The 288,358-nt window shown below is 39.6% G+C and overlaps 3 protein-coding genes across 6 annotated transcripts; 2 read left to right on the top strand and 1 right to left on the bottom strand.

The window, feature by feature from the left end:
- The first annotated feature begins 58,748 nt into the window (after positions 1 to 58,748).
- On the top strand, positions 58,749 to 166,383 carry NKD1 (NKD inhibitor of WNT signaling pathway 1). Its single transcript, XM_068411505.1, has 10 exons — positions 58,749 to 58,955; positions 59,096 to 59,128; positions 59,327 to 59,484; positions 129,267 to 129,324; positions 147,684 to 147,790; positions 150,376 to 150,471; positions 158,114 to 158,261; positions 159,316 to 159,400; positions 164,416 to 164,546; positions 165,324 to 166,383. The coding sequence occupies exons 1-10, from the start codon at positions 58,931 to 58,933 to the stop codon at positions 165,896 to 165,898; spliced, it is 1,416 nt and encodes a 471-aa protein (XP_068267606.1). The 5' UTR covers positions 58,749 to 58,930; the 3' UTR covers positions 165,899 to 166,383.
- A 61,722-nt stretch (positions 166,384 to 228,105) lies between these two features.
- Positions 228,106 to 242,662, bottom strand: SNX20 (sorting nexin 20). The gene is given in 5 exon segments (XM_068411503.1): positions 228,106 to 228,243; positions 228,245 to 228,850; positions 231,352 to 231,503; positions 234,335 to 234,512; positions 242,062 to 242,662. Coding segments are annotated over 4 exon segments (987 nt in total). The 5' UTR covers positions 234,501 to 234,512; positions 242,062 to 242,662; the 3' UTR covers positions 228,106 to 228,180.
- A 400-nt stretch (positions 242,663 to 243,062) lies between these two features.
- On the top strand, positions 243,063 to 269,230 carry CYLD (CYLD lysine 63 deubiquitinase). 4 transcript variants are annotated; one of them, XM_068411244.1, is made up of 17 exons: positions 243,063 to 243,156; positions 247,562 to 248,222; positions 249,704 to 249,871; positions 250,894 to 250,999; positions 252,067 to 252,165; positions 253,296 to 253,412; positions 255,900 to 256,279; positions 257,777 to 257,942; positions 258,774 to 258,915; positions 259,465 to 259,587; positions 260,865 to 260,956; positions 262,054 to 262,120; positions 262,869 to 263,001; positions 263,633 to 263,741; positions 264,901 to 265,019; positions 265,711 to 265,927; positions 267,385 to 269,230. In XM_068411244.1, the coding sequence occupies exons 2-17, from the start codon at positions 247,716 to 247,718 to the stop codon at positions 267,567 to 267,569; spliced, it is 2,730 nt and encodes a 909-aa protein (XP_068267345.1). In that variant the 5' UTR covers positions 243,063 to 243,156; positions 247,562 to 247,715; the 3' UTR covers positions 267,570 to 269,230. The 4 variants fall into 4 exon arrangements, with proteins under 4 accessions (XP_068267345.1, XP_068267342.1, XP_068267343.1 ...); XM_068411241.1 differs by having other exon boundaries at positions 249,704 to 250,006; XM_068411242.1 differs by lacking the exon at positions 243,063 to 243,156 and adding an exon at positions 246,084 to 246,162 and having other exon boundaries at positions 249,704 to 250,006.
- Positions 269,231 to 288,358: the final 19,128 nt, after the last annotated feature.

Raw genomic sequence — 288,358 nt, 5'->3', positions numbered from 1 at the left:
TGCGGGTCATGCCATGCCTCTCCTGCCCTGCGTGGGCGTCACTTTGGCAGGCAGGAGGGACCCGTGTTTGGAGCAGCAGCTGCTGCTGTCTGCGGCCCTGGGTGTGACTGCAAAGGCACTTGGGCATAGCTGGGCTTGGAGCGCAGGACTTGGGACAGCATCAGCTGTAGGGCTGCAGGCAATAAATAATACTAAGCTCTACTTGTCATTTTAACTGAGTATTATGTAAATCAAATAGAGTAGCTGTTAAATTAAAGCGTGAGAAGGTAATGCCTTCAGGTAACGCCCGCTGCAGCCAAGGCACTGGATTTTAAAGAAATATGGAATTTGTTATTGCCTTATTTCTTTCCACAGGAGATGGAAGTAAAGGCTCAGAAAAAAAACAAATTACTGACTTCCCCAAGGAGACACACTGACAGCTCCACACACACAGAGAATTTAACAGTGTCGGGGCAAGCCAGTGTGGCCACAGAGCTGAACAGCTTATTTCACAGATCCCTTCTGAGGGAAAGCTACATCCCGTGGGAAATAGTGACTTTTGCATCAGGGATTGTAATAATGACAAATTTCTCAGAACAAAAAATTTAAAAAATCTTCTGCCTTCAGAAATCTCCATATGAAATATCTTGGATATTCAATCAAATACCAATTCTGATGTTTCATAGTAAAATCTCATTCGGAATGAAGCATGTAAATTTAAAAATATTTCATCTTCTTGATATAGTGTCTATATTAGCTTTGAATGTTACTTAAGAAAATCTCACTCCAAAACATTAAATCACTTTTCTAAGGTTAATCTGTCCATTAGATACTGTTAACTATTGCTATTAATAACGTTTTTGAGGCATAGCAAAAGGAAGAAATTCTAGATTAAGACTACATCTTAACGATATTTTCAATTAAAATATTTTAAATGAAAATGCAGGCATAGTTTCGTAAAAAAAAAAAAAAAGAAAAAAAAATAATTCAAAAAATCAAGGTATCTTCTCACTTTAAAAAATATTTCATATTGTTTTCTTTAAAAAAGAAACTCTACCATTCTACCAAAATATTCCAACTATTTCAGGCATACTTCAAACACTTCAGGCACAGACCACTGACTGTGCTGTAATGGAAGGTGACATTGATATTCTGAACAATTAGGTCAGCAATATTGCTGGGCACACTATGATTACCCTAACTCATGAGAATTTTCAAGATTTAGTATTTTTCCTGGAGCTAGGATGAAAAGCCAATCTAAATATTATTCAAAACTCCTAGAAATTTGGACTGAGTCTATTGAGACATTCCAGTTTTATTCGAAGACTTTCAATGTTATAAATTCAGTTTAATCTACTTTTTTGAAAATCTGAATGAAAAAGGGAACTTTCTCTTTTAAAGATACGTTTTTTTTAAATTTCAGTACTTCTCTTCCTTTTTCCCTCTTCATTTGAACAGATTTCTTTATTTTTGAGTTTTTGATTTTTTTCATAAATTGGCATTTTCAAATGAAAATGCATTGTGAAAAATATTCCTGGCCATCTCTGTTTAAACTCTGTGTGTTTAAAATATAATTATCAGTAGTTTGCTTGCACTTGGAATTAGATCTCAAACTCATGTAGACATCAAAATACAGTTTATGTAAACACCCTTTCATCTGTCCCATTTTATAATAGATAGTTTATAAAATGGTTCTTATAAAAGTAACAGACAGCAAAGATAAAATCACAGTGGAAGAAAAATAATTGAGACAAAGAAGGAGATAGTCATCTTTCCTACGGATTTTAACTGTTGGCTGCTTTTTGTTGCCGTGCTATGTGTTTGCATTAACGCCTGAAAAATAGTATATGACCAGGTAATTCACAGATTAGGCAGTCACTGACTGAAATAATTATCGCCCTAGGAGGCTTGATGCTTACTGAAGACTGAACTTAGTCTTTTACTTTGCTGCATTGCAAATTGTCAGGTAACTTCCTAAAGTCGGATTCTGATCTCATTTACACCGAAATAAATAGAGTATAACTACATTGGCTTCAGAGAAGCTACTCCAGATATATATTGCTTAATTAAGAACAGAATCTAATCCTTTATCATCTTCATTCGTGTGTATCTTGGTATACACTGACAGGAAAGCAGTCAGTGGGGTGGTAGTTATGTCCAAGATAACTCTGAGGTAGATTTGCATTGAACTTCTTTAGTCCTTTGCATTTGATAAATCCCTCTCCTACTTAAGCAGGTGTGGGGGTTCTCTTGAGGGCCGGCAGCATTGCAGCGGGTCTGCTTCAAGCACAGATTACTCGCAGGAAATACCATTGACTACCACAGGGGTTTCACACCTGGAGCTCTTGGAAGCTGGGCCAAGAGAGCACCTACAGATTAAATCAACATTGTGGACTTGCCAAATTACCCTATAGTACAGTATATCCCTTAACTTCTTTTAGATATCTGGAACATCTTAGATCCCTGTGATACACTGTCTAGGAAGCTGTGCTGCACCAACGTAGCTGGGTAGTATTTCAACCTGTACCCGCACGTTAACTTCTATGGAGACTGGCTCGGTAAGGATATGCAATCTTGGTAGCCTTAGTGAGAAAAGCTGTGATGTTGGCCCCCTTGACATTCTTAGAAATCATAATGATTCATGTACAAACACACAGTTTATGTTCCCTCCATAACCTTACCAGCAAGGGAAGGAAAACTTCTATCTCTTGGCAGGAGTCCCCAGTGTACTCAGAGCTGTTGGCTGCATTTGTGTGTTTATGAATTCTAACAACTCCATCATGAATGTTGTCATCAGATACCTGGGCTCTAGCCACAATAACTACATTTCCAAATGTTTAAGCATAGTTTGCTCTTAAGAACATGCTTTCAACTGTATTATATAGTTACTATAAACAGTAAGATATCGTGTGAATTTTTTTTTAATTTATTCCCTAACCTTTCTAGTCAAGGATGAAATACGCATGGCATTACTTCCAGGCTTCTTGTGTTTTCTATGTTTCAGTGCTATAGAGATGGCTTTCTCTTTTTTTCCTTAAGACCTTATATCCTGAGATACAGAGTAGAGAGACCACCACCACTGGAGTTAGTACAGAACGTGCATCTGGCATTTCAAAAATGTTTGGCCTCCTGGAGAGGACCAGTATAATTTTTCATCTAGAAAGTATTCAAAGAGTATTTGCTGGGAAGGAAAGTTGTAGCTGTGTAATACAATTATGCAGACAAAGGTTGTAGAGACACTACCCAAAGTGGGGTTACGGTATGTGGGGGGAAAGCAGGATGAGAAAAAATAATGATTAACTGTTTTGTTGCAAAGGGAATAAAATGTCTCTTCATATTGTTTTGAATTAATAACAATGTCCTAAAAGACAGAACTCTGAGGGAAAAATAACCATCTCCATAGAGAAAGGAAGAAACTTACTGTATTTTTGTGTATTGTTGGAAGGATCACAAAATGCTTATCAGTCTGACTGGTAAGTCAATGAAAAGTCTCCTTTTGATTTCCACAAACATTGGCTCAACCCAAATCTGCATAAAGGGTTCTGAGAGGGTCTAAGGGATAAACAGTATCTTCTCCAGGCCAAAGGAAAGCAGCAGAGTAATAAGAGCAGAACATCCCGAAGTGGCAACAGGGGAAAGAACCTGCTTTCTCTAGATCACATGAACGTTTCCAATGCAATGTTGATAATCAGGATTTTAGGGATGAGACCAATTTTTGGCCTAAGGAATTCCATTAGAAGTGTATATAAATAAACAAAAACAATTTAAATTTCAAGATGATGTTAAAAAAAAAGTAGTTTTGAATAAGTACTGTGAAGCAGAAAAGAGCAAATGTTTAGAGTATTTTATTCCTTGGCTATAACTCTGTCTTACAAATCTCACTGAGAAATATTTGACTCGTCATGTTTTCTTTAAGTATAGTGAAAGCTCTGATTATTCACCTCGGAATAAGAAACCAAATTTCTGTATGTCTCTATAGACTTCTGTCACCATAACAGCTCAGCTTCTGTATGTTTATCTCAGAGAGATAGTATGTAGATAGGAAGAGTCACCAAGTGACCAGCCTGAAGTCACACAGGGCACAAACCCATTGCAGAGCAGTTAATCAGTCTGGCTAGTGATAGACTGTCCGAGTAACCACTGGACCTGAAACCTTGCCTGTTCTGCAAACAGACCTAAGCGCTGTATGTGTGTGTTAGTTTTGCCTGCCCACTTTTAGATAACTTGTCTCTTTTGCACGTTGCATGGAGTTTCTTCATTTTCCATTAGAAATCACTTCTAAGTTTGCTAAATGCAGGAAAGGGACCTCAATTCCATTCACGTAAGATCAGCTTTTTTGGCAGCCATACAGCTTTCTGGAGAAAGGCGGGAGAAAAAAAGGAAGAGCCCTTTAGGAATAAGAAGATGTCAGGCTGTTTTAAGTTCAGGAGTTATTCAAACAGCAGGTCCTTGTTAGAAGTGTGTAATTTTTGGACATCTCCCTAGCCTAGACTTACGTGCAGCACAGTAGCATTTCCAGAAATGAGTAGTGGGAGGGATTTTTATCATTAAATCACACTACATAAGACAAAACTTGTCTTTAAAACTCCCAAGTCTTTGAGTGCATAAAAGGCATTATTTCTGTGTGGTTATTTTTGTTACCTTATTATAAGCTTTTAAAAAAGTCAGCTCATTTTTATTCTTTAGTTTTGGAGGGAAAAAGGTTGCTTCCAGGGTGAGATTTGGCATGCTGAGTCTCTGGCCAGAGTGAATTTTTAAAGCTGTATCATAAAACTCTGAAAATAGGAGTTTATAATAGAAATGCAGACATACAGTTAATTATATAGTCATGAATGGCGCCACTATAATTAGCTAACTTCTATATATGATGCCAAGTTTTAAAGTATTTTACTTCTATGGCACTGGATGTCAAAAACTATTTATGTTAGTTTCTTTCATTTTTTCCTTTATCGTCTTACTGACCTGGCTCACCAGGTTAGGAAAATGGCTTGCAGATTTTTCTTCAGCTCTGAAGAACCTTTGCAGCCTCAACAGTTAACAGATTCCTAGAACCTGGGGTGTCAAAGGGAGTGGATTCTCTCCAAAGGCAGGAGGATATCAGTAGATGCAGACTTCTCTGAATAACCTTGGACTTGTGGTTCCCATTGAAGCGCTTATTCTGAGATCACCGACAATCTCAGCTGGACAGGAATTTGCTAATATTTGAGTATTATACATACTTTTAAGGTGATAGTTTTAAAGAAAGATAAAATACAGAGAAGAAAAGGAACATAATCTGTTTTATAAATACAATATTTCTTACAGGTTCAAAAACAGAGAAAGGTGGTAACAACAGAGCCAAGGAGATTATGGGATGACAAAACTCCTTCCTTAAGTTTCTATTTCCAAGTAACTGTAGCACTTTTGCAGCTCATTGCTTTTTAGGTGCTTTATAGCACACACAGGGATCACTCTTTCACCCATCACTGAAATCCAGTTTCCTCTGGAGTTGAATACAAAAAACATTACAAAAATGTGACTAGGGCTATTGTTTGGCTGCAAAGTAAAGATGAACGTATTGTTCAGTTAAAGAACCAGCAGAATCTGTGAATTAACCACACATGCTCAACTATTATGTGAATTGATAATGATAGATTAACAAACTTAATAATAGAGAACAGTCATTGTAATTTGAATGTCCAGGCAAAGTTTGTGCCTATTTTTTAAGATGGTAAACTGAATGTTCAGAATTTTTTTCAAAGTGAATTTAAAATTTAATTTTATCAAAGAACATCCATATGCATATAAGAGTATCCTTAAGTTAGTCATTGTCATTATTTAACGTATTCATATTTGTGTATATAAAAATTGTTATTAATATTCATATGCTTCATACCAGTTTTCTCAAGTACAACTGATAAGGATCTGAAGGTGAAACTTTAGTTTAAATACACTGCACCCTGTAGGCTGTTGCTCTTTAGGGATGGTTTAAATTGTGCTGCCCTGGAGACGTATTTTTCTCTATGGGTGATATGTAAGGTGACGTGTTAAGGCAATCCTACTTCTGTTTTTTTGTATGAGACTATGTGTACTAGGACTGTTCTGGGAGTGTCTGGGCAAGCAGATGTTAATAGTCTTTACAATGTGATAGTCCTGAATTATTACATCGGATCAGCTATTTTCTGCTGATTTGCATTTTTTCAGCTCTGCCATCTAATTCTATCTCTTCCAATAAAACTTCTGATGGTAATTTTAAAAGTATCTTGTTATGCAGTAATCAACAACACAGTAGATTTAACATGGATTGTGCTGTACTTTTTGGGCAATCTCTTCCTTCTCTTGGCCCTATGCTTGTCACCTTTCCATGACAGCTCTTTTTATGATCATTTCTGGTTATATGCTATTTACTGGCTATAAGGAGTTCCACACATACTATTACCCTGTACAGAGCTGATAATGACATGAGCTCAGTTACCACACTTTCCGTTTTTTCATGTGGGCTTACTGAAGGAGCCTCAGGTGGATCCTTCCAGCTCCAATGCGTATGAGAAATCCTGCTGATTGCAGCAGAGCTGCCCAAGTGAGTAAGGAATGAGGGACTGGCCACTCAGTGAGGAATAGTAATTTCTGCTCAAACAGGCATGTCAAATCAGTGGCCACCAGCCAGTGTGAAATAATGAGGGGAAACAGTAGCCAGCACTGACAAGTTGGGATAAACTCAGAGTTGCAGTGCCACATCCAATTACTATAGTTCATTGCTGTTCCCTGGAGATGAGGACCCTCTGACAACCTCCATGAAAGCTGAACTGGAAATCCTAGGAACAGAAAAAGCAAGTATGAGTAAAGCTCATGCTGATCTCCTTTAAAAAAAAAACCAAAAAAAAAACCCAAAAAAAAACCAACAACAAACCAAGAAACCAAACCACCTAACACTGAAAAAGCCTTGCCTTTCTTTTCTGTCCCTGACTTTGCTACAAAGTCTGCACTTTGCTGCCTGGCAGGAAGTGTTAAAATAAATTGCTTTCAAATGAAAAGAGAAATAGAAGTTAGGAAAACATTTTTCGTCTGTGCTTAATTTTGTTTTACTGTTGGAAGTGGCACTTTTATGTTTTGACGCAAAGCATATTTTGATCTAAACTTCTTGTATAAACTAAATTGGACTATCAAGATTCCTGGGACTGCTTTAAAAAAATAAAACCTGGGGCATCTTTTTTCCATTCCAAATAAGGGCATTTACTAGTAAAGGAACCAGAGAATTAGTCCAAAGAGTGCAAAAAACCATCTTGATGCCAATGATATTTTACTCCATAGAGTACTTCACTCAACCATACATTCCAACACATATGAGCAAAATAACAGCCTGGAGGAATGATTCATGTGGAATTATTTAATTCTGCTCAGCAGAGTGCTACTTTTAGCTGGGAAAAATCTTCTGGTAGACTGGTAGGCAACAGAATATCCAGTACAAAGCTGAATGACATCACCAGCTTCTCTGTGTAACAAAAGGCCAATGGCATCCCCCCTTGCTGAGTGAAAATTAGCAGCAGGTCTTTGCACAGTGCACATACTTTGAGAGGAGGGAATTGTGTCATTGTTATTTGCTATTTCCGCAAGCTGACACTTATCTTGTAAGCACATCAACTGTTTGCTTTAGCTCCACAAGTCATTTCCTATACATTATATCAGTTAGTCATGCTGTTCTGCATTGTGTGCAAAAGAGGTTAAATTCCACATGTAGAGAAATCAAAGATGAATGGGAACTATCTAAATATTTTTTTTCTTGGAGTGGGAACAACTATTTATTTCTTTAAAAAGTGACTGTGTGGGTAAACTGTTTCAGACTTTTGCTTCTACTACATTTGAAGCCAGATCAGCACATCAAACTCTTTAACTCCTTGAAGATAAAGTAAATTAGATCAACTCAAATTCTGATGAATGACTAAATTAGAATTGTAACTTTTTCTTATTTTTATATCCCAGAAAGCACACAGTTATCAGGAGAAAAACCAGAGCTGACTATAGTTGCAAACAGTGGAAGATATCAGGGTTTTTTTTCATACGTATTCCCATATGTAAAGAAATACACTTTTGTAATGATTGCATCTTTGCAGACATTGCCCACTTTTATTAGCAAAAGTTTATCTGCTGAATTGCTGCTGGGGAATCGTTGTATCCTTGCTAGGGAATTGTATGTGATCCAGTAGTTTTGTTCCCAGCTCTAATATCACTGAAGCTTTGGATTTGGTTCTGTCTTTTTGCAGTAATGTTTGCTTACTGTTTGTTTTTATTTAATTAGAACTATACTGTCATGCAGTGCTGCACTGTACATCTGAGAATATACCAAATAGAACTGTAACTCCTCAAGCACATGGGGAAAGAGAAGAAAACGAAAGCAGAACTATAAGAGAATACCACATTCTTTGGCAAATAATAATGAATATTTCATTCAGCTTGGTTTGAAACATAGCATTGTAAGATTTTGTTAGAGAGCTAGAATATAGGCTTCTTTCAGTCTCTTAGCTCTATAAGATCCTGAAAAACTAATTTCCTTAATCCATGGTTGAATACAAATTTATCATCAGTCAAGATTTTCACAGTCTCTAGATTTCTGCAATAGAAAGAGTTCAAATACTCAAATGATAGAGTTCACTTTTTTCCCCCTTGTTCTCACTATCTCATTCCTGTGTAACTGTATTAACATCACTGCTCTTCATCTTTTCTTATTTTTAAATATCCCAGGACAATATTATAAAATCCTCCTGGAGAGAAATAGAAAAAGTTATGGCTTCAATTCACCAAACACTTAAGCAAGTGCTTAATTTAAGGCATATGGATAATCCAAACGTGCTTCAGTCATTGGCTTCTGGACCAGACCCAACACATTTGGAATGCATCCTGCATATTTATTCTACTATATGCATGACTCTGTCACATGTGTGCAAAGTTGTTTATGATTAAATTTGTCAATTACTGTAACAGGATTGAAATTTAACATGAGAAAAATTTACGGTGAGTGACACTACTGCAATAAAAGTAACACCTGAAAGACAGAGAAATCTTTCATTTTTCAAAAATAACGTAGCATTTGAGGCAAATATCTATGTAAATTTAGCTTTTTGCTTTCTTGAAAAGTAGTAAAAATTTAAAATTAGTTTGATTTTTAAAATAAGGAAAAATTATTGGATCTGTTGCCTTTTATATTCTCCAGATATTTCTGCTGATGCTTAAGCATACTAGAAATATCTGGAGAAACTGCAGCCAGTTTTCTCATCAGATCTCTCAATAACTTTCTGTTTGATTTGCCAAATATTGCCCAGAATAGATTCTGTGGAAAGAGCTTCCATTTTAGCAGTTCATCTGAAAAATATTTCTTCTTTTGAGATTTGATATTGATTGTTTGCAGTATTAAAATAAAGTACTGATGCTCTTTGCACCTGTCCTCCCTGGTGGAAATTGTCTGTAAAATTTAAGGGATGATCTGGTAGCTGAGTGCCACCTAGATCATATATGTATATTCAGAGTCTGTGTGTGTTCACATATATATGACAGGGAGAGAGGAAGAGAATTCTTCTTCCATCGGTACCAACTGGCTGGTAGTAAAGGGCAAATAAAATACTCTAAAAAGAAAGAAGTTGATGTTTCTAAATGATCTGGCTGGACTCCTACATTATGTACTTTTAAAGAAGCTATGATCTCCACCAGTTGCTGTTCTGCTATGTCATTGTATATTTTGTTATACAGAACAAATACAAGAATATATTATTCTTTGCAGAAAAGTTGCATGGGCCTAAATGATAAAGTCCATCCTTTGCCATCAACAGGAAGGACCTATATATTTGTATTAGTGTTCATATTATTCATTTCAGAAACGTTGTTGAGGGTGAAGTTCTTCCAGGATGGCTAGAGTGACCCTACAAAATGTTTGATGTGCTACTCTAGGAAGCAGAAATTTCCTTTGGTTTCCTCGGATGGAAACTTAGGCTCTTTGTTCCCTAGGTCTCTGATTCCTGGACTACTCCCTTCAAAAGAAATTTTAGCTTTTTGTGTTATTTTTAAGCCAGGAAGAAACAGTTTTTCTTTGTGTTTAAGTTTGTCACTGAAGGCAAAACTTGAAAGAACCTTTTAATATAAGTATAAAAACACGAGCATCTGTTTTTCTGTCACTGGTGAATAGTTAAGTGTCTCAAAGGAAGGTCTGTTCCACCACGACTTGCTTCCATCCACACCTAGGCTACCAGCATGTTCTGTAGCCATCAGTGGCATTGGGGAAGTTGATATTGCTTGGGCACGCTAATGAATGGAAACCTTCCTTGTGGAAACTTCCTCATTGAAATGGTGTACAAGGTTAACTATTTATAAAGTGCTTTTAAAGGAGATGCTCAGATAAAAATCTTCAGTATTTGTGCAAGGTCATAGATTATTAGTATATACTAGTTTACAAGGGCCAGATTCAAGTCAACCACAGCAAGAGCACCAATGACATTTTTCCTATGGTGCTCTGATCTTACTTTCATTTGCATGGGATCTGGCCCAAATTTGGAAATGAAGATGCATTTTATGTCCTCTCTACAGTTCCTCTGGGGATTTAATTCCCAAAAGTGAGACCATGAGGCCTACTTGAAGAGGTTTAAAAAAAAAAGGTCAATATGCTGAACATTGTTGAAAATAAGGATACAAGGCATTATCCACAGATAATGGATCTGGCCACAGGAGGCCACAGGAGGCAGGAGTCCACTACTTGAGTCCTGAGACTCCAGTCATTTCCCATCCCTTCACCAAATTCCTAAAAATACATATTAGTGCTCTAGAATGATAGCAAGTGACAAAAATGTCAGACTTGCTCTCAGGACCTTGGCATCTGTTAGGGGTAGACGGCATACCTGTGAGAGTTTCAAAAGGAACAAATAAATAACAAATGGAAGCATTACCATGTTCAGAATTATGCTTCCTTACAGTAATGTCACTATTTGGGGTGACTTTAATATGATGTCCTACATTTTGACCAGCTTGCTTTCCTCCTCCTATTCTCCTTCAGAAGATCTCTAATGGGCATAGTAAAAATTACCCTGAGTTGTTAGTTCTGCTTTCATCTTCAGAGCCGTCTGGTTTCTTGAATCCATATGTATTTTTTTTTCCTCAAGACAGTCAATAGAGATTATGAAATTACTAATGGAAGAGTCAAGGCTCCTGAACAACTTAGTGCTATTCTTTTTCTTTTTAATCATCCAGCTTTTCTTTGCTGCCTTCTTCTTCACATAAATGTGAGCATTTATGCAAAAGTTTTAAAGGCCACAGATGATCTCTTCTTTATTTACCCACTAATCACTGAATAAGAGAGTTAACTCAGATCCTGCTCAGTAAGTCAAAATCTGAAATCTCAGCACTAATTACAACTTTTAATTTGATGATTATGAATACTTAACCTTGTCAGCTCAGATTTGAGTGCTCCATTCTGAAGTCTGCAAGTCAAGACTCCTGTATTTAAATGTTTTAAAGGCGGGACTGCTAGTTTTCACAATATAGTGACAGATAATAATTACATACACATTTCAACTGAACAAGCTTCTCTTGTGTATCTGTGCAGCCAGTGTAGAAGTATAGAGTGGAAGGATATAAGACATCAAGTCATTTGTTAACCCAGGAGTTACCTTTTGTTCTTGTTGTTAGACCTGAAGGTAATGATGACTTCCAATTAGCATGAACCAGTGTAATGTTAAATGAATTACTGGGAAATGGAGGGAGAGGGGCAGGGGAACTATCAAGTGGGACACTATAAACCTTGAATGAAGATCTGGGTTTGTGAAAATTCACCTAACCAAGCTCATTTTTTCTCTCTCTCACATTCCACTTCTGTATTGTGGCAACCTTTGTTTCCTTAGGATGACTTGCTATCTGGAAGTAAACACTGAATTACCACCAATGTAAACTTTATCCTCATCTACTTGCAAACTGCAGTGCTTCTGACATCAGAGGTGCAATAAAGTATACCCACTTGAAAGGATAGTACATGGCTAATTTATTGACATGCATTCCTGATCTAACTGCTGAGGAATGATGATTCTCTAGGCATATAGTTTTGTGGGTGACTTTCAAATGGCTTTTGAACTGATGTAAAACATGCCTTTGGCTAAGAAATCACTGGTGCTCTGAAGTAAACAAGGTGACTATACTGGTCACCAGCTCCTACTGTGTAACATCAGGGTATTTTCCTTCTAAAGTGTGTTAGCAGTGGTGCAGGCAAAGGGACCTACTAAATTCATGCTGACAAACAGAACTTAAAGAAACCTGGATGTTGACAGGCTGCAGCTGAATGCATAGAGAGGATCGGATAGGCAAAGCAGTGTTTCATACACAGAAATGTAAGATGCAACCTTTGTTCTTTTAGGAGGCATTGTTTTACTAGAGATAAGATACTGAATTTCAAAGAACTCAAGTACTTACAAACCAATGGTGAAATAGAAAACTAGTTTGGCTACTCATGCATGCTGAGAGAGCTTGACTGAGGTGGGGAATGCATCTTTTATTAGCCTGAGATTGGTACGACTGTGTTAGTTGTGTGACTGTAAAATTTTAATGAATTTTCATGCAAATTCCCTTAAAACACTGTCCTTAAAACTTTTATGAAATTACCTTCATGCATGACATAAAAGAATTATATTTTGTAGGAGAAAATATATTACAGGTTTTTTTGTAATAGATTTTGAGAAGATATTTCTCCCCTAGCAGTTTCCTTAGGGGCAAGAGCCTAACCCTCCAGGCCTAGGAAACAGAAAACAGTATTGCTTGAAGTTACACTAAAATCACTTTATCTACCCACCCATCTGTCCACAGTAGCTACCTGGCTCACATGCTTTAGTAATTACACATTATACCATAACAATGTGATTTCTTTTAGGCGAAGTATTTAGAGTTTTATAAGTTAGAACAAGTGCAGTGCTTATTTCTGGAAGCATCAGGCCTGGGTGACTGGCTGGCTGACTGCCCCGTTGTGTGTTTGCTGCAAGAAGGGGTTTCTGGTGTTCTATCACTTTTCACAGAGAAGCAAAGATAAAGTCTGAGCCAGTCAATACAATTAACAGAAAAGTGCAGACATATTCTATAGAATTAAACAAACTTGGATTAAAGGCATTGTATACAGAGAAGTACTTTGAATCCAAATATTTTGAATTATTTCTGTACTTACAGAAGTAATTTTTTTTTTTTTTTTTTTTTTTTTACTTAACCACAGTAGCCATATAAAGATTCTCTACCTGCTTTTGTATTTTGAAGGCTGTTACCTCCCAGTGGTAGTTGGCGTTGGGGGAAGGAGATGATGAGGGAAAGACAGAGGATCAAGGAAACACCTGACAAAATTTCATCAATGAAGTGTAGGTATGAGATAACAGCTCGCCATTGACCTTGCTGACTGACTACATTCTTACATCCTTTCTATAAAAAAATACTGTTTACTGAAGAGCAGCTTCTGAGAGCAGTGTCCCAGCTTGCTGACAGAACCGTGTTACAGCGCATATGTAGCAATACCAGGATGTTGTCACAAAATTTTTAAGGATGCTCTGGACGTAGCACCTCAATTTCAGTGTGTGAATTGCAGGTTTGACTGAGGGGAAATTAGGGGATGGGGAAGGAAACAATTATTCAAAGCTACCCAAGATGTTAATTAGTAGTAGGGAAAATGCAGTTAGGCTTGGATGATTTTTAAAAATAATTTTCAGGTTAACTGGATTAATTCAGCTACACAAAGAGGGAAATATTTATATAAACCGGGCAACAATTTGTTTTGCTTTACAGCCTTGCTGTAGCTACTCCACTAAAGTCAGTGTAAAGGATGGGAGTGTCTACATTTTGGAGTTACATGCTAACAGCTAGCCAGATCTGTGATCATTTACCTCTTGATCTTTTCTTAATCCTCCAAGCGTAGGCTTAGAAGCAACAGCTTTCTATGCCAAATTGTAACTGCTGATATTTTCCAAGCCCTATTTTCCAGCTCTAATAGTTCTGGTACAGTTAAGCGATATGTTTGACAACATACGACTTTATCATCTGGGAAGGAGCATTACATTTGGAATCCAGCGGGAACAAAGTAGATTTCAGTATTTTCTAAAGGAAAATTGAGAGTTTGTTGTTCAGGACAAGTACACCAAGTTACTATAAATTAAAAGGAGAGACTTTTGTAATAAATTCCTTCAACAGTCTTGAAGATCATTTTAATCTAATGTTATACTCTAACAAATTTACAGGCAACAATTGCACAGCGACATCATCTCATCAGAGAGGCAGTCTGTACTTACAAATCTCCTTAATTGTTACGGGTAATTTCTGTTTCCTGGAGCATTTTATTTGTATTGTTTACTTTTTAGGGTCTGTCATTGACTAAATTAATCCTAGGGGATCTTCTGAAAACTTAACTAAAGTACAACATCTCCATGCACCCTTTTTCTGTTTTTCTAAAACTACACCAAAGTTGGAACCTAAGTATGTGTGTGGGAAGGACATATGGCTAGGTAGAAGACAACATATGTCTTTAGTATGCGCTTACCATGCAGTTAGTTTAGACGGCATCTGTTGTTTGTTTAAACAGCATTTTTTTTTTCTTTTTGTAGGGGGAAGGGTGCAATCTGTTTAAAGGGGACCTGCAAAGAGAGGGAGAGGAAGGGTTTATGTCTGTTTTCTTTTTTCCCCTTATGTTTAAGGAAGAATTGCTTTGGCTTGCCTTTTGCCTTAGAAATATCAGGACTTTGAAGCATTATCTTTTATGGTTTTGTTGCAGGCATTTTTGGATCACTGAGGCTGTGGGAGTTTTTGTCAGCTTTAAATGGAAGGGGGAGTAAGTGTGGATTCCTAACAAAGAGCATTTCTCCAAGCTCTCCCAAGGAAATCTATTTACATTTCCGTTACCATTAGAACACTCATCCACTTCATGTACAGTTAGGACCCTGCGAGGCTGTTTGATGTCATGCACCTTATTTAACATATGCATTTGGCATATATTGTGGTGATCTGTTATTGCAGTTCAAACTGCACATATTTCTTTTGTGCGAGCAGATGTTCCTCCTCTTGCCCCCTGGGAGCCCCTGTTCAGCAGGCAGCTGCTTCTGTACCCAGGCACTGAAGAAGCAGGAGAGGCTCAAGGAGAGAGGTCCATCCTGGACCCAGGTTTATTCCAAATGCTGAACTGAGACAGCTGCCCTGAGCTCTCTGGAGCTGCGCCCTTCAGTGAGCAGGCACCTACCTGAATCCATGAGCTTTAGCCGTCTCAAATTTACCATCGAGACTTCCCATCCCAAAACCCTGACACACTCAGCAAGCTTTGAGTGGCTCCATGACCTCCCTCCCCTGCATCATGTTTTAATAGTCATTAGCCTGCAACCAAAATCAGCTATTAAAGGATTTACATAAAACCTCACACGTGGAGTAGGCCAGAATGTGGCAACAGCAGCGGTGTTTCGAGTCTGCCTCTATATTTGTACTTGCTTAGCAATTTTGGCAGGAAAGAATTCCCAACTCAGTTAATAGGCCTTTCACGTGTGCGATCTCTCAGATGTCTCAAATCGACTGGTTTGCCACTTGTCTTCTAATTTCTGAGGAAAAGCAGAGTAGGCGAACCTGGATTTCCATGGTGCTTATTGTTTTAAGAATTCCCATACTAGAAAGAAAAAGAGGAGGCAGAAGGAGAGGGGAGTGTCATTTGTCATATAAGCATTGTAATTGCTCAAATGAATACTTTCAGTATTTTAATTTGAATTCTCTTAGGGCCTCTTGGTATTGTGAAAAAGAATGTGTTCAGTTAGGAACTTCAGTTTTTAAGTTGGCCCTCAAATCTCATAGGCTGGATAAAACCCCACAAGCTTGAGTGCAACAGACTCCAGGAAGTGTGGCCCATAAGTATGCTTCCAGTTCCACAGCCTTGAGTGAGGGGAGCACACAAATCAATTAGCTAAAGGAAGACACATTTTTAAAATGTTTCACTGTTGTCCCCATTTGTTGTTTATCCATAATTATTTTTATGCTAAAGCCTCGTCCGACAAGCAGAATGAATATGTTTCATAATTAAAAATGAGACAATAAATCATGTCTTATTTTTAGTAGGAAAAAGTGCCTTTGATTCTAATAACTAATAAGGGGAGTAACTTCTTCACAGAGGCAGATAGGTTACTGTAGGGAACATGAAGCAGAAGACAGAAACAATTTGAGTAGAAGGGACTTTTGTCGCTCTTTCCAAACACTTTCTAACAGTGGTGGGAGAACTATCACACAGCTGCATCAAAGATGTCCTCCTTCTCTACAAGTCACCTTTGCTGCAGAAGTCACATGAGGGAGCTCTAGGGTGAGTGCAAAATCAGCTGGAAAATGGTACTTGAAGCATAATCCCTAATAGTTCCCTCTCAAAGTGTCTGTTGGGATTCTGCAAATGTCTATTATGGATCCAGTATGGCTCAATAATGCTATCAGTGAGTACAGATGAAAAAGTCAGTATGTGTTTCAGGTATACAGTGGTGAGAGGCTGCAAGGAGGTGGGAAGAGAGTGTTAGAATTCAAAATGAGTTTGCAGGCTGGAAAAATGTCCACATTTTCCTCTTTCAGAGAACATGCACTTCTAGCAGACTCACACAAAATACTATGCAAATAAAGGATGGGGACAATCAACTAGATAATACTTATTGCGAACTTATCCGAGGGCTGTAGTATTCACAAGCTGAAAGTGAGTCAGGAATATTTCTATCTTGCATAAAAGTATACTGCATAAGAAATGACTTGTTCTTTCTGCCCTAGTCATCATGCTTATAGCCTTGGTGGGAGGGTTGCATAGGTGTGAACAAATTGGAAAGAATCCAAAGGAAAGCAAGGAGAATGATCAGAGATGTTGCAAACATGACTTAGGAGGAACAATTGAAAGAAACAGGGTTTGCTATTTAAAGAAGACAAATAGCAGATGTAATAGGCAAGTGTGCAAAAGCTGTGAAAAGAAGAAAGGAATAATCTATCCTCTGCATCTGTGAGGCACAGGAAGGGAAATAACGAGCTTAGCTAGTGTCAAATGACTTCTGGCTTAATGTTTTTTAAAAAGTCTCTCTAATAGTTAAGATTAAAAAAAAAAGCTAGTGTGTGGGGAGGTGCTGAAGCTTCATTTTGGACGTCTTTATCTAAACATCTGCCAGAAATAACAGAAGTACAATTGACCCTGCTCTGGGAGTAAGGCTGCACTGAATACCTTTTTGAAGTCCTTTCTGGCCTCATTCACCATGATTCTTTACTTCTGAGTGCTTCAGGCTCACTCCATAGCTTGCTTATTCCTGCTTCTCTCCTGTATATCTTTGTGCCTGTCTGTGAAAGGCCAGGGTACCCAGTTTGGGCCCAGGATACCTCAGTTCGCCTGTACCAATAGGCACAGTGAATTTGTTTTTTTAAACTCTGTATTCCTTTTAGACTTACATAATTTGAATTCCATTTTCAGCAGCTTTTCTCACAGTGAAGACATCTAAATTCCACTTTTGGACCTACTGTGCAGTAACTACACTGCCAAACCTGCCTGAGTGCTGGTTTGCGTATTCAGTTATGAGTAGGACACCCTTTGAAGATGTGTATGTTTGAACACTGGTTTGGCTGCATTAAAGGAAAAATGAAGACACGGAAATATATTAAGCAATGTTAAGTAGCTGCTAGAGGTTTGGTTGAGGCGCTGTAAGGAACAAATGCAAAATTTATTTTTGGACAACATTTCACAAATGTATTGTCTGAGTGTTCTTCAACTACTGACCATACAATATGCCTTATATTTTAAGAGTTTTTTTTGCCAGGAAGAATGCAGAAGTAATTTTAATTTAAGTAATTTTATTTATACGCACCCCAAACATATTTGTGTACACAGGGAGATCCAATTACAGTGTAATTAGAGTAACATGAGAGCCTTAAGATCAAGAGTTCGTTTATATTTGTAAATATTCCACTAACTTCTAAAACACTCTTCAAAGATGTTTATTATCTCCATTTTCTGATTGATGGGGTTGTCATACTTTTAAATACAAACCACACTAGTATTAACAGAGAGAGTTTCACGTATATACAAGACCTTTATTACTTGAATGTTTGAATGTTCGTAACTGTTAAGATAATTGAAGCAAGAAACTTAAATATGTGGATGGGAGGAGGAAAAAGGTAAAGAGCCTGCACACGTTTCCGTTGCATCTAGATAAAATCTAGATTATTATTATTTTTACAAAACACTAATAGCTGCTCATATAAAAAGCAAAATGAGACCATGAGCAGTATGGCAAACTGTGGTTTTATTTAACAGGGAAGGTTCGGGGATTTGGGAGATGATGCAGACTTTCAGATTTTTGAAAAAAACTTCATTTGTTTTATGAAGTGTATGACAACATTTATCCATCCAGTGCTGTCCAAAGAAAATTTTGTTCTATGTGATCAAGTAACGTATTGGCATGCAATGCTGGAAGTGATGTGCATGCAGCAGGTTCATCTATTGATTCACCTATTACAAATAGGTTGTGGCACAGATTAGTCTCTGGATATTGTCTGTTCTGTTCCTTTCAGGAAAAAGTCTTTCGGACTAGTTATTATTTCTGGAAATAACCCTTTTAGAGAAGCCTGGCAAATATCTGTTGATCCAAGACAAATGTGGAAACACAGGAGATTTTTGGCAAAAAACATGTTAGAGTAATATTTCTTAAACAATATGATTTTAAAAATCTGTCCTTGGAGTCTGTACTCAAGTAAGCTACTATCAGCCTTAGCTGGGATTTCTGTAATGATGTCTACAAGGAAGGATTCTTATTTTCTCTTTTTGTTGTTTTGTTTTTCAGTAGTTGATTCTGGGGAATATTTTATGATTAACTGATGATTGAGAGTGGTTCAGCTTTATAGCAAATCAGCCCTTTAAGATTACCCAGTCTGGGATAACAGGTTAGGATTAGGGTTTGGAAACTGAAGGCCTTCAGAGCTGGAAATCCGCTGAAGTCTGCTCAATGAGAGAGCTCAACCACCGATGTGATCCGTTCTGCTCTGCCAGGGGTAGGGGCTGGGGTGAGCCACTGGAGGCCGTCAGAGCTGGATTTCCCATGGAGGCATGCCCAGCCTGGAGACCTGGGATGAGGGCTGGTTTAAAGATGGAGCTGTAGCTCAATGCATGTCTGGGCTCAGAGGGACTGAGTCAACAACTTAAAGGAGACGTTTCCATTTTTAATGAATAAATACCTTATGCCACTGTATTTTGAAGACATTCTATTTGCAATTACCGTAGAAAGTCAATGTTGTATTGCAGTTGAGGTGCCTTGTAGCAGAAAATATATAACATTGTTCTTCAGTGAATTGTGGGCCACACCTGGTCTAATCCTTAGTGACTGCTGTCATTTCAAATGAGCCTCATTTTAATAGTAAGCAATGAGTGCAGTAAAGCTTAGATAGCCATTTTTGGTTACTTTGCAGATTTGTTTCTTCTGACATTTTAAGTAAAGAAACTTATTTTTGTAAGCTGTTGGAGAAAAGATAAACTGAAATTATTTTTTGTTTAGGAGATAGTCATTCCATCTGCTAATTTATTCTCCAGTGCAGCCATATTGTCAATTGGTTAACCCTTTCAGTAGGGAAAGAAAGAGGACAAAATAGTCTCTCTTTTGCTCCATGGAGACTTCCTAAAGCTGTTATGTTCCATTAGTTGAAAAGAAAAAGAAGGCGAAAGGTATGTATGTGTTTCATAACACCATCGGTGTCACATACTTGAAGGATGAATTCCCCACACAACAAAAGAGCTGAAAGAAACATCCTTGGAATAAATAGATTAGCAGTAGCTCTGTTGATGTGACTGAAGTGGGGTGGGAGAGAGATTATTTTACTAACAGCTAGGATTAGGTTTGTGGTTACTAGAAAATATTAATTTCTTCTGAGGCCTCCTCCCTGCTGGAGGAGAAATGAAGTCGAATCTGGGCGTGAGAGCAGTTGCAATGGCTGCGGAGGCAGAGGGCTCCTTCCGAGACGTGTACGTGTAGGACGCTGGGCACTAGTCCGGCCCTGGGGAGGTGAGGGGACACCACTTCCATTTCTCCCTCCTCTTATTCACATTACTTGGAATCTCTGAGGAGAGAGAATGGCTTTGCTGCAATGAGGTCCCAAGAGTGACAGGATGGAGCTGAGTCTTAAGAAGGGGGTCTTTACTTGCTCTTTGGAGCTGTTTTATTTTTGTGTTGTAAGCACCAGGCTCAAAACCTCCAAGGAAGGAGAGGTTTTTTTCTCACCTTTTAGAGATTGTTTTTGCCCTTTCTAGATATGGATGTAGGTCTAGAAATGACTCTGGTATTCACTGGGTCCATGGTCTGATTATTTTTCCTATTCTGAGCCATGAATATGAAGATAAATAGCTCTCTCTTTATTCTGAGATAGTAGTCCTTAACAGTAAATGCTTTTCTAGCAGCATTACATGGAACTGAATAAATGTTTAGCAAACCATGTTTCAAAGACACGGTCAGAGCCATGGCTTCAACAGGAACTGGGAATGCATTGCTGTAGCATCTATGGTATGGGTTTAGCACCAAGAACTGAGACTGACTGAACGTGAAACAGCACAGGCCACAGTTATTGCAGCATATAATCTAATGTGAAAATCCAAACAACTGGGACTCACCCAGCACACCAAAAAGTTTAATGGGACTAGAGGGAACAGTGGACTTGAAACAGTGCTGGTTTTGCTGAAATGTGAGTCTATGCTGGGGGTGGGGGAGTAGCTGGTATACTATCACCACTAAATTGCTGTTTATTGCTTTATGAAATTCTCTGCAATTCCTACTTCTCCCCATGTTTTATTAATCAAAGTTAGGAACTGTTCTGGAAGTCGCAGGATGTTCCTTCTGTACCACTTGTTTGAGTAAGGAGGAAGGATTCACTGTGTCTTCCAAGCGGCTGCCAGAGTTTCTGTCCCTTCCTTGTTCCCTCCCCCAGCCTCCATTTTATTGTGGGAAAAACAGTGCTGGAACACACCAGTGGGTAGATGGACTAGAAAGGGATTTAGTGTTTCAAATGCCTTTGACTCAGAGATGTGAGCACTATCTACTGTTCTTCCTGTCCGTCTATCTTGTTTAATAAATTCTTCCTTCCTTGCAAAGGAGACTGTGATAAGAGGATGTTACATCCTCAGCTGAATCACTTGCCATGAAGGACTACAAAGCAGCTTTCTTCAGTTCGTTCTACCTCAGATGGTGGCTTTTAAGAAACTGTTACCTAGTAAGAAATGCTTCTTGAATCAGTCTATTTTCTTTCTCTCTTAAATGCAAATCTCTTACTGTGTTCTTAGCACTTTGGATTTATATGACACTTTTCATCCAAGGCTTTTAAACTGCGGTGTGTTATAATTTTGTTGAAAGTAAGAAAATTTCACCTGAGATATGTGGTTTTAATTAGACTGAACAAATAGTAACAAAATCATGGCCCTGATTCTGCAGGCTGATCCCACTGATGGAACCCAGCTCTCTCATGAATTCTTTGTGAAACAGGGGCCTAACTTCAGATGCCTTTCTTCTGGAAATGAAGGAGCTCAGCTGCACCACGTGATTAATTTTTTAAGCAAATAACTTTTTGGCTATCAATGGAGGGAGCCCAGGAGGAATGATCTGCAGGTGTGGAGGAAAATTTAACTTCCCAACCATGCAGTATTAATTCTTTGTTCTACTGATGCAGGATTAGAGCTCAATGGGAAGAAAAAGATCAATGACATTTAAGGCTTTGTCTATACTAGAGTAGGATTTTATGTTCTTAGCGCCCATAACTGGGACCAGATTTTTCAGTACTACTCAACTCCCTGTAGAGGCTTAAGTATATACCTGACATTAAAAACAGCTCAACACCAAATGTAGTGAACTCGTGAAAATCCATCCACTTATTTAGATACCTAAGTTCTCTTTCCAGAAATATAACTCTGTTATTTATTTTGCATTCTTAATACCCCAAAATAGCACATAAAATGTGTAGTGTGGGTGATGCTTCTGTGAACCTAAGCTAGCTGCAATTAACGGTGTCTGGTCACTGTGTAGAAATTCCACTAGCAAAAATCCTAAAGTAGATCCAACCTAGAGGTAAGCAAACTGTTTAGGAGAGAATTAAAAATTATTCAAGATGTTTCACAAGACTCTATGGAAACTTAAAACACAAAACTCTTTGAATTTAGAACATTCTTTTATTATTAATTCATATTTCTGATTTCTGGGATTTGGATGGATCTGAATAGATGATTTTAAGCATGAAGATTTTATCCCCTAGTTTTTTTATTTTAGAAGCAGCAAAGTAACTTGCTAAAGAAAGACTGGAGTGTTTTTTGGTTGTGTTTTTTTTTTTTTTTTGCTTTGGCCAGAAGTAAAAACTGTCTATGACTATCTTAGGAAAGGTCTGTTAAAGTGCTTGCATTTGGCAAGTATACATGTATATAATATTTGAGGGAGATTAATTTAATGGGTCATAACTCATAAGATGGTCAGCACTCTGAGGTTCCATTAACCTAATTCTTAAATTTAAAAACTAATTATCTAGGCAAATTTGAACCAGTTGCTAATACTACAGTCATTTCTGGTCCCCATGTTTTTGAACATCCTTAGATTTCTTCTGGAGCCAAGTTAGTGGCTGTAGAATTTTGCCCTCCAGCAGCCTCTCTGCGAGTACTGAAGAGGTAGGACTCCCCCAACAGCATTGCTGACATGATACCTAGATCTGCTGGTGAGATTGCTTTACAGATATTGCTTGTTTCACCTGAGTGGGAGAGGTCCTAGTACTGTAATAATACAGTTTACCTTCGCTAGCGTAGCTGAGAGCCCATGAAGAATACTTTGCCATGTTGATAAACAAGTACAATGATCACAAACACTGGAAACACAGCCTGATTGGATGGTGCATTGAGATTGACAGGTTTCCACTGCTTATGTGATTCTTTGTGATGAAGGTCAGTTTATTTTGAGTTTCGTATTCTACTGAAAAATTCAGTTAAGATTCCACTTTGAGGGGCTTGGAAGTTGTGGGGTTTTTTGTTTTTTTTTGTTTTGTCTTGTTTTGAAGATATAATGAGGACTTTGCACTGGAAGCCTGCAGCAATCCTGTTATGCTGTGATTAATGTCACTGTATAATTCTGACAAGCTGAAGCCCTCCCAGGGTGCTCATTCATCATGGATGTCTCTATAGCTCTTATTTATTTATTGAACAACATGTAAGCACAGTTCCCTTTTTTGTTTAATGTATCAGCATTTCAGTGTATGTGGACTTCAAGGTTTCAGTTTTGTTGACAATAATGAGATCATCCAGACAATTATCATTTGATTTTCACTTCACTAGTGAGGAAGATTAAAGAAAAGTTAAGGAGCTTTGTCTGTTTCCTGTTACCCATTTACTGAGGGGGAAGAAAAACTAACTGTTTAAAATGTATAAATCATGAGACTTTAGATCGCGCTCAAATGTGAGGAGACTGCATACCATTAGTTCACTGGAGTTTTGAATGGGTCAAGCTGGCTTTCTGCTTAACTAAATCATGATTTGCATCCCCACTTAAACAGCATGTATGAGTTAAGGGCCAACGCGTATCCTACGTGTGTACCATGGATGAGCGTTTGTCCAGCTCATACACCATCAAGTTCTTCGCAGTGCAAAATTCATTGCTTGCACGAGAAGGATCTATACCTAGCATCAGCATTTTGTTATGGTATCCAGGTTCCTGCAGGCTCCCTGCACTGCCGTCTTTCGTTTGGAGAATAAAAATGGATGAGAAATTGAATGTGAACTTGTAATAGGATGCCACACAAGACTCCAAAATCAGGGACATGCATTGTCATAGGCCAGGCTGGGAACAAGAATGCTGGTCACATTCTTCAACACATTGGAAACTGCTCAGATACTGCTGTGATAGGTGACGTATGAGAGTCTGAAGAGAAAGTGATTCTCAATATAGAAGTAACACTACACCTACAAGAGAAAGTAATGCTGTGGACACTTTAAGATCAGACAAAAATATCAAGAAGTTGGAGGGAATTCAGAAAAGAGCCACAAACATGATTAAAGAGCACGGAAAGATGACAGCAAGAAAAGATGAAAAGAACTAGATGTGCGTAGCTATATGATGATTAAGAAGGCACATAAGCGTCTACAGCTAATTGAAGGGTATAAATGTAAAGGAAGGAGTGTAACTGTCTGGGGTGTTATGAGGGCTTGTAACTGGGAGTAGTTGGATGAAATTAATCAAACAAAAATTTAGGTTGGGAAATTTCCAAACAGTGGACCATATGTTCCCTTCTGGCGTAAAAACGTGTGAAGGGGAACAAAACACTCTGAAAGCCATGTGGCTTTTGAAGTGCAGCTGTTGCTGCACATTCTCTCCCCTGCTCTGTGAAACTAAGGGCCAGGGCCAGGTTTCTGAAGTGCACATACTATCAACACAAGTGTTAGAAAAACCAGGAAATCACTAGTTAAACTTATCCACCCCTTGAAGTCCCAGTTACCAGTTGTACCTTTGCCTTTCAACCTTGCCCATTTTTACTTCCCACATGTCTCCTCCCTCCACCCAAACCTCAACTCCCACTGAGACAGAGTGTTTAAAAATTTATGGTTTTGCTTTGTTGGGAAAGTTGATTGAGGCTTTGAAGTATATGATTAATGTGTGGACAGCCTTTCAGTTCAGGTTATGTTCAAGTGTGCAGTATTGAAGGATGGATAAAGAAGGGAGTTGTACAGTGTTTAACAGTGTAACAGTGTTTAATACCAGTCCTGATAAATAAGTTTAGTACCTCCTTCCCTTTCAACAGCTAATGTATGTGGCTTAAGTTACCACATTGTATAGAGGACAGAGTTCTTCATGGCTTCTGGTTAGTAGGTAGGAGTGCTGTACAGAAAGAAATTTATTTTTATACCTTGCTAGGATAAGAACTCAGTACATAATTTCTGGGTTATTTTGTCTTGTGTACAATACAAAGATGTGAGTGACCTCCACTGCTTTTGTTCTTGGGGTTTTTTTTTTTGGTGTGGTGTCAGTTTGTTGTTTTGCTGGGTTTGTTTTTTTGTCGTTTTGGTTTTTTGTTTTTTTTTTTTGTTTTTGTTTTACAATTTTAGGAAGACCACATATAGCTTTTTTGGCACACTTAAGAATAATTCTTGCTTTTTGATGGGACTCTCAACCTTAGGTAGTCCCCTATGCCCTTCAAATTGCCCTCCCAAATGCTTCCTAACTTCCCTCTGCTCCACGGTCCCCACAGCTGCACTCCAGATTGTCCAGTAAAGAATTGCTATGTCATGTTTGGGGACTAAATCCAATCATTCATGTATTTCAGCAAGACTGAAATCTATTTGTTTAAATACATGTCTCCACATTAATTATACAGTCATGGCTGATTTCTTCTCAATAAAAGCCCACAAAGTAGAATATGTGATACTGATACCAGACAATACAGTGATGGTATTTTGATTTTTCTGTTTGCATTTTTCTAAGGGAAACACTTAGTCCAAAACGGTTCTCCTATCTTTAGATTTTAAAGAGACATTGGTCATTGGAAAGTAAGTAGGCCAAAGGAGTTTGGAGGAGTTTAGAGTATTCAAAGCAAAAAGTCCTTTAAAAAATAAATGGAATTTACATTTTCTACTACAACAATTGTATTTAGATGAAATTTGCTGCTGACATAAAGAGGTAATTTTTGCCAGCTTACACTACCCCATCAATTTGGTCTACAGCTGTTCAGTCTATTAGATTGTAAAAGCTATAGACCATCTAAGCATTATTGGTGATAAATTCTGATAATAGCAATTGCTCTATTTTATAAACATTTAAGAGACTGTCAGTAGCTTTGAGTTTTCTTTTACCAATATATGCAAGTAAATAACAGCATGTTAATCAAAACCTAGCAACAAGTCTTTTTATCTTCAATGTTCATTTTAACGTTCTCAAATTCCAAACAACAAAAGAAATAGACTTGCACCCAAACTGAATTAAAATTTCATCAAAAGCATGAAGGTGAGAGAATTCTGAATTAACTGAACCTTTGCCTCCTGCTGTGTATCTAGATGTTGCTGGCGTCCCCCAACCTTGATTAGTGTCGACACCAAAGGCTATATGTTATTGTAGATCAACTTGCACAATTACTGCTGACATCTTTAATCTAGCTTTTTAAGCAGAAAAAGGTATAACAGTCTAGTGGTTAGAAGCAGGAGCTAGACAAATTCAGAACTGAAGTAATGTGCCCGTTTTTATCAGGAAGAGTAAATTAACCACTGGAACAATTTACCTAGGGACACATTGGTTTCTCCTTCACTTGAAGTCTTTGTATTAAGACAGGATATCTTTTTAAAAGAGGTGCTGTATATCAAACAGAAATAATGGTTTTGATGTAGAAATTAATGGTTGAGTTTCTTTTGCCTATGTCACACAGGAGATCAAATACAATAGTCATAATAGCCTACTTTGGTTGGAACATCTAGTGATTCAGTGAGTGAATTATGTATTCAGCAAAATAGCTATAGACAAATAAATACTGAGATATTTGGCTTTCATTTATTTGCTATTTATATGAGGTATACTTATCTTCAATGTTTTCTGTGAAGAAAAGCAGTGACTAGATTTAAAAAAAATAAGATTGACAGATAACAGACATACTGCTTCACCTACCTTATTTCAGTAAATAGAAAGATTTCATGATTATTTTACCATGGGAAGATTTTTCAAACAAAAAATGAACTCACAATTTTAATAATTTCTATTACATTGTCAAGATTTTCTAACCTCTGCAAACTGCCTTAAAATGTGTTCACACACATAGTGAGGTATTTAATTTCCTATTTCACCAGGATAGCATAACATAGAGGTTTGATTAATCTCCAGACACAGAATTTGGAAAGAGCATGTATACCAAGTGCATGGGATTTTTGTTTTGGTTCTTTTTTTTTAAAATTTTGCTTTTAGTAATAAATGCAATGACTTAAGTCAATTTGTTTAACAAAGCACACTGGGACTTGGTGAATCACCTTAATAGGTTTCAGAGATGACTTTTTAATTCATTGCAGTTCTTAAGCTATTGAAAGCAGAAAATGAATAAATTATGTCTTTTAAAAACAATAACAACAAACTCATGTCTAATGACTTCATGGAATGACTTCAAAGTAACATTGCCCCTGGTGGAAAAATGGGAGCCGCCTGCTTTCCAAATGGGCTGCACCTGTGCAGCTCTCATAGTGGTTAAGAACATATCAAAGAGCTTCATCTGTGCAGGGCTGTCTGGGACATGCTAAATGGATTCAGAAGTTGGAGGAGGATCAGCACTCCTGGCATCATGTGCTGTGTTACTGTTGGTCCTTTTTTTCCTGTTAATTGCAATACTGCCAGAGAAAGACCTTTTCTCTGGTCTCATATAAATAAATAAAAAAAGACTCAGCCTGCAGGCACGGGATCTGAATCTGATGCCTTTTCTTGCTGTGGAGATGCGGTCATCTGGTTTTAGTGCTTAACATCTAATAGCTGGCATATGGACAGAGCGCAGTGTTCTGTGCGGCTCCCCTGGCAATTGAGATCCATTATTTCAGCAGGTGTGCTAATATCTGCGAGCATGGCTGCCTCGCTCTGAGAAACAGAAGACGTGTGGCTGTGGCCTTTTATATAAAAATGTTAATAAAATTATTATTGTACAGAACGGGTTACATTCCCATTCTACAAAATGGACAGTGTCCTTGGGGAAACACATGGGGTGAGACTGTGTTTTGTAGTGCTGTAAAACTAACTGAAGAATGATAAAACCCAAATTATTTAAGTACTACACATGTATATGCTCTTAAGGACGTGTTTGTCTTCAGGAACACAGTTGTATGCTGAATGCATGTGGCTTTTTCCTAGGTTTGTACTTCTTATCATTATCCTGTGTGCTCAAATTAATGTAATTGGTAGGAGCTCTGAAATCACAACCTCCAGGAAAAGCATGAGGTGATTGTACAAATCATCACAGAATCACAGAATGGTTAAGAGTTGGAAGGGACCTCTGGAGACCTAGTCCAACCCCTTGCCAAAGCAGGTTCCCCTAGAGCATGTTGCACAGGGTCATGTCCAGGCAGGTTTTGAGTATCTCCAGAGAAGGAGACTCCACAACCTCCCTGGGCAGCCTGTTCCAGTGCTCTGTCACCCTCAAAGTAAAGAAGTTCCTCCTCATATTCAGATGGAACTTTCCATGTTTCAGCTTGTGCCCATTGCCCCTTGTCTGGGCAATGGGCACCACTGAGAAGAGTCTGGCTCCCTCCTCTTGACACCCACCCCTAAGGTATTCGTAAGTATTGATAAGATCCCCTCTCGGTCTTCTCTTCTCCAAGCTGAACAGACCTAGCTGTCTCAGCCTCTCCTCATAAGAGAGATGCTACAGTCCTCTGATCATCTTTGTAGCCTTTCGCTGGACTCTCTCCAGTAATTCCTCATCTCTCTTGAACTGAGGGGCCCAGAACTGGACACAGTACTCCAGATGTGGCCTCACCAGGGCCGTGTAGAGGGGCAGGATAACCTCCTTTGACCTGTTGGCGACACTCTTCCTAATGCACCCCAGGATACCATTGGCCTTCCTGGCCACAAGGGCACATTGCTGGCTCATGGTGAACTTGTTGTCCACCGGAACACCCGGCTCCTTTTCTGCAGAGCTGCTCTCCAGTAGATCAGCCCCCAACCTGTACCAGTGCATGGGGTTATTCCTCCCAAGGTGCAGGACTCTACACTTGCCTTTGTTGAACTTCATGAGGTTCCTCTCTGCCCAGCTCTCCAGCCTCTCCAGGTCTCGCTGAATGGCAGCACAGCCTTCTGGTGTATCGGCCACCCCTCCCAGTTTTGTGTCATCAGCAAATTTGCTGACTGTACACTCTGTTCCTTCGTCCAGGCCATTGATGAATAAGTTGAAGAGGACCGGACCCAGTACTGACCCCTGGGGAACACCACTAGCCCCAGGCCTCCAACTAGACTGAGCACCACTGATCACAACTCTCTGGGCTCTGTCATTCAGCCAGTCTCCATCCACCTCACTGTGCACTCAGATTTGACTATTACTTTTCCTCTGCCTTCTGAGTTTTTTAACTATAAAGGAAATCACCATTGACTAAATATCCCCACCAGGATGCCTCTAGGTGGGGTGATTTCAGCTAGAAATTTCACCATGGTTGCTGCGTACTCGCAGAATTTAAGTCTCCAATGCAATGTAGATATTGTCTCTAACACTTCTGTCTAATGAGGCCTTTCACTACCCTAGACATTTCCTCACAGTTTGCCTACTCCTCTTACATGCCTATGTTCTTCTAGCTAATTCTCTTCCCCTCTTTCCTTTTCATAAAAGGTTTCAGTGTGTGACAGCAGGTAAGGCAAACAGTGTTGTAGCTTACAAAGTGGAAGCATGGAGCCGTATGGAGTGAAAGCAGCTGAGCTTCAAGCTGTGAAAGATATGGTGAAAACTGTGTCTTTATTAGAGAGAGAATATTTTTCATGTGCAAGTGAAGACTATTTATAACTGAGGGATTTTTGTCCCAAATCTATAGAGGAAAAAATGAGAGGTGACCATATCCTTTGTAAGTGGAAAAGAAGTCATAATGCATTCAAATTTATATCTGTATATATGAAGAAATTTTTAAGCATCACTTTAGGTCATGAAACTGGAATTGAAATGGTGAAAGCTGTTTAAGCTTTTGCAGTTTCTTTAGACCTCAGTGGATATACACTGGTCATGCTCTGAAAGTATTTTCCTCTCTTTTATTGTCTAATGAACTCTTCTCACCCATAGACTGTTACCTAGTTACTGAAAGGGAAAGAAAATCAACTGTTCAAAACTTATGAATTATAAGACTCTGTGTTACATCCAGACAATCTGTGAGGAGTCTGTGTGCCGTTAGGAGTTCTGAATAAGCTAAACTGGCGTGTGCACTTGGTTTGTCACTGAGCCAGCCCCGCACTTAGACTATGATTTGATGGTCAAGACGCATCTCGGTATACTGTGTTGGAGGTGTTTGTCCAGTCCACACACTGTGAAATTCATTACAGTGTCAACTTTCTTCTCAAAAAGCATTTGTATAAAGGATTTTAGTCTCTTGCTAAGGTCACCATTTAAGTCTTTGGAGTGGGGGGAGGTGTTTCAACTAAAAAGTAAATGCTTGTGCAGGCAGAAAGGTGTTTCTCTAAAAGAGCAGTATGCTTACTAAAAAAGTCAGTCAAATCAATCAGAAATAAAGTAGAAAAATCTTTCCTGTTTTGAGTGCAACTCAGATTTTGATGTTTGCGTAGAAACAACTGTAGGCAACACCTGGTTTTCATTTGCCAGCACCTGGTCAGCGAGACTTTGAAAACTGTTTCTACCTCTGTCTCTCTCTCTGTATTACCCTGAATGTATTTCATAGTGTTCTGAATACAGGCCTATATGTTAGCCCCAATGCACGTATTAGTGCATACAGTTGTCATGCTTTAATGCTCTACCTATACTGCATGAAGGTGTATGATATAACACTTTTGTGGAATTCACCCTGAAAGGTAAGGCGTTCCTCATAGAAGAGATGGAATTTTTAAGTCTCCAGGACAGTATATTTCAAAACAACTGAGCTTGCATGGCCTATAGTTTTCTTCTCCATTGGAGCAATATCCTGTATGAAGGAATTTGAGAATGGGGTGGGGGGCGGGGGGTAATATGCCTTCTGCAAAGGCATATTTTGCAGTTCCTTAATTGCTGCAGCTCAGACGGACATCCAGTTAACTGCCAGCCATTGGTCTAATCTGCAACATCGGGTGTATTAAAAAAGTGCCACCAACAATGGAGCAGACAAGGTGACTGAGCTAGAAATCCCATTCCTGAACAGCTTACTCCATTTGTTAGACTTATATTTTTTAATTTAAATATATTGAAAAATTTGCCTTTATAGGGCAAGCTGGTACAGTGTAAACAAATCTGCTGGACAAATTCACATTCAGTTATGTTTGTTAGCATTTAGAAAAAGTTGTATAGTACACCCCTTTATCTCTCTTCTTTGGCTTTTGTCTTTGGTTGTGAGGATGTGAAATTTCAGACTCTCCACAAAGCCAGACAGTACAGAGAAGAGACTGTCTTTTGGAGAACTTCAGGAAAAAAGACGAGCTAAAATAGTTATATGAAATACTTTTTTCCTGATTTTAATAGTGTTTCCTAACTAATGTTGTCATACTGCAGTCATGTGCTATCTAGTCGTCAATAGCTTGAGAAAAAGATGTGCACTGTGATGCTTCCTCTAGGCATTTATGTATAAATGAGGTTCATTTCACATTAAGACCTGCCTATTTTATATCCATTGTTCTTGCCTTTCACAGTAAGCATGCCACTAGACATGCTGAGATATGTAAAGAATATTTGCACTATATTTGAACTCTGACTTGGGTGTTTAGAGACTAACTTAAGCTTTGTTCTTCTCACTTCTTACAGAGCTTAAACTACAGTATGTGATGTTTTAAATATGGTCCCTGAGCCAAATTGTTTCCTCCCTAGAACATGCGTTAGGCATCAGCTCTCGCCCGTCATTTGCTGGGATTGATAATGTGCCAAGTCTTGAAGTCTTGACTCAGTTCTTACTCCGACAAGACTCCCATGGAAATCAGTGGAAGTTTTGCCTGATTAAATACTTCTAGATTCCTGTCCAAAACACTTGGCTTATTTATATCAGGCATGTTTGGAAAAATCCAACATTTTTGCCCCTGTAAAGTAAGATTATCAAAATCTTAACTGATGGAGGACATTCTGAAGGCAAAATACTCAGGGGCCTGCTTCCTGGCAGTGGAACCCTGCCTATGTTTGAAAACCAAATGAAAACAAACCCAAAGACTGTGAAACAATACATCATCTAAAAAGCAGTTAAGCTTATCTGGCAGTATCCACATCAGGACAACAGGAGATGGCAGTGTCTTCTTCCACTGTAAGGTGATTGATTGATGACTTGTGTTATCAGAGTTGCTCTGAAACTAAACAATAGGCTATAAGACATTATATATAAATTTTTGTCTCCTGTTTGTGAAAATTAAAAAAACTAACTGTGCAATAGATTCATACAGAAAGATGTACTGTAGTTTAGTAAACATTTCATTGCAATCAGTTTCAATGAATACCATAAAAACACTTCAGGTTGAACATAATCACCAGAAATAAACTGAAATTAACTTTAATGATCAGTTTTTAATGTGTGGGTATCATCCAACTCTTATTTTATAAACATGCTTAGGTCTTCATGAAACTTGGCATCCTTTATGTTATACAGTGCAAGTTGCTTTGAAAACTATGTGCTTTGCATCTGGAAAAAGAAGCCATTTGGGGGGCATAGGAAAAAGTAATGTCTATACATTCTCCATCATTCTGTCGTGGAGTGAATCTAGTTATTTTGAGACACATGCAACTTTCACTTCTTGGTGAAAGCAAAGAAGTGAAATGCAGTTTTCAGACAGAGTAAGAAGTAACATCACATGAACCAAAATTGGATGTAATTTCTTAGTTATTCTACTAAATCTGTGTGACACTGTGGAGTGTGAGAATTCCGTTCTGTACCCCTGAGTCCTGGTGGTACAAATGTCCCAGTCAGGCCCTGCAGTTACTTAGGGTGGTGCGCACCTTTGTTGCATCTTTGTTTGGAGCCAGAGTACATCCTTGTGAGGTATGTGTACTGGTCCCACTGTAGAGTGCACTGTCCTGCAGTGTAGACACAGCTTATTTACAATAGCTCTGACTATGCAAACCAAGATCAGATTGTGATTCTTTCCATTGCCTGGAGAGATGTGTCAAAGGAGCAGGGCCTTGGCTTTTGGAAAGAAAGCCTATCATATTTCTCTGCAAAGTCTTTCTCCAGCTGTCCGGGAACTGCACAGTGAGATTGTGGGATTATGTCTACACTGTGAGATGAAGAGTTGTTAAAGCCTACTGAACCCTGTGACTCATGCTTTCTTTCCCAATGACTGTTAGCCCAGCTGCAGTTTTGACTTAGAGCATTCACATATTCAGGAAGGGTTGGATTGTGTTATCTCCTGGCAGACTATTTTGTATCATGTATGGTTTGCTTGTGTCTGGTCCATCCAGACTCATGAACAATAGCTTGGGCCCATGCTAAAATACCAGGCACACTTCAGCAACTATAGGCACTGTTTCCTGCTCCGATACCTGCCTTTTATTTTCCTTTCTTTTAGTATTAAACGAAGCTTACAATCTTAGAACTGATTTACTATTGCTGTGTAACCTGCATGGACATTACTTTTTCTTGTGCCTCCCAAAAGTACAGAGTTGGGCTGAGACAGACTCTTAACATGGGCATGAGGTTTTCACTATGAACTGGGGGCGGGACAAGCCCTGAAAATGCATATTAAAAAGTCAGCAAAGCTGACTTCGTGGCCATACACTGTGACAGAGCATATGAAGGGTAAGGGCAAAAAAGATATTGGTGGGGAAGCTGCTGAGTTCAAGATGCAACAGGGCTAGGCAAGAGCCCAACTTGCTGTCTGCAAAACGTTGTTCCCCATCCCTGCAAGAGCAAGTTGGGAGGAAAACTGCCTCCAGTCACCTCGCAGCTGTGTTTGGAACCAGACTGCACTACAAGTTTTGAATGCTTCTTGCTTTAGTTCCTGTATGGTCAATTAGCAAGGGGAGGATATATGTCAGAAGGACAGATGCAACAGTAATGACAACTAAATCTAGGGAGTCGTTATCTGATCAACTGTTCTCCAGACTCTTAACTTCCATGTACAAAGAGAGTAGTCCTGAAGTCTCTAAAAACATGAGCATGATTGCACTATGAAATATGAACAAAGCTACATCCTTTGAAGTAGGGTGACATATTTTAACGTTTTAATTCTAATTTTTTTCACCAGTTCATTTGTTTTTCTACTTTCCTATCTAATACTTCTGGGCATCCCCATTCTTCCACAGGGCCGATGGATGCTCCTCACAGGCTAGCATCACTCCCTGCTAAAACAGAAAAAGTTAAAAAGCTTTATGCTACTTCCATTCTCTGAATCTCTTGGAGTGAGTCTGTTTTATTTTTTTTGCCTTTCAGTTTGTATGCTCTTTTGGCAGGAACTGTTGGCCTGATTCTGATCTTATTTGAAATGTGTAAATCAGAACAAAGCCTCATGTCTTTGAGTGAGATATAGGAGCAAACACCTTGGCATGGTGTATGGCACTCTGTACTGCCAAGAATTCCATTCGGATTCACAGCAAAAGCGAATTCTTAACCAGGTTCAGTTTATACAAAGGGCAGTTTGCTACTACAAAGGGAGTCAAATAAATAGAATGACTCAACTCTGAAACAAAAGTGGAGGTAGGGATCACAGCAGTGAGTTTGAGAGGCATTTATTGGAAAGTATGTAGAAAGAGGAGAAAGTGAAAAACAGGATAACAGTCAGTTCAGCACAGGCATGAACAGTCAGTACAGACACATTTTTCTGGAACATACTAAGCTGGTAAGACCCTGGTATTTAGACTAAAATCCAATGATTATTCTTTCACTGGCTATTATGGCCACGCTTAAACTCTTGGAAAGGTATAGAGGGATGGTGGCATTAGATGGAATGGAGAGCAGCCATGGTAGTTGAAGTCAGCATAAGTAAAAGCATCATTTTAAAAACAGTGATTTTCTATTTTAAGGGCCAGTGTTCTGCAGTGATTTGGGCATGAATATAGAAGAAAACATACAGCATTTTAGAGTGACTAGTGGTAACACCACAGTATTTAATTTTTAGTTTTGAACTGGCACAGCTATGTTTCTCTTGGTAACATCTTTGCAATTTGCCTTTGATCTTAAAAGTGGGCAAGGAGTTCTCTTTTAGGGAAAAAAAATATCTGTATTTCCAAATTTCTTTCTTTGAATTTTTGCAGTCAATGTTTATGTACATGTATAGATTTACCAGCCAATCTATAATATATTATGATAGCTATATTGGTGTAAATCCTGGGTGAACTGGCCTATTTTGGAGTGTCTTCACATGAGAAATTACACTGCTAGAAGTCTAGTGCAAGAAGTTCACTGGGATAGTCCTCATAGTAAACTTTATTATGCAGAGAAATTCTCAAAGGATGCTAACATTTGCTATCTCAACAGTTTCCCTGCACTGGAAAGTTTCAAAACATCCTTGAGATCTGTTGCCACTGAAGTTGCATAAATCAGCTAGCAGAGCCATGCAACTTAGTCTCGCTTGCTTTCAATACAATAGTGCTAAAAGTGGGAGAGCTCAGTTTGTTTCACTTCAAGGGAAGGAAGCACTTTTTCATAATTTATAATTCAACTACAGCACTTACCACCACAGAATTTTGTGGAAACAAAACAGATTCAAGAAAGGATTAAACCTATGTCTAATTAAGCACCAGTGCTGGGTTGCAGACTCTAACTCAAGGAGTTCTTAAATTTCCACTTGTTGGAATCAGGAAGGATAACGGAGATAGACCTGTGCATGTCTTGTTCTTCCCTTAACAGCTTGTAGTGCTTAGATACATGATACTGAATCGCTAGCTTGACAAAATGTTGCAGATCCTACACTTTTAATACTCATCAGACTCTTCCTGGAGATGCACAATGAAACGTTGAGAAGCAGTGGTCACAGGTTGCACGAAGGGAAATTCTGAACAGGAATAAGGGTAAAAAAATTTACAGGGGTTTGGACTAGATTACCTTCAGAGTCCCTTTCAATCTAGATTATTAAAGAATTCTGTGATTATCAAATTGGAAGGAACTTGGCAGTATGTCCAAATCACTGATATTGCAGGAAATATCCCCTTTCTGTCTCTTCAGTCTCTTTCACAAGTTGATCAAATTCCCACTTCAAAACAGTTGGTAGGGTCAGTGGAAAAAAAAATATCTAGGGAGCTTTCCAGCTTCAGCTTCTGCACACTGCTTTTTTCCTCTTCCGGGTTAGGTCCAGTCTTTGTAATTTAAATAGCAGTTATATCTCATTTTTTTCCTCTTCCCATAGGACTAAGGACCCCAGATACTATCAATCTGGAGCTACTGTCCTTTGACCCACACAGCCAGGGATTCCCTGACTGAGGAGACCTCTCTCTTCCCTCCAGTAACTTATGAGTAATAACAGTTTATGACAGTCTGTTAACTGAGAGATTTCTAGACTTCAGTAAGCCTACCAGAAAGATATTAGGGCCTTTTCATTAGTTTCCTTGCTTTGTCTCTTCATACGTATTGAAAGTAAATTCCTTTTCCATTCATTATGCCTTCTGTTCCCAGACTACCAAGCTGAGGATCCTGTCCTGCCTGCAAATCCCCTGTCACAACACTCACTCTTACCTCATTAGACAGCTGGAAGAACTCTGCTCTGCTTCGCTGATAGAGAAGCCCTAAGCTATTCAAGGCTCTGCAAAAGTGCAAACTTCAAACCATGTGTTTCTCCATGGGGAAAAAAAACATTAAGAAATCAGTCATCTTCTTTCTTAGTCTTAAACCTGCACTATGGTTTGCAGAACCCAAAATGTTATGTGTGTCATATATATTTCATGCATTTTCAGTATTTCCCCATACTTTTCAAGAATCAGTTACACTCATTAGTTTCCGTAGTATTGTTCACCCCTGAAATATTTTACTTTGGAGAAAATTTTTTTTAAGTTGTCATTATTCGAGCATGTGCAATGTAGGTGTATTATAGAGGTATTAACTTGAAAGGAATATTTAATTTAAATACAATCTAAATGTTAGAAAGGTTTTTCTGTTACCTGGCTCATCACCTTATTGTAGTTCACAAAATATAGAAATCTATTCATAGTACTTTAGTTCATAAAGTTTTTATTTTGAAAGTCTCTTGAAGTACAGATCTTGCGATCTGTACTTCAAGTCACAAGAACAATACCATCAGTCTTAATTTTTTACATCTGCCCCATCCTCTTCTTGCTGATTTCTGGTTGATTTAATACTCTTCCAGATGAGCAATTGATCCCTTTGTCTATTCTTTCATTTCCTGAGTGAAAATAAGTGACCCTAATAGCATCCACCCTCCCTGCAGCCCAGCCGTGACAGAGCTCCGTGCCTACTGCATGCAGCACTTCTCTCTCACAGCAATTTGCCTTCACAGGGATTTGTTTCATAACCAAGTTTGGCTGCAAGAGAACAGACTGTGGCTTTTCCCTGTGGGTATGGAGCCACTATTTTTGTTTTCATTTGTTGTCTGGGGTTTTTTTTGTGTCAGTGTTCTACATATTTGGCCTTGTCAACTATGTTTACTCTAGAGTAGGAAAAGAGAAGCTGGTCAGAAAATGACACGGAGTTGAGCAGTTGCTGAACTGCTGCTTGTATCATTTTTTAACTGGGCTACCAGCTCATGTTCAGAGAGCTGAAACCTGATATTCCTGCATTAGAGGCACAAGGAGAACTTTTGATTTGAAGTGTATGTTCTTCATATCTAACTATTTCTTTGTGATTTTAATCTTGAGATTTCAAGAGGAAGGTTAAATTGGAGACTTGGAGATTTATTTTATAGATGGCTTTATGCTTGCTCTACTCACTCATTATGTGATGGGCTTTTCCTGTACCAGTGAAGTTCTGAGCTCTTCCACAGCCCAAGGTGTGGACTCCAGTTTTCACTGTCATGACCTCACTGTCAGAGTGTACTAGTGTTTCTGCCTTCTTTGCCTCTCTGAAGTGTAAAAGTTGGTAACACAGAGTAGGCTGCCAGAGAGTGTGGGACATCAGAATGAAAAAATACTGCTCTGAAAATATCATCTTAATGTTGTGTCCTAGTGTTAAAATTGGTGTAAGTAGCCATCAGTGTATGCAGACCAGGAGCTAAAGCTGTTTGTGTGCTGTGTAACACAGCAGGGGAGCCTTTTGATTTACTGAGCGGCTTTGTCTAGATCCATAGCTGCTTCTTTGCATGCTTAATATTATCTTTACAGTTCTAAGAACAGATAAGCTGTTCTGACCCTCAACAGGATCATCAGATAGATCTTCTTAACAGCTATTATACTGATTTTTTTAAATAGAAAATGCATTCACAATTCTGCATTAACATTGGGGTTATTTTCAACATACAAACACCCTCAGAAGAGTCTTCAGAGTGAATAGAACTATTTTCCCATTTCATTATCTTTATATCATCAAATATAATCTGGCAATGAGTTTATCTGCTCTGATCATCCTCTCAACATCGGTTATTATCCCCCCGTAGTCATGGGCTGTCATTGGCTGGGTACACTAGAGACTCATCTAGAGTATTAATGCTTTGTTGGTATCAAGGTTTTGCATGCTTGCTGGATTGCTTTCAAGCTTGGTAAGTGTCCGGCAATGATAACTGGATAATTTGTGGGTTTATGAAAACATCTACATGATTAATACTTCAGTTAAGCATGACTTATTTCCAAGCACCCATTTAGTGACCTACTTTAGGAATCAATCCTCTCATAAACTATGGATCTATTTATGTTATGAGAAGCATCTGCTATCTGATCACGAGCTAATATTTTCCAGTTGTTCAATAGCCCTATTTTACATGTGACTCTACTGATAAATACCTGTATTCCAATCAGCGTTACTGCTGTGACACTGCTAATGTGTTTCATCCCGTGCATGTTATACCTGAACCCAGTACAGTATCTTCACCTTAATGCATTCTAGGCTCTTAACTGGCTTAGGCAACTTTAACAACCTCTTCCACATAACTTTAGCATTTGTTTAGACCTTCTTCCGGAATAAGACTGTAACACAGTTAATGGAGATTATCTTACAACATAGTTCTTCAGTACAGGCGACTGACTGTTACTTACCATTTACCTCCAACTGGCTTTCCTTTTCTTTCCATTGTGCTCTGTGGCAAGATGAGCTCATGCTCCATATTTTGTTAGCTGATGCAATTTGGAATAATATCTAGGCTTTGTTAGGATTCATAGATGTTAATACATTTGAAGAATATAGTAAATGTAGGCAGGGCAAGATGGCATTGTGGCAGGAAAATTAATTTTGCATGGATACTGTGAGCTGTGTTAAAAGGGTGTGTCAGGCCCTAATTATGCTTAGCATGTGGGGTTTTTTTATGTGATGAAAACAGGACCTACAGAATCAGATCTCTGAATCACTGTTGTCATTTCATAAGGCTAAAACTTTCGGGAAGGCTTTAAAAATAAGAAGGAAATGGAGGTAACTTGACTGTAAAGCAGATATTGGGAGGTCTTAGCCCACAGGTTACTTGATAGAGGCCGTATTTTGTAGCAACTTTTTGACGTTGGAGCTGTGTGAATGAATGTCTCAAAGACACAAACGTGTTCAGGTGTTCAACAAGTGTTTGTTCTAGATCTGGGACTGGCAAATCAGGGGCGCCTTTCACTCTGTTTTGGAAATTGGAAGATCAGAATTGAAATCTGGTTTTCCTTCCCCTTAGTGAAAGGAGACCGTAACTTATTTTTTCTGCAGGTCTATCTTTGTTTAGCAATCACATAATAGGACGAGCAAACAGCTTCAAAAAAGATATAATGAAATACTAATTGTTGGCCATTTAAGAAAACTCATGATCAGGGTCTTTAGTAAGACTAAAGACTTCATCATCTAAACTAACACACAATATAGATGTTTTTCAGCTTGCCAGCTTCAGCAGACTCTAACAGCAACAGCTTTAACCAGAGTATTTCAGCCTTTTAAAAGGCCCAGTAGTAACTCATACATAGTGCCATATCCTACACCTTTATTTCAATTTGAAATACCGGGTTTTCCTTCTGTGATGGAAAAAGCATTAACCATGATTATCTGAAGAGGAACTGCATGTTGGAGTAGAGTGCTTCATTTACCAGATGATTTCACTGTGGCATACTGTTCTGATATGGCATCCCTCTTAGGTAAGTATTTTAGTACTCTATAGGCTATTCTTGAAAGAACAAATCCATTGTTCCAGTCAATGAAGTGGGAACATTTTCAGTTGTGTAAATTCTGGGTGTTCTCATGCTTTTTGATGAGCTAATTTTTTCAGGTATATTTACCCTAGATATTAACAGCAGTTAACAGAGGCGCAAGGAGCCATCTGGTTTTTGTCTTATGTAGTTTTGTTTGGATGACTTTCCCTGGTCATTGCTCTGGTTGGGATAGCATTTGCTCTTTATTTCTCAACCTAGTGATAATGGACAAAGCATTGTTATCATCCTTATATGTGAGCCTGTTTGTGGTTTAAATCTATAAAGCTATGGCAGCAATGCATGGTTTGTCCAGATCATAAATTTACTCTCCTGTAAATTCAAGTAGAAATGCCTTACTGATCTAAAATCTGTTCCCAGGAGGTACAGTACTACGGAACATAAACATTACCTCTACTAAAGCACCACTTTTAGTTCTGTAGCATGCTCGCTCTCCATCACTAGACTCTGGGTTCAATCAGTAAAAACTTTGACTCACAGGTAGGCTAGAAAAGGAGCAGTCTTTGTGTGTGCATGTGTGCATTTGTATGTATATGTGTATGGAAGGGATGAATGAACTGTTAAAACTGCCAAATCACAATTTGCTGACCACTAAAAGGGTTTCTCTTTCTCATCCAACCTATGCTGAAGTTTTCACATACTGGCAAACTCACAAATAAGCCTCCTATACCCTTCGAAGCTCTGTGAATCTATGATCATCTGGGGACTTGGCCAGTTCTTTTTAGGGGCAATTTTTTTCATGCTAGCAGGTTTAATGACTGCATTTAATGTTTCAATTGTTCCCATTTACTCTTTTTTCTACCAACTGAGTTGATTGCTTTTGCTAATTGCACAAAAATATCTCAAAATACCTCAGACTTCCTCTTTCCCAAAATACAGATCAGTCTCTGAGTTGTGCTGCCTCAGCTCACAGCAATCGGTTGGCATCTTTTCCGGCTCCAGTTGCCTTCCTGTTCAGTGGGCGGCTGAAAGGGAAAGATTCAAGTTCTATGGGCAAATCCACAGCCTCTTGGAATGACTTTTGCTTCTTTTTTCTCACCTGATCTTGACCTGAAAGTCCAGGTGCATCTGACTGTGTATAAACTGGTTCATTGCCTGTTTATACTGGAAGACCTTACAAGTACTTGAATATCCCAAACATACAAGTTTCCTCAAGTCCTTTGCCAGTTCAGGTGGGGTCTTTTCCTTTCCTCCTGACTTTTACCTCTTAGTCGTGCTGTGGCCAGCTATGCCCTGTGCTGGCTGGTTCAAGCGTATCAAGGGCTGGTCCTGGATTGGAATGATTCAGTTTTTTGGAGGGGAAAAAAATTTTCCAGTGTCGTTGGTGCTAGATCAGACTAGCTGACTGCTAAAAAAACTCCTGCCCTTTCTGACCATCTTGTGAACCATTCATTTGAGTTTGACATTGAGCTGAAAAAAATGCCAGAGCTTGCACTTTGGTTTAGCAGGAATAGCAACTTGAAATTTCTGTGCTCATAATTCAGATCTCGTTGCTAACACCACTAATCCCTTTTTGACCTAAGGGGCTCGCCAATTTTAGCTTGTTTCTGTTGGGAGGAGAAGTTGACTATGGAGTGAAGTATTTCCCTGGGACAAATCTGCTCAGTTACAAAGAATATGCACTGGGGCCTGTTTGCCTGAGCACAGCTGGGATTAAGAACAGGACTTGGAGATCCAGGCCTTCGTCCAGCCAGCCCTCTAAAACTCTTTGTCTTAACTCTTCTCAGGTCACGTCATCTCTGCTTGCTTTGGATTTCTTTTTATTGCATTCATTTGTTCTGTCTCTGTTTCTTTCACATGCTCAAAGATGCAGCACAAAAATTCAGTACAAACTCCTCTATCATTGCATTTTTTAATTGAACCCCAATTCAGTTTCAGCCTGCAAGGATCAGCCCATTCACAAGTTTTTCCAGGGCTTCTTTTTCTTTCAGCTGTCACTTAACCAAAGGAAAACTAATAGAAATTATATCACATTCAGTAGAATGACTTGTTTGTCTGGTGTCAACCAGAGTATTTTGAAACAAGAATTTTCCACCGATGCTCACTAGAGCAAACAGCTAATGAATGGAGTCACATTTCTGTGGGCATATCCTGGAAGTTGGTGCATATAGGCAGAAACATACACTTTTAGGAATTAACTGTGATTTTGGTCTTATTGTGGTGAAAGTTATAGATGAATTTATGGAGGTGGAAGTAGAATGAATGCATCACTTCAGTTTAGTAGAACGGTGCATCTCTTTTGTTCATCTACCCAAGAAAGGACTTAGCTCAGAAATGCATGCCTATGAGCTGGGAGTGACTTACTCTTGACTGTATGTTTCTTGGCTATCTTTTAGTGTCTGGGGAAGAAGGTGGAGGAGGATGTTCTTAACAGAGGATGTTATGTCAAAGATAATGTCCTACTTTTTTGCATCAGCTGAATTGCTAGTACAAAGTGGGGACGGGCATTGTATTTTCAACTGTAATGGATAACCTCTAAAAAGGGGTGGAAAAGAAAGTTCTGTGACTGTTCAGCCTACAAGTTCTGGTCATCTCTAGCAAACTTACGAACTAATCAAGATACTTGGTCTCTACTCTATCTGTCATTAATAAGAATTTAAAATAATTTGTGATAGTTTCATCCCAGAGAAACTAGCAGATTACACAGAAGTAGTGGCATCAAGACCACATGGTATATATATATTAAGAGGTATTTTTAAAGGTTCTGCTGGGAAGGAGAGAATCTGTAGAGATACAATCAGGAAAGTTTCTATAGCACAATACAACTGTAATATTTTAGTGGTTATGATCATATTTTATTTGACTTCTCAGTGTGAGCAGTGCTTGTCTTTCCCTCAGTGTAGGGCACTTGCTTATTTCCATGGTCTAGAGCTGAAGCTGGTAGCTATCAGGTAACTTCCTTGTGACTAACCAAACATAGACTGTCTCACGCTCAAATATTAAATTCTTATTTCATCAGTTATAACTGGATCCATTATAAATGCTCTTCCTGGAGAGCTGATAAGGAAGACCAGAGCCCTACTCAAGCAAGCCTCATTTAGTATTTTACATATGTAGCTGTAACCTAAGATGGTCACGTGTTCAGAATAAGTGTTCAGAATAAGTTCAGAATAAGTTTCTGATGCAACCGTAGAGTTTTCAAAGATGTTAAATTACTGATAAAAAAAGGGAAAATTAAAAATTAAATCTTTTTATCCCAAGTATTTTGTGGCTACTGAAAAATCAAACTGAGAAGCAGCACACACATTACTTGGGAAGGAGGGAATCTTTCAGACAGTTTAGGGTTTTTTGAATAGGTTCACCATGACATACCAAAGAAGTGCTATCTGAGAAGTGCTGTGAGCAAAGGAACAGTTTTTGATGGTCCCTACGGTTATTTATTTTTCCCCTGAACTATTTAGTACCATTCATCACTCAGCACTGGACTCTCACGTTCTTGGTAAACATAAAGCCAGGTCTATTTTGGATAGCAGTATGCTTCTGGCAATCATTGTGTACTAAAAAATGTGTCAAATGTGTTGGAGAAAGCCCTTATTTAAATTTAAAATTTGTGGGGCACCTATTAAAAACTTGGCCTGCCCAATATGACCAAGGCACACAACTTTAACCAAATGCTGCTTGGGAAGGCCTTTGAATGAGATGTTCAGATTCCAAATCATAATGCGGCTCATTGTCTTTCACCTTGTCAGTAAAGTGATTTGAATTTACATGCGTAAATAAAAAACCACAAGGCAAGTATGTTCAGGAACACAATCCTGTCATCTAGAGTTCGCGTGACATTGAAACATCAGAAGTACCTGAGAGACAGTTCAGACTTTATCACTATTTCAGACCTTTGTGAAAACAACCATAAATACATGTATTTGGGTGACAATCATAAATATGTGAAATGTATTGTATACTTTGAAGTCTGTAGAGTTCAGTCCCCAGAAAAAAAAAAAGTAACATGTAAAGAGTTTATAGAAATGTAGGAGCAAGGGAAGGAATTTGTGCTGAAAGCAAAATCCCCAACTCTGTGAATGTCTGACCATTTAAAACTAGGGGAATCTCTGTAAGTGCTTCATACTCCCTAACGCATCCATTCTCATATTAGATGATCTCTGTAGCCCTTTGTACCCATTGTGGCGAATTGCCAGAAAAAGGCATACTTTAGCTGCTCCTCATTAACAAAAACATCTGAGGAAAATTTCTGAGAACTAGACTTTCAGCTGTATTTCTTCTACATTTTCATGTTCTTAAAAAAGAATTTTTATTCCCACCAAAGAATCTTCAGCACAAACATCTCCGGGCTTGAAAGCAAGAATGAAAAGCATTATTTACCAATAATTTGTAAAGTTTTGTGTGAATTTTAGAGCACATTTTATGTATGGAGAATGTGCACATCTGCCAGCAGAATAAGGGCTCGTGTCTGAACTGCCAACAGCAATAGACTGCGCATGTATCAGGAAGGGTTTGTCAACCGCTCCCTTCTTTTAATTTGCACGGTTAGTGCTGTGAGGTTTATGCAAGGCAGCTCTCAGGGGAGGGGACTGAAAGTTCTTTGAAGTCCTTTGTGGTGGCTGTCTAATCTGGAGAAGAGGATTACTTTCTTTCTGCCAGAAGCGCATGACAGTTTGGTAATTAATGAGCATCATAAAGTTCTCTTTTTCTATTAGATACCCATTAGTAAACCTGGGATGGTTGTCATTTTGGACAAAACCATGCATATCCTCATTTTATCCGAACATCAAAGGGGATCTCCTACTGTCTGATGCTGAATGCTCTAATTGTGTTTGCGTTCGGTGGAGTTTGTGCAGAATGCATCTGAAACAAGCCTTGGCATAAACTGTAGGTCCTGTGATTGGACACACAGCCTGAGCCTTCCCAGAGCTAACAGCTTAAATGAGTGGTGGGTTTCTCTATTATTTTAAACATACTGCTCTCTTCCTCTCCTCTCTGTCTGTTTATGCTATTTGTTTTCCTTTGAGAATACAGGAATTAACATACTTTCCACATCCATATTGTGCTGAAAAAAGGGAAGCACTGTGTTAGGCTATTTCCCTTTCCCCTTTTGATATAGTATTACAAAAAGTCTTTCTTTAGGTTTTAAGAGCATTTCAGGTATTAAAGCTCTCTTGGGTTGTCTTTTTCACATTATTCTGAAAGTACAGAATGGTTTCCTGCTCTTTATATTTTGCTCTTTTATACTGAAACAGTGCTAGTCTGTGGACTTTTTCTTTTTAAGAAAATGTCACCCTTTCTTCCAAAGGGTCCAGTTTCTGAATGCAGTGTAGTTTCTTCAACCGCATTTAATCTCCTTTAGAAATAAGAAGAATGGCTAAGCAGCCTGTTCTATATATTCTGAATTTAAGATTTTTTTGAAGGTCAGATTCAAAATCTATGCCGAATACAAACAGGGAAAGAGCTCAAGGATATGCAGGTGCCTTTTCCATAAGTGAGGTTGGACCAGAAAGCTCCACTGTAGTGAGCTGTGATGGCTTCAGAGGGACTGTACACTCGTAAAGCCAAAGAAGGAATACACATGCTTAAGTTCCCTTTTGTTTTGTTTTCTCTTATATTATTTCATCTTTTTAACAGGATTATGTCTGTTTTATTTGTAGTATCTGATGGGGATAGAATTCTTGTTCAGGGTTAGTCTGGATGCTGTACATTGTGACTGTTAACTCATATTAGCAAACAAAGTAGTATTAACTTTTGCATCTCATGTGGGGAAGAAGTCCTGGTGTTCTAACAAAGCAACTGTAAACATCTTCAGTATAAAAATGCGTAAAATAAAGCCAACTGCCTTTAGCTAGCCAAAATGTTTAGCATAATCGGAGGCACCCTGGAGCATGGATGGAAAGGAAACTGGCAAAAATAAGATGTTCTTCCTTTATAGTAAAACTGGAATAGAGAGATTGAAATGCTTCTGAAATGAAAGTGTTCCTTCCTCACTGAATCACTGGGAAGATGAACTTAGGTAAAGTCAGTCAGGTAAATCAGAATTGGAAGGTATTGTTTTTTCAGCTGATAACTTAAATCTTTAAAATATGATAAAATAATAAATATAATTACTATATTTGCTATATCTAGGCCCCAGACTTTCAATCATGATTTTCTGAGTCATCTTTGCCCTTAGGAGATGAAAGGCATGAGCAATACCATTGAAGATACAGAACCACTTGTAAATACAATCCCTGTATTCTCTCATGTTTCAAATTGGAACTGGTCAGAAAATTTATCGTGGAACAGCTTTTCATTGCAAAATGGCAATCCACATAAATGTTTCACTTTTGACCATTTCTATGTATTACTGCACTGGTGTGGCCTCACCTTTAGTACTGTGTGCAGTTTTGGGCGCCACAGTATAAAAAGGATGTGAAGATACTAAAGAGTGTCCAGAAGAAGGCCACAAAGATGGTGAAGGGTTTAGAGGGGAAGCCGTACGAGGAGCGGCTGAAGTCACTAGGTCTGTTCAGCTTGGAGAAGAGAAGACTGAGGGGAGACCTCCTTGCAGTCTAAAACTTCCTCACAAGGGGAAGTGGTGGAGTAGGCGTTGACCTCTTCACCCTGGTGACCAGTGACAGAACTCGAGGGAATGGCAGGAAGATATGCCAGGGGTGGTTTAGGTTGGATGTTAGGAAAAGGTTCTTCACCCAGAGGGTGGTGGAGCACTGGAACAGGCTCCCCAGGGAAGCAGTCATGGTGCCAAGCATGACAGCATTCAAGAAGCATTTGAACAATGCCCTCAGACACATGGTGTGAATTCTGGGGTTGTGGGACAGGAGTTGGACTCGATGATCCCTGTGGGTCCCTTCCAACTCAGGACATTCTATGATTTGAATAGACTTGAAATACAAGTTCTTAATAGTTTTGGAATAGAACGTTTTGACTTTGTGAAGTAGCTTTGTAGCCCATTGTTTAAAACTAAGAAGATAAACTGTGCTTTGTAATAGAAAAAGCCTAAAAATCAGATTGATCCGTTTCAATGAAAAAAGAACATTAAAAATTCATGAAAATTTCAAGGGCTTTTTCCTCTTTCAGAATGATTAAAAAATATTTGTAGAATTTCCTACAAAGCAGAAAATCTACTTTCTGCACATCTCTGATCCCAGCTATAAGCTTGACAAAGGCTTGGAGCATTGTAGCAGTTTTAAACTCTTATATTTGCTTGTAATATTTACTTAAAATGAAAGCAGGGAATCATCTGGATTCTTTTAATTGCTAAAGTGAAAATGAGGATGGTTGGGATACTTTGTGGTCCTTGCAAAATCAGTCTCTCCTGCCAGTTTGTACACAAAAGACGATTCCGTGTTTACTTCTGAGATTCATACGTTACATTTGTAATTGACTCTAGACACAAACTCTAAGCGTGTTCCACAGTGTATCCTCTGGCAACCCATATCAATGTGGGGATGGCGCTGGGAAAGCCAAAGCCCACCTGGAGTTGAATCTGGCAAGGGATGTGAGGGCAATAAGGAGGGCTTCTGCAAGTGTATCAGCAGGGAAAATGTGGGTCTGCTGCTGAATGGGGCGGTGGGCCTGGTGACAGAGGACACGGAGAAGGCCAAGGTACTCAGTGTCTTTTTCGACTCAGTTTCTACTGGTAAGACCAGTCTTCAGCAATCCCAGGTTCCTGAGCCCAATGAGAAAGTCTGAAGCAACAAAGACTCACCCTCAGTGGGTGGAAGAGGGTCAGGTTAGGTACATTTGAAGAAACTGGATGTACACAAGTCCATGGGAGCTGGTGGGATACATTCACAAGGGAGCTGGCTGATATCATTTAAAACTGATATATTTAAACTCCTTAACTATTTGCCAGGGTGCCATAATTCAGAGTACACATTTCAATTGTGTGAAAGATTAGCTATTAAAATATGAGATGTTATAGTAAAGACAATATAGAATTTATAAACAAAAGTTACATTATCCATCTCATTGGTTGTGCTGCAGAAAAGAATTTGTGGAGAACCATGGGGTATTCAACAATAATCCAACAGTGGGGAAGAGCTGAAGTATATTCTTTTTCCACAGAGATTTCTGCTGATTTGTAGAATTTTAAATCCAGTTTTATTAATGCCTTCCCACTCTCAGTAGGAAATACTCAGAACATATGAGGAAACTGTCTTATGAAACAAGATTTTATTTTAATAATGTGGATATTATTGTACAGCTACTCAGACATAAAGAGAATGAATTGTACCTCATGGGTCTCTTGAAATCAGTACGGAGTCTACAGACCAGCTCAGTGGCTTAGTTGAACTCAGTGCAGGAATTTTCTTACTCTCCTCCATGGGGACAATACTAATTGAACTTCTTCAATTGGTCTCAAACGCTCATGATCTACTTTATTTTTTGTGGTAGGTAGTTTAGGAATTGCTGTACAGGATGCTGGTCTCTAACGGTGACCAAAAGCAGATGCCTGGGGAAGAATATAATAACAGGGTTAACATATCATGATACTTCCACTCAGTCATCTCTCGGTCTCTAACAAGTTGTTATTCAGGGAATTCTTGAGTCTGAGGTGGCTTCTATGTATTTAGAAACTGTCAGTGGATTTCCTTTATGTTGGTTTGCCCAGTCTTTCCTTGAGCCTGTGCAAGCTAGGATACTCCCACTGTTTATTTGGTTAGGAATATCAGAGGACTAGAGATGACATAGCTGTTCTTTCATGTATTTTGTCTGCTGGAGGTTGATGGGAACGGTTGGTCTGGTCGCTGGACAGTGCTGTTCCTGTCTGCACAAGAGGGCTGATTAGAGCAGACCCTAAGATCAGAGCAGCTAGAAAAGCTTGTATTGATACTGTGGGGTTTATGCTATTGAAACTTTCCACGGTGACGTTCTTACTCCTTGCAGAAACAGAAAATACACCTTAAAACGTTCCACAACAGCCACAAGTACCCATACAGGAATTGGCTTAACACACACGGAGCTTACACATTGACTGTCTTCTGTATGATGACAAAGGTGTGATCTCTCAGGCTTTTATATATGCTTACTGAAGCCTTGTTCAGTTTAGTAGCAATTTGTTCCCTCTGATCTCCTAGATGTTTTTCAGTGTGTAGCATGCAGGAGTATTATTTTTGTATTCAAAAAAAAATCATCTCTCCCTTCGAGACCAGAGGGAAAAGGAACCTTAAGTCTTACACCATGTACAGGGAGTGGAATGCATCTCGCTCAACTTCAACTGCCTACAATATCTTCACTTGATCTAGTCACCCAGTCTCCCCTGATAGCCAAGGGAGGGGAGTAGCCATTCCATCTGACCTATTTTAAATGTCTATATTAAGATGAAACAAATCATGTCCTAATAGATACTTTTAGAATATGATTCATCTCAACTTAATATAGACATATAAAATAGGTCACATGAACCACCTATTTTCTCTCCATTGGCTGTAGAGGGAGATGAATTCTACCTAGTATGTTTTCAGGGATTTGTTTGTATTTTTTTAAATCTAAATTTGGATTAAGAAATAAGAGACTTCTTTGTTATTGCATGAAGGCAGTATTAGCCTCAGTGGTCCAGCCCACAGTCCTACAACTGCCTCAAAATACTGAAGGAGTCCCATAGGGAAAGATTCCCTTAAGACATTGCAAGAAGGTCCCGCGAGCGAAGGCAGTAGGTAATGCTGTGAGGAAGCGCAGGGTGTGTGGTTCCTGTGCCAGAGGTCTTTCACCTGTCTGACCTTTTGCTAACAGAACGGAGACAAAAGGGAAAGCCTGCTGTGATGCACCTTGCCTTTGCAGGGTGCTGGCAGAAATGCTGCCTCAGTTAGACATGGTCTGGCACTAGTTCAAAACCACCATGGCGAAATTACTGAATGCCAGGAGAAGAATTGGAGGCTTGTTAAGTTTATGCAAATCACAGAATTCCTGTAGCTTCTGTCATGTATTTGAAAATATACAATGCAAAAGGACACAGAGTGTGGAGTACAGCAGCAAAGTGGATCTCCATGGGTTATTTTCACTTTATTCAAACTAGTGCAGCCTATCTGAATGCAATAATTATGTCATTAATGCCATAAGAAAATGTTGCAGAGGTACAGTGAAGAGGCCACGTATACAGCACACAAATTAGATCAATGTGCAGTGTGCTGGATAGATGCAAAGCCTTATAACAATGACAGGTAATGGTAAAAGAAGATCAGAGAGTATAAATGAAATGTTCAAAGAGTTTACTTGGTCATCTCATATGTGTCCATCTGCCAGAACTTCAGAAGTTTCCTTGTAGGAGTGAAGAAGATTTTGCTTCTAAGCTCATTTAAAATAGCATCTTATCTGTATGAGCCGGTCTTCTGGTTCCATTGAATGCATTTTGTAAGAAAAAGCTAAGTGAATTTTGAAAACAAAACTGCTTTACACAGCAAAGTTTAGAGAACACAGGTAAACAACAAGGGCCATTTACATCAAGCTGTTTGTGCTGTGCTGGTTGCACCAATATGGTTGCATTGCACTCGTGATTTCTGTTGTCCCTGCAAGGAATTCAGCGTGCACAGGGCTCAGTCTGTGTCTCATCGCCTGGAGTGTGTGCGTGTGCGGTGCTGGGCAGTGCTAACGGGCCCTTACTTCTGCTGCGTGCCTCCACCTCCCTAGGTGCATGTCTGAAACATTAGGAAGAAATTCTTTCCTGTGAGGGTGGTGAGACACTGGCACAGGTTGCCCAGAGAAGCTGTGGATGCCTCCTCCCTGGAAGAGTTCAAGGCCATGTTGGATGGAGCTTTAAGCAAACTGGTCTAGTGGAAGGTGTCCCTGCCCATGGCAGGGGGGTTGGAACTAGATGATCTTTAAGGTCCCTCCAACCCAAACCATTCTATGATTCTATTACTGATTCAACAACTGTGGTAAGCTGCACAAACCCTGAGCGTTGAGCCAGCACCATGCTTTCTGAGCCCCTTGGATGCAGTTACAGAGAACTTGTAGTTAACAGTCTCGATCTTTTCTCTTTAAGTCTCGTATAATTCATCACCAAGACTATCTGTAGGGTACAGGCAGCCAGGGTCTGCTCTGTTCCAGTGGAGCAGAAACACGCATACTGAAATGGAGAATGGCTGTTGTCGTTGCTACCGTTCCTCGCCTCTATCAGTCGCTACATGCCTGCTGCGTTACCAGCTTTGCAACACCGTTCCTTAGTGTAAACAGAGTATCTGTGGGGAAAATCAGTAGTAACCAAAGATTCCACATGTAAGCAACTTAAAAATAGACCTGAAGGTTTATTTTGCCATATCTTGACGTTCAGAAGAAGGCATTCTTTTATAGCCAGGTTTATTTTAGAATGACAAGAGACTTGTGGCAAGTTACTGGTGGCAGATTCGTACAGTTGCATGGTGGCCCATGAATATTTTTTACAGTGAAGTTTTCTTTCCCAGTATGGTATGGTTATGAGTGAGTTTGCCCAAGCACTTTGGAATTGTTATAATTCACACAGAGCTTAAAAGATAGTTTTACTAATGTTTTTTATCCTTTTCAGATATCTATTAAGTTAAACACTTCTTACACTTATTTGTAAGCACAAGACCAACTCTGCTTACTATAGCAACAGAACTTCACAAACTTATGCTTATTTTAAAAACACAAGCAAAACTAACACAGAAGTGCTGTGCTGAACCAACACACATTGAATTCAAGCCTTTCACGTTTCATGAGAGTTTTGCAAAAGCTATCGTATTGAAAATCAGGTCCGGGTGTCTATCAGACTCTGTAGTTTCAAATCTGCTGGTTCCAGAGATGGAACCTAAATACAAAATATAGGTGCAGATCCTGATTCTTACATTCTCTTTCCAAAGTTCACAGCTTTGTCAACATGTGACAGTATAACTAAGCGTATAAGACTTTACCAGGCCATAGCTGTAAACAATAGGATGGTGATCAAGCAACTTTCTCCTTCCTCCACTCCTCGCTGTGGGTTGCCACTTCATCAGAAGTGGCTTTACACAAGCAGCGTGCTCTGTGTGTAAGGTCTGACTGCTCTTATTCTGTTCTCATGCCAGTTATTTTTCAGACCCTTTTCTTAGAAAGAAAAGCAACAGTGAGTTACAAAATGAAAAATGAAAAAAAAAAATCCGGCTTCTTGTAGTTTAAAAATCTCCAACAACATTGAGCAAGCAGCAGTAGAGTGGAGGAGTCTGGCTGCCGTATCTGACAGTAGCCATTTGCTTTAATGCAAGACACGTTTCTTTTGTCCACGTGCAATGAGTATCCTCTAGAATGGATATGAAAAGTAATAGGGAACTGTATGATTTAATGATGACCCTCAGTGCCACGCTTTGAACAGACTGATGTTGTCTATGTTGTCAGCTGTCAGGAGTGGGGCTCTCTTCAGTCATCAAAGCATTTAGCAGAGTTTACAGTCTGCTATTTACATTACTGGCCAGTACTTTACTCTCCTGAATACAATTTAACTATTCCACCACCCCTGTGATGAGTGTTCTTTTCATTTGGCGACAGCAGCAGTCCTCACGAGAAGAGCCTTGGAACATTGTTTTTGGACACAAACATACACAAGTTATTAGAACACAAGATCAAAGGAGGTGTCCCACTGTCTTCCTTTCAATGCTCCCATTGTGTTTGTATGCTGGAGCCTGCTAGAGAGTTAGAACCAGAGAAGGGGGAGAAGGGGGGGAAACCTTTGTACAAAGGTACTTGTCACTGAGAGAAGCCCATAAAAGATGATGTGAGAAAAGACACCAGGTGGAGTATAAACCACCCTTATTGTTAAGAAATGCAAATAAAAATCTTCTCCTATATTAAACTTTCTTACTTGTCATTTCTTAGATGCTAAAGGAAAGGTTCTGATTATTGAAGTCATGACACTACTTTTTACTTTGCTTCTTATCTTTTTATGTGTAGCACACTGTACATGATGTCGGCAAAAGTTATTTTTCCTCTTTTTCTGCATATTGACGTAGTTGTTAGCAAATTTCATCTCAGCAAAATATCCACTGGAAAAAAGTCTCAGAAATATCACATTTTAAAATACGTCAAGAATGATCTTCTTTATGAAGGACATCCACAGTGTTTTGGATTTGTAAATAAACTGCAAGTTCATTTTTTTGGGGAAGGAACTGTGATTTCCTTGGGGAAACTTTGACAGACAAATTCCTGGTAATTCTGTACGATCTTTGAATTCTTTCTGGTGGTTCTGCAGTCAGATTCCAAGGAAATGGATTCTAGATCCAACACCCATTAAAATCTACTGAAAGAGACAGTTGCTTCTCAATGGCTGGGGGAGCCCTGGTCCAGCTTCCTTAGCTATAGAGAGATACATGGTAGCAAGAGTCTCTCACTTTTTTTTAGGCATCATCTATGGTTGTTTTCACCTTTCCCAACTTTTATGATGAGCTGAAGTCTGTATTATTGAGTTGGTGACACAAAGTCCTTTGAGAGAAAAGATGCAGGACAAAACAGGTGACAATTAGCAGTTCAGAGCTAAAACCAAAGCATTTCTAACAGAGAAATTTTCCAGCTGCACCAAAACTCAGGCCTTCACTGAAGGCAGTGGACTTTCAGAGTTATAGATGGTGAGAACAAAGATTAACCTGGCATGAGTCTATATCATGATCATTGTGGATTCTTCCATTTAAAGACTTTTTAGATTCATTTCCCTGAATACAATGCAAAGAAGATGTGATACTACCTGAAAAGGAGTATTTTAACGGAGGCAGTACAAAGGACACCTAGCTGTCTTCTGGTGGTCATTGTGGGAAACAGCTCATCTGCTGAATCAGCACTTGTCACCCTGAACCATCGCTCCTTAAACCCAACAGCTATCGCTACATGATGGGTTTTCTCAGCTTTGAAGAAAGGTGAAAGAGAAAATACTTTGATGATGGAAACTATATCCACGGAGTCCAGACTGGGACTATGAAGTTTGCCAGGGTTTTCTCCAGCCCATCATCACAGCCTTTCAGGGGAAGTATAGGGATAATGTTGAAGAAGGCCTGGAAAAATTTCTCATGGCACCTGAGCATGTGCAGTATCTGGCACCCTTACACGGAAGGGCAGGTGATGTAGTGAATGTGCTCATTCGTGATAGACATCTTTCTGCTGCACAGACACTGTTTGAACTTGCTGATCAGTCTTTCTTCCCCCCTAGGGTCAGGGCAGTTGCTGACATCCTGAAAAATAACAAAGAAAACCTGCGAAGCAAGTAGGTTTGGAGTTGAAAGGATGCCACAGTGCCGACTCATGCCAAAGCTTTGAGGCAATAAGCCAAGGCTGCAAAGTTGCTAAAGCTAGTAGGTGCTGACATGCCAGATTGCAAAAATGCCTGAGGGAAAAATGCTGAAAAAGCTGCCAAGACCATAGGTACCAAAGACAAAGACCCAAAAGCTGAAACAGTGTCTTGTGACAAGCATCCCATTTGTGTGTCTTGGGAAAGAGTGATCAAAGCACTCATATGGTCACCAAAACAAAATGTAAATGTTATTAAAAGAATCAGTCATACCTGCAAGACCAGGATTGTGACCCTAAATGCATCAGCAGGATAGTAATCGAAGCAATTGTTGAAGAGGTATCGTTGCTGTGGGTAATTCTTTGTTGATGGAGTAAAAGGGATTTGACTGGAAGGTGGTTGAAATGGAGGTTGAGTGTGGTTTGTGCTCCTCTTTGTGATTTTGAGAGGGACGAGGTTCAAAATTTCGTATTAGCTGGATCTCGGAAATCTTCAGAGTTTAGATATATTTCAAATTGTCCCTGACAATGGTGCTGAGAGCACCAGAAGCATCTTTAGAAACATGAAGTGATATATATTTTTCCTTTCACAACTGAGCAGCCTTTTCTTAAAACGCTTCTGTAAAATATAGACAAATTATTTAATGGAGAGGAGGAGCAGCATGGTTTGCACGTTACTGCCTCTGTGTGCACGGTTTTTGGAGAATTAGTTTTTTTTTTCCACTTTAAAAGGCACAGTTCAACCCTCATTTCTGCTGGAGGTGGTCTAGCATGACCTGTGTGCCACTTCCAGGTGGAAGAGAATAGCATCCATCTGAGACCTTGGGAGACCAATGCCAGACTTCTTTCATCTTCAGCTGGATGGGAACATGGTGGGAAAGGGGAAGAAAAGGAAGGAGATAAAGCTGAAGAACTGGAGAGCACTATCCTACCACTTACCCTATTACCTAGAGAAGAAAATCAGTGTGATTCTTTCGTCTCTCATGGGTATTTGCCCTCCTCCCTCTGCTCCTACGTGTAGGGAACAGCAGCCTGGTGGAGGCATTGCATTGCTGCCGTCCTGCCTCGGGCACCAAGCAGAGCCCTGCTCTGCGGTGGGTGTCAGTGGTTCTGGCATGTGGCTTGTGTACTGTCCAGGGCTGGGCCTTCTCCACTGGCCATATGGAATTTCTGAGTGTGTCAGCGAAGCCTGCGTAACAGGGAGGTGAATCCCATCAGCTATTTATGTTTGCCATGATAGACTACGTCTGTAGGTCCATGTCTTATGTGATCTCTGACTAAATTTACCAGTCTAAAGCTGGGTACACCATTAGTGTGTAGTGTAGTATTTCTACCCTGGCCTCTAAACAACTGGTTTTAGGACACTTGCTTTCATGCAGCATTGTACCCTGTTTATTTATCTTTAGGTAAGTGTCGAATCTGAACCTTTTCAATGATGGTTTATTTTACCATACACCAGGCCAGCACTTATTTTTGCCCACTGTTCTGTAGCTAATATGCAAATACAAAATCAAACTAGACATGTTGTTTTGGCTGATATAGTTGCATAGAAGCACTCTACTCTTGGCCAGGACATCAGAACAACCTGCAGTGGTACACACAGGGTTCTTCTCAATCTAACTGATGATATAACTCTTGCTCTTGCAAGTATTGTCATTAATTTTACTATGCTATTGAATATTGAAAATTAATTCCCAGAGTGGTCTTATTCACTCGTTCCCTGGCTAAGATATATTTATTTCCTATTATCAACTAGTTTATATTATATCAAGGTTCAAAAGGGTTTTCCGTCCTCTGAAAAAGTAGAGTGTAGTCAGCAGTAATGAAAGGGCAATGAATAATACTCTACGTCATGGCTTTCAAACTTTAAGAATTCCACTGGGGTCACTGGGTTGAATTAGAGACCCTTTAATCATTAGTACAGTTTTATGAATGGTGTACTTTACTCTGATATTTTACTAGACGTCACTACTTAACACACTTCTGGCTCCCTGGAAGGAAAAACAAAAGGCTTTGTGTGCCTTGAAGTCCCTTTAGTTTTGAGGATCATTATAATTCTACTGAGTCAAATTCTGAGGTCCCTTTTTGGTTGTGATACCATGCTAAATCCTCCTGAAATCAATTGGAATTTAAGCAAAAACACACTAAGAATCTCAAGATTTGGCCCTTTAAAAGTAGCTAAAACTTTCTCCCAGGTGGTGGAATAGCTGCAGTTTTGATTCCTACTCGATGTAGTGTAACCAGCTTGTGTTTGTGTTGCTCCTGTGCCCAAGCGTTGGAGTCATGAATCCCGTTGTGTGCAGAGCCAGTTACTGACATTTGGGATTCTTTTGTCAGATTTGCTCTCCTGGGAAAACCTTGCTTTTGCAGGGTACGTCATTGGCTGTAATTAAAAAGGGCTTGCTTTAAACTCTAACAAGTGTTGCATATGTGAAAGCAATACTGCACAACAGTGATTGTGTTACAAACGCAAGTCCCTTCATCTCCATAACTGGGACACAAGTGGACCTCTGTAATCTGCTGTGAAAGTGAGGGATTCTTCTCCCCGTTGCTCGTTCAGACCTGCTGAACTCATGACATTTCTAAGGCCACCTTTTGTTCCCAAGAGCTGAATGATGGGGGCACCGTTTCACAAAATAAACAAACAAATCCATACCATTTGGGGGGCACTTCCACTAAGGTGTTCTCTATTTCTTGTAAGCTGTGAACGTAAGTGATATCCCAAATAAAACATTTTCTGATGAAGTTAAAAAAGGGTACTCAAGCATATGCCAAGCTGAGGAGAAAATAAAATTGGTATTACAATTTTGAATTTCTTAATACACATCGGAGAGTTTTTACAAGTTTTCACAGTCTAGGTGAGGCATATGCCCCAAGGAGTCTGCTTCATCTAAATCACTTTCTCCCCCTCTTTCTCCTCCCCAAAACAAGAGGCAATCTTCAAAGGAACAAATATGTCACTTTAAATACACAACATAAAAAATGGGCCAAATAAATTATTAAAATACGTAAAAAAGAGACTCAAAAAAGATGCAAGTTATTAGCTATTTGACAAGCAATTGATGCTGTTGCAATGGCTGCATTTCACAACGCAAGTGTTTTCTTTTCTAGACAGATAAATAGTTGAAATAATGTGAGAAGTGACTTTGCAGTCATCCAAAGAACAATTTGGCTTTAAATGGTTCATTTAATGGCTTTCCACTGGGTGTACTGCACAGTCGTTTCATACCAGACCTTCACCACATCCATGTGCTTTGGAATTCCTTCTAAAAATGAGCTCCAAGCCTGACCCTCCTCTCCCCATCCCAATTCCCTGCAGAAGTGTTAGTACATATGCTTTGAATCTTTTTTTCAGATGAGCTCCCAAGTCTAACTCCTTCCTCCCTGTGCTTGAAACGTATGGGTTTGAAAGCACAGATGTGGCCTTGAAGTTTTTGGACCAGGCCCATCTGGGTCAATCCCTACATAGTTTGACTAGTAGTTTCTTGAGTAAAATTCTCAGAAGCCTTCATTTTTTCTTGTTCTAAATCTACTACACACTCTCTTTTATCTCTCGTGGTTGAACTACAAGGATCTCAAGAGAGATGTGATTTTCATAAACAGAAAAATAATGACCAGCCGGAGGAAGGAAACAAATTTTTAATGACTGTGAGAATTGTCTTTATGAAACAGCAAAGTTTCCTTTTAGTTTATTCTATATGTGAAAAATAGACCATTCATAAACTGGAGAAGGGGAGATTCTTTTTAAATCTCATCTACTCAATAATGATAATTTTAAAAAGCTGATAGAGACTTTGTCCTCCTGCTGCCTACATTTTCAATCACTGAGAAAGGTTTCCAGATCTGACCCTGAAAACCACGTTTTGGCATTAACAGTGACTTCAGTAGGATCACTTGTGGGCGCAGAGATGCCCGTGAAAAGCAGTTTGCAGGAGTAAGTCAATAGAACAACTGCGTTTCCAGACACGCTGGCTTCCTTCTCAATCACGACACTGCTAAGGAGAGACACGAGGGGTTCCGAGCGCTCCGTCACCGCACCCGAGCCCCGGGGGTGATGGAGGGCCGTTTGCGGGCACCACGAAGGGCGCGCAGGGTGCCCAGTGTCCGATCCCTGCCGCACCCCCGAAGGGCCGGCCGGGCGGCACGCAGAGGGTCGCGGCTGGCAGGGACACCCTTCGGCCCAGCTGGAGAAGCCGCTTTTCCGCGACTAAAGGCGGCTGGCCGCCGCGGGCGCGGAGAGCGGCACCCCTCAGCGCCGGCTGCCCGCGGGGGTCCGCGCAGCCTGCGGGGGGCGGCGCTGCCCGCCGGGGCGGCCCCGGGAGCCCCCGGCCGGGCAGCAGCAGCAGCAGCAGCAGCCCGGGCCGGGAGCCGCCGGCAGCGCGGGGCTGCGCGGGCCCGCTCGGCGGGCGGGCAGGGCGGGGGCCGGGGCCGGGCGGGGGGCAGCGCGGCGCGTTGTCTGCCCGCGGGGCTGCGCGGGGCGCGGAGCGGGGCCGGCCCCTCCGCCCGTGCCTGGCTGGAAGTGAAACGCGCCCCGGCTGCTCCTTTTCTTTTTTCTTTCTTTCCTTTTTTTTTTTTTTTTTTTTTTTTAGCCTCCAAAAGGCTCACTCCGCTCTTTCATCTGCCGCCGCGGCCCAATGGGAAGGCGGAGGCTGCCTGCAAGTGGTCTAATCTCAATGAGGTGTCAATCATGTTCCCCGGTGGGTGAAGTAAGGTCTTTTGTAACCGCCTCTGTCTTTGGGAAAGAGAGGAGAGAGGAGGGAGGCTGGAGTGGAGAGGGAGCCGGCGGGCCGTGCTGCAGGAGAGGAACCGAGATTTGGTCTCGCTTGTGCGTTAGCAGGGAGAAGCGGAGCACATGGATTTCTAAACACGCTGGGATTTTATATATCTACAAAAATAACAACAAGCGAACCTGACCCTACTGAAAACAGTCAAATGAATCATAATTGCAGATCAATGCAGAGAGATGGGGAAACTTCACTCGAAGCATGGTTAGTTCCTTTCACTTGCTACTTCCTCAGCCCCTTCCCCTTATTCGGATTTTACTCGGTTTGTTGCTGTGATTTTATGCTGGTGTCTAATGATCTTCCTTTATTATTTCCCCCCCACACTTTACTCCGGATCTGCCTAGCTGCCGTTTGTAAACCCAGAGAAAGTCCAGAAGGTAGGGATGGCTCCTTACCGCTAGTAACTTTGCACGCCTTCCCCCGGTCCCCCCGTGCCCCTGCCCTCTCCCCTCAACTTTCCGCCGCGGTTTGCGCGCTGCCCGCCCGGCCGGCCGCGGGGTGGCCGCGGGGGTGGCCGCGGGGGCCAGGCGGGCTCTGCGGGCGGCTCAGCGGCGGCATTGTCCCTTCTTTTCTAGGTGATAGTTTTGCGGTGAACGCCTCTCTGGCTCGCAAAGGGCTGGAGGACTGGATGGTGAAGCAGAAATACTCCGGGGGCAGCAGCAGCGGAGGCAGCAGCTCGGGACTCCAGCAAGGCTGCCAGCACCGGGCTGTTTGCAGGCTCTCCAGCGCCAGGGTATGTCAGCTTCCTCGCTGCCCCCACACCCTCGCCCTTTCTTTTTGAAATAGGGAAAACCGAAAGCTCTTTCTACATCCCTCTCTCCCTCCCAAGGGCCGGCTGGGCAAAGGAAGGGTTTTCTTTGCCCTAATGCTGCTCCAAGGGGCTGCCCTGTGGGTGGTTTTCTTCAGTCCGTTGATGAAGTTAGGAGCTGCAGAGCAAACTTGGTGCTGGTACAAAAGCCAGAGGAGTAAGGGGACCTGTCCGCTAGTCTGGGCAGGACGATTAGAACAAAACCCTTCACAAACAGGAGCGAACAGAGAATCTCTGGAAAACGCCCAGCGCCCTGCCAGTGTGCGCAAGCTTGTGAACCCTGATTGGTGCACAAGTTTGCTGTGACATTTTGGCAGGGGAATTCAGGAAAGGAGAAGTCCCCGAAGAATGTATTGTTATTTATTTGCTCTTCACTAATAATGCATGGCAGACTTTCGCCATAAGAGTTACTGCACACGTCACTTGTCCTGGCTATTACCACACTGGTCACTTTGCACCCTTTCTCTTTCCTCCAGTCCTCCTGTGTGAAGCTGGGCTGGGTTTAAGTTGCCTTTTTTTTTTTTTTTTTTAAATGTTGTCTCTTTAAACAAAAAGGCATGATGGGAGGTAAACAAACTTAACAATTCTCAGATATGGTCCTCATAGTGTTTCAGGGTATGATCCAGAGCTTATTGATGTTTACTGAAAGACTCCTGTTGACTTCCGTGAGCTTTGGATCAAGCCCTGAAAGCTTTATCAGTGGAAAAGTAACCTGAGAGATGGGGAGATTGGAATCTGTGCTTCCCAGCAAGGAATGTGACTCTGAAAGTACAAGCAGAGCAGGGCCACCAAACCTCCTGCAGGCTGTGGGCTTTGTTAGCCACCAGTTTTATTGTCAGAAGCCCGGACTTCTCCTGTCTCAGGAAAAACTAACTTGCAAGTGGAGAATACTTAATTTTAGGTGGGGTTTTAAAGCATGTAGAAGATGTGTAGATTGGGAAAAGCTAATGATGACTTTTTAGGTTCCACCAGTATTGTATTTAGAAGAGGATCAATTGTTTGGGAGCCACTAGAAGTAAGGTGGAGGGGGTAAGATACTGATCTAAGTGTTTGTAATTGATGAGCATAATCAGTTCATGTTCAGCTTGCAGGTATGGTTGGTTGAAGTGATTTTTACTGTGCTTTACTTGGAGACAACGTGTCCAAAGAAAGAAGTTCTCATTAATAATGGTACATACATGTATGATACAGATGCAAAGAGTAAAAACATGTGCTTTTAATTATTTTTCATTATCCCTATTTTTGTCAGTCAAGCTTTTTAGATATGTTCTGCCTTTCACATATATATTTTCTAGGAAAGAAGCTCAACTCGCCAAACTAAATATGGGTTTAAAATACAAGAGTTAAAGGTCAAAACCTCTGACTTTAGCTTTGTGAAATGTATTTTCTTCCACAAAGTTTGCTTTCTGAAAAGAAAAAAAAAAATCTTTTTTGTCAAGGATGCTTTGCTACCCACAAAACTCTTCAGTTTTCAGTTCCATGAGGTCTGCTCAGCTGGAATGACAGTAGAACAGTATTTCTCCTCTTACTCAAGGTGTCCTCCTCATGATAGCTCAGCAATTAGCAAGCCATTAACTAAAAATTAGTCTATAGTTTTACTACATTATAAAACTGTAAATAGGTTTAAGTACGTTTAAAAGCATTGTTCCCATGAGGCTTTTTACTGTCATGCTGATAGAGCTGTTTCTGAATGTTTGAAAATATTTGCAATTTACTGCCTAATATATTTGGTAGTATCTGTATGTGTATGTGGCCTGCTAATTGATTTAGTTTAATTGTCATCCTGTCACAGGCACACCATGACAGCTACTTTAAAGTTCTTTTAAAATATGAACTTTTGGTACTATGGAAGGATGTGTTCCTAATCCTACATTGGAACCAGATGTGCCATATGTACAGTCTTTTTGACAAGGATTATGGAGTCACAGCTATTGACTCCATAACTGAGATTGCATGACTGTTTCTCTTCTGAGATCTCTTGTATAATTATACCAAGATACAAAGAGAATTGTAGCCTAAACTCTTGGCTCTTCATTCACCTCAAGATGTAGAAATACTAGTCACTTCAACTAGTGGTTAATCACCTGGGATTGTGTGGGACTGTTGTGTATTCCCCAATAACGTAGTACCGTTGCACTCAATTGAGCAAGGGCTCTTCTCCTTACTACTTCAAAATTCCTCCTAAAATGTTCAATTAGTTTACAAGGCCCTGTGGAATGGTACAGTTTTATTGTGTCACAGCTGAAACTGGCTTCTCATTAAACATGTTTTTTCCCTTGAAATAGGTCCTAATTGCTGCATTGTTGCCTTATGGCAGAAAGAGTTAGATCAAACATTGATGAAAATATCTGCATTCAGAGAAACATCCAGTTGAGTTTAAAAAAAAATAATGGTCCTAGAAATAATTTTCCTCCTAGGAGTCCTTAACCAGAGTTTTGTTGATCGTGGTTTCATTAGTATGTAGGGGCCCTATTTGTTGAAATCCAGTGTGCTTCCAAAGGCCTGTTGATGGGAAAGGAGAGCTCTCAGTTCCTTCCAAGTCTGAAACTTCAAAGATTTGGATCATTTTGATCAGAACTCAAATGCAGTAGTGAAATTTGACTTACATTGCTCTCTATAAGCCAAAAATTCCATCTTGGTTGTAGTTGGAAGGCTGTTTTCCTCAAGAACAGAGACACTGAATTGTTTTGCTAAAGTTAGTCATCTGGGGAGATGACACTGAAGTTCAGGGGGATTCATGTAGCGTTTTATGAGAGGATTGAGTGACTAATACAGGAAAGCAATAATGTTTCATTTGTGCTCCTCCCTAGAATGATTGAATTTACAATAGTTGTGGAGGGGAGGTCTTTGCGTTACTTCACTCCAGGGGTGTTTGTCACAAGGAGGGTTCAAGAATACAACACCTTTTCTCTTCCTGAACTGAAGTTTTGAGAGTTTCTTGGTTAGAGCAGACTTCCCTTAGCTGTCGTGTTGTCCGTGTTGTGTTGTCCATGTCGTGCCCCATCTACCCGTGTCTCCCCCCCTCCCAAGTCACCAGAAGAACAGTAATCAGTTTTCAGCTGTTGCCAAACGCATCAGTCACCTGAGAAGAATCTCATAGTAAATTGTTGGGTGAAGGCATGAGCCAGGGGAAGGGGAGCGTATCAGAAATATGGACTTCTGGTGTGTATACAACTTTCTGTTCTGAGCTGAGCTCTGATCTCATTAAACCATTGCCACCCACCCAGCAGGGCTGCTCTGCTCTAAATGTTTTAATTACTGTGGAGGCTGAGGGCTGGGCTGCAGCCTTCCACATCACGTAGAATTAAAGAAAAAAGGAATTTTGTTGCAGCCATGAAAAGTATGAGGTCCAGAGTCATCTTCTAGTTTCAAAGCTAATTGAAACCACTGGGGCTGTAAATCTGGTACAGCAAGTGAATACACTTCTTTTGCTGCTTTATGAATTAACTTGAGCCCAGAAAGGTTTTCTGATGCTGTGGATTATTCTGTATAATTCTTAAGTTTAAATTTATTCAGTGTGTTTACTTTTACAAACTACTTTTGGAGGTCAACATTGTTTGCAAATATTCATGTATTTGTTTATTTAACTGAGAAGTAGTTCTATGCTAGAAGGGAAAATATTAAATATGACATTTGCTTAGTTCAATCTACTTTTATCTTCAAAGCCGTAAGAAATTTTACTAGTTCCTTGTGTGTCTCATTGAGATCTGTGCTTGGGATTGGAAAAAATCTCGTATTTTTAATTAAATTTCAAAACAGCTCACAGTAAGCCAAGTTGTAAGTAATCATTTTAGGTAAAACAGAAAAGACTTCAGCGTACCACTTCTGCTGGGCTCTTTGGTGCTAGTGATCCTCATGTTCACCCTAACTGATATTAATTAGAGTTGAGTATGTGGTCTGGGAATAATACAGTATGAAATGCTGAGGCACATCACTGCTTCAGAGGTGGGGCTTGTTCTCCATTTGTTCTGTGCCTGTAACTGCCAGTGACATTAATGGACATTCCTTGCATGGCTGAGAGGAGACTACGCCAGTGTCAACTTCACTGCTCCTCTAGCATGATCTTTCCTAAATTTAAAAAAAAAAAAAAAAAAAGTCCTTCCCAGTCCCCCACTGTTAAATAGCATATGTGTGTGCACATATAAAAATACATAGCCTTATGGAAGACACAGCTGGGTAGATCATTCATCCAAAATGAAAATAATAAACAGAAAAGAGACTTTTTTAGTGGTCTGTATGTGCTATGGCTTAAAGGCTGTTGAAGTGGAAGATTTAATTGTAGAACTACTTTGGGGTCATCTCATGGGTAGAATGACATTTGACAGACTGCCTTCTTATTGATATGGTGACAAGAGCCATTAAAATTTCCTTGGTGCTAACTTGTGTGACTGCTTGAAGTGATCTTTTTAAACTGAAATATTTTCAAGTACATTAATGTCAGTATTGTATAAATAATTATTTGTATTGACGCTGAGGATTAAAATAAACAACAGACTCAGCAGTGCTATATATTGGTATGACTAAAAAAATTTTGATATACAAAATATTGTGTATGGTATTTAAAATAAAATTGCCAAACTTTGTCTGGAAAGAGAAGCAGAATCTTATTTAGTGTTGAAATTTGGTGCCAGCAAACCAAGATAATTTAATTAGTGGTGCACATAGTATATCTTGACAGCTCTGGTTTGGGAAAATTATAATATGAATATTAATAATCAAAGAGTCTCTGAAAGTATTAGTGCCATGGTGATGAGATTAGTGAATTGGCCAATACTGTAGCAGAAAGCTGGATTCCAAGGGAATTGTCCTTGAATGATACCAGTTGGTGCAATTAAAAGCCACAGTTCAGTTGCCATATGGAAAATGTTAGGCATCCTTACATGGTTTCAAAGCTATGTGCCAGAGGTTAAATTGACATATGAAGAGAAGCATAAATTAAATATTTTGTGTTATGAAATTAAAAGTTGACTTGCTTGAGCCATATGGAGGAGGTGGATGGAAGACAGTCTGTATTTCATCAGGGCTTGTTTTGTAGGTGTTTCAGATTTAATGTGGTGCGCTTTTAATTTGGCATGTTGATTGGAAAGCTGAATGGCCCATGAAGTTTCTGCAAACAATCTCATTAAAGTAACTTCTTTTTGATCTCTAACGACCCTCTTTCTCCCACCCCCTCTAAAGTGGAGTTACTTAGGTTGATGTTTGTAAGAAGGAAGCGTATTCTATGTAGTAAGTGGGTGAAGTCCTCATCTAAGTGATACAAGCTATGTTTCTTGGGCTACGGATAATCCCTCTTGGCTTAGTGAACCCTTAATTCTTCTGATTGGGAAGGCCTTGGTTATGAAGTACATTTTCTTCTGTAAATTGAGATGAAAAGTAACAACAGTATGTTATATTCTTTAATGACTTAAATTTAAGTAATGTAGTCCAGACTTTACACTAAAACTTTGGTTATAACAAAAATGGGAAATTTGTAGCACATGATTGTTGACATATAGGAATGTTCTTTACAGCAGCATTCATTAACAGAAGGGGTTTCTGTAGGTTTTTGTGAGATCTGTAATAAGACCCAGGAGGAGCTTGGCAAGTGGCTATTTGTAGGCATCCTTCTGAAGAAGATCTTAGTTGACTTTTATGGTTTCTTTTGAACAGAGGAAAGAGGATTCTCTTGAGTATTGAAACTTTGTAAGAGTTAGTTTTTCCAAAGTTGGGGAAATAATTGTTCGGTGATGATATTTAAATCAAAATGGAACATTGCTCCCTGTGCTGCAGATGTTGGCCTTTATAGAAATCCTTGTGGATGGATTTTGCTTTGTGAATGTCAGCATCCAATCCTGGCTGGAAAGTAAATGGTAGATGTTGAAATGTACAAAATACTTGCAGTATTTTTTTGTAACTAAACCACTTTTCTAGTTAATATACCAGTTACTCTGAATACTCGGGAGTTTTCAGACTGTGTGATATTTATAGATAGCTTTTAGTGGAAAATGAGGTATAGTTTTAGTTCAAAAAATTAATGTGAAGAAATGGACAAATAGACTTTCTCTGTGAATTTATTTAGTCATATCTGCCAACATTGGCAGCAAGACTAAGCTTGTATTTACTCCTACAGAGTAACTACAGCTATGGGAGACTGAGTTGGACTGTATTCCATTCAAGAATTATTAACCAAGTGCCAAATGCAAAATCTTCATTGTGTCTGATTTCTGAGCCAGCAAAGCATGTTTGTGTTGGAATATCTCATGGCATTTGTCTTGCAGTGGTGGAACGCCAGTGGTGTTAGCTGTGGTGAAAGGGCTGTGCTGGCACAGATACTTTTACTACTGCGTAATCTAAGAGAGAAGGAAAATGACTTGTGTAGGTTCAACTATTGCTGTCCTAGTCTCTCTGCAAGGGGTACAGCCGTACAGTGCATTTGCTTTTTGTAAACTTCTGGATTTATTGTCATCCAAGCAATGTGGCATATATTTTTGTCTTGTAATTTGCAGAATGGAGATGACACTTCTGAATGTGTGAGATGTCCTTTTTTGAGTTGGAAAGTCCTGTGTAGTTAATGTCTTGCAAATAGACTGCTGTCATGTAACTGCATGCCCACTGTTCAATAAGGACCGGTCCATTGCCTTGTCGTGGGAGTTGGCAGGAATCAGCGAGATTCCTTAATACCTGTATGTGTGCATCTCACGTGACCTGATATGTGCCCATCATATGTGAGAAATACTTCTGTTTTAGTCATATAGAATCTAATTGTTTGAGGAAGGGAATGATGCAGTCTCTTGTTGGGAGGTCTTGCAGCAGCTGTGAAATTGAGTACCACTGACTGACTTTGTATGGTGTGGCCTATTGTATGTTACAGAGCAATAGATGATCCTGTTGTTTTAGTCTATAAAACTTTTGGTGGAGTAAATCCTTTTGTTCCTCAGAAGTTCAGTCTGTGGCCACAGGAGACTGAAGTGCAATCAGTGCCTGAGAAGCTCCTCGATGTCCAAGAAGAGCCCTGTCAAAATACACCTAAAAGATCCCATCACACTGACCCCTTGGCAGGGATAATGGAAGACCCTGTGTTTCCCTGGTTCAAACCAAGGTCCCTGCCAAACGTACATGAGAAGGAGCTATTCCTTAAATCTGAAGGTATTGTTAGTAAAACTTAATACTTGTTCACAAGACTTATCAGGCAAGCAGTTATTTTGCTTTGTGTCAAAGCTCTGAGTTTGGTAATTTTCTCCAATAACCCTTCTTCATCTGAAAATTCAGTGGAACTCTGAAAGTCATTGAGCTGACTGTGAAAGGGTGTCTCGCTAACACCTGGAAAAGTGCCATCCACCAGTCTTGCTTTCTGTTGTAATGGATTTGGATTTAAATGCAGGCACTGGACCCTTACATAATTTGCAATGAACAGCCCTTGAGAATGTGAGATCCTCCCTTAAAATGTGGGAGGAGATCAGTTATGTTTTGAGCAAAATTTGCAGCAGAGAACTTTTGAAGTGCCTGGAATTTTCAGCCATATATCCTTGGGCTTCAAACTAACAAATGCAGGCAGCGTATGTTGCTTTAGGTCAGAGATGGATTGGCATGTGGTCAGAACAGTCTATGCACTGTCCATCGAGAGAAATACTTTGTGTTTTGCGATTAGGGTGAAATTAAATGCATTTGGGGACATTACTATGGCAGCTTTAAAGGGATTAAGCATATTGAGGTTCCTACTAAAGTATAACATTGTGATTCAAGATCTGTGAAAGAAAATCATGCATGGGTGTTTGATCTTGGGGTGCAGCCACGCATGCTGTGAGGCATAAAATAAGGGGATAGACTCAGTAGGGAAGTGACAGAACAAAGTACTGTCTTGCAGGAGAAATGGGATTTGGGAGCAACCTCGGATCTTTTGATCCATACTCTGATGCGAATGATAAATTGTACGGAGATGACAGATTTGTCTTGGAGGAGGAAGGAGAATGGTGGGTAGTGTGTCGCATTGCCCTCGGAGATAGTTTGCCGTCTGATTCCCCAAAGATTGATAGTGGTAGGTAAGGACTAAGCCACTTCTTGTTGTCCTGTCTTAAAAATCTTTTATAATTCCAGGATGGTTAGTTTCAAGAGAGTTAGGTAAAGAAGGTAGTAGCTGTAAAGCTAAGCCTTATGCATTAAATGCATGTAAAGAACAAATGCCTGTTTGGGGGAGTGGGAATTTTCTCTGAGCATAGAGTGCTCCAGTCCTGAGCTCACAGAATAACAAGCAGTCTCTGTATTGCATAAGATGCTGCGGTTAAGCCTGTATCTGTGTTTCTGTAATAAACTACTCCTTTTGAAACAATAAATAATAATTTTGCTTGTGAACTTTCCAAGTCTCTCTGTTCACATAGCGTACATGTCTATAAACTACAGACACTCATTCCCCTATAAAGACAGAACATCATAGTCTAGCAAACAGAATATCTGTCATTCCAGCTGAGCAAAGGTCTAAGGCAATAACCCAAAATATCCTGGAAGAAATTCTAAAAAGCATTGAAGAAATCACTCGTCTGATCCTAGAGGAAGGTCTTTGATGTAATCCTGGTAAGTTTATACTGGGAGCTTGCCTATTTCTTTATGGTCAGCCCTAGACTTTCTATATGAAAAGTGGATCAAATAATTTCATATGCTTCTGCTTTAAAAAAAGGTGGTTGATAGTTTTCTAAAGCGTACACACTGTTTAAATGTAGATTGTGGCTTTTAGCCGAAGCCCAGGTGGGGAGGAAAGGCTTTTCAAAACAAGTACTTACAGAAAAATAAATAATACTTTGATCTTTTCCCATGGAAAAAGTGTGCCTCATTTAGCCATCCTGAATATTTAGTTTTATTTTGAGGATAAACTTCATAGGTTATCTCAGTTAAAGCCATTTTTATTTATGCAAAGCTTATGTGCAAGGTCTTGTTCCTGATGTGGATGTGTATGGAAAAGGAGTTTTTCAGAATACCGTAAATAAATTACTTTTAAAGGTATATTTTTAACCATCTCAGTGCAGTTAGGCAAGTCTGTTTTTATCATCTTGAAAAATTCTGCAATATTTCTCTGTTATATTTAGATGCGCTGTAATAGAGGGGAAACTTCTCCTTGCTTTCGGTGATTTTGTATTGGGTTTGCTGCCACATCAGTGGAAGACGAGGGTAGGTTCAAGTGGTGAGACTAATAGTCGTCTTATCTAGCAGCTACATTGCTGGTGGAATGGCAATGTATTTTCCCCTGCAGATGCAGTTTATCTGATCATTTATACGACAGGTTCACAAAAGTTTTTCTCAGTTGTACTGCAACTTAAATTCCCATTTGTAATTAGGAGTGTAATTTTGCAGATAAGTTCAAAAAAGCATGTTTTGAGAGAGGCTATTCCCACAGCACTGCTTAATACCCACTGAAATACCACATTTTTATTGTATGAAGGTGCTTTTTATCTAATTAGGTTGGTTTGTTAAAGTATTGCACCACAGTCTCATTGTCTTTTTTTTTTTTTCTTCTACTCTAAGGCTGTTTTTAATTGTTTATTTATGACCAATAGGAAGCACACAAAATCTTTAACTCTGCACTAATGCACAGCATAAAGAAGTAAATGAGCTCTCTTCCTGCCTAAGCTATTGTGCAGGGCTTTTCTTTGAAGGGCAGTCACTCTTGGATTAAAACATGATGACGTGTAACAGAAAAGAAAGGGGGAAAAAAAAAAAAAGCATTTGGAGAAGAAGTATTGTGTTCATTAATGCTGCATAGACTTCATTGGAATTTGATCATCAACCTTACCATGGCACTTTCTTCCAGATGTGTTGTTTGATTTCTTTTTTTAAAAATGTAATTTAGAAAAAAGCGAATGAGATCAATTTTTGTGAGAACTGTGTGATGAAAGTCAGAAGTAAGGCACGTTGAAGTAGCTCTGTGTCCTTGGACATTTGCTGTTATCCAGGGAGGGACTAGCTAGGCTGCAGCATGCAGGTGTTAGTCAGTGAACATACATGTGTTGTTTAAACACAGAACAAACCTCTGGTAAAACAATTTACCCTTAGTCTATGGCCTTAGTCTTACTCTAGTCTGAGTCTGGTTTTCCCCATCTTGGAAAGATGGAAACCGAAGACACTGCAGTGGGAAGCCCCCTAGATTTGCCAGTAAATGAATAACAGACAATGGGTAATGTCCTGTGGGAGCAGCAAAAAGACTGTGAGGTCCCTTATTAGTGCTGCAACAGTAATCTGACCCGCCTCATGGGTGTTTCTGATGGCAGCACCAACAGTCTTGGTCTCCTCAAAAAATGAGGGGAATTTCACCACCACTGGGGAAGATAGGAAAGCTTGTCAAATACAGAGGAACAGAATGGTTAGACAAGAAAAATGCTAATGTAGTGCCTTTAGGGGTATGTTTTAAGCAAGGAAGGAGTCCTGGCCTGCTGTACAGCCAGCGTGTCTCCTAATATCAGCAGGAGCCCTATCCAAAGACAGGGTGACACTTCCTCCTTCCGTGCCCTCGATAGACACGGGGTCTATTCAAAATCTGCTGTTACTGCATATCAGTTCCAACATCGAGTAGTGTTAGGAATGGATAACCAGTTCTGCCTTCAGTTAGAAATACATACAGAGACTCTTTTCTTAGAGGCGTGCCAGTCTGAGAGACATGCCAGATCAGGGCTCGGATTTGGCTTTAAATTGTGTCGGCGCAGCCTACTGCTGCCAGCAGGCTGGGTGCTAATAGCTGACAGCAGAACTGGGCGGAGGGCAGTAACACAGCAGAACTGGGTGGAGGGCAGTAACTCAGCTGAAAAAGCAGCCTCCTGATGTTCAGTCTCAGCTGTCTGTAAATGGTGGGGGAGAAAAGTGTGCGTTACCTGGACTTAACCATCCACAGCCAAAAATCTTTCTCCTCATGATGACGGTGATGAACAGTGAGTATTTTGTGTCATACCCGGCTGCACACCAGACTATATTGTAAGTTTTGTGCAATGCTGGGTTGCAGTGGCCCCTCTTGCAGAGTGATGCCTTCCTTCTGTGTCAGTGCTGCTTTGTCCAGGTAAAGCACCCTTTCTTCTGTTGACCAAGTTCTGCTTACAGCAGGGTTTACCCACACTTCACATGCCTGTTGGAACTACCTGCCTGAGTTGTTCAGAGGGTGAAACGGTGCAGATTTTGCCACGCAGTTTTTTGACTGTATATTATTCATAGGGCAGATTTTGGAGTGAGGGATCTTTGTGGAATATAAAGGGTTATGTTGTTGAAGTTCCACAGGCGCCAATCCGCTGGCACACCACAGGTGATCTCGGAGTGAATGTTGTTTAAAGCGCCTGTCCCACGGTTTCACAAATGTGCTCTGACCAGAGGATGTTTTTCTAACTTCAAAGGGCTTCTCGGGCTGGCTTGGTGCCTTACAGACTGAGTCCACAATTCCTCTCTGCTCGTGATGTGTTCTAACCATGTGTGATTTTTTTGGTATGTGATGTTTTCTTAAAGCGGCATTGACCTGTGTTCAAGTGAAACTTGCTCTTAAGCTTGTAAACACAAACTTGTCGTGGGGGCAGTTTTCATCTTAACCTGATCTGTATATTTTTCTTAAGAGCAAGAATAGACATCAAAAGGAGGAGTAATTTATAGGGGGGAAAAAAAAAGAGAAATAAACTTGTAGCAGCCTTTTGAGTTGCACCATCCAGAGGCTTGTCCTTGAAGATCAAGGTGTGGGTCCTTTGCTGGCTGTAAAGAGAAGAGCATATTTCCACCTCAGCAGTGCTAGTGTTACAGTAGGCTCCTTTGTCTGAAATGTGCCTCTGCACAAGGGGTGTGCAAAGGGGGAAAGCAAGGCAAAAAGGGGTGGAAAGTGGAAAGAACCAAAGGCACTTATCAGTGACCTGATTTCCCCCCCACACCCTTCCCTGCCTTGTTTAGCAGTTATATTAAAATAAACTTTTAGGAACATGTTTGTATGTTTTTAAATATCGAAGGCTTCTTTTTCTTCTGTAGTACTTTGCAGTATAGTTTTCTGAAGGGGATTATTTTCAAGTTAATGCAAAGTATACTTTCTTTTTAATGCTGAGAATTAGAAATAGCTGAGTCTTTGTGGGCCGAATTCTTTTACTGTTGAAGTTGTTAACTCTGCTGAGAGCGGGATTAGGCCCTGCAATATCTCCTGAGGTGCGCTATGCTATGTTAGCTGCGGCTGTGAATCTGGGAAGATCTTATGTTCCACTACGTTGCATTGGTGGGCACTGGTTTTTGCAATATTTGTGCATTCATTAAGGCTAGAAAAAGTGTGCTAGCTTGAGATTTTTAAAGTCATCATTTTTAGTTTACTGTTATTACTCTTATGGATATTTTGGAGTATATTTAAAAAAACAAACTAACAACAAAACAAACTCTTTCTTCTAAGAAGACAATACCTTACAAGCCAGACCATGTTTGCTGAGTGATTGAAAAGAATCATCTGCTGTGGGAATAAAACATCATACTGTGAATGGCATGCCGTGAAAAATATATTTCAGCTGGGCAATGACATTTTGCTCATCATGAGTAACAGCACTTCAGTCTGCACTTAATGATTAATCCAGCTTTCAGATGCAGCTTGATCCCAAGGTCCTCATCCCAACCAGATCCTGGAGAAATTAGTGATCTCTAGGACCTGAGCCCTAACAGCAAACAACCTGTGCTACCCTGCCATCCCATGGTTATCGACAGGAACCATCCCACCACGTTTATTTTGGCTAGTTTTAAAGCAGGTGGCCAGGATGAATTCCTAGTTTCAAAGTCACAGCTGCTGCTTTGAAATTGTGTAAGAAGGGCTTTGGTTTCTTAACACAAAATAACTGAGCTGCTGTTTGGTATTAGAGCATCATTATTCTGGGAAATGCGCTCTTCGTTTTAAAAATATCTTCTGTATGGAAGTTGAAAGTTTATACCTCATGATTCTAAGGGCAAAGAGCTGAAAAGTTTCCTTGTTTGACTAATGATTGTAAGTACTTAAGAATTCCTCGGTGACTTGAGCGAATGGAATCCGAAGGTAATATTAAAAATTAATAGCAAGATTAGAAACACAGAGTTACTGCAGGAATCTCTTGTTTGTTGGTATTAAATAATTTCTGGGGGTTTTTTTGGGGCGACTATAATTTTAAGATTTTTCTCTTTTAATCTGAATGTCTCTGTGGTAGTTAAAAAGACCAAGTGGACTTTATACCATCACAGTAATGATGCTGTGATTAAGTAGAAGGAAATGTTCCATTACAAATCCCAATTTCCTCTCCTTGTAAAATTTTATTTTAAAATGAGCCTTCTTGGGTGACTTTTTCAGTAGTGTCAGCAACAGTCTCAGCAGAATGGTGAATTTGTGTCGCTGGAAGGAAGTATAAAGAGAATTCATAAAGGAGTTTGTTAAGCATAGTTTTCTCTTTTTATAAAAAAGGATTCTGTTCACTGTGGTTTTTTTTTTTCTTTTGTATTCCTTGCCACCTTATGATACTATAATGTTTTTTGCCTACTTTCAAAATTCCATAGATATATATTTATAAAAAAAATATGTCATGTAAGCCTTTTTCTAGTGTAAAAGAAAGTACATTTTATGCAAGGTACACAGTACAGGGTTTTCTGGGCCTTCAATCTTAGATGATCCTGTCTCACAATAAATATATCAGACAGGAATGAGCAAAATGCAATCCTCTCTGGCTGCAAATGTGCTCTTAAGAAAGAAGACGAGGGAGAGCTGGTTAGAGGAAAGGTTAAACCTTTCCTCTGAAAGGAGGCCTGAAAAAAGTGAGTTGGCAGAGGATGGAGTGTTTCTTCAGCTTGTGTAGACAGGCTTGTTAAAGGACGTAAAGGGCAAAATTAGGGTTCATTTGGTATTGAGGAAACGGTCGAAGAAGTGAACGTAGGATTTGCATGCACAGGATGTAACAAAATCGTTGACTAAGGGGAAGGGGTGAGAATGGGCACATCAGAATTACAGGCAGTACAGATGGGGTATCCGGGCTGTGCCCTTAATCCTTTCTGCTTCAATCATAAAGTAATCTTTGTTCGTATTTTTATCTTGTGATAGTAGTTACTAGTAGCTCTCTTCTCTGTTGGAAGCTGCATGTTGTAGTGCAGCACTTCTTAGATTTGTCCATTAACAAGTGGTGCTGGACCATATTTTATATACAGCTATATATGGCAGAAAGATCCCTAATAAGTTAAAGCTCTCAGTGGTTCACACACAAGCTTACCGTGCAATCCTTGCATCTCTGATAACAGGGTGTGCCTTGGCTGACTAGTGTAGCCCCTTGGGTTTCTACTTAGTAGTTGGGATTTTCATGGGTAGGATGTCAGTGCTGTTGTACTTAAGGAGATAGGGTAATAGGTTAAATACAGCTTTCTTGAGCACTCTGAATCACAAGATAGGTAGGCTTTGAAGTCATCTGAGATTAGAAGACTGGCCTGTGGGCTTGGGTGTGAAGTTGGGAGGTGTTTGTGATGTGGGTGATCAGAGATGGATAGCCATTGCTGTGGTGCTACCTGGTCTCTGAAACTCTGCATTTAGGGCTTACGAACGAGATACAGGAGCCATGTATTCTAGTCTAGACCTGAGCTTTAGCTGTATATCCTTTCTCAAGTTGCTCAAATGTGAATCTTCACAGAGACTGAAGATAGCTAAGCACTTGCCACTCATTTAGTGTCATTTGTCTTCTCTTTGAAACTACCAGTTTTATCCACTTTTTCCCACTTCCCCATCTGGGAAGTGGGGATAGGTTTTATGCTTTTACCTACCTAGACTGTTTAGGTAGACAGAGAAATATTTAAAGTTCATTAAGAACTTCAATGCCAGCTGTACACTTAATTCATTGCTGTGTTTTTATGAATAAGCCAGATGTTTATTACCTACCTAAGCAAAGTAAGAAAATAAGAATGAAAAAGAATATTGGAATTCCCCTTGGATTTTATATAATCCCCCTTTGCAAAAAAAAAAAAAAAAATCTCTTACATTGTTTCTTCTTTTGCTCTACAGTAATCTTCCTGAAATCCTTTTGGAAAGGTGCCTTTCTGAACTGTCCAGCTTTCGTCACAATCCAGTGGCCCAAGACGTCTAATTCTAAAAAGTTTGTATTAATCAAAACAGTTTTAAATATGGAGAAGAGTTACATTTTACTTCCCACTTATGCGAATGAGAGTTTGGGCAAGGTTGGAAGGTGGTGGAAAGGAGGTGTCTTTAATGCGTGAGCTGAATCTCCACTCCTTGTGGAGGCGTGTCCGAGGACACGTGCATTCAAGTGATGTAGACTTCCTGCTTATTGCTCTACCTTGCTTTTGGTAATGCGCATAAATTCAGTGCAAGATTAGTAGGAACGTAGGGATAGAGTGTATGGCTAGCATATGTATAAATCATGATAGGTAAATAATACAGGCTGAGGAGAATGCCAGACTTAGTGCTAGGTTAACGGTTTGACTTGATGATCTGAAAGGTCCTTTCCAACCAAAATGGTTCTATGACTTTTACCACTGTGACTAGGTGAAATGACTACACAGACATAACTAAAGGTTGAAGGAAAATGTTTGTTAAAAATTAGACTGAAGATGAGCTCTGATGCACCAGCTAGACTTGAGGCTTTGCAGGGAGGTGAGCTTTTTTTCTGGTGTTTGCTTGAATAATGAAATTACCCTCTCTTGAAGGTTATTCTTCAGAGCAGCAGAGTTTGTACATGAGTGAAATGGATGTCAAAATGTTTACAATGAACTGAAGTGGAGTGGTGAGTCAAAGCAGTAGGCTTTTGTTTGCCCTGGCTTTGTAATGGACAGCCTTATAATGAGGGTGAACTATGCCTTCTATTCTGATGGGCCTTTGTACTATCGGGAGCACGAAGTGGAGCAGGTTTACAGGTTAATTAACACCTCTTCCCTCCTCCTTGTGGTGCTGGCAGTGATGTATCACCCACGGTCCACTGATGGTTAGTGATGGATACTTCCAAGCTTTTTAGTTGTTGCCACTGGATTCTCTGCTGTGAATGTCATTTGTTCTTTTAAACAATAGAGAGCACAGTTAAATGTATGGTGCTGAAGAGGCACTTATTGTCCTGTTAGCCTGGCAGCTGCGAGCACACCCCTACAGCTGTGTGTTTGCAGCCAGGCACATCCCAGCCTGTAGCTTCCCTGCTCACCCCTCCTTATAAGTATGAAGGGAATTCAGACAAATTCTGCCTATCTAAAGAGGACTTAATGGCATCTTACAACCTGTTATTATGTATTTAAGGATGATTTCTCTGAATATTGAATTGTAAGGATGGTTTCTATCTAGCAGCTCTGTGGTTTTGGAGAGTTTGATCGGTCTGGCTGGAATCATTGTACTTTAGCCTGTGTGTTAGATATGGGCATTTGTTATTGGTTTGGTTTTTTTTTTTTCCTCTCCCTGTGGAGACTTAAAATCTGCTTTGCTACCTCTTGCCAAGAGATCACACTTTCTCAGCAATTGTCCTGTGCTTCTTTCTTTCCTTCCCAGTTCCTCAAGTCTCAAAACTGTATGTGTTAGATACTTCTGTTTTAACAGCTATTGCCTTTGCCTTAGCTTTATTTAAATGCTACATTGTTAAGAAACTAAATTTTGACGGAGAAACAAAGTGACATGGTGGTCTAACCGGCAGGGTGCACATTTGGGTGTGGAACATCTCAAGAATCCTTTTGCAATCTTGCATTGGCTAGTACACAATACTATAACATTTGGGGCAAGTATGTACTGTACATACTGCCTAACAATACCAGACCCACTGTACAGATTGCTAATAAAAAACATCTATAGCATACATGTATTTTTGGAGCTTAAAGAATTTCTCCTCACATCTCCTAGTTCCTTACTTGCTTATTTGTGAGTGGAAAGACGGTGGAGCATGGCCCAGCTCAGGAGCAGAATTGTTTTGGGAAGAGGACAGTGCAGAGGCAGTGCTTGCTGCCTTCCTCGAGGCAGTGGGGAAATTGGAAAGGAAACTGTGATTCAGTGAATCATAGTGAGCTCTCAGACAGCTCCAGGGGCACTGCAGCTCTCAGCTGCTGCCTTGCTTGCAGTGGATTATAGGGTCATAATACAGCCCACTATGCTGAAGCAGAAAAGCAGTAAATTCATCCTCAGGAGCTGCTTTATGTTGTCTAGAAATGAAGAATTCCTCTGTAAGAATGTAATGCTTTTTATCCAACTTCCCAATTCCCATGCTTCAGCAGTATATTTATCGTTACCATTTTCATGCTGTGAATAGAGGAAGGCCAAGAAACATGTATAAAGGACTTCCTTTACAGCCAATGATACGTGCAGTATAGCATCCTATAAAGTTAACAGGGATTAAGGTGAATGACCATGTGAGCAAGGGAGGCATTCCATCAGGAAATATGTCTGTTTCTATGTAACAACTAACGCAATACTATCTACAGACTTTGAATCAAAGGCTTGAACAGCTAAACAAAGCTAATCCCCAAAGATGTACTATTAAACTCATTTCCTGTGTATGGAACAAATATTGTAAGTGTTTTGAAAAGCATTTTCCAGCCATTGTTAAGACAAGAGTTGGGGTGTGAGCTATAAAATTCTGATCTGGGTTCAGACTTTCGCCATATTTGTGGTTTTGGTTTGAGCCTGTCTCTAGTTAGCAGGGATATAAATGTTAAAATTTACCCATGTGGCTTGAGAACTGTGCTGTGTTAGTACTGTAATTCTTGCTTTTTTCAGTGCGTCTTTATTTTAGAAAATATTTCTTTCTGCCAGAGTCAGATCCTTTCTTTTACTGGAGAAACACTGAATATTCTGGCAAATAAGGACAACTTGACTAGGCCTACTAGAGCTGCAAATGTAAAGTGCCAATTATCTATGAAAAATAATGTTTCTCTCCTTGAAGTGAAAACTCAAGTTTGTATGCCCAAAGTAAATGTCCTATCATGTTATCTTTTCAGGACAGCTTTTATTTCTTTGTTTCTTTGTTTCAGCTTTGATAGCTTGTTATATTTCATTGCTCAAGCAATGGAAATTAATTGATAGATGGGAAAAGGTTTAAACTGAATAATGAATATTCTTGGGTTTGCAGAACTTTAAGTGAGAAAGATGAACACTAAGAATTAGATCCTGTAGTGAGCTGAACTTTTTTTTTTTTTTTAAACTTTGAGCCTAAATGGGATTGCAAGAACAGCTCTCACTTTGGGTAAAAGAGCAGTCTGCTCAGATCTGTTAGGCATAGAGTGGGAAGTTAGGGCTCTAAATTTGAATTCTTATCAGAAGACATAATTTATGAATGGCAGTGGGAAATGATTGCCCAAATGTGAACAGAATGAATAAGCTAGGCATTGAACATGCTTTCTTCTGGGCTGTCACCCGTTGTGTCTGTAGACTGGTGTGTGGCACTTAATGTAATTTCAGACTGGCTTCATTTTGAGCAAAGGCTGATAATGTGTGAACATGTGTGATGGTCCTGAGATGATGGCAAGCAAGCCCATCAGACACTACATGGTGTCTGTTTTCAGAGAGGATTTTAGTGCTGACTTCTGTAGAGTTAGGCTCTGGCCGTCATAATTGTGTAGCAGAGAATATTACAGAAATGGGTATACAGGCGTTCTCAAATGCTTGGCACTTTGTCATAAATTTAATCTATTTACATATTTCCTGTACCACTGTACAACAAACCAGTGGGCAGACTCCTCGAAACCATTTTCTCAGGCAGAGTTTCCAGTTGATACCAAAGAGGTCGGGATTGAAAATAATCGCTTGTTTAGAAGCATTTGAATGTGACCTTTAGAGAAATCCTCTTTCCTTTCACTGACTTTTTGAACCTCTCATTAGGGAGTTATTGAAAATGAGTAGGAAACCTCAGTGAGTTCACGCTACAATCCCAGCTTTGTCGTCGCTTGCTGTTCCTTCTGGAGCATTGCAGGGGACATTGCTTCTTCAGAAACCAGCATAGACCTATGGTATTGCTAGTCTTCCCTGTTTCTCATTCCTCATTGAATTTGCAAGTACTCCTCTGTTAGCCTTCTTAGATCTGTGGGTAAAAGCATGTGTGGTGAACTTATGTGTATTTCAGCATAGATGCTGAGGCCAGTGCAAGTCTGGTAGTGTTTTGCATGCATGTAGAGCTCTTATCGTGCAAGCAGTATGCAATATATGGTCCTCTGACACCATTACGATATCCTTTTATTCCCAGAGAAACCCCAAAAACGATATTGGGCAAGCTTGAAGAAATTCATAGAAGAGCTAAGGGTGATTGAACTAAGACGACTGAAAGCAAATTATTTGCTTCTTGTGTACGTAGGGAAACTGATAAGAGTTCTTGTTATAGACATAGAGTGAAAGAATAAAAGTACTTTTATTTATCAGTAATTTATGTGCTTACTTATACAGACTTTTATTGTGATACAGAGTGTTTGCACAGCAACTATTCTGGAATACCTATTACAATCAGTTTCCATATGTAAACATGCCAGTAAATACTACTGAAGCAATGACCGAATGAGAATTTAGTCTATGTTGTTTGAAGCTTAAAAAAGGTTATTTAGAACTGTGAAGGAGTATGATTAGGAATAGCAACGGGGGAACTGAAGAAAGATTGGGTGTAAAGACGTGGTAATGGAGGTCTGTTTAAATGCGGAATAATTCTTGGAAAATGGTACAGGTTTTATTTTCTTTCAGAATTGTTAAAACTGCACAGTTTGCATCTCTTTCTCAAGTATGTAATGGAAGAGAGTCCTCGAAGTTGAGTCCATTGAACTCAGTCCATTTAGATTTCTTCTCCTGAAAAGATAGAAAAATTGTGTGTCTACATCAGCAAAATTGAGATTGATGGGATTTTTCTCCCTTTCAGTGAGTATCTTGTACATGATGCCGTTCAACACAGAAGTGCTGTTACTTTAGGCATGGCTTTAGCAGATTGTGCTGACAGCAGTTAGTTGTAACTCAGAGCTCTGTCCTTTATAAAGATTAATGAACCTTGAAATAATAAATATATTGGAAATGCCAACCCTGGAAGTCGTTTTCAATTCATAAATAGAATTGTTTGTGTAACAGCAGACATCTTCCCCTGCTATTTCCTATAATAGAGCAGAAGTAAAATACTAGAGCAGTAAGGTTTCAGTATCTCAAAGGTGCTATTGGAGAGAAAAGATCCCTTCATGAGGAATATATGTGTTGGGAAGGGCAGGAAGAGGGTGATGACAAGCCATTTTGCAATATCACATTTGCTTATGGCTTATGGGGAGTGCTGCAAAGAACTTGAAGCTTTTAACACATCTGAGCATTGTTGACTCCTTCTGGTTGCCATCATTCAGTAGGCAGAAAACAGTGCAGCAGGCACAGGGGCCAAAAGCTCAACTTCTGCGGGTGGGCATTGTTTTGGGGGAGAACCAGTAACTTATTTTTAAGTTCATTACAGTGTAGACCTAGCAGTAAATTAATCATGACATTAAGAGGGAATGTATATATAGACATTACTTCACAGAGTTGTCATAAATTCTGCTCTTGCCACATTTTAATTTCCAGGGATTTTGAATCTCAGACAAGGTGCTATAGATGCAGTTATGAAATTCCGCAGAAATATTTTTGTTGGGTAGGACATTGCTTGATGATGTAGCTGTGAAAGCCAAATTCAGAGACTAGGAAAAGGTTCTTTATCCATGCATTTAGGAGGAAAAATATTCTTTTGTAACACTCACTTGTTATTGAAATACTTGTTTTAAATTTACTTTCTTTTTCCTGAATGTATGTATGTGTGTGTGTGTGTGTATGTATATATATATATATATATATATATAGTGTCACAGTCATGACAATGTAGGGTTTATTCTGTTTGTTACTGGGTCATCAATAACATTGTCATCAATAATACACAGGTGGAAACACAGCTTTGGAAATAGCAGGGTGGTTCTAACTTGTGGCTCAGCAGACACTTGTTATTGTAGAGGGATCTGAGGATGTACTGCCCTTTTTTTAAGGGAAGACACTGGATAGGATATAAAGAAAAAAACTTCTTAGAAGTTTACACAGTGTACTTCTTTCAGCGCAAACGTTAACTTATGTGGGGGCTGAGTTAGTCTAAATATTGCTGAAAAAACAGTGTCTAGTTCCCTGCTTTTCCAGGATTTTTCCTTCATATGCACTGAAAAGGGGAGCCATGTTCTCTGCACCTTTCTGTACCAAAACACGTGTTGTTAATTATTTGGTTTCTCCTGGGGAGAAACCTTGGGTGGTGGTTTGCCTTTCCCTTTAAGCATATAGGGACAGCCAATGTCAGAGGAAGCTTAAAATAGGTTGTCTGCACTGAGGATGTCTTGGCAACCAGGCAAAGAATGGAATGGCAAAGTGCTGGAAGAGTTAAACCCCACCTCATCCCACCTGATCTGTGTAGCAAATCTGTGCCTGGCTAGCAGGGAGATATATTAGGATCGAGTACCTTGAAGGCTGATATGGGAGTTTGGTTGCAGTTTTGGGGCAGATGGTCTCTGGGTAAGTGAGGCTGTGGATGCACCAGTAACTGGCTGCTCCATGGGGTCCTGTCTGTATTCCCTTGTACCCCATGGTAAATACAAGGTAACTTGAGGCAGCCTATGCCTTTATCTACCCCAGTGGAAGTGTTGACATGAACTATTACCGTGGAATGCCTGCCGTGTAGCCATACTCTCAGATGTCCTGATGTTGAGAAACTAGCCTGAAGCACTTTGCTGAGGTTCATCCAGTAAAATTTCCTAGCTCTTAGTCACTTGTTCCATAAGCGATAGACTGAGCTGTATCAGATGGCAAAGTCCTACAGCTCCTTGCTTATAGCTTGGAACAAAATTTAACAGTTATGTATAGAGTTTAATTTGATGTAATAATAATTTGTATAGTGTAAATGCTCTAGATGTATATTCTGTTGCTGGAATTAATCAGGAAAAAGTCATGTATGTAGAACTCTTCTCTTCATCTTTCTTTTAAAAACACACGCTCACTCCTGGTTCATATTTAACAGCACTGGTAAATGAAGTTCTTTGCTACAGAACAGGTGTAAACCACCATCCTGCCCTGCCAGCATACCTCGGTCATGCCTTGGAGAGCCAGAGCTTGGCCCATCTGGTGGAACTGCCAGTTGTGTTGCAGACACCTACTTAACGGAAAGTGGAAGTGAAATCACTATTTCATTTAACATTGGCCACCTATTGGATAATAACTTTCAGTCACCATAAGACTGGGCTGGATTTGACACAGTAGGCTGTTATTGAAAGACTCTGTTTCCTTTCCTGATCTGCTGAGCCAGCTTGTCCTGCAGAAGCATTAGAAAAAATGTGAGTTGAGGGTAAGAACATGAAATGTCCCTGCCTCTCCACCTGTGTTTGCCTGTGCCTCGTTCTCATGTGTGGTGTTTAAGCCTTCAGTTCACTACTCAGTTGTTAGTTCTCAGATGCCATTTGGCTTCAATTTCTGTGCAAAATTCTTGGAAACCAGAGATGATTCAGAAGGGGATCAAACCCTTGTCCTACAAGGCTCTTGCTGAAGCAGGCAAATGGTTTCCTTTCTTGCAAGGAGCAAGCGAGTGCTCTTAGCCCTTGAGAGCCAGCTTGGTTCCTTGCTCCTGTCTCTTGACACACACGAGTCAGGACACTTCTGCCAAGAGTTTTACTTGCACTTAGGTTAGTGGAAGTGTCCCTGATAAGAAGTAGTTGTGGTTGAAGTCTCGTAGCTTTGACTGTGAAGGTTTTTAATTTTTTTGCATGAATATTGTTGATCCATTTACATTTATTGTTGTTGTTATATAAAAATGTGAGTGAGGGTTTATCTTTTCCTTTGAGATGTATGGCACTAGCTCTGGAATTGCTTCCAAGTTTACAAAATGAGTCTGTGGTTTAGACCTCTCTGATAAACATTTTTTTGTTGTTGTTGCAAAGTTGGATCAGTTTTTTGTTGTCATAATGGTTGGTGCACTTGGCAGCTTGCATTTTAAATAATTAGGAGATAAAATTGGACTGTGTTTGAAATCCAGTATGTCTGGTATTTTCTTGCTTTACTTAGTGATGTTTTTAATCCCCCTTTTAACTTTGAACACTAACGTAAGGCAGTTGAGAAGTGAGGGTTGATAGTTTTTTTGTCATTTTTGAAACCTAGATCCAAGCCAGCTTCTCTTGCAATATTTTAGCCTCACCGTCCCAGGATGCTTTGAGATAAATCAGTGTCTTTATCAAAAGAAGTAGGCCTTTTGTGGTGGTAGCATTGTAACATTAAATATTCATTTTAATTTGCAGAATGAGACAATTATATTGAAGTTCCCGATAAACTTTACTTTGGATTTTGAAGCTTTAAAAATATGCCACTTGCTTAATTTCATTCTACAGTAGCCAGTAAGGGATGGTACAGCTCAGATGCATCGGAAGTGAGATGTTTCGGGAAGCTTGTGGAAACCCTTCAGTGCACTTCATGGCACATGAAACAATGTGACAAACTCAAAGGCAGGCATTGGGGTTTTGAGGGTTTTCTCTTCTTTTTTCTTTTTTTTTTTTCCTTCCCCTCTTCTTTTTGCTGGACACAGTGCCATGGAGTGGTGAGGGAGGAAGCAAAACAGCAGGCTAAACTGGGAAACATTCTTCCCATTTAAGGAATCTTTACTGCGTGAAATGTATATGTTGAAAATATTCTTTTACATAATTTTGAATCCAGTCACATTGAGGAAAAGGATCCTCATTTGCAATGTTGTTCTGCACCTCTTAGGAGCTATTGGTTCCAGTTCTGGTCTAGAAGTGGATGCATTTTAACAACCAGAGAAGTAATCTTCTGTATCATTAGAATCAAATTCTAAAAAAAAAAACCAACCAAAAACACCCCCTAAAAAAAAAACAAAACCAAAACAAAAAAACCTTGACCTCACCATAATTTGGCAATATACTCTGCATTCAGCAGAGGATTAACAATACAAAATTTGTGACAGTGTGGCTCAGGCTGTGTCTTCTATATCCAGGCTTGGAATTAAGTAACATAAACTGCAAGCATCAAAGTCTAACTCATATGCAGATTTTTATTTTTTTTTTTAAATTATTGTCTTGATTTTACTTAGTTAACTTCTTTAGGCCAGTTCTCCTTCCTCGCATGATTTATTCTGGAAGTCTCTGGTTCATAGCCAGCTATATAACTACAAATGCCACTTCCAAGGAAACACTTTTTTGTTAACAAGCTACCAAATATGCCACAGAAGGACAGTTGTGGCACCTGCTCTCGTAGGCATCGTACTTCACATTCTCATAGGCATCTTCAAACAGAAAGCACAGAAATTCAGGAACTTTGAATTCACTTTGTTTCCTTTGTTCTGATGGTCCCTCAAGTATGGAACTGAACATGACAGCATGGAAGAACATAACCTTGCTCTCATCTGAGCTGAGTCTGTTCTGAGGATAAACTGACTACTCAATCTGCTTTCTTTCAAAAGATCTAAATTCACTTTACTGTCTTTACAGTTGATTTTCTGTAGAGATTGGGCTTCCCAGTTTTTTTCCTTTTGGCAGCTTGTGGGAGGAGATCCAGATGCACAGGCAACTGGCAAAGCAATTTTGTTCTGCTGCTGGTGGCCTTAATTAATCGTGTCTAGATTAATTAGCTGATCCATTTGTGGATGCAGTGTTTGGGGAAGTAACTAGGAGTGTTGTGAGCCAAGAGTTAGGGCTCTTGCCCAAATATGAATAAGAAAACATAGACTAGCTGACATTCTCAGAGCAAGCACGCTCCCTCTTCTTGCTTATTGTGCATACATATATGCAATTTTAAATGGAGAAACAGAAGTTTAAAAAAAAACACTGAAGATTGAATGGTAAAAGTATATACATAAAATCAAGCTGTTTCCTTGTGGAATGTGACTTACGGAGAGGAACACCCAAGTTTTAAACTTCCTCCCTTCAAAATTTATGGAAGCCTCAGAAACTTTTTTTTTCTTTTTTTAATATGTTAGGATTTAACTTTTTTTTAAAACATGTATAACCCAGTACATTTCACAACTTGATTTAATGCCGCTTCCATGTGTCTTGAATACAATAGTAACTTCTGAAACCAATATTTCTTTAGAGACCAGTAAAGTTGTTTCTTCATGACACCAGTAAGTAGTTTTCTTGCCAAGTAGTATATTGTAAGATTTATTAGACTCTCCATTGCCCTCCCCCAAGTAACCCAGATTTTAGCTTCAAGTAAAGCAAACATGTTCAAAAAGTACTCTTTAACTTTAGGCTAGGCGGATACAAAATAAAATCCTCCAGGGGTACATTACAACTAAAAGATTCCAAAGCCCTCCACGGGGTTGAACTTTTTAAGTAGGCATTTCACAAGTATTTGTTGCATAAACCATTACAGGCTCCAGGCTGGGGTTCTTGGAGATTTTTTTTTTTTAATATAAGACATGCAGCAATAAATGTATTTTTTGTGAAAAATAATATCTCATCTTTGCTTAGAAGTGATGTTCTGTGCTTTAGATAATGTGTTTTCTTGGTTTAATATTTAGTATCAAATTTATTGGACTGTCATTTTAGATGACTTAGTACCTTGGGGTGCTGCTGTATGGAAATGGGAATCATACATTCCAATTAACTCACTTTGCTCATTTCTGTAGACCGAGTGCTTTTGGTCTACTGCAACTCCATCTTTGACAGTTGGAAAAACAGGTTTTGGAGACTGCCAAGGCAAATGACAGCCATGTGTATGTTGGCCTTGCATAATTGAATAGAACAGATGGGCACAAATGTCCTGGCAAGTAGCATGTCAGACAGAGAAGATAGGTAGCCTTTCAGTTTTAGGAGATCTGGCCTCACTTTCCATATCTTTCAGAGACTTCCTTGTAAGCTTGGACAGGTCTTGTTTCTGTATTTTACATGTTGTTCATCTTTCCCACAAAGATAATTATCCTTTATTTGTTTCTTTCAATTTTTAACTCCTGGGGCAGAGTCCCTCTATTCCAGTGCTGTAACGTGCAAACCGTTGTCTGCAGTTTCATTGGGATCTGCAAGTGCTACTGAAATGCAAATGACAAATAAGAATACGAAGAATGGAAAACAAGTAATGCGAGACAAAAAAGGGTCCTTTTAAGATTGTAACAGGAAGCAATATAAGAAGTTTAATCCAATTCTGAGCCTTCCAGAAGTGAATGAGGAGCTGTAACTCAAAGAGATTTTGGAAGAGAAGCCCTCGAGTATTACAGGCTACCAAGTGACAAGAAAATGTAGGAAAAGGAGTCTTGTTTGTCTTTTTAGACAATTTGTTAGTTGAAATGTTGCATTTAAATAAGAATGATGATCAGTTCTAAGTAGAAAGAGTAATAGAAACCCTTGTAAGAAGGGAAATGGTGTGTCTGTGAGAACAGTGATATTCAAATCATCAGACATGAACAATAAAGACAAAATACAAAAAGCTTCAGAAGAATAGGAAGGGAATATAAATCCCAGCAAATGTCTGTCTTTACAGACCTGAATCCCTTACTCAGGAAAGAGAAGAGCCCTGATACCTGTAAGAAACCTTCTTAAAAGAGGGGTTGAAGTAAAAATATTGTGTGCATCAGAGCTGAGAGTCATATAATCCAAAGTCTTTGATAGACTGACAGAGTTCTTGGTGGACAGAGACAGCCATCCTGTATCCAGAGATACTATGAGATCTGAAGGTAGAAGGATAACTACTAGACATTACTAAAGTGACAGAGTATTTGTCTGGAGACTAGCTTGGAAAGGCACTTGGTAACGTGAGCTCTAGAAGTGGTCACTCCGAACACCTTCATTTCCCAGAAGAGGCTAGTTCTGCCTCTTTTTTTTTTCAGGAGCAACCTTATCTCCAACAGGAGCTCATCAAGCTCTGTCAGCAAGACAGCTACAAGTTTGTTTCTACCAACCACTGCTTTCGAAAGTGTGATCCAGGAACAGTCCTTGCTTTAATGCTCCAATTTGAAGGAGAAAGATGAAGCTCTGCCTGCAGTATAGTTTAAATACTTCTACCTTGTCTTCATAAAGTTCAGTGGTATGTTGTCTGACTGCCAAAAGACTGTGCTTATGCTTTGCCTGACACAGAGATTTGAAAACTATTAATGAGAGAGCAGGTTTGCTCAATTATTGATTCATTCCACACGCTGCATGCTTTGTAAGTCATATTTTGCATAAAAGCACATGGCTGGTACAATCAAGGGGACTTTACTAGTTAATCTGTCTGGCACGGTAACCTGCTGGATTTGTGCACAATATAAATATGATTGGCTTTAGTGCCTGGAGAAGTATGAAATTGTTCCTGGTAAGGGCATGTACTGGTTGGGGAGGTGGCAGCAGAAGGTTACCATTAATTTACAATATAGCATAGGGTTTTTTTTGTTTGTTTTGTTTTTGGTTGGTTTGGTTTTAAACCAGAAGCATAGTACTTGTGATAAATCTCTTTTTTCACAACCCAATTTCTGTACCGTATTTTACCTTTCCTGCACTGGAGGAGTTAATTATATTAACAGGCTTATACTCAATTATTTATCTTCAAGGATGTTCTCTGTAATTTCTGTAAATGTTTTGATGTCTATTGCAGATCCTCTTTGAGGTTTTAGTGTTCTGGCTCTGTCATTTCCATTTGCATTTTTGCATTTGGACCTGACAAATTATATCCATTTCTGTTGTGGTCATGGCTGATGCTGGTTTTCCATTTTATGGGCCAAATGAAGTCCTTGGATGCGTATGTGCAGTTCCCATTGACTTCAGTCATCTATATATTTTATTTATAGCCTTTTTTTTTTTTCCCCTCAGACGTTTATCATTTCAACATGACAGTATCCAAATGTTGCAACCTCCTAGTCTCCTATTGCCTAAATAAAGTGAAAATAAGCCAAATTCTTTTCACATTTACACAAACACGGTGCCTCACTTTGGGAGTGAATGTGTGAAAAGGAGAGATTTGTTTCAGCATGCCTGAGGCTTTTATGTCTCATCCCTGTTCATACAACTTGTGCAATTTTTACAAAGTCTAACTATATTAATGTCAAAGGCAATTTGATTATTAGGAAGTAGTGCTGTTAGTCACGTAATATGCAGGAATGAGATAGTTGGCACTAATAACTGGTATTGTTTCAACTCCGTCTCATTGAAAATTACTAAAGTGAAATGTAGATTGCATAAATAAAATTACTAGAGGGCCTTTGAGGGCATCATTGTATAGAGCAGTTTATTCATTTTTCACCTGGGGTAGAAAGAAATACTTGAATTTGAGAGGACACATGTACTCTATAATTCAAGCTGTACAGCTTCACGGGTAGAAATACAGCATAGCCAGCTGAGGGCTGTTCTACTTGTTTAGATATGCATTTCTAGTGTCTTAATGATCCTCTAAGAGTTTTTTGTTTTGGGGTTTTTGTTTGTTTGTTTGTTTGATTTACCAGATGCTTACTAGAAATAAAAGCCACAAATAAATTTACTTTGCATTTAGCTTGGAGAGTGTGTTGTTCATGACATAGTCTACAGAACAAACATTTCTACAAACAAACTGGAGATTTAGGGCACAAGATCAGATTTTCTCAGTCTCTGGGAAATATGTTGGAAACTTAACATGGAGAGAGGAAAAATCTTAGATATCCTTCCAGTGAACTTCTTGGTTTGTGTGAATAATTTTCTGAAACAGAATGAAGCCAGGATATATTTGTAGCCATAGAGGTGATAGGATGCAGCCCCAGCTCTGGCTCCTGATAGCTCACCAGCTTCTCCATAGAGTACCCTTTTGATTGGGACAGTCCTCCTAGAGAGTTGATGGAAAATCTAAACCAACTTTAGATTGCATTATCTCTTCTTTGGGGCTAAAGAAGATTTGGAAGGGAGCCAGGGTGATGAACCTCATGGATTTTCTTTGATCTCTTTGTGCCAGTGTGATACGAAGCATTTCCTTAGGACTGCAGAGCAGCAGCCAGTCCTGTGGATGCAATTGAAACTCATTTTTGTGTTGCAGATCCAGCTAGTCTCCTTTCTACGTTTACTTGCAGGAGAAAGGGGGAAGATTAACCTCATTTTGCTGCCCACATATTACCTTGAACAGGATGGACTGAAATCTGCATCGTGTGCTGTTGAATTCTTGCTGGTTGATTTCTGTGGAGAGCCTGCATGCCTCATTTTAATTTTTCTTCATTTTTTGATTTTTCTTTTCCCTTGATTCTTCCTTTTTTCGGTCATTTGAAATAGGGTATGTAACTTGAAACTGGAAGCAAAAAATTTGCTTTGAGAGATCAAGAATCTTTTAAGCGGCTTACAGGATCAGCAGTTGTGAAGTTATCATGAGGCCTGAACTCTTTCTGTGGGTTTAATGGAAGCAGCACAGTGCAGGAGCAAACATCACAACTCAGTATCCTCAAGGGAGGACTTAGGGCTTTACACATACAAGCAGAACTAAATACTGTACTTTGATGTGCTCCTTTTTTTTTTTTTTTTTTTTTGTTATTAGTTTCAACCTGTTGGGAGTAAGTTTTGCTGCACTCCTGGTTAAGATTTCCCTTGATGTTTTGTGGTTCTCATGTACATTATATAAAACTGGAAAGAAGGACAGTTCTTGTAGTTGGTAACCATCCTAATAGCTATAAGCTATGGATTTGTGTCAGTGTGAGTTTTATACAATTCTGTGTGTAAAACGGTAGTCGTCATGTGACAGGATTATTGCAGTGTGTAATATTTGATGTTTGCCTGGTACTCTGTGCCGTGTTTGGTGAAAGCACAGTGGGTGCTCAGTGTCCCTTTTGCAGGGGTGGGCTGAGCTGTTGTTCCATGTGTTGAATTAGACTCAAGGGTCTCTGATCAGATATGGTACCAGGACTCCGGTTTTCAGACTGTGTGTATGTGGTGGGTAGTTACTACAGCATACTGTACTCTGTTGCTAGTCATTGTATTATCTGGGTGTAATTCTGGTGTTGACAGGTGGGATACAGTGGACTTCACTCCTGCAAAAACGTATTTTTAAAATTCTGAAGTACTAAGTTTTATGAGCTATGTGGAGGTAAGAGCACAGGGAAGACAAGGCGCTTCAGCTTTACCAGAGGGTTCTCTACCCAAGGTCAGCAGCAGCAAGGGTGTGACTCTGTCTAGCTTGCCCTGTGTTTAAAAACCTTTTATCTCTACCTAGGATGTCTCATGTGCTTTAGGAAAAATGAGGCAAAGGGCTGGAATAATCCTCTGGGCTGTCAAGGTTGTTCCCTGTGGTTACAGGCAGCCATGCCATATAAGCACATTTATAAACTCACCAAGATCCATTAAAATAAAATAACCCAACAACGCTCCAGGGTTTTTGATTGTTTGTTTTGGGGAGCAGAGGAAGAGGAGGTTGCCCCGTTTTTCCCGTTGAAAAGGTGTTCCATTGCCTAACCTTTGGGTAGGAATCTATGTCTTAATTTCAACCTAAATTAGTTATCCTGAAATATAGAAACACACCTTTTTAGCAGGAAAAACAAGACCTCAAAGAAGGAAGACTAATGGTTGGTACATAGAAGCATCAGGTTTCAACGACTGAAATGCCCTGGCACAACAGATCCAAATCCTGGCAATGTCTATGTTTGTCCTTCAAAGGTAAATAAATTAAGCACCATGGATTTCACGGGCTAGAAGTCTGTCATGGGAAGGTAAAATTTCCTTTTGTTCATCTTCTTTAAGACTGTAGGATAGTCTCCTTAAAACAAATTGTCCTGATGTCCCTGATTTAAGTTTTCTCTTTCCCATTCTCCACTGTATAATGCACTAAACTGATGTCATCAATTCAGTAAATGCTCTATGTTAGATACAGACATGTTGAAAACTTCCATGTTGGGATGCTGGTATGCTGTGGAAATTCAAGTGCAAAATAATAATAATAAAAAAATCTTTATTGTAACAGCTGAAATACATGCATTTGTGTTGACATAACAAAAAGGTATTTTGAACCTTCCCCAGGGTTTTTGTGGAAGGGAAAAATTTACAGTAAAAAATCTTTATGTATTTCTTGTGAGATTCTACAATACCTGCAGCACTGCTTCGTATCCCAAAATCTGGACTTAACCAACTTTCCTACTGAAACCGGTAATCTTGCTTAAATAATATCAGTAAAGATAGTGGGACAGCTCAAAGCTGATTTGGAAGCCTACTGTGAATTTTATTTTCCAGACAGTATGATTTGTCAAAATAGACATACTGTGTGATAAAACTTAATTTCAAAAAAGGTCACATTTCATTCAAAATTGCTGAAACATCTGATTTTTACATGTTTGAAATGAATCTTTATTTCTAATGTTTGAGCAATTTTTTGTTGAGATATTTCAGTTATAGCAAGAGAAGCAGAGAAGATTAAAATTGAAACAGAACTGTTCAGAAATTATCTAAATAAATCTCTGGATGCTTTGATTGACCCAGGAAGAGTTTTAGAAAAAAATTGAATGTGTTACTTGTGACTTTTTTTAATCCTTCCTTAAGATATGTAATTTTTCTGAAGTTTTGAAAATTGTTGTCCAGTTCTCCAAGGTTTTTGGCTTGCATTACTGTATGGAAGTCCATGTTTAAAGTCTGCTTTGATCTTTCCTTGTGTATAGAACTATATGCTATGGACACTTAATAGTTTGTTTGTTACCCAAAATAATTGGGACCTGTAATAATTGTATACGCAACAGCGTTGTAGTGAAATAATGCTGAACTTCCCATGTGCAACACAAATGTTGCTTCATATCCTTGGACTCATGTGACAGCTCTTCAGGAAACTTTAGCTGTACTTGGCTTTAAAGAGTGTTTTAGCTAATTAGCGTATTAGAGCTCATGGGCCATGGCTTGTGAGTTCAGAGCTTCTGCTAATTAAGTTTTGAATGTAATTTTAGTTAAACTATTAAAGCTTTGTCCCAGGGCTGTTCTCATTAAGCGGAACTCCAGCTCTCCTGGATTTTCTTTGTTCAGAGCTCTCTTGCAAGTGCATGGAGGCACATCTGGTATTGGCTATGGCATTCACATGGGTCTAAAACTGCTGCAAAAGAAACAATGCAATGAAATTTATCTGGGAAAACAGTGAGATCACAGCATAACATTTCCCTGGAGAAAAGCCTGAACCTTTTTTATGATCTGGCTTAGTACTTAGCATGGTACCCTTAACCGTCAAACATCAGGATGTATGAAATCCCAAAGGATGGAAGTAGAAATATTTTTTTTGTTTAGTGAAGGCTAGAGTACACCAAGAAAATTATTTCATCTCCTCCTCCACCATTCATTTAGGGGCCTAAGCCCCACTGGGTAACACGTACAAAAAAAGTACAGTAGGTAGTTACTGCAAGTGGGTATGGGATCACATACTGTGAACCATCTGTGACTTGAGTTACACTGAAACCTCGCAAATATCTGTTATATTTCTGGTGTTGTAATATCACTTTGTTTACCAGCTTTGGGCTTTTAATTAAATTTTACAGGATACTTGCCCACAATATGGATTAGGCCCATTATGTTACTTGGGGAAAAAAAAATTATTATCAAACATGAGGCTTTAAAATTGGCAGTTGCTCAAATTTATTTTTTCTTAAGACTTAATAGGCATGTCCAAATGAACATGGCAATTTCTTTAGAATAGAAATGAATACACTGTTTTGTTGTATCCGAGATCTGTGTAATAGACTGTGACATCTCCTGCTGTGATACCAGGTGAAAACTCCCTTTCAAAAGGGCCAAAACCAAACCGTTCCCATGTGCCTGTAATGCATCATTTCCTAGCTGGGGGCCATAGCCTGCTCCTGCAGCACTGCTGTGTGCAGGGGGTGGCTGCAGGTTGCTGAACTTGCAAGTTGGCTGAACTTCATGCTAGCGTTGCTGCATAGCACACAGATATGGAAAGATAAGTTGAAAGATAAAACTAAGATAGAAACTTGGGAGCTGATCCGTGGAGGTGAACGGAAGTAGTTCATTCTAATTAGAGGCAAAACTTTTCCCTTTACATCTCTATGGAGAGCGCTATTTTGCAAAAGACAACTAGTGTCACTGTTTGTCTTCAGTTCTTGTGTACTCTAACACCTTCTCCCCACCCCTTCTGAACTAGTTGTTTTTTGTTCCTTGTGCTTGTGTAGTATGTCTTCTTCCTGATTTTTTTTTTTTTTTAACTCTGTACCTGCCTTTCCCCAGATCTTTCTTTTTTTCCTCTCTACTCATTTTTCCTTTCTGTCATCTTTTCTTTTTGCTTATGGAGCAAGAAGCTGCTGGAGTGACAGCATAGAGTTAGGACTGCTATGCTAGGGCTGCAGCCGCTGGTCACTGCAGTGGTTCACCACTTGGAGGGAGCTGGAGGCAGGCTACCAGCCGGGAAGTGGAGAGGGAAGCCAAGAATGCGTATTTGGTTTGCCACACACGAACGCTTTGCAGCAAACAATGCCCAGCACCTCTGTGTGGAGATCCTACCCTGTAGAGATGCTGACAGATTGTTCCCTTTTCCTGGGTATAGCTTTATTAGGGTGTTTAGCTGTGTTTCTGCCTGTATGCTGAAAGTGAGCTTTTTCTCAAGTGTTGAGTTTGGCTTGGAGTTCCTGGATTGGGCCAATCTGAAACTCCAACTGAACTTCAGAAGCTGCTCCCTCAGGAAACCATAGCCATGGTCTTGGTTTATCTAAACAGTGGGAACTCTTGAGTCCTCAGCTCTCAGAGAAGCTTTTGGTCATGTTCAAGGACAGTATTTGCCCATACCCCTGACTCACAGACCTGTCCTGTTAACTTCTCTTTCATGTCACTCATAGTCCTCCTGGTTCTTCCTGGGGCAAGAACTCAGCTTGAGCACCAGCATCATTTCAGATTTCAGCTCTTTCTTCGTGTTGTTTCTCTAGCAGCACTTGTCGAGACTGTGGCATGTTTTACTCAGATTCTGGTTTTCTTTTTTACCAAGGAGAAACCACACCATTCCCTCAGCTGGCTTGGCAGACTACCACAGTGAGTTAGCAGTCTGAAGCTCTGTGAGGCTCCTGTTGCTGCTCAAATTTTTAACCCTTTTATTACGTGTCAGGGAAGAGTTGCTGCTTTTGAGACTGTAGCAAGATAGCTCAACTCCCATCCTACCAGGCTGATGGGCTGGTCTTGCATGTCTTTCCTTCCTCTAAATTGAGAGCACTGAGGAATAATTTTGCAGATGAGGTTTATCTATTTCACCTTGTATTAATTTTTCTTTTCACGTACCCCAAGTTAAACATCACAGAGAAGATAATGGGTTGTTCGTTTAGTTTGTCCTGTAATAAATCTTTTCTTTACTTATGTCTTTGCCATTAATAATCCTTGATTCCTTTTTTGGGGGGGGGAGCTTTAGTTAATTAAGTTTTAATGACCAACAGAACTTGGTGAATATGAGAAGCACAAGCACAGTGTTTGTTTTCCTACAAAGGAGATCTCTGCATAATGGATGTATTAGTGTATTTATTAGATGTTGCCTTGGGATAAGGCAACAAACAATTCAGCCCTCATTCTCTGCAAAGACTAGCAACATGTAATTGATGGAAAAAGTGAATGCATCAGCAGATCTATGTTTTATGTAAGATCTGGTTATTGTATTCTTAACTTACTCTATTTTTTGTTCCTAAGGAGTGTAATGTCCACTTTGAGGCAGAAGCTCGCGTTAATTTGGTGGTGAGATTATTACTAATAATATTAACTGTGTCTAAATAGTATTTGGCATGATAGCCTGAAACTGTGAGTGGTGTGGATTATTAGAATGCTACAGTGTCTGGCAAAGAAAATATTCTCTGAAAGGCTGTAATTGTGGTCAGAATGGGCCAGCATATACTTGTATGCCATTCTGACTTCTCTAAGGTAAACCACCGCTTTCCATGGAGAGAGAATGAAATAGAGCTGGGCCTGTTTCCCCAGGCTTTTCATCCTCTTATTCCTTCCCCCAGCTACAGTCAAACACTATATGTAGCAGTATGGCAGTGGGTCTCTCCATCAATCAGCTCAATTGCCACGAGACTGCTTATTCCTGACTATGCTCAGTGCAGAGCTGTTTCTTACAGCAACCTGGTGTTTTTGGTGCCACAGAAAAGAAAATGCCGTGCTGAAGTTGTCTTGGGAGCCTGGTATTAAGAAGAGGAGTTTTCATAAAGCCATGGGCTAGTACTTTGTTTAGCTATATTAGGTCTTTCAACTGATATTTCCCTTTCCTATATCTCCCCTCTTTTTCTAATTCTTTTTTCCAACTCAGCCTCTAACCTCAGCCTGCCTTGGACATTCCTTTTTCACTTCCTCTTCCATGTCTGCTCTTTCTCTCCATGTTCATCTATGTCCACATCTCTGCTCTCTGAAAAACAGCAGAATTTCTTCTGTGTCCTAGAGCAAAGTTATACCAGAAGAGATTTCTTCTACAGCACCACCAAAACTAGACCTGAGTCTGCCTTTTCTGTCTCTTCATAGGCATAAAATATCCAATATAGAGATGTGGGAAAGAATAAAAGTTTAACTTTCCTTTGAATAAGGCTAAAACTGCCTGGCGTTGCCTGCCACGATGTCTGTGTCCATTCAAGAAGGGTGACAAAGCAAGTAGTATATGGAACATTTTATCATACTTCTGTAATTATATACAGCCTCAGGGTCATTATTCAGCAGATGGGGTGGAGGGACTTCCACACTATTTTCAGTCTTCTATTGAACCCCTATGTGACTGGGAGTAAGTAGTTTCACTTCTTTTGGATCTGTTTTCCACTACTATGTTTACTTATGTGTCTTACCTATTAAGACTGTGTAGGGCAGGATATATCTTCCGCATGTATTTAGAGTCTGAATATTATATGGATTTCTAGACACTTCCAAAACGCAACTGATATTTTCAAAATGTGCCTAATTGTGTAATCAACTGCATTTCTGTGACCATAAATTTCTCTGTTGTCTTAGCCGTGAAAGATCTTCTTGAATCTCTCATCTGCTCTGTTCATTTTAGAGGAAATAGACTCCCTTTTGTATGTATCAGATTTGTTTAATGGAATTAACTGTCCTCCTTACCAGAATTATTTTGATGATTTAATCCCTAGGGAATTTGATAGGAAATGTAATCTTGTTTTTGTATGTAGCACTTCAGTTATGATCTTCACAGCTGTGAACTGGGTTTCCCTTATGCCTGTCTTACTTCCTCTGTCTCTGTTAATACAAATTTGGCCGAGTGTGGTTTATAGTTAGATTTCACGCTCATTACAGTGTGACATGAACTGGTAGCCTGCTGAAATGGGCATTCAGAGGCTTAAGAGACGGGAAGGCTTGCTAGTGTGTTCAAAAAATAAACACTGCGAGGAAGCTTCTTCATTAGCTGGAGCTGGGAGCTGTAAACCCTGGGAATTTGAGAATTATCTATGTATGTATCTGAGCACTTAGAGCTAAACCAGGGAAGGTGTGAGATTTCAGCTTTAAGTCATACCTGTCAAGGGTTAATGGAGTTGAAGCTCGGCTACTTCCTTTGCAGCAGTATCCTTTTACATACATGCTTTTAAAAACTTGCTAACCAAATACAATCTGTCCCTCACTTAAAAACCCGTTCTCACTTTCCTGAGGTTTAACTAGGGCTGTCTGTCCAAATCTGCTCACATACCGTTTGATATCACTTGGGAGAATCACAGCTACCAGTGGAAAAGACCACAGATTTATCCTAAGAGCAATGTCTTCCAAGAGTCCACATCCAACGTGACACCTGAGCTGAGAGCTCAGGATTATACCCGGTTGGAGACATTCCTTTGCAACTTCAGTTTCCTTTAAATTTGGTATTTGTATATGAATGTGCCCAACATTTTATAAATACCTTTAAAAAATATTTTCTTGTGTGTTTTTCAGAATTTGCCTCTATCATATATGTTACTTTGCTTATTAATTTTTATTGAGGACATCTGATTGCTTGCATGATTGACACAATGAAAGCAAATCTCAAAACAGAAATGCAAAAGCACACACAAGTTGATTTAAAAAAAAGTAGATTATAAAATTAATTAAGAATTGCATTTTTTGAGTTTTCATTTAGGAAGATATTTTGCTGAATGGGGTGTAGATTTGTCTGTTACAACCTTCCCCTATGACTACATTTGCTAGAGGCAACTGTTCTCTTTTAAATCAGATGCATGAATTGGTATCGTGAGTGTTGAGAGGAGCTGTTGGCCAGAAGAAAATTGAGTTGGAAAAGTAAGAGTTCTACAGGTTACCAGATGTGTGTGAGTTCACCTTCATTTTAAAGTTTGAGGTTTGATAATCCTTTCTCTGTGACAGGTATGAATGACTGCTCAAATCTGTCTGAGGGATGTATATAAAAATCAGGCTGGCTGTTTGGGGTTTTTATGGTGTATGATGGGCTAGCCTCTGAACTCTGTTATCTTACTGCAAGTCCAGGGTGTGCCAGAAAACGTGTAGTGCCTGAGCGTATCTATCTCTAACCAAATAGGGGTGAGAGTTGTTCTTCCTTTTTTTGCTTTAATTAAGATTTTTTCTTCCTAAATTATATAAGTTTTTCAGGCATCTTGTTAGTTGAAGAAAAAATTGCTCAATGTTTGTGAGAGATAATTTGACTCCTGTCTTTAATTTAACCACAGCAGATGCTGCTAACTATACTCTGCTTCCCAATGAAGTAATTTACCTTGAAGATGAGAAGTGGAAACATATTGTTTAAATAGCTGACTTGATTGCCCAGAAATGAGGCTGACCAAAATGAGTTGATGACTTGTACCTTAGAACAAGGCAATTAAACAAAACTAAACATAGAATAATATCAGCAAAAGCTGTCTGGGAGAATCAGACCTCATTGCAATGGGGATGTTATGAGTATTTTTTTAAGCAACTAAGCATGCTAGGTTAAGCAATAATGAAAGTAATGCTGCAATTTGCCTGCAAAACCACCATTAGAGGTCAGGAATGAAAACAAGTGGGAAAAACAGCAGAGTGGCAAAAAAGAGAGTACTGGAGGCATGAATGTTGTGTATAACAATGAATAATAAAGACAAATGTGCTGCATATGACACAATACAGAAAATTATGCTGGATTCATTAATGACTTGAGCTACCAAGAATTCTGTAAATTATAACTAAGTTGGAAAAGTTTCAAATGCTCAAGTCAGTAAAGCTGGGGTCAAAACCTACAGTACCTACTCAGATAAATTGCCATAGTTGTCTTTATTCTAAGACTTCCAGCTTCTACAAATAGGAAGATCATTACTAACTTGGTAATAGTTTTGTTATCTTATCTAAATGAAATGGGCATAGGAAAATTTCCAGATTTTATACTACTTGCATGGAGAATCTGCATTTAATTCACTGTGAGGCACCGTGCTGAGGCACTGTGTGAGTACTCTGTACTTCTTGTCATGTCTTGAGCTCAGTTCATCGGCTAACTTTAGATGTCTACAAGGTAAATGTTGACATCTGAGCTAGTCGTGCTGTCTCCTTTCATCAGTGGAAAGAAACAGAACCTTAAGTGAGGTCAGTTTTAACACTTGTGACTGTTTCTGGTAAGCCACGTGAGCAGGAATGTCTATTTTGCTGTTTGTGTTACGCAGAGCAGAATGAGACCTCCTCCCTGGCTGGCTCCTCTGGGTGGTACTGTTATATATAGACTGTGGGTGAGAATTTTCTTATAGCATTGAGAACGTTGTTATTTTTGAATATATAGCAGGAGGTAAGCAAGGTAAAATTAGCTGCTCAGTGTCTAGCTGCTTTGAAATTTTACAGTTAGTTGTGCTGTTTTAACTAGAGGAGATATATCAGGTTTCCATGGATAGACTCATGTCCACGGTGTGGGCTGGAAGTCGCTGCTGTGTCCAAAACTGTCACCCTTTCTCAGGGAGAACAAAAAACCCAGCCATGTTCAGTGTCTGCGAAGGAAGAAACTTACCAAAAGACACACTGCAATAAAAATCTGGGAGAGGATACGTATGTGTATATGTATACATATATGTATAAAAGGAGAAGAGCAGATGACAGAAAAAGGAGAAAGGAAAGCTTCTGACTGGCCTTTCTTTATTCATCGCTGCTTTAAGAAAGGACATTAAGCTGGAGAGCAAATTGGAATGTCAGCAGCGACACGCAAGCATTAATCTCGTGTAGCTGAAAAGGGGTAGATTTAGGAACCTTTGACTGCGAAGCTTGGCCTCTGTAGCACTTTGTTAAGTGTGGGTGTTTGAGGGAGAGTGCGTTTGTGTGTGCATGTGTCAGAGAGAGAGAAAACAGAGGCCCAAGGACTTATCTTTGTAGAGCCAGAACATGACACCCACTATCAACAGTGGGTGCATCTCCTCTACAGATAGAGGGGGTTTGTCCATTGATCATCTTGTTCTGTGTGTCTGCAGTGGTTGCCTGTGTGTCACAGAACTGGATAAGCCCTCACAGTACTTCTCAGCCTTGTGCTAGGACTATGACTTATCCCATATCTCTTTCCATCTGCTTCTTACATTGAACAGACTGAGAAAATCCTTGCTTTTTCCCCACCAGCACAGGTCAAAGTAACAGCTCTGTTATGTTGGAGGTGAGATGTGCGCCAGTAGGAGAAAGTGTGTGTGTGTGTAAATAACTTGAACAACTTTAAGCTGTATGTGTTTTTCCAGAAAGGTTCAAAATATTGAATGTCTTTTTCACTGTATGTATAACTAGCATAAGGAACAAGTAACAACCCTGTCACTCTGCTTTGGAAGGTTTATTGGCCAATGGTTACAAAGTAGGTGAGGTTACAAGAAGTTCTGTGTTCTTTGGTCGGTCCTCTCAAGCTCTAACTTCTGCGTGCGTGCTTTATCTGTCTTGAAAATACCTTTAAACTTTTTCAACCCCCGCTGCGTCCCGTACCATCCTATCACCTGCCATCACTGCTCACTACCGCAGCTAGTTGTCATACTTACTTTACAAGGTTCTGTTAATGTCTGTGAAGCAGTTTTGAAATCCAGACTTTGTCGTGGATTTCAGTGTTTTCTTAATATCACCCCAGTGGCATGGTATTTAGGGACAAGATTTGTCTGCTGAATAACTTTTCATTTGAGAGTAATACCAGTGCTTGAGAATTTCTTGAACAGTAGATGATGTCGGCCTCTCGCAGGAAGGAAGAAGCCTTGCCTGTACTTTAGTGGCATAGATAAAGGGAGGGGGAAAAAAAATTCCTTCCCTGAATACTTGTGCTTGAAGTAGGAGGAGCTCCTATCACTGAGATCTTGAGCTGCTTTATTGTAGCCTGGTCTTCCTCTTTGATGCCTTTTTTTCCTTTAGAGCCCTGTAGTTAATTAACTCACTTGATTAAAAGCAGAATGTCCAAACTCACGGGTCACCACACTTGGAAAGTTTAGAAGTCCTGTGTAAAAATAGGCATCAGCACCTGATATGCCTTTTGAAGACAGCAGGAGCCAGTCCTGCATGAGCTGCCTAAATATAGCCGCAGCCCCACCACTTGCTGGAGAGATTAATAAAGGGAAGAAACTCCATTTGGTTAGGTAGGGTGCAGCGGATCCAGAAGATCTCCCAGCTGTGCTGTCTGGTGGCATGGGCTCTTAGTAAGAGGAGAATTGCTTTGATATTTATTTTTTCAATATAGCAGTACAGAGAAACATGCTCTGTCAGATGTTGTCAAGTTGTGAACAAAAAGGATTTTATATACCTTTTACTCTGTTATTACTTGGACAGAGCAGAAATATTTGAAAATTGCTTTTTTACTTCACAGCCACTTGCAGACATCAGCCCTGTGTGCAATCTTCACTTACAGAAATAATGAGAAAATGAAATGATCCTAATTGCACAGTGCACCTTGACTCCGTGTTTCAGCTGTCCTTCATTTTAGTTTTATATTTACTACCATTCCACATAGACCTATTTTTTTGTCTCATTTGTATTACTGTAAATTATTGGCATCAGCTGAAAGGAATGATGAAGGTGAAGTTAAAGGAGCTGGACTGGTGAATTACTTAAACTAAAGTTTAATTCCACAATTTTATTTCTTGTATTCCTCAGTTCAGGCATATGTTTTTAAGTCTGTGAGATTTGTTAGGTTGGAAGGTTTTAATGTATGTTGACTTCTGTACATAAACACAAGCCACTAACTGTCCAAAAAAAGGAGAAGCTAATCCAGTGAAAAGGCTAAGATCTGACATGAGAAATAGAAACAGTGGGTAAGAGGAGAAAGGGGAGAGACTAGCCAAATTAAAGATGCAGGAACAAATTCTGAGGGCTGACAACTACCTTTTGGAGTGCTTTTACTCCACACACTTACACTAAGTAATCCATCATCTGAAATAAAATCTGAAAAGTTTTGCTTGCATCAGCCAAAAAAAAGCTTTAACTGAAGGGGAGGAAGACTACTATTAGGAATTTTTGATCTGTGTGATCAATATGAACTTCCTTTGCCTGACTGAAAAGTTAACCTAACCTTCCAATTTTGGACAGAATACTGCTGAGTGTAGTGTCCTAATATCTGCCTTAGTCTGCAGGCAACACCAGAGCTTCTTGGTGCTGCCACGGTACTCTTGCATTTCAGAAGTGTGAGCAGTAAGGGTCCAGGACAGTTTGGAACAGCATCACAGAGTCTTCTGCTGCTTAGGAGAAATTTGTAAATCCTTCATATGTCACTAAAGGTGTAAAGTAAACTTAGTGTTGACCAGATTTTGACACACAATGCAATACAATAGTCTACTGCCATAATTCAAATTCATCAAAGATCAATCAAACACAGCAAATAAATCACACACAGGAGAGACCCTGAAAAAACTGCCAGAGGCAGTGCACCTCTGGGAGTGTGGCAACTCCAGCAACTGAGAGAGAGAAGGTTGGTTATTTACCATGATATTATCTCTGTACGGATATAAAAATATATTGTTATAGCATTTTTTGACCCTATGATTGCATTCAGTGTATGGTGAACAGCATATGGTTACCAGGTACTCCTCCTGATTATAAAGCAGGTTCCTTGGGAAAGAGTTATATCTGAAAAGGAACTTTTTAACCTTGATTGGTAGGCTTAGTATTTGAAGTATGTGGTATAAATAAATCTTTCACCTTTGTATTTGTAGATTATTTCATCTTTTCTCAAAAGATCTGCTATTTAGAAACACACCTACTTACTGCATACAGATGTTCTGATCTGAGGACCCTCTTCAGGTAATAATTTGGCCTGTTTGAACATAAGAGCTTTTTTTCCCCTACAGACCACTTGAAGCTGAAACAGATGCCTGCCTGACCAGGAGGGCATACTGATGAGCACCACTGTCTAAATACTAGCAAAAGAAGGAAACAACAGTGATATGAAAGGATGTGGGAAAACATACTCTAAAAAACCTTCTATGGCCTCTGTATACATGGTCAGATTATGCTGAGAATTGCTCAAACACACATAGCACAAAGGTAGCACTGCTCTTGGTGAGCTCTCTCCTATATTTCCTCCCAGCAGATGCGTGATGCAGGCAAGCAGGTCAGATCCAAGATCTCAGGTGGAGCTGAGAGCCAAAATTTCTTTGCTTTAATTTCTGAGCTCAGATTAATGATCCTTAGTATCAGTTGCTGATGGAAAGTGTTTACCAATGTCATCTTCTCCTTCCACACTGAAATACTGCTGTTGAAATAATGCCTCTCTAGCAATTAAAGAACCCCAGAGATATGGAGCTAATTTTATTTGATCAATGTTGTTGCTAAAGGTGGGTGGTTTCAGCTGTTGCAGGAGAGTCTTAGGGATCCAGGTGAGTACTTCAGCTGAGTGGAGAAGAGGCTGAAAGGGGTACATATTTCATGGGAACCCATCAAATAATTCTCACCCCTTTCTTAAGAAGGAAAACAAAAGCATATTCCCCAGGCTCTGCTGCCAATTTGTCCATTCTCTATTTATTCCTTTAGTAGGGAAAAGAGAGAGAAACTCTTGCCAACAACCTGTCTGCATTAGGCAAAAAATACATGTATTTTTGGTACTTGCGCTGCCCCAGCAGTGGCTTGTATCTAGAGAGCCTCACATAGAGCTGCTCTCGTCTGAGATAATCTGGTGCAGTTAAGGCAGGGTGGTGCTGATTCCTGGGGGAATGCTTTGTGCATGGGATGATGAGTTGTTTGCACACAGGACAGCCAAGGAGCCTGGTCAACACTCGCAGGCTCATTTAAGTGGTAGTTCAATGCTTAGTGTAGGAGGGTTCCAGCTCATCACCAGGGCATGTAGGCATGGCTGCAATGCAAATAATCATTGTTACTGGCCTGTCACATTTCAAGAGAAAATAGACACGGAAGCTAAAATGCTGTATTAAGTGATGTTTGAAATAGAGGCAGCAAGGAAGAGCTGTACTGCGTGGGGGAGCACATAAAGGCTGTCAATCTCATGTACTTTCAGGGGGTCTTCCTTTGTGCAGGAAGTTTATATAGAAGCTAATACTCTCTCTGTAAAAATCTACGTGTGTTTGAACCCTGTGGACCCTTTTGTTAAAAGTTTTACTGTTGGGAAGCTTGAAGAAAACCCTTTCTTTTCATAGTAGCATCTTCTGCATACTCAGTCTCCTAATTTTTCTTTTGTGGTTACATCCTTTCCCCTTTTGTGGAAAAGGGTTAAATATTTGAAGTGTGTTTATATTAATCTTTTTCAAGAAAAGAATGGTGGTTGGAAGTTTGCAAATTTCAGATTGGCCTGGGTGGTGGTGGTTATGTTCCTAAGATGTTGACAATATCTCTAATGATGGCTTCATTTTTATACAGGTATTATTTAAAACAACAAAAAACACCAGTCTTTTGAGTTTCTTCAAAACTGTATTGTCCTTCTGCCTGTATTGCCCTTAAAAGTAGTCACCCAACTCTGAAGTCTCATGAAATTGCAGGAAGTAATTTTTTCAAATGACTTCTGGTCTTAAGAAGATACTCTCTATTGTCTGTGCTCCTAAAAACAGTATTTCCCTTTCTGAACTCTTGACTTGCTTTTGTTTCTGCTGAAAAACTTGGCTGCATCAGATGTAAGAGAAAGATAAACAGAAATAAAAGGATATAAGGTGAAGAGAGAAGGGAAGTATTTAGTGGCATCACTAGTTTTAAGTGTTGTACGAAGATACTGTCATATCAGTCTGTGTGTAGTCTGTGCTCCTGTGTAATTTCTAAATGTGTATATCATCTCATGAGTTTACAGTAAGGAATCTATTAATTACTTCATTTAACAGAAGTTGTTTCTTTTCTTGGAACCTTTCCCAACTTTTCTTTGGGTCCCAAAGCAGGTAAATAGAAGCTTTTGGAAATTTGCAGCACTCCCCTATGCTGACTGTGGAAGAGATAGGTGAATCCTGATAGACCAAGACAAATTACGTGCACTTGCCTGTCTGTAAGAGACAGTAATATACTGGAAAAATATTTCTTTGCCAGCACCTTTCCCACATTGATTCATCTCATTCCAGCAGCTTAATCATGGCCATTTGAATGTGCCATTGCAGATGTTAATTCAGTTTGACACATCCATTTTCCATACACTTGGGAAGGAAATCTCTTTCTATTGGTTCCCTACTTTAAGACACAAAGCAAAACAAAAACCAAAGGAACGTTCTGTGATTGGTACCAGCACCAGTTGCTCTATTTGTTTTTAAGTTCTTGTTCTTTTTGAAATAAGCTTTAGTGGCAAGAGAGGCCTTCAGACAATCTGGAGGGGATATAAAGAGTGTGCTTTGTTTATAGTGAGCAAAAATAATTGAGCTTTTCTGTTGCTGCCTGAAAGCCACGCCTTCTGTTTCTGGGACCTGTTTACTGTGTACTGTACAGAGCCTGCAGCCTTTTTGCAGTAGATTGGAACTCCCCTAGCCTTTCTGCTGTTTCCTTTTTTATGTTTGGGCTTTTGAGCAACACTGGTATGCCCCAAACACCTGCCAGATTTGCATATCATTCTTGCTTGGCTTGAGCATCCACTGCAAAGTTGGCACATGAACTGTGGAGAAGCAGGGCTAGTGTTTTGATTGTACGCCAGAGCCTGATACTGAAATAGGCAGTGGGAAGGAATCCAGTAATTGTTGGCCTCTGATCAATGAAAACTGTCGTTAGGCCAGTAAATTGTCGGTATGTGGGCTTAGTTCTATATATCATCTTTGGGCTGGTGTCACCCTGACTCCAGGACGAGAACATTATCAACATGTCATCAAGTCTGCCGGGAGCTTTTTATTACTTTTTCTTCCTTTGATTTATATCCATTCTCAAATTTCACACAGGTCAGGTTCGACAACACACTGGAGGGACATTGAGGGGATTGTTTCTTTGGTGCAGAAATAGATTTGCCAGCTCTGTCTAGCAGGGAGCCCCTCTCCCTCTCCCTCTCCCTCTCCCTCTCCCTCTCCCTCTCCCTCTCCCTCTCCCCTCTACACCCTAAACTGCTGCCTGGCCTGGCAGAGCCTCCCTCCCTCCCTCGTTGCTAATTGCTGTGGCAGGAAGCAGAGCCTTCCATTATCTCCGCTCAGACTGTTCACTGGGGTTGTGGTGAGACAACACCTGATTAGCTTTGGCCTTGTCCACACACAAGACTGGCACAACTTTAGTTTAAATAAACTGCCACTTTAGTTTGAATTGAATGGTGAAGACTCCGTTGTGGGCATTAAGGATTCTGGCTATCTTCTTTTTTTGGTTGGCTTTAAATGATCCTGAATCAGTTAAGCCAGATAAAAATAAACCACACAAAACAAATGTCCACACAGCTTTTTGTATTCTAACTTGGTTTAAAACCAAGCCTTCCATTTAGATCCAGCAGAGCTTTCTTTTGCAGGCAAGCCTGTGCCACCTGTAGTGCTGTGGGAGTAACACCGGAGCAGCCCCTCTGAGCAAAGCAGATGTACCAGCTCTGACAAAATCCTCTGCTGTTGCCATTGGGAAATGTAGGTCTGTACTGGCTACAACAGCTGCAACTTCTGTGGCTTTGCTCATAAATGGATGGTCATTGCTATGTATGGATGTGGGGTAACATAATCTCTTCTTTAGGGTAATTTATTGCAAAATAAAGACTTTTTCTGCAATAGTGCCTGCAAAAGGGGGATACATTGTTAAAGTAGTAGCAGAATAATTGTAATGGTGGCAAAGACCTAAACCTGCTTTGAAGGAAATCATTAATGCGTTCAGTGTAAAATACTGGCCTTCTCTTTGAGCTGGAGATGGGGAATGATATTTCTTCAGTAAGTTTTTCCGTTATTCCTAACTATATCCTGTATTTTCAAAGCAAAGCGGGGTTATTTCTCAGTTACTGCTCATGAGAATGATTCGTGTTTAAAAGTTATGTGGTGTATTCAGTTAAAGCCTATTGTAGTGTAAAAGTTTGAATTCAACTCCTTTTGCATGCAAGTAACAACTGAAATCTGGAAAAGATCATAGCTGAAAAGAGTTTAGCCAGAAAATACGGATGTTGCCTGCTGGATTACAAAAGTAAGACAGCACGTTCAGAGTTAAGGGTGAATGCACAAGTGGCTGTGGTATACCAAGGGATTATATGCTGCTGCCTTCTACATATAGGCACAGTGAGTCCGGATATGGTTAAGAGTCCAGGCCCTGATTTTTCCCACATTTAGCTGAACTTGAAATGTTCTGTTTAAAGTAACTCTTTGTGGATTCCTTCCTTATATGTAAGTTAGCTTTATTTAAAGGCAAAGTTAGATAAAAAGTTGCTGGTTAAGGTGAATGGCTAGCTTTTTACAGGCTGAGTGGCTTTTCTGGAGACCTTTTATTCTAAAGTCTAAATCCTCACTCAGGGGCACTGTTTAAATCTGATCGTGGCCCCATTTCAGCAAAGCACTTAGCATGTGCTGAAGTATGCGGGAAGTCAGTAAGGTTACTTGAATGCTTAAAGTTAAGCAAGTGCAGTATGGAATTGGGATGTGCAGGAGCACAAGATTAGTTGCTACACAAGTACAGACCTTATTACTCAAAGTTAAATATTTTGAATTCTTTTTTAATCTTCTTACTGGGAAAGTGAGTAGGCTGCCTTGAAACTCCTTTCTTGCCAAATTCCATTTCTTAAATCAAAGCTCACAGTTGAGTTACATGACCACAAAAAGCATTATAAACTAATAAACCTCTGAATTTGTTTACACTTGTGTAAACTGAAAAACAGACAAACCAGTTTAAGACGTCTTTGTTCTTATTTTTCCTTTTTTTCCTTTTTTTTTTTTTTTTTTTTTTTTTTTTTTATTGGTATTTACTCTCAGGCTTGGGCCTTTGAACTATGTTCTTTCGTTGGCCGCGTTATGCTCTTCCCTAGCTCGAGCCTGAGCCGAACTACACAGCTAGCCTTGTTACCTCTGTGCGCACAAACTCTCTTCAAAGGAGCTACTGTTTTCTGTTGGTACAGGTTGGTATGTCCAGAGTGACGTACCTACCTGACCCAGTGTGTTATCAGAAGGCTTAAATGCAGCCCTGATCATAGAGGGCTGCGCAACTGCTTCTAAATGTCACAGTGTGGTGATCTGCTCTGGGTGTAATTAGGAAACTTGCATTCTCCCTGATTCCCCTCCTGCTTTGGTGAGAAGAGCAGAATGGATGTTACAAGTGGAGTCATAAGGCTCTATGTGCAAGGGCATAACAAAAATAAATACAGTGATAATACATTAGGAAAAAAAAGAGCAGAGATCTCTAAACAAGCTTTTGTGTGTTATCTTCAGCAAACTTACACAAATTCATGCTGTGAATTCTCTTATATGTGTGTGATCATTGGCTTGAGCATGGAGGCTTTAAAGTCTGGTACAAATTGTATTTGTTAGTATTGCCTCTTGTCCTAAATTCTATCCAGAAAGTGAGATCTTGAAGCTATGATAGTTTCCTGTTCCATTTATTTATTTATTTTTTAATCTTTTAAGTTTGTTACTCTTAAATGGAAAAGACACCAAAGCAGAGGAGAAGGAGCTCTGCCCGTCAAAACAGGCCTATGGAAATAGCCCTAGCTAAAAGAAACAGAGATTTATTTGGCACATTTAGGATTCGGTCAGAATGCAAAGGAGTACCCAACCCATAACAAGCTCAGCAGCTGCAAAGTTTGCTTTGCAGGCATTATGCAAGAGATTCACAAAATTAAGCTGTTAACAGGGATTCTGCTGCCACATTACAGTTGGTAAATATTGGGTATGCATAGTTATTTGCCATAAAAGCAGAGAAACTTGAAATAAAATGGTCTGTTAATACTGCAGTGCAAGCAAATGGAGAGTACCTCAGATTCCAGTGCAAAATCCATATACTACTGCCAGCTTATGTGAAACACCTCAGTCTGTCCTAGGGCAGAGACTACCTATTTTTGAACTGGTGCACTAAAACGATCACAGCCACTGTGTTTTATGATCTAAGCCAGGTTGCGTTCATGTTTCCTGAAGTCAAAAGCTTGTCACATGTTAACAAACACTCTCCTCCTAGGCTTCCTTCCAATATTTGAGTCTACAATATTCTTCAGTTCAAATGGACCAGAAAGTTGTGTAAAGTTCTGTTCCTGTGCGCTGCGAACCCCCCTGTGCCTCGTTTGCGGAGCTTATGAGTCTGCAGCAGGTGGCTTTTTAGGGACACCGTCCTCTAGCTCAGGCTGCTGGGGCTTCTGCTTTGGCCCTGGAGGCCCTGGAAAAACTGTACAAATAAGGTTTGCAATGAACATCTGAACATTGCATTTTTCCATAAACTTGGTGTAACTTTCAGGGCCTTTACTTCCATCACAATATGTGTTTTCCTAGCCTACCTCTATGCGCTTTTCCCACTCCTCAGGTTTTTCTTTTCTTTTTTTTTTTTAGCATCCCTGTTATGGATTATTGCCTTTGAGCAATGTCATTAGAGACAGTTACTCCTTTCTGCCTCATACAACACATCTGAGGGGGATGTCTAGACTAGAAATACTGATGTAAGTGCAGCTCATGTAGAAACTTTTGAGGATTGCTTTTTAAATGGTTGCTCAGGTAGCGCAGACGGTGCATGGCAGCACAGGGGAGCTTGGTGGCGGGTGAGGTACAGCACTGTCAGCTGGCCACTCTGCTTCAGCAGGATGACACTTTGCAGAAATTTGTTAAAATGGATGGAGAATTAATCTGCCTCTTTTTTTCAATAGCATAAGAGTTGTAGAAGAGCTTCACTGAAAGACATCATCCACAGAATTATCTTCATCATACCCAGTTTTCTTTTGAATTCTTGATTATTTTTTTTTCGAGACATCTCTATGTATATGTTAGGTGTTGATACCTAACTTTATTTTACATATGCATGATCTGAGGAAAGTTCATTTACATGTTAAAGAAACTCTTCTCACTGGGGCAGTGTTCTCAGTGTTTTCTAAGTATCAGCCAGCAGCCTATCTCATTTCTGTCAGGTAAGCAGTAGAATTTGTCCATAATTTCTCAGAAGTTCCAGTCTCCACTGGATATCTGTCTCTGCATTGCGCCCCGTTTTGTCACACTCCCAGCAATCTGTTCTCACTTGGACAAGGCTGTGGCTGTTGGAGCCATATTGTAAGAAAAATGCGACCCTGAAAGGGCTGTAAGCTAGTGACTAAATCCTGCAGATGCACGTGTGTGTATATGCACCTGTGTGTGCTCGTTCACAAGAGAAGCCCCTGCAACTCCAAACCTAGGAATGTCTTTAAGAGTTAGACCCAGGTCACTGACATTCACAGCAATGGCCATGGCTTTAGTCTTTTCATCAGGTGTTAAATGTTTGCGGGCTGTGGTTCTGAATAGATAGGGGATAAAGACACGTGGGCATGTTCTTTCTGTACACCCATCACATTTTCTTTCCTGCTGTAGCCCTTGCTTCTTTGCCTTGGTTTTGTTTCAGTCTTTCTGATTACTCCCCTTTCACTGCATGTTCTAGTATATATCTTACCCTAGTTTCTGTCATCACTTTTAAATCTTGCCTGTATTACCATTTGGGCTTCTTGTCCCACTTTGAAGTTATTTTTAATGAGGGACAATTAACATTGGTGTGATACGATATTTCATACGCTGTTACTCTGTTACAGGTGTCTTGTATCTTTTTTCATTGTTTTTAAGCATTCATTTAGATGCTTGATCCTGCAAACTGTAGAATTTCCTCATTTAAGTAGTCACATTGGTTTCAAAAGAACTGTTTAAGTAAGCTTCAGTGTTTGTACAAAGGTTTCCATGACTTTAATTTCTTCTGTGCATCCGTTTTCCAGCTTCTTGTGTTGCTCAGCCTTGTCTCTAACTTCTCCCAACCTCAATGTCTTTTGTGGGTTGTTTGTTTTAAAATAATACATAGATAAAAAACTTCCCCTAGATTTCTTACTTTATCATCTTCCGTTGTTGTCACCATCCTGGTTCTGTATGAAATTGCTTTGCTCCTTCAAAAGAAGTCTATTGGTAGCTTCCAGTAATAACTGTAAGCTAATTGTTAAAGCAAATAAAGGCAGATTGACAGCAGTTTGTTTGGGATGAAAGACAATTATAGTCTAAAGTGAGACCTGCAAGGCATGACATATGGTCTAGGATGCTGATGTTAATCTGCATATGGCCTATGCTATGCAATGGAAATAAGGTCTCCTTCCATTAAAATCAATGGCAAAACTTTCGTTTACTGAAATGGGAGAAGTAGCAAATCCACGGTGTGTATTTTGTATAATTACATATGTCAGAGTAGAGTGACTCAGACATTCAAACTTCTGTTTTAACCTTTTGAGGAAGGTATGTATTTTCCAGTGCAGGGTGTAGGCAAGTTAGTGTGAGAAGATTATTGGTGGCTCTGCTGGGAGAGTATGGAGGTGAGCAGCGATGTTCCAAAATGTGCTCTTCCTTTTCCAAAGTCCCCAAATGTTTTCTTGCTCCACTCAGTCATTCCTCTCTTCCTCTTTCTCCCTCTCATAAATGTCTCTTTTTATAAGAGGAAGGCAGGCTTTTATCCAAAGCAGGGGTAAATAGAGCGAAGTTTGCAAAAACTCTAAGGCTGGTCATGAATGAATGAACAGACAGTTCAGATATTATTGTCCTCTGTTTTTTAGGATTGGAAAGTGGAATATATGTAAGAAATGAAGCAATTGGTTAGGGATAAGTGTTGGTGAGAAGTTGTGTTGGAGCTGTGCCTACCTTACTTCAGTTATATCTGTCAACTCCGGAGTAATTCTTTGCAGTTTGTATAACCCTGTGTCCACAAACAGAATTGCACACTAGAAGACTTGATTGAAATCAATAATGAGATAAGAAATCTTTCAGGCAATCTAAGCTTCATCAGTCCATGTGGGGAGAATTAACCAATCTTGGTTCAGCGTTTCCCATAGAACACTGAAGGTTACGCATTTGCAATATTGAATCTTGTATTCTGTGTCCCTCTAAATCAAATCTGTATTTAGTTCCAAATGCCAGTGTATCTTTAATTGGAGAGCAATAACCTTTCAATAACCTTTGTTGGGATTTATGAATGAATTTCTATCTTAAGGCAATACTTTATTTAGCTATTGTACATGGTTACAGCTCTGGGCTGGGTCCACTGCTAACACTAGTGGCTCGGACAGCTGGACTAAACATCAGTATACTGATACTAAACATCAGCTGGACTATAGCATCAGTAGGAAAGACTGATCAAAGTTTCAGGTCATTTACAGACTTGTGCTTCCTTCTTGTGTATCAGGAATTTCTTACTCTCTGCCTTCTTTCTTTTTTGTTTGCAATGTTTTTCTTTATGGTCAAAGAGGAACTGTAGCTTCCCAAGAGGTAAAGAAAAAAGGAGGAAACTCTTTAGTGACCAGCATGAGCAGACAACTGTTTAGATAATGAGGTTCATTAAATATGGTGCAAATTAGTGGTGCAAATGCCTTCGTCAGTCAGGTGGCCCTTTAGAATATTTCCTTTCATCATCGGGGCTTTGTCAAGGTGCACTGTTGATTAGGAACACGAATGTCAGGCTGTCAGTGTGCTGAGTTGCGAAAGCGTGTCTGAACAGACTCCCAGCAGGAGAATTCCTGAGCTACACTTAACAGGTGAAATAAGGTGGGAACTGAGAGAGAAAACCACTGTTAATAGAAGGCAGCTGACTGGGGAAGAATAGTGGCAAAAATCCTCATTATTATTATTTGTTTCATGATAGATATCATCTTTTCTCACTGCCATAGTAAGTGTCTTCTGAGGAAAGACGGTGTACAGCAAACTGAAAGTTCACTTTTTGCACCTTCACTGAGACTCTGCACCAGTCACTCTTGCAGACACTTGGGGTGCTCTAAAAAAGCCTTTTTGCAAGGTGTTTTTCTCCATTATACATTTAGCAGGTAGCATGACTGTCCTTGCAGACAGTGACTACTGTGGATAAAGCTGCTCTGTCTGGCTACTCACTAAACTTGTGCATGAGGATGAGTCCTGAACAATACAAGGCAGTAGGACTTAAGAGTCTTTTAAGGTCAAGTCCAGTAATTTAAAATCAAAAACTGTGTTGTATGGCTTTGTGATTTTTCACTGCGTGTCAGAAAAGAATGACCCACTAGCTGTAATTATTTCTTAAAAGAAAATATTGTGCCAGGTGGCACAGTTTTTCTGACACAGGGTCATCAAAAGGCACACCTCAGTACTGAGTCAAGATGGCGTACTTGCTGTTGGTGCAATTGCTCCTGGTCATATTATGATATACTTAAAGATTGTAAGGCTTACCTATCCATGGCTGGCAGGGGAGAGACTCCCAGTCTAATACTCACCTGTGCTGTCACATTCATGGGTTACTGTGTCATTTGGAAGTATTGGCTTATGACTAAAAGTATTTCTGTTCCCTGTAATGCAGTTAGAACAAACATTTGTCCTTGCAGTTGAGTTAAAAATACGAGCTATTGCAGATCAGACCACGGTCAAGTGTTGCTTGTACTAAGATCCTTTTATGGGATCTTTAATACAGAGGTCTTAATCTCTGCTTGCTGCTTCTGATTTCTTTGGTTGTGCCCCTATGTGCACTTCTGGCCTTGTAATTTATTAGATTTCTAAATAACAAAACCTCAAGTGCAGACCGCAATTTGAACCATTAGGCCACGTGTGTAGCAAGATAATGGCTGTGGTGCACTTGAAGTGGAGGTGACTCTATAGTCTTTGTAAGATACTGACAACATGATGGCTGAAAAATCCTCCTTATTAAATCACCCTCCACCATCTGTGACAAGCATGGCAGCTGAGGTGCTTTGCAACGGCTTCCTACATCTTCCCAGCATGTGTTCCCAGTCACACGGAGCCAGGCAGCAGCACGGTAGACAGTGTAAAAGGCCTGGCCACTCCAGTGCTCATCATGGCAGGTACGCTGTGCTGTGACGTGATGTGGCCGTGGTCCTGACAGTTGTGGCGGTACCGGTAGGGTGGGCTGCTCCAAAGGATGAGGGTTTATACAGCAGCTTGGTTTTGGAGCATCATAATGGTGTTGGCTTTGTGCATGTTAAATGGAACAGCTTCTTCAAATGGCTCCTAGCCCTTATTTTAGTGATTTTTAAATAGAAGTTTTCCTTTTAAGAAAGGATGTTACTGGTTCTTTTGAGTGCACCTATTTGTAGAAATGGTTTTCATTCTCATCTGCTTCCCCCTGCCCATTTTTGTTGTGTAGTTTGTTTCTCTGGAGGTTTTTTGTTTGTTTGTGCTGAGACCTTTTTTTCTCTTCGCAATTTGATTGATCCTCCTTCTTCCAATTCTGCATTGACTGGCTGCATATGGAACCCCGCCTGGCTTTAGCTGAGACAAAATCAACTGCACTGAATTTCCCTCTGACAGCTTGTACAAGAGCAAACATTTCCGAAGAGCTGAAAGTCTAGAAATTCAATCAGCGGAAAACCTACTGTGTGGAACAGCTTTGCTAGTGCTGCAGCTCCCTGCTGGGTAGAAAAGCAATCCAGTTACAATAAATCCTTAAGAGTGGAGTCATTTGGGTAAAAGGAAAAACAAAAGCTGGTTTATACAAACTGATTGAAGTCAGACGTTTTGACTTCCCATTGAAAAAGGAGTCAAGGCCCAGGCTTGCTTGGTAATTTAAAGGGGAGATTGGCTCCTTTCATCTTTCGCTAAGGCAGGGATCTTAATATTTTGCTGGTGGAAGAAATATAAAGAGTTTTCAACTTAAGTTAAAATATCTGCTTTGATATCGATATTGATGCTATAGCTGACTATAAAACGAGTTGGTCCTGAATGCTCCAGCAAGAGGTGAAGGCACAATTCTGTTTCCAGCCACTCTGATTTTGTTCCACTGCAGTTACAGAAATGTGAAACTAGGGTAAAACTGGGATCAAAATCAAGGCTTACATGTCTTGCCAGGACAGCTTGGGCAACAGTTTGTGATATATTTCTGGTGTGTCATGAGCTTATGAAGCTGTTGATGCAATCTGGGCTGCCCGACAGACTCTTCTGACTCAAGTTGAGAGTTGTGCCTAGCGAGACAGAAGAGATCTGTTCTGTATGTGTTAATTTTCTTTCGTTCTTTAAAAACAAGCAATTAAAAATTAGCAATATTAAAAAACATTTGACAAAATAACATTAACTGAGATGCCAGTAATGACTGTGATGAAATATTTCTCCTAGTTTATATTTAAAAATTTAAATGAAGGTAGCTTGGGGTAATAAAGTCTCCTTGTCATTTTCCTTTATTTTAATAATTATTTTCACCACTCCTCTTTGTGCGCCTTTCATACTGGAGCATATTAAATGGACCAACATGCTTGAATAAAAAAAATGAAGGAAACAGTCTTCTGTAAAGTCAAGTGAGCAAAGTAAACTAGCTGGAAATGCTGAGGTTTCTTTCCTCCTTTAATGCCTTTCAGGTGTTTGCATAAGACTAGGTAAAACTTTTCTGGGCAAATGTGAATTTTAAGATGCTGCTATCCCTTTAATAGCTGCACACAACAGTCAAGCCTGCTGCTCTGCATATAATCTGCATTCGGCTGTCATCCCTCCTCCGTCCCCTCCCAATGTGTCTAGTCCTCATGGAAAATGTTAAAGATTGTGTAAACATTGTAAAGGATTTCCACTGGCCTTGCTGTTTAAATAAGATGTTATAAATCATAGCAAATGAGTACAAACCCTTGCTGTGAAGTTTGAGTTAAGTTGGTTTAAAAGAGAAAGTCAGGCAGGATGGTAACCTGATAAGACTCTTAAAGCTCCAGTTTGTGTCACTTGCTAGTCACTAGCCCATGAGGAAGACTTTGTGGACCTGTGATGACACTGAAGTACCCTAAGTTTCCCTTCCAGATTTCTCCCACCCTCTATGGGAAGAGAAAGTGGCTGTTGATCCCAAGTGATGCCACTTTTGTCAAAGTGCTTTGTGCTAGTCATGGAGTTGTGTTTTCTATGCCACTTGTTTAAAGGGGGGCTGTGCCCTTCCAAGGGGAGCGCACTGAGGGCTTGCTAGCCCTAGTGATGTGCTCAGAACATGAAAATGGTGCTCTTGCAGCTTTTGACAACATCCAATATGCTTGGACTGGTAGGCTTCTTACAGTGCTGGCTTTGGCCTCTCCTGTTTTGTGTGAAGTCTGACGCCAAGGCCAGCTTTTGTCAGATACATGCACTGAATCTGAAATCCTACATAACATCATGCCTGGAGATGGATCCCTGGCATTCGGGGTTGATCTTGGAGTACCTGGGCACTTGTGAAACCTGGACCAAAAGATCCAGTTTGGTTGCCCAAGACCTGTACACTCATCTGGAATATTGTGTCCAGTTCTGGGCCGCTCAGTTCAAGAAGGACAGGGAACTGCTAGAGAGAGTCCAGCGCAGAGCCACGAAGATGATTAAGGGAGTGGAACATCTCCCTTATGAGGAGAGGCTGAGGGAGCTGGGTCTCTTTAGCTTAGAGAAGAGGAGACTGAGGGGTGACCTCATTAATGTTTATAAATATGTAAAGGGCAAGTGTCATGAGGATGGAGCCAGGCTCTTCTCAGCGACATCCCTTGACAGGACAAGGGGCAATGGGTGCAAGCTGGAACACAGGAGGTTCCACGTAAATATGAGGAAAAACTTCTTTACGGTGAGGGTGACCGAACACTGGAAGAGGCTGCCCAGAGAGGTTGTGGAGTCTCCTTCTCTGGAGACATTCAAAACCCGCCTGGATGCGTTCCTGTGTGATATGGTCTAGGCAATCCTGCTCCGGCAGGGGGATTGGACTAGATGATCTTTCGAGGTCCCTTCCAATCCCTAACATTCTGTGATTCTGTGATCTTTCTCTGGGCTTGGTCATTGCAAGAGGGGAACAAGAGAGCTGCTCCAGCTAGCAATGCTTAGTGGGGTCTTCTCTGCTGCAAGCACCCCCGGGTGGTAGGAAATAAATCCCTGCATACCTTTTGGAGTGCATCCTCCTGGGCCAGGGGAGGTTTTGTGGGTCTTCATAGCACTGGCAGGCACAGGCAGTGGTCTTTGCTAGAGTATGCTGCAGAAGAGTAATAGGTAACAGTAATACTTGTTAATGGAAATAGTGCAACAAGGGAAAAAAGGCATTGAAAGAGGTCGTACAAATATTAGTTCCCATAATGCTTCAGAAACCGAGGCTTGGCTTTGTCACTGCAGGATAAATTCCTTTGTTTCAGTCTAAGGAACTGCACATATATTCTGTGAGACTGGATTATGTTTTTTCTATTAGTGTTTCTTGAGAGGAAACTTAATGTTTGGCAAAACGAATTTTTTTTTTCTTAAACTTTCTGTTCTCCTTGCAATGTAACAAACAAACATACAATCAGAAAACCAAGCATTTTCCCTGAAAAGATGAAAACCAGCCATAAAACCCTTCCAAGGTCTTTGGATGTCTCTGGGCATCATTCTGCCCAATTCAGGAGACAAAACCCATACCAATGGCCCAACGTTCAGAGTTTTGCATGTTCAGAATGTCAAAGTTGCATCAAAATGAGGATTTGCTCCATTATGGCAGACTGAAGGTTTGTTGTTTTTTTTTTTTTCTCCTATCTGTAGCACAGTTCCTGTGTGTATCGGCAGAAGTCCTGTTTGAGGTAGATACGCGCATCCGGAAGATTTCCGTCTAGACCTTTAGTGTTCAGGTGGACACAGTTGAAAATACATTGATGCTAATTTTGACAGTTAAAAAAAAAGGTTGGGAAAAATGTAAAGAATTTTAATTGCTTTTATTTTGTGTGCTTCAGATTGGAAAGGAATTATGAATTTCTGACAGCAATCAATACTGCTGGGCCTCTCCTGCTGAGATCATCTGAAGGAGATACACTTGAAAGGTTTTGTGCTCTGGTTTGTCTACAGGTTGGGTTTTTTCTTTGACAAATTCCAGCAAAAGTAACTGAGCCTATTGAATGTAGATTTTTAATGTAAAGAAACAGCTGAGAGAGTCCAACAGGGTTACTAAAAAGCTGGATGTATCACTTCCTCTGTAGTTAATGTTTGAGTATAGAAAGCAGAAACATGGTATAAAGTCAAGAGTATTGCTATAGGTGCAGATTTCTAAGTCTTTATTCAGGCAAAGCATCACCAGCTTTAGGAGGAACCTCAGATTATCGTCCTGTTAATTTTTAATGTAAACCCTCTGTCGTGGTGCTGCTGCTGTTGTGCTTTGTCTTACGCTGGGGAAAGTTCAGCTCTTGCTGCCAATAGCCACTGTAAGTAATAGTTACAAAGTTTTTGTTGGTTTTTTCCCCCCCTTCTAACTATCATTTGCTATTTTTTTATTGTAAAGGACAAAATATTTTGCTGTCACAAAATAGTCACAATAAAGCCCAGCTGAAACTAAAAGCGGGCCATAGCATTTATTTTATATTGTGTATTTTGGGATTCTTTATTTTTTTCCTCACTCTGTTCTGGTATATGTGAGACAAAAGGACTGTGTCATTAGGCCACACTGGAATACGCTGTTTGACAGTTGTGAAAATCACGGGCAAAACACGCAGTGTAGTCTGAAGGCGTTTCCTGGCCCGAGTGCCGCATCCCGGTAGCTCAGAACCCACCGTTTGATGGAGGCTGGAGTGTTGCCACAGTGTAGCCACCACGGACACATGGCAAGCGGTTCTGGGAGGGCTTCACAGCATTTCTGCACGCTGAATAATCCTCTTAGTCCAGATGTGTCGGGGTGTTTTGAGGAAATGTAGAACCCAGATCTTACAGGTGCGCTGTTCGGAGAGTTCAGTAAGGATTTGAATTTATGGAATAGAATTTAAATCTTCTGATTCCATGTGTTTAGCCCTAAGGACTCCGTATGGTTTTCTACTTCGGTGTTGTCCGCTGTCTTCTCCTGACTACTGCCATCTTGGCCCCGCTCTGCCACTGTGGAAATTTCCAAGTCCACAGACTAGATCTGAGGTACCTGAGCAGCTCTGCTGTCTGCTCTCCTGCTGAAGTTTCCTGCCACCCTGAAATGTGGTGGATGACCTCAGTAATATGGTATTTTACTTACAAAGCCACAAGGCTTGAGGACGCCTTCCTTGTTATTCCCAAGATGAAATGATCCATCCCCAAACAGTGAGGCAGGAGAGATAATGAGGAATCATTTTACGAGGAACCACATATTATCCTGAACAAATCTGATAGAAGATTTTAGTTCTGGTTTTCCTAAGCTGCTTACCGGCGTGTTTGGGGGATAATTATTCTGGAAAGAAGACGTGCAGGGGAGTAGCAGCAGCTGAAGTGGGGAGACTGTTGAGCTGCTGCAAGGAAAATTTTTATGCAGATGAAAGTGGATGCAAAGTGTGGTGCTTGGAAATGAGCAGCGGTGAAAAACTAATAATTCTGCATATTGTGCTATGGTACTATGGTTTGCATTTGAACTGTTCTGAAAAAGAGACCATGCGCTGTTGCTGCTGCAGAAGGAGGGCTGACTTTTTTTTTTTCCCCCTCCCTCTTCCATCTAAACCCTTGAAAAGACACCAAGCAGAAGCACACACCTGTTTGTCTAAAGCCCTTAAACTCTTTACATTTTAATTATTAGATGAGAAATGCCTACAATTGTGTAGTGGGATAGATTCCTCCTGTACCCCCAACCCCCTAAAATTTTCTTTCTCATTATTACTTGTTTTGTGTGAAATCTGCAGTTCACTGATAGGAACTTTATACAGAATTCTATAAAAGAACTGCAGTGGTGGATTTTTAGAAGTTTGTGTATGAGAGGGAGAAGGAATTTAACATCGTCGTCGTATTTTTGTTTGTTTTGATTTGATATCCATCCCGACGGAGGGCAGAGCACCACCAAGAGAGGTGCTGGCAGGTGTGGCTTCCTACCGCTTTCTAATTCTGTGATCACAGAAGACCTGATTCTGCAGTCCTTGCACAGACAAGTCTCCCACTGATTTCAATGGGAAATTTACCGGCATCAGGGATGAAAGAGCGGGACCCAAGTTGTGTGCCATGATGCAATCTGATCCTCCTGCTGTGGAAATTGATGTAATTGCATTCTCGCCCTCCCCCCTTTTCTCAACCCTTCTCCCTACCAACCCCTAGTCACCTCTGGGGGGCTTCTCAACGGCAAGGAGGACGCAGCTGTGTGCCGAAGCAGCAGGGGAGGGGAGGAGACCTGCTAGAAAAATTTATGAAGGGTTGCATCCTAGGTGTAACCCTAGAACATGGCTAAGAACAGGGACCTGCCTGCGCTGAAAAATGTGGTCACCTGCTTTTGCTAAATGAGCAAATGTTTCTTCTCCATAATTGTGACATTCGTGACATGTCCTCCTGCCTGTGTTGTAAGGCTGAATTAACGCACCCCGTGAATTGCACAGTCTCTGCCTGCATTCATTCTGTGCAGGGGGACTGGGTTAGCTTTTTTTAGGGCTCTCTGTATTGTTATTGTTGACAGTCTCTGCTTTTCAGCGGTGCCTTTGTGCCCTGGCACAGCACAAGTTGCTTGGGAATATCGAACCTCGAGAATGCTGTGCTTTGTTGCTGGGCGAGCCGGGAGACCTCTCTGATGCTTCCCTCTGCTTTGCCATTTATATGGGGTTTAGTTTTATTTTTTTTCCTTCGGGAATTCTAGACTCAGCTGAATTTGTTCTGTATTTTGCGGAAGAAAGTGCTTGTTAAAGAATTCCCTGATGACTTTGAAGTGAACTATTTATTTTCTCTCAAGGGTTATTCAGTGTATCCATTTGCCCCTTCTCCTCTGTTTTTTCACCCCAGTGTTTCCTGAGCTACAAGCATTCTTGGAATATATTAGTTGTAATGAGTTATGTGGGCATCAAAAGTTTTCTTTGAAACTATATGGCATCAACATCTGTTAGCTCTTAGAGAACAGAGACGCAGACAAAGGGGCTGATGGGGGGAGGGAGGAAAAAGATATTAAATTCTGGAGTATGAAGGCTCAGTCTCAAAGACTCAGGGGGAGGGGAAGGGGAAATCTGCTCGACTCCATGGCTTTGATGTGGTCCTCGGGCCCTGGGATGCCTTTTATGGGAATGTGCGTGGCAGAAGAGCCCGCACGCCCTGCCTGCCCAAGCGCTCCCCCCCAGCAGCCTGCCCAGCCTGCAGCATAAATCCTGCCCCAGCCCGTGTTGCTACAGTAACATTTTCAAGGAAAATGCCGTGTGCTCAGTTTCCAGCTATTGAGATGGGGAATCGAAATTCCTAATAATAGAGGTAACTCTTAAGCAAAAAGTAAAAGCAAATAAATGTTTAGAAGTGAACTTTTTATTTGCTTGTAATCCTCCTGACCCTGTAGGTCAACACGCAACTGTTCATCTAAATCAGGTTTTTAAATGGTGTCTGTGTTTTTTTATTGCCTGTAATTAAACAACATGTGTCTGTTTGTGCGCAGCATCAATCAGCATTCAGGCGTGATCACTGATGCTGTACTACTTACAGGAATGTGTGGGGATGGGCTCTGCTTTTTCCTTTTTATGCAGAGCCTCACAGTGCTTGTCCTACGTACCAGGGTGCAGAGGAGAAGGGTAAAAGAAACCTCTGTGTCTGTCTTTTCCTCTTGTGGGCTCTGTTTTTAGCCGTAATGCTGGTGGCATTGTGCTTCACTGTGACTTCCCGGCGCATTAAAACCCTGACCAGTTACAAAATGATTAGTTGACATACCTGGGTTTTGGGGACAAAGAGGTGGTTTAAAAAGGAATGTGAACCATCTGTTTTGCCAGCACCTCCTGTTGACAGATTTATGGATCAACATTAGCATATGTGTCCAGGGTCACACACCTGTGCTTCCTAACAAGGTAATATTATTTAGCAGGGTATGTTTTCGTCCTGAGGATTCGGAGCTCTTTGCAAAGGTGGGCATCGAGAATTCTGTTTTACCGTTGAAAAACGAAGGCACAGAGAGATTTAAGTGACTTACCCTACACCACACAGTGAGGCTGTGGTGGAGCAGTTATTGAATCCAGGTTTCCTCCAGCTGCATAAATATACGTCATCCATTAGCAGGAAAAGACTTAGAGCTATAAACATAATAGAGGAGCATTGATTATCATTCTAGGGGAGCTTTAAGCCCTTGTGCTGTATGAAACCCTGAGCCATGCAGGAAGACACAGACTATTATCACAGGAAGGGTTCAGAATGCAGTATGCTAAACCTGTAATGATCACTGAAGTCGGTGGAAAGAATACCCTTGATTTCAGTGATCTCATCTTAAATAAGCAAGTTATTCTGTAGTCAAGCCCTGTAGCCATTTTCTGCATGCTTGTTTCCCAGCATATGCCTGCGTAAAATCACCTCAGTGCACTTAAGTCTGTTTGTTAAAGAGTTTCTTGGTAACCAAATCTATCATGAAAGGAAGTTGAACAGAAAATCAGGTTTATTACGTAGCTACGCCCATCTGTCTGCTGTGTGAAGGAGCCCAAAATAAGCAATTTGAAGGAGTTAGTGAGCTTCTCTAGGCTGGAAGTTACACGAAGATTTGTCCTCTTTCATTCATGTCCTTAGACTTGTTCATGAGTATAATCTATTTTGCAGATAAGATCTTAGGGGACATGGGACAATTGATATTGCAATCAGCAAATTGATTAAAGAACAGCTAGAAGAACAAAGTAAGGTAAATAGCTGAAACTGCAGAGTGAGTTCATTTATCCTTCTGAAGTAGCTTTAAAGTGAATTTAAATGTAGCAAAAAGCAGTCATTTCTTGTTTCAGTCCTATTTAATCTCAAAGACTGATGATCTTTTTTCGTTGGAGATGGTTGGACCCTTCAGTTGGAAAGTAACTGCTGAATCCATACATCTGTTCATACAGTTGCTTTCAATTATATCATCTCTTATCTGGCAGAAGTCCTTGAAAAACTGTGTCTCACTCCATCACCTTAAATAGTAGAAGCCATAATAGTTCCAGAATTCCAATAACAGTGTTAATGGAAGATGTCCCTTCGAAACACCTAGCAAGAGTTTCTAAAGATCCATGAAATCCAGGGTGGAAACATCATAAAAACAGTAATGTTCTGTCTTGAAACTGGAATGGTCTAAACAAAACTGTCCCCTAAATGGATCTTCTAGCTACGGGTCTTAATGTACGTTGGATAATTTTATCTGTTGACGCTTTTTTGCTAACTACAAGTAAATATTAAGCAAGTCCATAGTATTTTAAGCTATTATTGCTGTTATCTTTTTCTTCTACAGATTTTTTTTTTTTTTATACAGGATATAAATAGATATATATTTACTAGCATGCTTATCTTCCACAGCACATAGGAATCTTATGATTCACGTTAAATGAGCAGGTTGGTAGCTTTTGAATGCACATTGCAGTGACTGACCACTAAAAGAAAATGCTCATTTACCTACTGCAGCAGAGTTGAAAAGCTACCTGCAATGAGCGTGTTTCAGTGTTGCCACTACCTGATTTTCATCGGCTGGAGAAAAGACATATATCAGAAGAAGGAAGAAAGGATTTGTGTTTTATCCTGTTGGAAAGCCTGGTCCAGGTGTTGGTTTGGGACAAAAGAGATTCAGCTGCATGTTGCAAGCAACCTGGAGCAGAAAGTACCACATTTCCTTTCTTAGTTATTCAGATGACCATCATGAAGGCTTTTGTGTAAGTGTCCATCTGCTTTGCTCTTTCACTTCTTCAACAGCCTCATGTTCATGTTCCTGTGGCTGGGATATTCTTAAAAGTGTGTCATACAACTGCTCCTTGTACACATTTGAGGGTCTGTAACAGGGATATAAAATACTGAGGTTATTTTTTGCCTCATAAGCCTCTAATAGTCCACAATCCTTTGTGACTGGAGATTAAGGTTGGTGGGTTTTGTTTTTGTTTGTTTTTTTTTTTTGTTATCCTGTTTTTATCTTCACAGTATTTTAGCAGCAGCTGGAAATACTCTATGGTCACCTTTTGTGAGGTGAGACTGCAGGGGTTCCAATTCTGTCAAATCGGTCGACATAGATGCAGTGATTTCAAACACTATTACCATATTATTATGGCTGGGAGTTACCGCTCCTAGAGCAGAGGCAGCCAAACTCAATGCATTTGCGTGCATCAGCACCATAGTTTTTGAGCTGGTATGTTGGCGTGACCTTTGTGCTAAGGTATCAAAGGATGAATTTCAGTATCTGTTGTGCTACAGCCATTGTGTTCCGCTGTGTCTGGGAGGAAGACTGTCAGTTTGAACATAGAGGCCATCATGGCATGTAAAGGCAGTAAAATCCTAAACTGCAGCAGCTAAACCCACCCAAGATCATCTATCAGAGATCTTAAAGGAGAAATCTGTTTTCTTAACAACTCTACCTGCTGTGATTATGTTATGAAGAAATTTTATCTGAGACAAGCTTCCATGCATGGTAGAGGGAGAAAAACCCGTCAGTTCTGGATCACAGAGCACCAGGCTCTTATTTCAGAGAAAGAAAACATTATAGAAGTTGAGCTTGCTGCTTCTGCTTAACAAACTGCATTATTGCAGTTGCAGCATATATTTTCATGTTGGTCTAAAAGTTAAAGTCACCTTGACTTATCCAAGTGTGAGCTGCTTTACACATTCTTTACAGAAAGTTGAATCCTGGTGAGTTGTCTTTATTATTAAATTGTCTGGAATAGCAAACTCAAAAGTAAAACCTAATGGTTACAGAAGGAAAGGTAAAATACGCTGTAGGAGAAACAATATTAGACTTGAACCAAGGCATAAATGTGTATTGCTCTGTAGTGTTTTTTATATGGTATATGCTTTAATTCTTAATTGTATTTGTCTGGTTTCAATTTTCATTATGGTGGGGCTTGGAATATATACTTTATCTGTGTAAGGCCCTAGGTATATAGGTTACTTAGGAACAGGAAGGAAAGGAAGCTCTTGTCCTAAATAGGACACTGTAATACAGAAGCAAAAGGCTTATGAGGGGAATCTTCAAGCATTTTTGAAAGAGAATTTTAATATCAAGGCTTCACTGCCAAATGTAGAGAGAGCCAAATTCATGCCCAAAACGCATTCTTGTCTTTTGCCTGTAAGTAGTGATCACACAAAATTGTGTGCACAAACATCCACTTTTATGTGTATGTGACTGCATGGGTTTGTATGTGTGGATGCTACTAACCCAGCAAAGTGTCATCTCCAAGTATGTCTGACTACAAGCAGTTTAATATTTCATTTATTTATTTATTTTATTTTTGAGTTTTAAGCCTGGCTGTGAAGCTGTATTTGTAAAGAATGATGATCACCTCACCCAAATACTTACTTTCACCTGCGTTGTCCTAAAATAAATGATACTGTTTTTTTGAGGTGTGAATAGGTTTCCTAGTAGTGAAGACTAGGCTTGAGTTAATCATAGTTACACACAGCTATGTTTCTAGTCCATGGGAAATTTCAGATACACAGTGACTGCTTTGGGGTTTGGATGGGTTTCCTGAAGCATGTTCAAGAGACTTGGTTTTCAAAATCTGCTAAGGTCTCTCTATATGAAAATTAGACTTATTTTGGAAACTTGTTTCCTGCAAATGAGACTAAAGCATTCAGAGTAGCCACTCGGCAGTTGACAGAGCCCTCAGTCGTTTGGGTGGAAGGCCAAAGGGCATCTTCATTCTCTTGAACCTCTATTTCTTGGGATTGTTTTTTGTCTACATCAAGAATGGAAGTTTGCGCATAGGTGACATGGCGTTCTTGTTGGCAGCTACTTTAAAACCATTATAAAATCTGCTCTGCAAGATGTTAGAGTTACCACATACCTTATCCCTTGCAGTCCTGTTGTGAAATGTGTTTCTGCAACTTTGCTCTTTCCAAAAGTACTGGAGCTTTATTGCATCAATATGAGAATAAAGAGATTAAAAAAATACATGTTTCAGTCAGACGGTTAAAAATAGGGAGAAAAGTTTTCTTGGTCGACCATTTGTCATTTTGCATGTGTTTTACTTGGGGAAAGTGGTGATATGATACCTTGATAAGAACTTCACTAAAGCAGGAAATGTGTGCATATTTTCTTCCAAAAATGTGGAAATTGAATATCTTAAGGCTAAATCAAAGGATTTTAATGAGATGTTTGAAGGAGGAGAGGTAAAGCAACTTGTTTCTACTTGAGAAGAGCAACACCTTTTAGAAAAACGTTAATTAACACAATATTGACTGTGATGTAATGCAGGGAGTAGGGGGCTTCAAACTTTAAAAATGTGGTTGTTATCATGATAACCTACTTAAATCAAAGGTTATCCTTTGATATATCTAATACATCCATGTATGTAGCTGTCTCTGCTTACACCAAAAGCAAAAATGTATTTAACACCATGTTAGTCCAAGTGCGGCTTGTTAAAATACACACTGTTTGCGTTCTGTAGCTTCGGCTCTTCTGTGCTGGCTGCTGGGTGTTGTGGAGAGTGGCAAGAAAAGGTAGAGCCAGGACAGGTAGAAAGAGTCATACTGATGACCAGGATTAAAGGAATAGGTTGGCATAGGGGCTAGAACTAGGAGATGTGAACGCAAATACAGCTGTGCAGAGCATAGAAGGTGGAGACAAGGAGCTTAACCTCAATGTAGAAGCAGAAAGGGAGCCAGCAAAGGCAGCGAAGGAATAAAGCGACGTAGGCAGAACAATGGGTGAGGATTTGGATGGCAGCGTTTTCAGATAGCTGGTGAAAAGGAAGTCAATAGCTGGAAGCCCCAGAGTGCATGCCTGGCCTTTAGTCTCCAGAGGCTTGTATCAGTAAGAAAACTGCACAGGGTGGTTAGGGCTGAGGTTGGGGTTAAAAAAATAAAATTCACAGTGAGTTAGAATTCATCGGAGTCTGATTGCACAGCAAAGGTGGGAAGCGAGTGACGATTGCTTGACTTGTAACCAGCTGAATGGAAGCCCTGGGGTGTGGGAGCTTTTAAAGATTGTTTTTCTTCCTCATGTATGTATATACTCAGCAGCATTTCTGAGGGAGTTGCACTAATTAATTCTTCTCTCCATCCCCACCCTCTTAAACCTGAGCTGAGCACAGCAGCACCTATCAGAATGGGAGATACGGGACAGAAGGTCCTTTCTAGCCAGGCCAGGCAGCCAGCTGTTCAGAGTGGGGAAGCAGATGTTTGAGTCCGAATCTTAGTCATTCTGTGTGATTTGCGTTGGTAGCTAACGGCGGCCAACTTATCTGGGAAACTCCCGGTGAGGCAGAGACACTCTGGATGGGTTCCTGTTTAGCAACCTACAGAAATGGCATGCTGGAATAACTCTTCTATGTAAATGTTTCTTTTCTTTATTCTTTCAAGTGCTCGCTGACCTCATTTATATACTATGTCACAGGGTACATCTGGTTTTGGTTGTTTCATGACTCAGTGTTCTAGTTTGAAAATGCAGTGTTGTGATTTAAAACATAGTGTCAGGACAGTGATATACAACTACCTATGACCTACATGTTGTTGCTTTTGCTCTCTCGGGCACCGCTCCTGCCGCGGGCCGGGCTCCTGCAGCTGTGCAGGCGCGGGAGGCCCACGCTGCAGAGCCTGCCCAAACGGCAGAGCCACTGCTGGTTTTCTCATCCCCTCGAGCCTCTGTTTCCTTTGTGCTCAAACACGATTCTCCCCAGTGTCAAATATTCCTACATGGCTGTAGCATTCGTTTCCTACTAGAATTTCCTGAGCTGCAAGTTCCATCTTACACATTTGCCCTTTTATTTGGCTCTAGTCCGTTTTCTGAATTTGGGTACCGGGGGTAGATGCACTATTTTATTCACGCTAAGGCAATTTGTGCAGGTTACTGGGATAATACTCCGTTATGCAGTACGAGCTGTGGTTAGAACTGTATTCTCTGGTGCTTGCTCAGCTTTTGTACTTTTCTGTTGAGTGTGATTTTACAAACACTGTCCAGAATCCTTTTCTCAAGCAGGTGCATTTTGGTATTTATCCAGGTTGTGACATCTGTGTCAGTGGTGCTAAAAATATTCAGGTAACTCTCTTGCAGTTTTTTTGACAGAGGAGTTAATGATAATAAGATGAATGATACAGTTTCTTTTTTTTTCTGCTTTATTTTTTTCCTGTAAAGTCTTCGAGTTGCCCACACCTTTCACAGATAACACATCTGTCTATCAAAGGTAATACATGTCATAATCTTACACATTTGAATGGAAGCTGAGGAATTCTGCTTAAATGTGTCACTAAAATGTTCAAACGATACTCTCATCAATTTCAGGATGGATGGTCAATTTCTATGGCATTTAACAGTTATTATGCTTCAACATCATAAAAATATTTTTCTAGAATTTGGTAATTTATAATAATTTGGTTTAAGGTGGAAACATTGGAAATTTGATTGCATTAAGTTACTTCTTTAACTTAAATAACTAGGAGCTAGAGAAGGAGTGAAACTAGACTGGAATATAAAACATATTTACTTGTGACCCATGTACTGATTGAAAGTGAGAAGATAAGGTAGCTAGCTTCACGAATATTAATGCTTCACTCTGCTGTTTTACACTTGTCTTCCACTCTTTTCCATTGAGTTACTTGATGGTGCATTTTATATCAACAAATGTATGCTCATTTTTAAGTGACGTCTTTTGAAAAATCATAAAAATTAATGATTTGTGGGTTTTGTAGAGGGTGAGATTAATGACAACATTTTAACAGGCAGCATTTGATACCCAGATGCACTGCTTGCTTTGCTAAAATTTAAGAGATGAAGGCTACCAGCTAAATAGTATTCTCCTCAGAGGTACATCACAAGTAAGATCATACCTACTCATTGCATATTTGCTGATCAGGTTAACAGAAAATATTCTTTTTTCCAAGAGAGCAGGAGGGAGCAGGAATTCTGAGTTTAGTAAAAAAAAAATCCAAACAAAACAGTTATTAAATATTTAACATTGTGGGAGAGAACAGAGGTGCCATATATGCCTATGTAGTCACTTCTATGTATCTCATTATCTACGAGAGCAGTCAGGGGTGTGCTCTCAGAGCTTCATGGAAAATGATGACATGGGGGAATTTGATCAAACAAAAGTACGCTAACTTTTGCAAGGCTGTGGAAAGACCATATTCTTGCAGAAATATGGTAAGTTATGCCAACATTTAATGGCTTCTTTTCGTTCACTGTCCATTTCTTCCATAATTTTTAAGGTAATGATTGATATTAATCAGCACATGCTCAAAAAAGAGACCTTTTTTACTGGAACAAAAACTCAAGGAAAAAAAATAGTTTTTGTTATTTGCTTCTTGGAAAGCTAAATCCAGCATGAAGCTTTTATAGCAACATTGTGCTGTGCAGAATCCTAGCATTGTGGACCAGGTTGCCAGCATTTCTCAGAGGCATTTGGCCCATGAGTTCTAACTTTATTTCAGGATATCTACTCATGAACAGAACGATATTTTCAGGGTCTCTGGCCTAGCTATCCAGTAGTGTTTGTGAAATCTAATTTTTAAAATGGTGTTGCAGAAACCGATACAGAAGAATTCCTAAGATATGCTTTTGTGGCTTATTTACTTTCTGATAACTAATCTCAAAGAATAACATTTGGGCATTGGGAAGGCAGGAAAGAACCTCTGTTAGCTTTTTCAAGAAAAAGAGGTGAACTGCTTTTATCATGAGAAAATTGCTTAACAATAAAGCTAATGAATACAACCAGACATTAATTTTCACAGGTTATTCCCTTATTCTTATCTTATGCAAAAAACTCCGTACTGTCAACTTCCAGTTCACAGGCTGATGCTGAGAATGCTGGCTCTCTGCTCCTGGTATGTTTTTGCAGGTGAAGTTAAAATGGCCATGAGTGCAGCACACCAGCTCTTTGGGACCGTATCCTTCTTTAACACCATAACTATTTATCAGTGGCAGAGAGTGTTTGTGGAGAATTTAGGGAGCCCAGACTATAACGTAAGGTCAGTGACATTATGGTGATGCTAGAGCCTTCGGAATGAATGAGAGAAGACAAAACATGAAGACAGCTGTCATTGCTGGGGTGGGGGGATGGAACTGGAAGGGTCTGCTAATAAGAGAGTAAGAATGCTCTTCAGGGTCTTTGTAAGTGGGATTAGCTCCAAATCCCACTGATGCCCTTTATTACCACTTCAGCACCATTGGAGAAGTATTTTTTGGGTCTGAGATAAGATCATCTGCATATCTATGGCATCTGCTTCTGTATTGCTCTAGACGTACTGGGGCTTACAAAATGTCTTTAATTTTGAGACTGAAGGATCAGGCAGTTCTTCAGAGTCTGGTATCTGCTTTTCTTGGGTGACCTCTGGCAGATGCAAGTTTTCTGTTCATTGGTGGAACCAAGTGATAACATTTCTCTGCGTGTAGTGAAGGGCTTATTTCTCCTTTATCATGTCCCTTTGGAGTTTTTTTTTATCTTGCTTGACTGACAGAACGTTGAAATGCTAAATATTAATCTACTTTGTAAAAGGATTTGAATATGAACACTTCTTTTTCTTTCCCCTGTACAATCTATTCTTCTCCATTAAATTTTTGTATTAAAGTATGTCCAGAGCATTGTAAAATAGCACCAAATGCGTTGACTACCACTAAGAAAGTGATTGACTTCTTTCCTGGAAAACAACTTCTGTGCTCTTGTTAGTGTTTTAAAGTAATCCTGGCAATAATAATTACATATTCTTAACACCTTAGCACTTTGTATATGGTATATTTGTCATTAATTTTTTTTTTTTTTTAAGCAGGATTTTTCTGGAGAAGGCTACAGAGACACTATTGGTGATGAACACTTTCATCTAGAAGGTATTTAAAGAACAAAATTTCTTGGTTAACATTAATGGATATTGGAGTAAGTCGGTGAAGAAGTCAGTGTGAGAATGCAGTTCTTGATATACTGATGTGTTATTTGCCTGGCAAAACTGTTAAGATGGGAATAGGGTATTATTTCTTTATGTCCTACCACTGTCCTCCCAGTATCGAAAAATATCACCCAGTTGTATGATAGGGACCAAGTGTTTTAATTCAAGGTCTCACAATTTTTTTCCAGGTATTTCTCTTGGCATTGGTAGCAGTAGTGAATATCAGTCCCCAGCAGAGGTGGTAAATGCGATCACTGAAAATGTTAGCATTGGGTTTTGTGATATACTGCACACCCTTCTGTGTTACACAAACCAGATTTAGGAACTCCTGCATTAATTTCTAATAAAGACCAGAGACTCTCACTCAATACATTTCTCTTGAATACAAATGGAATCATTATTGCTTCAGATAACTACTTCTTTCCAAGGCTCATCTTATCTCTTCCTCTGTGATCAGGCCTCTCCTTGCAGTGGAGATGGAATCATTGTTGTGGTGGGAAGGGCCTTTAGGGACCTTGAGTATGGACACTGTATTCTGCATGCCAGAGAACACATCTGAGGTACCTTGAACTTCAGTTGGGCAAGTGGGGGTTGATGAACGGAAGAGATTAATTTGAGGACATGGTTGCTCATTTGTTTTAAAAAACAAGGAAATAAGTCTTCAGAAACTCTCTGGGAAAGTGTCTAGTATTACAAGTGGTTGCATGGACTGTGTGCTAGATTTATATTATAGGTTAGTGGAAACAGTATGCCCAAATTATTTAGAGCAATGAACCGTGTCAAGCTTAACTTGGAAATTTCTGTCCTTTTATAATCCAGTCGTTTGTTTCTGGTGGTGGAGACTTCTGTCTAAACAGAACTTGCAAGATTCTCTATGTTAAGAAGGTCTGTCTTCCAGTTCCTTACCCATGTTAATATACTGTGTTTCTCGGCTCCCATGCTTCTATCGTGTCTAGTTTACAAAGAATGTTCCCTCATATGTGCCTGTAACATAAGAGCTCAATTTCAGCTGGTGCTTGTAGGCTACTGTTAAACACAAAAGCAAGATATACTTGCCATGATGGAGTCAGTGTTTGTTAAAAGTGTTTCAGTATTTAACTTCACCACAGTTTTCCTTTCTGCTCATAGTAGGACATAACTCTAATATAGGGTGGCATTTAATTTTCAGAATTATAGAAGAATCTACTTAACACAGGATATTAAATGTCAGCGAGATGAATAATTTCATTTTTCTGTGTCTCATTCTACCTTTCCTTGCCTCCAATTATTTCTTTGTTGTGTATAATCGTCTTGCGTAGCAAACATAATATCCAATATATAATATTTCCAAACTAGTCAGCAGCAGAATTGTTTTTATTAGAGTGTAAAATCTTTTAGGCTACTGTAATTTCAGTCTTTCAGCAGTTTTACATTATTACTTCTGATGCGTCTCATTTCTTATGAAATAGCTGAGTAGTGAAGACAAGATTTCCAGACCAGCAGGTGGTCCGTCCTTTGTGCGCTGCCACCGAGGAAGAGCTGTTCTGTGGCATCTTTCCAGTTGGGAGGCAGGTAACTGTTCCCACCCAGTGCCCAGGCAAACGCGTGCAGATTGCCAAGGCTTGGTCCTCATCCCTTCTGCTCTCAGATCTCCAGGCTATGCTTTCCATGCTGGGACAGTGTTAGCCACTTCCCTCTTGAAGGGGACATTGAAAATCTTCTTATTGTTATCAGATGATACTAGAAGCATTGTGTTAAAGCAGGATCCTTTCACCTTTTTTGTATAACTTTGTACTTTTTACTGGCATAATATTTCTGGATGATGGTGGTAGTACTAGCATGAAATTGTGCCATTAGCATAAAGTGAAGCTGAAACATGATTTGAGACCTTTGTTAGGGCACAGCTTGAATTCTGTGTGGCTTAGGTACAAGATGACCACTGTCATAGCTCTTTTGTGCATAGAAATGTTTTGTGTGAAAATGTAATTAATATTCTAAAAGTATATTAATCTTTCCATCTAAAATAGTTGTTCTGCCTTTATTTCGGTACCTCGCAATCTTTACATATGTACTGGTGTAACACATATGTTGCATGATTATACATTCATGTGTCATAAGATTTATAACATCAACATCACGGATAACTAGTTTCAGAGATAGGGAGCTGTTACACACTGAAACATGGTTGGTTGGGCTAAGCTCACAAAGGACATGAATGGCAAAACAAAGGCTTGAACCCAGCTCTATCAAGTACCAGGCAAGTGTCTAATCAATGAACTGTATTCTGTCTTCATAAATATACCGTAGGGATGGAAAAAAATGAAAAAGAAACATTTCTCAGATTTTCAAAAAAGCACAGCAGGTGCCACAGTTCTTCTGGGTTAGGGGAAAGTTATAGCCTTCACACTCAGAGACTTTATTGGAGAATAAATCTGAGTTCTTTAGAAGACTCTCACTGAAAAGACGAAGTGGCAATAAGAGAAATAATTGAATTCCTTATTTTGTTTTACATAGCCAAGTTCATTACCTTTTTTTTTCCTCCCTCTTTTCCCAACCCCTCTCAGCTGTCTGAGCAGTACAGATAAAAAGAACTCTCTTTGCTGGATTTAACTTCTATGTTGTTATGTAAAGCTTGATCAAATCCTTTCGTCTTAACAGACTTAACTGGCCAACAGCAAAAGGCTCGGGATTCTGGGATTAAGATTGTATTTGGTAAGAGGACTGGTGCATTAGTGCTTTCTTTTGAACTATAGAAAGAACAAAGTAAACATCAAAAGCATTAAGCCATGAGAGCGGATTGTTGACTCGATGTTGCTGCATGACAAGAGGTTAGAACTCAATAGTGGTGACTCTGTTTACTGAGTGCTGTGCAGAAAGAAACAGTTTGATGAGTATTGTCTATTACATCCAGCACCTGCCTTTGATTTTGCTGCTGGGCAAGTCACTAAATTGAAATTTTTGGATTTTTCTCTTACATGGTCAGTGATTTCCTTATCTAAGAGACACCAGTGGAAACCTCAGTCTCTTCTTATATTACTCTTACTCTGCTTCCCTTCTTCCTCTTTCATTAAGAACACAGCAATTGCACATGCTAGATATAGGTTCTGTAGTGGATTCATTTGCAACTTTCATTCCAAGTTTCACAGAATCACAGAATCAATCAGGTTGGAAGAGACCTCTGGGATCATCGAGTCCAACCATTGTCCTGACACCACCACGTCAACTAGACCATTGCACTAAGTGCCATGAAAGTTTAGCAGTGCTTTCCCACTGCATTTCAGAGACTTCCACTTGCCAAACTGAGAGTACTTGTGCAATCTGCTGTGGCTGTGTACTAACATCTTGTGCTTGAACTTTCTTGTCCAGCAGTTTCCGCACAGGAAGCATGTGCTTCATCACTCTTCATGTCCAGGAGCTTGCATTTTCTCTTCCTTGTCCCTAGATAGAAAAGTAGGTTGCCAGAACTGAATGACTGGAGGTGGTTCTGGAAGAAGTCACAAAAACTGGCACAGACATTGGGAGATGCTGCCTCTTATGCTGATAGCAATCTGTTCCCTGTTTCATTTGCCAGCCAAGGGTGATGTCTTGATTATCATTCTCTCAACAGAAGACTGGAGAAGATCCGAGCCTTCCTGGTGCCTTATCTGAACATGATATCCAAAGTCCTGTTGAAAGTAGTGACAGAACTTGACCTGAATCAACAAACCCATTTTTTGATATGTTTCCCAAACCAGATGTCTCCAAACCCCTAGATGTAAGATGTTCCCTCATGTGGTACCAGAAAGGACAAAATTATTCAGGTCATCTTCTTGCCCATAAACGTTAGAGAGCCCTCCAGCAGAGTTCAAAGCACGTTGTTGCTGAAAAAAAATCTATCGTATCTGTAAAAGAGCTACTTGTAGCACTTCTCACACATTTACAAGACATTATGGAATTTCTAAACCTGCAAGTAAGGCATGCTGTATTCAACAAAGCAGAAAAATAATTCATTATATTCTTAATATTATTATATGTTTTTCAAGATGTTACTAGTATGTCCAGTCAGTCCTTCATCTCTTCTTCCTCCAACCAGCATCCAGGGAATCTGTGGTCAGGTGGGAGCTGAGGTGTGGTTAACAGAGTTCCACCACGAAGAGCTGGGTTGTTATTTTTGACTTTAATAAGAACTGATAAACAAACAAGGAACCAATAGTAAAGAATGAACTAGTAGTTTAAGGCTGCTGATCTTATGCCCAACGCTGCCAACCTTCCCGGACCCCCACACAGCTCCATGTGCTTCCGCTGCCATATGCATCCTGGATAGCCCAGGGAAGAGAGCATGCTGGCTCCCATGGCAGTGCTGCCGAGGTGGCCGTGCTTCCCCCTTGCTGGGGCTGCAGCTGCAGGGCAGGGCCTGGGGTGGAGTGTGCCCCCCCGCCCTAGCACCCTGCAGCATGACGCATCTCGTGACTTGCAAGATAATTCCCTCTCCCCTGTCTCTGTGTTCAGGAAAAATTCAGTGCAGCTTTAGTTCCTGGAGCTGTTTCTAAAACTGGTAATTGGAAAAATATCTGTTGGGTTGTCAACTCAGGAAGGGTGGCAAGGTATGGTACTTGGGCCCAAATTGTTTATAAACTTGTCAGCAAAGGAAAACTTGAGCAAGCATTTTAACTACTTTCAGCTAACCTTCTATTTGCCTGTGAGACACTTTTTACCATACTTTGATAATCTCTTAGCGGTAATAAATTCATGTATTGTGCCAGGCTGAGCTATGAATGGGTAATAAAAGGCAGTTATTTCAAACTGCATGCTCCTTTCTAGTTAATACCTTCAGTTATGATGGTTATTTAATTTATTTTCTAAAGCTTAAATAACTTTCTATGTATTATGTACAAGAAATTCCAGTGTATTTATAGAAAAGACATAGATTGCATCTTGCCCACAGGCAAAAAGTTGCTTTATCTCAGCAACGTTGTTATTACCTACCTAGTGCTATTGATGCAGGCTTGGTGCTTTGCAGAAAATGAAGGTCCCTTCTCTGTCATGTTCTTAAACCAAGCATCTATTCATCACTGACACTGCAAACAGAGTGCTAGTAATTCTACCTTTGAAGTGCTCTTGCGGTCAGCCTTCTGGGATGTTATATGGGAACTCTGCGTTTAATGACTTGTTGCTAATCCTGTGCACTTACCATAGGTTTGCTATGCATGAGCATATGCTATGTGATCACCTCAGACTGGTGATCACTTTCTCATTGGATGGATTTTTTTTTTCTGTCAAGAGGTTTCTGCTGTACTCTTTTCTACTACTCAATATGACATGAAACAAGTCTGAAAAATATCTTCAGCTTCAGGGTGACCCATGGGCACCAGCCACCATTTTCTGACAAACAGTTAGTCCCTGCCTGGGCTGGAAACTGATAAGCTGGTTACTGTGAATTGGAAGGAGTACCAAAGAACATGGGGAGGGCAGGGGGAAGGAGCAGTGGATAGTGCCAAGAGAAAACTGCTTAGTTTGGCAGTTAGAATAAAAGTCACCAAAGAACATGAGACTGGTAGGATTAGCAGAAGTTTTCCTGTGGTCATGCACAGATCCAGGAAATTACAAGAAGCAGGTAGGCTGTTTGCCATGAGTGGGAGGAAAATCTTATGGCATAAGGCACTTAAAAAAAAATAAAATAAAATAAAATTGTACAAGGTTTCTTAACATTAGCTGCTCCAGTTGAGGGGGGGTTGATATTTGGATCAGAAGCTTTTACTTCTAGAGCTGCTGTTTCAAGTGCAGCCAGGTCAGTAGTGATGAAAGACTGTTGCCATCCCATAGTTGTCCATGGCCTGTGTGTAATGAGTTAGTGGTCTCCAGGTGTTTCCAAGAGGACCTTTACAGTGTCTAACAGCTCCCACCCATGCTGGCAAGTGGAGCACAGAAAGGCAGTGAAAAGCAGGCTGTATGTCACCTCGGGGGGGTGAGCTGTCCTCCTCACGCTGAGCTGCTGCTGTGTGGAGGGTGTGTGCTCTGCTACCCGTGCTGTGCTTGTTCCCGGCATGTAGGGCATTGCTCTCTTTAGCTGACAACCCACCAGCTCCTACCAGTGCTGCCTAGCAGTTTTTTGATAGATGATGTGTTTTGTCTACAGTTCGAGAGTTTTATTCTGGGTTATTAATCCTCTCCATTAGACTGGAAAGATCATACCTGCTATAAGTAATAGTTTCATATTGACCTCTGTATTCAGATCATGCTACACTGCTGGGAAGTTGTTATTCCTGAACACAAGCAAGTTGCATGTTTGGTTCAGGGACACAATAGCAAAGCTGAGAAGAGAGCCTGTGATTTCCTGCACCCATGTCTGTCCCTTACAATAAGACACAGAGAGGGTTTCAAAGTATAGTACACAAGAACACCTTCCAAACTTACAAGTGGTCTCTATTCTTCATGGTGGCTGAAGAAAGCCAAATGTTAATATTAATTGTGTGTGATGTATAAAAAATATTTCAGTAGAAAACCAAGGTAATGAAAAGGGAAGTGAACAAGCACCTCAAAAAAGCGAAGAGTTGATCCTTAGTGAACACCTTAAACATGGAAAGCTTTAAAGTAGTATTACATGCATGCTTGGTATTTATAACAATATAGGTTTTCCATACTCTTTCCTTCTACCTAAGACTGGCAACTTTTCCTTCTTTCACAAAGAAGCTAATGCTCTTTCTGAGTGGTCATTAAAAAAGGAATCAATTAACAGTAAGAATATTCATTTCCTCTCAGCTCTGGGGTAGTCGTGAACTAGTTTGCTGGCAGGCAAAAAGTCACGTGTGGGTGTAGCTGTTGAAAAACCTATGTCTACAGATCTCTTAAGCTGCTCCTCTTGTAGCATGTGAGAGCCAGACCATGAGGGTGCATGTGGGAGGCAGAAGAATCAAAGGGTAAAAGGACGTAGCTTAGGGAGATCTCATCAAAGGCAGGAGTGCAGCATCACGGCGCAGCATAGGCAGCAGACCGTGGGCACCCAACTGGTTGCTCGCGTCAGTGGGTGAAGCTCAAGGGGAGCTACCATGTAGCAGGACTGGGATAGGGGTGAGAAATGGGTGCCAGTGATGTGAGGCTCATGCTCTGTGCATGAGGTTTGAAAGAGTTGGGCCTCAGTAATCTGGACTCATCAAATCAGTCTTGGTCAGTGGTGTTTTCCTTGGGCTGTCAACATTGTGATTCAGAAGAGGAAGGATCTGTAGCATGTGTAGGCATATCTGGGTGAGCTGTTCATCCAGTTTAGGCTGGGTAACAATCACACTGAGCGCACAGGAATGCAGGCTGGTGCACAGCTCTGCACTAGCTGCCCACCACGTGGGTATGCCTGTCAAACCCCGAACACCACCCGAGATGGCTGGGTTACAGCTCACCACGTCTATCTGCATGTCCTGCTCTCCTGCCTCCACAGAGGTGACTAACCTGGGAGGCAGGGTCTACCATCAGATATACCTTGGCAAACTGATGAACTTGGGTGTATCTGTGAGAGACAGCTCATCTAGTGTGTATGGTAGCGAGATAAAGCTGCATTACTGTAATGGACAGCAGTATAAAAATGTACTTGAACTTTGCCCCAGGACATCCACCACCAAGAACAAAGAATGAAATATGGGAACAAGTCAGGAGTTTGAAAACAATCTCTCTGGAAACATGATGAATACCAGTGGTTTCATTTATTCTACTAGAAGAACAAAGGTCCTTTTCTACTTTTAATTTCCCAGCAACGATTATTACCAGTTATTTTTCTTGTAGCTTTGACCACAGTTCGTGGAGGTTTTATTAAACATGTTTTTGAAAAGTGAGTCAAAATGCCATTCTTCTCTGACTCTCTTGTGACTCTCTTTTTTTTTTTTACTTTTTTTTTTTTTTTTAATTTTTTTTTACCCATGTGAAACTAGAGCATATTTCCAGGCAAAGATTTGGGGCCAGATAATACTCTCATGCTGGTGTTCATGGAATTATTCCAGTTTTGTGCTCTTGTAATTGAAAGAAGGTTTGGCCCTTGCTATTTCAGAAGACAAATGTATTTGTTTCAAGTCCCTTGCCTTTACATGAAACATTACATTCATTTTTAAAAACCTTGAATACTGCATTCAATAGACAGTATGTCCTGCCGCAACTCCTGAATATTCCTAAAGTTACCAGTTCTCTTGTGTTTGACTTGACCTTGACACAGCCGGGCAACCGACTTCCAGAGTGCTGCCTTTGCAGGGTTTTTGGTAGCTTTCTGCAATGGGCTTTTGTTTAGATCCCATGGGCATGCTCCTGTAAGGCTCTTCTCTCCTGCTCGTAGGGATTTCATATCCCGGAATGTCTCAGGTGCGGATACCATTTATGACAGGATTAAATAGTTCTTGCACTTCTGGGGTTGAATTTAGGAGCCATCATTTTATATAGAGGCTAGATAGATGTAAAGCTAGATAGATGCCTTAACACAACAACCTGTTACCCTGCTGAACCTTACAAACACACAAGCATGTACATGCAGACTTGTAGAGGCAATTTCAGTGAAAAGCATATTGCTTTTGCCAGTTGCTGTTCCAAATTCAAAGTGTGTATCAGTCAGGGTGCTTTTGTGTGCTTCAACTCCACTTCTGCTGCAGTAGCTACAGAAACCCAAAGTTTTACCTCACCAGGCAGAACAAGTGCCCTTTGTTACCTAGGCAGATTACAGCTTTTTCTAAAGTCTGCTCTTCATAAAAGCCCAGCTTGAACAGTGGAAATTCTGACTTGCCTCAGATACTGAGGAGACTTTTATAGTTTCAAGTAGCTCCAGGGTTATATTTTAAAAGTTGAATTTCATCACATGTTTCAAGTTTGGTGGGAAAAAAAGTGGCATGATATTTTTAGCAGAAAAAAGTCCCCCCACACACCTTTTTTCTTAACAGATGTTTCATCTCAATCATATCCAAACCTCAAAGCACAAGTAGCAGTCAACCTTATTCTCCTGTGGAGAAAAAGATAAAATGTCATTTGTTTGGAAGGGGTTTTTTTTGGTTGGTTTTTTTTTGGGTTTTTTTTTTTTTTTGTAACCACAACTAGTTTGTGAGTAAAAGCAAATAATAAATGCAGCACTATGGGGTTGTGGAAATGAACCTGAAGCAACATTTCTGCTCTTGAAAGAGCTTGGAGTCCAGCTGCTTTTGTTAGAGGGAAAGTCCCAACACCCAGTCTACAAAAAAAACCAAAAATACCAGTAATCAGGTTTTTCTTGCTTTATAAATCTGATCCAGCAATCCAGGTCCTTTCACCAGTAAAACGTGTCATACAAAGTGCCCAACTTTGTACCAGAAAGGATTTACAACTGTAAAGGTAACAAAAAGAGAGGAAAGGAATAGTAGTTATAAAACAAAATATCTAGAAGTAGAAGAGCTGCTACCTGAGGAATTTTCCCAGGGCTCTGGAGGAGCGGGGAGCTTTGCTGTGCTTCACAGCCGGGGCTGGGCGCAGGGCTCAGCGCCGGCAGGGCAGTGGCCGAGGGGAGCCAAGGCAGCCCTGAGCTCTGTGTGCAAAAGGTTTATTTAGGAGGGACTTACAGTCCCTCTTAAGGATTTGGAGGCATGAAGCTAAAGTGTGATGCTGCAGACCTTGTTTTTTGTTTTGTTATTTCAAACAGAAATAACAGCCTTTTAGAGAGAGTGGAGCCATTGAGGTGTGGAAGGATATTCTTGGCAAATCAGCGTCGTGTTCGGATGGAGGCTGCTCCCTGTGCAGGCTGCAGGTCCCGCGGGGAGCTGCACTGAGCACCCTCCCGCCTGCCCTGTCCCCGGCCGCCTGTGCCCTGCAGGGGTGGCTGCCCAGGCCCCGCTGGCAAGTGGGGATTGCCGCCCAGGTTTCAAGATGCTATGTTTGAATGAAACTTCACAATGACACTGTCTAGAAAGATATTGCAGAGTTTTCCACCAAAGGGGTAGCTCTAAGTAGGAAGGTGACTCTTGAGCTGTGAAACACGTGGGCTCTCTAGAGCAATAGGAAGGGCTGGCTTCTCCTATAAGCCTGCTCCAAACCTTCTCCTCTTCTGCATTTTGAGTGGTACAAAGCACAGTGTTCTTCCATCTCTGATTGTGGTCTTTAGGCTATACTATAATTACTAATAAAGATGAACAGTTACCTGTGTTTGCTCTGTGGGAATGATTTCTTGTGATGAGATCCTGTGTGCTCTCGACTTTAAATAAGGTGGAGGGGTCAAGCTTTGATGAATTTTATTTCTCTGCATGTTTTGCAGTATGTGGTATATCACCATAGTACCATTCCTCACCCATGTCTGAACATGAAAAGCGAAAGAGATGTATGCTTGTGCACACACGTGTATGCTGGACAATTAGTCACTGTATTACTTTTCAGTTGTGTGGTGGATCAGTTTCCATTCTCCTCTACCTCTCAGAGTAAGATGTAGGGCTCTGAGGATGGAAGCACTGAACCTGTCACTGTATATTAACTATGAGAGAGTTGTCAGATATGCAATTGATTCATCACAGCCAAAATAATGTCACAGTACAGGTCCACAACATTGCTCTCTATAAAAGGCTAGCTTTGGGAGGGTCAGAGCAACATTATTCCTCATGGGAAGCAATTCTGATGAAATGAATCTTACAGTTCAGATACCTTTAGAGGCCACGTTGTCATAGCAAAGGTGATGGAAACACGATTTTCCCATTGAACATCTAAGTTAGATGGGAGTGGGTTGATATCAAAGCCTACATTATTAATAACATTACCTACTCAGCCTTCATTTGAATAAAGGGTTATGTAGCGGCTGGGATTTTTTCTTCTTTTTCTTCCCTTGTGAATCTCAGGGGAAAAAAAATCCAAAGAGGCAAAGAAAATTTAAGACAGAAAATCCGATGTGAACACGCATGTCTGCAACTTACACTGAGAAGGAATTTTTAAAAAGCAAAATGGTTACCAGTTACTAACCAGAATCAGTGTATGGCCATCTGTAGAGAAGAGAGGTCTGTCTTCTCTTGTTTTAAGTTACAAATGATCAGTTGGTGTCCCCATCTGTCACTGTTCAGCAACAGAATTCAACACTTCCCAGGCCCATTCAGAGCTCCAGGGACACATAATGCTGTTAGAAAGTGGTAAGTGGTCCATATGAGAGTGACAGTTTTCACTTAAGAAGTACTTATCTGTGTTAAATGATACAGATAGTTATAGCAGATTGCATTCTGTTAATGTGGCTTTTGATATGCCCACTGATCAAACACAAATCTTGCTGCTACAGGTATCATCCTGAACTATTCTGACCAAAGCTTATGGAGATTCTTCCCTGCTGTCCCCTGTTGTCCCCCCACCTCCCTTTTTTTTTTTTTTAAGATAAGGGAGGGAGAAATGATCTCCTTTGATCCCCGATGAGGAAGGGGAAAAAAAAGACTGTTCTGTTCAGGCTTTTGGCTAACACAACAAACAGTGTTTAAAATTTAACTTAGCTTAATTAATTAGTAATTCTGTTTAGTGCTGTCTGATCTTCATCCAAAAGGTATTTTGAAGCTTGAGAACTGAACATCAAAGTGTATTGGGTGAAGATGGTCAAGTAAGGCATTTAATCTGGCAGTTGCTGTTGCTGAAATACAGCCAGTTGGGGAACTAATTGGAAAAGGGAATCATAATCTGGCAAAATTCAACAAACTCCCTCCCTCCAGCAAACTCACTCCAGAGAGAGTGTGTGAGAAATCTAGGTTTTAGGTGTTTAAGGATGTATGAGTTACACCCTAGCTAGCAGAGAGAGACCGTGTTGTCCTTTGTATCTGCATCTTTAGTACAAATCTTGTTTTGGTAAGGAGACAGTAAAAAAATTTTCCCCCCAACCCAACAGCCAAAAAAAAGATGCCAGACCTAGACAGAAACCTGTGATTCTGTATCAAGGCTTGGAAGTACTTCTACTTATATGTGTCCAATTACGGGGGTTGGCAGAAGGAACTGAAGCTTTAAGGGAGGTGGTGTGGCACAGACCTGTGAGTTTGATTACTTTTTATTCAGGAGAGAAAATGTTGTCTGAACGTTTGAGTGAATTCCAGTTTAGCAATTCCCAAATGTCCTAGTGGTGACTTGTCAGTTAGAATCACTTTCTGATGCCTGAATGTTTAAAACTTTTTGATTATCTATTTTTGTTGGCAATTTTTTGCAAGCCATCACATGGTCTGAGTCACTACCCCTCTGTTCTGTGCCTAACTGTCTCCCCCTGGTCGGGTGCTGGCAGTGGGTCTTGTGACATCTTGAATCTTTTTTTTTTCCCCCACTCCGTTGTGTGCAATTGAACCTTTAATTTGTGTTGTGACCATCAACATGAAACAGTGAAATAGAAGAAAATTACTTCTCTCCATATTTTCAGGTTGAAATACCCATCCCAGACTAGTACAAAGTACTACTAGTACAGCTCTTGCTAAATTGGTTTTGACTTATCCCACTGGACTTAAAATGGACAATTAATTTCCCTACAGTCAGTTTCAGAGAAGGCAGCTTGATCTTTGTTGTTTTGAAGGGTGTGTCTAATTCATCAGCTTCAGCTTTCAGCCAGAGAAAGTTGAATACACGCTTTTGGCACTGACCCAGGACAAGCCTGTTTTTCTATGCGCTTATTCTGGTGGCTGTGGAACAGGAATGTTACTCCCTTCCTGGTCCTATTCTGCCTACATTCATTTGCCGCTGGAGAAGAGGACCTTTGCTCAAGCAGTTATCTCTGTCAGGGATGTATTTCAATCAAGTGTGGAATAAAACCTATTGTGCTTAATAGGGTTGATATTTCTTAATCCATGGCCTCCAGGAGAACTTAAAAGTGAAATCTGAATATGAATGTAATTGTTAATTAAAGGACTTCTTCTCAATTTGGACTTTCAAACGTAGTTATTATTGCTCTGGTTGTTGTGTAGTCAGCGAAGAATGTCAGTTATGTTAGTCAAATCTGATTTGTGATGAAAAAAAATGTTGACAGAACCAGATAATTTAGACATCAGAGACCAGGAAAAACACCACAATTAATTCTCTTTCTATCCCTTTGGTCCTCATAGTCTCTGACTTTAAGTTCTGCAGTGTCTGCTAGATCTGTAAATGGGAAGTGAAACCTCTTACCCTATAGATGTCAACAGGAATTTTACTACTGAGCTTGGTTGGACCGGTTCTTTGACGTTCAGTTCCACCAGTCAAACATTGCTACTGAAGTTCAACTTGGGCTGTTACGGAAGTGCTTATGACTTCATCTCCTTGTCTTGATATGTCTATGCATTTTTTAATTTTCCTTTTATCCTACTCCACGAGTCTCAGGTTCTAGTGTGTGGTTTGTTGTTTTTCCCCATGTACAGATAATTCTGTCGCTTTGTTTCTGGTAGTAGTTTTAAAGAATTGCTGTGGAATCCAGTCTGTCCAGCTTGAGGGGAAGGCTAATAGCATTTCATGTCAAAGGGTTTGGTTTCATGTATGCCAGATGCTGACTTTCATAGGTGGTGTTTTTGTCAGTTCTCCCATTTTACCTTTACTCTGCTTTCTCTCAAAAATTACACAGTAATGGCCCAGACGGTAGCATAATAGTCACTGGTAATGTCCAGTCATAATTTATCACTGTGGAATTGCATAGCTTCTCCCCTAGTTCTGCTTTCTGAGTTAAGGCCTTGTGATCCATCACATACCTTTTGGAATGGCTGTCATCCCAAAGAGGCTCTGAAGCAGTTCATCTTTAGCCTGAGTTCTCCTAACTGCTGTGCAAATTTGGACTTGGTATCTATAACTTAGACCTGAACATTCATCAGACTTGCATCCTTTTTTTTGTTTCTGGCCACAAGATCCTCTTAATCCATCTGATTAAAATGCTCAGTACAGTTGAAAAACAGAGTGAAACTGTACTTGCTTTGAGAAGGAAGATAATTTGTTAAAGAGCATGGTGCTTTGCTTGAATGAGGCTTTGAGAAATCTGAAATAACAAGCCACCTGAGTGAGGACAAAAGTTTAAACAGCCACTTTTCCACCTGACTGCCGCTCTGTTTTGGCTCTCTGTATTTTTCCCCCTTATTCTCAGATGCAGGATGGAGGTGAGTGAAGAATGGTTTGGCTGTCTGAAGCTTCGTATTCTATGCTAATTCAATACACGCAGCATAGCAATCAGTTTTACGACATATGTGGGATTTTTTGGTGATTCCTAAGGAGCAGTTGGAATTATTACCCCCTTCTTTTCTTAGGAATGAATAAACCCCTGAAAAAAAGACTTAATTCTTCAGGGATGAGTTTTAATACCTTTAAAATGGTGTTCATTCTCTCCCTCTCTTCCTCCCCCACCTCAATTACGAGCAATTGGGTGGTAGTAATTAACAGTCTTAGAGAGAAACATCTGTTAGTACACTTAAGCCAGTCAGTTTGTTTTTCATGAAAGAATGGTATTTCACAATTTTTCCAAGTTAATGTTTTTCCTTTATTGTCTTTCCAATTTCAAATATTGTCCAGACGCATTTTTATAGTGTCTTAAGGTTATAGAAGTGAATACAAGACCATTAATAATGAAAAGAAAAGAGAACATCATAAAGAAAACATACGCAGTATTTCAATTCATGAAACATTCTGTTAGGGAACATTGTTTTTGAGAGCATATGGTTATTCCCATGAGAAGCAATAAATATACTTTTTTTTCCTCCACTTGTGGATTCCCACAACAAGGGTAGGTTTCTCTGTATATCCATCTATATAGAGCATTCTCTTTGTCAGGACTTGTTATCTGAGTGGGGAGGTAAGTAATTATTTTCGCATAGATGATAAATTGGATGTGGACCTATTTCTGATGGCCTAGACTTTGGAAACACAAGTCTATTAATTCTCCACGCTCCTTTGAGATAGCAATCTTGTCTGGTCTAGTTTAATATCATTGGCAGAGCTGAAAGGAAGTTCACATTGTGAATATATCTGAACCTTGGCATGAGGCTCACTGGTGGATCTCTGTTTACAGGCTGCCAGTTTCAACTGTCCCAAGCAGACATTCTCATTTTATTTATAAGTAGGTTCAGCATGTGTTTGTATCCTTCATGAAACTGAGCGCATGTCAATAGTCAAATCTAAGTATAGAAACAAGATACCAAACACTTATCCTTCTCTTCGCAGACAAAACAGTTGTACTCCAGTATATATTTTCAAATGTTCATTGCGTTTGGATAAGGCACTTGAGGATATATGCACAAACACATTAGCTGATTACTTGTAAACATTATTTTAATACCCCCATATTCCCCTTTAAAGTTTGCTCATTTAGATTTCATTTTTCTCTGCTGAATGAAACTTGACATCAGGATGAGATCACCATATTTCCCCATTTTCATCTGAGCTCCAAAATGAGTAAGTGATTTCAAAGGATAATTCCCTGGAGCAGCAAGGCCAAGGAGTTCTTCAGATCAAAGGTCAGCGAAGCTCAAAGAGGATAATTTCTGGCATACAGTATTTAAACTCTCTCAAGGAGTGTACTGCAAGATGTATCCCCTCCTTCCCCAATAGTTGAACTCTTGTTTTTTGAGAAGACTAATTTGTCAGAGCACATTTTTTCCTCTGTTACATAAATTATACATTAAAGTGAAAGCTTCCTATCTGAACACACAAACTGTACATCCAGAAAGGTTATTAAACGTGCCGGTGGAAGGGCTGTTCCTGAAACCAGAAGGTAACTCTGTGCCATTCCTCTCTGAAGCACCCTCTGGACTGGGGAACTCTGGTGCTCTTTGCACATGTCAGCAGCTTTCAGCACAGTGCAAGAGTGTGGTGCTGGAAGGGAGACAGTGCTCTCTGAGACACTTTGTTTTGACAGAAAAACCCAACAAAGAGCATTGGGCCAGGGAGTAGTCCCCTTGTGCAGGATCTGCTCCTCAGTGCTGTCAGCCTAATGTTTGCCATGCCAATGTAATTTGGGGATATTGTTCCTTAACAGATAAAAGACCACTGTAGATGTCTTTTGGCCATTATGTACCTTTATACATTTAAAAGTACATGTGATAACAGGGGTGGATTTTTTTTTCAATTGGTTTTCCACTGTTCTGACCGAAGCTACAGTAATACCGCCCCAGCTTTCATTTTATTTCACATTCCCTAGAGTGAGGTTGTGAGGGATTGCCAAAAGCCCCTCATACAAATGTTTCTACCAGCTTAGTTAGAAATGCTCACGTAGAAGAAACTGAATCGCTGGTACACATGAGCCACTGAAAATCTAGGGGCGTATTTAATAGTTATGAAGAACCACTGTCAATATAAGTGCCCTTGTTATGAAGGCCATGTACCTTTTCATTTCTTGTTGATTTTAGAAGGAAACAACAAGGCTGTACTAAGGTAGACAACCAAATGTTGTCTTTTGTTTTATGGGGGTCTTTTTGTGGCCTTAGCTTTGAACTTACAGGAATATGGGGTTGTATTTATGGACCAAGTGAGTATAAAGCAAATGACCCTTCTTCAGATATACTTCAAACTTCTGTATTGTAAATAATATTTATCTTAATATATGCCTTCATTATGATAAGTACTATACAAAAGGCTCCTAATAAACAGTCCCTGTTCATCTGATAACTCCAGGTTAAAAGGACAAGGGAAGAAACTGCCGTGAAGCGAGCTTTCTCTTCCTCCAGCTGACCTTCCTGCTTAGCTTATGTTTGGTGTAGGGAATCCTAACATGGCTTGGAGTAGAAATCAAAGTGTATCAGTGTGTGAGTATGTGTATAATAAACTCCATGTCTACTTGCATTTGTACAATGCAAATTACATATGCATGTTGGGAAGCTGGTGTTAGTGTAACACCAAAACCACAAATAAGTATCACAGTCAGGAAATTTGAAAGGTTTGGGTTTCTACCTTGTTCTCCCTTTCTTTACTGCACATCCAGAATCTTTTATAGCATATGGGTTTTTTTTGGTTTTCAAAACTGTGGTAATACAATAGTGTTAAATTTAAACAAAGAAATAAGGCTAGAAAATGTGATACATATTGCAGTGTGGCAATGTGAATGTTGTGGCAGAAAGATTTTGGAATTTCTGAGAGTAAAAAGCTATGGTAAAGGTAGAGTTTTAAATTTTTTTAAGCTAATTGTTCTATTTTAAATGTGAAAGAAAATGCAGAAAAATGGCTAATATGCTATCTTAATTTCTAGCATGTTAGTGATGTGCTTTCCTGGGAGAATGTTTGGGAGGCACCTCAGTAGTGCTGAACACCAGGAGAGCCACAGAGTAAACCCAGTTTGAAATAGGTCATCCTGAACTGGAGGGGATCATACCTCCTTTTTTGTAAGGAATCTGACTTTACTGAACTGGCACTTACATGAGATCTTACTTACAAAGGCAGCCCCAAGAAATGGTTCCTATATAGCATTAGGATAAAGGCTTTGGGTAACTGCAAATGCTGCAGTGCAAGAGAAGAAATGCTGACTTTAAGACCCACATTCTCACAGTATCTTCTATTTTTTGGGGACTAGGCAGGATTACTGCTATGCCTAATGAAGTATGGTCATAACATTGTGGGCACAGGTATGTGGATGTATAAAGAAAACATATCTAAAAAGTTTGAGGGTAGGGTTAAAAAACCTCTGTATATTTTCATAACGCTAATGAATATAGAATTAATCTTCTTCAGACGCAGGGTTTCATCACGTGCAAGGCTGAGTGCCTCTGCAGGAGACAAAGACGCAGCTATTAAATTCCTGGGCATTTGTCTTTTGATCCACATGAGAAGTATATATATCTTTCTGTTATATATTTGATACATGTTATGTTGTAATATGTTGTGATATATGTCTGATAGATGTTAATATTGATGCTTTTTATGGGTGCTATTGCATTATGCAACTGCATAATGTTTTAAATTGAAATGTAGGTGAAATATACTTTTTCATACATACTTGAAAAAATGCAGATTAACCTTTTTGGCAGGTAGTGTTATGTTTTTGGAAGGTAGTCAGGTTTGTGTGTATTTGAAGAGGGAAATTGGAACAGAATGAGGGCTTCATTTCAGCTTCATTACTTCATTCACTGCTGGTGAATGCAATGTGTTTTTGCAATATGTCACAAACTTTCAATATTTTGCAAATTATTCAGCTTATTTACAGTAACAGTTCTGCTGCTTTATATTCTCATAATACTGTGTTTGAACTTCCTGTGACTCTAGTGATGTTTGTAGGAGAGGCTATGTACCAAAAGCTGTTGGTAGATTGTCTCCTGAAATTATCCCAGATGTGTAGTGAACACAAAAGCAAATCAAGTATAATGATCCTCTCATACAAGTTTGCTGAAATCAATTTCACCCTAAATATAAAGACAGATTTGCAAATATAAGACTGCTTTGACATTTCCTTATAAGCGTTTTTTCTTAAATATTTTTTTGCAGTGGCTTTGCCTCCAGAGAAGACAGATGGAGTTTGCAGTGGAGATGAAAAGAAAGCAGAAAAAGAAAGTGACACACGCACAGGTTCCAAGAAGCAACTGAAATTTGAAGTAAGTCCTCTGTATTTTAAAGTTTCACTGCACTGACATAATTATAGTAGAAAAATAACCTGTGGACCAAATAATGTCCTCTGATGCAGGTATACAGCTCCCAATGATTGTAATGGGTACAGGAGGGAGCAGAATTGGCACAAGTCAGTGTCTTACTATTGGTGCTCCTTATGAGGTGATTAGTGAGATTTATTTCCAGATTTGGAGAGGATCGAATGACGACCATTCCTCTTTAGGGTCTGAAATGTATAGTAAGACGAGGCATTCAGTTTAACCCTTTATCTATGATCCTTTAGTAATTTATTATGCCAGCTAGCATGTTATCAAATCTTTAGATTGACTTTTGTGGACTATTGCACTTGATTAAATCTGCCTAGTGTAGAAGATATTTGCAAAAGCTTCCGTAACCATCAGTCTTCTGTGCCTGGGCCTCCAAAGTGAAATAACCCTTACCTCCTACACGAGAAATCCATCTGATCACATGGCAGAAGGAAAAGGATCCTGGAGGACAATGAGTCTGATGGCCTACTTCCTTGTACACTTAAAAACATCATAAAACTGCCAGACATTGTATGTAGTTGGCAGGTTTTGTTTATATAGGGAGTGATTTAATAAATATGAGTATTGAAACATGCTGTCATCCAGCTAGTGGGTTGTCTGTCTTGGTGAGGAGAAAGCTACTCTGGTACCTGCAAGAAACAGCACGAATTTTCTTCTGTCTGCGCTCCAGCAGACATGGCAAACTTCTACCTTTCAGTGCTGTCAGCCTGTCACAGTAATGAGCTTTGCGTTCCTCAATTGTTATTTAAAAGACCACACAGCCACCTTGCAGCATGGCTCGAGTGTTTCCTTCTCTAGAACAGATTTAGTCTGGTATGATTTATTTTTTACTGTTTTAAGGCTGATTAAAAGGAGGTAGCTTTCCCATAGGCAGCTCAGGTGGTGCTGGGTGCTTGTGTGCCTTCTGGGGGGAGGTGACTTTCCCTGGCTTTTTTTTTTTTTTTTGCACAGCGGTAACTCTTTTTCTAGGCACGTTTTGTATTCTACCTACAGGAAAGGCATGATAAATTGCAATTAACAGTGCCTTGATATTTGAGCGTTGGAGGACACCTGTCAACATGGTTGGTGCCAGAGTAGCTGGAACTCCACGGTACCGGCAAAGTCTGTGTTTGTTCCCAAGTAGTTCTTGGCATGCCATAAAGGTTAGCACTTGGTACTAGGCACCGTGACTAATGCAGGGAAGGTTGCCATGGCTCTTAACTAAGCAGAGCACATCCTCACATAAAGATGTTATGTTAGGCAGTGTGGGACAGGGAAGTATTAATATGTGGCAAGAAACCAAGTATTGATATTTTTTCCCTTGTTCTAAAATGAAGGTTTTCCAGCTATGCAAGCTAGGAGCTAAGAGATTGGTAAATGTTTCTAAGGTATAAAAGAATCACAAACGCAAGTGTTGAGACAAGAGGTTGAAATCTGAGGTGGATGTGATTTGGCTTTTAAAGGTGCCGGGAATGTTTATGTAATACGAAACTGTGTTTCCACAGTAGAGCGTGGGGCACTTGGCAGCTTTCAGCCGGGCTTGTTACAACTGAGAGAAGTCTGCCTTTGAACTCAGCAGGGGACAGGGGGGACCGGTAACTGCTGTAGGGAATTGGTTTCAAGTCAGAAGATCAACCAGGTATTTTGAGCTCTATCATGCTGAAGCTATTTGGAGCTGTTTATTTTACTTGCATACAGTGGCTTTCATTTTGATTGCACTGTAACTTTTCTGTTTTGCCTTGTTGTGGCTCTGGATAATTCTGATTGCACAGGTCTTGAGTGAAAGCAAACGATTTGCACCCAGGTGACTGGAGTCAGTCAAAGTGCATCCTTTGTTCTTGACAGAAGTCTTGGTTTTGGTTTGCAGATTTTTTTTCCCTTTAACAAATTGATTCTTTCAGGCTTTCCACAGATCACACTCCCACTAACAAAAAGAAGCACAGTTAAAATAAGGATCAGCCACTGCTCCCAGGTCCTTCTTACCTGCCACTTCCTAGGCAGGCTCCATTTCAGGAGCTTAGGTGGCATGATGCTGTACTGCATTAACTCTGACAACCTCTGGGTATCAAATATCCGTGTCAAGGACAGGTCTCACTGGTGGGGATTTGTGCCATATGTCCACTTTGAATTAATGACTGCTCCTGGCACTGTGGTGTACCGCCTCATTCTGTGAGCCCATTTCTGTTATCTTTCTCTTCCTGAGTTAAGCAGTTTTCTTTCTCACTTTTTAGTGGGAAACCTTATTATATTTCAAGAGCTTCAGGGAGTAGTTTTCTTGTACCTTTTTGTGTTTACTACAATGAAGTAGAAAGCATCTTGCAGATTCCCCGAAGTCTAGCCCAAGGGAGTTAGGATTATGATGTGATTCTGATGAGACTCCTTCATTGTGGTGGACAGAGGCCTCCCCGGGACAAATCCCGAACACTTCTTCCCGTGAGGGAGGGAGGGAGGAAGGAAGCAAGCAAGCAGCCTCGTTCTATGGAGAGTCTCCTCTGCTAACAGGCCTTTTCCTTTAGGTAATCAGCTGCTCTTTGCATGTTTCTTAGGAATTGCAATGTGATGTGTCTGTAGAGGAAGATAACAGGCAAGAGTGGACCTTCACACTGTATGACTTTGATAACAACGGAAGAGTCACACGCGAGGTAAGCGAAGTACAGCTGCCCCTTTGTGTGCAGCATTTGCTAACAAGAGAAGTGTTTTATAACAGGAACATTTTTTCTTCTATGAAATAGAGGTGTCCTGCCAATTTAAACAGCAGTTTCCGTGGACCCTTCCCTCCGAGAAACAACCCCACCAGTAGTTTACTGTTTTCAGATGTGCTGTACCACTTTTTAAGCTGGTTGTTGTTTAATATCTGGGATTAGCCTTTAAAAAATAGCACTGGCATTTGAGGAGGAAAAATACCTGAAACAACTGAACAACTAAACGCATTCTCAAAATAAACCCCTGCAAATGTGTATTGTTCTGGCTTCTATTCTGCTTTTCAGAGTTAAGCTAACCAAATAGCAAGGTTGCTTTCCGACATTCTTTCCAGTACGACTAACTATACTGTTCTGTTGCTTTCATGAATATTAGGCTGATTTCTGCCTTCTGCCTCCAAGTATAAATAATATTGATGATACTTGCGGGAGGACCATAGTGAATGGCTGTCAAAGCATACCTGTGTGTATTTTTTTTATCAGGATGTCTTCAAGTCATATTTCCTGTGCAAATAAGAAGCCAAGTAAGAGGATGTAGAGATTAGAATACAGTCCTTTTCCAGAACTATTTCTATCCAAATCAAATGATACTTCTTCTAGAAGAATGTCTTTTACTGAGATTTATTGCAATGTGCTGTCATTGATTTTTTTGTGAGGTGTGTTTACTGGCTCCAATGCCTTCAGATAATCAGCTGAAAATTGACAGGTTTTGTCTCTCTTGGCTCTTATGCTTGTGTCTGTGAAAATTACTAAAAACTGGTTGAAAGGAATAGGGTAAATACTGAAAGTGTAGTGGCTTTAGACACCAAATGAGGGCAGAAATTTTTCCTAGAAGACCGAAGAAAATATCTTTTGACATTTATGACCAAATTGCCAAATGCGGTGGTTTGGGGTTTTTAACATGTACGTGAACATCATTACTAGGCTTTTTTTATTGTCTGTACTCTGACAGTGCTTTGAGTAGTCAAATGAAATCTGTGCCCCTCATGCAAGAGAATAAGCAGATGAAATGTCACAGGACAAGTCCAGAGTTTCAAAGGGGATGATGAGATATATAGAGAGGGCAAGGAGAAGGGGGAGTGGGGAAGTAGTATTGTATTTGTTAGTGTATGGGGAACAGAGACCAGAAAATGAAATAACTTGCCTGAAGTCTCACAAGAACCTAGTGGCAGATTGAACCCAGATCTTTCAAGACCCAAGGCTAAGTCTTCATTACAAGATTATCGTGACTCTCAAAAGCATAGGGGAAAAACACACAAAACCCAAACCCGCCCACATGGGTGTCCTTTACATGCAGGCATGGAATTCCCATTAATGTCAGTGGGAGTTCCATGTGCTGAACATAATGAGAATATGCTTTTAAGTATGTATACAATAATTATTTGTGATTATGTGGTACACCAAAGAGCTTAATTTGACTGTACTTAGAGAATATGTTACAGCCAGATTCTACCTCTCCTTGCTACAAGAGCAGACTGTAGCTTAACTGAAACCAAAGCTGTGCAGGGATTGAAAATTATGCTACTCTGAGGTCTGGAGGTTGCTATATTCAGGCTTGAACCTGTGCCAAAAAAAATTCTTTTAACCAAGGGACCAAATAGGTTGATAATTTTCAGCTCTTTACATGTGACCAAAGACAGAAACAAATAGTATGCACCATTGCAGAGTTTCCCAGTTATGTTAAACACTTCTTTTGCAAGCTGTTCCAGTGCCATTTGTATAATCCATCTTGTTGGTTGTCTTCTGTTGAATACGGATGCAATTTAAGAGTTGTTTGTGCAAGAATGGCTAATGATAGCAGCTCATACATAATCTTGGCCACAAAAGAGGAATTTCAGTCTCTTCATATGACATAGAATTTCTTGTTCTATTAGCCCCTGAGAGACTGGCAGTCAACATAGTGGGGCTTGATACTGTCGTTTGCTAAGCAGCTCTGCTCCTGATTCAGCAAAGGACTTAACGATGGCAAACGTTAAATGTGTGAATCGTTTCAATCAAAATGAACGGAACACATGCTTTGAGTTAAAAGTATGTGAAGCACATTGCTGGATCAGGGACAGAACGGGCAGTCTGAGGAAGAGGGCTGATCTATATCAGTGCCATTTAGTGAGCTGATGAAAATGCTTATAGAACCAGTCAGCTTTTCTAAACAAAGGTGCAGTGTTCTGGTGAGAAAAGCTTAGTGTGGACCTTTTCTCCTTCTTTGAAAATTTCACTTTAATGTCTCCTGGATTTATAGCCAGATTTAACAGAGAGATTTCTTAATTTCTTAAGTGAGATTTCTATCTGTAGACCTTGAGGTGCTTTACAAAAAGAAGTCAGCCTTATCATTGTTGTTTTTCACGTTGGAAAAGTGAGACACTGGAAAAGGAAGTGACTTGCCCACCCACATCCATTTCATTTGATTCAAAGTCATTGTGTTTAAAACATTGGACTTCATGTCCAGAGAGTTAAATTAAGATTGTAAGAGACATGTAGGTGGGGTGCAATGTTACAAGTGGACTAAATGTTTTTTTCATTAAAATGTTTGAAAATTGTAAATAAGATATGGATTCAGTTACCGGATAAAATTTCTCCATGGTTTTACACAATGACAGATCACCGCAAGAGCATTCGAATTCCATCTCAGTGAAATTTCTTCTGGATCTTAACATCTTCAGAACTTAATGCTGCTTTGATTTCCTCCTAGAGTCTGTATGACTTATTCCATAGTCCTTATAATTAGAAATTCAGATCTAGTCATGCTTCTTGAATAGATACACCCATTATGAAAGCATAATTATTGGGATGGCAAATTATAAAATTAGCATTACTGTGTGTTATTAAACTACTGCTTTTTCTGTCGTAGAAGATGGCCATTTTTGGTGTAGCAGGCGATAACTTTTCCTGATCTAATATGTATATTACAAAACTTGGCTAATAATGTTTCCCTTCATGGCATAAGAGGACAATTCATTATGTACTGTAGGCCTTTTTAGAACTGACAGCTGCACTGTAATTATCTTCACACAGATATTTGTAATCGGACTTGAAACTTGGATAATTGAACTTATGTGTTTTGATCCATGGGGTTTTATATGGAGTTCTCCGAATGTAATTATACTTCATAAACACTAGCCTTTTTTTTTTTTTTTCAATCAATTCTTTCTTGGAAAATTGAGCTTTTTTGGTGAATGACTGCACAGGAATAAGCACATAAGAAAGTTGCTTGTCAGAAGTAAGAAAAGGGAATTTCTGCTAGAGTAGTGGTTGAGTAGATAGCAAGTGAAGCTCCTTTCAGCTTCCAAATAAGAATGATTTAAAAACTTATGTGATCAAACAAAGCTGATGTTGCAATAAAAACATCCTGCTGTATGTAAAAACCAGACTACAAAACAAAGTACAAATGAGACATTTGTATTTATCTTTTTCTGACGGAAAGGTAATGAACTGATATTGATGTTTCTCTTCATGCATTTTTAATGCTAAAAGTGTTCTTTGTATCTTACATTAAATACCCAATTTTCCTCTTATGTTTCCTTTCTTTTTTTTTTCTTTCCCTTTTTAGTTATTTTTGCTCATATCCTCTGTAACAAGTGAAAAGGTTTGAGGTTTTTTCTGCATTTAGAACTCAGCACCAAAGCTTTGACTTGGGGAAGGATACTGGCTTTTCGGGGGCTACTGTTTATCACCCTGACCCTTACCTCGAAAAATGCTGGTCTTCACTATGTTTGTCAACATTGTATTAACTCATGACATCATAGAAGCAGCAATGGAACCAACAGATAGAGGAGTAGTGCCTGTCTGTATTAGAAGGGCCATCATTTCAGCCATTAGATTTGGTGGATTTGTGCCAGAGACAAATATTAAGAGAAAATGCAATTTTATCTTTTGGTTTTGAGGGGAGCCAAAGACATCTCTCCCAGACAAGTCACAAAGAATCAAACTGAATGTTTTCTTTCAGTGTTATTAAACTCAGTGGGGGTTTTTTGGGTTTTGTTTTTGTTTTTTTTTTGGGGGGTGGGGGGTGGGGGGTGCAAATGTCTCATTCTGTTAAATAATTTCCACTGGAAAAGCCTCTTAGTTTCCTCCACAGAATCTCTAGTTTGCTAACTAGTCCTATGATTCTTTGGTCGGTGCTCTCTGAGATATGCTGGTTGGTGTACCAGAAGAGAGGAAAATTTAACTAGCTTTTATTCTTGATCTTTGATGCTAAATTTCTTGAGGACAGTGAAATGCACAAGCTGGTGTGTAGAAGGTAAAGCTGTGTCAATAGTTTTAGGCAGTTCTTTAAGGAATTTAAATGCAGATAATGTTCAGTGGGACAGCTTTGAAGGGGAACATAAATTGCCTCAGTCTCTTGGCAGGCTACTGGAAGATGAAAATTCTTTTGGGGGTAAATATAGACATAAATATAAAATATAAATTTTGTAACATATATTTTAATGGTCTAGTGCTACTAATTTGACAAGAAGCCGTTACCATATTAGCTGCCAAAAAAGTGCTGTGAGAAGGTAGTTTTAGTCACCACTCAAAACTCATTGATGATGATCAGTCCTACCAGATCAGTGCCTCAGGAATTTTTATGTTATAATTGTGAAGCAATAACTGGAAAGCAACAGGAGGTTTAGGCTGCCTTTTAGCTGGTACCTACTCAGCCAGGACCTTGGTAGATGACAGAGTAGTGAACGACCCAAGCAGACTTGTTTGACCAAATCAGAACTGTCAGTTTGCTAGAATTTCCAACCCCAAATTAGGACCACAAGTAAATGAATCCTATAATAAAAATGTTGTTGTCGGTATTTAAAAGATCAGCATAGGCATTAAGTGGTTACTTATGGATATCCCTAACCTCGATCTTGGTATATATCCAGTAGGACGACCACGTTCATTCAGTGCCAGAATGCAAAGCAGTTCAGGTTGTCATGGAGGAAGCTGGGTATTAAACATGTAACGAGATGCACATGCAGCAGAACATAAGGTCACAAGGTGTTCTGGTATCTCTGTGCAGCCTCTTACACTGCTTGGAGCATGGACGTTAATTCGGGTTAATTCAGGCCTGTTTGGCTGAGAGGTGTAAATTGTCCTGATGTGATATGTGCATAGAATTCTATGATTCTATGTACATATTTCTGACTTACCAAGTACATGTCACACAAATGCTGCATCTGGCCTTCCTTGACAGCATTTGGGAGTACTTTTTAAACTGCTGAGTCAAGCGGCTTGTTGAGAAAGACCCTCACAGAACACAAGGGGCAGGCTGTATGCCAGTTAGTAAGTTAGACCTCATCACTGGAAAAAAATCATGTAAAAGGACAGTAGGAGTAAAGACTTTTTGTCTTTGCCTGTTGAAGTTGAACTAGACTAGATGATCAGCTTGTACAAACATCTGGCATAGCTGAAAAAAGGAAGGAGGATAGGTTGTTGTGAATGAAAGAGTTGATAATAACTTCTTGATAGTAGCCTTGCGTGGAAAGACGCCATGTTGGCTAACCAAGACTTGCTAAGGAATGTATGGGAAAGGCTCAATTCACCAAAGCGCTGAGTGTATGAAGCCCTGTTAAGAATAAATATGGTGCTTAAGTATTCTGCTGAAGGGGAAGGTTTGGCTTATCGAGGTGTCGGATTATAGCACAAAGCTTCTACAAGATAATTTATGGAAGATGTATAAAACAACAGATATGTTTTGTTTATCTGTCTATGTTCTTGCTTGTCTGGGCTTTTCTCATAGATGAAATAAAATTCCAGCCCTTCAAGCAGGCTGTCAGATACGGCTGTGTCTATTTAGAGGTCTGGCTATGTTTCAAATTAGGGTGGAAGTGTGAGAAGCGAGATGTGTTAAAGAGCTGTGAGGTGTCCACCAGATTGTCACTGAGCAGTCTTTCCCTCATTCAAGCTTTAGATGGTGGTTCTTGTCAAGAGGATGGAAAGCAGCTACCGACATGGTAGTAACAGCCCATATATAGAGACTGTTGCAGCAATGGTAGGAAAAAAAATGTCAATGGGGAAATAAAGGAGAGACTGCAAATTCCGCTCTCTTTTTATGAATGTGTTGTCTTGAACTCACAAGTCTCAATTCCACGGACCGCAGAAAATTTAGAGAAGGGTACCTGTTAAGACAAAGTCTGGACCCTCTAGGATTTAGTTATTCATTCTGCCTATTAAGCCGGAAAATCACCTACTGTAAAATCATTTGTCCTGGCCTTAAGGTCAGTATTTCCCTAAATTCTGTGTTAGTAGAAATTAGTGTTTCTCTGTCACCTTTAAAGCTGCTTAGACAATGAGGACTGTGTGGTATATTGACTACTGAAGTGCTAGGACCCATTAGGGCATACTAAACTGTGAGCTGCCATTGTTATGGGTGTGACCCCTGGGCAAAGGAAAAATTGTAGGGGTTTTGAATTTTTATAGACCTGACTTAATCCACAGAACCAGTTATACTTAACAAAGGATGATTTAGGTATTTCCTTTGTGCTCACAGGCATCTGGGAAGAGCTTAGGTATTAGGATAGATCAAGGAATAGGAAGACCAGCATGGATAAATTCTCAGATATACATTGAATGGGATCTTTATCGCCTGCAATGATCAGTATGCTTTGGCCTTAGGCTGGTGCCCAAGATCAGTTTTGGTGAAATCCCTTTGGAGAAAAGCAGTGAGAGATCTCCTTTTCATCCTGGCAATTTAAGGTAGTACCCTGTCTGAGCCTTGTTGGATTAGATCAGCCTGAGAGACCTTTGAGCATCACCAGCTACTAAACAGTGTTTCTCATGTTTGAAACAATTGGCTTATTAAAATTGGCTAGTGTTCTTTCTGATATAGCCAGACACATAAGCATTTGTTCACGTGCCATTGCCTTCAAAGAGATGTGTGAAGAATGTTCTGTAAAAGGCCTGACTGGATAATCTCTGCTGTTCAAAGATGTAAGTTTAGAACCGGTTTGAATTTTGCAAAATAAGCTAGACCCCAATACGCATATGGTAGAGTGACGTTCAGACATAATTTATTTCCAAACCTGAGGTTTACAGTTCTGCCACTTATTTTACTGGTTTCTCTCTATATAATCAACCATTTAACTATCCCAAGAAAAAAAACCCAAGAAGTAATAAGACTGTTAATGTCCAAGATTTTCTTCAATTACTGTATCTGTTTTGGTCATGTGAATTCAATTTTTAGTGCAGTGTGAATGGTTATTCCTGGTTTTGTTGAAACCAAAGAAAAGAAAAGGCAGAACACAATTTGCTGGTTCACAGTTGGGGAAACCTGAATGCCTTGTGCTTTTATTATTGTTTTGATCTGGTTTGCCCTATTTAATAAATATTACGCCATTTGATGAAGAAGAATATGAATCTACTTGAATCATTCTCTTCTGTGTCTGTGAGCTGTATTAGAGTCTATATTAGGAAAAGTGGAGGTTAACAGAAGAGAGAAATGGGTCTTTTCTTGTAAGGTTCTGTGCAAGTTCAGCTCTTTTAAATTCAGTGACTTCTGAGGATATTTCAGCATTTAATAGTCCCAAGTCTGAAATAGTTATACTAAGCATCAAAGCTGTAGGTTTCATACCATTTTCACAATAGTGTGTCTTTTTGTGTTTCAACCCAACTATAGGATATTACCAGCTTGCTTCATACCATCTATGAGGTAGTTGATGCGTCAGTAAACCATTCTCCTAGTTCCAGCAAAACTCTGCGAGTGAAACTTACTGTGGCACCAGATGGCAGCCAGAAGAAAAAGAGTATCTTGTTAAATCATACTGGTAAGGACGTGCAATCAGCCAGTGAAAAGAACATGTAAAACTTCAAGAATCCCTTAAAAATCCATCTTCGTATTTTGTTAATTATTTGCCTTTAAGTATATATTTATTTGTATTATGTGGGTATCTTAAACCCCATGAACCTGTTTTAAGATCTCGGGTGAAAAATTGTCTACTCTCCTTTCAGTGTCTCTTAAGAAAATTAGGGTTCCCTCTCCTGATTGATTGTTTGCTCTTGGCAGCAGCAATAACCCTTATGTTGTGTAATTGTCTTTGTGTACTGCAGGGCAGATTTAAGGCCTTTTCAACTTGTACCACTTTAACGCTGCTGATATTACAGCACTGGGTTTGTGTGGAAACAGGTGTAGTGGTATAAAATGTTTTTTGCAAGTCCATAGCTATCACTGCTGCTGGATAAGAATAAACAATTAAGCAGAAGTAACTTTTATGAATCTATGCATAAAAATTGCACATTTTTTCTGTACTGGCAGGGTCTGATATTATAAAATTGCTTATACTCTGATGGCTTATTCACCTTATATTCACTCTAATAATAATTGTATCAGCATAACTACTTCAGTAGATAAAGTAGTACTAAATTAAAAAACTTTAAAGAATTTAAAGTGATACTTCAGTAGAAAATGTGGGCGCCTTATCCAAAAGGAGAGCCTTGTTACTTCAGTTTTAATACATATATCCACTCAGTCAAGTGCAGACATAAGCAAATTTGCACTGCTGGGGAGCTATGTGATGCATTAGTACAGCATCGAGCTCCAAACTACTGAGCCCTCCTGAGGGACAAGTATATCAGCGTGAATGTGGCTTCATTTCACCTGCCCCATGGCTGGCAGCCTAACCCTGACTAATGTCCTACAGTCAGGTTATGTCTGCCTAAAATCTCTCTTGCGGACAAAAGCACTTTTGAGAAGGTTACACAAAATGATACATTACATCCTGATCTACTGACAAGAAAAAATGTATTTGCAGTGTAGCATGTTAGTTGTGCTGATCAGCAAGGACAGTAATGTGAGAATAATGTACTTTCTCTTGTTGGCAGATTTGCAGAGTGCCAGGCATAGAGCTGAAAGCAAAGCTAATGAAGAAGTAAGAAGCTCTGAGAAGAAACAACGGGCTTCTCTCAGGTAAGGGGGAAGAACCCTGTCTCCTGACAGGCACTGGGTACCTCTGAGAAAACCTCAACCACTGGTTTCTTGCTTGTTGCTTGTTTGCTTTATTTTAAAAAATTATGTTAAAATAGAGGAATTACAGGATTTTTCACTGTGGAACCATCAGCAGATTCCATGGGTGAATACTTTGTATATTAAAACAGAAAACAAAAAAGCAAATCTGTAGCACTCATTACTCAAATTTTCTTCTTCTGTTGGCTCTTTGGAGGACATGCAGTGTCTTTTTAGATGCCATTTGTAAATATTGTACCTAGTAGCGGAGTTTATAGCACAGCCTTTGGTTAAAAGTGTCCTAAAATCTTTTCATCTTCATAGAGGCCAGCTCCTGCCTTTCTCTCTCCTCCTTCCAGCCCGTCTTTTCCACTGGTCAACTCATCTCCAAGTTTTATCAACTTGATCTTGTTTACCAGGTCATAGCCAGACCTGCTTTTCCTTACCACCTTTCCTCCTAAAGGAAGCAGCTTTGAGCTGGCACTGGGTACAGTACCTAGCGGAAGGAGGGAGGAAGGGAGCTCGCAGCAGACAATATCAGCTTTACGGCAAGTGGTCTACAAAGGCTATGTCCCACAGAGTAAGCAACAAGCAAGAGCTTCCAGCACGCTGCCTGCCCTGTGCTCCATTCTGTTGAGGTGGTTCTAGCTTATAGCAACTGTGGGGTCACTCAGCTCCACTTACAAAGTGTGTTTGTACATTTGGTAGGAGAAGTAAATTCACTTATTTCTTACCTCACAGAGACTTAGCATAGCGGATCTCTCTGCTGACTCTCACCTGCCAGAAACCATGCTTCTCCGCTGCCACATCAGCCTTGGGTCAACTTCTCCCTTACAGAATTAGTTATTAAGTAATACCTGTGTAGGAATTAGCCTGCTTGCTTAAAACCAGTATATTTAATGTAATCTTGCAGGAAAATTTGGATAATTTAATTTTTCTTTTTTTTCCCAGATGTTTCAGAATACATTTCACCACATGAAAAAATACCTGTCTGTTGTCTTTCAGTAGAATCCAGCCTGTGTGACTCAGAGTGCATCCATTTCCAATAAAGCACAAGCACGGTGGTTTCTCTCATAAACAGCTGCAGGTACACTTGCAGCCATCTACAGATTAGATAAAAAAAGGATTTTAGTTCTTCCCTAACAGAATGTACAATATTATTTTGGATGCCAGTCCAGAACAGGCCTTTTTCCTCTGAACATGTGTAACCATGTGTACCTACCCTGTTCATGAGTTCTACCTACCTGATAGATATTACCTGCACTGAACTTCAGAGTATGTGATAATCATTTGCAATGTATTTTGCAAGTATTAAAATGTTTTACAACTAAGAAAAATGTTAATTTCTTGGTCACATGTAGGTGTGCTGTTCCTTTTCTGAATTTGGTATTTTAATGGATAGAAAAACAAATCAAAAGCAGGTACTTTTGATGCATTTTAATGTAGATTAGTTGCTCCAAACAGGTCATCTTTGTGTATAGGTTTGATTTGGTTTAGTATTTTATGTTTTGTGTTAAGGCAGAGGGTAGTGTTTGTTGAAATGCTACAATAAGGACATTGAATTATTAGTTGCATTTGTTTTTTCAGCTGCAAATTTAAAAAAAAAATGAAAATCCGGTTTTGGCTTTCTTTGATTTAGGGATATTTGTCCAAATACATGTATTTAGTTGAATGAGCATTCAGTTTTATTAAAAATGACAACAAAACTGTGCCTCCCTTTTTTGGATAGAGTAAAAATGCTAGTGAGTTAGCCCAGTGAGTGAATCCCAGAACAATCACATTTCAGATTAAAGAAAGACTAAAATGACTTCTAATCTTCTCTTCGCAACTCTGTACAAAATCTTTTGTGAACTAAAGAACACTCCACGTGAACTAAAGAATACTACATGTTTTTGCTTGCTGGCCTAGATGTGATGTTCAGATTCCCTCTGCCCATTAGCAAAGGTTTGCCCTGTGTGAATTTAATGGACTGCTTTTGTTTGATAATCTATTGCAAAAATCCCCTTTCAGTTTGAAGTCTCTCTCCCATCCACCTTAAAGTCCTGGTTTTGCAAATGTAGTGCTTTTATGAACAGCAGCCATTTCCACTGAAATCGACAGTCACAGAGGCATCAAATCTCGGGGCAGAATCTTAGCTCTGCTACATTTGTCCTTCTCATCCTTTTTGCTAGAGGCTTCTGAGACAGGACAAAGCTGTATCTTGAGCCGAGCAGATCAGCATCAGATAACTGTCAGCATCTGACAGTTTTTGTTGCATCTCATAAAACGCGGACAGGACAAATAATGTCCTGTTCACACTGTGTATTGCAGGGATGTTTGTGCACTCTGGCCAAATTGCTAACCCTCAGGAAAGCTCCCTGAGGCTCATCAGGATCTCACGATATTAATGCAGATGTTTCCCCTTTGAAAGCAGCAATGAGGACGTCTGAGAAGTGCAAGCATTTCACAAATTCAATCACTTAGGAATTCTAGGCAAGATGTGATTAATATTCAAGATAAAATGGATAGAAATGTTTTTATCCCGAAGGTGGGAGATAGATGGGTTAGATTTTTCATCTGCTGGAAGCTGCAGGCAGGAGTTTTCACCTGTAGGGCTAGTAGAAGTATCAAGATCAAGCAACTAGATTCATAGCTAGCTTGCCTGGCATGTGTGGTACAAAAATGGATGGTGGAAGAGCACTGGCAGGCAACTTTGTGGATTGGGTATCTGCATGCCATTCTGCTTTATAGTTCCTTTAGTGCAACAGGGAAAATATGATGCACACCAGCCTCTAAAACCTCTTCCTTTTACCCACAGATACACACTCTCACTCTCTTTCTTTCCTGCTTAAGTGATTTCTCCCTGGCTGGCTTAAACTCTGTTATCAGTGAGCATGGCTTTCAGGAAGTGTCCGTGTGTTTTTCTGCCCTGTGCTCTGTCTCTGCTCTGTTCCCTTTACCTACTGTATTGCTGTGTGCTTACTACCATCAGGATGACACTCCAGTGTGGGAATTTTAGAAAGGGCTTTCATACACTCCACAAACACTTAAGCAGGTGCCTTTTTTATTAAAAACCAAACCAAACCGAAAACCAGTAACAACACTCTATATTTTTACACCCTGTGCTTGATGCATGGTTGATGCATGCCTGTGTCTTCCCCTGTGTATGCAGGAGAGCATTGTGGGGCTGGATGCCAGATGCTTCAGTTCTCAGAGTACTTAAAGTTCTCTTTGATGGCAGAGCCCATCTCTCATCAGTATATAATTGCTTCACTGTGTATATTTACATGAATATTGTTGAACGTCATCTTGCATGTAAGAAAGCTATTAGAATGCAGGGCTGTGGCAGTACTGGCATAGTTTTTCTTCACTGCCTTGATGAGAGATGGAATTTATTACAGTAACAAAAAAACAGGTTCCCCATTAACTTAGTTTTCAACAGACAGTGCTGTATACAGTGTTGCTTAATTGTGTTGGATCAAACCCAGTGATGTTTCTTCTGGGTTAACTGTGCATTGTGTTCAGCACATGTGTGCAAGTCCTAATGGTTTCCGTAGGCAATTCATGCCTTGCGACTTCGGTTAGCCAGGTTCTAGCCCCAGATATCTTTTATGTTGACCTGCTGAAGTGTAACAACCTGTAAAGGTGTGTCTGAGGCAGGAAAAGTACCAAGTTGGCTATGTATCCAAAAAAAATAAAGAATATCTGGACATTCCCTCTTTTTTGACAGTACCCCATGTCACTTTTGGAGTTCAAAGCTGACTCAGAGTCTTTAAAGCTTACCTGCTTTCCAGGCAGACTCTCCTCCATTCAGGAGACTCTACCTCTATCAAAGCAGAGCAAAAATGATCTTCCAGGTAGGTCAAGTCTTGCAACTTTTATCAAAGAAACTGTAGACCTGTGTCTGACAGAGACACGGGGGACTCAGTTCTGTAATGGCCCTGAACAGTACTACACTAGACCAGGGAAGCAGTGTGTGCCAAAGCTCAGTGGGATCAGCAGCCTCTGGAAACCTGGAAATCTGTTAACAGACTAAAAGCGGAGTACTGGGCACCATACAGTACAGAGCCCATATTCAGCAACTGGTGTGTGTAGGATATAAGGCCAAGTTCTGGTCTTAGGTTGACATCAGTGCAATTGCACAGAGAAAGAACAAAGCCTATCTTGTGGTCTTGGAGACTGAGCTATCTGAATGACAGGCAGTGACTTAAGAGTTTTCCGCTTATCCTGTTTCATATGTTGAAAATATTGTTCATATCTGCAGACATCCATTTAAATTGCTGAATTAAATTGTTCGGCATTATGGTCTACAATACTGTAAACCTCTGCCTGATTTTTTTCTGCCTCATAAATGAATGGTATTTCAGATATTCATTCTCAGGAAATAGTTCTGCTATAAATAAAATTGCAAAGCTGAGCAGGAAAAGGAGGCGAGATTCTGAAGCCAGCGGCTGATCTGACCTTATTAATTGTATCTTGGAAAGCAGCGGTTATCTCTGGGTTTCCTACCAACACCTTCTCTTCTCAGGCTCGCTCTAGTTTCTACACCTGTGCTGCTGCCTGTTTTTCTGAAGCGGATACACATGAATGTTCCTCTGACATGAGGCTTACCCCAGTGCTTCCTGACAGCAGTGGGAACAGTCATGAATCAAACAGCAGGTTTTCTTTGGCATGTCCAAATCAGAGAATCGGTTGAATGGTTTGGCCCTAAGACAGAATGTCATAAACCCTAGGAGCATTTTTATTTGTTTTTGCATGTGCGATGCAATTTGAAAGCCTCCTTTGGTTTGCAACATCGGGGTCGATTTATATGAGGGGAAAGAACAGTCAGTTCAAGCCTATCGACTTAGCAAATCCGGTCATCCAGAATTTCAAGGGTTTGTTGTTTCTTTGTGAGCAACTCCTGTCACTTCAAAGGGGCCATTAGTTGTTGGTTTGCAGATGGTGATAACAACTTTAAAGAAGTTCTGCTGAATTGTAATTTTGCTTCCTGCTGACAGATATCACCAGAGTGAGAACAATCCAGAGCAAAGTGGGTGCTATCGTCATTGTGTTGATGAGAACATTGAAAGGAGAAACCACTATTTGGATCTTGCAGGAATAGAAAACTACACATCAAAGTTTGGGCCAGGTAATTTGGTAATTTATGTTGCAACCTTTTCATCGTTTTTTTCTTCAGTTGCATGTTCCGCATCAGGGACAGTGAATTGTGAACCTGTGTGATTTGTCTGTAGTGACTTACTGGAAGGAATAGGACTGTGTGAATACTGCAGGATAATTACTGGTGAAGGTGGTGTCACAACAGAGTGGCTCATGTGCTGCAAGCCTACTTTGAAGTACTTGTTTGTGTAGCTAAACTTGGAGGTGAGCCTAGGAGAACAATCTTTACATCTAAATTATTAAGTTTAGTCTATGGGTGAGGCAAGGACTGATTTTTGGATGTTGGAGCTCGTTCCCAAGGTGATACCTGCACATATTTTGTACTCGCTACTGACCCAAAAATTGGAGAATGTGGGTTCATACCTGGAATTTTGGCATCTGGCCCCAAATTAAAGGGATTTTGATTTCCTCCCTTTCCCTGTCCTCTGCCAAGATTTTACTATTCCACTCAGAGTTATTTTGGTGAATTTCAGATAGATGATGACCAGGAGAAAGTAATGTTAAAGGCTTTTATACTCTCTCCCTCCCCCCCCTCCCTCTCTCTCTCTCATATATAGATATGCATGTATATTTGTGTCTGTATTATTTACTAGTCAGAATTATTAAATGTAATTAAACTAGACAGCTATAATTGCATTCAGTTCCTTAGGAAAAATTCACTCTGCCGATAATGCTATCCCTGCCAACTGAATGCTACTAATTAAAACTTTGAAATACTAGATGACTAATTCAGCTTGTTATTTCCTAGGATCTCCTCCAGCAGCTCAAAAACATGACCCACCAAGCAGAGTTGTGAATCAGACTAGATCCCGTTCTCATGAACCTGAAACCTTCCATGCTCACCATAGGAAATCTCAAGTGGTGGATCCGAGCCATATCAATCTGGCTGAGAGTTCATATGCCAAGATTGCAGAAATCCAACAGAGGCTCCGGAACCAAGACTCGAACAAGCACTTTGTGAGGTCTCCCAAGGCCCAGGGCAAAAATGTTGCCCCTGTGCATCCTGGAAGGGCAGTAAGAAATAAACCTTTTCAAGGGGGACCCATGCCAATGGCTTCCCCAAGTGCACGGGTTGGCCAGAATCTTCCTTACCTCCCCTTGCAATCTCAACAGGTTCACAAGAAGCATAAGCAGAGGGCAAAGGAGAATCACCAAATGTGCAAAACCTTCCCGTCTCCAGGGACAGTTGTAGAAAAGGAACACGTGAGAGACCTGCCCACAGTCATTTTATATGAAGGCCAAGTTGGACAAATGATACAAAGACATGAACACCACCACCACCATGAGCACCACCACCACTACCATCACTTCTACCAGACATAGAAGAGATCCCACCAGCATCCTCCAGGAATCATCCCATATGAAGGAAATGCATTCTTATGATACCAGAACTAAGGCATTACTATGATTAATATTATTGTTACTCCATTAATATTCAGCTAGCATATATTTTAGAGGTTATATGGAACTCTTGAAACTTACCCTATTTATATGTTGTGGAACTGCATAGCTTACTTAAACACCTTGTGGATTTTTTTTTTTCCTAAAGTGGCTTGTAAAACTGCAAACAGCCATAGCTTTTTGAGCTGTGATTTAATACAGGTCGTCAACGCACTTCTTTACAAGTACTACTTCCGTTGTAGTAGGAAAGATACTTCAAACACTATTGCAGACATCTAGCTTACCAGTCTGCTGTATGTCGGCTGATCGCACACAAGCCTTTTATCAGGGGAGCAACGTTCGAAGGGTTGGACTCCAGAGATACTCAGAATAACTGAAAATACAAACAGCTGCTACCTCTAGTATTATTCAGATTTTATTTTCTTTTTATTGATTGTAATGTGCTACGGGGAGGGGGGGGGGGGGGGGGATTTTAATATACTGCATTCATGTAGCCTGTTTGTGTTCACATCCTTTCAAATTATCTTAATAATTACAAGGAAATATTAACTATACCTGTTAACAGAGCTACATTTGTACAACTTACACTTTTTCTTGGAGATTCCTCGCTGTCACAAGTACAGTCTGTTATATACTGGGTAATATTTAAATATACTTCTTTTATTTTTGGTTTTTCTCTTGCTTACTCTCCATTCTGTTTGGGGTAACCATTTGAAAAGAGGAGGATGTGAAACAGGGTTTTCAAAAGCATCACTAGACTATAGTGCTTGGGTCATAAGTATCATTCATGGGCGTTTGAGAAGGAGAGAGGGGTTGTTTGGGGTTTTTGTTTTGTTTAAATCCACAGTTCTTTGTTTTGAGAAAGAATTGAGGAAAACATACTTTCTCACTTTAAATGTTGGCAAATCTATATTAAATATAAATATAAATATATATATATGAATATGCACACTCTCAGGTACATTTTTTTGTGTTTTAGAAATCTGTGGTTTGAATATTAACATTATAATTATTTTTTTCCACAACAGTGACTTTTTAAAAACATATGCCATGACATTTTCTTAGGTGCCTCCAATTTAAATTTCCCCAGCACCTACCAATTTGTGCTTCTCCCATTTTAGCGACAATTCAACATGTAAAAAAATATCACTCACAATCATTCTGGCCACTTCTACTTTTTCCGTATCAAAGGGCTTCCATTCCATGAAGGAGAATGAGACCATACTCACAAGACCTTACTGGCTGCTGAGAAACTTGAAGGTCAAAAACAAATTGGAAAAGTGAAAAAAAAAAAAAGGGTCAGTACATTCAAGTTTTACTTTCTGTGGGGCCCAGATTTATAATACATTCAGTTGGATTTTGTACAGATCACCATTTTGCAGGTAGAAAGTGACTGAAAAACACCTACGTTGCTTTTGAAACTTAAGTAGAGAACTCCTCACGTAAAAACATAATTATTCTATAAACATATTTTCTTTTGGTTTTAATTATTTTAAATGTTGTGGTATTTTGTCTATAGTATATATTGTAAAATGTAACTATCCCACATTGTTATAAGCCCTTTATGGTTAGGGTATTTTTTTTCTGACTATAGAGTTTTGATGAGTCCAAAATGGGGTATTACCTTATTGCTGACCAGTTTTAGGGGGATGTTGTCCTTTCTGAGAACATGGAGACATCAACTTTTAAAGAAAAGTCAAAGCCTTGCCTTCTTGTGGAACTAGAATAGAAGCACTGCTTTGTGGTAATTAGGTCCATCCCTCGTCTCCCTGGATCAGCAGTTGTTTAGACTTATTGTCCTCCTTAAAAAATCTGGTTTATTTTATTTTTTTTAGCTGTCAACAGCGTGTTCTGTTAAATCTAACAAAATGTTTTTAAAATGCGTTTGATCTGTGTGACAACTATACTGTTCTGTTTATGTTTAAAATTCCTAAAGTCCAAAAATATTTATATGCAGAATTTTCTGTAGTGAAAATATGAAAAGGCCACAAATTTGGTTAGTTACCACTGAGTTGTTCTAGTCTAAGCCTTTTTTGCTGCTTGTGTATCATTCTTTTTCAATGTATATATAATTATGGACTGCAAAAAAAAAGGCATTTATATGTCTAGTAGAAGGAATAAGCTTATTTATATTATAGTGTTAACAAAGTCTGATGTATTCAAGTGACTGACGTTATACCGCATGCAAACACACAAGTGTACATTCCATCGAAGAAGGGATGCCATGCTATTTGTTTTGAAGATGTAATTAAAGCTGTTCTCTTTTCAGTAGAGTATATGCCAGAAAGACTGGGAGGTGGGAATTGTTTCTTAGTCATTTTTTTTTAATGCAGATTGTTGCTGAAAAACAGAAAATGTTCTGGAAAACTCGAGTGCTTTCAGAACTGTGGGCTTTTCTAAGAAAGGGCAGCAAAGGGGCGTAAATGCTCTTTCATCCAAAGATATTTTGCTGGAAAAGATAACAGCACCAATAACAAAATCCCGTCTGATCGAAAAGTGTGCAGTACTAGCTGTGCTGAGTGAACTCTGAAAAGTAACACCACTGATCATTGGTTACAACCTTGCATTGATTTGTTTTGGTTTATTATATCTGGAGGTTCAAAAGACAAATTCTACCTTGCTCAGATTCTGTGAAATACAGATACATTTTAATAACGTGGCATCCCCATACTAAAACTTTACACCAGCCATGTATGAACATACAGTATCTAAATACTGTATTGCAGTTGTGTTACGTGCGTAAAGTGTGAATAACATGTAGCACAGTTTCTTTTCACAGAACCTTAAATTTCCGTATCTTTTAAAAATGTTTGCTTTTCAGTATTTTGTATAGTAAATATAGATGGTTTTGACTAAATGCTTTATTTATTTAACAGCAAAATCTGTGCCAAGAGAACCCCCTGTTAATTAAAGTTTTACTAGTTCAGAAAGTATATTTCCTTCTTCTTGTTGTGGATTTCAGGGGCTTATTGCAGTTGCTGTCAGTACTTGCAGATCCCACTGATGAAAGATCTTGCATTAACATTTTTGGGAACAGGATGAGGCCATAAGGTATGGACTGGGTATGCTTTGGTTTTATATTTAAACTATCAAAGTTCAATTTCTTGTCTCCTACTATTAGACCTGTGTTAAGTAACTGATTTTTCAACTTGTTATTAATTCTGAGAACCTTTTAAAAAAAAAAAAATATATATATATATAAAATTTTAAGTTGCTCAAAACTGTGGCTGAATCAAAGTTTAAAAGAGATTAATTTCTGGACAAAGCCAATACCAAAATTTGCACTATTTGCTGAAAAAAATTCAACTGAAAAATTTTGCTCAGCTCTACCAGCTACAACTTTTGGGAAGCCAGGTTTTTGAAAAGGATTGTTAAGCTCTTCTCACAACTTCATGACCACCTAATACAAGGTAAACTAAGCTAAGGATAGCAAAGTAAAAATCTCTCTCCCAGTGAAATCTCTGGCAAGACTGCCAGATTCCCACTGGCTTCAGGGTGCCTATAATTTCATTCCAGGAATCGGGGTTTGAAGTCTACAAAATGTGCAGACAGTGATTTCAGTATTTATTTTTTCTGCATCTTACTGCTGATGGGTTTGTAGTACCTAATATTAATCTACTGTAAGAGATCAAGCTGGTGAGTTAATTAAGATTAGCAGCAAATACTGTGCTTTATACTCATGTCATTGGAGGACCTCAGGGCACTTCCAAATGTCTTTGAAACATCCATACGTCATTTAGTCACTGTTAGAAATTAAGACCCAGTTCTGCCCTTGGATGATGAAGTACAGGTTCTCCTGGCATATGGGCAGACCAGCCCCTTAAGGCCATACCAAATGAAAAAGCCACGTATATGACCTCTATCTATAACTGCCTTCCTACTCTAGTCATCATGAGCACGGAACAGCAAAGTATAGCTGGAGAAGTACCTTAAAGGTGTATGTGTGCGTGTGTGTATATATATGTATGTGTGTGTATATATATATATGTGTGTCCTCTGGCAGAAGTTAGTGAATGGCACAAGATGGATTCTGACAGAGGTGATCTGTTATAAAGGGATTAGTACTGTGTATGCTCAACAGTCTACAAGTTGCCACATAAATGTACAGATATAATGAATGCTTACTGTTCTCCATATGTCATTGTGTACCTCAATTATTGAATGACAGATTTCATTTGTATTCCAATTAACAGGAAAGTTGGGCCCCTTGGGGCATAGATCATACCTGAGAAAAATTCATCATGGTAGAAAATTTGCAGAAACATTCACCATAATTTTTGCCTGGAGTATAGGCAAGAATGTTCATGTTTGGAAATGTGTCAGCTAATCAAGTCTCACCTTTAATTACCTTCACGCAGTTCATCAAGATCTGAAAATATGTTTTCAAACATGACTTATTCATGGTTTTTCTGGGAACCAAGTTGCACTCTGCATCCTGTTAGTTGTCAGACTTCTTTTTTTTAAAAGGTACCAAGCAGAAACATGTTTGAAAATCCATGAAATAAAAATTGAACTTAATGTTTTTTCTAAATAGCTTCTGGAAGAAGATTTCTTTTCTAATGCACTTAGCAGCAAAACCAGCCTCAATTTATCACAGAATGATTTATCTTCTTTGCATGTTTGACAGCTGTTCAGTTGATTTGACTTGGAAGGGGCTGTTTTGGGTTTTTTATTTTGGCTTGTGTACATTTAAAATGTGTTCAAAATAAGCTAAAAGGAACAGACATAGAAAAGCAAATAACTTTATATTAAAATTATTCAGTAGACATTGAACTGCATCTTATTTGAAGTTTGGATTATAGTTATTAAGCAATGAGGTTTTCAATGATGCTTTAATTTACTTTTATATTTCTATATAATTCTAGATAATTTGATCCTACTGAGCTAAAATGATAGAAATCCTATGGATGAAGTCTTCTAATTTCTTTGTTTTAAAATAGCAGGACATAAGGACTATTCAGGCAGATTACTGTGAGGGTTAGAGCTGTGAAGAAAGACTGGCAAGGGAAAGATGGTAAGATTTGAGAAGTGTAGGGATAGCACAGAACTGTCCAACAGAGGGGCGAGGGGGAGACAGACAAGAGGCAGGAAAATACTGTATGGAGAAGCTATTTTCGTATTACTTTTTTTATATCTCTTATGGTACATTTATTGCTCATAAAACAGCAACAGTAGTTCATATAATGCTTTTCACTGGGAAAGCTTTAAAGACTTTGCAGAAGAGGTCAATCTCCAGTGTGCAGCAGGGGGTGCAAGGAAGGAAAGCTGTAGATAATCACCACTGGGGCTGTGGCAGAGTAAGAAATGCTGCCCTGGTTTTCTGAGTCCCTGTCCAAGTTGGGGGAATTTTTTTCAGAAGCAGAGGTGTTTCTACAGATGTTTTCGATATTCTTTAGAACATGTTTTGAATAGTAGCATCAGTTCTTTTTCTGTTTGATTACAACCACACATAAGTTGGTCAAATGTTGCCCAAAGCTTCAGTATCTGTCCTGATTTTTCTAAGTACTAAGCACTAACTATGCCTTGGAAACCTACTGACTCAAAGTATAATCTTTATATCACAGGAAATGGCAGACTGGACCTATCAGTTGTCTTGCCAGCCTAGTATTTTGGGGTCTGAGAGAAGGAAGTTCTAGAATTTTCATAAGAATTTTGAAGACATAATGTTAAGGGGCTTCATAACTTTGGCAATGAGCAGACATTAACAATATCAGGCATACTGGTAATTATGTGCTTTCTGCTTTTTACAACGTGCTTATGAATTGGGGTTTGTGTCTTCCTTTGAATGCCTAGTCCATATAGACAAAGCAGCCTGTAATTGCTACCAGCAAAGAGATGTACTGTTTTGGTGAGCCTGTGCTTTGTGGATGAAGATATGGGGTTCAGATCCTCCTGGTGCTGAGTGCTTATTCTTGCACTTAATCCTTCCAATTCTGTTCTATTCACAAAGTATAGCACGGTGAGGCTTTGTGAGTTTTCTAATAAAACACCTAACAAACTGGGCCAAATTTGTCTTCAGCTTCACAAACGGAAGCCAGAAGAGCCCCATGCATGTCTTGGAATTTGGACCTTCAAACGCAGTTTGCTATATGAGTCATCATTTTTTTCTTGTACTAATTTCAGATATTTGGTAAGCTCTTTTTATGGTTTACAAGCTTAAAAACACAAATAAAACTTTGTAGATTAAAATGTTGGTTTGGAGGTTGTATTTTGTCTGTTCTCGCTGGAGTTCTGTGAATGGTCTTTTTCTGTGGGCTTTAGCTTAAACCTACAAAGTGACTTTGGAGTGGGTGTTTATAGTTCTTCCCTTGCTTGTTCACAGGATAAGGCTGTTGATAGATGAATAAAGTGCCACTTGAGGTTGTTAACAACCAGGACTGGTAACGCTAGTTCAACTAAGATAAACAGTGAAATGCTATGGCAATTAGCATTAAGGTCTCACTTGGCCAGCGCTGATTTTTAAAGTTGTAGATATGGTGCTTTATAGATACCCATGGCCATGGGGTCTGGACCTATTTATTCCATCCTTGCTCTGAGTGCTGTATGGACTCCTGTGCAGTATGTGCTCAGGGCATCCTTGCATATTCACTGTGCCATTAGGAAGCAGGAGTAAGAAAATGGTAATGTTTCAGTCCGAAGCAATTAACCCTCTCACCCTGCCAGGAGTGGAGGGGAGGAAAAGCTCAATTAAAGAGACTCGGAGTTTCCAGTAAGTGCAAAAGTATGAAGGGAAGCAAAAAGCAGCACTGTGGGCTTCACATTCTTCCTGTTTCTTTACAGCCTTCTCAGGGAATATTTTTTACTTTTGATGTCTCTAATCACAACTTCTTGCCATTTGAGTATGCCATCTGTTAAGGCCATAGCCCTCAATAGCTCTGCACATGTGGCTTCCAGGGGTTTCAATGGAAACTTTGTGCAGCTTTACTGGATCAGCAGATGTAAACTGAGGTACTTCAATTTACACTCACTTGGAATCAGGGCCCTGGGGCACTCATAGCTTGTGCTGATCAGGGGCAGGTTTTTATAAGAATTTTCCTGGTCTAATAAATGGATGCTAAAATCAATTAATTTAAAGATTACAATCTTGACAGCTTAGGAGTCTGAAATACAGAGTAATTTTAGCTAGTGACTATGAATTAAAGGAGTAAGTCATAGTGTTTTCAGGAGCGGGGCAAGACTTTCGTACCTTACTCTGCTAAAAACATCATCACTGCAACCCCTTTCCTTATAATTGAATAATAAATTTGGCATTCACAGGATACTATACTATGTGTCTGCTGATCTTTCTAAGAATAGTTAATGAAATTTATTTTACTTGGAGCCTTTGTTCATATAGATACTGCTTTTATTGCCCACAAATGTAAAGGAAATCCTCTGAACAGCAGACCATGAGCATCCTGCGTGCCTTGTTACCCACCTCTCCAAGGATGTGCAGGATGGAGTCACTCCAAAGAAATGGTCCGAAATTTCTGCTTCCAGGCACCCAAGAGGTATGTTCACTATGTCTGTAACCCTGACAGAGAAAACTGATGGGCCAAAGTGATTCTGAGGCAAGTAACTGTTCCTTTTCCTCAAGAGGGGCAGCAACATCTCGTACTGCCTGATCTCTCTCCTCAACACCAGTACGCTGGGGTTCTGTGGATGCTCTGGGACATGGGACAAGCAGATGCTCGTACTCAGTAAGGCCTTAGATTCCAAAATACTCTTCTATCCCTTTAGTCAGTGAGAGGAAACGTTTGGAAAGATGTCACCGTGAAAAGAACAAGACAATTTTTTGGTGTTGACTCTCTGCTGTGCCCTTTCAAGGGTTTAAAATCCACTTATCTGAAAGTGTGCAGTTACATTTTGTCCTTTTTCATCATTTAAATGGATCTTCTTGATCTGAAGAAATAAAAGCAATTTTAAAAATTAGAGATTTTGTTTTCATATGTGCTGCCAAGTCTGATACTGCAAAGTAACTGCTGAATTAGCACAAGCAGTTTGAGAGAGCCAGCAGATTTAGGAAGGGAGAAGATAAACCTTATTATGTTTCTTTGCCAAAGGAGAAAAGAAACGATATTGACTTAAATGTGGGAAATTTAAAAGGGGCCATATGTTCTCACTTTGTGCTTTGTTTCTAATAGATAGACAGAAATCTTTGAAGTGTGGATTGGCACAGTAGGGTGCATGCTTCTGTAGAGAAAAGATGCTAAATGGGGAGGATGTGAGGGGGCACATGAAACTCTATTAGCCATGCAACAGCAAAGAGAGAAAGGCAAATCCAATGATAATGTACATCTGTTTCAGGGAATTTATAAGCTTTGAACATTTTTTATGTGCAGATAAGTGGATCCTTTTCTTACCATAACTTAGAACTTCAAAGCAGATTGTGTGGATAATGCAAATTGCTGAAATATGAGATTTTCCTACAAAGAGGTTTCCAAAAAAGAAAAAAAAAAAAATTAAGGCTAATTGATGCCACAGTCTTTTATGTACAGTGTAAAAACTCTACAAAAATTGATTTTTATGAACTAAGAAATTGATGAAAAAGTATTGAAGTCTGCTGTTTGCATTCAGGGACTGTAGTTTGAAACTGAGGTTCTGTGAATTAAACATTTGTCTCCGATATCACTACAGCAATATTGTAACATAAATTAAGATATGTAGCCAAGCTGTAATTGTATCAAAGTCTGCCATGTTGTAGGAATGTAAAACTCGTGAGTGTGGCAGGATATGTAGCACCTGATGTTAACATCATTGTCAAGGTAGCGAAGCGGGAATTTCTAGGATGTGAGAAAAAATGATTACAAGAGACAAAAACTAATGGTGGGGAGGCAGGAGGTGGAGGATACCGATATGGTAAATCTTGGGAGTAGATGAATGTGAAACTTAACAACTGCTCAGAAAAATTAGTTACTCTCGGAACTGGGGGGTTATGGCCAGGCTTGGAGATGCCGGCTGCATTCCATCTGGGAGATATGAGTGTCCCAGCTGAAAGTGCAAGGCTATGACACCCTGTGCGAGAAATGGCATAAGCGAAGGGATGTTGAAGACTCTCATTTATTGCATGTACTGCAGAGGTGCATTCCCTTCCTCTCTTGGCAGCCTCAGACTATAAAGCCAGCTTTGTATTTCTCCCTGCGCTGTAGCTGCAGGGCACAGGGGTGCTAAAGCTCGTCTTGATGCTAAACACATAGGCAACCAGAAGTGGGAGCTCATGTCTCATTGCTGAGTCTTTGCTCAAGTTTCAATTGCTTCAATTGCCAGCTTGGCACCTTCAGTAGATGTTTCTTTCTGGCACTTCAGTCTGAACAGACCTCAGTCATGGATTTTTTTTTTTTTTTTTTTTTATTCTAAATCCTTGCACAAGCTTGGTCACCATCTGTCATGGCAGGAGATCTTCCGCGGAAAGTGACAGGCCTCGATACCCTGAACTAAGCTATATCCTTTTATACTTTTGCGATATGTTTTCATCAGGGTTTTTCCTCTGCCGTAAACCTGCCTCAGCTGAGGTGGCCCCTGAGGAACCTTCTGGAAAGGCACCTGCAGGCGCCTTTCCAGAAGGTTCCTCAGGGCCCTCCTCAGCTGAGGCGGGAAGCAGCAGTTGCTGCCACCACAGCCCCCAGGCAGCACTAGATCTGCCTCCTCACCCTGACAGGTATGATTGCCCTCGAAAGGGTGGACTTTTTTCTTTTTTTCAGCATTTTGGCTTTGGAGGGCGGCCCTGTGACAGGATGAGTGTTGTGAGGCTGTGGGATCCCTCCTTGCGTGGTGGTGTCTTCCTAACCACAATTAAACAGAACTCCTGTGAGGTAATGAAATAATTTACCTCATGATTTGAGCCAAAACTTACTGGTTTAGGTAATCAGCAAGGGCCCTGCCTTTAGGCACCTTTAGCAGGTGTTGTTTGGGTTAATTAATCAGCAAGAGGCCAGCCTCCCCCTGCCTGCAACGTTCTGTCTCTCCTGGCTTGCAGTTCTTCAGTAAGGTGAGGCCGCGCAGGCAGAGGGTTAAATTGGAGGCAATCTCGCCTCATCTATTTACAATCGTACCCCAACAGCAGGGAAAGGGCAGTAGGCAGCGATGTTGAAAAGAACAGCTGTATGCCACCAGACTAAAGATAGAAACATGAAGCATGCGGACTAATTAAGTTCCCAAGTGGCAGTGTACAAAGTGTACAGACCAAACAGAACGGTGCCTTCTGCTTGTTTTGATCAACTCTGTTTCTATCACTTTGATGAAAATAACCGCTTGATTTGTCGCTCCCTGTGGCTGCCAGGGGATCCCTCACACCCGGTGCCCTCAGACAGTCTCACTCTGTTGATGCCGCCCTCTTGGCGAGTGGCGCAGCCCAGACATGGAGCCATTTCATAACCAGGGAGTGACTGTGGCTTCTGTTATCTGCAAGTGGGGCCAGTCAGCAGCACTGAGCATCAACAACAAAAAGGTGTGAAAAATGTTCAGAACTTTTGAATTTACTTTCCTGCATTTTTTTTTCCAGCCAGCTATAATATTAGACACTTTTACCCTAAACAGGGTGAAGTGGGCATGCTCTGATCAGCTTAGCACAACAGTATGGACTTCAGTTTTTTATTTTTCCTTCTCTGATGTCTTCCGGTAATTTCTTTTTTCCTTCAGGGGCCCCAGTTGACTCTTGGTTAGGTCAGTCAGCTTGCTTCGTAAACAGTTTTGTAGCTCTGGTAACTTTTGATGTAGGCCACATATGAGCCAGAGCCCCTTTTTTTTTTTTTTTTTTTCAGAGTTCTGAGTAGAAAATTACCTTAAGGATAAACATGAAGAAAACAATCTGAAAATCATCTTCCACATGTAAAATTAATTTGTGATGTTTCAAAGTCTCTTATGCTCCAAGAGGAGTCAGAAGGGACACTTTGGGGCAATAATCCCATGAACCGCTCTAGCAAGTTCAAGAGAGAAAAGCTTGGCTCAACTGTAGTTCTGCAGCAGGTTTTAAGTTGTAAACCTGAAGGGCTGTGACAAGTTTGAATTCTTTGCTTGTAATGATGCTCAGATAGAGACTGAAAGATGAAAATGCTTGGTGTGAAGAGATGCTCTTTTTCTTCTAAGTGTAATAGCTCTAAGTTTGCATTGCTAAGCTGCTTCACTTAGAAGCATAGGGCTGACTTCAAATTTGCTTTTATTACAGTACAGCTTCCAGTGAACTCTGGAATTTAAATTTAACTCTATTTTAATTTCAGACTTAATCTCTCAGCTGAAACCTTGAGTTTTCAGAAGGTAGTACCATTGATGGCTATTTCATTCCTGATCACCAGTAATTAAGTTATGATGAGATATACACACACACATACATACTTTTTTTTTATTGTGACCTTTCTTTCTAAAGTGTTCCTGGTTTAATCTTTTAACAGTCCCATTTTTCATTCTTTGAGATCTAAGTGCTCAGCCTGCACTTGTTTAACTGCAATCCACAATAATGAGCTCCTTGAAGGAATTATGAATCAACAAAGCTACATCTTCATGCACAGGAGACCTGACATCCTGTAAGCTGTCAGGCCTCACTGTAACATACAGAACATATTGTCAAGGCTGCTGCGCTGTTGATGAATCAAATAAGATGACTGCTGTTCTTTATAGTAAGAGTCTAAATTGCTCGTATATTTTATCATGATTGAGTTTCATATCTCTACTGATAGTGGGTTAGACCCAGTTAAGTCCTTAATAGATTGTTTAATATAGTAGTACTTCAATTAGCAATAAGAGTGTCAGCTCTAATTTGCTGTATTGGCCACTTGCAGTAGATTGATTTTTAAATTTTTTTTCCTCTTCCTTTTTTGCTTAGTGCTGAAGGAGTTTACACATTTACTTCCTACTTCTGAGCTCCTCAGGTGATGAGACTAATGTGTAGATAACATTATTAGATCGAGGGTTGTAATAGTTCAAAGTGGGATAGCACCTCTTAGGTCTTCAAGCTGGTGTTCTCCCTTAATTGCAACAATACGTGCAACTGGGGAAAGATAAATGACAGTCTGACATTACAGTGGTACTATGTACTACAGCTGTAGTGCCAAGCAAAAAGTACATATCCCTTGTTTTCTGGAAGGTTTCAGAGATGTTAGAAAGATTTGACAGAAGTGTTCATGTCACTGCTGTGTAATGCTTGTTATCTGCCCCTATGGAGGAAACGGACCAGTTTCCTTAACCAGGGTTTACAGCTACATGAGATCAGTTAATTAGGCTACTAATGAACTGGTTTATTTAGGAAATTTCCAGAGATCATGATGCCTCATAAAGGATGCAAATCTGCACTAAATAAATGTTACCAAAATAAGCAATGCTAGCAGGTACTTAAGCGTAGCATTAGAGTTTTGACAGCAGCCAGTGTCAAAGTGCTGCATGCATTTAAGGTATGGGATAAAAAACTGAGCATTGAGAAGTTACTTCCCAAGGCTTCTCAGCAGTCAGAGCTTGACTTGAGGCCTGCAGCAAACAGGTGACCCTGTCCTTTCCAAAACTCCCAGTCCCTTGTGCTGCGTGATGGTCTCGCTATTATAATTCTGATGATTCTTTTTGCCCTTATTGACTGCATGGTATTTAGTCTTCTACTTTTGTTCATGGTTGTATTTTAATCTTCTAGTAGGGAGTGGGATTTTGGGGGGGGGGACACGACTGCTTTTTTTCTTGGGGAGCTACCAAGTGTGCTCAAGCAAGATGCTGGGGTGTCAGAGGGTCCTGGCAGGGCTGCAAGGAGGCTGCGAGGAGTGCAGGAGCAGCAGAAGCTGCAGCCTAGCCGCAGGGGTCTGCAGAGCCTGTTGGCTGCAGGTCAGAATGTTCTGGGGCTGGCTGAAACCGTGCCTGGAAATAAGGCCCATTCAGACTGGGAAAGTTCCCCAGCCTGAACACATTGATACTGGTAGAGAGGTGTACTGCTGCTGCTACAAAGGTGGAGTTTGTGTCGGGGTGTAGGCATCTTAAACTGGCATAACTGCTGCTTGAGAATGTGCTTCCTTTACCTTTCCATCTCTAGTCTGCTGCTACACAGCTTTTGCCAAACTAAAAAGGGCTTCTTGCAGCTGAGTTGGTACTGACAAATATTTCTTTAAGAATAGGCTAATGCTTCATGAGAATATTTATGGTGATTTGACCAGGCTGTATTTTGAGCTCAAGAAAAAAGGAGAATAAATATGGCTTATAGATGGTGTGCTTTTCAGTGTTTGGCCTGGGGAACAAAGGGAGAGTGCAGGATTTCACCTGGCTAATCCTTATGTCTCCAAACAATTCTTTTCAACAGCATCTGATAGGTAGCCTGAAAAAGGTGCTGTAGTATGGTACTTGGGTGCAAGCAGCAAGGGGGGTGAAGGAAGTGAATGTGATGCTGCTAAACAGTTCTCAATAATGTGCAACCTTCAAGCCCAGCAGAGCACTAAATTGTTGTGATATTTCTATAACTTTAAGTGATATAAATAACATTGTGAACATTTTTCTGTTAAACTTTTTAATCCTGGCACTCTTGGCCAGCTAATAACAATAGCAAAACCAGAGAGATTCAGATGTGTCTTAGAGATCAACAGACAGTCCTCTAAGGTAGACTGAGTCAGTGCTTTGACAAGGAGGGAATCTCGCAGGAATAATGTTGACAGCAGAGAGCAGAATAACAATGAGTGTCAGGAGCACTGAGTCTACAGAGGAGGTGAATGCAGAAGGCAACAGTGACAGAGACTGAACTCCAAAAGGCAGAAATAAAAAAGTTAAGCCACACACACAACTTCATACAGTCAGAAGGTGCTGTAGAAATCTGCCAAATCTGTCAAAAAAACCCTGTACTAACAATGGTATTTTTAGGCAGTATCATTCCCTTCAAAATCCGCATTAATTCACGACGGGTTTTTTTTTTGCCTGACATTCAAAATATCTACTGGAAAACCTCTTCCATTCTTCAGCAAGTGCCTGTCAGCCAAGGGGAAAGGACTGATGCTCTGAGGCTTCCATTTTCAAACCTGGCGTATTTGAAGAGCCACCTCTGAAAACTCAGTGCTCTTTGATCAGACATCCATTTTATTTGGTTGGCTCTAGCAGCCCAGATAATTGTCCAGAAAATTCTTCCTATTTGGTTCTTATAAGGTCTAGACTACACTACAAAAAGAAGCATTTTTAAGCACATTGTGTGTCTCTTTTTTTTTTAAAAAATAAAAAAAACCCTAATAGGTATTTTGTTTGTATAGACAGAAAGAACACAATATAACCATATGCTGAACCATCCTTTAGCCTTGATACCTACAAACTTGCTTGTTTGGCTACTCAGTAGTGGTAGCAAAGATAGAAATTGTAGCATAAAATGGGCTCAGGTGTTTGTTTTGTTTTAACCACTTGAGATACATAAACTACCTTTCAGATTTCTTTGGTGTTATAAGGTCCATTGACAGTCTACAGGTTTGGATTTTTGAAAGAAACTGGAAGGGGTTATTTGGATTGACTGTGTGAGTAATTTGCTCTTTAGCCTTCATCCATTTTTAGCTTGGTTTCTGCATCGTAAGCTGCAAACCATATCCATTAGTGGAGAAGGGCTTTCTCAAAACCTAGGCTTGATAAAAGGTTTGGTTGGTGCAAGCTTAACTTGGATAGTGGTTGTTTGCTGTTTAATGAAGATAGGCTAACAAGGATTTTCTCTTGGCTCCCTGTAAACTTTGAGCCAGATGAGATGGTACATTGTGAGCTAAGCTACTTGGGATTCATCCACACACACTCACATCTGTAAGTTTTTGCAGAGCCATCTTCAAAACCCCACTCATTCACTTCTTTTGGAGACAGGCATCGACACGGTTTATGCCAAACTTAATTTTCTAGGTCAGTCAGAACTTCACAGGTTTGAATAAAATAAAAACAAGGTAGACAAGGTTTAGCTATTAAACCTCTCTGTACCAATGCTTAGTTGTCTGACAGAATTAGGATCACCTGGGCTCCACTGGGTAATAAGAGTGAGCTGGCCAACAGCCATATAGGTGCCACCTGGGCAGCAGAGCAATAGAGGGCCCTGAGGAAGCTTCTGTGGTGGTGGAGGGCAGCTACAGAACTGGACACACAAATCCCCATCCAAACTCCCAGTAAAATCAAATGGCCTCTTTCCTTTGACTCTGACAGAATTTGGATCAGGCCTCCCATGAATTGTAATGAATAGTTATATTAATCCACTGCTATGTAGCTGTGAAAATCCTGCACCCCCTTCACTGGGATGACGGTGCAAGGCTAAATCACCATGGATATTTGATTGCATTCTGGCTCATGTAGCGGTAAGAGCATTACCAGGCAGCATTTTATCTAAGATGAGTGCTCTCTACAGTACTCACAACAAATCTCAACTTATTGAAACTCCAGTGATTAAATGTTTTACAGACCCCTGCAACATCAGAAGACTCTGTGAAATAGGCATGGCTGCTTTCAATATGATCTCATAGGGATCTGATTACCATTTTGGCTCTCTCCTCACAGTCATTCAAGTGGACCTTCAAGGAAATGTAACCCTTTCACTTTCAGACTTTCTTGGTATGCAAAACACTTGCTCAAGGGTAAAAGCCTTGAGTACAAAACCTATAACGCTGGAGCCAGTGTCAAACTGATCATATCTGTGCTGGTCTTTAAGCACAATACAGCAAGAAATGAGGTAAAGTAGCTATGCATATTGTTTTGGAAAATTTCAGGCCCTAAACTGAAAATAGAAGGTCTCTCTTACAGCAGAAAGTCTGGACTAAACACATCCCTGCTGAATCAGTTGTGGTAAATGTTTGGCATATGTTCTTGTGTTGGCACCAATTATTGATAAAATTCTGTTTGAAAGGAGTAGCTGACACTACGGTATGTGCAGAGTCTACTCACATCCAGTTGCTTAAAATATAGTTCCTGCAGATTAACAGTGTGACCGAAGTTTTCATTCCCCTCCTTTTGGAGCAGGCACATTACAAATGCACATCAAAGAAAATGAGCTCTATTCTGACTTACAGTCTAGGCATGTTCCTGACAAACCACATCTGATGAAGAGTCTTAAAGAAATAGCACAAGCAACACTGCCAGCAGCAAAACAACAAAAGGGCTGGCCCCTTCCGCCAGTGAAGGGAGGCTGGTTAATCAAAGGATTTTGTACCAAGGAGAGGAACTGTGTGCTTTACATTGAAGCAATGCAGTCGAGTAATACATATGCAATGACCTAGCTAGGCAGCATTCTAACAAATCACATTTAATTACATATCTTTTTCTCACATATCTTTTCCTATTCTTCTCAGTTCCACGGCAGTCTGGAAAATCAATAACAAATGTTCATTTTGAATGTCTCTATTCTGTAGCCTTGGACTAATTATGCACATTCCTATTGTCCTTACGAGGACAGGGTAGCTCTTCACTTCAAACAATGAAAGAGAACATGCAAAGAAAACCTTCCTTGATAATATTCAAAACAATAGGAACATAATTATGAACTAAATCAAGTCTTTCCTATTGTGGTGTGCAGCACCTTCTGATAAGGTACGACTGGCCTCCTCTTAGGGTTATTGGCACTTTTTCGTTCTGTTACGGTGCTGAGCACCATTGCCTTTGATTTCATGACCAGAGTGAGCTGCTGAGTTGAGCATCTGCACAGGAATCAGGACTGCTCTGTTTTATTGCTGGCTGTTTGCTATCATGGCCGAACCAAATAACATCTCTTATTGCACAATTTCTTCATCTACAGCATAGGAACGACCATGCTGTTCTAAGTCCCTCTCAGTGACCTGTGAATGAAAAACACAACACATGCGCTATTATTATCAGTATTAGTGAGGTGACGCTGTGGGTCATGACACCTGGAGTATGTAAAAGTCACAGGTGCAAAACAAATAAGCTCTTTAAGTAAAGCGTGTGTGTTCCTTCAAGCCACTGTAGTTTAGGCACTCAGGCCCATGTTTAATGGACTAAAACAAGATGTGGCTTGTTTTTTTTACCGGGAACAAAATGTTTATACAAGTTTGGTGAAAATGGCAAAGATTTTCACATATTCATGGGGAAAGCAGTAGTATTTCTTTAAGGGAAAAAAGAGCAAACTACAAGTTCCCCCGGTCTTGGCAAATCATGAGGCGTTTTTCATTTTGTAACATCAAAGTCGGCTCCTCTTCTTTGATGTCTTCGCATGCTGTTTAAGGTAAAGCATGAATGAAGAAATGTCAATCTGCAAGGTGTCCATGTAGTTTATGCTGAACACTGAAGAGGACTTGTAGATAAAAGGCAAACACAAGGTTTGATAATGAATGTCCAACAAGGAGGCGTGCATATCTAAAAGGAAACACTCAGCTGGAGAACAGCTCTGCAAACCTTAAAACTCTGCTTAGCCCAAGTTTAAGAGATTAAGAAAAAGTGGATTTTTTTTTTTTTAAAGTGTGGAACCAAGACAGGAATTCTGTAAAAATCCTTATTTTGTAAGAAATTAGTGTTCTTTCAGTGATTTTACTTAACAATCATAAATGTGCCATCCACTGTGCTTCATTTGACAGTGTGTAATTTTGCGAAGATACAGAGTTAATACTGGGAAAAGCATGAGAGAGGAAAGTATAAACCAGCACAGTATATTTTGGAGATCTATAGCGGTTGCTTTGCGGTGTCTAGTGGCTCAACACTGGCAAAATTTGTATGCTGAATTAAACAAAGGAAAGTGTCGATTATATAACTCAGTTCGTACCTATGAATGTAATGGAGTGATAGTCACTTGGGGAGGCTAAGAAGTTTTGGGATGAAGGAGAAGGTACTTTCTGGACTCAAACCCCATGTTTTTCAGTCACAGAACATCTAGTGATGTCACTAGAAACTTAGCTGTAGAAGAGGGTTGTTACTACTGTATCATCCTACTGCTTGCACTGAATTTATGTTTCCTATTCGTTGTTCTTGAAGCTGGTGAAAAGGTCGGTTTGATGAACCGTGTGTGCTTTGCTTGATTTACTCGCAGAGCAAGTGCACTGGGCGTGCTGCCCTGGAAAAGGGAGCACCCACGGGGGCTGCGATGGGAGCTCGGGCTCTGCGCCAGTCAGTCTTTTTCTTTGCTGAGACAGCTCTGCAGGGTTCGAGTCTGAAATATATCAATGGCTTAATATTACCATCTGTCTACTGGAACTGGACTGAGGCTGCAAAATAGTTTTGATTAATTAACGGGGTATAAAAACCCTGCAATGGGTGCTTGTTGCAGTGGGGTGTATCTGAGTAAGTAACGCATAAAGGTGAGTTTCCAGACATAGCCAGGCTCCTTTTGTGTGTATGACACTAAAATGAGCCTTGCCTATTAGGATCAGAAATATTTGTCAGAAAATAGAGATGACTGGATGTTTGATGTGTGATAGTTGAGGAACAGATATCCACAGGAATCCAGGGAAACAGGAGGTAAAAATCCATAGCTTTGGTCAAGGCACTTAAATTCTTATCAGTCTTTTCTTCTGTTAGTTGGGAATAATTATAAGAAAATAATATTTATTAGCACTTTGAAGATGGGGAAAAGACAAGCATAAACATGCAGCGACTTTTTCTGTTTAAGAAAGCATATCATTCAGAGCTGCCCAAAAATACCTGGAAACTTTGCAGCCTTGGGATGCTAACTCATAAAAGAAAAATGCAAGTTATAATTCATGGGAACATTGGTACCTTATCTGTTTTCATTCTTACATGTGGGACATCTTGAGAGAAGATAATAATAGTAGAGAGGATGCCTACATTTTCTCTGGAAAGATATCTATGACTCCTAAGAATCATCTCTTGTATTTCTTTATTTTTTTTCCTTCTCTATTCTACTTTAACAAAAATAATGTGCAGACACAAAAAATAAAATCTGGATAAAAGAGGACCTTTTCTTTCATCCAGATCTCCCTGCCAGATTCAGACTTTTTTGACTGAAGAGGATTAGGTGTGGAAGAGGCTCAGGGAAAGTCCAAAGTCAACAGCCAGAAATATTTTTTTCTCAGTTAAGATGGGACAAAAGTCTGATTGTGAGTAGTGTGAGCTGGCTATAATTTACAGATTCATGGATATATGAAAGTGAGATCTGGCATCATTTTAAGACTCATCTGTTAAATAATTTCTCTGCACTTGGATTTTTTTGAGTTTTATCATCAACCTGTGGATTTCATGTCCATTAAATAAATGACTTTGAAAGTTCAAGAATGGGGAAGCTTCCCTGGGGATGATATGCAACTGCACTGCCCTTTGGGGAGCTCTTGGAAAAATTCCTCCTGAATGCCATTGTGCACAGGTAGAGCTTCCAAAGCTCCAGGACCTTGTTTTGGGGTTTGAACAGATTATGGGAGCAAGAAAGCAAATCCTTGTGCAACAGCAGGTACAGAAGCAGAACTAAAACGGACCATTGTATAGGAAAAGAAAGATAGAGGGTGGCTTCTTTATTCTTGCATCAAGATCTCCCAAAGTTCAGTAATCAAATCTCATGCTTTCAGGTTTACTTGCAGCTGCACAGTGGAAGAAATGCTTTTGAAATAATCTGACTCATTGGGCCAAACAGACTACCCATAGCAATAGGAGCAGCTGAAATAACGTGTCTTGAGCTAAGCTGGTGTGCAACATCTGAGATCTTTCTCCTTAAGATCTAAAAGAAATGGCTGGGGTCTCTTGTTGCCATACAAAATTTACACTTAATTTGAAGTGCAATTAGATTGGACAGTTCTAAAAAAGAATAACAATGTATTAGAAAAGAGGTGACAAAAAATAATCCCAAGACATTTTCAAGGACTTCAGACATATTTCTAGTGCAGTGAGGGGATCCCACATACCCTCAAGTTCACTTTCGCTACCTCTGGTGCAGGTAGCAGGGAAGCTGTCACAGAGTGGAGTTTAGCCTAGCCTGTAAAACCCGTCTGGGCTGCTGAGCATACTTAAGTCTATGCTGTCATAAAAGCACTCACCCATAGCCAGGCTGGGTTAAGGACAATATGGTAGTCTGAACACAGCCATCACACCTCTCATGGTATTGTAGATATTTTCTTCACTGTGAGCCATGCTAAATTGTTGACGGATTTGATCCAGTAGTCATAGAAACTCTGGTTCCAGCAGACAATAGCATCAACCTTAATATTGCATTTACAGAAGTGAATTTTTAATTCAGATTTTTTTCTTTAAAGAATTGCATATACATATAACTCTGGGCCGAAACTGACACTATTTTGTCTCAAGTATCTTTTTAGTCAAATTAAGTCCTAATCTTATACAGTCTTTACCTTTGTAGTCAAACTGTTACAAAGAGACATCCACGTTTGCTTTATTTGTCTGGTAGATATACAAATATTTGCTGGGAAATATAACTTTTGAGAAGAGAGATTAGCTTTCAAGCTCTGAGTCTTTTAAATGTCATCTCTGTGAAAACTACTGACAAGTCAGTAGGTGGAGAGTTAGTGTTGTCTGACAAGGATATTCGTCGGGAGCATCTTCAAAATGCGACACAGAAGAAAAGAATTTCAGGACTCTCAAAGGACTTTGGAAGCAAGAAAGTTTTACCCCTCAGCACTTGTGCAGAAGGAACTGTATTTGTTCTAGGAGGCTTAATCACCTCATTTTGTTATGATCCTCCCTCAGTTCAATTTCTCCAGACAGAGGGAATTGAAATGGGACTGGCAGGTAAGGGGTGATGTTGGCATTTGAATCTTGAAAAGACAGAAGAAGCAGTGGATTAATTTTTTCAAAGTATATTCTCTCTCTCAGGGTGTTGGACTGCAGTATTCTTCAATGGGGTGCCACACTGCCTCAGCTTACAGCAATGATGATTTTGTTGTATCGTGTGTACTGTAGTTGGGCCTAAAAGCCCTATTCAGCTTCACTTGTGTGAGGCACCCCACACAAATCTAATGCAAAGATAACCCCTGCTTAGTAGAACAGATCTGTTACAGAATCACTTTTCTGTCATACTCTAGCTCTGAAATTCAGGGCTGTTGTCACAGGAAGGCAGATGCCTCTGCGCAACAGAGAGAAAGGTGGGGTGTCAAATGGATCTTTCTTACATTTTCTGACGTATGAGATGCTGAGCACTAGAAGGTATGTGACAAAAAAAAGGCCCCCCTCCATTTTGAAACTTTGCATCTGTTTAATCCCTTTTATATATATTTTAATTTTTTAGCCTTAAGAGCTTTGATCTCTTTTGTCCCTCCCTAGAGAGCAGCTATGGTTTTGTTCTGTTCCTCCTCTTGTTCATTTTGGCCGCTTCACACCCTTCTGTCTTTCTGTCTCCTTCCTTGTTCAGCACAGTGTCATGTGTTGTGCTTCCTGAACCTGCAACTTCCCTCCATGCTGAAAAGCATGCCTGTTAACTGAGTGTACAAACACTGTCCCCTTTGCCAGTTCCCTGAAAACCTACTGCAGCTGCTATGCAGCCAGCTCCTGGGGAACACTTCGAACAGGAACCACTTCCTGGCTCACCTGCTGCACGTTGTCTCCAAATGGCTGGCTACTCTGCTTGGACTGTAAGACTCCTTGGATCCACCTCTCTCTTATATGGTGCAGAAAACTCTGGCAGCACTTAACAAGCAATGACTGGTAACAATAAGAAGAGTCTTCAAAGAGTTATATTTACATGTAAAAAGACACAGGGACATATATGTATACCAGATGGCCCAAAGCAGGTGGATATTATAATGTAGCTATGGCTTACTGCAATGCCAGAAGAGGAGCGTGCATGTTGTTACTAAAGGAGCACCTCAGGGTCCTAACCTGGGCTGTGCTATGACTCCTGTTTTACTGGCACTGTACAAACGTATCATGTCAATCACTGATATGAAGAGATCACAATCTAAACAGACAAGATAATTATAGACTGCAGTGGATATAGAAAGACTTTCAAGGGCCCTGCGGCCTGTCAGAGGCAGAGCTAGGACTCCAGCTCCAGGCATCTTAGTGCAAACTGAGCCTCTTAGTCACTAGTCCTTGCTGCTGTTGACTAAATTGGTGTTTTGTTTATTAGCCCTGGATCCCCTAGCCTGCAAGCCTCAACCCTTTCTGCAAGCAAAGGGACCACTAGGAGCCAAGCACCTTCATCTTTTAAAGGCTCTGTGTATTAGTTCTGAAGATCCTTGTCATGAAAAAAAAAAAAAAGGTCTTCAAAAGGGACTGATTTGGGGCAGCAGTGAAGGTACAAGACTTTGGTTTTATATCATACAGCCAGGTGGAGCTGTAAGCTTTTTGACATGCTTTGCATGACTAAATGGACTGAGCCCATTGGATACGGCAGATTGTACTAATACTCAGAGACCACTCAAACCCTAGCTGTGGCACTCAGTGAGTATACTAAGCCAGAAACACAGGAGAAATTTCAGGCTCCGTCCAAGTGCCTCTGTCTGAGCTCAGTTGTGTAAGTGAAATACAAAATGAGCTCTAGATGGGATCCTAGGAAAAACAGGACAGTGAGGGCTGAGTCAGTCATATAGAAAAAGTTCAGCGAGTTCACAGAGAAAGGCTGTGCATTGGGCAAGAGCTTCTGGAAAGGCAAATCCTACCCCTAACCTGCTTCAATTCAATGATGTGTCAATAAGCATGTGCACATCAATATTTTGATTTTCAAAAAACCTTTTTCAAGGTTCCACACAAAATGTTACTGAAGAAACTATATTGCCAAGAGGTTGGTGGACAGGTTATTTTATTGAAAACTTGTTAAAAGACAGGAAATATAGGGTTGGACTTAAAGGTTACTTCTCCATTGCTGGAGACAGAATGCTAGTCTAGATGTACCACCAGCCTAATCCAGTATTTCTTATGTTCTTGAATCAGCTGCAGTCTCTTTTTCAGGATAAGTTTGTAAAGTGGCCATGTGAATGTCTTCTGCGTTACCTAGAAGCAACTGGGAGTATTCTGCTGTCTGTGTTTAGTCAAGAGTAATTTGTAAAAGAGAGATACGTACATTATGCAGAAATAGAAAGAGTCAACTTTGGGCCATCCTTGCTAGCCTAGCTTAGAAGCTTCTGAAGTAAATCATAAGTTCCAGCCCTGTTGGATCTGGATGTTGCTGTCTTGATCATGGGCACCTGACAGCTAATTTACTTCATAGTAAGTTCATTTTCACTCTTTCTGAATTTTGGTTTAAAACTGCATTAGACTGTGTAGCTTTTTACCACTGTATTCATTGTATGACTTACTGAGGAAATAATGGGCAAATGAGCTGTCGGAGACCCAAAAGGGATGATTGTAATTTTCAGTTTATTATGAGGAGAAAATACATCTGGAGTGATCAAAGGTAAAAGCTTTGCCCTCCGGAGCAAAAGCAGCCCATATGATGAGCAGGCATATTGTGGCACACCTGGAGGTGAGCCATGGGTCGGATGCCTGAGTCTTATTTTTTTAAAATTTCCATTTAGAGGAGGGGAGTAAAAATGAGAGCAGAGCCAAAGGAGGGGCAGGAGCTGAAAGGAAACAGAGTAGTGATTAAAAGAGACCAAGGGATTCCATCCCCAGCCGCTGCAGCTTTGCTGCTGGGTCTCACATGCTGCCACAAGTTTTCAAAACCAACAACAACCTTGTCTCACTACAGAAGGAATAAAACAAACTTTAGCTCCTGCTCAGTGTCTCTCTTGGAACAAGAATTTCCAGTGTCAGTCAAGCTGGGTTTTCTTTGACAGAAGCAAGATTTTACTAACATGTGATGGAAAAGAGAGGGAGTAATGTGGAATCAGCTTCCTTGTGATCTGAGGCACTGGGAACTGTATTTTTAAGTATGTTAGCCTCCCAAAATGGGAGCCTGGGAGACAAGCAGAGCAGGAGCATATCATTCTGTGATACCGAGGCAGCTAGAACTATAAATGAAAAGTATTACTTTAAGGAACCTTGAGCCCAAAATGATAATTTGATATCACATTGTATCATGAATAAAGAGAATAATATCCTAAATAATCTGAATAGAAGAAGGGGACATCCAGAGCTGTGACTAGAGGTCTCTGAAATTATAGGAGACAATTGAATTAAAGTATTGAAGTTACAGAAAGTAATTTCTATCACAAAATGCCAGTGAAAACAAAGACAAGGAGAAGACAGCTTTGTCTGTGAGAATTAGAGGTCTTTGTGCTCTTGGTGTATTTAATAGTTCTTAGGTAATTCAAGCTGAGGAGGCAGTCTGTGAGCCCTTGGTACAAAACCAGGATAATACTACATTCCTTGTAAAAGACTCACGTGAATGTCATTTAAGCTCCTTCAGGTCCAGCAGAGAAAAAGCTGCAATAGTGGAGAAGTGTGATAGAATTAGAAAATACCTGCTCAGGATAATGAACCTTTAAGAGAATTGTCTTTTCCAGTGCCTTCATTCCTTAAGGTGTATACTGAGGCACCTGAGGTACGTTCTGGGCTATGACTGGGTGAGAGTCCAGAAGGTAGACAGCTTTCTATGGGCCTCAGCTCTAATCAAAAAGATGCTGTCAAGGAAGTTTGGGTTAGCAGGATGGACTGCAATGCTGCATACACTCTATGCTGTGCTGGAGTCTGCGTAACTTCAATTTAACACGCTCTGTTGTTCTGTGGAGGGTCAATGGCTGTGGATGCAGAGAGCCCTAGCGCAATCTGGGCTTAAGGGCCTAAGTACATGTTGACTGGAATGAGAACAGTGGACTGTTTTCATCCTGACCACCCACTCCAGGTATTTCTGCAAGAAGGAGGAGTGCAGAGAACTAAATATCTGACAATGATAATAACTGGGTTATTGCATACTAGACAGACCATATTCCACAAAGTTGATATTTGTGTCTCATCAGTGCTAAGAGCAGTTCTGGCTCCCTGCACTCTTTCTGACTTCCAGTGTCTGAAAGCAGGCTGATGAGAACAAGCAGGTCTGTTCTGGTGCTTTTAACCCTCTGGTTCTTTCTCTTTTCATTCTGCAAATGTCATATCAAAGAAAATGAAACATTCATCCAACTTTAGGCTTGGAAACTGGGGGAGGCATTCAATGAAGGTGTCATAATTTAAGTTCCAGTTTAAGTCACAGAATAAGCCGAAAATGAGGACAGAGTGTTCAGAAAAAAGCTTTGGAGATGTTTTTTTCTTTAGATGTGTTGTAACTTGATATTAAAGATGCTCCTAGTTCTTCAAATACAGTGGATGCAGACTTCCAAATCATTTGGCTCTATTCACGCTGAATTACTGCCACATGGAGTGGAAGCCAGTGAATACCTCTTTCCTCTTGTTAAGCCCCCCTCACCCTCCGCCTTGGTGTAAGGAATACAGCACTAAAGTTTCATAAGGTCTAATGAAGTCTTGCCCTTTACAGATCCAAATTCACCTCTTTTTTTTTCCCCCTTCTCTCTGAAGCGCTTCTTGGTAAAACAACTAAGCTGAATTAGGTTCTATTTTAAAATGGTCTGCCGCTGACAGCTTCAGTTCTACAAGCAGTTGAAAATGGCTGGCAAACCTTTATACAAACAGCATGCAAAACATCACACAAAGCCTAGGGAAGAAATGTCTTTAGATGTAGGGATTATAAAAGAGTGAATACAATTTTAAGATAAAATACAAGTGATTAAGTTAATGAGGGATAATTTCACCAGTTTGAAAACTATAATTAATAGGAATTAATTGTATATTTAGAAGTTTAGCATAGCTCCACTAAAAATGCTACATCAAACATAACGATATTTGAAGCCTATATAATGAAGAAATGATCCAGATGTTCATAAAAGCTTATAAAGCTTTAGAAAAAAAAGGGGCTGCATGAAGAAGCTCTAATGATAAAAAGATGCCACTTGCTGTTCTGCTCTTCTTTTAAATACATCCTTTCTGAAATAATGATTATCATTTGCACTTTCATCTTAAGTTAAATAGCATATGGCTTTGGCTGATTAAAGCCCCCTCCTGGTATTAATCAGCATCTTAGTATCATGTTTCTAATGGAGGCAGCAGTTGCCCTGCTGATATCGTAAGCTTTTTAACAACCTCTAAAGTCTGTGGATCACTGCTGCTGGCAAGAAATACCTTTGAGCCTCCTATGTACAAGAGTATTGCAAAGATGTCACTTACAGGTGCAGTTTATATGAGCTTCTACAATGTATTTTATTTTAACATTTGCGGAAACTTCAAGTTTAATAATTACCTTTAATAAGTAGTTACCTGTCTTTAAAAGAAAATCAGAGAACTTTTGAGCACGGTAACATTTGATACATAGAGGCATCACGGAACCAGAGGTTACATGCTGCAGGGAAGTGTTTGTGTGCTTTCGAATGTCTATAAATCATGAAGTCTGCCTGCATGGCCACTGTTCTAGCCTGAGCCCAGGCTGGTGGTGATGCTCACAAGCTGACCTGACAGCTGTGGCACGGCTTCATGCAGACATGGCCTCCTACAATGGCTAAGCTCAGTTAGGAGTATTGTAGATTTGTCACAGCATCACGAAAATGCAAAGGGAGAACTGCAGGCAGTGCTGTGCTGGCAGCATAGCTGCTCACATAAACACCAGGGTGTGGCTGCTCGTTGGTGGAAGCACCCTGCCCCTACAACGCCAGGCTGGACAGAGCGCAGGGAGACTAGACTGTGTGATTTAACGGAGATGGTACCGTTCTCTGTCACAGATATGTATAGAGATGGGGCGAGAGAGAGGAGCTGCTCGAGTCTGGCGTTTCCCACAGGGACTCTGCCCATCTCAGCTCAGCTGTAAGGCAGAAGTGGAGCCCTGGGGCAAACCACTGAGTGCAGAATGCTGTACCCCGCTTCCTGCATCTGGTTTTTTTGTTTGTTTGTTTCTCTTGAGACTGGGTCTCATTTACCACTGAGATTTAACAATGCCCCCCAACTTAGTTACCAAACTTGTTTTGTTTGTGCTGAATGGTAAAACAAACAAACAAGCACAAAACAGCAAGAAAACTAATGTTAACAGAGAAGTTTAGCAAATCTTATTATTTCAGAGATTTTTGAAGGGAAGAATATCCTGGTAAGGCTGACAGGCCAGGGAGATCTTCAGCACCACCTTTTCTATGCGTGAAGCAGTTCTGAAGACTTGTTATCTTGTGTGTTGCAGTGATAATAGAGTTTACGTATATGGATACTTTCCCAGATCTGGTGTTTCTGCCTTAGCACCTGGGAATCCTGTTGGATGCTGCTTCCATTTGCTGTTTGATGTAGTTACCCTAAGGCATTGTGGATGCACAAAATCCTACAACCCTCCACACCTTTTCTGTCTGGATTGTCGTATTAAAATGGTGTAGCATGCAATGCTTAATTGAGTCTTACAAATACATTTTAGCGAAGCAATACTATCATAACTCTTTTGTTGCCACCTTCTCCTTCATTAGCTCCCATCTTTCTTTTCTTACTTGTTAGAGTAATGTGTTCATCTAACAACTTCCTATACGCCAACTGGACAATTAGTCTCTGCCCTTTTGTAAATGGCTGTTATTAACCTAATGTTTTGTCCTTGTCTTTTGGAGCTTTTGGGCTCACTGGATATCACAGTCCACCACGTTCATGCTGATTATCTAACATGCCTCACAAGAGGCTTGGATACTTTAGCTGCTGCGTTTCATTTATCTTGCACATTTTTCCTGTAACATATTCCAATGGCCATGCTTGTCTGCTGCTTGTGTCCCACAGGTTAACTTACATTTTGAATCTTTGGCAGGTGTGTTTGAACTTGAATTTTTTCAATTCTAAAAAAATGTACAGTTGTTTTCTTTACTTTCACTCTTGATTTTTAAAGTAATCTAAGACTGTGATTTTTAATTTACCATTTTCCCACTCTCCATTTTGTTTTAGAATCAACTTCTACTAGAAGCTGATCTCTAGGTCTATTTATTTTTCTGTCTCCCTGTCTATGTTTTCTTGAATGAAAATATCTTTACATCTTTGTAAATAGTATTTGCCTTATTGATAACCATTGACCATCTAAATACTTCAGAGTATTTCTCTTTTGAATGCTAGGGCATATGAATCATATTTATGCACTGAATACATAGAGTAAATTATGCAAACAATTTCATCTCTTTTTCTTAGTCAGAATTGGTGGTATTAGGGCCAATTTACTCCCCAGAAGAGCTCCTCTTGGCAGCTTAATGTCTTTTTATTTAGTTATTTGCCATCTGTAACTTGTTTCTGTTCTATTTCTTTATTGGCTACTGATGAGGTCAAGATGGTGATTTGGCAGTTGCTGCTGACCACCTGTTTTTCGGCTCATCGGCCCACATGGTTGCCACAACATCACGTAGATAGTACAGAACATGCCTCCGTCCAGGGGTTTACTCGTAATCGATTTCCTTACAAGCCACAAGGAAGTCCCTTCTGCCACTGCTTCATCTCACTGCCAGCAGTGTGCCTGAGATCCCTCAAAGAGGGTGTTCCAAAAGAACCGCTCTCAAAGGCTGTGCAAATTTCCGTCAGCCTTTCCATAAGTAACAGGAGAATCTGCTTCCTGTTTAAAAAGAACCACTGACATTGTGTTTCAGTTAGCAACAAACCACACATGCCTTTTTGCAAAAATTCCTCTTTGATCATTACAGCGCCTTCATTTTTCTTCCCCACTAATTTGCCATTACTCAGTTAAAAGAGGAGAACATGGCGGTACCACTGGCCACGCATCTCGGGAAGCGAGCAGCAGCCATTGCACTGTGGAGTGGGATCTGCATTTGAGAAATGGAACATGGGGGCCACATTTCTCCCAGCTTTCTGGAAGAGAATTTTAGCCATGGCATCACCACTGGCTTTCTAGCAGCTGTGTGCATTTTCTAGTGGTGAGAATTACAGTTTGGGGACAGAAAACATAATTGTCTGGTCATTTCTTTTCCCTCTTTCCTCTTAGTGAGAAAGTACTATTCTTAACGATTTTATAGTGACATCTACAAATTTACTCATGAAGCGTTACCACACTATGCTAAGTGCTGTAAAATGAACAAGGTGTGCTTCTTTCAGTGTCATATATTTGCTTACAAGTCTGCAATTAAGCTGCTGAATTCCACATAGAGCTGCTTCTACAGAGGAAGCAGAGCTGAAACTCAAGCAGCATGGAAGTTGTTGTCCAGGTACTTAGTAGTTCCTTTCTTTCTGAATACTTCATAATCCAGTCCTTATATTTTTGTCTGACATCAGGAATAAACTTGAGGAAGTAAATGTGTCTAATAGTAGAAGAATATGTGCTTGCAGAGTGTTTCAACTTTTGCCAGTCTTTATTTACTCTGAGGCTGCTTGCCACCTGAACCTCTACACGTCAGCTGAAGCCTTCCTCTAGGAACTCAAATGGCAGAAAAAACTGCACATTTTCAGCAGTGAAATGGAGTGGGTTTACTTTAAACTGCATTGTGTGCATGGTAGTAAGAATCTGCTCCTCAGATTTCTTTTGGATTCCTCATAATTTCTTCAGATTCACAAATGTTTCATTAATAATATAGACAATGGTCCTGTCAGTCTTAATGCAGAGTCTGCATAGCTATAAATTGCATAACATGACAATTATCATGCTATTTGGGGGTTGTGGGAGCTGTAAACATTATAATAATCTGATTTAAATACTCAGTGCTCCAACAAATTAGGCATGATTACAGTGAGTTGAGTTCTGCCTTGAATGCAAATGCAGTTTCATCCAACTCCAATAGCAATTCCGTAAAATTACACAGAGAAAGCATGTGGCTCATAAAGAATTTTTAAAAAGGAAAATGTTGTATATATTAATGAACACAAAATAAAACCTAAGGGGAAATATAAATATACTGTGTGATGCTTATCTCAGGGATAATTGTTTAGATTTTTACATCTGGAACAGCTAGCATTTCAAAAGCTAAATATTTGATTCATACAGTTTATTTTGTTTATATCAGACATTCTCCATGTGTCTGAAATTTATCCCTCTGCTCTGGACCTGCATCACTTGCACCCTTATCTTGTACAATGAAGATGCAGAGCTACACAGGCCTTGCGTGGGCCCTCTGCACAATGGCAGATGCCGTGTGCTAGTAATAGGCAGGGGTTCGGTGTGTGTACCTCTCTGTGCTTCTCTGGGCTGCTGCTTGTCACCTGCAGTACTGTAGCGTGGGCCGGTAACCCCAGGAAGAACAAAGGAAGAACAAAAAGTCAGTCTATTTGCCAAAAGCTGCCATTTCTAAGACAAGAAAAAGCAGATGGATGTGGACAGGCAGGGAATAAAGAAGCAATGACAGTATTGATCTGCACGACTGTGCACTCTGCTGCTTGTTGTGTTTAGCTGTCTCCTTCACAGTAAGTGAAGGATATGGAGAGGGTACCTTTATGCAGACTGGCTTAGTTTTGCACTGGGGTAGCCATCTCAAAACGGAGGGCATATGAAGGATAAAATTCCCACTTGGGTTTAAGAAATAAAAGCCTGTGAGTAGCTGGCAGTGCCTGTCTAGAGATGAGGGAGAAGTGCAGATGAAATGTTTTTAACATCCAGATTCTACCTACTCAGCTTTCTTAATTGTTGTGTGTTGGAATCCTACAGATAAATACATAGCCCATCCTGAAGCAGAGTAATGCACCGCAGGTTGTTTGCAAAACACCAGGAAGAGCTCTGTTCTGTGGCTGACAGCTGAACTCTGGGAGCACAAGACACAGTGCACCTTGTCGCCCTGATGGAGAAGGGACATCACAGTGAGCGCTACAAAGGTAAAACCGAAACAGGGGAAAGCCCAGGGTACTACCGTATACAGAACAGAGCTGTCAATAGAAATCAGAATAGTACCTAAGATACCAACTTCCTTCCTACACTGTGTGCTTACACTCACTTGCAACTTTCTGTCCCTTTTTCCATCTCCTTTAAAGTATGCTAGCTGTGGTGGACAGGCCTAGAAGTGCGCCTATATATTTCCCCTTACCATCTGCAGCTGAAACAGCTGGATGAGTAGCTCACCATGCACTTTGGAGGTGATACCAATGGCATGTTCTAGACGGTCCAGCGGGGCATGTTTCCAGCACAGGCACCTCTCCGCTTCTGAGCCATGGTGCATCACTTGCACTGTGGCCTGAACTGGGGCATTGTACAGCATTTTAGCTGTCATGCTAAAACACTGGCAGCAACAGAAGCTAAAATGAATTATCAGCTCGTTGCATATCTGCTATAAGCAGAAACATTTGCAGTGATCAGTCAGCAGTTTATTGGCTAAGATCAACAACTGAGATAACTACAAATAAGTGGCTTTGCAGCCTTTTCTGCTAGCATGTCTTTTGCAATCAGTATGAATTATTACAGTGAGTTTCAAGAGGTACAAAGAAAGTTCAGCTAACAAGCAAACAGATATAAAAGAAAAGGATAAAGGGAAAGCCAATGTTAATGGCTTTTCCTTACCAAAGACAGCTGGAGTTCATAACTGTATCACTATTAGTCTGCACAGTGTCATTGTCAGTCTGAAGACAAAAAAAATCAATGTGCTGTTTTCTTTTTTCTTTGAGAACATAAGAATGCAAGAACTAGATTAGGATAGATTAGTTTAAATATCTGGTCTGATGGCAAATAACATTGGGATCAGAGAAATGAAAATGGTGTATGAACTCTGGCCAGAAATTCCACATTTACTAGAAATCCAGTAGTGCTGTTGTTCTCTACTGGGATGCTCTGATCCTCAGTGCTGTCCTAACTGTTCACTTCTCTTAGGACATGGAAGAGGTTTCAAAAGGGAAATCTTCTGGACAGACGGCCCCTATTTTAGCCAGAATATTTTGTGCCATGACTTCAACTGCCTTCATTATTTAGACCCAGTGCTCAAACAGTCTTTAAGGAAGAACCTTGTTCTAAGCTAGTGCTTGCTCACAGCCAGCATCCCAATATGACCCAAGGAGGAACTCAGCTCGTGACACTGCAGTGTGCTTTTGAATATGGTGAAAAAACAAATTCCTAATGACTTCTTATTAAAAATCTCTTAGTATTTTTCTAAAAGTAGGGACTTCGTGACCAGATTTCAACATGGTCAATGTCATTGTTAAATCCCCTTTGCTGACCTAGCCATTACTTGCTGCTCTTCCTGCCCAAAAGAGCTATAGAGGATTGCTATGTCCCACTGAACAGCTGGTGTACAAGGTCTCAGAAAGCACCATTCCAGCAGTTCCTGAAATGCAGCATTGCCAACTCTTGCAAGTTAAATGCAAACCTCAGAACATTTTTTTTAAAGCTTCAGTTCCTTGACTCAATGATTAGGTGAAAATCTTATTTTTCATACAAAAGCACCTCATTTTATAAAGACGGATATAGAAAAAAACTTGATTATATATACTTTTATAGGATCAAGAAATATCAAGCTCAGAAGAAACTGGAATGTATTATGTTTTTAGAACACTCCTGAGTTTTTAGACCTGACCTGCATGCTTTCAATTCTTGGTTTTGCATACTGAAATTGTAGAAATTTTAAATTATTTCTTTGTACAGTATTTCATGAAATAGGGCTGTTTGAATCCACTTTGTTTAATATTTAAAGAATTTGGTGGGCTGAAGTTCCAAAAAGATAAATTGTTGGTTTATTACTTGTTAGATAAATGATGTGATGGGAATACAATATATTCCTTTTTTGATAGTTAATTAAGAAATATCTGATTGCATGCAATGTAGAAAGCGGACCTTCCAATGCTCTATTAATGCACATACCTCTTCTTGTCCTGAGATAACTGATCTCCAAAGGAGGAAAGAAAAAAAAAGTGAACTTTCAGTATTTTTCCCACCTGTGAGAAAAGAGCCCATAATCAGTTGATAATGTAGTAACTGGCCCTAGAAGGGAAAGAAATTACATGTCTAGTTCTGGGAATGCCTTAGAAGAAACCTTCCCATGACAGGCTGTATGACTCCTTAGCAGGTTTCTGTTGTCCTTCCCAGAGGTTTCTTAACAAGATCTTGGGACTGGCCATCACTCTTTTTGGATACATCTTTGTCTTGGTTCTCAAGCTGTATGCGCTGTCTGGTATGGAGTCTCTGTAAATTTCCCCACCTCATCAACTGGAAGTGGAATCAGCACTGATTTTATTATGTGTGCTTTCTCACTTCTATTTGTGGATCAAAATTAAGAAAGAAAGAAAGAAAGAAAGAAAGAAAGAAAGAAAGAAAGAAAGAAAGAAAGAAAGGAAGGAAGGAAGGAAGGAAGGAAAAAAACTTCTAAAACAGCTACTGCCACCTAGTGTCATACCAAACTCAGAAAATCCCACACAGGCACCTCAAGCTCTTCCCACTGGAAAAATCTTCAGCAGTAAATCCAGTTTCCATTGATTTCAATTGGCACCGACTTCCTCAGACATTAATGTTACGGCTTGTCTAGCAAAACCTATATATTTTCCATCACTATATCCAGGGAAATAGTTTTACGTGGGGTACCTGAGAATCTGTGTGCGCGCATTGATGTGATGACAGAGAATTTAATTCCATTCTGCAGCTTTACACTAATGCAAAGATGGCCATTACTTGGCAGCATGTGGCAGGGTGGCAGCCTGTGACAGTGGTGTTGCAGGCGAAGAAATGTGTCTACCTGCTCATTTACCAGTTTCAGAAAGCTGGCTCTCAGCAACATAAAACCTTTTTAAAGGTATTTGCCATACTGAAATAAATTTCACCATTCATTTTAGCATATTTTAAAGCACTCTAATAAGTATTTTATACCTGATTTTCTTATGATGGAAAATCCTTAAACTAGAGCTTAGCACAAGGAATTTGTAATGCAGTGCTCCCTCCAGAATGATACAACTCCTAATGATCCTCTGTGTTGAATAAAAACTATTATGAGACAAGGTGCACCAGAAGATATGGTGCTTGTGGCAATAGTTCTGATTGAAATGAATTGCATCATTTATTAATGTGAGGCTTGATACATTGTGTGCTGCTAAATATCCCTTCTACAAGACAAAAGCTCAGTCAGAACGGTGTTATCACCACTCACCTCTAATGGCTGGATGCTGAAAGTCAAGTAAGATTATCTCTGTCTGATCTCAGGTTTTACCAGCAATGGAATCCACTGAGATTCCTGCAAATACTTTGGGCTCAACTAGTGCCTGTTCTCTGAGGTCCTCAGTGATCTTAGAAATTAAGTAATCCTTCAAATATTTCTGCATTAACTTGGTCTGCATATTATTGAATACATTTTGTAGACTGTTAGAGCAAAGCGGAAAAAGTGACACTGACAGCACTTACATGTATGTTCACGGGAAAAGTACTTCGAATTACATACTATGTTTCAGTGTTAGCTGTAGAGCTAGGCCCAGAGTCCATAAGTTTTGCCTGTGTTTCCTGTTCTTGGATCAGCACAATTCTCAAATTACTGTAGCAGGATTTAGAAAATTAAGGGAAATAGGGCACTAATAGTCAAGACTGTGAAAAGAATAGGAATTGTTAAGAATCCTGAGTGACTGCTCCATCTGCTCCTCAGAGGACTGCGAAGTAATAGCCAACATGACACAGACACATTCTAGAGCAGTTTATGACCTCTTCATTTATGAAAAGCTAAAGTAACTAAAGTAACTGAAGTTACAAAGGAATGTTTGAATATCATCTTCTTGCATGTCTTAGTGATCATCAGCAGATCTGGAAAAGTTTAGAACTGCAACCTGAGAATAGTCTATGAACTGTGAAGGGCACACAAACTGGCAGAGCTCCTGATACAGGAAAATGCTATGCAGCTGTTTAATTTTCAGCACATGAATATTCCCTTAAGTTTAGTGTGTGCTCAGTCTTTGCTGGATTGGCACATTAGCACTGAGAGGTTAAAGGACTATTTTCCACAAACCCTTCATTCCCAGTGCTTCGAAAAAGTGAGACACATTTTCTCCTACACAGCATCTTAGTCCATGCTCTGCGTAAGTCCTGTTATTTCGGTGGTATTGCTCACAAGAATGTCATAACCTGACCCTATGTATTAGTCTTATACAAACTAATACGGATGAAGCTTTTGCACTTGGAAGATACAGGTGCAGTTGAGGTTAACGCTGAATTTATTGCCTCATCGTCTTTCCTAGCCTACCAGTAAAGAAAGAGAGCAATGAAGACATATCTATTCTGTTTTCCTTAACTTAAAATAACACTTAGTTTTTAACTCTTTTTTTTCATCCTGAGGGTAGAGTTTGAGAGAGTCTTGAAACATTTCAGAACTTACTGAACAAATATCTCCTTACTCTGCCATGTGAAACATCCACAAACATTTTAATCTCTCACCGTTTTACCTTGACGTATCTTGGCCTAGTCACGTACAGGAAGAGGAGGCTTAACAAATGATCTCCATGTTTTCCATGAAATAATTTATAAATAATGTAATTACAATATTGGCCATTCAGATTATCCTGATCTATGGATACACCCCAGCACCATATTACACTCAAGAAGAGAACGCCCCTGAGCATTTTGGACAAATGTCTGCAAATCTGTATGGATAGTTTCGAGTCTTTCAGCTACAGTTGTTACTAAGGTTTAAAAAAAAAAAAAATCTATGTACACAGGTAATCATAAGATCTGCAAGGTATTTTCTGGCAACCTGCCAAAGAAAAATACAATTACAGCATGGGTGTTCTCTGCTCAGATGCAAACTTACAACCAGCCTGAAAACTTGGTTATAACATTGTTCGAATGGCTGTCTTGCCTGTTGTATGAAAAAAAGTACATGAATGTAATTTTTATTTTGCATCACTATTAGTATACTACACATGACGCTTGAACAGCTGTCATATAGTCAGCCATCAGTCACAACACCTAATTACATCTTGTATGTATTACTAAAAGTCTCTGAGTTAATTTAAAGTTTCAGTAAGCCTGAGCAATCAAAAATGGGTAGGCCACAAAAATCATGAGGTTTTGAATCAGGAGATCTAGAAGAGTCATACTGGGCTCCCCTTTACTTTCTTCTGGAGTTTATGTTCTGCCTTGCAAGCAGAACCCTTTTCCTTTTCTTCTGTTTTACATTGAAAGCTGAGACAGATAAGCAAGGAACTGAAGCTTTAAATAACTAAAATATGATAGGAAAGTAATGAACTGTCTGGATACGGCAACACTAAGTCAAAGAAACTTGCTATTGTTCTGTACAGACATCTCTATTTTTTTTTAATTTCTTTAAAAATCAGAACCAGATTGAGTTTTGCACATCCAAACCAGTGTTGAATAGTGGGGAAAGATCCATCAAATCCTTTCCTTTCTTTTCTGTGGTCAGTGATACAAAGGGATACCAAACAATATTATATGAGTGTCAAGCTTTCGCTTGTTCTGCAGCATTGTGGTGACTGAAAGTCCACTGTTGCAAGAGTGGCACAGTGGAGCCCTTAGGGTACCTGTTGTGTTTCAGTCTCTTTCCCTGCTTTCAGAGTGCATTTTTACTTCAAAATGAGAATAATTTAAAAACCTCAAAACTGATGAGAGATTTTTTGAGAGCAGTCCTATTTGTCTAACTTCTAGCTTGGACAGTAGTGTGTTCAGTGCAGGCTGTGCCCTGGTGAACATATGCTTTGGGAGGAAGAAGGAATCATGCAAGCACTTGGGAGAGCCCTACTTTGACAAGGTTCGGGGGTAGCGATTTCCCATTATGATTTCTCTACAGTACTGAGTTTTGAATGAAGTCACTGCATCAGCATCACTGGTGGTTTGGACAATTCAGCTCTACACAGGAGCATTCTTCAAAAAATATCCTCTTTTTAGTGTGTATGTCCTCATATTTTGACCTGGCAAAAACAGAAGGCAAAATAAGCCATGTTTCTACCTTTTTTTTTTAGCAGGTACCCTCAGATTTTTGTCTTAAATCACACTTGCAACATTCTGTTGCTACAGCACATCTGTTTGGTTAGTAGGAGCAGAAGCCTCAAAGTTCTCAAAGCTATGGTATTATGGGCTCTGGACAGACTGTTAAAAATAAACAGTGCCTCCTTGAAAGAATTTTTAATCTATATAGACTAACATGGAGCAGAGGAAAAATGTCTTACAAATAACTGTTTTAACCTTTACTTTGTGATTTTAAACATGAGCTTTATTGTAACTACACAGAGGCGAGAGCAAAAGTCGTAAATGGTGATATCTCACTCTTCCGTGTAGTGTGGCAGCGGAAAGAACTAATGCTTCCTGGCTGGGTGGTTCAAATCAGATGCCTCAGAGACACGTTTCTCAAAAAGCCTGTGAAAGAAATGTGGATCTCCATGGCCATGGATTTTTTGTATACAAAGGAACTGGGCCCTTCACCGTCCGTGACACCATTTGTAATCTTGAGTTGGACATGTACGCGATTATTGAAACTTGGTAGGGGGTCTTCCGATACGGTCCCTCTCTGAGTGGTTTCCTGTGTTTATTCTGCCTCCCTATCCCTTGTGTCTGCCTTCATGCTGGTTTATTTTTCAAGTGCCTTTTCAGGCCTATTCAACTCTTTTTTTTTTGTCTTCTTGTAGCAATTGAATGATAAATTATCACACAAAGGTTGCTTCTCTCATTATTTTTATTGATTTCTATTAATTTATAGTAGAAGTTATTCATGGCAACAGTATTCTAGATTGATTCAGCAGAAAGCTATCGCATACACTCTAATGAAAAAGCTATATAGAAAGCATGAACCTGACATTTCACCACTTAAACTTACATTTGACTTTTAAGCATGAGTAGTCCCATAGACTATCCGTTGGAAGTGCTTGTGTTACCTGAGCTGAAAGTACTGGAGGTTAAAATACTGTACAATTTAACCAACATATTAAGGACAGAATTAGGGACCGAAGGTTACAGGAGCCTTGTTCTAGAGATGTTCACAATTGTCATACATTTGTTAATTAGCAGAGAACTATTGTGTTCCAAGCATTTTTTAGCCTGGAATGAAATGAAGCGACTTGATTCAAACATTCATAGGGAGAAATCCAGGCCTCGCTGAAGTCAATGGGAATTTTGCCATTGATTAAGAGGGCCAGGATTTCACACATAATCTAAATACAGATGCCTGGAAGAAGATGGGAAGCAGACATAAATTCAGCAGTGACACTGAGGCCAGACACAATGTTCTCCATAATGTCGCCTTCCAGCGAGATCCCTACCATCAGTGAAACCCTAATGAAAAACGTCTTTCAAAAAGTGCTTTCTGCAACATCTTTTCTGTACTAGTGCATAAGTCAATATGCTGGTAAGAAACGAAGGTTATAGAAATGTGCCTTGGTCTTGCTATTGCAGTAATACTGATTCATGGCAATGTAGTAGAGTTCAAAACTGAAATACTTGAGATTAGCTGGAGAATAACGGGGTCTGCAGAGGCTCTTGTGCGCTTCATAATCGGTGCTGAAAAACTATGGAAAAAGACATTTTGGCTAAATCATCACTCATACTAAAACTGTACACTATGATTAGTTACTTCTGCCTTTCTAAATTAGATGAAGTAAGGACAGGGAGACTAATGTAATTAGCAAAGGGGAGGAAAAATGGCTTCATATTATCTTGGAAATCTTCTCCAAGTCACATAGACATTTGGGTGAAAATTGCTATGTCTGAAGGCAGGGTTTTCAGAGCTCAAAAGCTGACATCACATTTCTGTTCATAGATAAACTGTGTGAAAGACAAAAACCAGAAATATATTTTCTATAATTTTGATACAAATATCTTCTAATATCTTATAATAGTTCTCAAGAGTTTAGAAAGGGAGGAATAATAATATTGGTGAAAGTAGATGTCCGATTCTAAAGGATTAACAAAAAAATCTATTCTTGACTGGTTTGGATTTTTTAGGCTTGTATTGATCTTTCTTCCTCTCAGTTAAAAAAAACCCTGCTTTTAAAATTAAACTATTAATTGATGTTTTTGGGCTAGCAACTGCTGTTCTAGTGGCTCACCTGAATCTGGTCAAATGTTTCTTGTATTCAATGAGAGATGAGCTGCAAACAATTTAATCAGTGGCTCTGTCAATGTGCAGCAGCTGAGGATCTGGCTTGAAAACAAGTCAACATCCTTCTTTTCCCATTTGCTGCATTTATCCTTGGGAAGGTCTGCTCTTTGGAAATTCTCTGCTCTGAAGAGGCTTTGTCAGCAAGGGAAATTGGTGAGTGCCCTTTCTAATATAAAGATTATTTTGGTTTTATGGCACAAAGCATCTTACTTTGTTGCACCACCTACGTATGTATTCATTTGGGACCTGGGTAAAGAACAGGTCGATGAAGAAATGCAAGTGCATTTCAGATCTCTCTGCTTTTCAAAGACAAGGCTCTTGTACAAGTATTCAGTATCAGCCTTACTCTTCTTCCTTATCTTTCTGATACCTTACTAGTATATTTTGTTCTTGAACTGCTTTTCCATACTGCCGTGAGGTACTAAGTGATGCTAGCTTTGGGAATTGCCATGTATACCTTCTGGTACACAGCTATGACAATAAATAGGTTTATCAGGTCAGCTCCAACATCTAGTGCTGCTGCAAATGTGAGAGTCCTGCTTCTCTGTGGAATGAAAAAGGCTCACTTACAAGAGCACATTTTTAAGTCCACAAGTCTGAGCGGGTTTGAAATGTGTGCAGCTGAGCTCTCTTGGTCTTAATGAAAACATGCATCTGGCAGCAATGAAATTTCTCCTTTAAAATAATCCCACTCTTTGGGGGTTGTTGACTTAATAATACTGTGGACCCTTTTTCTCTCTCCTAGAGTGCCTGTTTCTTTTCTTTTTTTGTCACCACAACGAGTGACAGATACTGTATTCCAACTCTGTTTTATTTCTTGCTTCCTTTTTAGACCATTTTCAGTGCTTAAGTTTAAGGCATTTCATGGAGCTCAGCAATCAACCTAATTTTAATGAATCATTTTAGTTCTAGCACCCTCCTCCTTACTAACAGACAATTCAATCACTCAGCATTGCCTATATGTTAATCTTTGTGTCTTCTACAGCTGCTTATTTAGTGCAAAGTAAATTAAAACTATTTTTACAAAATTTTGTATCAGTGAAGATGTCCTACCACCTAGAAAAATATTCAGCTTCACCTGTAACTTATTAATGTTCTCACTTAGCTTCTGGTGTATTCATTTTTCATGGTTCAAAACACCTGTAGTTCTGCCTGCAAACTTGAAGCATTATCCCGTTATCGCTAGGGATCAATATGTAATTTTACCTCCAAAAACACTTTTCAAAGGTCTGTTTTTCCCATAGCTACTCCTGTGTATGCTCTTAATTATAGTCATGACTAATTTTAATAAGTTGGACAATATTAATTCTGTATTGCTATGAAATATCTTTCCCAGGTGATTTAGAAAATTGGGGCATTTTACCTATAGCTGTTTAGGTGAATTGTTTAAAGAGCTGGCACACAGCCATAGTTGTATGAAATTACACAGTCTCAAGTTTAAACTCTCAGTACATGTTTCTGGAGACTCTTGGAATAGCCATGTAAAAAACCTGCAGGCTTTCTAATTTATCTTTAAAATACCAAGTTTGTATGAACTGATTTGTCCTCTAGTTTTTGGCAATTCATTCTGTACTTAAATTTCTAGCAAAAGTTGAAAAATTCTCTTTTGAATCTGCCTGCTGTTTGGCATGCCTGAAGCTGGAGCTCTGGGCTGAGCCAGAAATTAGGATTTTAAAGCTGTAAATGTTGAGGCTGAATCTAGGTCTTAAATATATCCAAATCTATGCGTTGTTAGATTGAAAACCATTGAAAACCTGGTTTACCTTCAGCTTCTCCTTGGAGTTGTGCTTTTAGATATAAATTGTCCTGTATATAATTATATTTCTCATGATCTTCAGGAGGGAGGCAAACAGTACCTTTTTCTACTCAGGCTGAAATAAAAACAATCCTTAGTGCTTTTTCAGTTAGGAAGAGGTAGCTGTGACTGAGACACACGAAACTACCATTTCATTGCCCTTCTTGATGAGCTCTTCCGTGTAATAGAGTGGCACGCCTTTTGGGTGTCTCTTCTGAGGACCTTCTCCCCTCCATAGGTGGAAGTCAAGAGGTGTCATTCACTCATCTTTCCATCACTGTAAAACATGATTATCTCAACCATACAGTTAGCCTGGGTTGTCTAACCGTCCACCTAAGGGTACTGCAGCCACAGATCCTACACCAGCACTTGCTTTCCCAAGAGCTGGTGAGAGACAGCTTCATCTCCTGAAAATATGCTTTAACTGAATAGCTATGAGCATCCCAAATAGCAGAAGCAGGCAGACATTTTACAATCCTGCAGACTGAATTAACTTAAAAAAAAAAAAAAATAGTTAGCTTTTTATTTCTGTGTGTATGTATTATTATTTGATTTACTCTGTTCATCCTCTGCTTATATTGTGTAGTGGCATAACAAAGCCAGCTTTTTCTATCTTTAAACCCTTTAGGAAGAAAGTATGAAGATATGATTATTACAATAGATGTTTCAGGTTTCTTTTTTATGTGTGTCTGAGGAGAATTCTTTGTGATGGCAGATCTAGGGAAGTGGAAAGAGGCAAGAAAAGAGATAAGTGCTGAAGAGATTGATACCTAGTTACTGAAAAATAAAAAACTGGGTTTGGGAATGGGAGAGAGAAGCCATGTTCTGGCCAAACCTCCAATATTGCTCTGTAAAGCCGAAAACCTAAATTAATACTGTCTATGGTTTTAGATTTGTGGCTTATAAAGACTAAACGCTCTATTTTATGTTTTCTCCTTTCCATATATGACAGACTGAAGCTAAAATATTCCCTCTTGTACCTTTCAATAATTCAGGCTTGCCTCTGAGGGGAATATAGTAGATGTGCAAATGGTCCCTCTGCTTGCCATAGAGATGTTCTCCAGAGCATTGTGAGAAGACATGACAGCAGTGCATAGGATTCTGCCAAAAGCACCAGCTGTTTATCCATATCCCATGAGAATTTAAAGTAGGGTCTACTGTGGCTCAAGCTCTGCTCCTGTACTGAGAGCATGAGAGGCTGCTGCCCTCCCTGGACAGGCCACAAAGTAGGACACCCAGGCAGCTAGTTCACGCGTAGCTGTGATGCATATAGGCGCATCAGGGCCTCTGTGCATGCAATTGAATCTTTCTTCACCATGTGGCATTTAATGTCTTTCATCAGTTACATCCATCGCACTCCAAGATCTTTATGACATTTTCATGTCTGCCTTTTTTTGTGTTCTGCCCTCTTTGCTCCATGCCCCATTTTTCATGAGAGCAAATTCCTCCTCTCCCTCTCCTGATCCTTTTTTTCCATTTCATTTTTATATCATTTGCTCCTTACATTTTCTTTGCAGTACCTGCGGCAGCTGCTTTGCAGGTCCCCTGCTGTGCAAATCGCCCTTCACAGAGGAAGATCTTCCTGTCAGTGACTGACAAGAGGTGCCAGGAGCAGGTTAAGAGACTTTTAAAACCCTTGAGTTGGCAAATCGGCGGGTACCTGTGTGCAGTTCTGGATACGCCCCTAGCATTAGTTCCTATCTTGTATCAAAGAGTTTTTAGGATGATATGGCCCACAGGCAGAGTTTCAGGTTAAAAGGAATACACTCATAGCGTTTGGCTGCATCTATCATCTCGATTTTTTTTTTGTTTTGTTTTAAATATAATGACACCAGCAGTTTGTTCTTGGGGAGGTTTTTGGTTTGTGTTTTGTTGTTTTTTGTTAGGGGTGTGTTTTTTTTTTTGTTGTTGTTGTTTTTTTTTTTTTACAGGGACTGTGTTTACAACAGCCTAAACAAGGAGAAAATGTTCTTAGTATTAAACAGCTCCTGTTTTTCTTCTCCAAAGAAATACAGATGCCTTTCATATTTTCCAAGGCTGACAATGTTGAAGATGCTAAGATACATCAAAGACTGAAGTGAAAGAGGAAGGGACCTGCTGTAACTACCAGTTTCTTTAGGGAAAGATGTGGGTGAGATGAAGAATGCCCTGGACAGTCCTCTCTCCTTGATGTAGTGTCTGGAGGAGTTTGGAAACTTGGTTTAGTTCCTGAACCATCTTAAAGAGGTTTTAAAATCCATCCCAAATGAAAGCACTTTGCACAAGAAGGTGTCACTTTCAGGCAAAACAACACTTGAATCAAATGCAGAATAAAGAGCCTGAATAAAGGGTGCAGAATTTGGTCCACTGTGATCATTTGATCTGAGTGGCTTAAGGCTTTGCATGCTTCATACTTGCAAACCAGCTGTAAAATGCAGGAAATACAAGTAGCCATGGTCTGACATTTCCCCATCTGTTCCCAATATTTAATAATTTGCTCTCTTCTCTGAGCATATTAAGTTTATTTATAAATTTTTAAAATATGTTTTATTTTATATAATGACCTTAAAGCTATAATGGCCTTCTTGCTCCAAATTGCTCAAAGCACCCTCCTTCGCCAGATGGAGGGTATTAATTTTTCTAGAGGAATTTGTGTATAAGGTACAGATGGACAAGATGCACTTTTTAGCACACCAGGCTTTTGCCTTGCTATTCTGTGTGTATTTCTGTTCTCTAGAGCTTCTGTGCAGTAAGTGAGTGTTTTGAAAGGCCTGAATTATTTTTTGCCTTGCTCTAAGGATGATGGAGAGTAAGAAGTAAACCCTGGTTCTCACAGCTGAGACTAGTGTTTTACTAACTGGAAAAAAACTTTCCCTTTGAAAAGCTTGCCAAGAATCATCCTCAACGTGTTGGAATCAGTAAGAATTTTGCCATTGAGCTGAACAGCACTAAACACAACTAGATGGTACTTCAGTTAAGAACAGCTTTTAAAATATTTTAGGGAAGGTTTGTTTTCATATATGAGATTATAAATGCTATGGATAGGAAATCACACTGGATCTAAACATCCATGTACCCTAAAAGTGGCAGAGTACAATCTCCCAGATTTATGCTGACAGTACCCCGTTTTAGCCAATGCTGTGTCCAGGCTCATTCTGTGAGTGGGAGGTGATTGTAGCTTCAGACTGCATGCCCCAGAATGCTACACTGAGAAGAAATGCTGACCTAAATACCTTTCTGGCCTATGTGCCAGAAACTTTGGTGTCTACAGCATGGTCTCAAAACTTTTTATTCTGTAGTGATTATAATTGTGAGGATGTTTCAAACTGAAATTTAAATATCTGAAATAAAAATATACCACAGGCTGCCTCCTGCACCTGCTTATATATATGTAGCAGTCCAGTGAAGTGAATGAAAATATGCCTATTTGCATAAAGATTGAATCTGGTCCAAAATGGGTTGTTTTTCACATAAAGATACAATTCAGTAAAGGCAAGTGGGTTTTTAATTTAATAATACTTTGTGTAGTTACCTCATTATCATGATGGACTGATTCACCATGCTTTTGTCTCCCAGCAAACTGAAGATAGAAATGGGAGCTGGTTCGCTGGGTGAGAATAGGCCATGTAAGTAAAAGAATCCCTTCTGGGTTTTGTTTCAGATTCATTTGCCCTGTGTCAAGACAATTTTGTTTATAAATTGGTGAGAACTTTTGGTGGTTATAAATTTACCTCAAGTTCTTAACTCTTCTAAAAGTGACCAGGTTTCCACCTGAACTGAAAATTAGTAATTCAAGTAATTCTAATATTCTCGGTCATTATTGGTAAGCTGCTAAAATTGATATTGTAGTATTTCTTTAACAAATTAATTGTAATGGTGAGAATAAAACCAGTTGCAATCAACATGAAAAATAGGTCTTTTTTCAAACAAGCCTAACTTCATTCTCTGAGAAAATTAAAAGTTTGGTTAAGGAAAGTAACCAGATAAGGAATATATTTAGGCTTCTATAAATCTTACTACTATTACATAAAGAACATTATAGTTTGTCTATATGGAAAACATCATATAATTAAGAACTGGATGACAGACTTGTCTTGCAATAGCTGTCAAAAGAGATTTTCATCAAATAGCAATTCTTCCAGGAATGGTATATATCAATGTGAAGCCTGGCATTAATCAGCATTTTTCACTGTAACATCACTGCTATGACACTGTTGATGGCAGAATGTCAGCCAAGGGCAAACCTGTCCTTTCAGGTGACTTGGATTGCAAAGTAGGATTGGAACCAGAAAAAGAAAATCTTTTGTTATATACCCAAAAGCAAGTAATGACTCAAGTAACAGGGACTATGAACTGTGCCTAGTGATTAAGAGTGATGTTGTGAAAGCAGATACTGTGAAATGTGTTTGGGTACCATAGTGGAGAAGCAACTGAACGTACAACATTAGCGCAGAGGGAAATGGCATTAGAGAGGGTGTTTACCTCTGTGCATGGCACTTCTGAGGTGGTCCGGGCTTATACCATGCAGGTCTAGCATTAGATTTCTAAAATTCTACTAAAAGTTGGCAAGATATAGGGACTAAATGGCAAGGGAGATGATATATTGGTTCAGTGGTTCTACAACCACAGGATCTATAACTGATACAGTCCTTATAGATCCTGTGTCCATGGTGGTATATGTGTACATGTGTCTGCCCATGCAGCTGTAAACCAGATGAGATTTTTCTCTGGTCTTCATTTTGAGGAAAGCCTTAAGGGACAAGGATTCCGTCTTCCAGGTTTTGCTTTGTTGATTTTTATGGTAATTGAGTCTCATTTCTCGTTTCCATGCAGCACTAAGCAAACCTATTTCTCCACTTCATTACCTTGGGTCTCTCAAGGATAAAAACAAGCACAACTTAAGTGAAACTGAAGCGTTGAAGATAGTAAAAGCAGTATGAGTCTTCCAATTTGAACGATGTTGTTAAAAAATAATTACTGCAGAAGTTGTGGTATCCCCCTGCTATATCCTGAACATCCCCAAACTCTACTGCACTGTGGCCTGTTAAACCTTTAAGTGCATGTCTGTGTAAAGGCACTTGGGAACGTTAATTCACAGCTACAGTCCATTCAGATGAATTTTCCTGAGGTTTCCTGTTTAGGAAAGCCTAAATTTATTACAAGAGATCTGGCTAACAGCCCCAAAATGGAACTTATCACAAGAATAAGCATTTCTATGACATTCTTGTTACAACCCCTCACCACTAATACCTTTCCTTGAACTCCCTGCCTCTAATCCTGAAAATAACACAGGTAAATCCCTAGTCTTTTACACATATTGAAAAGCCTACTAAGTGAAAGAAAAACCATAATAAATGATCAAGTATAAAAAGGTGCTTTGGCTTAGATGTTTCCAGAAGTGATACAACAAAATTAAAATCAACTGATTCCCCTGGAAAAACACTAATACATGTCACTGCAGCAATTCCTCAAAGTGTTTCTCTAAGTTTAATACAGTTTCTGGAATAGCTTTTTAGAATGGTTTTCACAGAAATTACTGAAGGAAGGAGACGTTACCTGAATGAATAATAACAAAAATGAGCTAGGCAGCTGGTACAGAGATCTAGGACCTAATTTCTGCCAGACTTCAAATGTGGCCATCCAGCTGCCTTTATGTTTTCTAGGTGAGGATAACAAAACCAGCTTTGGAAAACTCCCAGCTCTCCCTATAAGCTTTAAGCAATTTCTAAGCAAACTAGAGATTTTTTTGTTTTCTTTTGACAAAGAAAAGTTGGTGGTGTTCTTAGAGCTGTCTAACATATTTTGACAGTATAATTCTCATTTGAAAAATTTCATTTTCAAGTAGAAAATCCTTGCAGTTTGGGGGGGATTGGGAAGTTTCCAGTCAGATTTTTTTTTTTTTTTGGAAGAAAAGTAACATTAAAGGAGTAATGATTTTCTTGCTGAAAATGAGTAAAGACTGACATTAAATTTTTGATTCACAGTCCAGCTTTGAGAAAGCCGTTCTGGCATTCTGTCTAGCATACCACAATAACTGAGACGTGTATCTTATGTTTGTCTTCTCCTTTCTTTTCTTTTTTTTTTTTTTTTTTACTTTGTTATTTCTATGACTGCCCTCTTTTCTTTTTTCCCCTGTGCACTTTATTTGTTCAATTTTAATATTATGTCAGTATTTCATTGTTCTTTTAAATCCTTCCTTTCCTCCCTTGTAATTTTAAACCTCTCTAGATTTGACTTTTTTTTTTCCCCTTGTCTTTATCCTTATTCTTTCATTTCCTCTTTCATCTGTTTTTTGCATAAGCTCCTTTTTTAACAATTCTGCAGTTTCTTGTATGCTTTTCTTTCCCAGAGGAAGACCAATAGTTAAGGTAGCCAGGAGACTGCTGCTCTCGGCAGCTGCACAGAGAAACTGCTTGCTTGGGAGAAAGGGTGCTGATGGATGGGAACTGGAGTATCAAAACCCAGGCTGCAGTTTAGCCTGTGTAGAGCGAAGCAGCTATCTCAGCTAACAGACACTGAAGGTCTGGTTCTTTTTGTATAAATGATTTTTTTTTTTAATATTGTGTATTTCTGAGTACTGAAGCCTGTAGCTAGCAGAATTGGAGAGATGTGGAGGGGCTGGAAGTCAGGGGACAAACCAGCCTGTGGACATCAAGAAGCACGTAGCTGTCTGAGTGCTGGACAGGGTTAACGTGTAGCTAGACATTTCAGTAGCCTTCTCTCTTCATTCTCCGAAGAACACTATTCTTATTGCCATTTCCTTTCTTAATCTGCAGATTCTCTTTCCTCCCTGGTGCATCTCTGACAGTCAGTTTTGCTGTGTAGGTATAGAAATTACCCATACATTTTCATCAAACAGTGTCAGGGCTCTCTTGATATGCCCTGGAAAGTTTTGACAAATAAAATAGAGCTAAATACCAAGTGAAAACCTATGTCTTCCTGAGGTGGCTCTAAAACAGAATCAGTATCTTTTCCACAGTCACAAAGACTGAAGAGCAGCCTTTTTTTCCAACAGTTTAGAGTTTCCAGTTTCAATCTTTTCAGACTACAAACCTTGAAGTCATCACTAATGCCTGTACAGTAAGACACCTGTGGAATCTCTGAGAAATGATTCTGTTTTGGAGCAGGACTGGATGCTATAATAAGCTGGTGTTGCTGAAACTCTTTTGTGAGTTTCAAGCTCTACCCGCAAGTTGCTGGTAAATGCCCTTTCCAATATTTAACTTCAAGATTTGTAAAAATAGGCCAAAAATGTGTCTTGCTATTCTGGAGACCATACTGTTTCTTTAGTAAAATGCATGAAATGGATGGTTCATGTGGTAAAAAAAAAAAAACATAAAAGATGTATTGTTTTGAATACCAGAGGCACTGTTTCTCTGCAGGTGTTTTGCATGAGGGAAAGCTGCTAGGATAGCATTTATGAGCTTTAAATAATGAGCACGGAACTGTGTATCCTCCACAACCAATGATTCTTCCAGTGAATATAATCATGAAGGAAACTGAATTCAAACATCAGCTTATTCCCATGCTAATTAGTGCACTCTCTGACTCTCTCACAAGATAACAGTAATCTAGACAGAATTAAAATCAAAAGCAACTTCTGTTGTTTTTTGGTAGTTAACATTGTAATTGTACTTTGGTTATTACAAATAGTACTATTTTAGAAAAAGAACACAGCCCTAAGAGTGTGTGTGTCTGTGACTTTGGAGGTATGGACCAGATTCGGGGCTGATGTTAATTGTTGGTTCAGCCCAGTGAAGCTAATGGTGATAGAAGCTGCCTCAGGGTGTCTGTCTGTTCATGTAGCTCCACTCTCCCCTAGGCTACTTCCCTGGCTTAATCCTTTATCCAGCCTAGAAATGCATTTCTTTTCCTTATTTAAGATTCCATAGACCCTTCATATTTAATATTGGTATAAAAGGGAAACCGAGCCCCAGGAGAAAGATCAGAGTTTCTGTTCTGTTGAGGCATCAGAGTCATTCTTTCCTTAATGAAGAGGAACAGCAGGATGGATAAAAATCAATGACTTAAAAAATAAATTGGATTTTTAATTTAAGTGTAAAAAATATTTCTTGAGTAAAACTACTTTAAATAAAGTTTTAAACCTATATTAAGTCCAATTTATTCTGATGTGTTAAATCATTCAAAGTTTAAAGAAAAAAGTCCCAAAATGTGTTGCTGGAAAGGTTTTCACATTGGGCCAGTGAGTCACTACTCATTAGCAGTGAAGAGAAAATAGTTCTTCTAGGTTCCATTTACTCAATTTCATTCAGTGACTAAAGTCAACACAAAGAAAATAGAGATATTGTTTTCACAGTGTACTCTTCTGTTCTTTTCCTACAGAGACAGAAACATTAAAATTTTTCCTTGGATTAAATATATCCATTTTGCCATATCTGGCACTCAGCACTGAGTTTCTGAAAAAAGCAGGATGCCTATTTTCCTCTACCACCTATGGTTAAAAATGAAGTGTAAGATGAGGCCTACGAGTTTTAAAATCTGGAATGACATGATAGTCAGAAACAAGCACTGCAAGCCACTTTAATAAGCCTTCCTTTGTTGGTTAAAATAATTCATTTGAAAAGCAAAATATATTTTGATAACTTTACATTTTCACCTTGAGAACACTTGCATTAATTCGTGTTTATAAATATTGATTTATAATCTACATTTTTGTAGATTATTACCTTCTGTAGTTGCTTTAATAAATGTGTATAGTTAGAAAACTCTGTATGCAGACATAATAAAATGGCTATACTTAGTAATAAATCAACATGTTTTAAAAGTTACCAGCCCAAGATAATCAGACTCTCTTTAGGGAAATAACAGAAGTATTGATGCAAAACAAGACAAAAACAAATAGAAGTTTTCTGCTTAAAGGTCATGATTCTCTATCAGGCTATTCTGTTCTAAGCCTTCATATAACTTGCTAAAATGCCCACAGGTTGAGCTCATCAGGGTTTAATATGCAATTGACCAAGCACATGTGATAGCACAGGTTATTCACAGGAAAAATTAGTGCTACCAGCTTTTGGCATGTCTGTGTTAGTCTTGAAAAACAAGAGCACATTCTCCAGACGTCTGTCACAAAGGAGGTGTTGAAGGGGGTGTGAAGGAAATGAGCCTGCTGTTTGATTTGCATGCATCTTCATTTTCTGTTTAATTCAAAGAACTGAGACTGCCTGTCCTACCTTAGCAAGGTACATATCTATTCGCATTTGACCATTATCTGGGTTAGAGAAAACATACAACCAGCCCCTGTGGATGAGATATTGGTCAGCAAAGCTGCATAAGCAAATTAGAAACAGGAATTGGAGGAGGAATTTGCTCTGAAGGCTGATCAGCTCTTCACAGCATAAATTAAAATCTTGCCACTCGTTTGGGACTGGTCTCAATGCACACATGCTTCATTTGATCCACGGGGTTTATTCCAGCTGTTTTCAGTGTGAGTAAAGGGAAACATACCGGTGGTTTTAGGGCCTGAGGATGTGTAACCGCCCTCAGTCCTCACTGAAATGAGGGCCTTTGCACTAGCGGGCAAAATTCACTTTGAAACTGAAAAGAGTTTTGTTCTGTCAGATCCTGAAAAATGTAAACTGTCATTCAGCACTGAAGGGTAAAGGCCTAATCTGGATTTGGATTCTGATTTTTAACACTGCTGTATCATGGAGTCGGGGGAAGCTATATGTTACATTTTCAGTATGTGCAATGTGTGTGTGTAGGAAAAAGCGAATACTATTGCACAAAGAAATGAAGCTCCACATTTGCATATGCAGTTGTTTCAGGATTAACCCCAATACAGATTATTGATGGGGGTAATATTTCTACTTATTCATCAATATCCTGTTTTGTTTCTTTTGTAAAAAACTTTTCCCCCCCTCTGCCTCCACTCCCATCCCCCTGTTGTCTTTGTGCCTAGTATTTTTCCACACTTTATTTCCTAAAAGACTAGCAGGTTTGACGACGCATTGTGATTTCTTTTCTACAGGGCTTTATAAAGGAAGCTGGAGGCAGTTCTCATTAGTCTCACTGACATCTTTTATCACTTATCAGAGGAACAAGCAAACGGAGAGCAATTCCTTTGATCATGGCAAAAGTAGAAAGAGTATTAAAAACCCTATGAAGATTCACTAAGTAGAAAGTGGAAAAGACAGTCTGTGGCATGTTTCAAAGAAGTAACATGATTTAAAGTTGCCAGATTTGCTTGTATATATTAAAGAATTGTTAATGATGCTACATTTTACATGCATCCTTAGGTTTTTGGTTTTTTTAAAAAAAACAGGCAAAGGAGTTCTTGGGTAGAATGGATGGATTAGATCAATTGGAAAATATCTCTAAAAGGTGAGCTGTGTCAGAGAGGAATTCTGTGATTCAGTGAAAATTCTTAAAAATAAAAATAAGGTTGTAATGGTGGCACAATGGATTGAAAAAGAAACCTACTCTCATGGGAGAATGTTAAGAAACCTTAAGAATTCCTTTTCTTTTGGAGGCTTTCTGTGGTGAATCAATGTATGTTTGTGAACACTGCATATAGGAACTGCAACGCTTGCAATTATCCATGTATACCTGACTGCCTAACTCTGACCTCAGAGCGCCACTGCTTCTTCCTTCTATGGAAAAATAAGATTTTTCTCAGTTGTTCTGAGTATTGATTCACCTAGCGTGATACCTTCATTGTGTGCCTTGCATTATTACCAACAGCACAGGGAGAAAAAAGTGAATATACCCTCCTACCCACAGATATTGAGCGTTATGTAGTCTTGATCCACTAGTCCTTTTCTGTACAGCTGCAGCTTGGTTATCCACCGCTTATAAATCCCTTCTTGATTTCTGCATGTGATCAGTTCATATCTCAAAGCATCAGATGCGAATTGCCCTTGAAGGCCCTTGTCTTAACCTGTGAAAATACAGACGCCACAATTATTTAGGCATTTTCTTCCAGCATAGACTCTGTGTCAGCCTTGTCCCTACAGCATGTTTTACTACCATAGATAATTTTTAACTATGTTGAATTTGATTTGGATATGATGCAATGTAGTACATTTCTATAGCACCTTTTATGCAAGCATCCCCAGAGCGCTTTCTGATCAAGCTAAAATTAGCTCTGAACTACATACAAATTCCTAAAAGATTCATTAAAAAAAAAAAAAAGTAAAGAGAAGGTAGAAATGTATACACTCTGTTCAAAGTTAAAACAGACAGAAGGGGCAAGATCTTGTCTGTTACATCAGAGTAAGAGAGGAGGAACTAATTCAGTATATTGCTATAAAACAGGCTTGGAGTGTGATTCTCCAAGTTAGTGCAATGCACTGCTCTAACAATGCTGACCAGAATGAATTGCATGAATGCTGTAAATGACCTGGAGGTAGCAGGTGAAGCAATATATATATGGGTTATCAGATCTCCCTTTATGTACACATTGTTCTAATATTTGCTGCTTCTGATAAGAAAAGGAAAGCCACACAGTCCTTTGTGATACATGGCCTCAGTCATCCAAGGGGAAGACAGTGGAAGGAATAAACAAATAGCTTTGAGGGATGTGAATCATGGATCCAAAATAATACAAATTTTTTTTTCAGAGCAAGGGGCTTAGAGATAAAGCAAACTTTAGTTGGTTTCTCAGGGTTAAAAATAGAAGATTGTTGCTAGAAGTTGTCAGGAGGGACAGGCTGACACAGGGTGACATGCTGAGGAAGGAGGCTAAGAGTTAGATCTTTTCCTAGACCTAGAGATCTTAATGAAAATCAGACTAGCATATGATCTCTTTCATTGTTGTAAGACTTTCTTTTGATCCTTTTCTTTTAAACAAATAAAATGTTTCTTTAAGGCAGTAGTTTGATCACCATCATTGCTCCTTCATGGAAGAGAACTGTAGGGCCTGAAGATGCATTAAACCTGCTCAGACAGGTGATGATGGTCTGAACTAGCAAAAAGAGAACTGAACATAGTTCATTGCTCTTATTAACGGTCATGCATGTTTGTTAACAGCTCTGCCTGTACCAAAGGTGGTAGGCTGGTGGAAGTCTACCTCCATGGCTTGTCCTTGCTGTTTCCAGAGCAGTGCGACAAAGAGCATCAGTATGTTATGATGTAGCAACCTCAAATCATGGCAACTGTGTGACCAGTGCAGATACTTAAGGGTCATCTGCAACAGGCAGGAAAGCCTGAATGGCAGTGAACAAAAGGAAGAGGAACTTTATAGCCACATGTTTAGGAAAGTCATTATTTGAAGTCTGGCATTTGTTACAATGAACAATGAAAAAAAATCTTTAGAGAAAGTCAGATTTTTCAATACAACTGTACAAGGAGACATAAGGTCTTGTAACCATAGCTAATAGATTAAGCAAGTAAATTGCATTTTCTGTGGAGATGTGACTTCTAACACTTCATGGCCCCAGACTGTAGCTGAAAACTTACTACAGGGTGCAGCTGAGCTGTACCACAGTATGGCAGGAAAGGCGGGAAGTGTGCATGTCTGAAAACTTTCTTAGACTGAGCTTTTTAGATTTCTAAGGCTGTATGTGCTTTCGTGAAATTAAGAACTTTACCAAAATAGGAAGACAAAATGTGGAGAATGCATACATTCAGGCTACAGTGTTCAGTGAATAAACACCATCTGGGCCTGAGGAAAGCCCAAGAGTATACGTCAGTTAGGAAGTTAAGGGCACCTCTGGACCCCGTCCTGCTGCAGCCAATCCTTTACGCTGTGGTAAATCAGCTGTCAAACGTGGCAACAGTGAAGTGAGAGATGGTCTCTCAAGTACATCGTTTCTGATTTAGAACCCTTCCATAGCTAGCAAATCGGTCTGTTTTGCCCCAAATATAATTGCGGTGTCTGAGGCAGAGAGAATGGGACTGGAGGAAGGAGCAGAGAGAAGGTTGTGCAACAGATGCAAAATAGTAGCTATAAATGTATCCAGTGGAAAGACTGAATCTCTGGACTGACACACAAATAACGTGCCCAGCTCTACCATGTGCTTCCTCTGACTGTGACTAGCTGTGTAATTGTTCTTTGTCTCAGCATTCCACTTGTTCGTTTATTGTGTTTACTGCTCTCATCCTCTCTATTGTGAGCATGAGTGGCATGCTACAGTGTGGCAGAAATAGGGATAAAGTGTCTCCCTTGCACTGCCTTGATGCTCTGCCTCTTAGCCATTGAAGGGTTTTGGGGTGGCAGCAGCAAACAAAGGCTGTTTCAGAGTGCTCTGCCTTCCCAAAGGGAAATGAATTCCTTTCCTATACAAGAGATTTATATGGCAAATTAGGTCAGTTATCATTAAGCTACTGCACAGCAGTATAATTTTAAATACATTTAAAATGTAAGTACATTTAAAATATATTCTGATGCAGTACAAATCAAGCCTCTTACAGTTGCTATGCAGACCAGTTAGATGGACATGGAGCATCAAGGAACAAGTTAGTTGGGTTTACTGCTGCTTGTGAAGACTATGTAATTTATACCATTGTTTTTGTTTACTTACAACAAGTATCCTCACTTCTGTCTCCTCAGGATAAGAAAAATCTAAGTGCATAGACAAAAATCAGTTCTTCCTGTCAGTCTCTCTGAGTTACTGCTTTTACCTTAAAAATCTGCATGATTCTCTGTTCTCCAGAGGAGATGAAATGAATGGAAACTTATGCCCTTCCTTTCCCAAAGTTTCCCAACATCAGCCCTAAAAATGCACCCTTCTGTTATGCACCGACCAATCATTTGTTTGCTTCTTCCCAGATTCTTTTCTCTCTTCATGATTCCCAAATAACAAACTTTTCTTCCTGGCTGTGCCTCTTTTGAGTCTCCTTTTTTGATCGTCACAATTTAGTTTCATGGCAGACTTCATAATCTCATGGGCACCAGAGCTCTCTGCCAAGGTTTATGCAGATTTAAAGCCTGGATTAATCTGGCCCAGTATTTATAAAATGTTCTGAACATGTGAGGCATTATAAAATCACTGTATATTATTACTGAGTCCATGGAAGACCCCCCCCTGCTAACTCAGCACACATTTAAGCTGCTGTTCCTAGAGGTGAGGTGCAGTGACAGAAACAACCAAATCCGTGTCTTGTCTTCTGAGATTGTATCTCTCTCCTTTCTTTCTTTCTGTCTCTCTTTTTTTTCTTTTCCCTTCTCCTTCCAGGATTTCTGGAAAAAACTGAATAGGAAGGAGAGAGACCCCCTTCAAAGTTTTTACCTCCTGGAAGTATTCTTTTAAAGACTTTGGCATAGTCTTCCTGCTTTTTGCGGGTGCTGGACTGCCCAGTTCCCTCGTGCTGTTTCCTAAGCACTTTTAAAAGCTGGCAGCCTCCACAGAAACTTTTTGGGGAAAAAAAAAATCTTGACGCAGAGAGAGGCTGTTTTCGAACTCTGCTCTGCAGCTGGCACACAGTGGTGGGAGAAACCAGTCTCCAGATCCAGGCCATCCCAGCAATTGGATAAAAATCACTAGCACAACTCAGAGAACTGTAGGCCTATGCTAGCCAAATCTGCCGTGTTTCTCAGGGGCTGCTTCCAAGAACATTTCTAAGAAGTCTTGTTACTGAAAGCACAGATGAAGGAGAAGACTGGCAACTACAGTCCAGGTTTAGTCATCATGTCTTCCCATTCCATGTTATCGATGATCAGACAAAGCTCAAAATCAAACATGTATATGTATAGTGTTTGGGGTATATTTATGCCTTTATTGAATTAAATTAATGGAGCTTTAAAATACTTTATAGTACGTGGACTCAACAGGATCAGCTCTCGTTTTCACACCTGGGAGTGCGCCTGTCTCAAATGGAGTCAATAAACTTTCCCTGGCACTGTTCAGAAGGCATTATGGGTCCATTTATTTTTACTTCCCTCCCCCCATTATTTGATAGTTCTTTTAAGAGTTGTGAGTTTAACTTGGTTCCTTTTGATCAGGAGGAAAAGGTACTGTAGGAACTGAGACGCTGCAGTGGCTCTGGCTTTGAACTCACCAGGTCTAAAAGCCTGCAAGAACATTTTCGCTTTCAGCTTTCTAACCAGCCCATAGAGCTGGCTGATAAAGGTGTACGTTAAATTGTCCTGAAGGACAGCTAGAAAGCTAGGCGCTACAGTCTGAACTCACAATGGAATTGAGATATACATATTTGGCTTAATCATATTAAAATTTAAATGTTAGGCTTCAGAGTAGATTTAAAAAAAAAAAAATCAAGTCATTAAATCCTTTTTGTTTTAAAAAAAAGTAGTTTATTTTCCATTCCGTTCAACTTGCGGGGGTCCTGAGCTCCTGCAAATGCTGCAGCTCCATCTAGTGGCACTGCAGCCAGTTGTCAGGGGAAGGCAAATCCTGTAGAAATGCTAATAACGAAGAAAAATATTAGGATTTAAATTCTGTATTTTCAGTAAAATTCTTTAAGATTTCTTTTCGGTTATCACAGTTAGAGTCTACTCTAGCGCTGTCTGGAATGAAACAATATTTAAATTACACTAGTTTAGAGAGATTAGTATATGAACGTCCATCCAGTCTATTTCTTTTCAGTATTTTTCTTGCCTGAACAATCACAGACTTACAGATGTATTCCTGTTTCTGATAAAAGGTAGCATGTTTAAAACTATGTATGTGGTACTTGTAAAAGCAGCTGTGATACAAATTTCTTAAAACACTTGGCAAACATTTGTTAAGCATCAAAACATTCAAATTTGTTTGTTCTATCCACCCATCCATCGTGTAGAGACTGTGCACATGTTCATATAGTGAGTAGCCCTTATTCTGCTCTCAATTAGATTATACTTCATTTCAGTGTAGTTACTCTCAACTCTCACTGGTCTGAGATGAAAATTAATGTCTTGTGTATCTGTACCTAGAGCAAAGATACACTCACAAAGTGCGATGAACATACGTTGTAATGTGATCTTAACATAAATAGGTTGGTTCTTTGGGGTTCTCACCTCATCCAGATGGGAATTGACATCCAGTATTTTACACCATTACAACTGTGTTTAGTTTTTCAACACATCTTGTTCCTGCCTTTGATCTAATCAGAAAATAAACATTCTTGATTTGATTTGCTCAGCTGCTGTCTGAGCCACAAACCCTAAATTTCATCTTGTGTCCTGAACTCGACTCCCATGCTGCTTGTACAAATCTGCTGAATTCAATAAATGTATTTAGCCTTATTAAGATTCAGGAAAGCAAATATTATCCTCTAGTGATGCAGCAGACAACAGGAGTTAATAACAAGTATGTGATAAAGATCACAGGATTCCCTGTAAACAAGATGCTGCAGTGCACAGAGAGCATCTTGTCTGCATATTTTTCATAAGTAACTAGGCATCCTCATGGGCTTCTTTAGTTATTTTAGAAAGTTGTGTAAACAGTATTATCTACTTAATGCCCCAAATGATATAATAATTGATATGGAAATGGAGTAAAGCTCAATAGATCGTAATACAACTCTCCGTGGACTCTTGGAGATGATCTGTCCAGATTTTATTTAAATTTTCTTCTAGCTCATATGTATGCAGCCTGTGGTTCGTTAGACACACTAGGCAGATGTTGGCTGGACAATATTTTATTTTTTTGACTTTTTTTCTGGAAAAAATTTAAATGTGGTTTATACTTGGATTGTTATCTGTTATAGGTATACTTCAGAGATGTCAGTGACAATGTGAAGATTAAGATCGTACTGAAAAGCTCTGATGCATTGTGTGCTGTCATTGAGAAAAGTGGACAACAGATTGCTAGCATATATGGTACTCTGCAGTGGTTGTGTGATTCTTTCTGTTTAGACTACAAGAGCAGTGGAAATAAATACCAGAGTTCTAAGAAATACTTAAAACTGGAAAAATATATTTGAAAATATTTTTACGTTCCTTCTTGTGGAAAATGATATTGAAGCCTGGAGATTTTTTTATATATTCTAAAAATCTCTTATGCAAGACTTTCTGCTTTGTTATTTTTATAAAGTAGTGGTTAAAATATTTTCCCTATTCAACCACTTATTAGTTCTTCAAATATATTCACTAGTCAGACTTACTCAACTGTTTTCCATATCCCATGCAATTGTCTCAGGTGTATGATATCAGGCAAAAATTAAGCTGTGTTGTGGTTGTCCCTGCAAGATGAATGTAAGGACATGCAACTGTGACATGTTTATGTTTTGCAAAGCTGTGATGCCAGTTGTGCTTAACTATTTCTCCAGACCACTGTATTAGACTTCGGGAAAAATCCCTTCTCTTATTTGTGCCACAATTCCCCCAGCTGTAAAATGGGGAAAATGATACATTGGAATGTACTGATAAAATATAAGTAAAACATAGCTTTATAGAAGAGGGCAAAGCAATATTAGTATTCAAAAGAAATCTGAGATTTGATTAGACTTGATCAAGGTCACCCAGCGGGCTTGTGATGTTGCCAGGAGCAGAGCTTGAGTCTCCAGACATTCTGTCTATTGACTGCAGCTGCCTTCCAGGTATGGAGAATGGCTGATGAATGTAATAACGTAAACAGGACAAATGCCAGCAACTGCTCATTTCCATTTATTTTATTAAACCAAAGATTTTTTTTTTTGTAAAAAACACATTGTTTTGGGAGACAGGAAATGGATGAAATGGATTTATTTATAAAACAGGCTTTTATCACTCAAATATTGTACAGTAATGAAAAGTGGAAGTAAAATGGCTGACCTGGAACCACCTGCTTACTTAATTTATCTTCTGTTCTTGCATATGTGGTAGTGCCAGGGTTTTCTGCTTCCAGAAAACTTCACTGATGCAGTGCTATTCACTTTTGCTGGCCTGGCACCTGGAGAGGTGGGATGTGTGCTCTGGGGACAGCACGGAAACCCCATGGAGAGTGCACAAGGATTTTAGTCATCGTTTCTCCAATGGCTTAACAAGAGTTAAGGAAGGGCAATAGATAAGCAAGACACACAGATGTGGATGAAAATGTTAGCTATTTTCTTTCTGAGCCATTCTTAAAACATTATTCAGAGGAAAAACAAGATGTGGTGGCAGGTGGAAAGCACCCATTTAATTTTTATACATCTTATGAAAAAGCCAGGACAGATTCGATTCACAAATGTGGGGGCTCTGCAGCCACTACTGTATCCCTGCACCGGGCAATATTAATGGGGAAAGAGACTAATGTTCTCTGACTCCCTGCAGGAAATCTGCCCTCCCTGGCTACACGTTTTTAACTGCGGAAGATAAAGTCGCATGTACAGGCAGAGGGAACCCAGACCTTGCAAGCTGTCATTCCAAATGCAAGATAGTAGGGTCAGTATGGGAGCAGGAATGCCATTACCTTTTAGTGTAGTAACATGTAACTGCTGAATACTCACTTTGCTGTAAAAATCAAGTGAAAAAGAATATGCAGAAGTTGACTTTTGAAAGATGAGTAAATGAAAGCAGAATTCTTTTGGCAGGTCCGACCAGTCTCTGAGAATACACAGCTAAGAAATCAGAACTGGCCGATTGCCTGTGGAGCGGATGAGGCAGCATGGTCTCGCTACAGTCAAGTGCAATAAATAGATAATTTTGTAACTTCTCTAGTGTATAAGGAAAGTAACACCTGATTCTAAAATAAGGTTGCATTAGGAAGAAACTATGCAATGAACAGTAAGTACACAGGTTTGGCAACTTACTGCCTCTAAGTTCTCTTCTATTTCAATATTTCTTCAAGAAATGAAATAGGCTTATATAAATCAAAATTGCCTCCATCCCAATCCCCTAAATTAAATGTTGGAGTTAATTTATTTGGTCAAGTTTCACAGCTTTTCTGTTCAGTGAGTACTGAAAACCTGAATGAGGAAATGTTACTGGGGAAGTACTGGGTGAGGAAATAGGGGCACAGAGGTTAAGTTACTTGTGCAAAGTTCAGACCAAGTCTGTGGCAGAGCTCCAGGTAAAATCCAGGACCCGTGGGTCCCCATTCATTGCCATCACCGTACTAGCTTTTTTTTCCAAGGATTTTCAATGTCACCTCTGAAGAGATTAATAAATCTGAAGGTCACAGGCTCTGCATTTGTAGGAAGGGAGTACATACATGATTTGCTTGAGGGAGGTTGAATTGTTGGGGGAGATCTTAATTTTGTTGTATTCTGATAGTAATGAAATCACAAACTGATTTTATGAACACTACACTTGACCCTTTGACACATGCTATAGACTCTGCAGATTCATACATGAAGTGGCTTGACTGGAAGTCTCAAGGCAGCAGAAATTGAAATCAGCCCTTTGAGTGAGGCAGATGGTACGTTCTTCCTGTGTAACTCTGAAGACTTTGTGGCTGACTGGTTGCCACACATGCCTCACTGAAAAGGCTCTCCATTAAAGAAGTTCAGTGTGGGGGAATTATCCAACAGACACTTTGTTCTTTCTTCACACTATTCCTGTATTTACTTAGTCCATTTCCCCCCATAATACAAGGAGACTGACCTCTGCCTTCTGGTGAATAGGGACAAAGTGACCTATTCTAGGACCATTTTGCTGACAAAACTCTGCCAGTACATTATATGGAAAAGCATTCTCAGAAGAAATTTGGTTTATACCAACAAAGCAGTGGGGTTTTTTTGGCACTGTTTATTTTAGTGCCTTTTGAATTATGTAAATTTTTCTCTTAGCCAAACAGCACCTCCTCATATTCCTAATGTGCACGGCCATGCTTGGTTAGCTCTGGATCAGTAAATCCTTCAGAGATGGAAACTTACAGCATTACCACAAGTAAAGGTTAAGTAAGATCTCTTTGATGTGCTGCTTTCCTGGTACTTGCCCTTGCTAGACAGCATGTACTTATGAACGCTCTAATCTTGCAGGCAGCTGTAGGGTGAGGGTCTGTGGACACAATTAGCTACTCACATACAGTCCCATAGGAACCTGAGGAGAACCCAGGGCAGTTGTGCCTGGGACACTGCACACAATGAGGGGAGGAAGCAAAAGGGGGGAAGTTATTTTTCCCTATTCTTTTTGTCTTTCACCATGAACTGCTGTAGATAGAGCAGCATGATGGCCATACTTCCTTTCTGCCTTAACTCCAAGTCGCCCGAGTGTGATGCAGACCCCAGTCGTGCTTTCTTCTTCACTACTTTGTTACTGATTCAGACATGATCCTCTAAGAAGGTCTTACCTTTGATCCATTTTAATTGTCCTGCAATATGGTATGTTGTGGGAAGATTAGTCCTTAAGTCTCTTTCTTAATTACTCTTAATTCTCTTACTTCTGGTATAACTAGAAAAAATAATAATTGTCAAATAACAAATAATCCACATATTTTGAGTTTAATGCCTAGTTGCTAATAGCTACTTAAAATACTAACTTTCCACCCTAGACGCTCCTTTTATTCTGTATTTTTTCCAAGCCATCGTTCTTGTAACAATGCACAGCAATTTTTCAGGTTCAGTGCACTTTCAGTTAGCTGATTCTTCCATGTGTCTGGGAGGTAAATTAATACACTGATTCCTAATTTATAGAGGATGTCATTGTGGCGCATGTAGTATCTGTACCTGGAGTACAGGCTGGAAAGTACTCAGTGAAATATTTTCAGCAGAGAATAATGACCCATGTTAACATGACATGTTAATTACAATATTTATGTGAATTAAATTACCAGATTATTAAAATAAGTGTATAGAAGAGATAATACAGTTGGGGGAAATTACAGATGCAGGTACATAAAGACTTTTTCAGCTCTTAGGAAGCTTTCACAGGAGCATTAGGGCCAAGACAAGCTTAGTATTTCTACATGTGGGTTGGATCCCTGAAAGAATTAGCTATGGATCCCTGAAAGAATTAGCTATAATATTGCAGTGCCACCAAGATATTTGCATGGTGTACCAGGCTGTAAAACTAAGGCAATGCCCAATTTACATAAACCTCTGAAAGGCAACAGGGAAGCACATGCTTAACACAGACTGACTGTTAACCATGTGTCTCACAGCTTGACAATCAGGATTAAATGCTAGCCAGATGTTCTCCTCAACAGCACTCTTGTGTGGTTCCTTTCCATTATGTATATAGCTCATGTGGTATGAATTTTCTACCCCAGTCGGAGCTGCATTTAAAGATCACCCCAAACTAGGATGTGCCTTCAATGCAAGTCATAAAACTGTATCAGCCACAAAAGGGAAATGAAGCATATTCCCTCATCTCTGATAAAATGATCATCACTTGTATTTTTTGCTCCTACCAAAGTTGATTGTAAACCTTCCCCCAGGTCCTCCCACCCACTGACTTCAGTGGGAACAGGACTGATCCCATCACTCTCAGAAATGGCAAGTATTTGACCAGGCTTCAGCTGCAGGAGTAAAAAACTACATTCAGTGTCTGAAGATGCATCTTTTAGATTGCATTGACTGAGAAGATATTTCTCTTCTTGAAAAGAAGTAGTTTCCACATGAGCAAGCAAGCATCCCATTCTGCAGATTAAGTGCTTTATTTATTGTATTTTCGTATTCTGACTTTTCACATGAAATAGGCTATGTTCAAAATAAGCAAATAATAAATGATTTTTTTGTTGCAAATTTCTTTCCAAAAACCTTAATAAGCTTAGGTGCTCCTCATATTTGTAGAGTAAATATAGTATTTTTTCAACATAAATGTTAATGTCCCTTTTGAACATGAAAGATATTTAATTTTTTTCTATTAATATAAAGTTATGTTAGCTAAACAGGTAATTTCCAGTTCTTACTCATTCAAGAGTTTTTTTTCAGGGAAAGGACCTGACAGCTTTGCTCTTTAATGAAATTGTTTCTTGTGTTCATTGTACATACTCTCGAACTGCAAGTTCTTTCAGGGTAAAAACCCGTATGGGATCTTTTTTTTGCCTTCCATTCTTCCATTTTTTCTTGCAAAGACAGAAAATCCTTGCCAAGTTCATATGCCAACGCGATCATTGTTTCTAACAAGGAAATGTAATACCTGTGGCTGGTACGCACACGAAGGCGTGATAAAGCTTTTTCTCCGTATTCAAAAGCACTTGCTGGGTTTTCCAGGTCCTTGTGGCACACCACAATAGCACAGAGAGTAGGGACAATTGCGACAGGGTTGCCTCTCGTCAGCCTTTCCTGCAGACCAATGACTTCTAAAAGGATTTCCAAAGCTTTGGTGTACTGGCCACCCCGCAGGCAACCATATGCTTCCTGAAGCTCTGGCCTTGTTAAAAAGTCAATAAATTTTTTTGATCTTCGGATACATTTCATAGAGTATAGAAGTCTCAGGTAGTCCTTGAAGGCTAATTTCCTCTCATTGATTATTTCTTCAGTGAAGTTCCCTGTTAGAGTTTTTTTGGGAAAGGTCACATCTTCCATTTCTTCACTAAACTCCTCCAGCAGATTTCTGTGCAGTTTCTCAAAATCTGAATAACGCCGTTCAATTACAGACTTGTTGCTGTCAAAACTCCCTGTTTGCAAAATTATGATTTTATACATCTAAACACAATAAAACAGAAAAATAAGCATGAGAAGGACCATTCTAGCCCCACTGCAGTCAGATTTTGTCTGTAATTGCTTTGAAAAGACTTTGTGCTTGTATATTCCACCAGCCAAAACCTTCCTGCACCAATTTTATGTGTGTAATCTTGTATATTCCTATCGCTTATGGTACTGCTGCTAAATTAGTTGCTGCCTGAGATTATGGTGCACACACAGTGTAGGCCTGATCTTTGAAATCTGCCGCCATCAAATTAGTAATTCCCACCTCCTGCTGTTTTGGACTTTTGTCACCAGACTTTGCCTTAGCATGTAAATAAGTTGTAGATAAACAATACACAAACAGATCCTATCCTGCATGGTGCTGGGAATGGTGAACTAGCAGCAGACTGGAGCATGTAAAAAATCTCTTACAAAGCATTTCTGTAGCCGTACTTTGTTTATAACAGCCATGGCTGCTGCGATCAATCATCTTCAGTGAACTGAATGGATTTCCCAGACTTAATATTGAATGTAATCTATTTTACATTGGTTGTAATACTCAGAAATGTTGTTTGTATCAGATATTTCTAGGGATTTGGGGCTGTTACTAATGCTGTGAAAGAAGAGAGAGTACTTGGCAGTAATACTTGGTGTGTGCAAAAATAAGATGGAGCAACTCCAAAGCCTTTTTTTCCCCTCTAAATCATTGTCCTGTTATTCAAACTTACTTGGCATATAAATAACGCAAAAAAAATGTGGCATTTCTGCAAAAATCTGTTTGCTATCCCAAATCCTTCATTAACAGCAACGCTGTCCCACATTAACCATACTCAAGAGTATGTCTTCCTCTGCTCTTCACTAGCCTCAAAATGACTATAATAAATGCGATATTAGAAAAATAGCTGCAAAAAATGTGTGTGTTATGTGTTGTACAAATAGACCCTCTTCTGGCCCTGATCCAAGCATAATGATGTTGAGGAAGGGCCAAATCCCTAATGTGCGTAAATCAGTGGAGCTCCACTGGGGCCAGTTTAACTGTGTCACCATACACCAGCTAAGGACACAGACTGTTGACCTTGCTGGCTTTTGGATGATGACCACACATTCAACTTCACCCTGTTCCCACTGAATTATACAGGAGCTGGAGCAGTTCTACTCATGCCAGTTTTCTTCACTGCTGTTGAAGGGTGCAAACCAGTACTATCGCTAGTGTCTGATTATCTTCCTTATTTTTCCTTAAAGAAAAATTCTTTCTTTTAATCTTCATAAATGATCTTTACAGGCACTTCATGAAAGGTTTCTAAATTTGAGATGACTTCTCTGATCTGTTTTCATTTGTAAAAACAATTCCAAAACAATCATAAGAGCAATTTTTGAAGTTATCATTTTATCAAGGGCAGCTATGTGAATAATTTACAAGTACTTGTTGTTTTATTTGTGGAGTGTGCAAGTAAGAGGGAAGAAATACCATTTACTTAGACTATCATTCCAACTGGCTAAATTTTCTTGTAATGTAAATCTTTTTGCCTAGGTATATAACTTATGACTAAGTTTAACTACTTGCATGTATGCTGAATGATACTCTTGTTCTCATACTAAAACAATTTTTAACTATTCAACAAGCTGGATACTATTGAGTGTATGCAAGAACAGCAGCATCTAAGTAGGTGTGTACAGCATGCAGCAAGATCTTAGGACAGTGTCTGGAACATTTACCTGCTGTTCAAATTCTACTAACCTGCATCACCCAGTATCAGCAACACTAGTATGATTCTTAGCATTTTTCACCTACAGATTTCAGAGGTTGTTGCAAACAAGGAAAACATCCCTATCTGAATTTCACGGGAGTACTGAGAGAGACTTGCTCTAGATCAGTCCTCCTGAAGGCCAGGAGCAGAATCAGAAACAAAAACAAAGTGCCAGTACTGCGAGTAAAGATTCAAAAATCCAACCCGTTATGTTGTTCCTGTCCCTCATACTCATGTTTCACTTTAAAATTATGACAGAAATATACCACCTAATGGAGCTCTAAGTAGGGAAGGAGAACAATCCCAAGTGATCTAGCTGGAGGATGTCTTAGACTTTGTCAATGTCAAATAATTTTGCACTTGTGCTAACATAAATCTCTGATGTGGAAGTTATACAAATGCAATGCAGCTGCTGCAGAAGGCTAGCTCAGTGGAAGTGTAACTATATTGATATTTTTACACTTGTGTGAGTGTCCTTAATGTTGACAAGCCTCTGGGTGTTAAGGATACTCAGGCTACTAATTTACTTGATATCACTTTTCCACTGCTGCAGATTTTGTGAACTGATTGTCAGAGGCTTTTTTTAGGAGCAGATTCCACCAGCTATGCCCATACAATCAGTGAGAACAGGTTCTACTTGGTATGATCACGATTTGCAAAACTTGGCCCTTGGTAAGGCTTTCATGCAGTGAGGCATGCTGTGTGCTGTGCAGAACCCTGTAGAGTGAATAAAAATTAATGATCTTCTTACATATTAATTTCTTAGCTTACCACATATTTAGATAAGTGGTGCTCTACAATTCTGGTTGATGGGATTTCAAAAAGGAGTTTGACTTGTCTGCACTGGTGTTTTTCATTCCTCCAATATTCCTGAAGCTCTTTAGTGGTCATCGAAGAGTTGGGACTTAGGGATGCACCAGAATCTAAAAATAACATATTTAGTATTTCAGATTATAACCTTTGCATTTGGAAAGAAAAGTCTTATGCATTTATTGTGAAAGGAAAGCCTAGAATTTCTGTTGCTGTAATAGCAAGACCTGAAGATTGATAAAATAAGTGATTTCACTGCTAATAAAGACAGGTCCAGATTCTTTGAGGAAAGCTATTGTGGTCTGAAATTTTGAAAGGCACCAAATCAGCTGCAGAATACAAAGTTATAAAAAAAATACTGAAAAGGAGTATTGTATGTCTAGGTTGTAACCTTGGGCATGGTCTGAGCAGGAGATATGCTTCACCATCCCAGAAGTAGCCCTAAGAAACGCTGACTCAGTCTTCTGAATCAGATGTTTCTCCAGGCTTCTTGGTTGCTAAAAGGAGGAGATAGTACAATGCAGATGCAAATTCGGACATATATTCAAACACTGACCCTATTCAAATATTGAGTTTGTGCAGTAACAGGTGAAATCTAAGAAAACATGCATATCCTAACCTTACAGGTGAAACAGATAACCAGCTCAGCCGGGAGGAAATCTCACATCCTCTTTTTCTTTTGTAGCTGAACTGATGCCACAGTTGAGCTACAAATGTGTTACATACCTCCCTCCCTTCCTCTCTCTCCCCGTCCCCAGTCACACACACGCACAGAAACATATATACATATGGATATATAAAAATGTAGCACAGCTGGTTGAAGAGTTTGCTTACAGGGGAATTTGATGTAACTTTTCAAAAGGGTGATTTCGCTGTCTTTGACATCTACTGACAATGGTTTTCATTGGGTGGCATATAGGCTAGCAAAGTGGATAAAAGAAGTAGAATATTTGTATTTCAGTGGCCGCACCAGTCCAATTTCCAATCAATAATCTCTCTCTCAATGCAGTCAGCTGAAGTCAGTCTGCGATATGTCTAGCATTCAGACAATGGAGGTGAATGACCACAAATGAATGGGAAGATAACAGTTTGATGCAGAAATAGAACTGTAAAGGCACCTCAGTAGTCCTTCAGTGGCCCCACTTCTACATGTTCTTAATCATTTGGCCATGCAGTTTCAATTATCAAGGCCTTTGGGCTTTGGCTCAATCTCTACAAAGCATATATTTCCTAAGAGAGGTGGGGTTTATGACATTTTTGCAGTCTGAAAATCTTGATGAGATTATATATATATTTTGGATTATATATAACATTTTATTTAATACCAGATGACAGCAATCTTAGGCATAGTAAAAGTTCAATGCTGTCTCTTCATAAGGCATGTGAGAAACTACTGCTTGAGATTAGCTTCAGTCTTGGTATCCTTGCTGTTACTACCAAGAAGTCCAGATTTTGTGATGTACAGAAAGTGCACTCCCAAGACAGGCCATCTGATGATCACTGTTTTGGTCCCTGGTGTGTAAATTAAATCTGGAATATATTTCACAGAATCACAGAAATCACAGAATGTTAGGGATTGGAAGGGACCTCGAAAGATCATCTAGTCCAATCCCCCTGCCGGAGCAGGATTACCTAGACCATATCACACAGGAACGCGTCCAGGCAGGTTTTGAATGTCTCCAGAGAAGGAGACTCCACAACCTCTCTGGGCAGCCTGTTCCAGTGTTCAGTCACCCTCACCGTAAAGAAGTTTTTCCTCATATTTATGTGGAACCTCCTGTGTTCCAGCTTGCACCCATTGCCCCTTGTCCTGTCAAGGGATGTCACTGAGAAGAGCCTGGCTCCATCCTCATGACACTTGCCCTTTACATATTTATAAACATTAATGAGGTCACCCCTCAGTCTCCTCTTCTCTAAGCTAAAGAGACCCAGCTCCCTCAGCCTCTCCTCATAAGGAAGATGTTCCACTCCCTTAATCATCTTCGTGGCTCTGTGCTGGACTCTCTCTAGCAGTTCCCTGTCCTTCTTGAACTGAGGGGCCCAGAACTGGACACAATACTCCAGATGCGGCCTCACCAGGGCAGAGTAGAGGGGGAGGAGAACCTCTCTCGACCTGCTGACCACACCCCTTCTAATACAGCCCAGGATGCCATTGGCCTTCTTGGCCACAAGGGCACACTGCTGGCTCATGGTCATCCTGCTGTCCACTAGGACCCCCAGGTCCCTTTCCCCCACGCTGCTCTCCAACAGGTCTGCCCCCAACTTGTACTGGTACATGGGGTTGTTCTTGCCCAGATGCAGGACTCTACACTTGCCCTTGTTATATTTCATTAAATTTCTCCCCGCCCAACTCTCCAGCCTGTCCAGGTCTCTCTGAATGGCTGCGCAGCCTTCCGGTGTGTCAGCCACTCCTCCCAGTTTTGTGTCATCAGCGAACTTGCTGACAGCGCACTCTATTCCCTCATCCAAGTCATTAATGAATATATTGAATAGTACTGGTCCCAGTACCGACCCTTGAGGGACTCCGCTAGACACAGGCCTCCAACTGGACTCTGTCCCATTGACCACCACTCTCTGGCTTCTTTCCTTCAGCCAGTTCACAATCCACCTCACTACCCGATCATCCAGACCACACTTCCTCAGTTTAGCTGCGAGGATGCTGTGGGAGACCGTGTCAAACGCTTTACTGAAATCGAGATAGACCACCGCTTTGAGGCGCAAAGGATTTAAAAGGAAAACTCTATATGTATATATATACACCAGGATGTGCATCTCTTTCACTATTGCTACGTTATTATTACAAGTTTAATCAAGGCTTATTTTCAGTGGAGTATAGCAGTGTAAATCTGGACTACTGCTGCAATAAATAAATCAAAGTTTTTTATATAAAAGATTAATGGCATAAATAGCTACATGAAAAATAAAATTATAGGATAGCATCAACCTTGCAGGTCATCTTTTTCTGGGTTTTCTTTTCTCACTTGACAAGAAATTTCAGCTTTGGGTTGATTTTGTTCTTCCTCAGGTGGACTTTTGGTAGAAAATGTAGTAATCTTGCTTACAGCTTCCAACAGTTCCGTTTCTGCTGTGCAGTGTGAGTCTTGGTCCATTGCAAGCTATCACTGAAAGATTACAAGAAATGTGACATTTCTTAGTAGCATGCCTTTAGAGGATGCAGTTTAGTAATCTCATTTATTGACTTACTCATTGTTCTCTGTGAACTTCTATGAGGGCAACTGTAGTTTCATAAAAACTAAAGTAATAAACTGAAATATCTACATAGCTACCAGTGAAGAACCATTCTATTACCATTACCACTGAAAGTGTTTGGATATCTTTTTGGCAGATTAAAATTAAACATGAAAACCGTTAAGAAGTTATGTTAAATAAGATTAGGTGGGGAACTCTATTTTTATCTATGAGAATTTTGTCATAAACTTCAGTGGGGGCAGATTTTTTCTCCTTGTACTTTGCCCTCCAGCTTGCAAGTATGAGTTCAGATGAACTAAAGACTTGGAGATAATTAGTATAACTAGCAGTCTGGCTCTCTTATACTGCTAGAATCTACTGTTCTCAAGACTCCAAAACTTGCTATCTGTTCTTAATCACAACCTGTAGGGCAGAATAGGGCAATATCTAAAATAGTATAATACTTTTGTTATATTTCAGTTTCAAGTTCTCTCCAGAAACATGTCTCTGTACTGGGAGAACAAAACAACCGAATCTGGCAATGGCTAGTGTCCTCGTTTCACCGGAATTTTGTTTCAGTTTGAGGCCAGCCATGGTGATCAGGGCCCTTAGCAGCTAAATGCAGGGCAGCTGACCCAGGCTGGCCCACAGGTGTATTCTGTATCATTAATGTCAAGCTCACTATAAAAGGGAGGGCTTGCTGGGGAGAGGGGGGGCTGGTATTGCTCTCCTCTCTTCTGGTATTCCTTTTTCCTCATTGCTGATGATTGGTATTCCTGGACAACCTGCTGCAACCCTGTAGCTAAGTATACTTTTGTGTGTTTTGTGTTAGCATTTATATTGGTTTCTTTATTTTATTAAGTCTGTTTAATTTTAACCCACGAGTCTCCCTCTTTTTCCCAATTTCCTTCCTCGGTTGGGAAAGGGACATTGAGTGATAGAAAAACTGCTATTGTTTAGCCCTGGGTGTGGGCTAAAGGAAGACAGCTAGGTGGAAGGAGAACTGAGTTTTCTAATTATTATACAGAAGCATTCTCCCTTTACTTGTCTTTTTAACTTCTATATTGTGCTTGTGGTCGATCTGTATGCATGTTCTGCTAGGACTACTATTGTATCACATACTGATAAAATGCCTAACACAATATACTGCTACTCCATAGACCAGATTGGCCATTCTGCTGCATAAATATCTCCCCAGGACAGTTTTTTTTTTTAAAAAAAACCCTACCTGTTACATCATTATGTTATACTAACAGTTGAAAAAGTTCTCAGAGCATCCAAACAACTTTGCTGTGTTCTGTCAGTTAGTATGAGAGACGTGTTGCTCACAACGCAGCCAGCAGATGAAAATCAAATAACAGAACCAACCTACTTTAAAAAAAAAAAAAGTCTCCCTGCTGTAAATGTAAAAATAACGCCCAAGTAGTGGTTGTTAAGTAATGAGAGGGTTTAGGACAGGGTTGTTACTACATATCATTTTGCCTCCACTTGCCTACCACACAGTTATGCAATGCTGGATTCAGAGGTGAGGAAACTCCTTCAGCAGACTTGCTGATTTCTGGCAAACTGCAAGGCTATAAAAAGAAAAGCAATCACTTTCCCCACTGGAAATAATGGAAGTGCAAATCCCTTTCCTCTAACAGAAAGCCTTCCTTTGCCTGCCTTGGATAAGCAAGTACATACATGTTGTCATCCTCAATAAGAGCATCATGGAAGCCCTTATTTTTGGACTAGGAGACGAAAGTTCTCACTGTTCTTCTAGTCCTCCTTAAGATCTGCTTTTTGAACATGAAAAGTAGCCACTTATTGTCTAACTGCTTAGTCTTTTGAAAATCATGACAGTTTATCCCAAGAGCATAAACTTGCAAATATTTGTTTTTAATGTAAAAATAATCTCAAATATAGTAGATTAAATGAGGAACCTGAAAATAGCCAGACAAATTTAAATGCAACTTTTTTCTTGGTTGTGAGTTGGTATAACCCTATAAGCAAAATTGTATTTATATTAAAGATATATATCTTCATATATATGTATAACTTTATATACATATTTTATGTATATATGTGTGTATGTATATAAAAATATCACTTTAAAACATGATTTACCAGAGAAACACAACACACTTGTAAATAGAAGAATGCAGAAGTGAACACTATGATATACAAGTCTTCTGCCTTGAACAGATCTGCCTTGAGAACTATCTGTACTTCATATAAACAGTTTCATTTTCACATCTAAAAAACATTGTAAGTTCTTTTAACTAAGCTACTATTTATTTTTACATATTAAAAAAAATCCAAACCAATACAAAAACCCTGCAACAAATTACACAATTTTACTTATGACAGACACTCATCCCGTTTCGTTTCAGGGAAAATGCCACTCCAACTGCTTCACTGAGTTTTAAGTAACACTAGTAACTGAAGTGCACAGAACACTCACCTGGAAACTACTGAAGAGTTTTTAGTTGTGGTGCACGTGTAGTCTGCACAAAGTCATGAAAAGCCTGCTTTGCGTTTTCAAAACACAAAAATATGTCTGTGTTTTCTTCTAACCGGCACATTCTGTGTTTTACAAAAAGGAAGGAAGAAGCCTTGATTAAATCAGACTTCCTCGTCCAATTGGCTCACTGGTTCAGCGCTGACTGATTACGCACAGAATTTCCTATCTGCCTCTGACAGCCCTTGCGCTGTCTGTGGGCGAGGCATGGCCTGTCATCAGCAGTGCAGCTCCAGCAGCAAGGGCAGGTTTGCAAACCCCAGTGTCAGGCTTACACGTGCAAACACAAAGTCTGGCAGAGGAAAGAGTTCAAGAGTAAATGCAATCACAAAATCAATGAAAAATTCTCCATGTGGATTTCTGAAACTAAAAAAACACACTTAGCAAAAAGAGAGATTAGGAAAAAAGAGCCAGATCTGTAAATGTATTTATGTGGAAAAATATGCTCCTTAGGACATCATTAAAATACAGACAACATCCAGTTCAGGAAAGAAAATGCAGATGGTACCACAATAAATAGCCTCACTCTATGTAAACTTGCACTTCTGACAGAAGTCCCAATTCTACACAGTGCTTAAACATATGGTTAATATCAAATATCTGCTTAATTAAAGTTCACAAAGGAGCATTATCATATCTGACACGACTACTAAACTTGAAATGGGCTTATGTGTGCGCCTAAAATTAATCCTGGGCTTAAATTCTTTGTTGAACTGAGGACAAAGTAAAGAAGAACGATGCATTAATCCACATGTCCTTTGGCCCAGATGTTTCCTTTTTCAGTTCACTTCACCTTGGAAATTTGCTTTAAAGCATCAGGATAGCTATTTCTGGGGTAAATAATATGAACATTATCTCTTTTTAGTAATGTTAAGTTTTCCCATTGCCAAAGCCCCCTCACTGAAAAAACAAGAAATTTTAATGCAGCACAAATGTGGGAGGCAAACATCCAAAGGACCACATGGATCCTGCCCCACACATTCCTTTAGAACAAACAATTTAAAATAATGTAAAACCAGGGCCATAAACTGGCAATGCCTCTCTTCTGCTTTATTTGCAACATAAAACAATGCCAACTTTAACTTGGACTCAGTCTAAATGTAGAAGTTTTGCCAAAATAGCTGTCAGAATGATGAAAAATCATTCCCATGCAGCTACAGCCATATTGGCAAAAGCCCTGGTGTAGATGCTGTTATATTGGCAGAGTCCTTTAGCCAGTTTAGCATGTTCCATGCGGAAAGTGATTTAACTTACACCAGAAAAGAAATCTGTGCTTGCCAATACAGCTCTAAGGTGTAGCTATACCAGCCAACCCTTTTAAGTGTAGACAAGGCATGGGTTTCTGGCTCAAGTCTCATTCCTTTAAAGTTAGATTTATGGGTTTGGTTACAATTGTGAGCAAAAACCAAGGGGGATTTCAGTGCATTTCACTCACGCTGACAGTTCACAGATGTATCTAAGCTTTGAATTCTGAATCTGTTAATTTATGTGTTGCCAAAGAGCAATGTATTATTTTGTGATGCTTAGTGCTATTGTCCTGCTCTGGATAAAGCTAGAAGAAAAGAGGAAAGTATATTTTTCAGTATATTAAGTATGATCTCTACTTTCAATTATTTCAGAATAAGTAAGTCCTAATCAAATTAACCTGGATGATTAAAGAAAAGTCAAATCAGTTATTATGAGCATGGCTGACTGATATGAAATAATTTACAAATCAAGGGTGTTCGGCAAGAATTCTACCTGCCTCAGTAGAGCCAGCTGTTACGGTCACAGCCGGTTCCTGAAAGGGTTCCTCATGTCCAGGAGCCGTGACATCCGCAGCAGGTTTAGCAGGCTGCTCCTCCTCAAGCTGCTCCTGTGAGGTCAGGCTTGGTCTGGACAGCCCCTCACCCTTCACTGGGACCCAGTGTTGTTAGTCTGGCAGCATTTTACTTTCCTAAATGTCTACTTGATTAGCACATTCAAAAAAAGTCTACAGTAGACAGTGGAGTTTGCTAGCAGAATGCATAACTAGTATCTTCCTTTTTATATTCTCAGTTCCACTTCCAACAGTCAAATACTGTGCAAAGGGTTAAGCAGTGGAAAAGGGGAATTTCCACAATGGCAGCATACCATTCTGAGAGATGGGCATAGTGCACTTACACCATTGATCTATCTGACTATTCATAAAGCTGTGGTAAATTTTAATGGAAAAGCATGTTCTGTCATAGTCAGTGATGGAAAAGGGATCCTCGTGCACTGGCTCACTTCGAGTTTGTATTCTGTGAGCACACTGACTTTGTCTAGCATATGTAAAAAGCACAGTGTTAAAATGCATCTACTGAGGGATATGAAAAAGTGCTCTGCAATAACATAGGAGCGAGGCAAGGTTAAAATCGTAACACTGCAGTGCATAAAGGTGGTTGTCATAGGAGTTAGGTCCTCCATACCGATGTAAGATGAAAGGACTCATTTTAGGAAGACTAACCTGAAAGCTTATGTCTAAAACTTGTTAACTAGCCACCAGGTGAGCTAGCGTTGCAATGCCATGTTAAGGATGCCTGTGTTGAGAGACCTTGTTTGTGCTTTTGCTGGTTAAAGAACCAGAAGGGATTGCTGCAATAGTGTAAAACATCCTGCCTTGATTTATACCCTGATTTGGGCAGCTCACATTTTCCCAGTCAGATAGATTACATAAAGCCAGACAGACACAGTATTTAAGCATAGGATACAAAGCTGGTATCAGCTTGAAAAATTGTGAGATAAACCAATGTTATGTACAAACTGTAATTTACTGCCAGATTTTATTGGCATTTTATTATAGACACAGCAAGGTCTTATTCTTGTTAAAGAACATGGCTGTAATACCCCTATTACAAAATACTCTTCAGCTTCTGTCCTAAGAAATACAGCTTCAGGCAACCTTAGAGTCTGTGCTGCTTTTCCCTCTCAGGCCCCAAACTATGTAACTAATCCTTATTTATTTTACCAACTCATTCATTAGAACTGTAGATAATGAGAAAAAAACAAGAGGAGGCAGAAACACCTAACATTTATCCAAGTCCCCTTTTATCACATAACTAATATTTAGAAAGTGCTGTAATGTTGTCTTTGATGCTTCTACAAGAACCTTTCCACTCTTTTTTAATGCAGCTGGATAAATACCTACCATTTCCATGTTTGACAAAGCAGAAAAATTCAGCTGTTCTGCATGAATAATCTGCACTTTTGGGGCGATGCTGTGATAAATCAATACCATACTCCTATACTGGCACCGCACAAAAATTGTTCCATGCTATTTATATAATGCTTAATTGAATAGTGTTGTGTCATTTGAAAGTGGAATTTGTTTACCATACTTCATTATTACAAAACATGTCTCTTAACAAGAGTGTGTTTTAAAGAAATAATTTGCTGTTTAATGGCAAATATCTTGTGCTGATGTTAGTGACAGGGTTTTCAACATGAAAGAAATGTAACAGGCCCATTTTACACTGCCAAAGCCCTGTTATCACTTTACAACTCCTTTATACTTCTAAAGGAGTATGAAGGGGCTTTAGAGTAAATAACAGTCCTGGCCTGCCTTTCATCTGTGGTCTGTCAGTGACATAGAGCTGTAACGCAAGCCCCGTGGGTCAACAGGATATTAACGTGGGTTACGTTTCACAAGCACTATTCTGTCTGTAGAATGACAGACTTTCTAAATGGTCTATGTTGGTAATTTTTCCTGCTGAAATCATAGAGGGTTAAGTACATAATTACATGGACTAGAGAAATATCTTTAAATATTTGTTTTTGAGTTATTAGGTATACCGCATGTAGTCATTCCTATCTATAATTTTGATATTTTATTCTTATAATGTGCTTGTCCCCTTTTCTTCTCAAATATAATTACGGTGTACTTTGGATAATACTTATGCTCACATTCCACATGTAATTTATTTATATCCAAAATGCAAATATAATGAAATTTGGGATAACAGGATTTATAGCAGACATGCTAACACATTTTGTAGTAGCATAGAAGGCAGCTCTCCAAACGGAGGAAAATGCAGCTGCTGTGTATAGATAGCCACCTTGAGGATGAGCAGAGCATAACTTGGGTTTACTGTGTGCCCTTCTGCAAAATGAAGCAATGTAATGCATAAATCTTAGTATCTTTTGACTACTATTTATTCTTTAAAAATTAAGTATGAGTTTAAAATGGAATTCTGCTTTTAAGAGACTAAAAAAAATTATTAGTGTGAGTTTCCTCGGGAGTTCCCAATAAACTCCTGCTCGTTTCTGACCCTCAGATTGTGTCCTTTCCATCCTGCACACACCCACACTAAGACCCTGTGTCATGCCTACCCATCTCCCTACTGACAGCCATGGTAGTGACCGCCATCCCTTCAGAAGTGGGTACTCCAGCCCGATCCTGGGCTGCATTAGATCTGCTTACTGACTCTCTCTAGATTCTGTAGATCTATAGGGAACAGCCTTTACTTCAGCTAATGTTGAACTGCACGTCACTGAATTACATAAAGATGTGTATTAAAGGAATGTTAAAGATGTTAGGAAACTAGGGAAGTGTTTATTTGTATGTCAACATTATCATAACCACCTTAGGTACATGATCATACACTAGTTTTTCAAAGATGCTTCTTTGTAGTAAGTCCATTTGTAGCAGTACAAAATTTCAGAAGTGTTTTTTAAAATTAAATTTAAAGCACCAGTTTAGAAAACTATGTGATTTAAAAAAAATCTCTAAAAATAAATGTTGTCTTCTGGAAATGCTGAATGCATGACTAGAGCCTTTAAACATAACTGTCCTGTTGGGCAACTCCTTTCTATTCTGGAGTTCATTCTCTCATTTAAGAAGAGTTCACTATATATAAAAAACACTGATGCTAAGTGGATAAAATAGAACAGCATTCAGATGACAGTCACATTCAAAAGTAGGTTGATTCAAGAGGAACTACATTTGGCTTTTATTTAATCAACTGTTCAGTAGCATTACTTACATTTCTTGAGAGCGCAAGTATTTCAAAACGGGGTACTGAAGCCACACCAAGTTTGACATTCATGAACAGTCCCTAGGTACCTCTACAGCCGAGCGCTTCATGAGGGATACTTGACAGTACCCCCCGAGTTTACTAAGCAGTTGAAAACGCTGTATACTGGGGCAGCCGCACGTTGTGTGACAGCACTGCCAGAACCGCTCGGGCCATCTTCTCGGGCAAACACGAAAGGGCAGTTCACTTCAGTTAGTAGTTTTTAACTTGGGAGAGGTCTGTGGCTGCTGCCAGGTCCCGAGAAACCTCATTTATTCCGTCTCCACGTGTTGCTTTTTCAGGGCTGCCGCCTCTCCGGGCACCCGAGCGCGCCGGCACCTGCCGGTCTGCAGGCCCCGAGCTGTCAGCCGCGCTGCGCAACCCGAAGCGAGACACGGTCCCGGTTCGCCCGACGTGAGTGCTAAACCGCTACTGAACTCCCCGCCCCCCCCGGGCATGCAGGCCCGAGGCCGCGCTCCGCCGCGAGCCAGCAGGCACGACTGACGCCCGCCCAGGCCGCGGCGCTGGACGCACGCGTGCGGGCTTTGCAGAGAGCGCTGGAGGGAACCGGCCCGGCCCTCGGGCAGCCGAGCCCCCGGCAGCACCGGGCCCTGAGGCGCGGGACACGCACGCGCCATCAAATCAGCCCCGCCCTAGCTCCCGACGTCCCGCCTTCACGCTGTGGACGGCCAATCAGCGCCCTCAAGGGGAGAGTTCCGCCAGGCGCCTCTTTCTGACCCCCCCGACCCCTCCCCTGCGGTTCATACAATCTTGATGGAGTGGAAACCCCCGCAACACCTCGTCACCTGGCGGCGCTCTTCGCCAATAGCGCTAGGAAGCGGTGGCCCCGGCGCGCTGTGATTGGCTGTGAGAGCGGCCGGGGGGCGAGAGGGCGGGCCCGCCGGGGCAGCAGGGGGCGTTTCGCCGACCGGAGCGTCGGGCTGCTGTGACGACGATGGGGGAGCGGGGAGCGGGCCGGGCCGCTGCGCCGGGCGCCGCGGGGCTGTGAGCCGGCGCCGGGAAAGTCCCGCGGGCGGGTGGGGCGCCGAGGCCCGGGATGAGGAGGTGAGCGAGCGAGCGAGCGAGGGGCCGCGGGGGCCGGGCGCTGCCGTGGGACGTTGGCCGGCGCCGTGAGGTAGGGGCGAGGCGGCGGCGCGGCGCGGCCCGGCCCCGCCGCCCCAAGCCGCTCTCCCTGGCCGTTTCCATGGCCGCCGGCCCCGCGCGGGAGGCGCGGCGATCGCTGCGGGCCAGGCCGGCCCTGGGGCGGTGGGGCTGGGCCGCGGTGGCCGCCCGGCGGCCGGGCGAAGCCAGGCCCAGCGGCGGGGCCGGGCCGGGCTGGCTCGGGGGTGGCGGTATCTCCCGTCAGGGCTATGCGGGGGCGCCGAGCTTGGGCCCTGCTGTGTGTTAAGCCCTAGGCAGCCACTTGCTCCGACTTAAAAAGTGTTTCGGGGCTTTCCTTCCCTGTCCTGCTCGTAACCGCCCAGAGAGATAAGAGAAAAGTCTCAAAATTGGGGGGAAATAATTATTCTCAAAAACTTCGCCTTGTATCGAGCCTTGTGACTTGCAAGTACGTTATATGTTGCATCTCAGCCTTGCTAGGTGATAAGCAGATACATCACTTTTGCTATTAAACGCTCCGTTACTTAACAAAGTTAAATTACGATTTAGTTTTCGTTTCAAAATCTGAACATATGCATTTCATTTTATTGAGAGGACTTGCATATCATATTGACAGAAGGGCTGTCTGCAGAACAGTGATGATGGCATATTGGTTTATACTTGCCAAATCTAGCAACGCAGGAGTATTCTGATAGTTGATGATGACTTTTGTTCTTCCTCTAAGAAGATATTTGTATCAAATTTATAACACCTAACAAAATTCAGTGGCTTTTTTAGCTGCATTTTCTTTTAGAAATCATGTTATCAGTATGAACTTCTTTGTATTGGACAATATTTCAACTGATATTTTGAAGAAACAATTTCTAGTTTTTCTACTCGTAGCTTGTATTGTAGTCATGTAATTCTGTGTACGTTGAGCTGCAACTAAATTGGCTTGCTGCTAGTTTTAACCTTCCCCTGAAGATGATTTTTGGACTGTTGAAGAACATAACTTTGCATCTCAGCTGTTTAAAACTTGTTATTTAAACTGAAAGTTCTATTAGAAACTGTAAAATTTATTTTTGCCCCTTCATTTTATACTCTTAATCAGAGCTACAGACTTGTGTGTTCATGCTGAAACCTGATAGCTGATTCAGACATCTCTGTGTAGTTCATCTAAGGCTACTGCAGGGTAGAAACGAAGTTCTCATATTTCAGAGCAAACTGTTTTTATGATGAGATGTCTCTGTAGTGACAACAGTGATTCAAGATGGGGAAAAAAGGAAGTTAGGGAAGCTTTGAAGTTAGGTAGCTTGTTATGGTCTACCTCTGATTTTTTTTTTTTTTTTTTTTTTTTTGTGAAGTATGTAATGTTCCAGTTATAACCGTTTTACCTGTTGCTTCCCAATATTCTTTGAGTGTGAAAATAATTCAGGTAATAGGTGGAGTAGAAGAACATAATTGAACAGGCTCTGACATTTAAATGTCTGTGGTGATGGTCAAGTACGCTCTGGTATGCACAAAGTTTTATGGTTGCTGGTATGTTGTGCAGTGTAATGAGGACTTGTTGCTGAGCATAATTTGTTTGGTTCCCAAGTTAATTCATACTGAGGTCTCACAGTTTATTCTGTTCTTAATCTCATACGTGTGTGCTGTTTGTTCAGCAGGTGTACTTTACTCACAGAATAATCAATTCAATAGAAAATGACTGTAAAAAAAATCTGAAAATCAGTGGTTTATGTACATATATTTCTGATATATTGTCAGAACTTAACATCCTTTTTAGCAAGCTTTTCTGTGCTGTTAAAATACTAATTTATTATTTTTATTGTTCTAAAAGAAGAGGATTTGGTCTTTAGAGCTGTATATTTTCTTTGGCAGGGGACAGTGGTGGTAGATAAGTTTATAAAGGAAGGCATTTTATATAGTGACAATGAACTTTTTCTTAATGGAAAACCCTTTGGCACTGTATTCAGTGGCTTAACGTCTCTGTGGATGACTAGAACCTTGAAAGACTAACCATTTTACATATTTATCATTATGTAATATAAATGCAGCTGTTAATGTGTTTTCACACTGAATTCTTTACTACTAAACATGTGAAGATTATGTAATATTGCAGCAATGGACCTGCAAGCAGGGTATACTTATTAAAAGATATGATAAATAATATTTTAAATAAAAATTTAAAATTCCTTTTAAGCTCTTGAACAGAATTCTCTGTTAATATAGTGTTTCCATACATACTTACTAAAACTAAAATTAATTATTTCTTAAAATGAAATAGGAAAGGTCATGATCCCTGTAATGTCAGAGATACTTGTTTGCGGTATATTTGGGGTTGATTAACTCCGGAACTGCTCGCAAAAAGGAAAGTTAAGTAAGTGCATCAGCCTTTGAAAGCTGAGAACATAAAATGGAACTATGAAGAACAAGACTGTACCTATCTTTTTCCAGTGTCTGGAAAAAGTAAGGGGAAGGAACTAGGCAGAACCGGATGGAACTATATTTTAATATCTGAGTAGACTTACGGAAACTATGTCATTTAATCACGTTTTCTTGGGGGGGGAAGATACTGTAGTATTCTTCATCAGTTCCTGTATGAAACATTACTATTTCAATCCGATATGGATACCAGACTCTTTTGTTAATCATCAACAAATATTAAAGCCCATTTATGTGTATCAAATAAAAATGATGAAAAATATTTTTAAACTTGAAAACAGATTGACAGTCTATGAGACGTTATCTCAGTGAGGTCTGAAACTGTCCAGATTCTGTCCCTCAGATGTTAATTACTTTGCAGATGGAAACAATTTAAAACCACATAATTCCTGTGAGCTGCTGCAGCAGCAGTGTCAAAGCGTGATGATGACATTGACGCCCACGTGTAACATCTGTGGAGACGAGAAGCATGCTCTGTTCAGTTTGACTGGCTGTACGGTGCAAGAGCCTCACCAGGAGGCTCAGCAGGTCAGCACAGAAATGTGTGAATTCCTAGTGACTGAAAGATACTACTTTGCATAAATTTCAGGTCCTCTGTGGCTGTTACTACTTTTCTTTGGGGGAAAGAGTTTTGTTAAATACTCTTTTTGTTTAAAAACAGATGATGAAAATAATTACAGTACTACTGGATTCCATTGCTTTCTGATAGCTTCTGAAGCTGGGATCACACTGAGTAGGAGAAATAGCAATAGATGTTGTGATTTGAATGCCATCAGAGAAAAGATCTGGAGGAACAGGGTAGCAAGAGGAGGCACGTGGACAAAGCATTTGCTTTTTATTTACTGAAGTTAAATCCATAAATAGTCATTGAGATTCTCCTTTAACTGAATGCAGACTCTGGCATCACAGATTACTAACAGGAAAATTTACATGACGATATATTCTTAACTTGTACGCTACCCTTTTCTGTCATCTTTAGAAGAACAAATCCTGCTAAGGTACTGCGGATCTTGCTTCATGTATCCAGTATGATTCAAATGTAGACATACATATGTGTGTGTGTATTTTATTTTTGTATCTGCTACCATGTGCAATGAAGTATTTTCATATTGTTCTTGTTTAGTTTATTGATTGTGAACTATAATTCTTAGATGATGTTCAACTAAGGTGTTTTCTTCCAGGGTATTTTAATAACTGAAAGTGATATAGTTCCTACTTTGTTGAAGTGAATTATCTTTCAAAAATGATGAAAAGAAAAGCCTCCAGGTTTTTCTTCAGAATTGCCTGTTGCATTGCTGGTGTAATTTGTTTTTCATACATTGTTTATTGCTTACTGGAACTGTCCACTTCTATTATTTAAAGAAATATCTGTTACAAATTACTGAAGTTTCTATTTTCTGTTGTGCTATTACATTGACACAATTTTCCACTTCACTAATCAAAATGGTATGCGGGATGACAGAGGCAGTACACTTTGTCAGAAATATGTAGTCACTAAGCACGGGAGAAGATCTTCATAGTGGAAAGCTTCCGTAAAATATAGTTTGTAAACTTGAGCAGGATATTTATCCCTGTTCATCTGAAACTAAGATTTCTTTTTCCTCTCACTTATGTGCGTTTTCTGCATTTCATTACACTTTTTCCATAGCCCCTTGCTTCGAGGAACTAGAGAAGGAAAGGAAATACACAGCACTAACAAGTAGAAATGGGTATGTCTGTGATCAGCAGTACTATGGCTGTTCAGAGACTATGTTCACTGTCTCAGATTTTGCTGAATTATTTTTACTCTGTAGGAGGCATGGGGCTGTGGGGTTGGTCACAGATTTAAATGATTTTCTGTTGTTTTACTTAAGACTAGCTGTAGTTCCCCAATTTCATGTTGCCTTTTTTCTTTTTTTTTCTTTTTTTTTTTTTTTTTTTATTATAGGCTTTCTGCTCTGGATTTGGTTCTTTGAAAAATGAATATTGCATTGTTTTGCAAAGGTTGGACCCTCCAGTAGAATTTTTCAAGATCAGTATACATAAATCCACAGCTTATTTTTCTTGAAGGCTTCTGTGCCGCTTGTAAAGTTTTAATCACAATGAATTCGGGCTTATGGAGTCAAGAAAAAGCAAGTTCATCGTATTGGGAAGAGCGGATCTTTTACTTGCTTCTCCAAGAATGCAGTGTCATAGACAAGCAGACTCAAAAGCTCTTGAAAGTGCCCAAAGGTAGCATTGGGCAGTTTTTTCAAGACCGTTCTTCTGTGGGACACTCCAGAAATATTCCTTGTAAAGGCAAGAAACTGCAGATTGGATTAAAGATTCTGGAACAACCTCATGCAGTCCTGTTCGTGGATGAGAAGGATGTTATAGAAATAAATGAAAAACTAGCTGAGTTGCTTTTGGCCATTACTAACTGTGAGGAAAGATACAGCCTGTTCAAAAGCAAAAGCAGGTTAACTAAAGGCATCCAAATAGATATTGGCTCGCCTGTTAGAGTACAGCTGAGATCAGGCGATGATAAATTTCCTGGAGTAGTTCGCTTCAGAGGACCCTTATTGCAAGAAAGGTCCTTAACAGGGATATACTTTGGAGTGGAGTTGCTGGTAAGTTTCTTGCTAAGGGGGAGCATCATATATATTTTATAAGATGAGCTAAAATCTTTTATTTAAAGAAGCTGTTGTAGTAAATTCTTTTTCTAAAAGCATTGTTAGCCCTAAAAATGCTGTAACCTTCAGTCTTTTCTTAAGTATTGTTACTAAATACCTGGGAACACAAATTATCACATCAGCCTGGTATTCTACGTGTTAAGTGAAGCTTGATGAGGTGCATGGGCTGGCAAAAAGACTTGAACATACTCTGACTCTTCCAACCTAGAAAAAATTTGCTTACTTACGTCCCCATTGTGGCAAATATTTGACTCTTAGATTTCTGTGGAGTACTTTGTTTTTCTATGCACATGGCAGGATACAGTCCATAAATGCAGGCTTGGATTTTAGGGTTGCAGGTTTTGTGGAGCCCTAAAAGTCAAATGGCAACTAGTTAAGATAGAGAGTGTTGCCGTTGTGTGCTCCTAGTGAGATATTTCTGCAAAATTAATGTCGACCATAAACTTTTGAAGGATTAGATTCACAAGAGTGCCACTCTTGCATTAGAAGTATATTTTTCAAAGTCCTTTTTAAACTTTTCATAGAATCATAGAATGGTTTGGGTTGGAAGGGACCTTAAAGATCATCTAGTTCCCACTCCCCTGCCACAGGCAGGGACACCTTCCACTAGACCAGGTTGCTCAAAGCCTCATCCAGCCTGGCCTTAAACACTGCCAGGGAGGGGGCAGCCACAGCTTCTCTGGGCAACCTGTGCCAGTGTCTCACCATCCTCACAGTAAAGAATTTCTTTCTAATACCTAATCTAAATCTACCCTCTTTCAGTTTAAAACCATTCCCCCTCGTCCTGTCACTACTTGTCCTTGTGAAAAGCCCCTCCCGCTTTCCTGTAGGCCCCCTTCAGATACTGGAAGGCTGCTATGAGGTCTCCCCAGAGCCTTCTCTTCTCCAGGCTGAAGAGCCCCAACTCTCTCAACCTGTCTTCATAGGAGAGGTGCTCCAGCCCTCTTAATTTTCCCAAATTCTTTGCAATTCCCACTAAGAACCTCGGGGAATATCAGGCCCAAGTGCTTCTGAAAATCAGCTTGCTCTATTTGGCATCTAAGCGGAATTTTTTAATGCTTAGCATTATGTCTAGTATGAAGTAGTCTTGTCTTGATCTGGCAGAAATTTGATGATAGAAGCAAGATTTGCACCTGAAGAAAACATGCTTCTCTGAGTAAAAAGGGTTCTGCCTGCAGCTACTCTCTAATCTAATGACACTTTACTGTTTATTCCCCTAAGGTAGACAGTGTGTATATTTGCCACAAATTCTGGCAATAGAAGTCTCCCAGTATAATGGTAGTTCGTCAGGCAAATTCTTAGTGCAATTTCTCCTAAACACTGGATTATGTTACTGCTTTTGTAGTAGTCTGCTTTTGCACAAAATACACTGCTTTTTTTTTTTTCTCTCCCCCCCTTCTTCCTTTTCCAACACTTAGGAAGAAGGTCGCGGTCAGGGCTTTACTGATGGACAGTACCAAGGCAAGCAGCTTTTCAGATGTGATGAGGATTGTGGGGTTTTTGTTGCTTTGGACAAACTGGAGCTGGTGGAAGATGATGACAATGAACTGGAAAGTGACTATGCAGCTCCAGTTGACGCAATGCAGGTAGAACTTCCTCCTCTGGAGATCAACTCCAGGGTTTCTCTGAAGATAGGAGAGAGTATAGAGTATGGGACAGTTATATTCTGTGATGTCTTACCAGGAAACGAAAGTTTAGGATACGTTGTTGGAGTGGACATGGTAAGAAAATAATCTGACTTTAATAACTTTTGCATGTGTGTTAGCTAGTAAATTACATGCAATATAGAAGAAGAAACGTTATCCACAAGCTACTTCAGCGGAGGCTGACCTAAAATGGAAATAAACACTTGTGTTCAAAGATGCCCTTGGTGGTAATTGTTTTTTGGCACCGGGTAAATGGTATCCTATTTGATGCTAAACAGTTCAGGAGAAATACTCTGTTTACTCTGAGGAGCCTCCACTGAGCTACTTGCAATGTTCGATGTCAGTCTTGAAGTAATAGAGTTGAGTGTTTGTCTTGTGAGACTGGCTTTGTTCTGCCTCGTAAAAAAGTAGGCTGGATGCCTTTTTCATTATTAGCTATTTTTAAAAGCTTTTTTTTTAATGTAACTTTAGTTTGTTTGACTTTGTTCTACCTTAAAAATACTGAGTTTTAAGTACAAAAGTTGATCTTTCAAGAAAATGTGAAGCTTCTCAGTAAAAATGATTTCTAGCAACTTGTATTTTTTAAAATTAACAGCTTTCAAATTTTTGGTAGTTAAAGGGTGTTTTGTTTTTGTAGGTCAGGTGCTTCCATTTTCTTGATTGCAGTAGCTTTTGCCTAGCAATGCACTAGAATTGTTCTAACTTGTTTATAAAGAATGGATTTTAGTAGCGGAATGTTTGTTATAATAGGAAATATTTCTCAAAAGAACAGTTTTTAAGTTTGCATTTGTTTTTAAAGACTGTAACATTTGACTGTTCTAAATACAGTTTGTTACAGGAAAAAGTAGATGTTATCAAACCTTTCATATTCCTACTTTTTACGTTCCTAAAGACATATGTGTGTATTCTGTATGATGTAAATCTTCTCTTGGGATACATGTAACATGTTTTTCTATTTTTAGGATAATCCGATTGGAAACTGGGATGGAAGATACAATGGAATACAGCTGTGCAGTTTTGCAAGTGTTGAAAGTACACTTCTTTTGCATATCAATGATGTTATTCCAGGTACGCTCTGCTTTCTTAACCAGAAGGCAGACTTTGATAACATCTCAGCCTAGGCACAGTTATATGATTTAAACAATACTACAGAATTAATATCCTAAACTCACTTGAATTAGTTTATCCTTCTGTGTTATACTTCTCTTCAGCGTCCCTTTGGTTACAGTCTCACTAGTAGGAAAGGTTTAATATTGAACAAAACTAATGTCAAATTGTATAGTATTTACAATACTATACAGTTGTATAGTATTCATGAATATGTGAGTGTCTGTAGTGGGAATCTTTTTATTGAATGTTGTTCAGTTTACTCCAGGAGTTTAAATATCTTGGATCAGAAAGCTGTTCTTTCTGTGCTTGAAGTGTATTGACAGTATTATTTATACATTCTGTGAGTAAATACTTGAAAATTCATAGCAAGACTGTGGAAAACTTCGCTATCTCCAGTAATCCACTGAATAGTGTTAACTTGTAACCACTACAGTCCCATGATTCCTTTTCTGAAGAAAGAAAAGTTTCATGTAAAACTTTTGTTTGTGCTTTATCTGAAGAGCGGTACTAATGAGCAAGCAGTCTTGTACAGCCTGTAGTCTGTAACCATTGGCCTCTGCCTTCAGGCTAACTTTTCTTATGTTTACTTCCTACTTGTTGGTTTAGTTGACATGCCTGTTTTTGCATTAATTCTTCTCTCTTCTCTGGAGAATTTGTGGGGACTTCTCAGTTTTTGGGAAAAGAGCATTTGTTGTAGATGTGTTGGTAGAAAACAAAGTTTAGAATTTCATGCATCTGTTTCTCGCGATGGAAGCATGCATATACGTTGAAGAACGTGAAGTCAATCTATTTGATGTGTTCAATAAATAATTATAGACTTCAGGGTAAAATAATTGCTGATGTGATAGAAGCAAATGCTATATACATAAAATGTTGGTTATGTGCAAACAAGGTTTTGCTCCACTCAGTTTTAAAACTTACAGTGCTAGACCTTGGTTCAGTTACATTTCAAGTTGAACTTCTCTGTGACATAGTAAAAGTGTGGAAAAGGGAAGCTAATACTCTTTTCATACACTACATCTTAGAGACTGTGTCACAGGACAGGAGACCTCCCAAACTTGCCTATACCTCGAGAGGTGGTGGTGACAAAAGCTTGTTCAATCATAGTAAGCCAAAGGCTACAGGTACGTATGGGAAGTGACTTTCTTTACCTATGTAAGTTTATGAGTTTCTGTTGCTTGGGGAAAAGTGTTGCCTTGTATTTTCTATCACTTCATTTATTATTTCAGTTACATATCAAGTTAAATTTCTCTGGAGTATTAGTATGAATTTATTTAATCATAATAAGGATGGTAGACAGTTTAAGTTAAAACTACTCAAAATACCTTCCCTTTCATGAAAAACAGTTTGAGGTTTAGCAAAAATTCAAGACCATATTACCTAGTTGTCTAGTATAACTAGTCAGGGCTACATTCTGTTTTTCTGAAAGTGTGGTGTGTGATTGTTTTTTTTTTAGTTTTTTAGTAAATGTAGTTTGCTGTTGTCTTCCTTATGCAGGACTAGAAACTTCCAAATTTTTAGCCCAGGAGCAGATCTGCTTAATAGCGAATGTGCTAATTTTGCTGTGATTGAAAACCAAAATTGAATTCCCAAAATGCAAACTTCTTTTGACTCTGGTTTTGGCCAGCTCTGAAAATCCTTCTAGGGAAAAAAAAAATAAAACCTGGAAGGGAAATAATTTATTTTTTTTTTTTTTAAAGGCAGAAATCAAAATTCAGTGTCTTTTGAGTTTACAAGTGGCTATTGTGGGTTGTAGAATACTAATGACAGTATATTCTGTAAGCTTTCAGTCTGCCTGGCATTGGATGCTGGCAGAGGTGGTCTTCACTGAAGTAACTGGGGTTGTATGTTGGCATAAGTTATAGCTGTGTGGAATTGGATCAGTAATTTATTTGCCTACTCTGAAATTTTTTTGCTTTAGAAACAAAAAATACCTGCTGTACTCTATATCTCAAATACTTTCTTATATCCATAATTTATAGCAATGAAAAATTTGCTCTTGAGGGGTATTTTCTGCCTTTTCAGGTTGGTGAGTTGAAATTTCAGCTTGGAGGGTTAAGTTGGTTTGGGATAAACTGCTGCCTTGTTGCAAGTTTAGAACTGTATTAGGTTTGATGGGAGAGTTTGCTGCTTTGTGGAAAGGCAGTTATGTCTTCTTGAAAGTATAGTAACAAATCTATTCTCTGAAATAAGAGTGTAGCTAACCTTTTGTAAATAGAGATAAATCTCTTCAGTAAAACGTGTTGTTTTCCAGGATCTACCTCTGAACCTGGAAATAGAAACAGATCTGAAGTCTTCTACACATTAAACGGCTCATCAGTTGACTCTCAGCCTCAAACGAAAACAAAACCCCCATGGTATATTGATGAAGGTAAAGAGATGTAGGCATACACTTTATTTAAAAAACAAAACAAAACTAGAGTGTATTGATGTTCTTCAAATAAAACAAGTATGAGTTTAAATTTAAAACAGTTGGAATATGTTGTCTTAGTGGATGACATACTATATCATAAAAAGCATCTTAGATTACCCCCATGAAAATACACTCTGTATTAATTGACAGACCTGTTGTTTTATCCTGCGTGTAGGAGATTCCATTCTTGGCAACGTATACGCAGCTCTGTGGGAATGCATATGTCTTGCAGGCAAAATAAAAACTGAGGCTTGGAAGGAAGATACGAAGATATTCCTTGTAGCCAAGTATATAGAGTAATTTTATTTTGCCTGTCTTCTTGTAGCTAATGTTACAGATCTGCTGGAGGGTAGGAAGGCCCTACAGAGGGATCTGGACAGGTTAGATAGATGGGCCGAGACCAACGGCATGAGGTTCAACAAGAACAAGTGCCGGGTCTTACACTTCGGCCACAACAACCCCATGCAGCGCTACAGGCTGGGGGAAGAGTGGTTAGAAAGCGGCCCGGCGGAAAGAGACCTGGGGGTGCTGATCGACAGCCGGCTAAACATGAGCCAGCAGAGTGCCCAGGTGGCCCAGAAGGCCAATGGCATCCTGGCCTCTGTTAGGAATAGTGTAGCCAGCCGGTCTAGGGAAGTGATCGTCCCTCTGTACTCAGCACTGGCGAGGCCGCACCTTGAATCCTGTGTCCAGTTCTGGGCCCCGCACTTCAGGAAAGGCATTGAGGTGTTGGAGCGAGTCCAGAGGAGGGCAACCAAGCTGGTGAAGGGTCTGGAGGGTCTGACCTACGAGGAACGGCCGAGGGAGCTGGGGTTGTTTAGCCTGGAGAAGAGAAGGCTCAGAGGTGACCTTATTGCAGTCTACAACTACCTGAAGGGAGGTTGTAGTGAAGTGGGAGTCGGCCTCTTCTCCTGAGCAACTAGCGATAGGACACAGCCTCAAGCTTCGCCAGGGGAGGTTCAGGTTGGACATTAGGAAGCATTTCTTCTCAGCAAGGGTCATTAGACATTGAAGGGACTGCCCAGGGAGGTGGTGGAGTCACCATCTCTGGATGTGTTTAAGAAAAGACTGGACGTGGCACTTAGTGCCATGGTCTAGTTGACATGGTGGTGTCAGGGCAATGGTTGGACTCAATGATCCCAGAGGTCTCTTCCAACCTGGTTGATTCTGTGATACTGTGATCTAAGGGAACTGTAATATTCTGCCATGCCAGCTAATTAGTCTGGGAGGGATAAATCTGACTAAGCATACATGTGTTTTCAGTATATTTTAGTTATTTCTGTAAAATCTCTCTCTGAATTCTTACAAGTATGGGTGCACATACCCAAAGGGTCAGTATATCTTGATTTGCTTCCAGATCTAATTTTTTTTTTTTCCTGGTCATCTTTTCTGAACTGTGGCTGGCTGGCTGGCTTAGTGACTGAAGGGGTAAATGCTAAACTAATAATGTTAATTTACAAGGGAAACCTATAGCAGTAGTAGCCCCTGAATTCTGTGAACCGTAAAAGAAAATGGCTTAAAATTGTTCTTGCTTGCATAACAAATGTTGTTCCAAGAGCTTGGAACTCTGTTTAAAAATTAGTTTATTATAATATTTAAAATAAACAAGGTAAATATCCCATCTAGAAATGACTATGGAAGTAAAGAATTAAATATTTTTTTTAAAAAAATTTGGACATTAACTTCAGTCAATAAAACAGTGTGGGGAGAAGAGGTGATGAAGAAGAGGCTTTTGCTCTGTGAATACAAATTGTGTATTGGAGACCATGTAGAGAGATGAGAGAAGATACAGAACACTTGTGCTATTGCATCTAATTGTGATCTCATTTATCAAGCACTGCATTAGTCATGACTTATTTAAATCCTTTATTCTTTATAGACACTGATAGATTCCTGGTGTTGGAACTAAAGTATATTGTGATAGACCCAGGGGAGTAAACGCTTTTCCATTTGCAAATCATGGCTGCAAGCAATTAGTCATCTCTGTATAAGCCGTGAACCAAATCCTTTCCTCAATCACACTGCCCAATGGGTTCTTACTAGTTTTGCCTATTACAGTCATAATCCTTGGGGCTGATAACTTGTATTCAAATAAAAATTCCAATGTGGGGGTAAAAAAAATGCCAGCTTTTCAATCTAAACCTCCCTGTAGTTTCTGGCTAGCATCTCCTTTCTCTGTGCTGTTTGTTTCCATCAGTTGTGGTAAAAGTGGTAGGGCTACAGCAGCATCTCCTCAGCCAGTTCTGTCTCTCCAGTGTTGCCAAGTGACAAACATCTTCCTACATGTCCCCCAGCTGTTAGTACTTCCATACAGAGGATGCCTATTAAATCAGATGTGGTTGCAGATACACGTCATTGGTTTGATAGCTAAGTCTGTCCTTTTGTAAGATGGTGGGGAAAAAAACCACCCAGCATTTACTAACATCTTGGTTTTGATTTTAACAGTTGCTGAAGACCCTGCGAAATCACTTACTGATTCATCTCCTGGATTTGGGCATTCTTCACCACCACTGCAGCCACCTTCAACAAACTCTGTGTCTACAGAAAACAGATTTCACTCCCTCCCTTTTAGCTTGACAAAAACGTCAAGTACTAATGGTACTATTGGACATAGTCCTCTCTCTTTATCTGTGCAATCAGTCATTGGTGATGTAAATACTATGGCTAACCAGGAGAGTCCATCAACAGCAGGCCCAGTCGGGAACTCACATGGTCTTGAAGCAGGTTCCTTGGCTGAAGTTAAAGAAAATCCTCCTTTCTATGGAGTAATTCGGTGGATCGGCCAGCCCCCTGGAGTAAATGAAGTATTAGCTGGACTGGAACTGGTAAATACAAATTGTTCATATTCATATTAATTACATGTTACTAGTTTTGTTTCTGAGAGTTGGTACCTGTATGCTTTGCAAAAGTGTAGTCGGTCTGGAGGTATTTGTCCAAACAGGTTGCCATCTGATCTCCTTATAACATAACTAAATTCTTAGATGAGCTCTGGCTTTTGTGGCTGCCCTAGACCTTACTCTGTTAATAGGCTGTGAGATGTCTTTGTGTCACAGTGGGTAATTGAATTTGTAGGACTGGTCACTTATTTATTTTAAAGGAGTGCCCTTTGCTTACGTTATGGAGATTTTAATTGAAAAAAGCTGACTGTGTTTAAAGGTTCTTTGAAATGCAGATTTATGTAAAATGCTCTGGCTGTAAGAGTCTTTATTGAATATCAATTTTTTGTTTGTTTTTTGCATACCAGCAAACAGGCAGTGTCAGAGTTACGGCTGTCAGAGCCATAACACTGGTTTTGATAATCGATGGCAGTGATATTATTTATTTGACAGCCACGTGCTTTATGTGTTCCTGTGGGCCCTTTGTAAATTCACAGTTGCTGCAAATGTGAATTGCAGTTATGTACTGACATTTACTCTGTGGCAGCTGCTGCCAAGGTTGTGGTTGGCTATCGGTTAAATTAATGTGTATGCAATTAGGAAGGGGTTTTTTATTCTGGGATAATGTTCAATAAAATTTCAGATAAAGCAGTGTACAATTATGTGAAACAACAAACATCTTTAGCAAAGTACGTGAGAATGTGACTGGAATTTCAGCTGTTACAAAAAAACCTTGTGGGTTTTCTGGGTGAAGCTCACCTATAGTTTGCCACAGGCGTTCTGAGACCGCATCTTAGGATGCCTTGTGTTAAACTGGGGTCTTGGACTTGTCTGTTTAATTTCTGCATTAAAACCTAGCAATTGTTAGTAAGCAGACAGTAGACCTTAAATCATGTTATCAAAGACGAGTAATGGTAACTTGTTATTTTTCATACCTAGTTTGTGTTGTCTTTCCTTGATGTACATTTTGTGTGTGCTGAAGCAGGTATTTTTCTTGTGCAGGCCACAGACATGCTGCAAGTGTTCACACTATCCAATGCTCAGTGATTTTAGTTGTTTTACATGGTGCTCAGAAGCGCACGTGTGCTCTTTCTAACTACAGAAGGAATCTGGAGTGACTAGCTAGCTTAGTTAAGTTCCTAATGTTGACTAGGTTTAATTCTCACTCTCCTCTCCCACCTCTCCCAAGCTGCTTCTGATGGAATTTTTGTTTTCTTTCGGATGGAGGGAAAGTTTAAGCATGAAGAAAAAAAGTGCAACTTAATTTCCTCAATAAATCCAGTTAAAGAACACCTCAGCTGAAGCTTTGTATACTAAAACGCAGGAATACTGTATACCAAGCTTCAGAGTACCTGAAGGGTGACTTGTGGGTAGAGAGTTTATCAAATGTCTTACTGCAGAATTCTAGAAATAAGAAAAATAGTGAATTCTCACTTGACTTTTCAGGAAGATGAATGTGCAGGTTGTACGGACGGAACATTTAAAGGAACTCGGTACTTCACTTGTGCTCCAAAGAAAGCTCTTTTTGTTAAACTCAAAAGCTGCAGGCCAGATTCCAGGTTTGCCTCACTACAGCCCGTTTCCAACCAGATTGAACGCTGCAACTCTCTAGGTACTGAGCTTCTGCTTATTACTTATCAGCTGGGAACTGACCTGGGTTTTGGCTTCATTTATTCCTGCAATATATTATTTATATTGAACGCTAATCTGTACAATTATTACTAAAATGAGATTAATGACTAGAAGATCAGTCTGTACGGAACATAATGCTTCTATGGATTACCTTTTTATGCTTTAAAGCAAGAAAATGTTCATATATTTAAAGAAATTTTATAAAATTAAGGGATTTTTTTGTTATGCTGGACATTTTTTTTACTTTAGAAGTTGTAAAGCAATCTTGCTGAAAATGGTGTTTGCAACTCCAGCAATATGTGATTGCATTATCAGAAATGAAGACAGTTATTTTTCTATAATGTCAAATTATTTTTTTTCTAAATATTAACATAGAAAATCATATATTTTTATGGTGGAAGTTAGTGGTGAAAAACTCAATTTTTTTTTTCTAACTTAAAATATTTTAGATTTCTTGGGTCATGTTGTATTGTCTGGGACAACAGCAAAGAAAAAATGTGTCTGATACTTGTAAGATAGCGTGAACAGGGCATTTATAATGAGAACTTCATTCCTACTGGATAAAAATTAATTCAGTGCTGCAGGCTTTCTGAAGCACTCTAGCACTCTAATGTGCATTGGCAGTAGAATGTAAGGCCTTGTTCACTCTCTGGAAGACAGTTGAGTTTCAGCTATAATAAAATGCTATTCTAGTCCAGAGAAGGAATGCTTACACTAAAGCAGCAACTTAGCTATAACAAATTAATAGGAAAAATCGCAAGGGGGATAACATTTGAGGCTTTAAAGTGTCTTTTGAAAAAAAAAATTTCAGCCTTTGGAGGTTACTTAAGTGAAGTGGTAGAAGAAAACACTCCTCCAAAAATGGAAAAAGAAGGTTTAGAGACAATGATTGGAAAGAAGAAAGGTATCCAGGGTCATTACAACTCCTGTTACTTAGACTCCACCTTATTCTGGTAAGTTCATAATTTGTATAGTGGCATCCCATGCTAGAAACGCAGAACACGTGATCGTTGTTGTAATGACTGTCTGTCTGTGTTACTGTGCAGCTTACAAAGTCACGCACTGCAGTCTTTGACACATTACTATGCTCTTTCAATTTGAACAAGTTCTGCAGTATTTGCTGCACAACGTGAAGGGCTAATCCTGTCCCAATTGTACTGGCCCTTATGTGTCAATACTCTTTTGGACTGTAAATGGTTGAAGGATGAAAGAGTACACAGGCCTGGGGGTGGAGGGAGGGAAATCTCTCTTATAACTTATTTGCAGAATCCAGCCTTCGCAACTGGTTTTGTACTGTGCTGCAGAAAGATACTGGGTTAGAGTGGACTTCCACTATTTAGTACAACTGTCTTGTCCTCTGTCCATAATTATCTCTTTTTGAGTTTATTCAGTTCTTTAATTCTTTCTGTGGCTTTGCTTGGTTTGTCTTATGTTGCTCAGGCATCTGAATGGTTGTATCTTCCAGAATCAAAACAACCTTCCTTTTCTTTTTTTTTCTGTAGCCTGTTTTCTTTTAGCTCTGTTTTGGACACTGTGTTACTCAGACCTAAAGAAAAGAATGACGTAGAGTACTATAGTGAGACTCAAGAGCTGTTGCGGACAGAGATTGTGAATCCTCTGAGAATGTAAGTAAAGACATGAACTGGTCTCCGTCTAATATAAATTTTGTACTAGATCCTGCTGTGTATGCATTCCTATTGCAAACTTGAAAAGTTTTGCTAGCTGCTGCTGCCAGTCTGTTCAGATTTTTTTGAGTATTTTTACTTGTTCTTCATGGTAAATTTAATCAGTGCGAACTGATAGTTACTCATTGTTTGGTGATAAAATATTTTCACTAGTCTCTACTTGGGAATGCAATCAGTGTAAAGCTATTACAAAAGCATTGATAAATACAGGTAAAGTTTGTTCACAGCATTCATATTTGCATGTTTTTAATGTTGTTCTTGACAAGACAAGTATTCGGGTTATCTTATGTGGAGTTTCACAATTTGATAGATTTGGCAGGACTTTAAAAGTTTCATTAGTTTTTACATGTGGTCTGCAAGTGGTCAGAATGCTTTTATTAAAAGAACAGGAGCTTTGTAATTTCTTAGGCACAATGAGCAAAGAAAATATGGCAAAAATCTGCATGAAAAGTTATTTGTCTTTAGCTTAATTTTTTTTTTAAACATGCAAATAATACAGTTGTAGCTCTGAAATTCTGTGGGCTGTCACTGAAAAATTTATCACAAAGTTTTACTTTTGATTCCTCGAATAAAATGATGGCTTCTGAACCCTTGTTCTTGTAAGGGTGTCTGTACTTTGCCTGGTGTGTTCCAGGGTTCTGTGGTATAGGTAGGATACACACCAAGTAGCAGAAGTCTCAAATGGCTGAGAAGACTGAGAGTCTTATTTCTACCTTTCCACCATGCTTAAAACTTTGCACTTTTGATGACGTTTTAGAGGAAAAGATTGAATGCTTAAAACTTCAGCTGCTTAGGTCAGCAATACAGTTCTGGATCTTTTTCTCAAATATTGAAATAATTATTAACAACTCCCACAGTGCTGTTTTTGTGGGATATTCTGAAAATTAGGTATTAAGCCATGCAAATTAGAGTGAAAACAAATCAAAAGTAATTGACTGACAAATCAGAAAACAGTTATCCTGTAAGTTAATGTTTAAAAAGAGCTCTTAAAGGTTATGCAAGAACATTGAGCATTGCACTAAATTTATACTGCATTAAAAAAACTGGAAGTCAGATTGAATATGAGGAGTCAATACATAATTTTGAAGAAATACTGTACACAGTTAAAGAAGGACCTGAGAGCCTGTATTTCAGCATTTAAGAGTTTGGGGGTTTTTTTCTGCTTTTCTGACTTGATCACAGACTAGCTAATAGCTTATTAAATCAATTTATCTTAGATATGGATATGTATGTGCTACAAAAATAATGAAACTGAGGAAAATACTTGAAAAAGTTGAGGCTGCATCAGGATTCACTTCAGAGGAAAAAGGTAACTGAGGAGGTTTTTCCTTTCTTTGAGATTTGTAAGAATCATAATCTGAAGGAACTGAAATACCTTACTACATAATTATACCAGAACAAACCACACAAATATTTCTCTACCAGAGATTTGAGTGACCATGGGGTCTATAAGGAACCCTAGCTGAACAGTTTCTGCCATAATAGTCTTTCACTGACTGGTTTTCTTTTTGTGCCTTCCTGTGCCCATGTAACTCCCTTCCAGCAGTTAGGGGAGATCTAAGGCTCTTCCTCAGAAATGGAGACTGTGATAAGGCTGGGGTCTTTGTCCTCTTTCAAAATGTTACTTTGGTCCCTGAGGAAAAATCTTTCCACTACAACATTTCTTTGTCACAATGGTTACGTAGTATTTTAAGAAATGTGTAAATCATGTTAGAAAAATCAATTCCCAAACTTTTGATCTTCTGCATATAATGATTAATTAGCATTGTATTATGTAGCTGTTTTGTTTTTGTTTGGGAGAACACTACTTTCTTTGTAAATGCTAGATGCTGAAAACCAATACTTAATGCAGTTTGTAGCAGGAAGAGAAATATACCAGAAAACTCTGTGTTGGGGGAGAATAGACCTCTGGGAAGCTAGTGTTGGCTGCATTCTTGATTAGAGAACTTGGTCTCTAGTTTAGATGAACTTGGTCCTATTGTGTGGTTTTTATGTCAGTGTTACTGTCACTACTCCTCACTGCTTCTCTGCAGTTTCACTGTTTTCTTTTGAGAGCTTTTATTTCTCCTGGAAAAGTTGTGTGGCGCCAAATTATTCTGAAATACAGAGTACCTTTTTGATCTTTACTGGAAAGCTTTCTTACCCTGTTGAGCCTGTGTCTTCTATTAGGGCCATTTGACACCAAAATAAATAATTATTTAAATAGAGTAAATAAGAGTAAATAGAGGTTTGTGTCGTGAAAATGTTCATAGTTTGTCATAATCTTATTGTGTTAATAAAGCTGTAAAAATGAACCTTTACTTTTTTTTTCTATTAAAATTTTGAAAACATTCATTTAAAATCAGTCCTGAATAATGTATCTGTTTTTGCGTACTAACAAGTTTTTTTTTCCTCCCCCCTCCGCAGATCCAGAGGAATTTTTGAATATTTTATTTCACCATATTCTAAGAGTTGAGCCACTGTTGAAAATAAGGTGAATCTTTGTTGAACTTACCTATTTGTAGGAGAGAGTATCTGCTGCCTTTCAAACTGAGATAGCTTCTAGAGCGTCTTTGACTTGTGATTCATATTTCTAGTAAGAATTCAATATAATAAAGTTATATTGACAAATTTGACACTATTTCCTACCTTTTTGGTAGGTGAGTTTGCTCCACTGCTCTCTTGTTTGGAGAGTTCTCTGTCAACTGTATAGCAAGTCTAGCAACACTAGCCATCTATGTGAGACTTCTGCTGTAAGAAGCAGTGTAAATATCTCCCTGATTAAAAGGAAAAGTTTCATTAAACCCAGTCATTTTTTTTAAACTCCTTGGGACTATCACACTGAAGAGAATTATTGTTGTTCCTTTTGATGTTTTATTACTGAAACTCTTACTTGTCTTTCCAATGAAAGCTGCTTTAGTGTGTTGGAATTTTCGATATATATGCTTAGGAATGCACAGGCATATGTTTTTAAAACATACTCTGAAACTTATACTGCATTTGTTTCTTAAATAAGTCTTTCTAAAATTAGTCCACACTTAATACTTGGTTGCCTGTCATCTAAGGCACTTTGTTGTTGCTGGTTTTTTTTGTTTTTTTTTTTTTTCTTTTAAAGCACAGTATATTTCAATGCAGAGAGGATGTTGTGTAGACTGTTTTCTGGTAGATGTTATTTTCATCGTAAAATACAGTCATCATTATAGTAGAGCTTCAGAATCTGTTTTTTTTAAAATTGTTTTTAGATCAGCAGGTCAGAAAGTACAAGACTGTTACTTCTATCAAATTTTTATGGACAAAAATGAGAAAGTTGGCGTCCCAACAATTCAGCAGTTACTAGAGTGGTCATTCATCAACAGCAACTTGAAGTTTGCAGAGGTTGGTGACAGCTGTTGCTTTGTTGGAAGTGATGATACCTAGATATTTGCCCATCCAACAATGGGAAAAAAGTAGGATTTGGTGAGGAAACAAAATGCGGACATGTTGGAAATGGGATTACTGGGTCAGTGGTACAGGTTGCCTACCTTGCAAAAATACTTCAAGGTTGACTTAATGACATATATTCTTTGGCTGAACAGACCAAAGTAATTCAGGTAAAGAATTACTAAAAGAAAACTTAGTTACTGCTGGTAAGTTGTCTCTTAAGGACTAATATTTTGAGATACGTCTGTTTGTAAAAAGCTTTATAGAGGGAAGACTTTTTTCTTTTTTTTTTTTTTTGTTTCTGCCAGGATGGGCAGGTGTAGTCCAGTATATTTAATATCATACTTGAGCATGACTGGGACTTACGACATTTGACAATGATTTAGATGCCACTTCCCTGGGTTTTTTTAGCTGTACTTTGTTTCAAAGGCTTAATTTTGTTTTGCTTACCGTCTTGTTAATTTTGAAGTCAATGGGCTGCAAGTTTAAGTAACGTGAATACGTTTATAGCATTAGATATATGTCTCCAAATTTAGCTAATTATCTATCTCGAGCTCATTACATTATATTCTGGCATTTTACCTAGGCACCCTCTTGCCTGATTATCCAGATGCCTCGGTTTGGAAAGGACTTCAAAATGTTCAACAAAATTTTTCCATCCTTGGAATTAAATATAACAGACTTACTTGAAGACAGTAAGTATATAGCATTGCGTTGTGTAATGAGAGAGAGTCGTTGAGAGTGACTAACACAGTGAAAATAAGTACTTCTGGTAGTTTTGGTGTTTTCGTTTTGTTTTGTTTTTTTTATTAACTATTTAACAAGGTAGTGTGAGATGCTCAGGCTGAGGAGAAATGAAAGTTTACTGGCTAGAATGCTTTTTTTTTTTCCCCCTCATGTCAAAAGCACATTCTGTACATTCTTCTGAATGTATAAAAGCACATTCTATACATTCTTCTGAATGTATGTTCTATACAGAATAATGTATAGAATATAACTTGCTTGATTATATTTAATTCTTGAGTATCTGTACAACTAAACTTCTTATTTCAAGATGGTGTTAAAATTGAGTTATTAGCAGCAAAACAATTCATTAATATGGCAGGTAGGAAATCTTAAAAGTAAGCGTAGCACCGAGATTGGTTAACAGGTATTTACAATTGATTAAATTTCATTAGTCTTCATCAGTTTGTGCTGCATGTTTCTAAGCTTTTTGTCATTAGTTTATCAAGCTAGAAGAAGAGAACCTGAGATTAGTATGTAAACCTACAGCATGTAGTGATGGTGCATTTTTCAACTACAAATCTATCATGTTTTTTGTGACCTAAATTTCTGATACTTGTCATCCACTGAATTATTCTTTGCATTACCTAATGGAAAGACACCTGGTTTTAAATTTGAGATAAGAATTAATAAAACTACTAAAATGTATGAGAAGAATAATCTCAAACTGTCATGGCCTTTTCTTTCACTGTCATGGCCATCAGCTTATGCTGTTTATTTTCTTTTCTGGTGTTGACAGACATAGGGGCTAAGCTAGCTGTACCAATATGATGAGAGAGAACCTAACTTGATTTAAAAGTTTTTTACTTGTTCATACAGTTGATAGAACTTAATTTTTATCATCTTCTGTTTTGCAACTTACCACTCTAAACATTTTTCTCTTATTCCACATTATGTCAAAGGGAAGAAGTTAAATACAGTGGTACGTTTCTACTTTGGCAATCTGGTTTTAGTTTTTTTTAATGTAGTGTTTTTCTCAATTTAAAGTAGCAATCCTTCCTCCTTTCCATACCCCTCGTCTTAAAAAAAGCCTGCCCAAATTGGAGACTAATATCTTCTTCAAAAATGCAGCTCCCAGGCAGTGCCGTATATGTGGAGGGCTTGCTATGTATGAGTGCAGAGAATGTTATGAAGATACTGATATTTCTGCTGGGAAAATCAAGCAGTTCTGCAAAACATGCAATACGCAAGTAAGTTGCTGTCTTTGTTATTCTACGTGGGTTTAACGCAAATGGTATGTGCTGTAATACTCGAAAGAAAGGCAGAAAAGCATAGTGAGACTTTTCTCATCAGCACTAGTGTAACTGCACCCACCAAGTAAAGTGTAGCCTTCGGTGACAAACCAGGAACTTTGCTTGACCCTGCAATGAATTCATCAACAGTTTCTTACTGAAAACATGGCAACTGCCAAATCCAGGACTGAATCAGTGGAGAAGTAGTAATCGTGGGCAGCTTGGAAGCTGTTTCCTGTCGCCTGCTTTAAATCCTAATTTTACATAGATGCTACCTTGTTTGAATTGATAAATTCATGACATAAACTCCTCAGTTTTGAGAGCTGTTTGGTAACTTGCACAAAGCTGTCAGTGTCATGGCTTGTTTTCAAGTCTGAGCATAGTAGAAAATAGTTGCATTAAATCTGACCTCCCTTCTAACCTTAGATTTGAATTTTATGGGGAATATTGAACGACACTGGTGAGGAAAAATAGTCACTGGTGGGGAAAAATAGAAGCAGCATTTAGTCTGCTACCGTTACTGCAGTTCTGTCTCTAATGCCATTAATCTTCATTTCAGCAGTAATGTTTTTTTTAGCTTTGTCTGCCACTGAAACAAATAATCTTATGGGGTGTGTTTTTCTCTTCTGAAATATCACTTCAATTGTAGGTTCATCTTCATCCCAAGAGACAGAGTCATAAATTCAATCCATTGTCACTACCTAAAGATCTGCCAGACTGGGACTGGCGACATGGCTGCATCCCGTACCAGAAGATGGAGTTGTTTGCTGTTCTCTGCATAGAAACAAGCCACTATGTAGCTTTTGTTAAATATGGGAGGGATGACTCCGCCTGGCTTTTCTTTGACAGCATGGCAGATCGGGATGGTAAATCTCTTTATTTATTCTAATTAATTTTCTCTTAATTTTTTTACATGTATTACTACTTTAAATTTCAGTGCCTCTTTCTTAACGTTTTAGGGTTATTAATATCATTTAACTTGATGTACTTGATGCTGGGACACTAATCTTGACCCAGCCTTACCTCAGCACATTGATTTCTTAGCAGCCACTGATTTGCATAATCTGAATTTCACCTAAATTGGATACCTTAGTAAGTACATGGTACAGAAGTAACTGCAGAAGTTTTCTAGTGGGACTTCTTATACATTTTTCTACACTTTGCAAGCTTGGCAGAGAGAAATAATTTTACTGCAGGGATGTGTTCTTTCAGTCTATATTTAAGTGGATGTACACAATTACCAGATAGTATGCAAATATTTTTATTGCTTTTGCTTAAATGACTTAGTGTAGGTGTCTTTAGAACAAAAACGGTAGTCACAGATTACATCTATACGATTCCTTTGAATCTCTTTAGAGTTATCAGAGGAAAACTGTAATGCAAATGGCAGTAAAACAAGTGTTCTCTTAGGTACTGCTGCATTAAATGGTGTTTAAATAAGGACTCTCTGTTCAGTTCTGGTGCCTGAGAAAAGCAGCAATAGATGCGAGCGTCAGACTCATAGTAACAGTTCTTTGCATGAAGAATTCTTGAACCTCTCAGTTACAGTGTGATGTGGCAGGGGGAGAAGAATCTTGCCTCCTCTAAAAAATGAAACTGCTACAGGATTAAAGTCTCTCTCTTATAACAACCAGAAGGCAATCAAGCTTTGTTTCGGAGTATTTGAAACATGTATGACTGAAGTCTGTAAAGAACCACTTTATTTCAGGGGTGTAGATCACATGAGATACTGGATAGATCTCCTGCTGATCTTAGGGGTTTTTGTATCACAAACATTTTTCTTCAGCTAGTGCTATAAGCTAAAAATGTCTGCTGGGGAACAGTGTCATGGATGTCCATACTTGTGGTGTTTGAATTTGCTCATTTTTACATGGAAAATGGCTGGGATCAAACTTTGCCATAGTCTTGCAAGTCAATTACAGACACTTGTGGATTGTAAATTCATCAACTGTTACCAGTTGTTGTGTTATTAACACATTCAATACCGTTTGAGGTGGAGTATGTATTTGGGTCACTCTCCCAAAGTTGTACAGAATTTTTAGTGTTAATGAAAACCCAAAGTTCTCATTCTGGTGGAGTTCTTATGTGTTGTTTGTGTGGGTGTTTGTTAGTAAACACTACAAGATATTCTGAAACCAATTACAATTTTTCTTGAACAATACACTTTTCATGTAAGTCTACCTTGCAGTAGTCCAGAATGGCATATTTAGGTTTTTTTAAGAAGGCATTTTCAAGAACTGGTGATGCTGTCTAAATTAAAGTACATTATAAAGAGTAAATATATATAGATGCTATCGTAATCTGTTTCTCTTGTCGTTAAAAGGAGGTCAGAATGGCTTTAACATTCCACAAGTTACCCCATGCCCAGAAGTTGGTGAATACCTGAAGATGTCCCTAGAAGAATTACACTCACTGGATTCCAGAAAAATTCAAGGTTGTGCACGAAGACTACTTTGTGATGCTTACATGTGCATGTATCAAAGCCCAACAATGAGTTTATACAAATGAACAATGTCCTCTGGAAAACTGAAGAAACGGTAGAGTTATTTACTGTTGCATTTGCTGCATTTTTTTGGTTAGTTTTAATGCAACCGTTGCTGGCAATGGATGCGATGACAAGGAAGAAGTTGACTATGAGAGTAAAAGGATTACTGTTCCAAAAACTACTTGTGGAGTTCTGTAATTGAAGTATTTAAGCATTTTGCACTCTGGGAAGTGTGCTTGTGCATGTTTGTTTTATAAACAAAGTCAAAGTGAAGTTACTAAAACTTAAAGCTTTAAGTGCATTGATTATACACAGGTTTTTTTTTTTTTAAATGTTAAAGGTGGAATTATATCAGGAGAAACCTCCTTAGTCCATTGCGAATGTAAAGATAACAGTGTTCTTGTTCAGTACATTTCTGTGGACCAGGGAAGATGATTCTCTTGTGTTTCTCTACCCTCCACACCCATCACTTCTCCCCACTCTTGATCTTTTCAGCACCATAGATTCTCTCTCTTGAAGAGAGAGTAACTCAGTTTTAGTAAGATAAATTTTAGACTGTTCATTGCATATTAATTCTGTTCTGTTATCTGTCTACTACATTCTTCTCAGTTCACACATTTGCATCTTCAAAAATTAACTTTCATTTAACGATCTGAATTCCTATCTCGTGAAAATCAAGCTCACAGTTTTGCTGTTAACTTGCAATTTTTGGAGGGGAAAAAGAGGAGGAGAAGAGGGTATTAAGGGGAAGCATAATTGCTGAAATAGAAAATTAGCAATGGAAGTTAACAGATGTCTTTTTCTAAGTGTCTATTTTTAAAGAAACAAAGCAGTCTGGAACAGAGCAGCAACTATACACAAACAATTCGAGGACAAAAGAATAAAATAGTGGATTGCCTCAGGGAATGTTACTGAAGTGGATTCTAGGCCCTGGTAAAACAAAACTGACTTTTTTACAGTACGTTAAGCTACTGCCTGGGAATATGTTATACATCTGACTCTTCATTTCAGGCTTACTAATGAATATTAAAAATCTGTGTCTGGAAAGAAGAAACTAAATGAAAGTAGATCAGAGTTTTACTGTATACCAAGTACCTAATGAAACCTAACTTGAAAAGCTGCAAAACCTGTGTTGATGTAAAATACTATACTTTGAAGTCTGTTGGTTCCTGTTTGCAATGAAATACTGCTTGATTTAATTGCTTTTTAGCTACTTCTGTCTACACTGACTGGCAAACATGCAGCTATGTATATATACAGTAAGATCTGGTTATACAAATTGCATATGTATGAGCTGTACAGTTGCAACTCTTAAGATGTTTTATATGGAAAACTTCCTTTTTTGGGGATTGAGTCTATAGAAGGAGAGGTCACAAAATATAACAGAGGAAAAGCCACTTTGAAAAAGCCACTGTTCTAAAGATAATGGAGACTGATCCCATACTGTAGAAAACATTACTTTGTTGTTCTTGGAACACCTAAACTCTTTCTTTGGGACACACTCTGCCATAGAACAGTACTAGCGAGAGTGTTGAAAATTATGCCTGAAGGACTAATCTGTCTAAAGCAAAGGGTGCTGAGAGAGTTGATCTGTTCCATTAGCCGCTGCATCAAGTGTGCTCTAATTTTTCACTCTCAAGAGCAAGGAAGTTATTAAATATGTCACTGTTGCTTTTGCCTCTAATAGTCTCCTGGTTTCCATGTTTCCTTGCCTTACTTATCTTGTCTCTGCTCCTTGGCAAAACTCTATTTCTTTAGTTTCACTACTACTATGAGCTCTTAAAAACCCCCTCTCTTCAGTTTCAGTACTTCTACGAGCTCTTGAAAAAAACTCTCTTTAGTTTCAGTACTACTACGCGCTCTTGAACTCTTTCTCTCCTGAAAAATTTCAGTGAGGCTTTAGGTGATGGATTCTATAACGATCTATCAATGGATGGGTTATTGTGCACTGGCTCTTCCTTGGCTACATACCATCCTGCTCTGGGACAGCAGCTGCAGATGCTCAGATGCATCGACAAAGATGCCATAGAAGCATCTCATAGGCAATATAAGGTAAAAAGACTTGCTATAGGTCTTGGCTAGGCAGCTTGTATTTGTTAAAACAGGCTCGAGAATGCTTACATAACCTGAGCAGGTGTGATAACCCAGCTTGGGCTATTGAAGAGGAAGTCTCGCCACAGCCTCCAGGTACCTCAAGTGATGTTTTTAAATAGAGCTGTTTGCAAAGCAAAGACAGGAGGGGCTTGCAAAAAAAAAGGCAATAACAACACAACAGACTCTCAGCTTGCTCTCTACAACGTTTGATACCTGGCTGGATACCTTCACTCCCCTAGCCCATCGTGACTCTCAACCTGAAAGTAGTTGCAAGCAGTGCCCCCTTCTGAACAAGGGGCAGACACAAAGGCTTTACACAACGAACAAGCACAAACCTACCTACCAATGAGACCAATTTGAATGTCTGGATTTTCTCTCTTCCATATACCTACGTTTATTTTCTAGTTTTCCCAATGCATTAACTTTCACATGTCTTCCACTCGTGTCATCTTTCCCCCCCGCCCCTGCCCTGATACATTACATACTACCTAAAGTTATAGTTACCTTACCTCTTCCTGCCTGGACTCGGAGAACAGCTGTGGAACTGCTATGGCCAGAGGGGAGACTTGGACTTGGTAACCATGTTAAAGCTTTCTAGATGAATAATCTTGCAGCAAAATATCTACTCTTTTTCACAACTGCAAATATCCAAGAATCCCATTTTGGCAGGATGCGTATTCTGTTAGCAGAAGTGAATAAAAATAGGTGTAAATGAACTGCTTGGCTTCTTGCCTCCAGTCTTCAGGCCTTTGACTGGAAATGGAAAAGTTGTGTGAACTCTTACCGTGGAATGCGTAGACAACATACAGAAAAAAAACGGAGTTTAAATGCATTATTGTGCACGCTTCTTGGTGACAAACACAGTTTTGAAATGCAAGCAGTACTTCACAGCCTGCATTTTGTACTACTTTATATTATTGCAAAACAGCAAATAGTTTTGCGAAACAGTATATGATTACATGGTTACTTTATTGCTTACCAGTTAAGAGGGTAGAGATGTCTTCTACAGCATAAAAAAAAAAAGAAGTGTTGGTTTTAACAGTTGATTCTTCTGTTCTTTTAATCCAAAAAGTATTGCTTCATGGTGTACTGCACTGGATTGAAAATAATCTGGCAATGTAAATGAAATGTTGTGGAAACTAACCCCAATTTTTATTTCCTTTCTCAGAAAGGAGTATACAGACAGAAAAGTGGTTTCACTGTGAAAGGAAAATTGTAAAATAACTTACATGCAAGGGTAAGAAACTGTTTTTAGCCTTTAGCATATACTGTAGGGGCATTGAATAAAGTATTGTGAAGAAACAGCCTGCATTTTAAAGCATCTACTGCTGTTAAACACAATGCCCGAAGATTCCAGTGACTAAGCACCCAACTTTTATGTGTTCAATGCATTTCGGAACCTCCCAGTAAGTTCTCTTTTTTTATGTGGTGAATGTGCCCATAAATTAATAGCACTGAGATTGCTTCGTCATTTGGTTCTTAAGTATTGCTAACAATGGCCTTAACCTGTGGGTAGGAAAACACAGAGAAAATATAGTTCCTGACAGTCTGTAAAAACGTAAAGTTTCATAATACATAAGCTTTCATAATCAGGGAGAAAAACTGAGCCCCAGTACAACTCTCAGCTCCTACTCTGCTAATCATTTTTAGAAATAGGGGCTCAAAATGGTAGAAAAAGGAACAAATCACTGTGCCGCTACATGCTTCTTTTGAACGTAGAGGGTAAAGAGGAAAGGTGTTAAAGGTGATGCCTTACACATTACCAAAACAGAAACCCCAAACCCACAGTAAGCTACATCAGGATGCTTCTCTTTTGGTGTGGGAGATAACTGGGGGAAAAAAATACAAAAATGTGTATGTTCAGTAAAAATCTTTCTACGATCTGTGATACTGATTCTGTGCTCTTGAAAATGTAGTACTGTGTTCGTACTAAACAGCCTGTGAGATTTCCATTTTAAGCAAGTACTATGTGTAACAGGAATTACTCATAATCATAAATGGTTCATTTCAATGCACTTATTTTTCTTGTGCACTTTATACTCCACTGATTATGAACTTGGTCACCATGATCCCTAACAATAACCTGTTTAATACAGTACTAAGGCACAACATGCTGCAAAACTGGAATTTTATGGTTTCAGAACTGACTTGGTGTAAAAAGCAGCTTGAAAGCTTTGTGTATTTTTACCACTGTAGCAAAGCATGTTTTTCTCTGTTCTTGATGTTTTGCTAAATAAACATCCCATGTTTTGTGCACAAATAGTCTCTTAACCTTAGAAAGGCTGTCTCCAAGAATGAGTTAGGGAAACAAACCATTGTATCCGGTTGCCCTCAACCAGCCTTAACTTTCCCCCCGCCCCTCCAATGGTAGAGCGGAATTAGCTGCTGCTGGAAAGGAATGTACCATGTGCTCTTTCTGTACTAATATTAATTAAAAATATTATTCTTATGCCTCTCTTCATTTCTTTGGGGGCTTGGAGTTTTGAGAGTGTAACAAAAAATAATGAATACTGGGTTGAACTAGCTTGTTTGATGTACTTACAGAGGGATTTATTTTTATATATTTTTGATAGTCTCTTGCTTAATTTCAACATTTCTAGGAAACCTGGGAATTGCTGCACTGTATCAGATCAGGTCTAAGTATACTACTTGTGTCTTACCAGTTAGTACCTGATACTATGCTGGAAACCCCAAGGATAAGCTGCTGTGGCTCACTGTAGTTTGCCTGTGGGGGAAAAGTCTTTTTAAATGCTTAGTACACTACCTTGGTGACCCTAGGTTATCAGTTCCTCCTGGGATCCTGCTGTAGCTTCAGTGCTGCTTCTATAGCCACCAGGTAGAAGACCTGCACACCAAGTTTGCACACGTTCTCTGTCTAGAAAAATACTGCTATCCAGTATCTATAGGTTTAATTTTTTTATTTTGCCAAGTATTATTATAATAATAGTATTAACAATAATAATGAAGGAAAAAGTTCTATCTGGGACTGTAAAAAGAATGCTGTCAATTTAAGTATTTTTAAAAATTTTTATCTTATTGCAAATACTTAAACACTTGTAAAAATACTTGCAAAATATATTTTTTAGGAAATGTATTACCTGCTTCTGCAGTGTAAAGGGTTGGTTTGGTTTTTTTTTTTTAAACTGAGTTTTTCATTTGCAGTAAGACTATTATTTGACTGTTTGAAAGCTAAAGCTGAGCCCTGCTGTGACTCACTGTGGGAAAGGTGCGCAGACCATCTCGGTCACCGTTTGGCCGGCAGTACCGTCACTGCTCGGCTCCAGGAGCGCGGAGCTGTGCTGGCCGCGGGGGCCGGCGCTTTGCCTGTAGTTCGTGTGTTCGGTCACGAGAGGGCGGTGCCTGAAGCAGCTGCAACCGCCTTGCCGGGTCTGTAACGGTGAGGGTTTATAGGGATACGTCTATGCAGCTGCTCTAATCCCGGTTTTATGGGGCTGCTCTTAAAGCTTCTTTTGGGCTAACGTAATTAGGTACATCTAAAGCTTTCACAGGTTTATAAATCTCAAACAGAACCCAAATGGAAGGCAAAGGGGCTTTAGCTCAGACCTGCCCTCTGTGCCAGCCCCCAGTGCCCGGCCCGCAGCCAGCGCCTGACCAACGCGCCGCACGCTGCGCTGGGCCCCGCCGGGGGCTGGGCCGGGACCCCCGCACGGCAGCGCGCCGGGCACGGCGGCTTCGGGGCCTCGCTGCACCAGAACCGCCCGTGGATCCCAGCCCAGCTGCGCAGGGCAAAGCTCCGCTAACGGAAAACGGGATCCACATGAACCTGCTGTCTGAGTGACTAAAGCAGACACTGCTGGGAGATGTGAAATACCTGGGCGATCTTGGGGCGTTTGTAGGGCTTAGTGGAAGCTAAAGAAAACTGTAACCAACTAGAATGCAGTAGTATTTTATTTTAAACCAAAAACTTTCATGCAAAACCAAAATGTCATAGGAAAAAAAAAAAAAACAACACCCCCCCACACACAGTGTGAGTCCACTTAAGCCCTGGTTTAGGCAGGTAAGTACTACTAGGAGTAGACTGTTGCCCTAAGTCCTCTTGAACTCGGCGCTCTGTGGCCAGCCCAGCCCTGCGGAACGGCGCCGGCCCCAGCGCGACGAGCAGCCAGCAGCGCCCCCGGCCCGGGCTCTGCCCGCAAGGCAGGGACAGGCCCTGCCTCCGGACGCCAGGAGCTACGTACAGACAGCTTCTGCGAGCGTGACACCCACACTGTCTGAGGGGCAGCTCTGGCTTAACCAAATGCTTTGCAAACCTCCCACCTTTAGCTTTCTAATTTTTTGAGGAGTCTTCTCTTCCCATCCTATTTATCCTTCATTTTCAGCTGATTCCCTGTTCCATGAAGAAAACAGACATCTGGAAATGTATGGATAATTGCATGTAAGTTGCACAGTAATTTCTTTTTTAAACAGTCTATAAATTGGCTGGGTTCACCTTCACTTTCTAACGAGGCCAGTTTGTATACGCTAGCGCTCACACGTGAAGGTGCCGTTCACTAGGTAGCATCTCACATTCCACACTACATGTTGGTTTGGTTTGGTTTTGTTTTGTTTTTTTTTTAACCATGCAAATTTCCCACCTATCAAAGTAGTTTGCAAAGGTAATTTTGTTTCTACTCATATATTACAATAAATCAATGAATAAATAAATTATAACGCAGCAATTAAATGTATAATGAGATGGGCAACAACTATTAATAAATGCAGAGCTAGTTGCCCAAAGGTGAACAGACTTCCCCTCTCTTCTTACAAGTCAGGTAATGATCCTTCTATGATGGAGAAACAAGCAGCTGCTAAACATGTAAATGAAACCAAGGGATATATAAGTTCACACTATAATGCTGTTCTTCAGCCTCATTATTATTGTCACATTATCGGTTCTTCTTGTGACTTTTCCTTTGAATATTTAAAGCCAGGGAGGGGCTATGCAATTATTTTTAAACATCCTTCTGCCAAGTGACTGAATGAACCCAACTGTGTTGCTGAGGTGGTGGCTCCCTTCAGTAACCTAACTGGTGCAGCACGACCGAGTTTTACCCTAGCAGAGCTATTACAAAACCAGTGTTGATCTGCAGGAAAAGGCAAAAGAAAATGCTGACATTCCATGAAGAATGGAAGTCCCTTGTTTTTAAAAAAGTAATTCAGCATTATTAAATAGCAAATCTGAACAAAACAATACAAGCAGGGTATAAACTAGTGTATCTTCTGATTTTAAGTATGGCTATAAATTATAATATCACTACTGCTCTCAGTAGTTTGATATTGCCCTAAGGAAAAAAGCAGCAAGATCTTAATACCTTTTTGCCCTGAGTTCTTCCTGCTGTAGCAGGCATGTGCCAGGATGCTTCACGTTTCTTCAGTTCTTGTCTATCTATCTTTGGTAGGTTTTTTTTCCTATTAAAAATTAAATGCCAGAGAGTTACCATTTCATAGGAACACGCTTATTTCTTTCTTCAATAGCCACAGCAGTAGATCCTGTGTCATTTTACTCCTACTCTTTCCTGAAAGTGCGCATGCTCGCTCTCCGCGCCCACTCCATGTTTGCATTTACCCATATGTGTGCTCAACCACCTGAGATCACATCATTCAGAAAATTTATTTTTAAATGACCGATCGATGCATTTATTGGTTTTGCCCCAGTCTGGGCTGACTCTGGCAAGAATGATCCTGCACTGCCCAGAACATCAGCTTATCTAAAACTTTCTTATATTTAAAAGACTAAGCGTTTTTCTCCCCCCCTCCCTTGCATACAGTTTGAGAATTTCAAGGGCAGCTCATTAGTTAGCAGAGACTTCAATGAAGCTACAGGGGTTGATTTATTGTAATAGATGGCAGGAAACAGAATTATCTTAGCAAATTAGTGTGGCTGATAGGAAAGCTGGCCGGCAGATAAGCTGCAGTGCTGACGTCTGACCTGACCTGCACAAGCTTCTGATGGAGTTACGCTGATTCACAGTTGAGGATGAATCGCTACACTTTTACTTAAAAGAAAGTGCTCAGAAGAACAAACAAGGCAGCCATGAATGTGGCCAGGAACTGCCTGCAGTATGCTGCCTGGCAGCGCTGGCCTTGAGACTGCCGGGCTGCCCTGCACTTTCTGGCTAAGGGGAAATATTAGCTGATCCATTCGTAGTTTTTAAATGCAATTCAACCACTCAGCAGGAGCCTGTTTCACAGAGGAAGCTGGACAAGCTTTTTCAACTCGCATACTGCAGTCACCAAAGTTCAACTGTGTTTATCAACCCTAATGAAGCAATTGCTTTGTCTTTCCATTGCTGCACCTGTCTGGGTCTTTAAAACCCAGCAGCAGCTGGCTTGAAGGGGACCTATGGCAGTCAGTTGACCTATGGAGCTTTTACTAAAGATGCATAGTCTTATATGGGACCTTTCATGCAGATAAAACCAAACGCATCTAACTCTCCTTTAACACGTGACTGACTACTCCCACTTTTCCTGTTTAGACAGGGGAAAAAAAAGAAATCCCAAAGCCTTTAAGAAGTTCACAGTATATGCTATTTAGCACTCAATGCAGCTGTCAACACAGTAGTGCACAGAACCTGCTTAAAACCAGGCAGAAAAAAGATACATGTGGATATAAAAAGCTCATAGTTGAGAGGAATTTAGTTTGGGAATTGTCATTAACTGCACACGTGTGTGAGTGTGTGTGTGCCCACGCGGTTGTGGAGAGGGCACAGTGGTCATAAAACGAAGCAAGCTCTTGCCTGCCTTACTTCATCTTGCCATTGCTCCCTGGAGCATGATGGCCAAGGTGGGGACTGGAGGACAAAAGCCTTCAGGTGACATTGTTGGTTCATTGCTGTACAAGGTGCTCAGAAGACATTAAATGAATATAACATTTTCTAAGCAGTCATTAGGTGTGCCTACACCTTGATGCTGGGTTGCTGAGGATGGCATGAAGAATTTTTCAGCACTAAAACAACTCTATATCAATGCCAGCAGGCCCCAAAGGGTCCCCTCCGGACAACTGACAGGTTTAAAGTATTTCCTCCTTTAGAAGCAATTACTCCCATGCCCTGGGACACCCTCAGTTTGGGCAGGGACGCTGACTCTGACCTCACAGAGAAAAGTTTTGGAGCTTAGTGGAGCAACTGATTTTATGCACTAAGACAAGTCATAGAAACATAGAATGGTTTCGGTTGGAAGGGACCTTAAAGATCATCTAGTTCCAACCCATAACCCATCATATAATCTAGTTCCAGGTCCCCCATAAGCTCAAAACTGCGGAGTTGTGAAAGACTTCATCATAAGAGCAGGCTGAGAAATGTACACAGAAGTCCAGATATTGGTATCAGTGGGTGGTCAAAGCCTTGCCATTTGTAGGACACCTGGATTAACATATTTATCAAGGGTGCGTAGAAATGAGTGAATAACTTGAGTTTTGCAGTGTGGTTAGTAGCATTCACCCTGTCTTTGCAGAGGCTGGGAAACCTGCTAGACCTTCCACAGCTGGAACCAATGGCCACCTCTTTTAGTTCTTACGACAAGTGTGGGGAAATTAAATGATAAACATGAAGAGAAATATAATGATAAACATGGAGAGAGGGGAGAAAAAAATGAACCGTTTGTCAAAGGTAAGAACTCAGTGATAAATAGATCTGTGCATATTTCTCAGACTCATTCCTCACTTGCCAAGTCTGATGCTATTTTCATTAGGTCATGTTACCATACATGTCATTTTATACAAAGGTGCAGTATATCACAACTGGAGGTTGAGGTGCTTGTAGTGAACACAAATGAGCTTGTAATGGTCCATCTGCTTTGATTTTATTTAGTGATCCCTCAAGGGCTGGGAGCTAGAGCGAGAATAACAATGCTTCAACCCATCTGCTATTGTAGTACCAGCTCCAGTTGAATTATCACATGTTCTGAGTGGCTGGCATATGCTGTGACATAAAGCTACAAGAAAGTGTTGCTCTCCAGCTGTTGTGTTGACAAATACTTTTCAGCCAGTCATTAAGTTCAGCTCAATAACCGGGGAGAAACTGCAGCTAAAAGTTGATTATTATTTTAAGCATTAGAAATCACTGACACAATATATTTTATTTAAAAATGTGTCACTAAGGGCACACATTGTGTATAAGCTCTAACAATAAAAATTTCTCTGTGATGCCCATAAATTTTTGTGTTATAGGATTGGATGGGCATCTCTGTAACTGACAGCGTAAATCTTAGTAATGGAACTACAGCTAACCTTGTTTAAGAAGCAGCACATCTGAAGCTGTGTATGTATGTATAAACTTGCTGGCTTAGTGGTGCTATGGGCTGTGAGCATGCCTGACCACAGAAGGAATGACTCAGAAAGAGATTGTGATCTGAGGCCAAGTGCAATGATGGATAACTAGACTGTCTTTATATTGAGGAGGAAAGCAAGTAGAGACCCATGTAGAGACATTTATCTGGTGGACGCAACAGGTTCGGATGGTTCATCTGGCATTGCACCTCATCTGGGCTGCAAGGTGTGATTGCTAAAAGTGGCCATTAATTTTGCCTTTACTTCCTCTTCCACTGTTAGTGGCCTGCTGAAGAGCGCAGGACACTCTGGAGACACACTAATTTGTGCCAACACGGGACACTTGCTTCAGAGCAAGTCTTGGAAGAGTATTTGTGGGTCTCTTCTGACAATGGTCAGATTCTCCCCTTCTCCGTCCTCTCTCTCCATCCTATCCTCTCCGGGCTGCTGTGGGTATGGACCCCACCACTGTGTCTGGGAACAAAATAAAAGGAATTTCCCACAGGTTCAAAGGCTGACATACAGCCAGATGTATGTAGGAAGCGTGAGGTCCCCTGCACTGTCTAACGTTCCTGTCTTTCTGCGGATAACGTACCCAGAGACAGCACGTGCCTTTTGGGCACTGTCCACTGTTCGGCAGACGCATGTTCAATGAGATCAGACCAAATAAAATCTGTTCCTGATATTCCAAACCACTGTCCAGAATCCTTGTCCCTAATCTGAGACAGCCCCGCTGTGGGTGGAGAAGGGATAGGTGAGGGGTTACAACCAGCAGACACTCAACGGTGGTACTGAACCCTCAGTGCTGCAGCTGCTCCAGGAAGGCCGGGCGGGCTCTCTGGAGCAGGGCTCTTGTGCATTTCTGTTAACCATTGCATTAGGGATTCAGTCCTTAAATACGACTTACGCTTATATTTTGTCTCAGAAAAACAATAGGCACTGTTCCTACTGAAGCATTTCAGTTCTAGGGGTTTATATTTCCTATTGTATCCGAAGACCTGTGGGTGCCAGCTGTCACTGGTGCTGCCGTTGTATTATGATCCCCTGGCTAGGGCAGGAATTGTTGATTATGTTGCCTTTTGAATCAGTTGATTACCATGAATAATAGGCCAAAAAGGCTGTCAGCATTTTGACTTTAACTATAACTGTTACAATTAATTATGGGTTTAATTAGCATATATGCCTAGCAGTAGAGAATATAATACTTCATGGGTAACAGATGATCCCGCAGCTGTAACATAAAGTGTGATACAGGTTGGGATACAGATAGTTATCAATAAATGGCTTCTATTGTTTGAGGTCCTTATTTATACAAATTAGCAGGCACGACATAATCAACCCAAACTGTATAATTTATAATAATTGATTTCATTTTGACTGACCACCAGTCGGCCTACTACATGCCCTCAGAAGAAAAATAGCCCTATTAGGATAAGTTTAATCCTAAACATAGCTAATGAATCCTATTACTTTAAGGTCATATTTGAAGCTTTTGTTAATTGTCAGAACCATTTAAAATTGATTAGAGTTAAATTAAATCAATGTAATGTTTAGAAAAACAATATTTCTAATGGATGAGGCCAAGCTGACCTCGAATAAACATATTTATCAACCGATTTCGGTGAATGAGAAGGCTAGCAGCTGGGCTCATAATTCATGATTGTCTATAATATGGGAAATGTCACTATCTAGGCAATTAATTATGTCAGGTAATAAATCTGTTGCTCGCAGTTGAGCATTTGCCAGTTGGGGTGACAATGCCCTCAGCAAGGTTATGATGTTTAGAGACTCTCTCCTCCACCAAACCCACACTTTACAGTAGCAGAACAGCTACATACAACTTTAGGGGGAATGAATGTAGTGTTTTCATAACTGCCAATTACCTGACAACATGCCAGACTCTGATAACTTAGTATGGAATAATTTCTCTACCAGGTCATTTCAAATAACAAGGGTGTTTTATGAGGAAAAAGTTTTCCCGAACTGTATAACAACATTTCCCAGGCTGGAGAGGTCAGAAGCTACTATTAGTAGTTCCTTACAGACCACTATTAAGTGACTGGTTTGCAATAAATATATTGAGTGGGAAAACATAATGATCAGAGAAATAATTGTTTTGCACAAGCTTGAGAGTGTGAGAAATTCAGAATGGGTTAACATGAACTAGGCTATGTGATATTTCACAGGTAATGAAGGGTACAGTTTAATACAACAGGACAAAGGAAAAATGATACACAGAACTAGGATCAGTTTAAGGTTAATCATGCATTCAGCACCTTAGGAAAATGTCTGGCATTATGGCAGACAAATGACACAAAACATCTGTTCTCTGTTCAATATTTTGTCAAAAAAAGAGCAAAGGTAAACTCAATTTTCATAAAGAAAGGGTGAGGAAATAGTATAAAAATGGCACAGCAGTAACCAGAGACAGATAAATTCTCATTTGTATGGTATTATATGTGCAGCGTGAGCTGTCTTATGTCGAACAGCTCACAGAAGAAAAGACTGAGTATAAGTAAGTAAAGTAATACAATATTTCTGTTGAAAAAAAGAGTAGGATAAGTGATGAAAAGTTTACTAAATTAAAAAGAATCTGAAGCAGTTCAAAAAGATTCCTACCATTTTTGGGGGTGCTTTACTTATTCTCTAGAACTAGACTTCCCATTTTGCATGTCGATACAAAATGATGTGTTCTGGTCAGCATGCTGAAGCGGCACTGTGTTTGCAATGGGTGAATCATCCTCTTACTGGAGACTGTCCTGCTTTTGGACCATCAGCCGGTTTTTGTATTTCAGGTTCAGCCACAAGCTTCAACACTGAATTTGACCATCAGCCCTGACCTGTACTAACAAATGGTCATATCCTGACAATCAAAATCAAAAGTTAATAGAGCCTATGCAATCCTAGATTTTGCACATGGAAGGTACGATGCACGAGCAGGTACACACTGCACTCGTGTGTACATGGTCAACATTTTGGAACCAAAGTGTTGGCTTCATAAATTAGATACATGTCTCCAGTGAACCATATCAAATGGCTCTTAACAGCCACAAGTATGTTGTGAATTGGCCTTTTTTTTTTTCCTGAAGTGTATCAAGAGCTTCGTAAAAAGTAGTTGTGAAAATAAGAAGTACTCAAATGCAGGTTGTAAGCTTACATACATTATGAACAGCAGATACATAAAAAGGCCTTTCAGTCATAATCTAAAAATAGCCTCCTATGAGAAGAAGAAAATACAGATGCTTTCTAGCTGCCCAAACAAGGCAGACCATGTTCACTAAAAGGTCCTGCCAGCAGGTTTTTTTTCATTGGTCCATGGACAGACACTTACGTCTTAGGAAGTAAGAAATAAGAAACATAACTAGAGGTCATCCGGCAGGATTAGACCCTTCATATGAAGCCCCCAGAACTCCACCCCATAGATGGGGTGCCTTGACCTCTGCTGCTCCTCTTATAGAGGCTAGAGGCAAGCCTCAGCCCCACATTCACTCTCCCATGATGGGAAATGTTTTGGTTCACACAGTTCAGCTTCCCCAATGCTTTGCCAAGCGGCTGATTTGAGGGCTGGCCTGCCTGTGTTTATGCTGTGAAAAGTAGCTGTTCGGCCACCAGTTCTGATATGGTTGAGCACAGCTCATCATAGTGGGTAAAACCCAGCTTTGCTTTCTGTTTGGGCTAGACTCTTACATTCAGCTATTTGTGTTACTAAGACAAACCATAGTGAAAGAGAAATTTACCCTCACACACACCCAGACTTCATTGACAGTGGGCTGAAGCTGCCACTTGACTTCAAATCTCTGGCAGATATTTTGCAGATACTATTTGCAATTAATCATTTAAATAGAAAGTGGTTACATTTGTATACAACTTATCAGCAGGTTTGGACGAATATGAGAAAATCAAACAATCAATCAGCTGTGAACCACCATACTGGAGAGATGCTTTAGGATATTAAGACAATTTGTGTGTGTGTCTGTGTGAGAGAGAATGAGAGATTGTGTTTGTATGTGTGTATATAATTACTACTTTGTTTCTGGGGTGAAGTGTCCCCCCTCCCTCTTTCCTTTATGTCGAGGAAAATTGCTCTTCTAACCTGTCTTCAAAATGTAATAACTTTTCTTGCAACCAACCACTGTAGACCCTGACTGGACTCTGAATTATTACTGTGAGATGAAACATTTCTTTAACAAAACTGAGTCCTTTAATATCCCCCATCTCTGTTATTAGATGGACAAATGAATTTTACTTTGAACATAACATGTGGCATTGTCTGAAAATTGCCAGTATGAACTGAAGTTGGCAGGTATTTTCCTGCTCTCCTCGTCAGTGATTGCCATTTATTATATGTTGCACCTTTATCTGTCAAATACTGCAGAGCGCTATATTGATTTGTGTCTGCCGCAAAGCAAAGGTCACTTTGATCAACATACTACAAAACCAGAAAAAGTAGGGTTCTGACATTTCATTACCTGGGAAAAAAAGGACTAAAATAAATAAGAATATGTTTGAGAACAGAGCACTTCAATATCACAGTGTGCAGTAACTGTAATTAACAAAAGAACTGCTCTATTGAGGTTAAAGAGAAAAAAGAGAAGGCAGGATTTCTTGCAGGGACTATTCTTTACATGGCTGATTCTGTAACATTACAGCTGTGATCTTACTGAAGGGTTACATTCATTACAAATCAAATACCTTGGCTTCTCAGATTCAGACTTTTAATGAGCAATAAAACTCAGGAACTCTTTAGGAACTGGGCAAGATTTTTATAAAACTTAATTTTGTCTAAAAAAGCCTAACGAGATGGGGACTTTCTGTGCTATGCCCAGATGAAGAGATGATCCCTGCCTTAGGAATGTACACTCTGAAGAGATAAAAGAACGCCTGGGAGAAAGAACTGGACCCACTGCTACATGTGGCTTGCCCAAGGTCCACAAGGAGTGAAAGGCAGAGCCAAAAAGTAAGCCCAGAACTCCATTTTCTAATTCTAGCTCCCAACAGCTTGGTTGTCATTCAGAACTAGCACACAATTTAAAGATTTGTAAGGAAAGTGGTGTCCCAGGTGACCTAGTCTTGTTATTTTTCTTCATGCCCAGTGTCTTTCAGGCAACCCCTACATATTGCTTCACTGGGATCAGCAGGCACTTCTTTGCCTTGTGTAAATAAAATAGGCCCAACATTTCTGTAGAAATTTTTCATTCTTGCAGAAATTCTGTTTTACATTTTGGGAATCTGCTTTTAAAGTCAGTGCAGTTCCCCATCCCTTTCCCTGTAGTTTCTTGCTCGTTTCTGCAAGAAAACCTGGCATTTTTTAAATAAAGCATCTATTTTTGCCAGTAAATGTAATAATTTTGTGGTTTTGTTTTTTTTTTTTTTCATGCGGCACCCAGATGACCTCACTCAGGAGCTGAGTTGCTAGACTGCTTTTGCTGGAGCTGGATCTGGTAATTCACATCCCTGGTCTTTCTACACAGAAAAATAAATCTCTGATCTTACAAGTATTACTGCTCTCCCTGAACACAGGCAACAAGGTGGTCAAACTGCTTTCCCATCATTACTGCTGTGAAGTTTTCTTTTTTTTTCCTGGTTTTATATATAGTGGTTAGTTCTTCAGCTGAAGTCACGTTTGCATTGAAATACAGCAAGCAGTTATACCCAAGATCTTTTGTTACACCTACGATCGCTAGGGTGCATCTCACAGCTTGCATGGCATATGGCAGTGCTTATCATGTCAATAACAAAGTCTGAATAATGCAATTCTTGGTTGTAATTATCTTTTATTATTATCAAGGGTCATTCCTGGGCTCTTCATCCTTTCATCTCGTGGAATTTTGGGCTTCCTTATTAATTAAATAGCCAGTGTGATTGAATTGGCCAATTCAGCTCTGCCTGAAGGGATGAGCATTGATCCAAACAAAGGGCCTGATTCCAGCAACTTGTTGCTGTGAGAGAGTCTTGCAGGGAGCTGGCTGGCAGGAGTGGGCTCGTAGGACTTGGCAAACTATTGTTTGCCTATCCCAGTTAATTTGCAATTATTAGACCAGGTGAAAAAAATTATTTGGATACTTTCTTACTAGGAAAGTACTGCTTATCAAACATGAAATCTTCCATGGGGATGTTTGATTTTATTGACAATCATGTGTTTGAAAAAAAACAGACGTTGCTATATAGTGTTCTGATCTTACAGGTGTTTTTCTCAGAGTGATTTTCTCAGTCGTATTGTAATATAAAATTTGTAAACTTTAAATTGAAATGGAAACAAAAACCTTTTAACAATAAGAGAGGAGTCCTGAGTGTTCGTATGTATTGGAACAGTTTTGCTGTAAAATTCTGTATCACAGAAAATGTCCCACTAATCAAAAAATTAGACTCTGTCTTCAACAGTTACTTCAACAAGGCAATGTATTTTCCCTGATGCTAAAGCACAGATTAAAATCCCACACGGCAACAGGGCTATGCATCTCTTAAGTATCTGTGCCTAAAAGGCACATTGGATATGCATGCAAATGCAGCTCCTCTCTCTCATGCTCCACCATTCTCACTGCCTTTTTTCCTCCCTTTATCTTGACATGTTTACTATTTCTTCTACACTGTGCTTCACTGAATAGCAGATCAAACTTCAAAGCAACTTTTAGTTTGAAATTTGTTTCCAAGCTCCTAAGCTATTCTTTTTCTGACAGCAGTGGATAAGAAATTGTCACTACCACTGGTGACATGTCATCGGGAGATACAGGAATAACAGATGGGCAGCAGTGAGATAGCAGGAAGTAACTTCTTTAAAAGACTGTGTTGACATCACCAACTATGAGAGCAGAGGTAGAATGATCCCCAGAAGGGAATCCAATCTGCTCAGCTTTTCCTGACTCACAGGTGTTTTGCTTTATTTATTTTTGTACATAGATTGTATTGGATTTAAGATTGTTCGAAGTTTTAAAACAGTTATTTCAGAATTAATGGAAACTATTAATAAGGATTAACAAAAGGATGAATGGATTTAGCCACAAACTTCAGTGTTTTAAATGACACCCCTAAAATGATAACTAGGATTGCTGATGTAACTGGTGTAGCTGAATCCCATTAGTAAGAGTCAAGAATCCTTGACTGTAATGTGAGATCAATGGGTTATGACATTTTCATGTCAGGCTGATGGATCTGACTTTCTAAATGAAGAATGATTGATTATGACTCTTCAAAAGTATGGCTCATTATCAGCATATCTAGGCAACTCTTGACACCAACCATACATAACACCCATTATGGTGTGTCAAAAGTCATCACTTTGTGTGGGTGGCCATGATTTCTGAGAAAATTAATTGTTCTGATTACTGCAAGATATTACAGTATGTTGCATAAAACAAAATAGTGCATTGCATCTACAAGGAAAGTACCATAGAGGCAAACACAGTGATTTTTTTAGCCCTAAGTGCATTTTGTAGGTAACAGATGGTCCACACAGAGTATAAGAAACCTGTTCTTTCTGATGGTAGTGGGAAAATGATATAAAGCACAACATGGGCTTCATTTATTTGTTGCATTTTATAAAAATCTATGAATTTATCTTCCAAACCAGGAATGACACAAACCCATAGAAAAACAGATTTCTTGATTTCAAAGAGAGCTATGTTAGTGTTAATTACTTTTGAAAATCTCCAGCTATGAAGCACTTATATATTTTAAATTTAAAAAAAAATGTGATAGTGTTTTATTTATAGTACATTATGGTCCAGTCCAAAGTTTTGCTCCAGAGTGTAAACTCCATTGTGTAAAATTGTTGTACAGTGGATAACATGGACACTGCCATGGAGAGTACAATAAATGCAGGGCATAACAATATTCATGGTAATAAAATAAAGCCTGAACAGTCCAGCCCAATACCCGGTTCTGTACTGAGCACTCCTTTCGAAAGAAGTTGATATTACAAAAGAAAATGCTAAATATAATTTTTAAAAGGTGTATTGAATGTGGTCTGTTCACCAATATATTATGCTTTATTGTCTCCTTCAGAATTCTTGGAAAAGCTCTGGGCCACTGAAGGAAACCCAGTCACAGCAGAAATTTTTTGCCACAAGTTCTGACAGAGTGAAAACAGAAAATAGGCAGGAAGAGGCATATTTATCTCGGGAGATAAAGCACACAACTACCCTTCGCTACTAGCTTCTGAATCACTAGATGTAGGATATGCAGGATTTCAGTTTCAAACCACCACATTTAACGTTATATTAATTTGGCTTGGGGGACATCATAATGTATTGACTTTCCATCTAGGACACTAAGACAATTACAAGTTCAATAATATCACTAATTCTGCCAAGTCTTGCCAATTATTCTGTCTCTCAAAGGACAAAGGATACAGAAATGCTTCATACTGAGAAAATTACCTTTTTTTACAAAAAAATAAAGGAAAAACTATTGTGAAGAAATATTCTTTTAAACCAAGGAAGAATCTGATGAAAGAGATTTTTTTCCCCCCTTCTGGAAAAAAAAAATGGTGTCTGGCTGAAATAAGGTGGCAGTTGTTCAGGTGGGGATTTACTTTAGAGTGCTTCTAGTAGGAGTTGGACTTTAACCTGAGGATCAGTTTTGGAAAAGTCAAGTCTTAAAAATAGCTAATAATTACTTAATAAATAGCAACAGTTACTAAGCAATCATTTTGCAAATTCCTCTCTGCTTTGGAAGGTCAGCAAATTCTTAAGTGAATTGTGATTTAGGCACACCATTTTATTATTGTGGCTGGAGTATGTCTGTCAGAACGGCGCTTGAGAAGTGGCCATTTCCAACACTTGCTACGCTTGGTGACCTGCTATTTCAGATGACTAAAACAGAGGGCTCTGTTGGTTTTATGAAGTCGTATTCACATATATGGTATTGACTAACACATGAGACACAATTTGCTACTGCTCTGAGCTAGGGCCGAGCACACACGAAGAGCTCTGCTGCATTTTGATCTGTTCTTATTTTATGTCTATACTGATTGGGGTAAATGACTACACAAATCACAGGACAGTGGAGATCTGTCCTGAATCTCCGTTGCTGGAACATGACCAGCCAGCAACATCTGGAGGTTTAGTTACTGTAAATCAGTATAATTATGAGTTAGTGTTTTCAGGAGAGCAATTGCTTGGCGCTTTATCAGATCTTAACAAATTCTACTGATGTTACATCACCATATCATTGCAGAGAAATCCTAGTAAGCAAATACCGGATCAGGCCCTAAATGTCAATTCAGAGTCATAGTACTGTAGGCTGTTTATTTAATGCAATTTCTTTTTTGGGGGGGAAATAAAAAAAGAACTTGCAAAATCTGCCCAAATCTGGTAGATTTGATGTGATGAACAGCTCATAATCTACTAACTGAAACCTTTTAAGCAGTTCATCAATCACTGAATTTAAGCCAAATTTTTCATCATCCTTAATGGAGAAGTCTGTTACAATTTAATAGTGAAGCTACAGAATATTAATAGTGGGTTTATAAAAATTGCCCTGAACATCTACAGACTTCACTGTTGCATGTTGTCCAGCTGTGGCAGTTTGAATGCTTTAGAGATGAGAACAGAGTTCTCCATAATTTTTAAAAACAGAAAAAGACTGAATCAGCTTACAGCAGCTCCAACACTGGGGCTCCTGGAGCGCGAAGGAGAGCTTGTGTTCCCCCAAGAGGGTTTGGAGGCTCCTCTCACACCCTTCCCAGCATATCCGTTCACTTCTCTGGCCACCAAACCTCCCCCTGGAGGGGACCTTCACCTGATGCTTGCCTGCTGTCACAAGGTGCACTGTTCTTGAGCTGTGTAGCTGGTATTTTGCCTAAGTCCCTAAAGCAATGACAAAAATTCTCCAAATAAATAGCTAAAATTCAGCCACGTGTCCTTTCTCCCTGACTACTTCCTTTCCACCTGCTGCAGATTAATTTTGTTTTAGTAATTCTCCTTTTTGGTTTTACGTTCTTTGGAATACATCTGTATAATTTTTATTATTCAAAGTCAATAAATTAATAGTCAGTGAAGTTTCTGAAATGGCTGGCCATAAGGGGGGCTTGACGTCACCAATACACAGTCAGAACTGCCTGACACCACTTGATGAAAAGGGGCTGAGTTTATCATATATGCTGAGCATCATTGAAGAGACTGTGGAGACACTTTATAGAAAAGATAATTGCATGCACTGCTCAGACTGTAAAAAATACACTAGAAAAAATAATGTAAAATCTACCTACTGCTGTTAAAGTCTTGTATTTATTTTTAATATTTTCCCGGTAACCATTCAAGTTCCTTAACTTAATATACTCATTTGGAAATGATGGCTTGGTTTTTGCGTTGACTTGACAGTTATATATTCAGCATATATAAGCTATAGCTCAGCAAACAGAAAGCAAAAAATAAGGCATGAAATATCATCTGTTGTGCACAAAAATGCACATCAATGGATTTTTAGCATGACATGTAGGTTTAATAATTACAA

Source organism: Nyctibius grandis, chromosome 12 (assembly GCF_013368605.1).
Source record: "Nyctibius grandis isolate bNycGra1 chromosome 12, bNycGra1.pri, whole genome shotgun sequence".
Lineage (NCBI taxonomy): Eukaryota > Metazoa > Chordata > Aves > Nyctibiiformes > Nyctibiidae > Nyctibius > Nyctibius grandis.
This window is presented reverse-complemented; position numbering and strand designations above follow the sequence as displayed.

Coding starts and splice junctions, on each gene's coding strand:
- NKD1 (XM_068411505.1), top strand. CDS start 58,931: ATGGGGAAACTTCACTCGAAGCATG. Junction 59,129..59,326: donor ACCCAGAGAAAGTCCAGAAG/GTAGGGATGGCT, acceptor CTTCTTTTCTAG/GTGATAGTTTTGCGGTGAAC. Junction 147,791..150,375: donor AGAAGCAACTGAAATTTGAA/GTAAGTCCTCTG, acceptor CATGTTTCTTAG/GAATTGCAATGTGATGTGTC.
- CYLD (XM_068411241.1), top strand. CDS start 247,716: ATGAATTCGGGCTTATGGAGTCAAGAAAAAGCAAGTTCATCGTATTGG. Junction 251,000..252,066: donor TATCAATGATGTTATTCCAG/GTACGCTCTGCT, acceptor ACTACATCTTAG/AGACTGTGTCACAGGACAGG. Junction 259,588..260,864: donor ATTGTGAATCCTCTGAGAAT/GTAAGTAAAGAC, acceptor AATTTATCTTAG/ATATGGATATGTATGTGCTA.